The sequence below is a fragment of the Epinephelus fuscoguttatus genome, linkage group LG1, assembly GCF_011397635.1.
Source record: "Epinephelus fuscoguttatus linkage group LG1, E.fuscoguttatus.final_Chr_v1".
NCBI lineage: Eukaryota > Metazoa > Chordata > Actinopteri > Perciformes > Serranidae > Epinephelus > Epinephelus fuscoguttatus.
In genome coordinates, this window is record NC_064752.1 from 31,758,485 (window position 1) to 32,035,963 (window position 277,479).

Below are 277,479 nucleotides of genomic sequence, written 5' to 3' on the forward strand. Positions count from 1 at the left end.
TATGATGAATACCCAACTGTAGCCACACAGCAGTGATGCTCAGTGTGCAGTAGTCATAGAGATAGTGATGGTGAGTTAAAAACATATTCACGCACACTATACGCCTTTTAATGTAGCCAACAACTGGACTTTTTAACATATAGTTATTTAAAATTAATTGTCCAAAATGGTTTTTAAACTGTTGTGTAGCCTGAAATAATGAACTGAGGTGGCAGGCTTTTTTAAAAAATAAAATAAAATGAAATAAAATGGAATAAAAATAAAACAAAATAATAATAATAATAATAATAATAATAATAATAATAATAATAATAATAAAAGTGGTACAGAAATAGGGTGAAGTCAGGTAATTTGTGACAAAAGGTAAAATGGGAAAAATAGGTTTTACATCTTTGGCACTTTAGATATTAGCAGGCAGTCAACACACATTTTTTTGCATTGTTTATACAAATGTCCTTTACATGAAACAATATTTTTTATTGGTTTGAGACTAATAATACACACAGAGCAAAAAAAAAAAAAAAAAGAAAGAAAAATCACTGTTCCCAGAACTTGTAAGGTAAGCCATTTGACATGTTGATTTTTCAAAACAAAAAGGGTATAACAACAAAAATTGTGTTGTAGGATGTTGCATTTTATTTAATATTTGATTTATAATGACATTATGTTCATAACATAGGCTATTTTACTTTTAATGGGAAAGGGTTTTGAGTGAGCACTTAATGCAGTCAGTCAGGTAAAATGAGATGAGATAAAAAAAAAAAAATAAAATAAAAAAAAATGAAGCTAAATTAGGACATTTCAAACCAGCATGTTTTTAGGCTACCAGGTGCTATAAAATCTCAGGTTATGCTGTTGTGTACCACCCCATCATTATTTAGCATTTTTGTCACTTAAAAATATGAAAGATGATGCAGTGAGTCAATGTCAGCAACAAAAGTCATGAATTTGCCATCAACATTCATGCACGTCCATTGTAGACAAAAGGGCACAAAGGAAACAGAACACATTGAAAACAAGTGGGACAGTCGTTTTTTAATAAATAGCCACAGGTTACATAAATCATTTAATGAATGAATAACTGAACTGGTAAATAGATTTAATTATTTAAAAACAAACACACACAACTGTCCCATTTTACCTGAATAAGTCATCAGAGAGAGGTGGGGTACTTGATGTAGTCAAAGGTCTAAAAAATCTCGAAATTAATTTAAGTGGCAACATATTATCTCAATAGAGATATAGCAGAGAACCATAACAAGTTTTAAAAGCAACACTTAAGGTAGTCTTCAGAGTTTTAGTTTGTTGTCTTGGTAAGGCTACGATAAAGTGTCTCAGATTACCTAATTTCACGCTATTCGGCCTATTAGTTCTAAATGCTGGACCATTGCAACCAGTTGGCTACTGGGTTGATCTACAGGCTATTTAATAAAGGAGCTCTTGAGGTACTCTCAAACTTACCATCTCAACATTGCAAAAGGATGTAATGCCACAGGTTAGCAATAAGTAAACAAGAAAGATAAAAAAACAATGAGAAAAAACAATCAAAGATGCAAACTCTGTACTTTCTCCCAGACTAGGAGACTGATGTTGCCATTTATTGTCTGTAACGTTGCCCAAATGAGGCTGAACTTGACCTGTGAGACTGATGGAGCCACAACACTTTGATTTGTTCTGCAAGTTTCAGTGGAACTGAATATGATACTGATGCAAGTGTAGCCATGCCTCAAGTGGACTGGTGTTGCTTTGATTGGTCCCCATGCTGAAAAAGCAACCCTGAGACAAGTGCCCTCTTCTTTGACAATGTTGTCTGTTTGGCTGTCAGAATCAGTGGCACACTGAGTCATGGAGGCACTAGGACTTGCTGCCTGCTTCACCCTAAATGCTTCTCTTGGACGATTCACTCATCATCATCAGACTCATCGTCATCAGATTGACAGGACTCATCTCAGGAGGGCTTCTGATTAGCTCTTTTTCATTATAAAGACATGACAGAAAATGAGAAGCTTGGATTTAAACTCCTGTAATATCTCCAGGTCCAGTTTACAGCTCTGAAAAAGCCATAAAAGGAAAAAAAGGAGAAGAAGAATGGCATTTAGACAGAAGAACCAGCTGAGGATGAGCTTGAACGGTAGAAAAATATTCGTCTAAATTAATTTATTTTAAAAATTAATCTTAATAATACTGATTGATGAAAAAAATAATAACCCCCACGATGTGTTTCTATGACCTACCTTCACACACACTTGTGTTACCATCCCATAACCGTGAGCCCTTATATTCTTGTGTCTCACCTCTCCCTTGTGATCCCATTGACTGAGTGTGCTCAGGTGAGTGTGTTCTTTTCCAGTGACACGCCGACTGGGTTATTTATGGCCTGCTGTCAGCCAGGCAGCGCCTCCTATTAGAGAAGAGCAGGCGAGGGGCCACCACCTCTTTATTCAGCCCGGACCCAATGATGTCTGGGCTGAGTGCGCCCAGTTTGAAGCTCGGTGCCCGTCATCCATCTTGTTGAAGCGGGTCTCACAGGGATCCTATTGGATGTGAGCCCCAGCTGGATCTGGACCGGGCTGCTGTCTCGGCTGTCTCGATCTGTATTAGGGTTTGAGGACGGCAGTAGCAGCACTTCATAAGATAGACTTCAGACTGTATTTCAGTGTGTGTAAGGACTTCTCTGTTGCTATTTCAGGCATGTTATTTCCCCATGTTTTACTCCACTGTACATATGCAGTGGTTACTTACTGTGATGCTGTCATTAGGCTGGTGCTTTTACATTGAAGTCCATCCCTGAGGAAGACTTTGTCCCTCAGTTCAGTCAATACAGTGCATTAATTCTATGCCATACCTGAAATTGATTTTTTTTCCTTTTGGTTGTTGTCGAGAAGTTTGCAGTGTCCAGAGTCCTGTCTGTTCCGTCATGTAAAGCCATTTATCACCCTGTCACAGCACGTCCTTGGTTATTGGGATTTTTGTCATTTGTGCTCCAAATGCTGTATTCCTGTAAGTCCTCAGAGGGCTGTTTGCAAACCGTGAGGTGACATTAAAAATGTAGAAGTTTCTTAACAAGACTGGACTACCTGGGAGCAGTTTTTCAATAAGCAAGTTACTCCTGAATGATTTTCGTGGAGCTTATGTACTAATCTTGTGTACAAGATGCTTGTCAGCTTCACCTAATGTGTTCCTTAGTGACTTCAGCCAGTTACATCTCAGCAGCAAGGCCTTCAGTTTGAGGCTGAGAAGTACTGCATGCCGAAACCCGTCTGCACCTATGGCTTTTTGATGAAAGCCCCTGCGATCAGTGGGTGAATTTATCCATAGAAGTTCATGTAAAAGCTGGCTGGATGAGAGTCGGAGTGTTCAGTTACCCCTGTGTAAGGTCAATGAGAAGCACCCGGAGTCTGGGCAGATTTGCAGGGAGCACCATTGATCTTGACCCACTCAGAGTATGATCTCAGAGATAAAAGGGAGGAGACGAGAGGGGAACTTATTCACTGTCAGCCACAAGTCAGCAAAGGGCAATTCTAGCCCGCAGGCTGTCTTTGAAAAACTGAAGGGCAAAAGCACGGAGGATTAAGCCACAATGTGGTGAGGGAGAGAAATGTAAGCAGCCATAAGGGTTATTGTAATAACAGAGCTAACATCTATTGGTTTCACTCTCTTTTCGAGGCATGTGTGTGTTAGATGACAGCCGGGGTGAACTCGGAGGCAAAAGGTTATGCGGTTTGCACAGGTGAGAGGGTGTTGAGAGTTCCACCTGAAGTTTTTAGACACCCTTTATGCCTCTGTGTGTGTGTGTGTGTGTGTGTGTGTGTGTGTGTGTGTGTGTGTGTGTGTGTGTGCTATTTCAGACAGGGCAGATTGCTTACATTTGAATTCTTTAAATGAATTTTCATTACCTTCATTTTACAGCCCCGCATTGCTCCTCCGGACAACGTTATGGACCAACAGCTATTTTTTCTGGTGTGTAATTTGAGAAGGCACCATCTGTAATGGTCATTATTTGTGAGCTGAGAGGAACACACATCTTGAGTCTGACACGGTGATGTTATTCATGAGACAGGGTGGTCGAGCAGCGCGGCAAACTTCAGCCCAAACATAACTCCTGCTCATTAGCCGGCCTAACATTTGCATCATTAGGACACCACAACAGCAGGGGTAGGAGGAAATGCGACTAAGCGCCTTTCATATAACTCTTTGTTTTTGCTCTCAGGATGATAGGCTACATGAGTCTGTGACAGGGAGGTGGGGGGGGGGCAGGAGGGTAGGGAGGGTGGGAGTGATGCTCCAAAAAAACGAAGAGAGGAGGGAGGTGACAGGAGGGGAGGAAGGAGGGAGGTGAGATAAAGGGAGTAAAGGAGAAGAGAAAGGTTAGAGAGAAAGAGGAGAATAAAAGAACATTCATTATAAATTCACTGAATCGACAAGCTGTCAGGCTGCGCTGCCGTCCATGTAGCGTATAAGCCTCTGCTGCACTATTGACTCCTACGTCACACCCAAAACTTCTCTCTCCTTTTCTCACCTTTGCCTGCATCCATATCACCTGTTTGTGGTCCACGCTATGCACTCTCTGGATTGACCCCAAAGAGCCTGGCAAAGCCGTGTCATCATCCCACCTTCCCCTCTTCCTTTCTCCCCCTTTGCCCTCTCATCCCTACTGGGCCACCAGTGAAATATGAGCTGCCCGTAGCATATTGATCCCATGCCTAGCTCCTGCCTAAAGATAGATAGATCACAGACAAGGCAAAGCACTCCTGATGCCTCCTTCTCCTCTGCTGCAGCAGCACAGCAGTGCCAATGGCTTCAGTGGCTGATATTGATCGCAGTGATCAATTTCACCACAATGCACACTGATGGATTCTGTGCCACTGTTGTTGGCGGCGGCTCAGTGAGAGCAGGTGAGCTGAGGGGAGGGCTGTCACATAAGCTGAACTGTGATGGCATTCGATTGGTCAGGATGTGTGTAATCACCCCTGTGTCACAGCTGTCCAGTGGCAGTGGCCACAATAGGAGCTGTCAGGACCTCTTTCACACACTGACAGAATCACTGAGGATAAAGATTTAGATGTCATTGGTCAAATGTTGAGTTTGACACAATTTAGGATTTGCTTGTATTACAAAGCATTGTAATGATGATTGTAAAGACCCAGTCACATGTCTCTTACCCACATAGATTTCTCCTCCCCAGACCATTTTATTATCCTGTTTCTTTAAATTAAATATTGGTCACTGTTAGGTTAAACAGTTAAACATTGTTAAGTTTATTATTTACTTTATTTATCAGTTATAAAGATCTTTCTGGCTGCCTTACTTTTTTCTCGTGTTTGCTTTAAACTTCTAACTTTGTGTATGTTTTTCAATAAAAATCCTGTGTATAGCTACACTAGCAGTGTAATAAATGGGATGGCCATGTTGGTCTGTCAGTTTGTTTACCACTTTGGTTCACACATTAAGTTCAAGGTCTGGTCAGGGGTCGGCAAACTTTGTTATTGAAAGAGCCATTTTTGGTCAAAAAAGCTCACAAAACATATTCAAGCCTTATAATAAAGGTATCAGTAAATCTAAAGTCAGCCATTGACATTAATAATAGGTCTAAATGAGCATTTATTGATATGTTTTACCACAAGGTGGCTACTCTACAGTGAGCTGTTTATGATTGTTTGGTACTTTAACTTTGGGTTGGTGCTAAAAGCAAACAAATATGTCCATGCACTGTTAAAGTCTCTATTGTCCTCCAATACTTTTTTTCAATCTGGAATCCATAGTTAGCTTAGTAAGGGACATCCAAGACAAGCCATCGCAATTGAGATCCAGCAAAATTAAAAGGACAAAGGCGATAGGCTGTATGATGCACATTTAGTCGATGAATTGTGAAATCTTTTTTAAAAAATTAAAAAAATCTTTTTTTTATTCATAACAACAACACACATTAAGCAACATTTCTGTACGGTAATTGTGCCAGTGTTAGCCAATGTGTTAGCCTGTGTATAGGCTACACATTTTTACAATAGAGAATATGAGAATCAATCAAGGCCTACGACAGTTAAAAATGAAAATGTTAAAAAAAAGAAAAACATATCCTCTATTCATTTCTATATAACTTTTTGCCAAAGCAACAGGGAGACACTAAGGCCAGAGGGACAACTGATGCGAAATCGTGAACAGCCATATCTAGAGCCAGTGTTTGGTTTGTCCGTTCTGGGTTACTGTAGAAAGAACCAGACAAACTCTGTGGGGGAGGACCTGCTCCTATGTAGATATAAATAGCTCATTCTTAGGTAATGAAAACACAATGATTCTTAGTTTCAGGTGTTTGAATTAAAAATTGAAAAGCAGAGGTAGTCACATGTTTGTCTTGGGCTGAAAACATAATTGAGAACATTGACTGTGGAAATGACTGCAAGGTATTAAATCATTAGATCAAATCATGAGTGAACAAATTTGTTTTTCTTTATTTATCTTGAGTGCTACTTTAATGAAATATTGGTCAAACTGTGTTTGGTTTTCAAGTCATACCCAATTTATGTAATTTCTAGCCTGTCTGGGACCACAGTATGCAGAAATATTTATACACCATTTTGAAAAATGTCAATGTTCCTTTTAACCTCACCAAAATTTAGTGCAACATTGACTCCCTGTAGAACAAGACAGCATAATATGGTTGGTACCAGTGGATGCCTTGGGTCGTCTAGTTTAATATGATAACTGTGTTTTCACTGAAGCTTTTACACTGAGCCTGGCACAGCAGGTTTTATTTGCTAACATTAGTCTGCCTCACTCCTCCACCTTCAGCTCTGCCTGTCATACCTGCTGCTTCTTCACAATTTTTTTCCCAGACATTTGTCCATCACCTCTCTGCTCCTTTTATTTTCTTGTTCTCTCTGTACCATGACTTTTCTTTTAGTGCTCCTGATTTTTGGTGAAGCGTTCTGACTTAGCCAATCAGACTGCAGTTCACCTCACATTTTTATATTGGCAGAGCATTTAATTTCTGTGCATTGCATACCTGACCCTCTCTGTCAGATGGACCACACCATTTCACAATACCTGCAGGGGCTGGGAGTATCAGACGGCATGTTGAAATATGTCTTACTTATAAAACTAAATTTAATTATCATGCAATTTGATATAACTTGTATTGCTAGTGAATTGAGTCTGTAGGAAAATTGATGTACTTGATCCAATTTTATTGTCAACCATAGACGTTTTCATGCTTGTGGAGGCCTGAATGCAGAACATGTGGTGTCTTTTTTTTAATTTTTCAAAAAATGTGTCTGAAAGCAAGAGTGATGAGTGATCCGAGACAAAAACAAGCCAACAGGTTGAATCCTCTCTGAAGAAATGTGCTGACTGGTGTAAAAGCAGGAAAAATGAACAGCCAGTCTCCCCACAGAGAGCAACTTACACAAAATTATCTCAGAGGGGATACAGTATCTATTCATCACAACTAGTGTGGCTGACTTTCTCCCTCCGCTGGTATTAAGTGACTGGCCTTTCGCTGCCTTGGTTCCTAGTCACAGATGGCACTTGCATTTGTCATGGCCTAAGTGCTGAGGAGGAGAAGGTGAGAGCACCCAAACAACAATACTTCACAAAGAGCCGCAGAATGAATCATGGGGGCTTTGTTTGCACCATCCTGTGCCCTTTGATAAATCACTTCACCCAGTCTCACTTCTTTAGAATTCGCCATATAGCTGCTTTTTGCATTTTCTATTAAAAACGCACTTTTCCACCCTATGCATTACTCAGTCAATAGGTGATGGTGTGATGGGGAAGAATGGGGGATGGTTCTGCATGACTGAGCAAACAACATCATTTAAAGTACAACAAAAGAAAGCTTGAACACCAAAATCTAAATTTTCCTTGACTCTTTCCTCTTCTTTGTGTAGCATAATGTGCCCCTTTACCATTAGAGAACATTTTTGTATGACGTGAGTCACACACACCTCGTTGACTCCACTAATGCCATTCTGTTTTTGTGTCTGCGGTGACAGATATCCCTGCCAAGCCTGATTGCCGTCTAGTGGCTGATGCCCCTGTGCTGCTTTAACGATACACAAAGCCTTACTCAACACTGTCCAGCTTTGTCATGCATGACTTTGTCCCTTTTAAGACTCTCACTCTCTCATATACACACTTGAAAGTGACATTTGCACACACTCTCTTTCCTGTATTTTGCCTTGTGTGACTCCATGATGGACTGTGAACTGAAGCCGCGCTGGATGAGTGCTTACAGTTGACACCAAAGAGCTTCTTTTGAGCAAGGAGCAAGTTTTTAATCCCTTGGAATCATGGGACAACACACTCAGTTTGGATAACGACAACACCATTCACTCATTATCGAACAACTCCCATCCGCTGAAAAGTTTCGGGAAGCAGCTGTGCACTGTTTGTGCTCTTTATTGGAAGTTAACCAGATGTGCATGTGCCTGTGTCTCATCATCCTTGAAGTCTTTCCCTTGAAAAACAGGTGTGTCAAGCTATAATGGGTCCATTACTGCCCCCTGGGGCCGGAGGGCAGAAGACACCCACTGCAACTACAGTTGGTGAGAACTGTAGATATAGTGGGTGTTTTTCCCCTACTGGCTACATTGATGTGCAATGGCCACCTGGGATACAAAGCAAGAAACACTTTTCCCTAAACTTACCAAAACTTTTTTCTTTCTTCACCAAAGCATAATTCAATCAACTGCTCCCACTGTTTTGTTATCATTTTAACTGTCTCCAACAGGACCATCATAGGCTACCACCACCCTGACCTGTAAGACTTCAATAACAGAGGCATCATCTCCATCTCAGTCCAATTTTTATGCTCAAACCGCAAAGATGCAGACCATAGGACCATAGACTGTATAAAAGAAATGGACATAGCCACTGTGATGCCACCCGTTGGTTTACAGATTCCTATTTTGAAGCCTTGAGTTTGGCACTTTGGCTGTCACCATCTTCTTCTCTTTTTTTAAGCCAGATGTGACCATATCTGGACAAGAGGGTGGAGTCCACAGGAGCTAAGAACCTGAGGTCACTACAGTGGTAGTGACTTATCAATCACATGGTAGCCATGCCCCAAAGCAAAACCTGCTTTATCATCTATCCATCCATTTTCGTAACCGCTAATCCTCTTGAGGGTCACGGGGGGCTGGAGCCTATCCCACATGACATTGCGCGAGAGGCTGGGCACACCCTGGTGAGGTCGCCAGACTATCACAGGGCTGACACATAGAGACAGACAACCATTCACACTCACATTCACATCTACGGACAATTTAGAGTCACCAGTTAACCTGCATGTCTCTGGACTGTGGGAGGAAGCTGGAGTACCCTGAGAAAACCCACAATGACACAGGAAGGACATGCAAACTCCTCACAGAAGGGCTCCCTTCTGGGATTGAACCAGGAACCCTCTTGCTGTGAGGCAACAGTGCTAACTACTGCACCAACGTGCCGCCCACTTTATCATCTATTTTACTCTAAATGGAACCAATATTTACAAAATGAACTTGGTGCTGTATTGAAGAAGACTTGAAGCTAGCGACTGAGACCATAAACTCATCAGGAAATGTTAACCGAGGTAATAAATCAAGTGAAAAGCAGGAGCATTTTCACATAGACGTCAATACAATTGAACTTAATTTTGCAACCAGTGGAGTCGCCCCCCTGCTGGCCATTAGAAGGAATGCTTTTTTTGAGGCACTTCCACATTGGCTTCACTTTTGGACCCGGAGATAACTCCTAGTGTGAGACACCAGAATGAACAAGTGCACATTTGGCAAGAGTCTTATCCCTGCTTACATTTTAACTAATACACCTTAATACAAAAGTCAAACTCATCTTTAATTGCATTAATTGTGTGTTTAATCTTTCTTGGGGAGACACATTATTTGATTAAAAATACAAATAGAGGTGGAGAGAGAGTCTGTAATCATAACAGTACAAAATGGTACAAAAAGAGTAATCACACTCAATGGGGAGTGAAAAGGCAGCTGGATGGCTTTGAGCAAGGGAACAAAGCAAGAATGGAAAGAAATTATTTAAGAGGTGCTGTATTATTTACACAATATCATTATACATGTATTATTAACATGATATCAGTATTTCACATTTTAATATCACAGTTATCGTCAATACTGGAACACTGCTACACCCCTATACCTGGAATCTAAACAGTCTTTATGATCCTCCTATCATTTTTATTTTGACCACACAGTGCTCAAACTTCACCCCCAGTGCACCAAGTGTAATTTCTACTACTACACCTCAGAGTGTACATCTCAGTCAATATCTACCTGTGTCATCACGCGGGTCTGAGCGCTCACAGTTGCTGTGTGGCCTGCCAATAGCCTGCACTGTACTAAAGGCCTCTGCAGCACCGGGACCAGATGTGAACAAGAAGATTTCATCTTCGCTGGCAGTCATTCCCCTCAGGCAGCTGCTGATGGATCAATAACAGGACCCCCCTCTCCACCACCACTACCACCACCATCTCAGCCAGATTGAGAAGTCTGCGAGTGGCTCTTGTGGCAGAAGCATGTCCAGATCTATTGGGTTTGTGTGGATCGATTCAGGACATGTACATCAAATGAGAGAGGAGGACAGGGATAGTGTGTGCTCTATGTGTGTGTGTGTGTGTGTGTGTGTGTGTGTGTGCCTTTCCATCTACTATTGTATGTGTTAACTCTACAGGGGCATCTCTATCACCTCCTCTGTAGGTCAATGAAGATGGAGGAGCAGCATTACAGTAAAATATGCACAAACATGCTTTGCAACCCAGCCCTATCTGTTCTGCCTGCGGAGCCTAATAGAAATATGGATGTGTTCTCCTGTGCTCCCTGTCACACTGACATTTGATTCATCCCTTCACGAGCTGATACACTGGCCCCGATGCGGCATCAGTGTGACACACTGACATGTTGTGACGCTTTCAGTCACAGGAGAACTCTGACAAATTGCTACCGTGAATGTGAACAATGTCTTTCACGCCGCTTGAAAACTCATAAAGGAGAGCTATTATCTGCACATAACGGCAGCGATGACACTGTAAACATTAGTATGGCCCTCTTCTCACAGCATTCACCTTCAGGTTACATTGGAGAACTTTGCGAGGGCCTGGAAATTAGAGTGTCATCCAAACTGTGATAGTGATCAACTCCATGCCCTGATGCAGGCTGCGATTATGATTCAGCAACATAAATGTTACATCAGGTTGTCCTCTGCTTGCAAATGATGACCTTTCAAACAGCAAAGAGTGAGCACTGAGGGAGAAACTAACCTTTAGAGTTGAATAACATCTGGACAGCTTGGGCTGCTCTGCTGCGGTGTCAGAGTGCCACCTAGTGGTCAAATGGTACACTGAAATTGTACTTTGCCATTTGGATCATGTTTGATGAGGCAATCTGGAGTGGAGTCATCAGACACATTGCATCTCACATTTTGGGAAATAATTGTATAATGATACAAACAAAAAAATAACATATTACAGCAAAACATGTCTAATTTGATTGAGCCACTCTTACGGGCAAAATATTACTGCATGTGGCTTCATTAACCCTGCATTCATTATTCATATTCTTCCAATTTATCAGTTGTCAAGCATTATATATTGTTCCTTTCCATCTTCAACACATGGGAACGCTCCCATCAAGCCATTGGTGGGAAGAAAGTCTATCGGGACCAGTATACTTGATTGTGTGATAATAACCCATTAACATGCTAATTTCACTATTCATCTTTGTCATAATTGCCTCCATCAATATAAACTGAGAGCCTTCATTTGTACGACATAGTTTTGAATTTCTTTAAATGGCTGTTGGGATTAATAATGAGTGGCAAAAGTTAGTGGCTTGCAAAAAAGCACAATGTAGGTGACTGAGGTAGATAATGTTACAGGTCAACCAAGGAGAAGCCATTCATGTTTACATCTCGCTATCACGAGCATGAGCCTGTCATCTGTCGATGCACGCTGGCAGACATCTCCACAGCTGATATCACCAACACTCTGCTAGACTGATAAATAGCACTACAGGTAATAGAAAAAATATGAATTCTTTTTACATTAATGGCAAAGCAAGGGGGCATTTAACCATCATTGACCCATCCTGGAGCTCAGCTAGCAACCTACGGATGGCAGTGACCCTCACAGAAGTCTGGCTGTCCTCTGCCACCTTGTTTCCCTGTTTACGTGAGCTCCCTCTCCAGAGCATGTCACAGCGTGTATGCTCATAAGAGCCACTGATCATGACAGCCTTTCTATAATCTTTGACCCCCAGATGATTAAAGTGCGCTTCAGTTTGCTGTATACATCACTTCTTTTAAATAGTTTCATCAACATTCATGCAGCTCCTGCACAGAATACACCTCATTAGGTACCAGCCTCCTGCTGAATACTGCTTCCTGTCTCCTGTCGTACGAGTCAGACAAAACAGCCCCTTCACTGGGATTAAACTTCGCCATTAATCTCAAAGTATTAATATCAAAGCAAGCTTCATGCTTACTCTGCATCTGAAAATTGAAATGTTGCAACTTCTCTTCTCTCTCTTCTCTGTGATGCAATCCTGGCAAACACCACCTAAAGATTTTTGCACTGTTAGTAAGTTTGAATTTTCATCGTAGGTAAAGAGATGCGGAACATATAGCGATAAGAAACCCTGACAACCCCTTGACAAAACTCCTTTACATAGGCTGAATTTGGGCTCCATGACTGTATGAAAGGTGCTATATAAACAAAGTTTTATTAGATCGGATGATTTGTTGTCAACATAAAACAAACTAGCAACCTAGCATCAATAAAACCTGCAAGATGCCAAACGTTAGTACTTCCAGTAACACGGAGGCAGTGCTAGTTACAGAGAGAGCAAAGAGGAAGGTTGAGGGAGCAGCTCTCTGAGGACTCCACAGCAACTCAGGAGCTTATCAGACCTGAAATCCTAGATCCTTATCTCAGTGTCCAAGGCAGTAGTCCACTCAATAAGAGCAAAATGGAGACGCATGTCTCTGAGCCTCTACCCAGGTGCACATGGCTATAGGATGTGTGACTTGAAGGGATAGTCTAGATTTGTATGGGCTACTTATCCATACACAGTAGATTACATACAGTAGACGTTAGCTGGCATGCCCCCAGTTAGGAGAAGCAGGCTGGACAGCTACTGTCCAGTCCGACATGGACTTCTTAAGTGATTCACTTCCTATCTCACAGATAGAAAATTCTTGGTAAGTATGGATACATGCTCTTCAGAGATCCATGAAATTAAATGTGGTGTACCCCAAGGCTCAATTTTAGGTCCCGTACTTTTTAATTTGTACATACTGCCTCTTGGTTGTGCCATCAGGAGACATGGTATTAACTTCCACAGTTATGCTGATACATCTCCATGTCTCCTGATGACACAGGGCCAATTGATGCCCTTTTTAACTGCAGTTTAGACATCAAATCCTGGAAGGCAGAAAACTTTTTACAGCTCAACCAGGACAAAACTGAAGTGTTAATCATCGGTCCTGAGGCTCAGAGAGAGAACCTTTGATCTAAATAGCAGGCATTGTCCTTAAATCCATCAATTCAAGTAAAAAACATGGCCATTATTTTTGACTTTTAACCTTGTAAAGCACTTTGTGCTACATTTATGTATGAAAAATGCTTTATAAATAAAGATTGATTGATTGATTGATGGAATCTAAGCATCTGACTGCTGTGGAGGGGTCGGCAACAAGACTATTCACTATTTTCCCAACTATAAAAAGTCCTACCTAAACTAATTAATATCAGTTTAAATGTGTGCTATATTTAGAATATTGTTACTGCTTTACCTTAATGTCAGACACTTATTTCTACTGGGAAAATGAAGCCCTTATATCACTCTCTTTAAAGCCAGACTCTGCTGGTTTATTGCTGCCTCCGTTAGTTAGTTTGTGTTACTGTGTGACTTTGCAGTTTCAAAGGGTTAGTTGAGATTCACCAAAGCCACACAATTACAAAAAAATAACTAACTGATAGAAGCAGTGGTAGACCAGCAGCTCCATTTCAGAATCCATTGAAAATGTGCAAGATATTTAATAATAGATCTTATAAGCAATTGAATATGATGGTAAAGACCATGCTTTCTATTCAAGCTCATCTGAATATTTGATTGGTCGCAATCAACTCTTTTCATTAATTGACAGAGACCAATTTTAGGGTCACAGCCATCTTAAAATTCTGCTGACAAACCAATTCCCCGACCTCCACTATGCATACTGATGGATTTTTAAATCACTGAAGAGGAAGAGTGTGCGTTAGAGGCCATGTTGCATGTAACATTTGCCAGAAAATGATCTATTCTGTCAGCATGGTGAACTAACTGTCTCATTTAGAGTTACTTTTACTTTATTTGCGTAATTTCATTTTATGTTTCTTTATACAGCATATTTCAGAGGGAAATATTGCACTTTTATTCTCCACTGGTAAGTTTAGGGACTGTTTATTGATGAGCAGTGTGGGGGTTGGTGCAAAAGGAGGAAGGCTTGTCATATAATTTTTTAGCCACTGGGGAGGGACTGTTTTTATTTTGGCTTCGGGGAGAGGGATACAAATTGAAATGGTTGTATTTGTATTCATTTTACAGCCAATTTTTAAAGAAAACTTCTTCTTTGAAAAGAAAACATTTTGCATTTATTCAAGGTAATGACATGCAGCAAAGGAGCCAGAGTTGGAATTGAACCCATGGCTGCTGCATCAAGGACATAGCCTTTGTACACAGGGAGCCCGCTTTACCAGGTGAGCTGGTGTGCATCCCAAACATGCCCGTTTTAAAGAAAACATGCCTTTCAAACCCAGAGCTTTGAAAGGCATGTTTTCTTTAAAAATCACCAAAATAACACCATTTATCATAACCAGAAACTGTAAAAAACAGAATTTAATGTTCGTTTTTAAAAATCCAAAGGTCCTTGGACACATTATGTAAGACACACTTCTGTGCGAAAAAAAAAAAACCCATAACAAAACCAGGCTTAATATTTCATCAAAATCACTTTATTCTGTGTGTCTCATTGAAAGTCTGGCCAAAAAGAAAAATGTTTGCACTAACCAACCATCACACACGAATGAAATCCAAAGTTCTTTTTTTTTTTTTTTTTTTTTTAACTCCAGGACTTCATTTTCAACTTTTAACTTTCAAACATCAAAGAATAAAACAGTCTAATTAATTTATGGTGAGGGAAGGTCATGCATTTTCTGCCAGTCACTCTGGGAGGCACAAAAAAAAAAAAAAATGCAGCTTCAGAGGGGGTCAAAGAGAGAGAGTCACACCCCAGCTACCCCCTTCTGCTTCTCTGAACTTCTCATACTGGTTATGAGAAAGACATCCAAAAGGTGACTACGTGTATGTGTAGCAAAACAAAGGGGCCCCGTCCCTGGATTGGAGGCACTGACGAACCAATCCAACTGCAGGATTAACTAGATATAAGATAAACTAGCTCCACCTCACTTCAACCAACTGCTGCTTACACACTGCTACATCAGCATTTAAAAAAACCCAATAATGTCAGATATGATAATGTGTCTGCAGAACGTGAACTTTCACGTTGAAACTTTAGTACATTAAATGCAGGACTTTTACTTTTTTATAATGTGGTATTTGCACTTTGGCTCAAGTGAATGATTTGAATATTTCCTCCATCTCTTCATCTTACCATCCTGCCAATCTGACAGATGACCATGACTGATCCTCACAAAATGAAACCCTGACATCAGGTCAAGACACAGCTAGTCGAATTGTGCATGTAATTAGATGACACTAGTATTATTAACTCTACTGAACGCGGCGAGGGCCCATTATGTTAAACGGCTTGTTTTCAAGCATCACAAATTAGTGTTAATAGCTTGGACAGTAAACATGGCTAATTACACTCCACCAGTACATTTCCTCCAACGTTATCTTGTTCCACTGAGGGATTGCCGTTTGTCTTTCCATCCTAATTGGTCTCCTCATCATCTCTCATCTTAGGAAACTGCTGCCACCTAATTTTCCCAATGGTTATGTTCCCAGATGCCTGCAGGCCTACTGAAAATGACTCCCGTGATGTGTTTAATGATTACTGAATATGCTAGGCACTCTGCAGTGGTCGGATATGAGCAATCAACACGAGAGGCTATAGATATATTAGAAATTGCCAGTGGCTGCGTAATTATGCTTGGCAATAATAACAAATGTTTGCGGTCAGGTCATTTGGTAAAACTGTAACAGACATTTCTTGATAGCAAAAGGATTTTGCACTTTTTTCCCCCCTGGAGAAAATAGGGTTTTTTAGTATTTTCATGAGCTATATCGCAGTACCTAAAGATTCCAGCAGAGGGGGCACATGTCATTCTGTTTCAGTATGAGAGTTGGATGAAACAGTGGATCTTCGACCTCAGGCAGCTGATATCAAACTATGAATTCACTTAGAGCTCATGCATCATACATTACTGTGCAAGCATGGAGCGCCATCCGGTGTCACACACAGCCTTCACGCTAAACACTCACTTTTGGACAAGGGGAACATAATTGTAGATTCAGTGTCAAGCTTGTTCTGACCCTAACTTGAGCTTCATCCATCAGGACAGTCATAAATCTCCATGCCAGTTACTGAAGCCCCTTAATAAATCGGAAGCTGGGAGAGTCTAGTTTTTGGTTGATGAGAACACACAAAAGTTAGGAGTAATGAATCAGAGCTGAGGATTTACAGCCCTTTGCCAGAATAAAACATTGACATATGGATGGTAGACATTTTTGTAATTTCAAAATTGACCCGTGGAAGCAGGGATTATAAACAAATCAGCAACGATGACATGAAACGTTTCAGGACAGAGAGGTATGAAGCTACAAGTAAACAGAGGGAGAACTGGCTGGCAGCAAAGCAATAAAAGGTGCGATGAAAACAAGATCAAATTTCGTAAAAAGCTGCTGCAGGAGCAGAAACAGTGAGAAAGTTGGCCTAAAGTTGTGAAGGATGGGGAGCGATTTTTTATGCTGCGCCTGTGGCTAATGGAGTCAGATAATGGCTAGTCCCCTGCTTTCATCCCAGCTCCAGGTTGTTTAATTAGATCAAACGTTGATAAATGAGTCTTGACTTTCAAATGAGCTTCTCAAAGGGTTGGAGGTGGAGAGATCTCTATCCACGCTGATAATAAAGTTGGCCCAAGTCTGCAATTCATCAGGGAGTCTGTACAAGACTGGGATGGATTTGTTCATAAACACGTGCGTTCTGCCTCATATACACACTATACAGATGAAAAACTTAAAGAAAGATGTAATCAAGGCATTTAAAAGCACACACAGTATGTGTTTCACTGCATGTGGATCAGCAAACGTCATGTATGAAGTGTTTTCCCGATCATCAAAATATATCTCTGTATCATAGTTTCATGGATGGAACTTTTTCTTGAGCATTGCCTCATAATACCATAGGCATTTAATCTGTCTCTCTTTCTCCGCTCACCTCCCATCTCTGCTACGGGTCTAATCCTCTGTGACTAATAGGCTGGATATGAGGATTATTTTTTACCTGCCCAGAGACACAGTGAAAGAGAGGCAGAGAGGGAGAGATGAATGGATATGTAGAAAGCTGATCTTTTTTAATGGTATGACAAAGTCGTCACCATCCTGCTCCTGAGCTCGAGAGTCAGTTTGAGCGTTCACATGCTGGAATAGAGTCTGAAAGCCATGATGCTTTCATGTTGCAGTCACATAAATGGTGTGCCTACTGAGAACCTTCTCAGGCTTTATTTACAGTATGAGTTGGAGGGTCTAACTTAAAGTATAGACACACTGATGAAGACATAGAAACTAAGTTGAGTGATATTCTTCAGTGTATGAAGACTAATCAGTCTGATCTCTGATCCACTTTCCTCTGATCCACTGCTCAGTGCAAAGTATCTCATATATTCAAGCTGTATTTCACATCTCTGTTCTTCTGATAATAAGACAGCCATGCAGTCTGATGCAGCTTAATCCATCAGCCATCTTAAAAATGCAGACGAAATAACCCTTGAGCTTTGTTTCACATTTTAAAGTTGACAGAGCAAAGCAATGCAGCTTTCTGTGGCCTCCTATGAACTGAGGTCCAAATCAGAAAACGAGCTACAGGCATGAACGAGCTGACACAGTTTAATCCACAAAACTACTTTGCTTTGCATTATTTAACAAGACGGCCATGCTAGCAGGATGCTGAATGCTAACATCAGCATGGTCATGTGCTCACAGTGACGTAGCTAATATGCTGATATTAAGTAGGCTAGGTTATGTTTACCATGTTTAGCATCTGAGGCGGCAGTAGCTCAGTCCATAGGAACCTGGGTTGGGAACTGAAGGGTCACTGGCTCAAGTCTTTGTCTGGACCAAATATGGAGCATGGACTGGCAACTGGAGAGGCACCAGCCAACCTCCTGGGCACCACCAAGGCGCCCCCAACCCCCAACCACCTGGGACATCCCTCCATTCTCCTTCGTCTTCTTCTTCTTCTCTTCTTCTTCCTCTCAGTTTAGCATGTTAGCATGCTAACATCTGCTAATCAGTATAGACACAACCTACAAGTGAGGCTACATTAGTTTTGCAGGTAGTCCTCAAACTATTGGAAAAATGGACATTTCGACCAGATGATGGCGCAAGAGGAAAAGTCAGAGGGTCACTAAAGTCATTGGGATACATTGTCAGGCCTTGTTGCTGAGGTCGTCCTTGTGGGTACTAAATCTACTCTGGCTAAACCACACTGTTTCATCACCTGAGGTTTAGAGTCTGGCAGTCATCCTGGACATCACATTGTCCTTTGAGGCCCACATCAATAATGTTACTCGGTCTGCATACTTTCATCTCCAAAATTTTAATCGTCCTCGCCCATCACTTACACCTTAGAGCGCTGCTATCCTCGTTCATTCTTTGGTTACATCTTGTCCTCTTTGGTTTCCCTCTCAAGTGTCTTCATAAACTCCAGCTGATCCAGAATTCAGCTGCCCGTATCATTACTAGAACCCCCTCCACAGATCATATCACTCTGTTCTCCAGCAGCTTCAGTGGCTTCCTGTTAAATATTGCATCAATTTCAAGATTCTGCTTCTCACCTTTAAGGCCCTTCATAATCAAGCCCCTTCCTAGCTGTCTGAACTCCTTCATATCTACACACCCTCCTGTACACTTAGATCCTCTTCTGCAGCCCAGCTCACATCACCATCTGCCCGCTTGACCACCATGGGTTCTAGAGCCTTCAGACTTGTTGTCCCCCACCTCTGGAACTCTCTCCCCTATGACATTCGCAATATTGACTCCCTTTCCTCTTTCAAATCCATCTGAAAACACACCTTTTCAAACTGGCATATTCGTCTGATTTAATGGTGACGCACATATTGATACTTGCACTGATGATGATTTTATACCTTAAATTTATGATTATGATTTTTATCTAGTCATTTTATTAACTTTTATTACAGAATTGTTTGATTTTATGATCTATGGATACATTGCTGCTAGCATGGCCAGAGATAAAACTCCTCTCAACCTGATCTAAAGAAGAGCTCTGTGATTGCTTTTCTCTTCCAAACTCTTGTCATCTGTCATGCGGAGGAGCTCCTTACGGAGGACAGCATCTCATTGGTCACCAATTTTGCATGCTCCAAGAACCAATTTGAATATTCAAAAGCACAAATTGTGTTGGTAAAACTTTCTCATGCTCTCTCGCCGTATGGTTCACTCCTTTGATTTCAAGGGCTTTGGCTCGTTAAGATTGCATCAGCGGATAATCAGATTGTCCCAAGAATGTGCCAGTTCAGCTTTACCTCTGAGACTGATAGGATACAATAACGTTAATCTTATTAAACAACTTCTATAGTAAATATATGCAGTGATCCTCCCTCGACTGGTTCACATTGTAATCCTATCAAAAGGCTGCAGACAAAGAAGAGAATGTGGTCCTCTTTCACCAATCTGTCAAGCTGCATTGTCCCAGGCAGATCCACTAATGTATTTCCACTTGAGAGACTGCTGTTGGGGTTTGGGATAACTTGTCTTCAAAATAAGGCAAAATAATAGCCATTGGATTGGAGAGTTATTTAGCCAGAGAGGTAATTTCTTCAGGATATTAGCATATGATTACTCTCAGATTGTGCACTGTGTGGCAGCAGATGGCAGCACTGTAATTTTGCACTTCAAGAAATCACAGGGTTTGTTTTGCTGTAATGTCTCATTCTCAGTGTCTCGTCCAGGATTGGGATGCACCAGCTATTTGTAAATCCAGTCATACATTTGTGTGTAGTCCTTCATACTTAAGAAACTCAAGAAGGGCTTTACAGACATCAGTTAATGATAAAGATGCACATTTAATTATGTGTTTTTACAAATGTTGGTCCCTCTTAAGTTTTAAGTGACCACACTACTACATCGGTTGCACTATTAAAATGTAAGGCATCTTAGTGAGCAAAGGCTTTTGTGATGTTTATCGGCTACTAGCAAACTTCTGTCCCACCTGAAGTAATAAACTACGTAAAAAGGAAGTCTCTGTAGCTTTACAAACTGTAACATAACCTCCAAAATTTGCAGTTTTAGAGCTAGTATTCTGAGTTAGAAATATTAGATTGGGGTTACATTAACCTAACTGATTAGACTTGGTGATTCTTCTAATGTTTTGATTATGTTATTAAAAGTATATTGTGTATTTTTTGTGACTTTTTAAACAGAAAATCCTGCACAATGCTCTTGGTCAGCTTCACAATTTATAAGTAACACTAACGTTTCAGTTGTCCTGGACCTTCATCAAGAGTGTTCAACACCATTATTTCCAACATTGAGCTTAAGTAGAAACTGCTCCACCCATTTCACAGGTGTGTACAGGTGTGAGGGAATTAATCAGCTGTGGGTGTGTTTCTCAATAACTGACAACAGCCTGTGCACCATATGCCACATATCCCACAAATGAAAGAACAAAGGAACAAGAACAACATAAGAAAAACCTAAAAAACTCAAGATCCTGACACACTAAAGGCTATTGACAAGATTATTTACAAAAAAAAAAAGATCTTACGAATGAACACATCGACCTTGCAGCTTTTATAAATCATTCAGAAAGTTCAACATTGTATATTCTTATGCCGTGTATTAGAAATTTGTCTTTTGAGATCCCAAATCAATTTTAGCATGACATGCCATGGTATCTCAGCATATAATCCTTCGGAATATAGAGTTTGCAGATTAAATATCCAGTATACGTCTCTTCTGCTAAGTATTTCTTCAATATTACCACCTCTCGCTGGCAGGGTAACTTTTTCAGTGCCCTGGAACCTAAATGATTGACTGTTTTCATCACTATTAAACCGCAGTCTTTTACTCTTCAGTCTAAACAGGTAATATTTAGCAAGCTAACATTAGCTTTGTCAACTAGGTCCAAGCCGCAACCTGGTGTGGGTGATGGGTATTATATTTTGTTTGAATGTCAGAATGTAAGCTTAATGACTTATGGAGAGAGGTATTTGTAGTATTATTTAAACCATCCATCTACATTTGAATTAATTTTCTTATTAATCAGATGAGCCAAAAGGCATCTGTAAACTTTTTTGAAGAATGTCCTTCCTTTGTGTAAGTAATATTGGTTGTGCCAATATTGTGTGTGTAATGTTTGTGCTCCATACCATGTAATATGGTCATGAGTCAAATAAATGAGATGAAAAATGAAGCCAATGCAAAGTGCCAAAACCTGCAGTTCCTTGAATGGCCACTTGAGGCTGAATCCAGAAGCCTGTCAATCCCCATAGACTTCCATGTTAAAATACCCAAATTTACAGCCGAAATAAACATGTTTACAGCAAAAAATGGTTTTAATCTCTATAGCTAATTTCCCCCTTCCTCATGACAACTATACGAGGGGTGAATCGTTATTTAATTCGCTCATTTAAATTTTATCAGGGCTTAAAGTTATGTATGATTAAAGACGTGGCTGCCTTGAGTGACAGGCTGTCCGGGAGGCATCACCATAGTCTATGAATCAGATCCACCTCTTGCTCCTCCACATCTTCACCCTCTCATCCAAATATGGTCACTTTTTGCGAGTCCACAAACCAGTGGGTGAAGTTGCAGTAGTTGCATCCATTACTTGTATACAGTCTATGTTTGGGCCTGTTAGCGACACAACAGTTACACCAGGCAGTTACTGGATTTACATATTTAGTAAAAACAAATCTCTATGCATCTCTATGTCTGTGTGGTGCAACACTTTTTACTTTAGTGATCCATAAATATTCACTCAGCACTTACATTATACGGTAACAAAGCTAAGTTTGAGCCTGCTTGCATCTGGTGCCACTAGCTGCTTAGGTACAAATTTAAACACAGTACACTGGTCGCCCCGAAAAGCAAAAGGCCCAGCATCCCCTCACATTTTCACCTGACCACACGCAGTAAAAAATACACTGTATGACCCCTTGTATTACAATAATTTCCATGTCACTGAGGAATTGCTCTGCACTGTGCGCATCCACAAAGATGACCGGTCTCACGGTAAACTCAGTCCTCAGGGATCTCATTTACTCCGTTTCTCTGGAGTCTCCACCATGTCTTGGGAATATCAATTGCTTACCGGATTCGTCCTTACACATATATGTGCAGTATATATGGAATAATTCTGTTTTATGAATGACAGAGTGCACAGAGCATATAGCATGTTGTTTACTTCTTCAACCTGTCTGCTCACATCTGGATGCAGAGCCTTTTTGGTTAGAGGTGTGTATTTTATATGGGGATCTCTCACATAGACACGCACGCGAACACATAAAAGCAGGTGCACACATTTACAAAGAGACATAAAACGACTTGACATAGTGCTCATACACGACAGCCTTTCCCACACATCCATTACATATCTGTTGTTTGTCTTTCACTGCCTCCACCCTACCTTGTTCACTCAAGGGTGGAGTGCCTGAGATTGCGTGTTGGTTTGTGTGTGTTAGAGTGTGTGTGTGTGTCAGAGGGATTAATATCAGTAATGGCGACAAAGAGCATTTATTTGCCCATATGTTGAGCGGCCACTTTAACACTGATAGCTGGGGGATGGGGCTAAAACAGGAAGAAACAGCAGCAGTAAATCAGAGGAGAGGCACTACGGGGATGTGTGAGTACTGACCACTCATCTAGAAAGAGAGAGAGATGGGACAGATGCTGCCAAGAGGTTATTACATAAACCACATAATCTCCAGTCCCGGCCCCAGTGGCACTATGTAAGCCTCAGGGCCGAGAGGTGTTAAAGGTAGTTTATGAGCATGTTTATGGAGATCGATATGTGTAAGCTGCAGTGGCGGGGGACCGAGTGCAAAGGCATCAGTAAGATTGCTGTTTTGTCTGGAGGCAGCAGCCTCACGGTAAGGCTGTCTGAAAACTTCTACTGGTTCAGCTTAGAATGAACTATGACACGCTGGATCCAACAAGTTTTATAATTCAGGTGCTACTGAAGAGCGATCACCAGGGAAACTAAAAAGTTGGATAAGCTACTGAGAGTCGTAAGATAATTTCATTGTGTGTAAGAAAAGTTCACTCTATTAAAATACATACTATGGCTATTAAAGTTAACTAAAACTAGTTGTGAATTTTAGTTATTTGAAATAAAAATAAAAACTTAAACACACTGAAATTATATTATGTACTTGCAACACTATCTAAAATAAAATAAAATCAAATCAGAAAAATAAATATACAGGAAATATCTTTAGTTTTACTTGTCAAATTTTGACATAGTTGGTGGCATTGGTGCATATATTTATTGAGACGGGGATGTCTACATAACTGTCCGTCAATTGCCTGCACAGTGTGGTGTTTGTAATACCTATTTTGAACTTCTTAAATCTTGCCTTTGGCACACACCCTCCATGTTGTAATAAAAAAAAAAAACTAATAAAAAAAAAACTTTTTAAACATTAAAAACTAAATCAAAATGAGCAAACCTACTCCAGAAACCAACTGAAACTAAACGGAGCAGAAAAAAATTGCAAAGGTGCAGAGGTCTATGGCTGACTTTTTAAGAACAACTTATTGACTGACTTATATCACTGACAATGCAAGTTTTACGTATTTACAAGATGAAAACATTTATTGCTATCATTAAAACATATTTCAACTTGTCATCTGATACCCCACCCCCTGCAGTTAGTGTGAAAAAAGGGTGCATTCGAGTGTCATTAGATATGCAGAGCACACATGTGCCGTCACTGTAAAGATGTAACGCAAACTGCAGCCTGAATAGCTAGGAAAATAGAAAAGCCAAGGTACAGAGAGAACAAGAAACGAAAGGAGCACCAGGTATGATGAATGCAAAACAGAGCATGGCCTGGATGGCTCCATCTGTATCACTACAAGGCTAATGACCAAAACCTTATTAAAAATTGCCCATGTTGGTATCAGAGCTACAGGGTGGGTAGTGGTGCTGGACTGGGTGTGGATGAGGGGCCCAAATTGGAAAATGTTGTCCCCCTTTCTACAATGACTGATGGTTGTACTGGGTGTTGGGTAGGTAGCATACAGTGGGTTTATCAAAGCTTATTTTGACGAAAACAGCTGCCTGCTACAACCATAAACAAGACAGAGAGCAGTGAGACTGACAAACAGTACAGTGGAGGATCGTAAAATCAAAACAATGTGCTAAAAGACACAAAAGTGCTCTGTAAAGCTGATGGGAACAAAGGTGGCCAGCAAGTCTCTGTGTGCTTGTTTACTTGAGCAACCCCTTTCATATCACATGAAGTCATTTGATCCATTGTTAATATAAAAATATTGATAAGTGCAGCTTTAAATAAAATTAACATTTACTCATTCATATGCACATTTCAGCATCGGCAGAATGTGTCCACATCAGTGGTTCTCAAATGGCGTGCTGTGATGCCACTCCAAGTCAGCCGTGGGATTTTGTGAAAACCACACATCATTATTGCAATTTTCAACTGGGCCTATGTAAAAAGTTATAAATGGATTTTTATTTGACTGTATCAGTATGTTGTGTGCATCCATTTCCTAATACAGAGGCAAACTCTACCTAAAAATGTAATGTAATTTAATTTGATTAACAAAACCTTCACAGGGAACCTATTTGTTGCCGTTTGCATGTGGAAATTACAAGTGTGTGGCACACTAAAAGCCCTGAGAATCACAAAGCTACCTCTCTTATTAGGGGCCGGGCAGCCTATGCTGCCAGGACCCTATTGTTATCCTGCATGTTCTTCTTCTTCTTCTTCTTCTTCTTCTTCTTCTTCTTCTTCTTCTTCTTCCGAGGAAATCCTACTTCCCATGCGCGAAAAATCACCAAACTTTGCACAAAGGTCCAGTCCCATGCCAGACTGCCTCAGCTGCAAAAACAGGCCAATAGTCCTGATGGTGGCGCTACAGCAAGCTGCTAAAGTTCAAAATTTTGAAAATTCACAACAAATCAACCGTATGTGCTACAGATTTGAAACTTTCACCAAAATGTAGCCCCAGTACTGAAGAAACGTTTGTACTTTTAAACCTATTGCAAATTATGAAGTCCATTGCTCTGTTTTTTTCAAAAACTGTAAAACTCATTAAACCTATATCCTCGCACAATTTTTGCTCAATTGACACCAAACTTGCTACAGAGCATCTTCAGACTGTCCTACACCAACGATCCACACAGATTTTTGATTTATCGAAAATTGAGCCTACAGTGCATCAAAATGTTTGACTGTAAACGGTATTGTAAACATATACTTGCAAATTGTTGCTAAATACATTTTCAATGTTCATTAAAAAAATGACAACATTTTGGAGTCATGGAAGATGTCATTTGGAAAATTTTATTTAATTTTATTTTTGGAGAATTTCATCTCAAAAACTGAATTTTTTACAGCATTTTGAATTTCGCTCTCATGGGAACAATTGGAGCCAATGCAAAAATGGCATTTTTAAACATCAGTTTTTCACTTATGGAGCCAATAACTCATTGTTAAAAACAAATTACCAACATCTCCATGCTGTCTAAATGCAGTATGTGTATTTTCGGATTTTTGTCTTAATAACTGAATTTTTTACAGCCGTTTGAAATCTGCATTTACACACTAACAGCTGCTGCCTTGCACACAGGTGACTGGCTTTGTCAATTTGTGAAGCTACATGTGATATTGCTGTTTGCCAATTAGCTCAGTGAGATAGAGGATGCTTCTTGGTGTTGAAGATTGTGAGTTCAAGCCTCAGCTTGTGCAACATTTCCATATGAAAAATCTACCTAAACTTGTCATAAAGGTCCAGTCTCATGCCAGATGTCCTCAATTGGAAACACAAGACAATAGTCCTGATGGTGGCGCTACAGCAAGCCCCTAAATTTCAAAACTTTAAAAATTCATAACAAATCAACCATATGTGCTACAGCTTTGGAACTTTCACTTTGAAATTTGCTTTTCCATGGCATGGATGGCTACTGTCTGGCACCCTGATGCTTGGCTTAGTCAATTTGTGAAGCCACACATGAACTGTCACTTGCCAATTAGCTCAGTGAGATAGAAGACAGACCTCAGTCTCAGAAGTTGAGAGATCAAACCCCAGCTAAGGCAGAATGGACATTCTAATGTGAAAGTCCTATGTTCAGGCATCATGCTATGTGGATTAGAGACTACTTTTTTTTTTTTTTTCAGTCACTAGTCAGACTAGTGAGGACTAGTCAGACCGATGCATTGAGAACTGATGAAGCCGCTTGGATAAGAGGCAAAACGTCTTCTAGACAAAATCAAAGTCCAGTTGCCTACGATTTAATTGTTGCCAAAATGGAATTGACCTGAATAAATGAGAATATCCACAGAATTAGAGACTACTAAGGTTAAAATAATTATGATCCAGGCAGTTTTGCAGAGAGACAAATACTCTTTATCAACACTTTTGCCTGTTATCCCTTGTCTCTTTTCCCTGTTTATTTGGCTTAGCTATCAGTCAATATGCAGAGTCTATCCAATAGCTACTTTGTCACCATGGATAATGTTTAGCTTTAAGCTAGATCAGGCCAGTTTGTTCATAATTGCTAGCAGTTAATGTTATTCTTACTTTCTTGTTCTTGAGTTTTTTCTTTCCTTTGTATATTATGAGTCTGATCACTTCAGCCACTCATCCACAATTTACAATTACATGCTGTAACTTCTATGTTGTGACATGCTTTGTTTTAGTGTGTGTGTTGCTCAGAATTGCCTAATTTTGCCTAAAATTGCCCAGCCCTGACCATTGCTGCGCAGCAGCTATAGTTTTTTCTTATTTTTATTGTCTTATGTCATGATAAGAGTGATAACACGTTATAGAAGCTATTGTGCACTGATATAATTACAGGTGTGCCTTGAGATTTTTGCTCACCCTTTGGTGAGCCTTGGGCACAAAAAATCTGAAAGCCACTGGTCTACACACACACACACACACACACATACCACAATGACAGCTTAGTATCTCACACACCATGTACAACAGTTGTGAGATATGAATTATATTCCAGCCATGTGCCCTGCATTATTATCAGATAAAGCACTTTTCTTACTCCCTATGATAAAAGGCCAAACAAAGATGACCTCAGGTCATGTCAGAAATATTTTCAGCACAGCCACAAATTTACTTCAGCAGCATGAAATCTTCCCTCTGGGTCAAAGAGCTGTGGCTTTTGCTGGCCTCATTATTTTGCACTGACGAAATAACAACAATCACACACGGGGAGAAAACCACCAAGGAAGAGATGATGAGATACCAGTTCCCCCCTCAAAGATGCCTGTAGAGTTCGCAATGCACCCACTATGTTGTGCTTTAATTAAATAACTCACTTTTTCCTAACTGGACTTCTTCACTCTTGCCCTCTGTGTGCTCCTACTTTTACTAACACACTTTCACACCTTGATGCAGTAGCCATCTTCTGGGTTTGTGTGCCACTGGGGCTAACTTTTAGTCTACAAAGATTTCTTCCCCCGAAGATCCCAAAACTGATAATGAGAGTGCCGTTCCTCCAAGAAAAAACACAGTCATGACAACTTGCCTCACAGCAATAACACCGTCTCTCACATTCTCATAGTGACAAACCTTGACCTAAACAACACACACACATTTCAGCACATCACACACACACAGATGCACACATCCTGTCTGTGCATATTCATAAGTACACAAAGGATTCCATAATCAAAGCCATTGTCTCCCTGCATACGTGATAAATTACACCACATACTCTTCTGTTATATGCATCTACCGTAGCACAGACACACACACACACACACATTGCACACGCCTGAGTCAGAGCTGCAGCGGTGCCACTTTGGATCACAGTGAAAAGCCAAAGATGACCTGCAGCTTTGGAGCCCGTGGCGGAGAGTCAGCCTCTGAGGGAGGCAGCTTCCTGCTGAGGACAGTAAACGCAGCACGGTGCAGTGACAGAGCAGAGGATCCCGCTCAGCACAGAGATCTCCCAACCCACAGAGCTCCTCACACTTTACTGCCTGCTCACTGAGTCGGATCACTTTGTTACACAGAAATAAGAAGGTTGTGTGTGTGTGTGTGTGTGTGTGTGTGTGTGTGTGTGTGTGTGTGGTTAGTGTTGCTTTTAGTACGCCTGTGCATGTCTCTGGTTGGAATGCATTTCAGAGTCATGTAAACTTTAACACTTTTGAAAAGAGCAAAACATAAAATATTCAAACACAGTTGAGGCAAAGTGAACATAAATTTCTTTGCAGTCCCTTTGTGGTGTTGTTTAATTGTGCCATTAGAAAAGTGGAAGAACAACATTACAGTTTTCACTCTCTTTAAAATAATTGTCAGCCTTGAAGAGTTTGGTGAGTTCACTTCTTTGTGTAAGCGGATATGTATGGATATAAATAAATAAACATGCATAAATGTATGTGTATAAATATTGCATATATGTATGTACATAGCTATGTGTATGTGCACCATCATACTAGCCTATTTCATTACCATTTTCTCCCCAATATTTTCTTTCTTTTTATTAGTAATTTATTTCTTTATTTCCTCTACTTTTGCTTATGTTATCAGATGTTAACTAGACAGACATTGTAGGAATGTAAATTTACATTAACTCCTGCACTCCTCCAATAATGTATAAAAAAATAAAACTATTTTTTCCCTTTAACACACACTCATTATTAATTTATTCTAATACGCATGTTCACAGTCAACACTGGCTGCTCAGTCCAGGTGTTATTAATGTACTGATGATGTTTAAATGTAACAGTGCAGCAGCACAGACTCAATGCCATCATGAAAAGCTCCCCATCCACCGACATGAGAGTGAGAGGGATGTTGTATGCAACCGTGTTGGATGTAACGATTCGTTAGATAAGACACCACTTCATTAACATAACAGGTGAACCTCTGTAATGTCTATTGTAGCCCAGGGTGTCATTTATGTTGAAGAGTAAATGGGGACATAAGGGAGATGAAAAAGCGTTTTTGAAATGGCCCTCCACATATTTGTTTTTAGACAATATAATGAAGGGATCCTTATGAGGTCAGATTAGATAACTGACCCTTTGTTAAGTCCCGCCCCGGGACACAGGCTGGCCAATCATAACATAGCATCGGACAGGCTCAGACCAGTATCTGACAACAACACAGCTGTGCTCCATTGACTATAATGCAATCGTTTCAGATTTCCTTCATTTTAAGGCTGGTTTTGTGGATTTGGAGCTAAATGTTGTGCCTGGGGCACGTCGTGTATGAATGATACTCATTACCTGGGGAGGTTGGAAAAAGATATATGTTTCTTCCCTGTTCCAAAACCAAAATCAAACCCTGAAAAGTGTAGGGTTAGCTAGCTAGCTACTGAAGATTTGGCCTACTGAATGTATACACATGCTGCTTTTGCTTTTTAATGATTATAACACTGAAAAAAGAGCGACCCTGCTGTACAGGAACCAGTGAAGGGAAGCAGGGAAACTCAGCTGATATTCAACCAGCTGTGTGTGATCGCAGTGTGTGCAGATGAACGTTGTTTGACTTCCCTCGGAGATCCCTGCCTGTGCGGCGGCGGCGGAGGGTGCTGCCAGCGGCACGGGGGTGAAGCCAAACACCGTTCATCTGCACACACTGCAATGACACACAGCTGGTTCACTATCAGTGAAGTTTCCCTTTATATTCATTGTCTTGTGTGGCGATCAGCAGTGATGTGGTGGTTCATTTTTACACTGTGATCTGTAGCCTATAGTTCGGCTTTAGCTTCTAACTATCTTTGTCTTTTTAACCTGTTGTTGCTGCTGAGTCAGTTTGACATCCTGGATATATCCTTCAAACACAGACTGAAGTGAAGTGACACTTCACTCCTAATCCTCCATCTTTTGAGAGGCTTTAAAACAGTTGTAGTCTCGTTTACGAATCACAGCAGCTCTGCTCAGCTTGTATTCACATCAGTCACAATGGATTCCAGTAGTGACAAAAAATATTAAAAGTGTCTGTAGAAACTTCTCACACCACTCCTACAACATAATCCACCTCTCAGTAACATATGTGCCGTATATTCCAAACAGTCATATTTTCCCCCGATATATTGTTAAATGCACTGTTTCCATCTCAAACCTCACGCACAACCTTTCTATATTTCTTTATGTGCCCGTATATTTTCCACAGGGATACCCTGAATGCAAGGATAAATGATATGCTTTAAAGTCAACACATCTGAAGGCCCTCTTTTGTTGGGAGCTCTGTTTTGAATTATTGTTCACTTCCTGACTGCTCACTTCCCCTGCAGTTGAATGTTCTCCCAGGCTAGTCTCCCTGCCTCTCCGTGTGAAACCTTATACAGCCTTGACATACATAACCGGAGCATAGTAACAACACGGCACTCCCGGGCCCTGTGGCCCTCGCCCTACTGGCCCACAGCCACGCTCTCAGGGGGACAATCCGCCCCAATCTCCCCCTACATCTCCTGGACTTCTGCCAAGGCTTTATTCAACAAGGGAATAGAGGAAGCAAACTCTGACTGGTGAGGAAGGCCCAGATGAGAACATTACCTCTCCCTAGATATGTCAGCAAAAATTAAAGACAGACTCATTGATTTAAAACTGTATCTTTACAGGAACTAAGGTTGAAGACCAAAAATGTGCTATATAAATTTAAAGGAGGTGGTGGAGGGCAGAAACAGCGAAAAGTAGAGTGAATATTGTGACCAGAAACATGACTCCAAACTGTGTCTGCCGGATGTGTAAGAGGCAACAGTTGTGTTCACAGACTGTACGTACAGATTGAGGACATGATAGCTCCCTCAAAGTGAAGCCACCATCTCGATCGCCCCCTGGTGGCTGCAGGATAAACCCCGCCCCCTTCATGATAGCAGGTGGGACGTGGGCCAAACTACAAATTCAACGAGCACAATAAATGAAAGTTTCCCAAGGATGGTGTCTGTCAATTTATGTAGGTCATATTATGCTGATGTATGTACAAGTGTTTATTTTTCTGACAGGTTTGGTTATAACCAAGTGGCAACCTCTGGGGCTGAAAAATAAAGCCAACGCAGAAGTGCCAAAATCTGCAGTTCCTCAAATGGCCACTTGAGGCTTGCTCCAGATGCAAGTCATTCCCCATCGACCTCCATGTTAAAATGTCCAACTTTACAGCAGATATAAACATGTTAACAGCCTGGTACAAAAATCAGTTTGGGTCTCTTTAGCTAATTTCTGTGTTTATGATAAACTCACCCATTTACGTTTTAACCATGACGCAGATGGGTTTACTTTCTTGAGGACATATATAGCAAATGGCACCATTTTTTAATTAATAATAGTCTTTTTTTAATCATGTATCTTTGAACACAGGTATATGTCCAAGGTGGCAATCTGAATCTTTTACAAGGGCACACTCTTTCTACGGGCCCCTCCACCCCAGGGCCCCAGTGCAATCACGCTGCCTGCACTGTCTATATTTACGCCCCTGTTGTACCGTCTGTTTTGAAAATGCTAGTAGTGCTTTAGGCTAACAATGCTAGCACAAATATTAACTATGTGAGGCTGACCCTCTGACACTATTCAGGTGTTTTTAGTATTTTCCTGAATACAGGTAAGGTCAGGTGACCAATCACTGTTTTGTGACCTTTACAAGTACACCTTCAATCACTCATCACCTTCACTAATCCACAAAGTGGCCCTATAAATAAAAACAGAGTTGCATTAGCTCCTGTCTAACACAGTCTCAACAAAATGCTTCATGTAGTTGACTGCATTATTGTAAGGTGTGCCTGTTTTTTAGTCAAGCCCCCTGTGTATGGCACAGTGTTGTGCTGTCTGGTTATTGTTTTGAATCACTCAAAATTGATACCGATTGCTAAAAATATCTTAGCATTGCATTGTGCCTAAAATCACTGCTGCATCACACATAACCCAGACACTTAATGTATTATGTTATGAGACAGCAGTACATGGCTTCATTATCATCATTAACAACAACAAACACAGTGCCCCAGACAGTGAACCCATGACAACAACTGTTTTTGTCATGTTGACTCCACCTTCCTGTAATCAGCGTTGCGTTCGGGCACAAAGCGGGTCTCTGTGCTGCACTGCAGACGGAGGATAGCTGGAGTGCCACGCAGTGCTGCAGGCAGGTCAGCTGGCTGTGAGTGGAGCCAGGGTCATGTCGGCCTGTTGATGCATTTGTTCATCTGTCCGCCTCTGTTTATGCTCTCTGTCTTATCAATTATTTACTGTGAGTATTTTTGTTTGCAAATCTGTTGGTGTAGCTGCTCGCCTGTTTCTGTGTTGCTGTTGTCAGTCTCCCTGAGTAAGGGGATAACATTTTTGTACTGACTGTGTGTCTTTTTGTGTGTGTTAGCTTTAAAGGGCACAGTGTGCAACTATACTGCTCCTGTAGTCATGCTTTCATTAACTTATATAAGATTGTTTCTTTATGTTAAATGAATAGAAACAAATGAAACAAATGTTTGCATATAAGTGCATGAGTGCATGTAAGCCACATGCTTTACATCTTTACATTTACATAATCAGGAAGGCTCAGCGAAATGGATGTTATGCATTCAGTCATCAAGCACACACAGGGTGTCAGTATCACTCAGATTGTGATCAGCCCCTACAACACAGCGTGCACCTGATAACTCATAAACTCTGTGGCTTTTATATCGCACAGAACAGATGTAGCTGCGCTGTATCAATTTCCACTGCTACGACACAAAGGCCTTTGTTGGGTGTTTGATGGAGCGGGTCCATTCAGCTCGAGTTAGTGAGAGGGAAACCACCTGCACTCCGACAGAAGGGCTCATGTGCTTCCCCAACATGTGTTTAATACTCACTAAGGCAAACTGCTTTGTGCCCTGGCTGAAATCACGCCAGTTTGGGAATGCTTACACCCCAGAATAAATATTTTCACTTGTGACCTCGACCTTCCAGCCAATCAGTCTACTGCAATTCAATGGAAAAATAAAAGGGGCCTAAATGCTTTCATAGTCAACACCCAAATGTCTTTCCCACTGCTTGAGAAAACAACGACTTGAATTGTAGTGACTGCAGGAGACAAACTAAAAGTCACTGAGAGGCTGAGGCTGGGCATGGTCAACTTGTGAGACACGGCAATTCGCTGATATCCAAAAATCCGTCAAAAAAAAAATATTAATGAAAAGGAATCAACTTATAATGCAAACGATCACAGCGGACAAAAAAAATATGACAACCCACTCATCCTCTTTCTCCAACCAAAAAGACCCCATGAGATCACCGCCCATACACATGTGACCAAACTCTCCCAATAACTGCAATCACAAAAAAAAATTCCATAACACTGACAAAAACATATAACAATACAGAAATATAAACCATGCCAAAATGTATTCACCTTACTAAATTAATTTGGCCCCTGCACAATTTTAAGAGTTTCAAACAATGATCACCTTGAAAGTTCTGATTTAAAGGAATACTTCACCCCCAAAATGACTTTGTATATATTACTCACCCCATGCCTCCAAAAACCAGAATTAAGAAATACAGAAAATTCTTGATGAACTGGAGTCATAAGGGGCTGCGTTTTACAAAAGCAAAACTATATCAAAACATCTGTTTAGGAACTCTCACACAACTGGTTCAGTATTATCCAAGTCCCATTTATCGAGTCGTATGCTCAGTACTTCTCAAACAGACAGCCCTGTCCAATGGGTAACAAAACTGACAGTGAAACTTATCTATGCTCTCTTCAATGCCAAACTCCATTGACAAAAACAGTAATTTTACCTCCCTGAACACAAGAGCTACTGGTCTACTGCTGCCTAGATCAGTTAGTTCGTTTGTATTATTGCAAGGCTTCAGTGCATCTGAATAAACCATTTAAAACACCAAAGTCACACAATAACACAAACAAACAAAGCAGATTGGCAAATCAAAGAGGCAAATCAAAGCAACGATAGACCACCAGCTCCTGTGTTCAGTGTGGTTAAATTGTTGTTTTTGTCACTGTAGTCTGGCATTGAAGAGAGGCATGCAAGAAAAATGTTTTCTTTACAAATTCAACTTAACACAAAGTGAAGTTTTGATAAACAAATGGTCATTTGGGGGGATGAACTATTCCTTTAAGGCCTCCTGGTCTAGCCACAGGAAATTACCATTAATGACACACTGTAAAGAGAAAATATAGGGGCCGTTTTGTTGAGTGTGCTTTGGATCCCGTCCAGATTCCACTGGTTTCCCTGTTAAGTCTGCAGGGATGCTCAAGATGCTTTGTGCGCGTGTTTTAAAGTAGGGAAGGCTACAGGACAGCAGTAACAGTGTGAAATTTATAGATTCATCTCCAAAAAATTCATCTTATAGAGGATATCTGGTACATTTTGGAAGAAAGCTGACGCCAAAATGTAGCACAACCATGGAGAGTGAAATGTAAAATCAGTGGGGCAGCTACTGTACCTCAAGAGGCCAGTGTACAATGTGTACAACATATTTTAAGGCGTCAGTCAATTCCAATCAAGTTCCCACCAAATCCAAACAGAACAGCGAATGGAGTCACGCCTGATGCGGTGAGGAATTTGCCAAGGCCACCGCTACCCTCCCGCCCCTCTCCCCACATTGTGTGCTTTGGTCTTTCGTCATGCCAAGCAACCCAGCTAGGTCAGGCAAACAAAGGAGCACCTGGACACAAAAGCCGCCTTGTTTGCCACTGTGTGACAGCAGCATGACAGGTATTTGAAGGCTGACACTGACAACAGGCCACTGGAGAGCTGCTTTGAAGTCACTGACACCGTGATTTTATTCCACAGTCTGTCAGCACCGGCGGCCCATGTGAAAACTGTAACTACGGTAGAATGTTCGATCAAACAAACGTAGTGCTCTTGATTCTTAATGGCATGTTCAACAACTGCAGCTACATCTATCAGGTGGCAGCTCCAGAGTAACAGCATCAGGCTTAAAAGCACTGTTTCTCTGGCCTCTTGCTGTTGTTTGAAGTTTGTCCCTGGATGCTGTTGACAGGTGTGGTGGGAACCGAGCCTATAACCCTGCCTACTAGTGATGTCAGAGTTACCAGAAATTATTTTACCACTTTTCCATCAATAAGCTCTGGTTCTTAAACCAGCTCCATTCAGGACTCTTGGAATCTTGGTGCCATCTATAGCGAACCAGCTGTGTTTCCACCTGTTTTGAGCGAAACCATTGTAATCAAAGATGTTTAATCACCAGAGGGTAACATGCAATGTAAGTTAACAGTAGTAGCAAGATAGCAGATCACACTGATTACCTGTGAGCTATTGTTCTGTTATCACACGTTTGTTTTTATCCCAAAAATAAGCATGGACCAACTACTGATGATAAGAAGACGATTTCTCACTTGACTTCTCCATTGTTGCCTTTTCCATCCTCTCTTTCCAACCTAGACAATATGCTCTCTGAATTTGTCATGGTTTGTATATCAGGTCAAGGATAACTTGCTATTTTTTGGTTCCAGCTGGGGTAAAAAAAAAACTTTTTAGGTTGCAAACCAATTTATTTTGGGTCAAAATGGTTCATAATCATATGCACAAACCGGAACAGAACCAGTTTCATGTTGGTGTAAAAGGGGTTTCTGTGTGCTCCACATCATTGCAGAGAGGTACTTCCTGCTCTTCGTTCTATAACATCAACCGCTGGAGATCATCAAGATTTTCAGCTAATGCTAAAGGTTCTGAAAACTTGTTTTCTCCGTCAGTGATACATAGTGTCCTATATGAACTCGAGATGATTTGAAAAAGTTGGATAGAATTTTGTGGCCCCATTTACATTTGATGTGTCTTGGGCGGATCAGAGAGCTATCTGCTCTCAAAAAAGCTAAGTGTAAATGCATCCAAGAAGCATTCAAGACCAGCTCCAGATCTGTTTGAGATGCATTCTAGCCGGATGCTGAAAAGGTACATTGAGTGTTAAACTTTCAATAAATAATACTTTCCCCCACCCAAACTTTAACTTTGATTCATACTAATTTGACCACATGTACCTGAGCAAACTTAAGTGAGACAGTAAAGCCTGCATTGTAAACCCAAGTTGTGGGACCTACCAGTGCTGGCAGGCTAACAGCCATCCACAAAGTTGTACATTACACAGCTTCCTGTCAAAACCCTCACTGTCATTATTCTTCCTCACTCACTTTAGCCATGTCTCCTCCTCCTCTGCTAGATTTACTTTGTCATGCAGTTTTAAAATAAGAACACAACTGTAGTAATACACTTGTTGTCAGTAAACAAACAGTATTTCAGTCACAGGTTTGATCAATTTCAAAGGTCAATCCCACCCTCCCTTTCAGTTTGATTGAACTCAATGTTAAAGAGGTGAGTCGGTCTGGAACTGTCACTGTATGTCTTACCCGGTTCATCATAGAAATAAATAGGAACCAATTGCGGTCAGGCAGCACAGTTAAAGAGCAACTTCATCTATACTGAAAAATTGAAACTGGGAAAGTAACAACACCCATCCCACCTGACACTGGGTGAGAGGCAGGGTACACCCTGGACAGGTTACCAGACTATCACAGGGCTGACACATAGAGAGAGACAACCATTCACACTCACATTCACACCTACGGACAAATTAGAGTCACCAATTATGTCTTTGGACTGTGGGAGGAAGCTGGCTGTCCACAATATCTTGTGAAATTTGAATTTTAATGCAAAATTATCTGGTTAACTAATTTATATATCTATAAACTTCTGTACACTTTAGATGTTTATGTAAGTACAGGCCAACAGGAGCATTTTGGAAACTCATTTTTGTGGCAAACTTAAGGACTTCAAAAGACATTGTTGTTGTCTGTGTAAACATTTATAAAACTATTTTGATTTTATTACATTTCATTAAAAACATGTGTTTATTAGACAATGTCACACAGCTCCTCTGAAAATATTGCCTTATGGTACTCTTGCATTGATTCAATTAATTCTAACTGAGTCCATCAATTCTCTGAGCAGCTGTGATGGAAACATACTGCTATGTACAGAAGATAGCAAAGGAGGCAGTGCGAGGGGAAAGAGGTGGAGGAGAGCCGTCTCATGTGGCCTGGCCGAGCATCTTCAAGTAATCACATCTGAAATCAGGAAGAAACGCAAAGCAGTTGCTCAAGGCAAGAAGGAGAGCACGGAGGGTGAACGGGCGGCTCATATGGTCCTAACATGAACCATCCATCTGTGAATACAGCACATTGTCCTATTCCTCATCCCTTCATTTAGTCTGTTTATTAATTCATGTCTCTTGTGGTGCCTTTTATTGTGCTGAGAATAAACTCTGAGACAGAAAATATCAAAGCAGAAACAGTGATGATTGATTGTCTCCTTTAAATGACAGTAGAAGTTGTCCTCTTTAAAACACAGAAGAACATGGAACATGTCATGTAGAGCACATCATCAGCTTGTACAGCTGGGCTCTAACCCTAAAATGTCCACTTGACTTGCTTCTGTTTTATTCCAGGCTGTGTGGTTGTGGAGTTGGCGTGGGAGTCTGTAGCAGAGCACTAAGGAAAAGCCCTGCTCTGTTCAGACATTGTGTTGTGTTGCTTTGAATTATTCAGTTTTGCTTTAACATGGCACACGTGACCTAACCCAGTCATACCCAGCTAATCATGATGTATTATCATCATCGCTCCCTCTCTTTGCTCTTTCCTTTTATCTTTTCTTACTCCCTTTCCGGGCTCTTCTTGACTAAGAGGTTCAAACTGAAAGATTCAGAGATGAAAGCTCTAAAGTGTGGAGTCGCACTTCTTGGAAGTGAAGAGTTTGGATGATGAGTAACTTAATAGTTTCAATTTAGTCTTAATGCAGCTTTTTAAGGCAAAACTTTGATATGAAGTGTTTCAGTTTGTGTTAGTTCAATGTGTGTTAGTTTAATAACTTATTTTTGGTCACTACAGCTGAGCAAAAACAAACTTTGGGCACAGCACTGATATACTATCATGTTTTAAGTTGGTGTTTTGAATACGCTATACAAGTAGTTGCCAATATTCACATCCAACAGACATGGTGCAACACTGGCCTTCATTTGGAATCTTGTTTTTGGCCACCAAGCCAATGAAAAACCTATTTTAATCCCCTTTAATCTCTGTTTATGGTCTCCACCAGCTCCTGAGGAAAATATCTGTCTTTTCAGCGGCCAAATGCTGCACTACATTCAGCAGCTTGATACCAAGTGTGTCAGTCTACCTTTTGATGCAGAGCAGGAAGCGTACAGTTTTGGGTGGGTTTTATTCAACTGTAAATGAAAGAAGCAAAAAGTGCATATATGAAACAAAAGTAATGGTTGGCTGATGTATCTGCAATGTGCCTGAGGTTAAAAGGTCAACAAACTAAATGAGTTAATGGGAAGACAATTAACTATTAAGTGCAAACTATGAAGCAAATGAAGTGTTCGTGAGTGCAGGAAGGTTACAGAAATTAACCCCCTCAGATACCCCATCCACTCCAATGGACTTTTCTAGGATGTCTACAAGCCAATCACAGTGTTCCACATCATCTTGAGCGGACTGCGGTAGAGCCACGCTCCACACTTTTTTGTCAAGCATGGCCGACCGTGTGGGAAGACGGAAGCGCAAGGCACATTTCAGTCCATTATTCATATTGTTAGAGTACATAATTTGTGTGTAATGTTCAAGGTAAACACAAGATGTTATATTACTTATATATGTCAAAAAAATCAAAATTGTTATGAGTTAACCATTCATGAAAAATAAATGATGTCATGTTTTTTGTTAAAAAAGGTCTGTTAAGACCATTCATTGTCATTTTTCCTATTGGTGATTTTTGCGTTAAGAATCTTTGTCCACTGAAATGGACGGTATTTTGTTTTATTTTATTATATTTTATCTGATTTTATTTTATTTTATTTTTGCTAAAGATTTATGAGTGTATTTTGAACAGAAAACCACCATTACAATATTTTTTTGGGGTGGGTTCTGAGGCTGCAGGGGCAGCTATCACATGCTGAAAACATCTGCCTGCTGTGACCATAAGCAACACTATGAGAGTGGTCAGAGTGAAACAAAAACCATAGAGTTATAGGCCAGAAAAAAGAAACGATGAGCTGAATGTTGCCAAAAAGTTTTGTAGAGAAACGTAAAAAAGAGAGGGTGGTAATTTTGTGGGTTCATATCTATAAATGAGCCCTTTCGCATTATACAGAATCATTATTGCTGACACTTAAAAATGTATATTTCTGTCCTCTATTGCCAGATCTTATCAGCTATGACACAGTGCTTGCTGAAAAGTGTCATTTTGATTCTTCGATCCAGATTCTTAGAAGCCACCTGTTTTGTGAAGATAACTGTTGAGGCTAACGTATGTGCAAATTATGTCAGTCCATACTGTTATGCTGAAATGCATCTGCATGCAGCTCCGTTATGACACTGTACTGTAGTGTAAGCAAGATTGAAATAAAACCGCATGTTGCTTGTTGAGTATTATTAAGCATTTGCATACTTATATGTGGATACAAAAAAATAACAGGGCAATGAGCAAAACTTCTAATTAATTATGTAAACAAATGTCTACCAGTCTTCATCTAAATACAGTCAATCCCCTCCCAAAGGCTCTGGAAATGCAGATAAAAAAATAAAAAAACTATACTTAACTCTGCTCAGCTGCCAGTCCAAAAAAGGAGATGATCCTCTCTGGGTTCCTGCTGACGGGAGGAGCTTTGGAGGGCAGTTCGGAACACTCCTGACACGATGACCCATATGTCACACGTCTGAAGGCATCAGACGGTAGTGTTGTGAGATGTACTGAGTGCTGCAGGGTGACAGTGAGGGAGCTTTCTTGTATTCAGAGTGTTTAAGAGGATGCTTATTCACTGCTATTTCTCAAATGTGTAGACCTGAGTGATTAGGTGCATTTGTTATAGCAGCAGAGCAAACATATAGTACTTACATATTATATTAGGACAGGACACAGTCAAAATGCAACATGAGAGTAATAGCAAACGTCTCTGTCTACAAGTAAATGTAAAGATGACACATCCCTTAAAATCTTCAGGATTCTATGAAGATATAAAGTATTTTGAACTAAGAGAGTATGATAGAGCAGGCTGTTCAGTGCTACATCAAAGTTATGGAGGAGCCAAACATTCACGGCATCCAGATCCAGCTGATGTTTTATTGCTTGGGATCATGGCCAGCTCTAAGAATGTGCTGACGTGAATTTAGGCAGTTAAATATGCTGAATAATGTGTATAATTCTTTCAATGTCCCATTCCTGTCCTGGCCCTTGGTTCGAGCTGCAGCCTCTGCTGCTCACTCCTGATGCATGGTGGCGCCCTCGGAATATTTGGATAAGGGGGGGCAGATGGGTCCACTGAAAATCTTGAAATACAAACTAAAACCAAAAGCCATGACTGGATTTCAATAATTCTTTATGCTGCTGAAGTGCTATTGAAAACTATGCTAACATTAGAGTCAATGAATCTCATGCTGCTATACTTTGGTGTCTCATATTATAGTTAATATTACTAATTATCTGATGTGCATCGACTAATACCGGTACAGTTAACATTTTGAGCTGCAAGACAGTCCTGTTTTAATGTGTTATATAAGACAAATATAATCGAATGTCAGTGAATACAACTGGAAGGAGCACACTGATTGTAATGAACATAACATTTACTTGGAACAAGCCTTCTTAAGTTTAGGGAAGACTTTTGGGTACCCATGGAACCAATTTCCATTCAGATATCATGCAATAAGAGTTCAAGGGGCCCCTTTGAAAATGGCCATGCTAGTTGTTCCCTCGCCAAATTGTAGCCTAAAGTGGGATTTATACTTCTCTGTCATACTGACACCGCACCTATGTAACCTACGCTGAAGCCTGACTTCTCCCAAGAAATGTAACTACATGTCATGGCAATGCAGACCTCCTGTCTATTTTTGCAATCTGTAGCCATTTTCTTTGTGAACTTTGTGAGTTGTAATAGAACTGAATTTTGTAACGTTACCTTTGCAAATGTTGCTGTTGTCCCTGGCTTCAGAGTAGAGGAAAAGTCTGCTAGCCGCTAGACTAATTTATACAATGTAAAATGTCATAGGCTTGTGCTAATAACGTTAGCATGTTATATTTGCTTGGAAAACATGTTTAGTATAAGACAGTTGTTTTGTCAGTTGAATCTTGTGAGTTGTAATAGAGCCACATTTTGTAACGTTACCTTTGTTAAATGTTGCTGTTGTCCCTTCATATGAGTAGAGGAAAAGTCCGCTAGCAGCTAGGCTAATTTATACAGTGTAAAATGCCATTGGCTTGTGCTAAAAACATTAGCATGTTATATTTGTGGGGAAAATGTGTACAAAGGCAAGTGCTTTGTCTGTGAATGCTGTGAGTTATAGTGAAGCTGATTTATGTACTTGTGTTCAAAAATGTCGCTATTAAGCCATGTTTAATGTGTGTTTAATGTGTGTTTTGAATCAACTAAACTTTACAGCACTTCACATAAACCCTGCCGCTGACGAGTGTTTTGGAGGTGCAACTGCAGCAGACACACCACCGCACAAGGATAAATGCTCACAACGGCGTAGGCCATGTGAGTAGGCTACGGTGTACGGTCTGCATAGAGCTGATGCACAAGTATAAATCTCGATTAATTCTAGAGCGTTATTTCAAAACTCTTTGTAGATGATTTCAGTACAGTAGAGCTTACAGTAAAATAGAGTCCTAACTATACCAAGTACCTCGTTAGTCCTAGTTATGAAAGCCCCCTCCCTGTCATTGGCTGTCAGGCCCAGTCACATAATCTGATGGCCTTTTTGTGCTGAGCCATTCATCCTTAATCTTCCAGGGCAACACTGAGCTTTGCAGCGCTGCTTTAGTTAAAAGAAGGATTTTGCTCTTTTTGCCCCTCTCACTCACTCTCTCTCTCTCTCTCTCCCTCTCTCTCTCTCTCTCTCTTTCGCTCTTACGCTTTGTGGATATTATGATGAATGAGGCATTATCAGGGCACAGAGGTAAAGTAGATTAAAGTGACATCTAAAGCAGAAAAATGACCCTCCTCGTTTACAGAGCCCGTGTTAAGTGATGAGCACAGATAAGTCATGGGTCAGCAAACATGACTCGAGCAAAATTCGTTTGTTATACAACGCGGGGGCCACTCAAGGGAGTTATGCTATGATGCACCGATAGGCCTCGGATATGAAAACATTCATATGGTTTTAATGACTTATGAATGATGCACATGCTGCCTTTCAGATGTGCGAAGTGGCGCATCAATACGATCTCACGCCACAGATAATATGAGGTCATGTGTGGCCTGCAGGTTGGATATAGGATTACGCACATAGGCTGCATATGCACAGCAGTGTTGGGTTTTCTCCCATGAAAACACATTTTGTGTCTCTTGATGTAGAGGATGGTATTCTCAACAGTCTGATCTCATTCATCAAAGTATGAGCTGGGATAGACGTGTTCTAAAAAACTTCTGGTTTTACATCTACACAGACCCATTAGAGTTTCTAAGAATTAAAAAGAAATAGGGAGCTGGGTTAAATATTTAAACAAAGTTCACTGCATGTCATTTGATATACAAAAAGTCTGCAAAGATAGCAAAAACATGAAAGATTGAGATGGGAAATGTCAGAGGGAAAGCTGTGGAAGTTTCCAAACAGAGGGAAGCTTTGAGGTATGACTCGTAGGAAAAGGAGATAAGTTCCTTCCAGGATGGATGTGTTGAAAGGTCAGGTGTCAGACCACATCACATTATACAGCCCTCTCTTTTTCCACCTCTGTGACAGTCACGATTAATTTAAAACATCATTTCCTCTGACTCTGTCTTTCTTTCTTTTATCTGTCAATCTCCCAACACTGAAATTATTGAGCAGTGATACTGGTCGTAATGCACCTATAAGCTGGTTTGTTGATGCTCAGTCAACAAAAACAAATCATTTCTCAAGCTCTCACATTCATGTTGGATTCAGCATGTATAGTAATAATAAGATTAGGCGTGTACAGCCATGCTGACAGCTCTGTGAAGCTGTACTTGGGCACAGGGCTGCTTTGAGCTGAATGCTACAGTAACATGCTGATTTTTAGCAGGTTTAATGTTTACTGTGTTCGCCATCTTGTTTTAGTGTGTTATAACATTAGCTAATTAGTCCTTAACACAAGGTACAGTTGAGACCAGGAGAACATAAGTTTTGTAGGTTTTTCTTTATAAACTAAAGTACTGGATACATTTTATGGTGATAAATGAAAAGCCAGAGTGTCACCAAAGTAAGTAGGATACATCATCTGAGAACCATGATTTGTGTACCAAATTTTGTTCACACCAAAACACCATGCAAATTTAGTAGGATCCCAGATTACTATTAAATATTCAAAGTCTATCCTTGCCAGCTCATCCAGCATTTTTATTCATTGGGAGAGAGTTGTTCATGTTTATTAATATCTTTGACCTGTCTAAGACCCTAGGAATTATATGAATGAGTTTTGAAAATGGCTGTAGTTCCTATTCAATGCACATTTTTTTCTATTATGTTTTTGCATTAGATAGTCTGTCACAATATATGTACAATTAAAATCTAAAATCATGTGAGCCTTATCAGCACAACCATGTATTTGTCTGGGGGATGAGATGACCTCATTAACCAAGCATGTCTCAGAGTGTTCTGAAAATCTTGTACGTTTGCTATCGTGACAGGCACTTGAGCTGACTACTCGTGAAAATACATCCTGCATGTATCGGCTCTATATTATACTGCACCCTGCAGGTGTGAATATTGGGACAGACCCTGATGCTTACATCACATTACACAACTTAAAATCAGAAGTGATGGATGGGTCAGTCACCGTGTACATCATGAAAGCTACTAATGGTGGAGGACTGCCAGAGTGTAGCACCAAAGTCATCTGAGCGCAGCTGTCACATCTGACGGCTACATTATTACTGTTGGCCATTAAGTTCACTCTGTCATAAGTTGTCAGCTGTGCCACCAGGCGCATCAGGCAGAGTGAATGGAAATGGTGGCTAATAATAGTTTATGATATACAAACCATTCTTACCTAGGTCTTCCTCATTACATATGCTGTCATAACACAGCGGCACAATGGCAGAAAGTGATAATGTGAAAGCACTGCTTTAATGAGAGCTCTCTGTGACAAGGTCCTGACTTTCCGATACAGCTCCTCAAGATCGACACTGACATTTATTGCACGCACTGTGGGGTTGAGTTTAATATGTAGATTCCGTAGTGCTGTATAGTATTACATGAGTGACACTGGAGACGTTATATAAACTATAATGTATGGTTTTAAAAAGACAGTATTTTGGTTGTAATGTCAACGTGCACTACACGTAATAATGTCTACCAAACCAGACCAGGCTGGAGTACGTACTGCATGCAGTGTGGCTTGATCCATGTGGCTAAAACACAACATGCAGCTGAGTCTGTGTGCGCATCTTCTGTTTGTATGAACATGCAGCGATTTGCATTTATTAATATGTGCAACAGAATGAACGACAGGCAGAGAGAAGACGACAGAGAGGCAGCAAACGCTAGCAAGAAAACGTTGACACATACAGACTGATGGATGGGCAGGAAGGGAATAGGAAATTTTGGGCCCATGGCAGTGTGTCTGCCTCTGTCGATCTGATTTGGGTGACACCGTGTGACAGGAAGCTGGCAGAGGAGCTGGGTGACCCCTTCCATACTGGAGGTCACGATGGAAGTGACTGGCACATATTCACATTCAAACGCACACACAAATGCACACACGCATCAAACCAAGCCTCCAAGTCTAGTACTTGTGCTACCCTTTACTTCTTATTAGCCCTCAAACCACTAACAGTGGATTTCAGGTTGGTATAATGCTGGTGTTAACCCTTACATGGCCAATGGAGCTTACGTAAAGCTCCTGCATTAACCTGGAGACAACAGAAATGGGTGATAACCTTTTGCCTGATGAGTTAAATCAAGGCAAGTGTTTAGCAGTAATCCCACACCTAGAGAAGAATTTTATTCCCTGTTAACTTCTAAACAAGATGAAGAGTTCTCAGCATTGCCAGTGTCTCTACGAGGCAGTGGTTGAGCTAAATGGTAACACCAGCATGCTATTATACCCACAATAGCAATGCTAACAAGCTAATAGCAGATATGATGTTTGCCGTGCTCACCTTCCTAGTTCATCAAGTTAGCATGCTAACATTGGCTAATTAGCACTCAACCCAAAGTGCAGCTGAAGCTAATGATAATGACAAATATATATTGATGGTGGCACTAGAGAAAGAATCAGTAGTTAAACACTTAGACTATTATAATTTATCCTGTAGGGAACATGAATATCTATATTACATTTCATAGCAATCCATCCAGTAGCTGCAGAGACATTGTGGCACTAAAGGAAATGTCAGAGGATCACAGGAGTCAGTTGGATATATCATCCTTGGACCATGTATATCTGTACAGAAATGTAATGGCAATCCATCACTAAAGTCAGTGGGATGCATCATCCTGAAACCATGAATGTCTGTAAAAAAAAAATTGTGCAATGTCATCAGGTAGACGTTGAGATATTTCACTGATGATGTGAAAAATGCGACCTAATGTTGGTGCTAGTGGAAAAGTCAGGGGATTGCCAAAGTCAGTTGAATTCATCCTCTGGGGACCATGACGGTCTGTACAAAATTTAGTAGATGTTGTAATATGTCATTGGATGAATAAAAACTGCAAACTGATGGCACTAAAGGAAAAGTAGGAGGATGACAAAAGTCAGTACAAATTCATCCTTTGGAGACAATGAATACCTGTATAAAAATGAAATGGCAATCCATCCAATTGTTGCAAAAACATTTGTCCAAAAAAAATGGTAATCTCATGGTGGCACTGAGGGAAATGATGGAGGGTCACTATAGTCAGTAGGATATATCATCTGGGGACATTGAATGTCTGCACAAAAATTTGTGCAAAGTCACCAAGTAGATGTTGAGATATTTTACTGATTATGAGAAAAATATTACCTACTATTGGTGCTAAAGGAACAGTCAGGGGATCACCAAAGTCAGAAGGATTCATCCTCTGAGGATCATGAATGTCTCAACAAAAATGAGTGTAAAGTATATGTTGACATACAGTATTTCACTGAATACATAAAAACTGTGAATTGATAATACTAGAGAAAAAGTCAGGAATCACCAAAGTCAGCAAGATTCATTCTCTGGGGACCATGAATATGTGTACAAAAATGTAACAGCAAACCATCCAATTGTTGACATTTGTCGAAACCACAAATGTTAACCTTATGGTAGCACTAAAGGAAATGTTGGAAGATCACTAAAGTCAGTAGGATACATCATCTGGGGCCCATGAATGTGGTCACCAAGTAGGTACTGACATATGTTACTGTTTATAAGAAAAATGCGACCTGCTGTTGATGCCAGAGGAAAAGTCAGAGGATCACCTCATCCTCGGGATCATTAATGTCTGTACAAAAATTTTGCAACATCTTTGAGTAGATGGTGACATACTTCACTGATTATATGAATAATGTGACCTGCTTGTGGTGCTAGAGGAAAAGTCAGGGGATCTTCAGAGTCAGTGGAATTCATCCCCTGGGGACCATGAATATCTCGGCAGAATTCATCCTCTGGTGACCATGAATATGTGTATAAAATGTAATGGCAATTCATCCAACAGTTGATGAGAAATTTCTGTCTAGACTAAAGCTACTAGCATGCCTAACAACAATTAAAAAATGAATTTTGCTGTATGAGAGACTAGTACTCCTGATTCTTCTTGCTGCTCATCAGATCATGAGATGAGTTGTGGCAGATATGTCCATCATTGGCTTCCCCCACACTAAATTGTTTTTCTTTTATCAGAAGGTTGAAACCACTGAAGGATAACTCCCACTAGGACTGGAGCTCTTACATTTCTTGTACTATTTAATAGCTTACCTCTGGTTAATGTATTTTTCATAGGATAGTTAGAAATGCAGTGTTAGTGCTGTTTAGTTTAATGGTGCTTTTTAGATAAATGAAGAAGATGTTCATAATTTATGACGCATGTGTCCTGGGTTATGTTTTAAGTACTTTTCTATATTAATGTTTATTGTTCATCAATTGCCTGCAAATAGTATTTCCCTTGGAGGGAACTGCAATGAACTGAACACAATATTAAAGATGCATTTTATGTATGAGCAGCTGATGAAGATTGTTGTACTTTTTCATCTTAAAAGTGCACTTACTATTTCCCGTCCCATCCAGGCCAATGGTTTTTCCTCCCAGGAGACCAGGAGTACTTTCACTGTTATTTTTAGGTTGAGAAAAGCTCATCTGCTGTTCCCAAGGTGAGAGGCCTGGCCCATCTGATCCCATCAAGCAGCGTATTCATCTCTGCTGTCTTAGCCCGCTGTCTAGAGGATTGTCCATCTATATCACTGTCTTTATTATCTTGCATTCATCATTTCTTAGATCATAAATATGCTTTACAATTATGGCCTACTCTTTTTTCTTTCTCTCATTCTATTCATTACTCACCAATCGTCTCTTTCCCCCATCACTTTAACAGTAGCGAAAATGGGTGGTAGTTGTAATGATAATGATATTGACTGTAAACTGATGATGTTGCCAACAAGTGGTTCTTCTTAGTAGATACAGAATTACATTGCTGGAGTCCAAATCCTTCTGCAGCTTCTTTGATTCACAAAATATGAGTATGATGTCAAGGATTCAACAAATTCTATTGACGTTTCTGTGTCAAGGCCAAACACACACAGAGGGGAGGTTTCACTCACACATGAAAACACAATGAACCACCAGTCTAGCCTGAAATGCAGGAATCCTGTCAGGCTCAATCACAGGTGTAACCATTGTCTGCTTGGTCATTATCACATCAGCATTTCACTCAGAACTGCCATCCCAAGTATGAATAACATTGTCTTTGAGTATCAGCTGAAATCATGACAATTCCTTGACAAAAATCTCCACAGAGACACAAATATCAGCAACATTAATGTCTGACAAAGACGTCACAACACATTTCATATTTATTAAGTGAACTTAAATGAGAAGTTTATTTTGGTTGCATAGTGTAAACAGACTGAAGTGAACACATAATGACATCCGTCTCTAATTTAGGGAAGCCAAAAGCTCTTTTACGTAAAAGGGTACAGCCAAGCTAGCCCTTTCGGCCCTGAGCAGCACGCATGCGCTGATATTGCTGCCTTCAGGTGCTCGTTGTAGACTCCGTCATCCGATACTCAAACCTAAAAATGTGTCTCAAGTCAACACCATACTGATTCTGCAAGTTAAGCTCTGGGCTGCATATTAATGTACATGTTGCACTGTTTAGGAGTTGCAAAAAATAAACGTAGTATATTGATTTGTCATGTAGAATACTGGGCGACAGGACATTATATTAGGCATTGAGAGACCTCAGTAAAGTTTTTCTTTAGATTTACATCACATAATGTGATTAAAATATGTAGGCTATGTCAGTGGATGTATAAATTACTTATTGTTGTCTGAGCTGTGGTAGCATTTATTAAAAATGATATGTATGCTGTCATTTTAAGTAACCTAGGCTGTAATTTAATTAGCATTTACAGTGAAAATCAATGTGCTTCAAGAGATGGTTAAAAAGTAGGCTATATAATATGCAATTTGACGTAGTTGATAATGAGGCTATTTTAGTCTTAGATTGGATTTATGATTTCCCACACGGGATTACTAGACACAGTTTTTTTTATTTTTTAGGAACTTGATGTAGTTTATGATGAGGCTATTTGAGTCTCAGATTGGATTTATTTTTATTATTTTTAATTTAAGTGTCATGATTCTTTTTGCCCATCACACATGGGATTACTGGACACAGTTTTTTTTGTTTTTGCAATTTGATGTAGTTTATAATGAGGATATTTGAGTCTCGGATTGGATTTATTATTATTATTATTATTATTATTATTATTATTATTATTGTTATTATTATTTATTCTATTTTTTTCTTTAAGTGTCATGCTTCTTATGGCCCATCCCACATAAGATTATTAGACACAGCTTTTTTTTTTTTTTTTTGATAACCGCTTTCCGGTCTTGCATGTACAGAACTATACATGATACACGTGAAAAAGGAAGGTAAATAATAAATACGTAAATGGATTCAAAATATATCATATTAAAATAAAATAAAAACAGAAATAAATTATAAATACATTTTAGAATAGGTTTACATATGTATATTTCAAAACTCCAGGGATTATGGGAAATATCCGCCCTCATTTTCCTTATATTACAGTAATAATGCCATATTTTAGCAGAAAGTATACGCACATTGCTGTTGGGTCGTCCATGTGAGCGTGGCTGAAACCTTCCGACGGCACTTGAACGCAGCAAGAACAGCAACACATTCCCAGCGCCTCAGCAGAGCCCAGACTGGGAATGAGACTCAGCTGAAGTACACGGGAGCCTCGTACCTGGTTTAACGAGCCAAGGACGGTGTCAACCACCTATAAAGTCACGGTGGGACACGGAGAGGAAAGAGTGCAGCCGCCGTGAACTGGAGAAAAGAAAGAAACACCATTGAAAGTGAGTTTAAACAGCAACAGAGAGGATTTAATAAGTGGACACGAGACGTGAGTGGGACCGTGGCAGATGTAAGATGACATCGATAAAGGTGGATTAAACTGCGGGGATGTTACAGGAATGATGTGCACACAGTAAGGAGTGACTTCAGAGCCCACAGGAATGGCTTGATTTGTCACCCCGGGTGAGCGGTGGGACGATACTGTCAGAGGCACTCATGTTTCAGTGGAAGAGAAAGAAAGTTTGCTGCGCTTCACTCGGATACAAGTCTACTTTGTGAGAGGCATCGCTGCTGTGACTATTTCTCATCCCAGTGGCAGAGCCCGCCAGTTTTGGTGTCGGCTCGGAACTGTTCACAATGTCCAAACCCGTGCTAAAGAAAAACCATTGGACCTCCAGAGTGAACGAGGTCTCCATCTCTAAAGATGCCCGTGGTGAGTTGAACGTGCCACTGCGCGGCGGAGCGGAGAACGGGGAGTTCGCCTACATCGGGCAAGTTAACGAGGATGCCGTGGTTTATAAAAATGGAAAAGTAAATGAAGGAGAACTGCTGCTGGAGGTGGAGAACCTCTCCATCTCGGGATTACCCTTGTACGACGTGCAGACAGTGATAAAGAACTGCAAAGGTCCCGTCAGGTTGAAAACAGTCAGGCAAGGTAAGGACTTGGGGAGGCTGCGGCACACGCAGAACTCCATTCAAGCTTTTGCCCTTTTCTGTTTCACAGTTCTTAAAAATGACAAGGATTGATTTTTTTTGTCCCAGACTTCTCTCTCTTTAAACAAAAGGAAGTACTCATTAATTCGGCGCGCATAAAAATGTACAGTTACACTTAAAAGTTTATCAAAATGGAAATTTTAAGTTGGCTTTTCCTCCAGAGAGGTGTTGTACAGGTATTCCCAAAGCTGGTAATATGTTGAAATGAGTTCCTCCAGGAAGTGTTGGTTTATCCAGCTGAAGAGTGCGTGGCAAAACTTTTAAAAAGTCGTGATATTGTACACCTGTCGAGGAGCAAGGCCGCGTTAAATTGACATATTTTTGAACGGAATTTGGCGTGTAGTTTTTTCCACGTTTGAAAAAATGCCACCTGTCGGGCCCAGGGGGATTGAAACAACACAGGTTCTCAGATATTGTTTGTTCAGCCTCCCTTTTTGTTCTGTGTCTTTACCAACTGTTTGAAAAGGCTCATATGTTAAAAAACTATTCAACACAGTTCAATAGTCATATCCTTAGGGTTGACGCTCATCCTATTACCTGAAGGAGAATTTAGCTTAGTAGTGACATCATGTAGGAGGCTTGTAGGAATACATAAGCATGTGCAAGCATCAATTATCCTTTATTTTGAGTGAGCTAGGCACATTATAATAAAGTAGTGATTATAAATGTATAAGGGCAATAAACAAGCAGATGATAAGTAAAGCCAGTGTTAGGGCTGTTACAGTATCAGTATAGTGCTCAAACAGGCTAGACAGGCAACACTTCTCCAGCACCCAACAGGAATGGGAACATCATTCACCTGAGAGAAATGCGAACATCAGGCCAGTGTGGCTGGTCTGGCTAGTTCATGGTCCGCTTGACTCAGCAGGGCTGGGCAGTTTGACACTGAGCCTCTCTGACAGGCTCCCAGCGTGGCGAAGCAGACTGCTGAAGGGATGCTCAGAGCCAGCCTGGGCCACACTGACTTCCTGCAGAGACAGAAAAAAGAGAAGCAACTCTTCAAGGACAATTTCACATATTTAGAACCTGTGAACGCTGGCAGCAATATTGGTCGGGTCCGCTCAGAGGTGGCATCGTGCTTTTTGAAAGGTGTTACATGTGGAATTTAGCATCAAAGAACTATGTTAATTTCAGTAGAGTATTGCGATTGTGAGAAAGTTGGGTAGCCTCAAACTTGCATACAGTTTGTGCCACTTTGACATCACTTTGCACAAAACATATAGAATACACTATCCCTTCAGTGAATAAAACACAGGGGGAAAAAAACACAACATCAACGTAAAATGAAGGAGAAAACCTTCAATGTAAATATCCTCTCTGGCATGGGGAGCATCAAGGCTAATGGAAAACATGGTCCAGCTCTGATGAGTTCCTGCTTTCCAATTGTGGTTTTGTTTACCTCTCAAATCACTCGACGTCATCTTTGTTTAGAATGAAAGGCTTCAGACCTTTCATTTATTGAATTTCAAAGAATTCTCCATGTAGCACCTATTATATGTCACACAGCTCACCAATGTGCGTGGGATTCAAGTGGTTAAGTCGTGAGAACACTGCTGCTAGGCAATGGCAACATTAGCTAATATTAACATTAATGCTGTCTAGCCACAGGGTCCAGATTTACCCACAGTCCTTACTTCAAGGTCCACGCAGTTTGATATATTCAGTGTCGTACTTGCGTTTGCCCTTGTTGTCGAGCTAGTTTGCTGTCTCTGCTACGTAGTTGTCCGTTAGTCATTCACTCTAAAGTAAATGGTAACGGACCTGCATTTATCTTTCTGGTCATTGAGTCCGACCACTCAAAAGTGCTTTTTACACTACGAGCCACATTCACCCATTCACACACACACATTCATACACTGGTGGCCAAGCTACCATACAAGATGCCACCTGCCACTCAGTTTTTAACTCACTCACACACCGATGGACTCGTCATCTGGAGCAAGTTGAGGTTCAGTATCTTGCTCAAGGATACTTCGACATGAGACTGGAGGAGCCGGGGATCGAACCTCTAATCTCCCAATTGGTGGATGACCCACTCTACTTCTGAGCCACAGACGCCCCAAAGCAGGAAATGGCACTTCAAAATAAAGTGTTTTTTTTTTTTAAACTTGACACATTCCTGAGTCACTTGGGATCCATTAAGAATTGACGTACGACCCACTTTTGAACCGCGACCCACCAGCTGGGAACCACTAGTCTAGAAGCTATCAAGGCTAACAATTTAGCAAGCAAGCGAGCAAGTAATGGCATGCAGGAAATGCAAATCATGATAACAGAGGAAAAAGATGAGGCTGTTGGGAAATCAACATTTTCCTTTAACATATAAAATACCAAAAAAGATCCTCTATATTACTAAAATTATAATATATTAACCAAAAATTTTAGAAAATTTCACATGGACTCTTTTTGTGAACTCGATAATTATGACCCCATTTGAAGGCTGCATTAGGTCAAAGATGGGCGGAGCTACACTGGTTATACGGTAGGCCATAAGGACATGTCATGGTAGGAATAGCACAGGTGTTCCTAATAACATTAACGATGGCTCTGTTTTATTCAGTTGTCCCTGTGATGCGTGACAGTGAGCCAGCAGGCAAAATATCATCCCCGTCGTTAATGGTGCTGTTTACACCTGTGCTTTCCTTCCTGTCACAGGTTTCAATGACCTTTGTGAGAAAGGCCTTAGTAATAATGAAGGTGTGTGCAGTCCTGCTTTGACTAATGCCACAAAACTAACAGGACAGGTAGGAAGATGTCAGTTATTTTAATCTGTAAACTTCCACACAGTCCTGAGAGGAAGTCTAATCTGGCAAAATAAGTGAAAGTACCTGAGCGGTTAAATCATGTAGAGGCTTTAAATCAGTATGAAAGTGCAGGTATTGTTTAGTAGCTTCCTGGTGATTCGTAACTGTGACAGGTGCTGCTGGTAGCTCACCTCCCATTCAGTAACTGCAGTGTGTTCTGATAAAAGTCTTGCTGCAGGAGAAAAAAGCAGTGAACAAATCACAGTGCCGAGTGTTGGACATCTTTTTCAAAAGTTTCCTTGTGTTTGAGTGCTGGATACAGAAGCCTCTGTTGAATCTGTCTTATTGTGGAGCTTGTAAACGGAAACTATCTGGTCATGTTAATCAGCGCTCATGTTAATACTTTGAGGGAATCACGAGTGTGAATTCGGGTCTTGTGACACTGCCAGTTTTGATTATGCATCCCCCGTCCCTTTTTGCAGTTTGTAGTGACTTCAGACAAAAGGAGGAAACTCTTTCTCACTTTGAACCAATCAGAAGTCTCAGGGCTCTCAGTTTCCCCCCTTTTTTCCAGGACCCATCTGGGGATGTCGGGTGTCACCGCCATACAACGTCACATGACCAGATTCCATTTCAAGTTTTTAATAATTCACGCTGTCTGGGAATTTCCCCTCCCTAATCAGCCTTAATTGGGAAAATATGCTTGGCAACAAGGGCCATCTGTAAAATCTAAGTGACCCAATTTTACCCGGAGCTTGTGCCATTTTCTCACTTTAATCAAGTGGGATGTGTGGAGAGGTGCTGCTGCAGCGTCTTGGCTCTCTGATCATTACAAAGCATTCGCTGCTGTCGACTGCCAACCGTATAAAGAGACGTGTTGAAAAGTGTCAGGTCGGGACCTTCAGCACTCTATTCAGACTAGTTAGCACACACTGGTGCGTGCACACATACACACACACACACACACACACACACACACGCACAGTGGCACTTCCAGTTTGAGCTGATAAAAGGCAGTAACCAGTTCTGCTGCAGAGATTGTATTGTTTACCTTGGGTATCAGTGAAAAAGTACAGGACACACACAATTCACTGCAGAGTTCACACACACCCTGTGCAGTGCTGCTGAGCCCGAGCCACGAGGAGTCCACTTCACTGTGTATTGATCGGGTAGAAGCTGTGGGAAAATAACTGGATTATGTAATTATGGACTATTACATACAAACACAGACATGCACTCTCATTCCTCACCCTTTTAAAAGCCTAATGCAGCTCCATGGTTAATACTATGATGACAGAAACAGTGTGCCGTGTTTGCAAACAGAAATACACATAATGATAAAGACTTGTCAGTCTGATAAACACTGCCACTTCTTTATGGATAATCGTCTTAAGAAGATGACCCAGTGGTCCACATATGCAAAACCATCAGTGTGTAACACTTTGGATAACACACACAGTGGTGCACAAACACACGCTTGTACAAACACACCATCACAACAGAGAGGTTTCAGATTGAGAGCAGATTAGTGTCATGCTCTCTCTGGTGTTAGTACACATGTCGGGTGTGTTAATAATCAGGGGAATGTCTATGATAGTGTGTATGTGTGTGTGCTCTTGCGCTTATTTTTCACGCAGACAGAAAGATGGCGGCTATTATGATCTAAAGCTGCTTTCGCACCGCAGCGCAGTAACCTCCCTGACAACTGCACACCTGCAAGAGTGTTCCCCCCAAATGCAAAGCGTTTTAAAAGCAGCTGCTGCCGCGACGCTCCACAGCTGCGGTAACAGGCAGGTGCTTTTTGGTGAACACAGGTGGAAGTCCAAGCTAGCGTACTGTAGCAAGACCACAGGAATCACCGGAATGACCAATTGGTGTAAAAATGGTTGCCAAACGCCGCTTTGTTTCATGTATCCTTACAACGGTTTGTATATCTGCAGTGCAAGTTCTTCCCATTTCCCTTTTTGACTAGCAAATACAGAAACTGCCACCTGCTGGCCTGGAGAGTTATGTCCTCTCACGCAGGTGCAGAACTTGCATGCTAGTTGGCCATTGGTTGTCGTTTGTGCACTGTGTTTAAGTGCAGCTTTTTGGTTGACGCAACAGTCGGCCTTCACCACAGCTCGCTCTTTGATGTCGGGTTAGTGTGTTCAAGATTAGAGCTGTAATTAAGTTTAAGGTTTAGGAGTGTGTGTGTGTGTTGGTACCATCAAGGACTGTAGCACACAAAGCTCTTCAAAAGCATTGTATCATACATGTGTGTGTGTGAATGTGTGTGCGCTTTGTGGATATGAAAAATGGCACAGTGGCCCAGAGTTCACGGGTTTCCCCAGGCAGGAGGCATGCTGTGTGTGTGGGTCGCCCTGCAGGATTTGCTGCATGTGACCACACTCTCACACACATGCCCTAGAAATTTGAATCCCCTTCACATAAAACTAACCGTCGCCCTCCCACACCAATCTGGAAGTGAGGAACTACAAGCTTCGGAAGAGTGTATTTCTTCCCAAGCTGCATTATATTACAGAGCTGGTGTGATGAACGAGGGCTTCACCAGCTATAAATTTCTGGAAGCAGAAAATATTCTCCCTTTCATAACGCTGGTGTGAGTCGCTAACCAGGGCTGCTCAAATTTACAACACGGTGTTACTGCATTAACTCGGAGCGTTCTGTGTGTATGTGTGAGTGTTTCTGGCAGGCATTGCATATGGAAGTGTTTATTTCCTTTCTCTCAGCAGGAAGTTGGACACCCCTCCTCGCCCCAACCGTTCTTCCACCTTTGTATTTTCTGACAGCGGTGGAACGACTTCACTTCCTCCCTCATAGCAGGCTTTAGGAAAGATCTCTGGCTTCAATTTTAAGGGTGTGTGTTTATGTCTATGCGAATGTGTGTGTGCGTGTGTGTAGGAGAGTGAGCAAAAGGGAGAAGTCACATGTGTACAGTATAAGCATCTTGCCTACTTTGAGCTGAATTTGTGTTTATGTGTGTCGGTGCTCAGCTTAAGCTGTGCACTTAAATACAGTGAAGGGACACTCAGTTACCAACTAAATAGACCATGAAATGCTGCCTCACTAATGCAGCGCTTTTTGTAATCCCACTAAAGAGGTACATATGCACATGTGCGCAGCCTTTTCTCTTGTTTGCTGAAGAATGGTCTTTCTTTTCCTAATTAGCTCAAGTGTTGCATTGAGTGTGAATGGGAATTGGTCACACTTGGCACTTGCAGTTACACACTCTGTCAGAGGAAGAGAAAGGCCAACTAATTTACGATAGTGAGTTTAGTAGGGCGGGGGAAGGCAGAGAGGCAGTTCCCTTCCCTTCCCTTTGAAGACTGCTCTTATCCAGTGTCCTCAAATTGTGTACATGCACAGCAGAGGAGTGTGTATTTCTGAGAATTGTGTTAAGATTTAGACACGGTCGATGAACGTTCCTGAAGAGAGTCCTGATTAGAACAAAGAGAAACTGTTTGTTAGATCTTTGGACACTAGTTGAGTACATGACATTATGAATTGCTGTTTTTGTGAATGACCTTTACTAACTGGAAATCGAAGCCTCTGCAAAGATGTCTAAAGCGGCTGCTATTTGTTTTATAGCTGTAACCCTAACCATGAAAAGCTGAGCTCCTTCTGAGTGTCAGAACACACAGGGAAATTAAATCCCTAAGCTCAATATCAGTCTGCTTTGGTTCAGTACCTTAGGTATCTGTTAACCTAGCCAAAGTGTAGAATGAGTTGACAAATCTACTCAAAAGGAGTTCATGTATTCCCACACTGTCAGTCTGAGCGCTTGGTTAGCATAATCCCCCAGCTGGGAGGTACGATGATGCTCGGTGTTAGCAACATTAACCTTCAATCTTGGAGCAGGTGAACGTCTTAATCAAAGACTTAGCATTAAGATCCTGAAAATATGCACGTTGTTTCAGCTGCTTAAAAGACCTGTATGTGACATTCAGAGCATATCTATGATTGAGAATCTGATTCAGACTGTCTGCACACAGTTATCAACATGGAGGTGGCTGAGCTGGTGGCCAGCAGCTAAAGGTGCTAACAAGGGCAACAGTGCTGACAGAGCTACCATTGTTACCTGGGGTGAAACCAGAGGGCGGGTGCCATGCTTTCGCACCCCAGTCATCCCGATATAACCAGTGCAGAGCGGTGGGGATTAGCTAGCCAGTGGGATACAACACAGGGACTCACATGCCCTAACATGCACGCCCAGCTGGATTGGCAAATGGTCGTTTGCTGCTGTATTGATGTTCTGAATGTCACATACAGGTCCTTTAAGAAGCAACAATAAATCCAGCTTTTTGAGTTAGTAAATTACATGTGGTTACTTAATCGCACCGTCAACCCTGCCCCACTGGTCATTAGAACCCAGAAGTTGTCTTGTTATTCCTTATTTTTATTGTCTTATGTCATGATAAGAGTGATAACACACGTTTTAGAAGTGATTGTGCACTGATATACAGTACAGGCCAAAAGTTTGGACACACCTTCTCATTCAATGCGTTTTCTTTATTTTCATGACTATTTACATTGTAGATTCTTACTGATGGCATCAAAACTATGAATGAACACATGTGGAGTTATGTACTTAACAAAAAAAGGTGAAATAACTGAAAACATGTTTTATATTCTAGTTTCTTCAAAATAGCCACCCTTTGCTCTGATTACTGCTTTGCACACTCTTGGCATTCTCTCCATGAGCTTCAAGAGGTAGTCACCTGAAATGGTTTTCCAACAGTCTTGAAGGAGTTCCCAGAGGTGTTTAGCACTTGTTGGCCCCTTTGCCTTCACTCTGCGGTCCAGCTCACCCCAAACCATCTCGATTGGGTTCAGGTCCGGTGACTGTGGAGGCCAGGTCATCTGCCGCAGCACTCCATCACTCTCCTTCTTGGTCAAATAGCCCTTACACAGCCTGGAGGTGTGTTTGGGGTCATTGTCCTGTTGAAAAATAAATGATCGTCAACTAAACGCCAAACCTGATGGGATGGCATGTCGCTGCAGGATGCTGTGGTAGCCATGCTGGTTCAGTGTGCCTTCAATTTTGAATAAATCCCCAACAGTGTCACCAGCAAAACACCCCCACACCATCACACCTCCTCCTCCATGCTTCACAGTGGGAACCAGGCATGTGGAATCCATCCATTCACCTTTTCTCGTCTCACAAAGACACGGCGGTTGGAACCAAAGATCTCAAATTTGGACTCATCAGACCAAAGCACAGATTTCCACTGGTCTAATGTCCATTCCTTGTGTTTCTTGGCCCAAACAAATCTCTTCTGCTTGTTGACTCTCCTTAGCAGTGGTTTCCTAGCAGCTATTTGACCATGAAGGCCTGATTCGCACAGTCTCCTCTTAACAGTTGTTCTAGAGATGGGTCTGCTGCTAGAACTCTGTGTGGCATTCATCTGGTCTCTGATCTGAGCTGCTGTTAACTTGCGATTTCTGAGGCTGGTGACTCGGATGAACTCATATCCTCAGAAGCAGAGGTGACTCTTGGTCTTCCTTTCCTGGTCGGTCCTCATGTGTGCCAGTTTCGTTGTAGCGCTTGATGGTTTTTGCGACTCCACTTGGGGACACATTTAAAGTTTTTGCAATTTTCCGGACTGACTGACCTTCATTTCTTAAAGTAATGGTGGCCACTCGTTTTTCTTTAGTTAGCTGATTGGTTCTTGCCATAATATGAATTTTAACAGTTGTCCAATAGGGCTGTCGGCTGTGTATTAACCTGACTTCTGCACAACACAACTGATGGTCCCAACCCCATTGATAAAGCAAGAAATTCCACTAATTAACCCTGATAAGGCACACCTGTGAAGTGGAAACCATTTCAGGTGACTACCTCTTGAAGCTAATGGAGAGAATGCCAAGAGTGTGCAAAGCAGTAATCAGAGCAAAGGGTGGCTATTTTGAAGAAACTAGAATATAAAACATGTTTTCAGTTATTTCACCTTTTTTTGTTAAGTACATAACTCCACATGTGTTCATTCATAGTTTTGATGCCTTCAGTGAGAATCTACAATGTAAATAGTCATGAAAATAAAGAAAACGCATTGAATGAGAAGGTGCGTCCAAACTTTTGGCCTGTACTGTAAATACAGATGTGCCTCGAGATTTTGGCTTACCCTTTGGCAAATTTTGAAAACCACTGCCCTGGACCAGCCCGTCATCAGGATTGTCTTACCAGGCTACTATCCTGTGATTGTCACTAAGCGAAGTCACTGCCTTGCTAAGCTAAGATGGCAGTTCAAATGGCTCTGAACCAATGTCTTTGTCTGTCTGTCTTTGAATGCATTTTTTGAATTTGTAAGGTGGGTGTGTTAAGTTGCTGCGCAATCTGTACAGCACCAAAACGGTCTCAGGTTTAAAGCCTGTTGTTCAATCAGAACCACGGCTGCCCCCCTTTTAACAGTATATGTGGTAGTCAGTAGCTGAGAGGTGAAATATTGTACCGAGACACCAACCACTTCAGAAGTGCACTGACGCTTCACAGCCTCTCTGCCAGCCCTCACTGTGCACACAGTCTTTACAGTGTTTGAGCATAGGCAGCTCTGTTCTGTGTCATGCGTTAAGTCAAGAATGGGATCATATGCCTGCAGATTGTAGTGGTATGTGTGTGTGTGCATGTATTTGTGCGTGTTTGCATGCCAGACAGGCCAACATGGCCAAGTCTTTCTGTCAGCTCTGCTGCAGTTAAACTCAGATGAGATGTGGTTATGCCTGCAGCGGGCAGACGAAGAAGCAAAGTGATGGGATTGGTACTGGCTGTGGGCATCATTAATATGGCCGAGACTAGACCCAAGTGGATGTGCCGGAAAAAAATGCTGCCAGTCTCTTGAAAAGTTGAGGGTTTTTCATTTTTAAATTCAGCAGGGACTTCTGCACTAAGACTTAAGTGCATGTGCATTTTTAACTCATGTTGCAGAATAACAGACACAAGATAGTAGAAAGACACATGGAAGCTTACATGGAGTTAACATGGTGTCGTTAAAGCTAATCGTCAGCTTGTTATCTTTCTAGTCGTGGTTGCACCCGCAAAAATCTATATTTTATCTCTCAGGCTCCTCGAGATATTAAGGCCTTTCTTCCTCAGTCTGCGTCCTTCTTTTCTTTACCTTTAATTACGTTCTGGTTGAGGCCTTTGGGGTCTGTTTACACAAATCCCATTAATGTAAAGTCTTTGGGAGGCTTACTCATGCACATTCATGTGCACACGCAGACAAAACAAGGGAGTATCTACAGGTTTAGTAGAATAGTCTAGCCCTGATTAAGAGGATTTAGACACGAGTCTTTCTGTTTGTCCGCGACAGTGAGCGCGCACACACACACACACACGCACACACACATACACACAGGCCCCAAACTCCCGGGGTCTTCTTGCAATGGCAATTATGCGGCACACAACAATGCCTCGTTGAACCACACTGCCTTATTCCTCCTCCTCCTCCTCATCTTTCCTCGCTCTATTCATCTCGTCTGCTCTCTTTATCTCTCTCCCTTCTCAAGTCTTCATCTATTCTCTCCGCCCTCATTGTCGACCGAGTATGGGAATTGTGACTGCAGCCCACTCTGACGGAGTCCCCCGCCCTGTCCTTTTCCTGCTTAAGTCCTAATGAAAAGAATGGTTCCAACAGGTCACTTCACAGCAGTTATGGATGATGGTGTGTGCAGCAAAGCATTGAAGATGGCTTTACGTGGGTGGCAGTCACGGTGAAGGGAGAGTGTGCTGGATTATGGGTAAAAAGAATTAGCTGAGAAAGAGTTGAAGTACGGAAGACATATTGGTAACATGTGTTAAGGTTTGTGGTGAAGGGAATGACCACTGACTTGTGTTATGAAGTATCTCTTGGTGAACCAGCAGCGGTGGTGTTCTTCCTTGACGTGTTTTAGTAATTGATGCACATGTAATCAGGAAGAGTTTGATGCAAAAATAGATTCTGAGCTCATGTCTGTACAATAAATGCAGCTGGGGTTAGCAGCTAGTTAGCTTAGCTTATCATAGCATAAAAACAGTGAAACAACTAGCTCTGTCCAAAGGTAACAAAATCTGTCTACTATACTGGCACAGGTAAAGCTCCCTTATTAACAGAATATATCTCATTCTGTATGAAAACTAAAGCATAAAAACAACAATTTGCCATTTTACACAGACTGTTGGCTCCAGAGCAGTTGCTTGGCAACCGGTAGGACAGGTAGTGACTGCTTAAAGCCAAGAAATAGGGGCCGTACACATGCCGCGTCTGTAACCACCTGGAAAATGCTAGGTCGGGCACTACTTTGAGCCTTTTTTTTGAGCCAGCAACCTTAACAAGCACCATATCAAAGCCTATTTACCTGAAATCCTGAGTGCAGAGCTGATCTTCTTCCTGGTGCTTTTTATAAGTGTGTAGGCCTATCATCCGTGCGACGTGTCTGTTGTGATTGGTTGTTCCTTGTCACATGACATGTGGTGCGCACTGCTGTGTTCCAAAAGTTGAACTCGGCAACAGTGTTGCTCTGGCGCGTCTACATTGAAAACAATGAATTTGAGGGCGCAAATAACGCTGCATGTGTACGGCCCCTTAGTCCAGCATATAATCTCTCATTAAATGATAAATTGTTATATGAAAGTGAATATGTTCATTTTCCAAAATGTTGAACTATTCCTTTACTCCTCCTGAGAAAACATCAGTGAATTGCTATTAATTTAGGAAGCCACTGTGCTGTCACAAAAATGACCTGGCAAGCAATGTTTTTGAAATCTAAAATGTATTGGTGAATGTGATCTCCTTGTGTATGCACAGTTTTTACATAAACGACTGTTAAAAAGGTGCCTGCAGTTCCTCCATCTGGAAATATCAGCCTGTGCGACGGTGACCAGCACTGAGGCATCCTTGATTGAGAAAGCATGTGTGTGCTGCGGTTAGCTGGAAGCCTTCAGGACACCAAATGGCTTCGGTAATCTCTTATGATGACAGGGGAGATATGGTTGTGTCATCAGCTTCGCAGGTGGCCTCAGAGTGCTTAGCAGCTAGGGGCCAAGTGACACTGTGTCTTAACGGCTATCGTGACGGTCTGATATCCCCCGTGTCGGACTGTGTGGCTCTGCATGATGCATCAGCTGCGCTTGTGCGTACCCTAAGGCCGGGCACTCACCGCATGACTCCATCACCACAGATCCCTGTACCACTCACATTAAAGTCTGTTGTTTCCAGTAGTTTCATGGCTCTTCAACTTAGCGGTGCACACACTAAACGATTCCATACATGCTGCTGACCCCACACAACAGATTCTTTGGTCAATAGAAAATGCAGAACGTGACTTTTTTAAGTCAGGTTTTAACAGATTGTGCTGAAATAAGAAGGAGGAGAAGTGTATACTCACTGTGCCAGAGGAGAACAAAAGAGGTGAGCTGGAGGCCAAAGTGAGAGAAGAATAGTTCTTTGTATAACTTAATGTTCATGTTGCATATTTAGCATTGTCAAGGCAGGGTTTATTATTTTAGGCTACAGTAATGTCAGTTTTTGTAATCCACATGGTTTCAATTAAATATTGCTGCTGACCTTTCTGAGAAAATTTAGGGTTCGGTGAAAGCAGAATTGGTTCAGATCTCGGCATCTTGTCTCCAAAAATTAAAACAGGCTGTAATTTGTAAGTTAAATTGACTTTTGGAAGAGCTTTTTAGAGCGAAACAGTAAAAATGCAGGCAAACCTACGCCTCCATAATGATTGAAATGGATAATGTGGGCCAAATGTGATTGTTTGGTCATAGTAACTGGGATTAAACACAATTAAATGTTCTTGAAAGTCAAACTGAGACAAATAATTAGCAAATTTTCTACTCTAAGCGGTTGCAAACCGCCTTAAAAAGCACAGTTCAGCTCTGGGACGGCTTTGCAGCTTTGATTATTTAGTAGCACCATGGCAGCACAAAATCACGCCGTCCCACTGTGTGCGTTTGTGCGTCTGATAGTGTAACATAAAGGTCAGTATGCACATGGTCAGCACATATACTGTATGTGTTCAACAAGAGAGAAACTTTGTCCTCATTTTTCACAGGCAGTAGCACTCATCATTTGCAGCACAAGCTCCATTAAACCAGTACAGTGAGGAAAATGTGACAGCTTTTCCGATAGAATCTTAATTAGACAAGCAGAGACTAATTAGCAAAGACAGGGAAAGGATTGAGTCTTAATTAAGAGGTCACTGGTGTCCACCTCCTCTCTTCACTGTTGGCATCAGTCACAGATGTTAATGTCGGGTCTCCTGAAGTGACGTCTGTTTATGTGACAACTCCACTACCCCTCTATATGTCAGTGTCAGCAGCCAACCCCCCCCCCCGTCTGTTCTCTAACTTTACAGGGTCCCTATAAGTTCAGACTGGGTTCCACATATCCAGCCTGAACACAAATATTCGCAGACATTAAAAACAAGAGAGAAATTTAATGTAAATAATACTGTATACTGTAATAATACTGACTCAAGGTTCTCTCTGTCAGTCAGCCTGGCAGCAGTGCAGCCATTGCCCGTTTTTCCTTTTAATCAGAGCTGGTAAATGTGCCTGGTGATAGCCGTGATCTTAAAAGTTTAAGCTAGTATTACAGCAGTTTTCTCTATATGTAAATTTTCATACACTGACTACTCATTTTCACATGATTATGATAATCCTCCTCCTTTAAGAAGAAGATATTGTACACCACCACCATGACTCTCTTATTTTGCCACCGGCCCCTCATGTCTCCATCCTCAATGAATTTGACATTAAGTTAAATCCACTTTAGATTCAAACTCCCTCCAACAGTATTTACTATAGAGTAGAATTAGTGCAGTGTTCTGATGAAAACTGAACTTACAAGAAAGAAGTCCATTTGCATTCATAATTCAAGAACTCATATTACACATGTGACATACCAGCCAAAGGTATAGGACGCCAGACTTAACCCCTTTAGAATCTGCTGCCAGTAGACAAGATTAAAGGAGCACTTCACCCACAAAATAATAATTTGTAAATCAATTACTCACCATGTGTTACTTTGAATTTGTGAGGAAATTTTTTTTGTTTCTCGCATGCCTCTGGTGAGCAAAGACTGCAAAAACGAAAGAAAATTCTTGATGAATGTAAGTCATAGGGGTCCACGTTCAAAATATCAGTTTACAAACTCTCACACAACTCGTGCAGTATCATCCTGGTCTCATTTATCCAGTACCCAAACAGACAGCCCTTTGTGAAAGTGAAACCTATTTCTGTCTCTTGAAAGCTGGACCCCATTGACAAAAACAAATATTTTACCTTGCCCAACACCGGAGCTGCTGGTCTGCCGCTTCCTCAATTAGTTAGTTTGTGGCATTATGTGACTTTGATATTTTAAAGGGTTAGTTTGGGTTCAACAAAGACACACAATAACAGAAACTATCGATGGAGGCAGTAGTAGACCAGCAGCTCTTGAGTTCAGCGAGATAAAATTACTGTTTTTGTCAATTGAGTCTGGCTTTGAAAAGGACATAAATGAGATTAACTTTCAGTTCAGTTCCTTGTTGCAGATGGCTGTTTGTTTGGGAAGTACTGAGCATAAGACTGGATAAATGAGACTTGGATTATACTGCAAAATATAAACGTTTTGATATAGGATTTCTGTTGTTAACTTGGCCCCCTATGACTTCAATTCATCAAGGATTTTCTATGTTTGGAGACACTTTGCCACTGTAGGCATCTGAGAAAAATGTTTTCTTCACAAATTAAACATAACATGGTGTGAGTAATTGATATACACATTTTCATTTGGAGAGTGAAGTGCTCCTTTAATTGGGCCTTGACTGTGTTGTACTCATTGACTCATTTCTAATCTGTTGTGGCTTCCTTTAGGTGGTTACGGTTTTGTTGGATAGGATATTTTTTATGTAACCAGTCTAGTTTCTTTCCTTCTCTGATCTTATATAGACTCGACACCATAGAATAGTGGCGTAGCTAATTTAAATTGCTTCTCTGTGCTCCAGTGAACAAATGTTATGAGACAGACAAGCTTGGCTTTATTCTCAAGTTTTAATTTTTTTAAGCAGAAACACCCATTTCTCACATAAATGTGGTAAACAAATTCCAACCCCAGCCACTCTTGACTTTGTAGCTTTAATTAAAGTAACACACAGGCCTCAGAAAAACTTAGACTTGACTATTTAGACAGGCTGTACTATCAGACTGGAGCAGTTGTGTGTGTGTTTTTGGTAGCCAAACCAGCACCCTAATCTATCTGAAATCACATCTCCCACTCCACAGTGTTCTTGCATGTTCAAGGCAAAGGTGCACTGGTGTGGGCTTGTGGACCAAGTGTCACCGCTAGTTGCGCTCACCGTGACGAGCCTAATCTGATACCCATATGGAAATAGTGCCATACAGCAGGATTATGAGTTGACACAGACTCTGCAGGCTTTGTCATCACGCCTGTATTTTCAGTTTATCTAATGACCGCTCAGCAGCACGTCGACTGTCTGTCATCGTCCTTGATGGAGGCTTTGACAAGCTGAGGTTTACCACACATAGCATACTGTTGATGCTATTTACAAGACTTTCATGTGGGCATCATGTGATTTTTTTTTTAGCTGTGTGTTGGGTCAAATGAGCAGGATTGTGTAGGCTGGGTCTGAATTCCATTTGTCGCTTGGTAATGCCACACTGCTATCATTGCAGCTTTAGATGTACACACACACACACACATGGGCAGACATACACTTGCATGTAAAGTTAAATCCATAATCCATGCCCTTTGGATAAACGTGTAAGCTTATTGCTTGCAATTTTTTCCCTCTAAGTTTGCATGCAGGGACACACACACACACACACTCACACATACACACACACACACACACACACACACACACACATGCAAACACTCCTGCTTCTTCTCTGCACTCTGCACTGTTCAGGAATGCTCTGTTTACATAGCTGGAGCTGGCCAAGATTAGTATTTTAGTCTCTCAGGTGTCTGCTGTGTGTCACCGACAGTTATTTTATAGGCCCCGGTATGGCTTGTAGTCAAGCAAATGCTGCTGCACCTTGCCCAAAACTCTTCTCTCTGCTGGATTTATGGGAAGACACAATGTTCCAAAGACCTTGGGGAAGTTTAGCACAATTACTTAAATGCAATTCAGAGTTAATGTCATTTATTTCCATAGGAAACATTAAAAAAAGTTAAGAATTCTCACCTGGTCTGTTATCACTTGTCTGAAATGTTCCACCTCTGATGAATCCATATCCTCAGCACACACTCTTACTTTTTCAGCTCTATACGTGCCTACCTGACATCATTTGTGAGTGCGACAGATAAGATTGGGATAGTTTATACAACTGTGACTGCAGAAAGCCCATCAAATCCCAATGTGTGCGGCGAGTGAGGGGCACGCTGATGGCCGAACAGAATGCATCTTTCTCCCTGCTTGTGAATTGAATCTCCCTGGCCCAGCCAACTGCATCATTGTAAAAGGAATGTGCAACATCAGCACGCCTTTTTATATGATCTCTCCCTCTCTCTCAGACCTCCTCTCCCCCTGCTCCTTCTCTCTCTTTGATGTTCCCGCTCGATGCACCTTGCCATGAAATGACAGTTCCTGTGCCGGTGATGTATTGCACCAATCTGTTTAACACATTGAGAATCACCTATTTTCTTAAAAACTCATTGGCGCAAATAGGCAGAAGATTGCTGTCGAACGCGGACGTCCCTTCATGACCTCGAGCTCTACTGAGCTCCAGAGCTCATAAATTAGACAAGAAATCTAATTTCCCTGTGGGGCTCTTAGGACCCGAGCGCTCGCAGACACGCTGTTTCTTTTCAGGGGTGGTTGATTTCTATTCTTCTTGATGTAAATGGGCTGATAAGGGGACAGCTGGAACTGGATTGTGGCCTAGTTGCTTGCTGAGTCACAGTGGACAAGTAGTACACTCTTTCTGTCACACTGACTGCGGGCTTTTTTTTTTTAGCCGTGCACATGACAGGCCTGCTTTCAGTTGTCTCCTCGCAGCTGGAGATACTGTTGTTGTGAGAGGGGAGTTTATTACAAGTGAGTTGTTGTTGGTCCCAAGAGTCTCAAGGGCCACTGAAAGCACCACACACTTTTTAAACAATGTTATCACAGAAAGCAGCTGGAAAACTGGAGAGGGAATGACTGTGATAAGAGGAGTAATTTTCAGCATTGTCATATGTTACTGAGCTCCACTGTCGAGTTCTTGTCTCCTCTCTGAAGGGGCTTTTTTGTTGTTGTTCAGCTTTCCTTTAGATTCATTCTCACTATCTCTGACTCTCGGCTGCTCCCACTCTAATTCCTGTGTGTCACTTCCTCAGTCCATTGTGTTGGCTCTGTCCACCATGCTCTTTGTTCTGGGTGAGGTGCAGAGGTACGCTGGACATTTCCTGCTTTGGAGAGCAGAGTCTGGGACATGGTTGTGACACTGTGGGGAAATTGAGAACATGCTGAGTAGTCTAACAGGTCTTGGTGTATTGAAACGTTTTTCAGGAGGTGTGTTTCATCCTCAGTGTTCAAATATGAACGAGCCAATCGGATTTGTGTTGATAAAACTTGTCAACTGGTGACTGCTAATCACAGGGCCATCATCTGAAACCCGACTCCTGCCATCTGTTAGTTTGTTTAATGATAATAAAATGATGTGAGTCGTAGACTTGTTTGGTTTATTATTCATGTTTAACCTCCCCTTCTCTGTCATTAAACCACAATGAGTCTCATTGGTCTATCTGACTCATGTCCTCAGAACATTTAAAGGCACAGTTACCCTAAACCACTGAATATCAAGAGTGAGTATTTCTCCCTGCATGGCCACTGTGAAATTGTCAGTGTTAAAAAGACTGAACTTATTGTTAGTCCCCTGAAATGTATCTTGCATCAACACACTCTGCTTTATAGTCCAACTAATGCAGGATTTTGAGGCTGTTACTGATACTGATATTTAGGAGTTTTAAAAATCTTTGTGGCATCTTGCCTTTATTAGATAGGAAAGCCTTAGTGTGAGAAGGGATGACATGCAGCAAAGGGCCAGGGTTTGAATCGAAACGTGGCTGCTGCGGTAAGGACATGGCCTTTGTACATTGGGTGCCTGCTCTACCATGTGAGGTAGTGGGCACCCTGTGGTATCTTTTTTAAAACTGCACACATAACGTAAACCTAAACAATCTTGATATTATCCTTTAGATTTGTTTATGTATGTGTCGAACATGTCTTTGGTGAAGCTGTTTCTTAATTTCCTTAAACTTTGTTTGTCATTTCTGCAGTGATATTTTCAGTTACTTATTGGCAAACACACACCAATAGCATCTGCAATAAGCTGATATCAGCTGATATGTCGGCCTGGGCAGTTCATCCATCTAGCTTAAGTTGTCTCTCCATGCGTGGTAGCATTTCTCTACTCTACTCTACTAGCAGTTTCTTCTTGCTTATCAGCTGACATATACACTAATAGAGATATGACTGCAGTAATATCAGCCAAGATATTGGCCTGGGCAATTTCTTATTTTACTTACTTATTTACTTTGTTTCACGTACATGGAAAAAACAACCCAAAAACAAGTGCAGCATGCCATTACAAACCAACAGCTGTACATGAAGTTGCATTGCTTTGCATTCAGCGTCTGACATTTGCAGATACTTTGGCATTGTTGCGGAGACAAAGAGAGACATGAGACTGTGTTTCAAAATCCGTGCTCCTTGACATTACAACTCTGTTAAATCTGAACACACTGACATGACACGCATATTTTTAAATTTAGTGTGAGTTTGCCTTTGTAGGATATCATTATCTCAGATGTCTACATATTAAAGTCCATAAATCTACTTAGAAATCATAAAAACAACAGTCATTATCACTACAGAACTTGCCTGGGAATCATCATGTTTTTATGTTTTCTTCAGTATCAAAGTAATCCAGAGATAACTGTCTGTACATGCATGGGTACATGTCAAACAGGAGCTGCTAAGAGCTCATTTGGCATACTTTTAATGGTCCCACTTTGCCAAAATGTAAACAAATATAGGCAAAATGTCTCAAGTTGCAGTCAACACCAAACTAACTCCATGGCAAGATAGTGTTTCCTGTTTACATCCATCAAAGCCCTTCACATTATTGGAACTGTTGTTTAAAAATGTAGATCAAGACTGCCCTCAAAATCAAAGTTAGACCATGAATAATCAGAACCTATATGAACTTTTTTCATGTTGCACTATCAATATTCCTTGAGTGTCAACACAGTTTCTACATTCCTGAAATTTTCTTTTTTTTTTCTAGAAGAATCTGAGCTCCCGCATTTTCCATTTAGTCTTCCAGAGGATGTAAGACAAACAGTAACCTGCAGTGAAAAGACCCCACCCATGCTGCCAGTGAGTCTGTGTTTATTAGCTCTGCGCGGCCCCAGTCAGTTCATTGTCCTTTTGGTTGGAATGGTTGGAATCCAACACAGCCAGTTGGGGCAGTTCGGCTGTCTATCGTCATGTCTCTGGTTTGTTGTCAGTTGACAGCACAAGAACATGCCAGTGTCAGGCACTCTATGAGTTGTTTATAACAGAAGGTGACATATGGAAAAATGAATGAATGAATGGTTGGAGTTGAGTTACCTGCATGGTGACAGCCACAGGAGCACACAGACAGACTCTGTAGGGTGAAGTAGCATGTCTTAATTGGTAGGTGTGGACGTGTGTGACGCAAAGATATATTCATTGATAGGGATGCAATTTTCTGAATCAGTTGTTGGTCATGGTAATGATCAGAAAGTGACTAATCACTTGGGAAAGCAGTTATGTCATCTCTTCTTATGTGTGTCAACACCTGCCGATCCGGTCGGACAGGTCGGGGTGAAACTACAGCATACCTCTGCTGCATCTGTCAGCGCTGGGCGGTGCTTGGTAGCAGAATGCATCATGAGAGCAGAATAAAGATAAGAGATCAGAAGCTGCTGTGCTTCCTGAAGTTTGACCACGCCCACAAGCGTCTCCGTTTGTTTATTGGGCCCTTGTTTCCTCACTAGTAAATGCAAATTCCCCCCCGAACAACTCAAATGCAAATTCCCCAGAGCCACTGAAGCCTCTCCGGATGCAATATTTGAATTGTCTCGGCCAGTTTAAAGTGTCAGACGTGCGTCCTCACTGTAGCTGGCACTTAAAAGAGATTGATTGTCCCTCTGCGGATCGCGCCGATGTGTCTTTACCCTGGTTAAATGCCACACTTGAGCGCTCTCTATCCCTTCACCCTTATCCCCTCCGTTCATCTCAAGAGTGTAAACATCATGTCCGAGGTGATTGGTGTCAGGTGACCTTTTGGTTGTCACAGCAACGGGGTCCAAAATCCCAAGGCGCCGGTCATCTCCAGGGGCTTGGCTGATTACTAAATAAAATCTTCCCAGACACACACACACACACACACACACACACACACACACAGACTTGGAAAGCGGTAGATAAACAGTGGTGGGGAGAGGAGAAGCTTTTAGTCTCATGATGTTGCAGGCAGATAACTTTGTTTAGCTGTCTGAGTACGGACAGACCACATTCCTGCTGTCTCTCTGCACAGACAGAGAGGTACAACAGCATTGTTGTCCACATCTGGTTGGAGTTGAGCCACTCGGTGGTGTGCCGGACACTTGTGTTATTTTGTTAAACATGGATATGAAATACAGAATCCATTCACTGGCAGGGTCACAGTACAGTAACACAGTTATCATATCCTGGAGGTCAATCGGTCTTGTCTAAACAAATGTTAATAATTAAAAAGTCAAATCAGGCATTCAGATTTTTAGTGAAATAGAGTTTTTCCATCCCTCTACCTTTTTATAAATCCAAACAGAGCTGCAACAAGTATTCAGTTAATTGATCAAGCATTCATCTGTAACTATTTTAATAATCAATTTGTCGTTTAAGTATTTTTTAAGCAAAAATGCCAAACATTTATTAGTCCCATATTCTCAAACGTGAGAATTTGTCTTACATTATAATAAATCAATATTTGGGGTTTTCGACTTTTGTCAGACAAAACAACACAGTTGTTGACGGTGCCTTGGGCTCATAGAAATTCCAATGCGTATTTTTCACTAGGGCTGAAAATCAAATAACACAATATATTGACCAAAAACTTGATTGATTCTGCGCTGATATTGTTTCGTTCACAAAATATTTACACAATGAGATTTCTGAAAAATAATCATCAGTAATGTGGATATAATGACTAAGTGGGTAAATATAAATAGTAGAACAGCTAGACCAGTCTGGTAAGTTGAGAAAATTACATCAATTTACTGTAATGCAGCCTTTAAAACCAGGATAATACAACACTGACCTTGATATAACATTGATATATTGCCCAGCCCTATTTTCACTGTTTTCTTATGTTTGATGGACCAAGCAATAAAGTGATTAATCACAACAAAAGAAACAACAGAAGATAAAATGATAACAAAATGAATTTTTATTTGCAGCCCTAAATTCAAATGAGCTTTAGAGGAGCAGATACAACCTTCCACTACTTCATTCAGATTTTCTAGCGTAATCAGACTCTCCTTCTAGTCCTCTCAGTTGAGAACAGAAACGTGTAGTTTCTCCAGAGAGCTCTAGGAAGTGGATTCATCAGTGCTCCCCTGCACCTTTGCCCTCTCAGATAAGCTATAGGCTGGCTGCTCCTCAGTCCCAGCTTCTACTAATCTACGGCACGCAAAAGAGAGGCGGCCGAGGGATTAGCATGACAAAGTGTCTGATTGTGACTTATTTCAGTCATTATACATGTACAATATTTTATCGAGCTTTAGCAGTGAGGTGTAGTTATCACTGAAGCTAATACTGTATCGTTTGTGACATTTAGTAGTTTTGTCATTATACAGTAACTTGAAAATATTGATGTTCGTAACCATTTTCGATAAAACAGAGACAGAGAATTTTTTTATTGAGGGCAAACAATTGAAATTTTTTATGAAAAGATAAATATAACAAGGCTTATTTAATGTACACATAATGTCCACTGCAGGATGTATGTGAGTCCCAAGTTTACTTTAGGGAGATGAATGGCAGCAGAGAAATATGGGAACGAAGCATTAATCTTTCCACAGGAAAACTGTTGCTGGGAAGGTAGTTATATTTGTACGCAGTTTTAAACAAATGATGTCATAGGTTTGCTCCACATTGTAAAAAGAGAGCAGAGGAAAAAAGTGTTGCTTTGTTCTCTAAGTATCCAGACTCTTGACCACAGGCCCTGTGTGTGTGTGTGTGTGTGTGTGTGTGTGTGTGTGTGTGTGTGTGTGTGTGCTGGCAACCCTGCCCTGGCATACATGCTTGTGTGTGGTCTAAATACAGCTCTTACTGTTGCCCAAATCATTGTGCGCCAAAAGGCACAAACAAGGTCATAAAAGTGACTTTGTATTGTCGCTCTAAACATAGACCGCCTTTATATTTTGATACTGTTTTCCACAGGCGATTGTGTCTTTGTTGGATGTGAGTCAGCAATGGGTCTGTATTCAGCTACTGTTTGCTCCTGAAATGTCAACCCTAGGCAATGTTTTTGTCGTTAACTTGTGCCTTGGCTACATGTCATTGTTCTTAATGGAAGAGGGTTATTTAAAGTCTGCAGATCTAGCCATGCTGGCTAATTTGGTGTAATCATTGTAGATTTTTCTCTCCATTAGGCGGTCATAGTTCACAGTGTCAGGGACCTCTGTAAGGCAGAAATGTAACCAACTTATATTTAGGAGGTTCAGTGCTGTGCGTCTAAACGTGGCGCCATAAATGTCGGGGGAATCGCCCATCCAAACCGTGATCCTGGCTTAACCTCCACTCACTTTCTTTGGCAGCTAGAAGGCGCACACACAGACACACACAGACACACACACAGCGACCCTGCTACACATTTCCCATCTGCCTGACGCTCAGATGAATGAATTAGAGCAGACACAGGATGAGAGGCTAGATCTGTGTTTTTTTAATAGTGTGTGTGTGTGTGTGTGTGTGTGTGTGTGTACCTGCTCATCTGGTCTGTTTCTCTGACTTGTTTCTGCCCTGCTAAGCGCCAGCTGTACAGGGAGGTATTTCTGTCTACCTGACTGTGGAAAGAGCGCTCAGCACCACAGCCTAGGTCAACCACTGAGCCATCAGTCAGTTTACAGCGGGATGAATGACAGCCAGAGGACAATGTAGGTCTGACTGAGGCGTAGGATGTGTTCGTGTTATTCACTCACGTACATTATCTTGTAAAACAGAGGGTCTGTGTTTGTTTTGAAATTTGAGCCAAACACTTAAGATTCCTGCCCGACCGATGGGTCTAGCTTTAACGGATGATGATCTGTTCACCTGGCCAAGCTGTCTTCCTCCAGCTGTTCCAACTGCAAACTAACAACATCTGTTAGCATTAATATGACATGTAGATTGCAAACAGCAGTACAATAATAGGATCTCATGAAGCTAAAGATCCTAAGTGAGTTACTGCCTGTGTTTTCATGCTTGGCTTCAGTTGCACAGACCAGGCCAGCTCCTCTGATGCTGCAGTGCACTCATCAGTCTGAGATGGCACACTATAGCAGCCTCTCCTTCTGTGGTTGGATTTATTTTATATGCAAGTAAATTTTTGGTTATTGCATAAAGTAGAATAGCAAGCGCATATTACGAGGGTCTCCGCCTTGAGTCGTGGGAACCAGAAGAACCAGAAGAAATTACCTCATTTCGCTCTCATTAGCATTTTAGCTCACACCCATCCTAACTTCATTTTACTCTCTTTCGCTTTCTCTCTCTGGGGATCTCTTTTTCTCCCTCTCTGATAGAAGAGAATACGTTGTGGGCCATAAAATCTGGGTGTGTGTAGTTTCTTCCAGCGACCGCGGTTGGCTTGACACGGCCTTATAGAGTTGAAGGAGCCCCGAGGAGCTGAGGAGAAAACTGGCGGGGCTTTTGCACCAACCAAGCCCCTTCCCTCCCCTCCCCTGAGACTCATTCCAGCGTTCAAACCGAAATCAATCCTCTTCCCTGTCGCTCTGCACCCCTCCTCCTCTCATCTCATCTCCCTCATTCTCCCTCCGTTTCAGTCACCTCCTCTTGTCCTCCATCCTTTTCCCCCAAGCCCATATTGCCAGGAATCCAATTACATCACGAGGGTAGACCCAGTCTAATGCTACTGCTGTTCTCCCGTTTCAATCCCTCGCTTCTTAAACTTCTCCCTCGCTCTCATTTATTCTTCATACTTCTTCCCCCAGAGGGAAAATGAAGATCCACCACCCCCTGGGCATTTGGCCCCAGGCGTGTTGCTCCGTCCCGGGTCAGTGTCACCTCGTGTGGCTCCTCCTCTCTGGGCTGTGGGTGCCTGGCTTTCTTTGCGTTCCCACACTAAACAGCGGCTGTGTTGACATTGTTCAAGTGATGCCGTCACGTTTTTCTGACACACAGCAGGTGAACCATGAATGAGAACAAGGTCAGAGCAAGGCCATGGATGGGGGATGATGGCAGTGGTGATAATGGGAGAAGAGTTGAGGCACTTGACAGCAAGGTGTTAGTGGTTGTATGGAATTTTTTGCTATTTAAAAAAGAAATGATGACTTGCATGTTTTCAGACTGTGGGAGGATAACGATGTGTTTTTGAAAATTAATAGTATTGATATTCACAGTGTTTGACAGAGACATAAATGCCACAATAAATTTGCTTCACTTGAACTCAGAAAAAACGTAATATGTTTTTATTTGACAGCAGTAATGCAGGGGTGGATGGGGTGCTGTATATTCCATGTGTGTGTCTTGGTGTGTGAGTGTGTGTTTGTGTCTGTGTGTGTTTGTCTGACATCGCTGGCTGAATCATTAAGCTGTCGGGATCCTCCAACAGAAGGCAGCAGATATTACCTCCATATTTCATGTCAGGAGGAATGGACGTGCCACGCCAGTCCCACTGTCTAATCAGCCCAAAGTGGACTGTGCCAATAATCAGCAGCCACAAATCACTCTCATTTCCTGTTTAGGGGTGAGGTGTGTCATTGTTGTTATTGCATTCTTTTTCTCACAAATACCACCATGCCTTTCAATGGCCGCATGCTAATAATGGACAGGAGCAGTGGCAAGGAGAGATCAGGTGTACATGTATGCTGTTTATATGTGATCCTGCCCATTCAAATGTGCATGCTTTGTAGGAAAAACTCTCATCATTTTGTAAAGCATAAAGCATTTCTAGCTCTGTTTCAAGTGTTTTATCTTTTACTTCAGCTAAAACATTTAAAAGGTTACCATTAATTTCATAGAAAGTTGGAGCTATAAGTTTGTCCCGAGCTAATGTGCAAGAATGTGCCTGGAGCTGTTTGTTGAAGACTGCTATTTTGTTCATACTGGGGATAATGAGGTGGAATCCAAATTCTGTGCGAGCATTCTGCCACAACAGTAACAGACTGAAGCTCCTCTCTCTCTGTGTGGATATTATACAAGACACCATAAGAAATCATGAAAAGAAAGCTGTGACGCAGGCTGTTCCTTCTTAATTCAGAGCTGTCAGACATCTAAATTGGATGGGCTTCATTGAATTTAATACAGGCCTACTTTTTGATAAGCTGCATTATGTGGAAAAATACACAAAGTGAATTGAGAACTGGGAAAGTTGTTGCTGTTACGTGGCTTAGAGTGGGTTCAAGGGATTAAAAAAAAAAAAATCTTCCCAAATTCCTCGATTATCTTCATTAAACACCAGGTGTCACCTCCTCAGAGTTCAAGAACAAGAGCTCACTTTAGGATGTATTTATAACAAGTTATGGCAGACACAGTTGGAGAAATCCATCGAGGAACAAGGGAATTGTAAACCCACAACAGCCCGGATGGACACGCTATTATTATCCATTTTCCAGCACGACGCAATGATGCAGTGCCACAAAATACTGTCCATCTCTGTCCAAGCAGTTCTCAAGCATTGTTCCAGTTAGTTGTCAGTGAAGAAAAGACTGATTAAGTAAAAATAACTGTAAGACACTGGCCTCCATGCTGCTTTCTACTGTTTACTAACCCTGTTTTGGGGTGCGTTCGTGACACCAAACGTGACACACCAGTACAAAAAACTCCCCAGAAAGGCCTACTCTGATTTTTTTTAAACAGTCTGTGGCATAGTTTTAGTGGGTTTTCTTGTGTTTAAAAACCCCCGCATATACATGCTAATTTTGGTGGGAAAAGGGTTAAGAAATGATGAGTGGGCTACACTTCACACCCCCATATTTCTTTGTCATTTTTCAAACTGCATGGTGCAAGAGGGGTAAAGAGGGTGGTTCGAACCCGGGGTGGTGTTCGAACGCCCTTCTGTGCGGCGTTTGCATGTTCTCCCTATGTCAGCGTGGGTTTTTGCAGGTACTTCCTCCCACAGTCCAAAGACATGCAGGTTAATTGGTGACTTTAAATTGTCCATAGGTGTGAATGTGAGTGTGAATGGTTGTCTGTCTCTATGTGTCAGCCCTGTGATAGTCTGGTGACCTGTCCAGGGTGTACCCCACCTCTCGCCCAGTGGTAGCTGGGATGGGCTCCAGCCCCCCGTGACCCCTAACAGGATGAGTGGTAATGGAAAATGAACGAATGATGGTAATTTACCTGCAGCTCCCTCCAAATTTAAAAAAGGCTTTATACAACTTTTTATCCCACATACACAGCACTACTCCTCAGTGTCTGCAAACAGACCTTGATGTGTAAAATTGGTGGAGTACCCCTTTAAGAGGCCTGGCATTGCATCACCACGACAAGAGTTTCTCCTGCTCTTGCCCATACAGCATCATTCTTACTGTTCTTGCTTTGTCTACATGTGAAATACACCGCTGAATGCAGCAAGCTCATGCGCCCTTTCTCCTGTAGTGAGGTGAGTAAATGTGGCTGGTTGTAAGAAAACTTCAGTAGGACTTCATCACTCAAAAAAACACAGAGCGCAGTGAAAATTGAGAATCACAGGTTGATAATATACAGTACAAGAGAGTGTCTGAGGTAGGGTTTTTGCTATAATCCCTTTGTTTGTGAATGTGATCTTGTGTGTGTGTGTGTGTGTGTATGTGTGTGTGTGTGTGATGGATACACTGCATGCTCAATTGTGTCAGATGCTGGTGCTCGACTGTAATAATGACTCCCTCCCACTGCTATAAAGGAGGAGTGTAAACACACTCAAACAAACCCTCCTCCTCATCCATCTCCCACCCTCTAACCTCGTCTTAAGTTATGGTGCCCAACAAAGATAAATTTAGCAAATTTAAAGTATTTCTTCCATATGGTAAAGCGGTTGTTAACAGCAACAACAGGTTTGAAGCTGTTTAAAATGGCACACACACATGCATGTTAACAGCTTGTCATGAAGTCCCCCTGTCAACTCTTCTGTCCTGACACTTCCTCACACTGAGATCCAGCATTAAAGAGACATCAGAACACGATGTCAGTCATCGCAAAGGAATAAACTTGCTCGGCACAGCAGACAGGTAGAAAAACACACTCCTGCTTCATATCTCAACTTTCAGTTCTGCCCCTGTAAAATGTGAGCGTAGCAGACTGAGCACGGTGACTGGCACAGCCCTTCATAAAGCTCCTCAGCCCCTTAGGCAGCATGCTAATGTAAACGCTGTGCTCTGCTGCCCCTGTTTTAATCACAACCATATGCCTTGCATTCCTCCCCCCCGGGACCTGGACCCCGGTTCTGCCTTCAGTCAGCCAGTAATACGACAGCCACTCTGTTAGCGAGCTTGTAGAGTTGCTCAGCTGAAACACCTCATATCAGCAGACAGGCTTTTAAATATTATATTTCAGTGGAGTTCATATCACACCTGAGGAGGCAGGACGCTAGCAGTTGTTAAAGCAAACTCGTGGTCAGACTGTCAGAACTGGCTGCAGAGCTGCAGGACGATGGATGAATAATGCACTGGGCTTCTTCATATTGCAGCCATGGTACCTTTAAATAAGACATTTAACCCCAGCATCTGACCCGACAGTAGAAGATGAATGGGCAAATTCTTGGTGTTAATATCCATGCTTTCAATGCTGAGTTAGACACCAGTTTTACAAATATAGTAGAAATTTTCCCAAAACATTTTGTCTGTGTGAAATGCTCACTAAAAAGACAAAAGCATATTTAAAATCCTGGAAATTAAAGATTATAAATTCACCTCATTCAGCCACATAAGGGCTCTGTCAGGCTGAGTGGAGCTTTGAGCTAAATGTTAATGTCAGTTATGCTAACATGCCCACAGTGACCATGCTAACATGCTGATGTTTAGCAGGTATAATATTTACCATGTTCACCATCTCAGTTTAGCATGTAAGTATGCTAACATTTGCCACGTAGCACTAAACACAAAGCACAGAGGCTGATGAGAATGTACTAAACTGAAGTATTGAATATTGACCTTTTGGTGCCACTTGATCAACAAAATCACCAAAGTGCTTCGGACTATGGCTGGGTATCATTTAAAAAATTACGATACCAGTACCAATACCAATACCAGTATCCTTTAAGTGCTGCCAATACTGCTAGACTACTTAATTTGATACCTTTTTTTTCTACTTCATTCGATACCCATCACTTAAATGGAAGTATTCCATGAAATACTTTAATTACTTTAATTTCTTTTTAAATGTGTTGGTTAAATCTCGGCATGCTGACCTCCTCAATTTTTGTCTAGCCCTTGGTACAGAGAGGACTTTATGCAAGTATCGATTGATTGGTTATACCACTTGTTACTGAGATATTTCGGTCGATACCTTGGTAGGTATCGAGGTATGAAGTACCGATACCCAGCCCATTCATTCATCTTCTAGAATGGCGGTTCCCAACTGGTGGGTCAAGGGCCCATTCTGAATTGACTGCAAGTAAATCGCAAGTTTGAAAAAAACAAACAAACAAACAAAAAACCCTTATTTTTAAGTACAGTAAATTTCCAGCACAGAGGTTCTATTTTGAAGTACCATTTTCTGCTGTAGAGTGAGTTACTAACGGACAGCTACTGGACAGAGACAGCAAACTAGCTCAACGACATGGCCAAACACAAGTATGATGCAGAGTGTATGAAACTGAGTGGACCTAGAACTAATGACTAAGAAAAAATCTGGACCCTGTGTCTGGACCAGTTGGAAACCACTGCTTTAGTAAATATAAGTGTCAAAATGTGTGCCAAATCGTCCCGTATATTGTAGAGATATTCCTTTGGACAAGGATTTATCCTGCAGAGATCATTCATCCATTAGTGTATGAGATATTTCAGTCTGGACCAAAGTGGTTGACTGATCCACTGACATTGCATTCCTTAAATAAATGTTAAAATTATGCAATTCTTGCTAACACAAGGAGCAGAATAAATGGCACATTGGAAGCTTAATGACGAATTAGAAAGTATTTGATACAGACCCATTAATTTGCTGCTATTTGGAACCTGGACAGAAATGCAATAGCTCCCTGAGGTGAATTTTTGATTTGGGTTATTGAACTATATGATTAAAACTGACTTGACTTGATAAGTTGTTCCTTGAAATGAATATTTTTCCTTTGTAATGTCACCTTGTATGATTTAAAGACACCTTGTGGCTGAACACTGTTTTCTTGGAAGAGCCTCATTTTCTGGGTGTTCCACTTCATTCCAAGCATCGCCGTGTAACAGTGAATGTCTGTATGTATTTAGAGCCCGTGATACCAAGCCCTTGTGTCCCTCTTTAGTGTGGCTCGCTGAGGAAAATTGTATTGCATTGTTTTATGTGTGACTGATGGGCTGATAAATTGCTGCTCCATCTGGCCCCTATCTCACTGCTCAATTAGAGAGGGGGGTTATCTGAGGACACAAAGCAACACACCACTGCGGCAGGCAGATGGTGACTTGGTGTGTGTTTGTCTCATCTGACACTACCTGTGTCTTATGCATAATCATTCTCTCCCTCCCTCCCTCCCTCCCTCCCTCCCATCCACGCTCTCTTTTATCTACCCTAGTTTTCCGGTTGGTCTTCTCCTGTCGTCTATTCGCTGGCGCTCAATCGCTCACGTCCACCTGACGTTTCACACTTTTCCTCTGCTTTGTCTTCCGAGGCCGTGATGGATTGTTTGTGCTGGGCCGATAGCTTTGCATTCATCACCCCCGCTGGTTGATTTGACAAATGTGATTTTTTCACTGTCTATCAATAAAGTAGGTTTTGTTTTGCTGCAGACAACCACCTAACCTAAATAAGAGCCTAAATAAGGTGTACTCATGGCCTTAATATACTGTGTGTTTTCATTTCTGTGGAAGACAGGCACGACCCGAGGCTTCATGTACGACCGCTGGGGAATAGAACAAGATACGTTTTTGTCAACTTTGATGTAAAAAGAGGCCAGTCAGGTCCAGGTTGGCAGAGTGAAACAGAGAGGATGATGAAGAGAAAACGAGTGTGTGCATGTGTATGATGACGAGAGACACACTTACTGAATGCTACATATGTGGTTGGACCTGCTCAGTTGGATTGTGGGTGGTCTGATGTCATCTTTCACACATGCAGCCAGTTTCTGCTTTCACGTTGCACGGCCAGTTTTAGTACACATACACAGTATTTAATTCCCTATCTGATTGTTCTTTGATCTTCCATCACATCTACTGTTGCACTTGGAGAGCGCTTTCAAGGCCCCTTTTTCTCCTCCACTCCTCAGGACTCTGGGAAAAAATAGCTGTACAAACAACAGATGTGCGCTCTGATCCCAGGCCACCACTTCCATTTTAAAGGAATGGCATGTTCCCAACCCTTTGACACAAAAAGGAGATATCCTGAAAGAGCACTGGTGGTCTTTTGTTCAGCTGCTGGTTATCAGCTCTCCTTCATGTGTCAAAGTGCTGATGGAAACTTCCCATCACAAATCACCCCTCAGATTTTTGACTCTTGTCGCAGGATCATGCCTATAGCCCTTCCCACTGAGCTGGCATATGTTTGTGTATGAATGCTTGTACACACTCCCAGCCACCAGCAAGTATCCCATACAGGTTCAGTCACAGTAGACTTGCTGAGGAGACAGAAAAAGTGCCTGATCTCCGCCTGTATTCCCACACTGCACTGAAACAAACAGTCTTTTCTGGACAAGATCGTGTGAAGGTAAGAACCTTCCGTTGGCTCTTTCCCGATGAAAATGTCGTCTCAGCTGAATAAGAACTCTTAAAAGTTGCATTTGTCATCCTCTAACAATCACAGTTTTAATAGCCGGCCTCAGGTAGGGCATGTTTTTCACTCGCTACTTATGATGCTTTCTAAGTATTGTGCGGGGACAAGCACCACTCTGCTAAGAGCAATCTTTCCACTTTGCTGTTATTACACGATTCAAGGCAGTGTGGGAACGTTTCAGAAATAAAGGCCTCACTGTAATATATTCTTTATGAAGGCTTTATTGCTAGTCATTTTGCTGAAGTTGATGTAATTGTTGGAGTGGGCTGTTGAAGTGCTGAAAGGTAGAAAAACTTCTGCTTCACCATCTTATATTTATGGTGCAGATGATAGTTGAGTTTTTTCTTATGTGAATGTTGCATGCATTTTCTGCACCTCTGCTCAGTAAGCTCGTTTCACTGTGTATGTATAGATCTGTAATATGTCATGTGTAAATGTAGATGTACAGGAACAGTGAGTACAGCATGTACTTATCATGTCCCATAGCTTATACCTCTTTTATTGTATTATATGAATGGGGGGAGGGGATAAGAGGAGGAAAGTAGGGATGCACTGCTTTATTATTGGCACACTGGAATCGGCCGATATGCGCCTTGTTGACTTCCATCGGTTTATTGCAAATAAGATGGCGTTCACTGATGGCAGTGGCCGTTTTTTAACAGCAATTGTACATAGGCTAAAAAGCAGGGCTCCAGACTATCGGTGTTCTGTTGTGGGGACATTAGAAAACCATATTTGGGATGAACAGAGAATTTCTGTCAGAACGAAAGGATGCATAAAACTCACTTTTGACACGTCAGGGCACACACCCTATTGTTTCCCTGATAATGCTACATTGTGACCAAGAAATCCGTGTTGACAGCAACAGGATGAGGGCTAGTTAACGTTAGTTGTTAGTAGCTGGTGACTTGAAATACCTGCTGACGAAGGTTGCTTTGAGATACGTTATTCATTCCTTCATTATCTATAACTGTAATCGTAAGGGAGGTTGAGGGAATTGGAGATAAGGGGTAGAGCCTATCCCAGCTGACATTGGACAAGAGATGGGGTACACCCTGGTAGGGCTGCCCTGACTAAGAATTTTCCTAGTCAACCAATAGTTGTCATTTAGAGCCACTAGTTGATTAGTCACCTGCATGTTTACGATATTAATTTAATTATTAAATGATATATTTTGGGTGGGGCAACACAAGTGTTTGAGTTGAAGGTGTGAGAAAGAATAGTATCAGTAACATTGTTAACACTGTGCTACATTACAGAGAAATACAAATCCGTACTAATGAACCTTCATTAATATAGGCCTATATTTTATGTACAAGTGCACATCACACACTGAGCGAGCCGCCTGTTAATGACGCTGTTGGCAAAGCAGTAATGATTGTGCTAAGTGGCTAATGGGCATGTAGCTACTTACATGTTTCGGATGATAGGTCATGTTTAGTCAACCAATGAAGATGAGCTTACATATCACCTTGGGTTCGTCCTTCACCTTCTCAAAATGATCCCACACTTTGGATTTCCTGCTCGACATGTTATTAACTAGCCTGTGTAATAACCGCAAGTACCAGCCCTGTAAATTAACGTGACTCCTGAGAGAGATAGAGTTTCACATGTTTGTTCGTTTTTTGTTGTCTGCGACTAAGGGACCAATGAAATCTTGCCGACTAATGACCTTCCTGTTTGACGTTTGGGCGATTATTAGTGGGCAGCCCTACCCCCTGGACAGGTTGCGAGACTATCACAGAATGACAACCATTCATACTCACATTCACATCACTTTAGAGTCACCAGTTAACCTAACCTGATGTTTCTCAGTCCACTGGGTCTTTTTCTGCTCTGAAAGGAAAACTGAAAATGAAAGAAAGAAACAGAGGTGTAAACCACTGCCTGAATGAGTGGTAGCCTCTATCTCACAACAGTGGTATTTTGTTGCGCTCGTAAAACTCAGAGCACATTCCCCATAAAGCCAGTTGCTTTTTCTTGCAAAGATGATGTTGCTACTTTTGCCTCATCTTTCTCCCTGCCACATGAGTTTTATTGTTTAACATAAGAAGAAAGCAGTTTTTGTTGTTTGTGCCAAACCAGCAGCTTTCTTGCCATGTAGCATAAAGTGAGCTCCCTTTTTTGTCATAAGTAACTCTGCACATTTCCTCACAAAATCCAAACTGGGAGCACAGAATATTTAAAAGCAGGTCAAAGGCTAGTAATAATCTGCCACTTTTATCGCTAATGGTCTTTCTTTTTTTATGCTCATCATGCTAATGCCTCCTAGATAATTTAACAGTTTAATGTTAAATTGCCACACGTAGGAAGCTGAAAGTTAAAACACACTTCTTGCTGAGCTTTTCTCAGTGTGGGGGGGCAGCAGAGGCTGGCCAGCTGCTTTGTCCCAGTGGTGGCTGCAGCAGCATGCAGCCATATGGTGCCTCAGCCTCTCTGTAATCACTGGACCAGTGGAGGAGACGAGGATGGAAAAAGGACTGTGAGAAAGAGTCGGCGGACGTGTCGGCATAATGTTTCTGTCAATTCCAATTCATGTTTTTAAAGATCTCCAGACTGGTCGACTGAACTGCAGTGAAAAGGGCCATAAACACGTTAGTCTCCACATATAATTTTTTTTATCGCCGCATATTGAACTCTTCTTTCCCTTCGCTGCACTTCCACGCATTCTTTTTGACGACTGTGTCATCGGCAGTGCATGGCATATTATTCCAGCTGTGCTTTAGCTGCAGTGCTGGCAGCGGCTCGAGGCATTCAGTCAGGCTGAGGTCAGGAGTGGGTTACCACCACCATGTATAAAACTCAGAGGTGGTGTGTGTGGTGTGTGTCCCACTGTAAGATGATCCAGTAATTGATCCCACTCCTCTTTGCTTTATGGAGACATGATTACTTCAGAGGCACAAGAGAGGAGTGATGTAATGCAAAGAGAGATGTGGTCATTATGGAGGTTGATTGTGCCACAGTGCACGTTGTCAGAAGCAATAAGGAAAGGGTTGAGTTATCATTAACTTTGTGTTAATGTGTCCCACTGAAGCTCATTTTAAAACTGGACGTGTTTGTATATGCGTTGATGAATGAGAGTGTGAGTCCACGGCGCTACAACACACCACAGATGGATCATCTACACCTATACCCATGCTGAAACCACAAGGCCGGTGACCCGCCTCTCAGCTGTGTCCCCCAGAGTTCTGGTTGCTATGATACGGAGAGGCAGGGCTCGGGCCGGGATGGATGTTACCGATCTTGGAGGTGGCTCCATGTGTAATTGATGACATGGGGAGCTCAGCAGCCGGGGGCCACTGCACGCTATCAACACACACATGTACACACACAGGGAACTCTATAGGAATGGATGTCACAGCACAAACAAATAACAAATCAATAGCTAACCCTACATCATTCACCAGCATCTGCGTGCACGTTTGTTTATCTTTGAATATATTCAGTGACCACACAATGTGAAACTATGGTATAAATTGTGTGGACTCAACTCTACGGACAGTGGCTGCAGTATGTGGTGGTGTTGTGATGAATTGCCTTGTATTTGAAGGTGTTTCTAACATCTCCCATGCGTGTAAATGTGGGTGAAAAACTATTGGAAACACATTTAAGTACAATGCAATCCAATACAAGGCCATCACGACCCAGGGTTGAGATGACACAAAAAAATGAAACTTAAAAAGTTTTACAAAGCTAGTATTGCACAGCTGTTACATTGGATTGCACTACATTATAAATTATATTATTCATTTTTAAGGTCAGTGAGTTTTTATGTTGTTTGTTCTTATGCGTGATATTTACACTGCAGCGAAATTGGAACAGCAGCAGAATAAAAACTCCATCTCTCCTCCTCTCCAAAATGTAATTAGAGGAGTTGAGAGCAGAAATGTCATGGCTATTGATCAGAGAGAGCGGGGGCAAAAAAGCACTGGCCGGTCCCCATGTTTAACGACTAATTAAAGGGCCTCATTAGGAGGGGCAGGGGCTGGGGGTTGATTGTCTGCAGGGCAGAGACGGGTCCAGCCCCGGTCATCTGGCCCAGAGCGGAGCGCTGCACTCATTTGTGGAATGTGAGGGATTTGCGTAGAGGCGAACGAGCATGTCAGCAGCTGGCGCGGAGAACTCTGTGGTCAGCAGCAGGTTAACTTAGAGACACAGAAACACAAAGGAGCATACTTTTGAGTTTATAGCTGCGTGTTTACAAGCTTGTATCGACTTACACTCGTTTGTGAGCTGCGAATCCCTGTGCAATCTTGAAGCAGGGGATCAGGAGTCTTGACTTTGCATGCATTTTCTGGGAGAATGAACGTTGGCCAAACTTGTCATCTCTCATCTTGACATGGATCCTTCTCCTTTAAGGCTGTCGTTGGATTTGTTTTGCTCTGTCTTCAACTCCCTCAGCTCTTGATTCCTGACAAACTGTCTTTTTTTACTAGTATTTTTTATTTAGATCATGTGACCATCCGGCTTATTTGGCTGGCTGTCCTGCAGTGCCCCCCTTAGAGCATTTAGATTTCTCTTGAGATTAACCAGACAGACAAGCAGCTTCTCACATCATTAAAGGACGGTTAGTGTAATGACTTGTTTATAGGGCGTTATCTGTTCACATAGCTCAGCCAACACATATGCAATCTGATTGCGCTGTGTGTTTATTTACTCGGAAAAACTGGAATTCCATGAAATGATTTAAAATGCATCGCCTTAAAAACTATGAAACAGTTTGTTACTTTTCATTTTCTTTGCTATGTCTGTGCTAAATTATCAGGAGACCTCTGTATGCTGTGGCAGAAGAAAATAATATTTCATCAGAGCAAGTAATAAGGCTGCGTTCAGAAGGTTGCAAAAGCAATACATCTGTATCAGATTTGGAGCTTTAACGGAGGTCACAGAGCAATGATGCAGGCACATGCTGCATTGTGTTGCAGTGGGCTCTTGTGCTGCCCTGGCGCCGTGAGTCGTGATTAGTCAGTTGCCAGCCGTCCTCACCACTGAGCAATTTTGTGTGCTTCCCACCTTCCTGTCTTAGCCAATCAAATGCGGCCTCTCACGTTTGTGATTTCTGCAAATAAGCAATAAGGTGACAATAACGGAGTCTTCTGTTATCTAGGCATCTGGAAATAGATAGTGTTAGCATGCAGAGGACTGCACAGAGCCAGCAGGAATATAAACAACAGCTTTGTCAGTGTGTTGTGCTTTTAATATTGAGGCATTGCACAGTTATTAATTTTTAAGCAACTTTTTTTTGCCGTCTTAGGATGTAGAGAACATCCAGAGTGAGACGTCAGAGTGACAAATGTTATCCAAGCAGCACCTGAGTTAGCACTCACTCGCTATTGATTTTCCAACTTTTTACCTCACAAATCTATCTGCGAGACTCTTTGCAGGTCAGCCTCCTGGCAGGGCGGACTGAAATCAAAGCTAACTTTATTTACTGCCCAGCTCTCAAACTTTGACAGCAACTTTTTTTTGTCCTCACAGCGCTTTCTCTACCTCACCTTTCAATCAGTTCTGTGTTTACAGCTGCAGAGTGTTCCAGGCGCCTGAGGTGTTTTTATGGTAACACCAGCACCTAAAAGCTTGCAATAACGACCCAGGTTTTATAAACTGATTCATCTGTGCAGCTGAGGAGATGCATTTCTTTCTTTTTTTACAGTTGTGTGTACTCAAAACTTCAGTCAGAGTACATGGTTATCCAACTGCTGAGGTGGGCTGGTCAAGATGAGGAGACATAGAGGATGAAAAATGCATCTCAGCTAAGGTTTCCCAGATGCAGGTCCGTCTCCTTCCCCCTTTTGCGCCAGATATTACTCACTAACAAGCGAGAGGCATTGCAGTGTAGCTCTGCAGATGCAGGCAGAATGTCGCGCGAGGGCTCGGAGGCTCCAGGCTGACTTTGAAGCTAATTCAATAGTGTGTTCTCCTCTGCTCTGGTGCATAATAAGATTGGAACACAGTCATTTGGTCCTTTGATTAAAGTGTCCAATCAAATGGAGGTTATCAGGAGACAGATTCCTCCGGCACCGACTGTAATGGAGAGCTTTATCGCCGTCTTTGTCATTATTGTTTCCTTAATTGCAAACGATGCCGGTGTTCGTCTTGGTAGACCTCTTTGAGCATCCCAAATAATGGGACGTGATAGCACCAATAGCGAGTTGAGAATACTAATTAAATAGCCTGGGGTTCCAAGTCTTTCCACATTTTTCCAAGTTCAGTAATTAAATAACTTTACAGCGAGTGGAACAGTAACTATGTTCTTTCTTTCGATCACAAAGAAGCCTTGTTTAGAGTTTGATGGGGCCACAGGTGGTCAAGAAACAGCAGAGAATATTTACTGAAAAGACTGTTTGGTCAGAGATATTCTCCACTCTATCAAAACTGGAGTTGGTTATACTGGGGAGCTGATATTCTAATGGAGCAGACCAAAAAGAAGTCCTAAGCCAAAGCAAAAATAAATGTTCCATCACCTATTGGTCCATCTGTTCTTTCACAACACCACCACCAGCGAGTTGGTGTTTGTATTGGCTCAACTTGGCTACAACCACAGCTCAGAAGGCCAACAGCAGCTTTTCATTGGTCAAGCATCATCGAGGCTCCACAGGCCGATGTGTAGCGTATCTGTCAGCATGCAGTTTCACTGTGGCCACATAATGATGCTAAGATTCACATTATTTCATGCTTGTAAATGTCAGAGTAAAACCTTGCATGCACTTTTCTGGAACTTAAAAAATGCATCTGCTTTTTAAATTTCCCGTCCTCTGATACATGAAAGCGCTTTTATGGATGATACATATAAGTTAATAGCTTACAAGGTTAGAATGCAGTGTTGTGGTGTTGCTCATGATTCAAATTCCAAAGGTGTTAGGTCTCTCTGACTCTGTGTAATTGAGGCTCCTGAGGCAGCATTAAATGGCTCGCTGGGTGACTTTTGAAAAAGGCAGCAGCAGTGATGACTGAGATTAATTCAGCATGCCATTTATTCACATTCAGTATGTTTTTACTTCATTTTTTCTTTGGCTTTCCTCATTTGACTCTCCATGACAGTTTCCACACATATTCAGGCATGTCATGAGGACCAACACTAAGTTTTGAAAACATGAAGGATGTAGTTCTTCTGCACCTGATGGGGCAGCATAATGGCTTACAAGTTTTCTGGTCTTAAAGGCCAAAGGAAGAAGAAGAATCCCTACCCTCGTGGTATCGCATTTGACTTTCAGGTGTCGTGACATGCCTGTCCGTATTGTCTTTGCTGTCTTTTACTTTGTCCTGATCTCTTGTAAGGCCTCATGTTTAAATGGCCTAAGATGCAGTCCACTTACATGCATTCTTGTCCATTGAACATTATGATTTCTGCTTCTTCCAACTCCCAGTTCATTTTTCATCTCCCTCCATAATACCCTTTCCCCCAGCGACGAGCCCCCACAGCATGCCAGCCTAACCTCTCTCCTTATACATCTCGATTAGTCATTGATTTTTTTCCACTGCACATCTGTTGGCTCCAGCCTAATTTACGTTCTCTGATGACCTTTTTACCTCGGCGAAGCCCCCGCAGCTACATTGTTAGCATAGATCTGCTAGCCAAGTATGAGGCTGATGGCCTAATGTGGTCGGCACTGAGTGATGACTAACATTAAGACCTGTGCGCTGCCTTTTTTCTTTGGAGTGAAGCAATGATGGAGACCACAAGACTGCAGGTTTTATTTCCCCAGCTGTGGTTTAAAGGACGACATCAGGGTTTTTCCATGCTGAGGACCACTTACTAAAAATGATGCATTTCATGTAATTTGGTGTAACTTTATGTTTTTGCATTCTGGTCAGCTGTGGTTTGAAATGATTGAGGTAGCAATATCCAAAAACCACTGATGTTGTCCTTAAAAGTGGAACTTCCACCAAATTAAACTTGGTCAATATACATTTGCATCAAGTATCTGCATCTTTTTCATTAAGGAGTTGTCTCTAATGTCTCTGTGTAATGATTCAATCTACACCCAGATAATGAAAGCTTTTATGTTTACTGATTAGAAGTTGGTGTGTTGTCGGTCTTTCCTCGGAAATATACTTTAGAGTGCAAGAAGCAGTGCAATGACAAAGAAAAAATAAGTATTTAGTCTGGTACGACCAAGGCTAGACAGCCCAAGAAAACAAGTCTGAGGGAAAGGAAATGGGGACTAAAGTTTAATTGCAAAGTGACTTCTTGGATGTGCAGCGCAGAAATAATAAAGCATCGACAGACTTTAATGTTGCCAAATAAGACAGAGGATCTGAAGCATTTCATCTTTACAATATTAAAGTCTGATTTAACAAGACATTTTGATAAATTCAGGCATTGCCATTTGTTGATGTCATGGAGTTGGAGGTTTGGTGAAGAGGGGAAAGCACAGAGAGACGGAGTATAACGTAGCTCTCATGGTATGCATCGCTATGTGCTCGTACAGTACACATGCAAATTATGACCACATGCTCCAACCTTCCGCTGTATACATTATATGATTTTAATTTTGCCCGGTGTTTTATTAAAAGCAGTTGTGTGTAATTCCTGAATTACAACAGTGTGTCTTTCTCATGTTACTATGTGAAGGGTATTCACCTTTTTTAAACACAAGGTAGATTCATACTGTATAGGATGTCTCAAGCTACGGGCTTTAGCTGTATGATCTTGGTTAATGCAGGGAAAATCACACTGTGCTTAAAACACGGCTTTTGTTTCACTGCAGTGTATAACTTTAATTTAATATCTGAAGTAAATACCCTCTTCTAACTCCTGACGTTTAAGCATAAGCATGATATATGACACTATTTATCCGAGCACCAGTGTTTGGGTCATTTTACAACAGACTTTCATGTTAAACCATTATACTACATAACAGCCTTAACTGAGCTTGTGCTGTGTGCAGTGAGGGATCAGTGTACAGTACTGTACATTAACAGTGGGGCCTTTTGTCAAAATATCTGCGAGATTCTCTCTGCATGTGTTCTGAATAAAAATGTCAGCTGTCGACTTGTCCTTTTTTAATAAAACTCCCCCCCCAAAACCTGGAGATGTGAGAATGACATCATTTTGGAGCCGCACTCAACGGGCAGTTGTGACTGGTTCATGTGTCACCGTGGTGAAGCCTTGTGGTTGTGTCAGTTGTATAGGATGTAATCAAAGTTAACTAGCTGTAAGGTGTAAGGTACCACTGAGACGATGAAACACAAGTCCAGTTAGAGGAACAGATTAATGTCGGAGCTCCTCTGCGCTGGCACCCCAAACTGCTCCATTCAAATTAATTAGAAGGCTGTGTCTGCTGGAAACTCTGCTGCAGCTGTTATCATGTTTATCTTTCTATTAACATGGAAAACAAACCGCACCAGTACAGGGAGACGATGCTGTATGACCTTCTATCAGTTTGTACAGGGGGTATTTAGCTTAACTGTTAGTAATCCTGAGTCCTTGACCCTCGTCTGCCCATTTCGGTGTTCGCCAGACTGTGAGTTTGAACACGGTTTTCTTAAATGTTTAAATATTCTTCTCAGGCTCAGGTTGAAGAAATTATTTAGCCAATTTGTCTGCTGAGCTGAAAATGTTATGGGAACTGCAGTTTGGTGTAGACCTTTTAGCGCCCTGGTCCATTTGTCACAGATTAATGTTCTCATGGAGTTAGAACTCAAACGTTCTTTCTATATATGATACCCAAAGAGCGTCTCCATTACCTGCTCAGTTTCTCTGTCTTGTAATCCTTGTTGACCTCTGCCCTCCTCCATGCAGACTCTCCAATCTGACCTCTTTTCTCTTAACAACACACCCACACTCTGCTCCCTTATCCCAAAAAAACCTTTATCTTCAGTTCTTCTAGCTCTGAAGATTTTGTGGGTATCTGGAGGTGGGCAGGGGGCACAGAGGCCATCGCGCTGTTGTCTTGCTAATGCTTAATTAATCACCCACCAAGATTCCTGCACACTCCCACAAACCATGCTGTGTTCACTCTGACTTGTAGATCCATTTATCAGTCTATCTCTGAGTTACTGAGCTGCTGCTGCTGCTGCTGCTGTGGGCTGTTAAACACTCCAAGTTGTCGCCAGTTCAAGAACTCATTTATGTCATTACAGATACGCTACAAGGTTTTAGCTAAATGATTATCAATAGGCCAAATGTCCTTTTAATGGCAGGAAGCTGCTTTTGAAGAATGCCATAAAGGGGATATACTATATGAGTAATTAAAAATGGATTTTCAGGTATGTGTGAAGAGCCGTTAATTTGACTGCATAGGGACCTGCTTTGAGTTTGAATGAGTTCTTGAAACACAATAATTCCTCTGTTCGTCCAGTGTATTTCACTGGGACAAGGTCAAACATATACACTCCTCCTGATGTTATTAATTTCAACTGTTCCTCACATGATGTGCCAGGAGACACTCCTTCGTATTCCTTTAAAAGTTCTTGGTCTTTATAACTCTTTAGGGAAATTGCTCACAGAAATTCCTCCAAATGGCTGAATGGATTTTTGTTTTATCACCATGTTGCTTCTTTTCTTTTAAGAACAGAGTCCCACTGTGGTGTATCAGCCCAGTGGTTCCCAAACTTTTTAAATTAGGGACCCTTTGAAGAGGCTCTATGCGGAATTCAGAGCGTGTGAGTTATCAGCACATGGTTCTCAACATGGAGGTGGCTAAGGCAGTGGCCAGCAGCTAACGTTGCCAACTCCATGTAGTGTTTCCCACAGAATTAGAACCTGTGTGTAGTGGTAGCTGATGCTGGGTGGGGGTGGGGTGAGGGTAAGGGAGTGGCTAGTCAGCAAACTTTTCATTTTTGTGTGTGTGTGTCCTGTTGTATCATATTATTCTGTGTCCCCTCTCTAAAGTTTTTTGCGAATCTGTGAACGCAGCGCACGTCAAACTCTTCATGAGTTTATTTATTCCTCAGCAGTACTTTTGGGAGTTTGATCAGAGAGGTTGATAATTGATCAGTCGATCCTACCTCAGCTGATCAGATCAGATGAATGGACGAGAGGAGCAGCTGCTGCAGAGGCGAGTAAAAGCAAATTTTTAGAACCAATGTAATGCGCCTGCTCTGCTGCTCCGCCTGTGCCCAGAGTACGCTCCGTACCACAATAGTGGTGCAATAATTAACTGAATGGCACTCCTAATGAATGGTCCAGCTTAAGATAGAAAATCATTATGTGGTGCCAGATGTCAATATTGTGGCAGGCTGCCAGAAATCAATCAATGTGTGGGAAACTCTGCTATAAAAGTGCTGATTGGCAACAGTGCTGACAGAGCTAATGGTGCTAACCAGGGTGTAACTGGCGAGTGGGTGCTATGCTTCTGCAACAAAGCTACCTCGATATCGGCTATAACTGCTATATCAGCACAGTGCAAAGCGCCGGGAATGAGCTGGCCAGTGGGATAGACACATGCACTAACATGCATGTGCAGCCGGACCGGCTCACCACAATAAAAAACAGAAAAGCCCAGATTACAACACACGGTAGTAGCATGACTTAATTCTCAGCTCAGGATGCCATTACTCCATAATATCTTTACACAGCAAATAGTAGTTTGCTGCTACATTAATGCTCTGAATGTCATATTTAGAGCCTTTTATATGTGGCCATGTCTTATTGTGAACCCTATCACATGTTGCATTTGAGATTGTTTCCTTTGAAGAAATTTTTGAGACCGTATTTCACAAGAAAACAAGCAAGGATTAGGGAGAAGAATAAGTATTAGTAGCTGTCATTATCCCAGTAATCATCTGCTGATAACCAAATTGGGACCTACTGTGTAAGGGCATATTTTCCTCCACTTTCAGTAGACCCAGATGAAGTACTTGAGCATATTTTGTGAAGGTGAAAGCAAATATGCTGCAGCCGCGTTGCTAAAGCTGACAACATGATTGCTTTGGATGACTGACTATTGTCAGCTGGAGTTTGTAGGCGAGGGGTTAAGTTGGACGTTCATTCACTTGTTTGGAGAGCTGTTTCTAGTTCAGCAGCCTTGCGTACAGACTCCCCTACAGGGGGAGTGAGAACAGCGACGGGGAGGGGTTGGGTATTATAAGAGGTGGGGGTCTGCATTTGACTAATTGCACAACTCTCACTCTCCCCAGCTCCGTCATTGTGCGTCAACTTGCCTCAGAGTGCTTCTCTCCCCAGTCGTCTGGAATGCACACTTTGTCATGCACGCATGCACAAATGAGCACTGCAGAAGGAGTTATCCACACACACACGCACACACATGTACCCACACCTCTTTCACCTCCCAGGGAAGTCAAACCCAAATCATTACGTTTATCCGCTCCCCTCTTAGTCTTTGCTTTTCCTACATTTATGTCATCAGGCGCGATTTCCCCTCAGAGTCCCCTGCAGTCTTCCTCCGTAAAGCGCTGCTGTTGACTTCAGCCCTGGTTAGCTGTAATGGGGGGACTGCACGCTGTGAGGTTATGGAATCCTCTGTGTGTCCTGCGGTCCTGCATGGCTCACTAAAAAGAAATGGTGAGAAGTTTTGTAATGGTTAGGGAGGTTGATTCTCTCACAGGGCGCCCGCTGTAAAAAATGGATGAGTTTCCTGCCCAGGGTTCGCAATGTGCTAGCCTTGCAGTTTTGTGTTTCCATGAATATTTGACAATATGTTGGGTTATAGGAACACTGGTATCTCTTAATATAATATAGCACTGTATGCCTACTGTCCTGTGGGGGTATTGCTTTAATTAGCTGTTGGCTGGAAGCTTTTTGCCCATCTGGTATTGTTGAAAACTCAGAATATGGCCACTGTGAGAAAAGCCAGAAGGTATGCAGTTGGTGGTTCATAGTTGGACACTATCTGCATTCTTTATACTGATTGATCTACTTTGAATTAGTCATAATGTGAACATAGCGTACGTCACTGTTTTGAAACTGTAATCAGTGGATCACAGTGTTTTTGTGTGTAAACATCACAGGGTTATAAGAATGTTGTTTATTTACATTGATATTTAAGTTTTTACAGATGTTATACAGAGTATTTATGACTTACGTCAGCACATGACGGAGCTGTTTGGGTTGGGTGGAGCATATCAGATGAGCTCCTGATATTCAGCACATTAGGCCCTTTGAAACCACCCTCAGTACTTTATCTTGATAATTCAATTAGCTAATAAAGATGTTTTGCTTATATTTGTGATATTTTTGGTCATCAGTATATTAGTAGTGGAACCCCGTATGTTAATTTATGCAAATGTTTGGGATCTGGCCAGGAATAGAAGAGCAATCTTATTGATTAGGGCACTGTTGTAGAGATTCAGTCTCTATTGTTGACTAGAAAGGATTATAATGCAATCTCCAAGTTTTCTCCAATTAACCAATGAGAGTTTAGTTTTCCGTCCAGTTTCACTGTAATGACGTTTGGTGGAAAGTTTGGCTGTGGGCCATTGTTAGTTTTGGTTTGGATCCAGGACTGGTTGAAAAGGCTTTCATAACACTGAGATGGTGCATTGCTGAAACATCTTTATTTTCTCATGAACTGCTGCTTCCTTGAATGATCAAACCTGATACATGTATACCGTGACTGCTTATCACTGTGTGTGTACGATGCAGATCTGAAAACATTTTTTTGTTTGTAAAATAATAGTTTTAGGACATTGATCTGCCTTGTTGCAGTTAATGATTATGATTATGACCATCACAGTTTCCCAGAGCCCAAAGTGACACCTTCAAATTACTTGTAATTACTTGGACGATGAGAACTGGAAGAGCTGTTAATAGATTGTCAAAATAGTTGCTGGTGAATTTTCTGTCAGTTTACTAATCCTGTAGGCTCTCGTGGAGTTCTGTGCTCTCTTAAGTGCTTTCTGGTGTCCACTGACATTTTCCTTGGCGCTTCACAGGTACATCAATTTTGATCACACGTAAGGTGGTAAGCATTATCTGAAAGATTGGGGAAACTAATCTGAGTGAGATAAACCAAATAAAATTGGGTCGCAGGCTCGTGAGTATCAGCTGCAATGATTGCATGATTTAAGCAGACAGGTTAAGTAGCTTAGAGGCTAAGGGTTTGTTTAGATAGCTTATTAGTGAGTGGTTTTTTGTTTTTAATGATTTGTCTCATTGGGATTTCTTCAAACATTACAGACATACCTTCGAATACTGTGAGTACCTGTAGCCAGTGTTTTCATTTTTATAGAAATACATTTTTAATTGCCACAGATTATCTTCTACAAATGCCTTCCAATCCAACAATCAAACTGAGTAGCAGCATTATACAACAGTTATCACTAATTGAACCTTTGAAGAGGGTTGATTACAGTAATTCCAAGAACAAAACACCAGCAAATAGACCCTACCATCACTGGAAAGTGAGTTCATGTGGATTGTGTATGGAAAAAAATCATCGTAATAATTATCAAAATTATCACAGCTATGTTGGTGCATTCTTTGAGCTTATCCACTTAAAACTGAACTCGTCCACGCCTTCATGTACTCACCTCATTGGCCCTCCATTCTCTTAACTGTAGCCATACGTTACGCTTTGTCTTTGTTAGTCACATGAGGGCTGAATTAACCAAGCTGCTGAGGATCTCCTGTTCTCTCTGATAGGAGAGAGCACACTGCCTCACCGTGCTCTATGCTTCACCTCCCATCACTCACACTGCCATCTCCCACACAAGTCCTTTAGTGGATTTAGGGGTTAGCCACACCTCGCTGCATTCACCCCTTTCAATGAGCTGTCACTGATTGAAGCTCATTTGCATATAAATGGACAACTAATTCTCTCCTCCTTAATCGTACTTGGTTGAAAGATTTGAACACAAAAGAAAACAGCTTTTGCAAAGTTTTAGACACGTCTCCACATTTGACCTCAAATTAAAGTCTTTTTTTTTTTTTTTTTTTTACCTAAACTTTAAAAAGTGCCTGTCCTTGGGTCTGCATCTCTGTCTGATAATGCAGATAATGTGATTGCAGTAATGGAGGGAGTCCAGGCAGGCCATCCTCGTTTGCGGTGCTATCTCTGTTTGTGTTTTCTGGGTATTTCTGTCTTTCTCCATCTCTCTCCTCCAAAGTGCACGGCAAAGATCTCATTTGGGGACAGATGGATCTCCCTTTTTACTCTCTCTAGACTGCTTCCACTCTGCTCCTCTTACCTCTGTCCATCAAAGGCAGCAGAGAGGGGGCAAGGGGTACAGTAAATGGAGGAGAACCTCAAGACTTGCAAACTTTGGCAAACATATGAACCTCTCCTCTCCTCTCCTCTCCTCTCCTCTCCTCTCCTCTCCTCTCCTCTCCTCTCCTCTCACCACCCTCCCCTTTTCCTGACATCCTCCCTCCCCTCCTCTCTGAGTCATATCCTCCCCACATTCCTTCTTCTCTTTCCTCCTCTTGTTCCTCACCCAATATCCTCTGGGTCTCTGTCCAAACTATTTTTGTTTCTTGTAAACAGTGTTAGAAGTCCTTTCCCTACATGTTTAGCACCATTTTTACTAAATTCCAAACATTGTAGTAGTGTTTCTGAACTCATTTATAATTGTGAGGGCTGGCTACCTGCATGTATCAGCTATTTATGGGTACAAACATTTACCACATGATACAAAAACATGCTGGTTCTATAGGGATGGATCATTCATTCACAGACATGTTCATGTTAAAGTTCTTCTTATTAGCCAACTTTTACACTTTGATCCATATATATATATATTTATATTTTTGCAGTACTAATACTTCTTATGACATTGCTAATGTACATATAATTTACCAAAGTAAGCTGAACTACTTCTACATTGTAAATAACACAACTTTGGAGAACGAGAGCTTGTAAGCCTATTTAAAGTAGCTGCCCATCACCGCAGCTCTTCGTAAATCCCTAAATAACTTTTTAGTAAGTACTAGCTAGTTTCAAACTAGGGATTTATTAAATCAGGTTGCATCGTGGTCACAACCTGGCTCTTAAGGCCAAAAATATGGGAGACTCGCCATTTCAGAGATTAGATTGCTTAATTTATTTAACAAAAGTGACTAAATTATGCTCATAACAGATCATCTAAAGGGATGGCTTTATCAGTGGCGGCAGCAGTGTAGGGTGTGTATAGTGGGTGAGAATAGTGTGTGAATGTTGTGCATAAAATAAACAACAGGGAGCCTAACCCAGGAGGAACCAACACCGCCACTTAACTAGAGGGAAGCCTGCAGGAAGAGAGAGCAAGAGAGTATGAGGAACAGATACTAGACTTTATAGACTGGAAGAACCGGGCCCAAGTGATAGCGGAGGAAACTGATGATGATCACATTGTGAAGCAAACAGAAGGCGAGTTATAAGAACACTGGGAACAGCAGCAGAGTTCGACACCATTAAAACGTATGGACTGTCTTTGCTGGTAAAGCCTTAAGTAATGTGTAAATCAGTTGCTAGGAGACATCTGAGGTGCCAATCAAAAGCAATCAGTAGTGCTACGAAGAAGTCACTGTAGAATCACAAGCGGGAACATAACATCCAAATACAGTGTTTCAGAGTCAGTAGTGTTCATGTAGTTAAGAATAAGAAGGACATATCTGATTATAACAACTACCCGTCACTTTTGGGTAATTTAGTTAGTACGTTAATTTGGGGGGAAATTTAAGATCTTCCTCACATCTTACAACCCCTGTATGCCACCCTAGTGTCCTATCAGAGCACATTCAGCCATAGACTGAGACCACTGAGGAGCACTATGGAACGCCACAGGAGATCATTTCTAACTGTGGCCATCAAACTGTATAACTCCTCCCCCTTCTGTGGGGAGGAGAGCTGAAACAAAGGACACTGACAGCAATATTCACAGACATTAGGTGCACTATTACTTCATATTATGCACATTACTGCGAATATTTTTTACATTATTCTTCAGTATCATGATTACTTGTCAGTGTAGTGTAATATCATTGGTACTTATCATACTCCTATTGTTACTCTATCAGGCACTGTTTTTGCTTTTGCTCCCAGAAAACGCTTTGATCTTATATATTTGTATACTCTGCCAGATATTTAGTACTCTATTGTTCTAAAACTGGGCCCAGTGAGTGACCCTGATGTGGGGAACCCACTGGTGGTCTGGTTGTTATTGGTTGTGAGTCGTTAAAATTGTGGTTACTGCACTTAGTGTTACTGTAATTTGAAGCATTCTCTGGCACAAAAATTTCTCTTAGGATGAACAAAGTTCTATTGAATTGAATTGAATTACATAATTATTTAATTGCATTTAAATGAAGTGTCAGGTCAAATATTCTTTACTCTGAACATGTATTGTATTAGGAAGCTATCGCTACATTTATCAGTTGGTTTAATTAGCGACGTAACAGTTACACCTTGCGGTTAGTACACATTTTTAATAACAACCTCTACATAAAAACCTCTTTTTAATTTAGTAATGAGGAAATCTCCACTTTGTAAACACTTAAATTATAACCAGGCTAAGTTTGAACTTGTGAACAGCTGGTGCAGCCGGATCCTGATGTTCTTTGCTCCATCACTGTGTTATTCCAGTGAGGGAGAGAGCGATGGAGGGAGAAAGCATGGGATGACGGAGTTGCATAAAGGCTGACCATTCACTCTGCCCCCGTCCTGTCAGCTAGCAGCTGGAGCTGACACTGGTACTAACAACAGAGCCTCTCTCTCTGCCTCTTACACACACTTTAAACGCGGCTAGAATCCCACAACTTCTCATTACCACATTTTCAGCTGCATCAGCAAGACTAAAAAAACTGAGGCAGAAGCTGAATGTGTGTGTGTGGGGGTATGTGTGTGTTTTAGAGAGAAAGAAAGGGGTGGTGTTATTCCTGTGGTCTGATGGTTGTAGCTCCCTTTGAGTGGAGGGCTGTGCTGTGTACTGAGTCTGACCTGTCTGTGTAGAATCTACAGAACAGAAATAGAGTAGAACAGATATTCATATTCAGTTAAACACAGCAGGGTGGTCAGGACGGCAGCCATTTTTATGTCTAGCATTGAAAATTGTAAAGCACTGAGACTGTTGTAGAAGGTTACCTTTAAACTGACTTGCATCAAATCGTGAACTCACTGAGGTGAGATTTGCAGTAATGACCAAATGAGCATTTACATGAATACCTGAACTTAAACTGCCGCCACTTGGTGGTGGTTTTCTACTGGTTGCTGCTGCCCTTTAAAGTCCAGGTGAAATGGCATTTCGAGAGTATCTAGTTTTAGTATCGTGGAGTATTTCAGAGTGAAATAGGATATAATGTTGGAAGGAATTTGATTTGACCATTGAAGTGTGCGTGTTATAACAGTGAGGCCCAGGCAGTGTAACTAGACCCCCAAGAAGTGTGCTGGGCTTTGAAGCCAAGTTGATAGTGGCCAAACAGTGGTACTGCAATTTCAGGAGTCTGTCAAGTGATGCCATTGGGCCCCAAAAAGACTTTTTCCCATAGACTTACACAACCCCCGTGAAATGATTAGTTCCAACTCAAGATTTAATCCACTCATGCGATGCTTGATGGCCCTAAGTGTCTAGTGCGCTTGCTCCATGGGCCCACTGATGTGGAAGCAGCACTGATCTAACGCGTAATTTCATACCACCAACATAGAGTGATTTTGGTTCCATGTGCCACCGAGCAACTTTTATAGCAATGAACGGAACCCCGCCACCAGTGCTGTTTCCGGGTCTCTTAATACATCCATAGGTGTAACGCTAACAGAATAGTAGCATCTGCCAGTGAAAGAGAGATGGAGTCCATCGAATGCTCCAGCTGCTGAAGCAGCTCTTGCTAATTTGCCTTGAGTATAATCTGAATTTTTCACAGATACCACTTTCCTCAAAGTTAATCAATTCTAACCAGAAGACCCTTAATCATAATGTTTTGGGGAAACAAAGACACATCAACATAGCATGCTGTTGCTAGCTAGCTAACTGAATCGCAGCTCTGTGCAGCTAAAAGTTGTAGATTGATTGATTGATGTCATGATATTATTGGTTAATATTGGTAGGTACTAGGTTATGTAAGCATGTTTTTTTTACAGGAAGAAAACATGATTGGATTTTGATAGAAGGATATGAAGAAATTGATATGTGGATTTGTTTTTTGGCATATACTTTTAAATAGGCACACAGTATGAGTGGGACGTGATCTAAAAGAGTTAAAAAGGCATTTTCAATTTCATCTTGACTTTAATTGACCAAAGGTATTAACATCTTTGCGCAGTGATATGTATTAATAATAGTTGGTTACAACAGGCTATAGATGTTCATCTCAGTTTCAGCTGCTATTCGTTGGACACTTGGTCAGCCCTTTACTGTCCACTAATGTCAAAGTCAATCTGCGACAGTTTGTTTTGTCTAAAGTTTGATAATACTAGACCAGAAAGTGAATCACAACTTTTGGTCATGTTTGTCTACGTTTTCCATGTCTATAATGTCCAATGTCAATGAGATTTCAGTTGAGTTTTGACCATTGGCTTGGTAACACACCAGGACACACAGATAGAGATAATTCTCTGTAATATAATTATGTGATTATAGGCCCAGGCTACATGATGAGCATCAACAAGAGACCACCGACTTATTGGGTACAGTCGGCCAAAATGGAGTTCTCAAACTAGTGTGTGTGACCCACTTAATGGCCCCGCTGACATGTTATCACCATGACAGCTAACACCAGCCTTGACAGATGACCAAACAAACACTTAAATTTCCGTTCTACTATAATTCTATTTCTATGTTCTGCACCGACCACACTGTAGATGGCAGTTAAGGTGAGCCGAGGACATAACGCCTCTTTTTCAAAAATAGCAGTGTGGCCTTAGAAAACACACTCTCCACATTCTCTCAGTGGCTGAGTACCTGACCGTGGCTGGCCTGTTGTGATAAAACAATAATACTGTAGTTTGTTCTATTGAACATTTATGTAACATGATCTGTACTGTTCTCGTTGTGTGTGGGAAGCCCTTCACTTTAATGCAGCATTTCAATAAGACACCAAACCACCGTCTGACCAGCTCAGTGAGACAGAAGAGGCTGTGTGTCTGACAGCATGTGGCGAACAGTCTCACAACTGACCCCTCACCGTTTCTGGTTGTCTCTCATCTTTCCTTTATCGCTCTCTCCGTCCGTTTGATTATTCCTCTAGATTAGCTCGTCAGTGTCACCCGCCCCCTTACTCTCCTAACGTCTACTCATCTTTCTTGCTCCTCCATCTCCTCTCTCTCAGTTCGTCTCTCTCATTACGAGTCAGCATCATTATCTGGGCTTTACCTGCCCACAGTTGCTGGGGGATTCAGTTTTCGTAAGGCAGGAGGTGGCTTTCCCCTCCAAAACAATGATTAATGATACACAGTTTCTGAGTAGGAATGGCAATGGCAAGCACGCCCCAGTTTTGAAGAATATTAATTGCATCAACAAGCGTTCGCTCACAAACACCCATTACCTCCTCTCATCGACAAGGCTCTGGGCTTTACCTGTCGGATGTTTCTCTCTGGTCTTTTTTATTCGCTCTGTCTCAGCTGATGTGATGTGTGAGACGTGTCAGCTGTCTGCTTTTTCGGAAGAGTTATGTTGACAGATTGAGTGTGCTGCTAAAATCATTGCCCATTGTCTGTAGACTTTTCCCAAGTGTCACTCCACCTGAAATCATACTCAGAGCTGTGGAGGGTGCTTTTTGTTAAGGGGGACGTTATAAATAAACTAGTAAACAGGGAGACGGACTCGCCAGTCACTGTCACAGTGGATACTTATAGACGCTTTGCTCATCCAGCTGTCCAGATTACATTATGTGCTGTTTACTTTCAGTATTTTAAGCTCCACTAATCAATATTTGGGCGTGAATAATGGGTCAAATGACTGTGTAATGTGAAAGGGGTTGCTCATACTGAAAGTCATCACTTAGGTTTTTAGCGTCTTTAAGCTCATTGTTTTGGTTTTACGACCCACAGCTTGACTGTTCTGGTTCAGTCTCACAGCTCTCATCAGCACTGTTTCCACCAGCTGTTTTCAGTCATAAAACTCTGATAAAGCCACTACCTGCCCAGCATCAGGCACACAAAGTAAGCGACTAGTTGGTGAACACAGTGGAGCATTTAGCAGCTAAAGAGACAGATACTTGCTGCAAAAGTCAGTGGAGACCAACTCAAGTGGCTATAACACTTCTGTAAATGTCTGCTGGATGTGTAAATAGGCAACTGTTTGCTAACGTTTTCACCTTAGGGTGATAATATGTAAGTGTTGTGTTTACAGCTTATGTCACCGGCCAAAAAAATCAGGTTCAACATCCTGACGAACAATGAGCATGTACTGTGCAGTAGATCTGTTTTTAAAATGGTGTGTGGATGTATGTTAATAAGTAAAAATAACAATTAATAGGCTCACAGTGATGCATACTAACTCACTGAAACCACATCAGGAAAAGGCAATGTGATAAAAAATGTTAAAGTTCTTAGCCAGAATTTGACTGTATTTGACATTGTCTTGCTTTTTCTGGCATGTACGCTTTTGTTTAGTGGTAGTGGAGTTTGAGAGGTCAGCACTGGTGCACACTTGCCGTCAATGTGTGTTAAAATCCCCCCTCCACTCCAAGCTAACTGGTTCGGTCCCCCTTTATGTTGAGCCCTCTAAGTGAACGTACAGACAGAGGCAGGGTGGATAGGATGGGGGTGTCGTGGAGAGAATGGCTCCATTTTTCACACACCTTTTCTTTGCATGCATACGTTTGTTTCAGCATCAAATGACTGTACTGATTTTTCAATGTGGAAAGCACTGCGACATTTATTTTTATCATTATCTCGTAGACACCTGTCACGTTTGCACACATGCCCTCTGACCCAAACAGATTGCAGACAAGCACTTGTTTCAAGCTTTTGGTTGAAATAATCCCACAGAAACATGCGTCATGTGAACGCCTTTGAAAAGCAGAATAATTGCATTTTATTTCTTGACTTCTTATATGGAAATTCAAGAGGAGAGATGTGTGAGAAAGGCTGCTTTCCTTAAGTTTTGTTTACTAAAGTATGTGGCAGCTGACATTTGCATACAGTATGTGATGCACCTACTCTGTGCAGCTCAACATTCTTTTGTACGTGAGCATATGTGTGTCCCCCTTCCCCTGTTTTTTAAATGTGACTTTTGGTGCGCATGTCTTTTATTAGTAGGGGTGCGCCTTGGTGTCTTTCTTTAGCTTTTATGAGCGCAGAGTATTGCTGAGTTACACCTCTCCATTTGCCCAGGAAGCCTCTAAGGTAAACACGTCTGTAAGCCTCAGCAGCCTCAGCTCTGTGTAATGTTAGCTTTGGGTCTGGCTCTCGCACATTTCTTGAGTTAACGCTAAGGCTTCTGACTGCTGCCCGAGACTTAGCATGAGCACTAACATCAACACCATGAGCCCTTACCACCTCATTAAAACAAAGTAAATTTCCACCCGCGACCCACATTTTCATCTGCGACTCCCGAGGTTTGCCAGGACCTGCGGTGACGGGATGTTGTGATGGTGTTTAGTGCAGAACCGGTTAAGTATTTGTCTTGGGTTACCTTGGCTAGTTTCTCACACACTGTGAGGATTTGTAATAGGATCCTAATCACCTATTCCCTTTTAAATTCTAAAAGAAATTGTGCTGTGAAAACATTGGATGCTTTAGTTGTGCCCATGTGCGTCGTCTCAGTGTAACCTTTGTTTACTTGAGCAGATTTGCTGAAGGTGGCCTTTTCTGGGGATTTTACAAGAGCTTATGGAGATGCAAGCAGTCTTACAGTAGTCGATGTTGTCTGTGAAAGCTCCAATGAGGTTCCATTTGTCAAAGTCAGCAAATCAGTGTGTTAGGGAAAAATGCATGTAGATTGTGCAGTGTATCGATCCTGAATTTCAGGAAACTCTGGATCAATACGCTGCACAACTGATCTCAATTCCATCTTGTTTCAGATCCAGTTAGTCATTTCCTTGATCAGCTCTTGGGCATTTTATTTTCCCTATGCAGCCTTTAATATATATATTTTTTGTGTGTATTTAACTTTAAGCGGCAGTAGCAACATGGCTCTATTGATGCCAGTGTTGGTCAGTTGGTCCCTCAAATTTAGATAGTTGGTCTGTCTTAATAACTATTGGATGAATTGTCTTGATATTTAAGGCCCAGAGGATGAATCTTTTTTTATGGGTCATTTTATTTATTTATTTATTTATTTATTTATTAAGTGATGGATGCAGGCACAAAACAAGTAAAAATGATAATAAATGAAATAGATGAGTCCTAACATTTAAGTGATTTCCTGACACCACAACTAGCACCATGAGATTGGAATTTATGGTTTTAAATGATATGTCACAGTAACTTTTGGATGAATGGTTTTGTAGTGAAATTCGGTACAGACATCAGCGTACGTCCCAGGATAAATAGTAACGACTTAGTGACTCCTTAAAGGAGCTTTATCAGACATTCTTATCTGTGAGACTCAGCCGGGATTGTCTGCACATGGCTCTTAACATGGAGGTGACTGAGCCGGTTGCTAGCAGCTAATGGTGCTAACTCAATAAACAGTGCTAACAACAGCAACAGTGCTGACAGTGCTGCCAATGTTAACCTGGTAGCAATGCTGTTTCCGTTATCAGTGGTAACTGCCCTTAACTGCTGATAAGCGCAGTGTGGAAAGGCGCTGATGAGCTAGGCAGTGGAATACACACACACAGGGACTCATATTCACTGACATGCACTCCTGGATGAACACAACAAAGAACAGAGCAGATTGGAATAAAACACACACAGAGGAAACATGTCTTCATTCTGTACTCTGAGTCTGCACGCCATCACTCCAGTGTGTCTGTACATAGCAAATAGTGATTTTCTGCTGTGAATGTTGCGTACAGAACTTTAAACTTTACATGCAGCGCCAAAATTTTAATGGTTTATGAAGAAATACATGACTCATGATTTCTAAACAGCAAATATTAGGATACTAACAACTAAGATGGTGAACAATCGTAAACATTATACCTGCTAAACATCTGCATGTTAAGATTGTAATAGCAAGTTAGCACTTATTTAGCTCAAAGCATCGTTAATGCTAGCAAGTCAATAGACTCCTTTTATTAAAATGTGTCACTTAGAAATGCCTCAAACAGTTTTAATTTCAAGCTGATATTCACAGCAGAGTTTCTAACGTGTTTCCCTTTCTTCTCTTCCTTCTCTCTCTCTCCCCTATGGTCCTGGTTTTCTTCATGTTGCGTGACAATGATGATGACTGTTCCTTCATCACTCCATCAGGTAAGAAACTTGGTACACGTGTAATGTGAAGAGTGTGTAACCTCTGTCTCTCGCATCATAAAAATTGTTGCTTTACAGCAAAGCACACTTCTCTTCACCAACCTGCCATGACAGCAGTAAAAATGTAGAATTTCCATCATTCCACAAATTGTAAACCAAAGAGCAGAGGACGTCGTGAAAATGAGGAATGAGGCAGATATTTCCGCGTTGCTGTCTGTTCAGCGGGGGTTTAAAATAACATTTAAACAGTGGATGTCTGTATCTGTCTGCATACCAGAAGCCTGATGGCAGTGGAAGCAGTGATACAGCAAGGTGTCGAGGCAGACAGGTGAAGTCTTCAGTATCACATGCATAAAATCACAGAGGCTTAAGTCGGATGGAATTTTTCTGTTTTTTGCCGATGTAAAAATGACGACATCTTTTTTTCCCCTCACACGTTTAATGGCCCACAATCCCTTGAGCCCCGAGCCTCCAGCGCAACCAGGCTCGCTGTGTCACTGTTACTGACGTTTAGTACATTTTCCATTCCATCCCTCTGATCTCCTAAAAATCCAGAGCCATGGTGAGGATCCAGCCTTCACAGCTCACCAAAGGACCGTAGATAATAAAGCTAACGTGAAACGGCAGCATGATAAAGCTCACAGGGGGAGGTCTTCTGAGGAAAGAGATGATATTTTCATCTATTTTCACTCATGGATTTGCCACTTGTGGACATATCTATAGTGCTTTGAATGCATACGTTTTTACCATGGAAGACCCCAGTGAGACACCTGTCGTCTGTACTCATAGGGGTAAGGAGAGCAGACAGAAAGGCACATACAGCTGACATCTGTTTGACACTTGAAGTGAAGGCGAATGAAGTACATTGACATGCTTATAAAGTGTATGCAGATGTAGGTGCCTGGCATTGGTTGTGCATTGCTACACAGGACGGACAGGTAGTTAAATGTCAATCAGTGTCAGTCTTATGTAACTCTGTAAAAAGGGAAAAATCCATCCCTTGATACTCTTCCATACCATTGATCTATGATCCAGTATGGCCAGCACAGTATTGACGTGGTGCCATGTTGCCTTAACCGACCTCATCTATTCCTGTAATCACATCATTTTTATTTCAGTAACTGCACCCCTCCATGTCTTATAATTACCGGTGGCAGCTCTTGTCTTTGTCGTCTGTAATGAATGGTGTTACCAGTAGATCCGGAGTCAAAAAGAGAGCTCGCATTCAGAGTGAATGAATTCAATCCTCTAAGTGAAGCCTGAGAAACACTTGACAGTGTGATTGACATCTACAGTCTCTTATGAAGTTGCCTGGGTGGTCCTGTTCATTCAGTGACTTTGGCTAAGTGTGAGCTGGTGGAGCTGGTGCATGTGTGTGTGTGTGTGTGTGTGTGTGTGTGTGTGTGTGTGTGTGAGGAGGGCGTTCCTGTCCACTCAGCACATTCCCCCCCTGGGTGGTGGGGGCACATCTGTGGCACACTCCCTGCCCTGGCGCCCCGCCAGGCCTCTGTGCCTTCCTCCTCCCCTCGCTCCCTTTTCCTTTCCTCTGTTTTTGCTTGTCCCTCCCTTCTTTGTTGCTGTGTCCGCCTTGTTTTCTCCAGCATGTACGTTTCCCTCACCATCCTCCGTGTTTCCCCTCTCCTCTTATGCCATCATCCTGCCAGGCTCCCTCTTTCCACATCTTTCTGTTGCTCTGTCCTACTCCCTATCTTTTCCAGAATTTGAACGTGGGTCTGATGTTTTATCAAAATTACATTCAAGATACAATTAAACATTTCTTACATGAAATAGGAAGACTCAGAAGACTGAATTAAACTCCAAAAATGTTGGATACCAGTCTGAAATTCAGGCTCTCTGTTAAAAACAGAAGCTCAAACCAAAATTATCCACATGACATCATCAGGGTTATTTTCTCAGACTTGTGAAAGCTCCCGTCTGAGCCATGGAAGACATTACACAACTGTTTTCCCAGGCTAAGTAGCATCACCTCATGATAAGTAACTAAAAATCAACCTTCATCTGTAAAATCAGTAGAGTCCCTCATAAAAATATAACAGTCAATAGCCCAAATTTAGCTTCAGATCTTTTTGTAGTTACAAGTTATTGATGTAAATCAATGCTTTTGTGTCTTGAATTTAGCCTACTTATTACGTCTTTTCTTTTGTGCTCCTACAGCCCTCCTTCTAACACTACAGCTTTCCCTGTTGCCTGTTTCTTCCTCACCTGTCATCTCCACCTGCCTCTATCTACCTCCAACAGAGCTCTTCCACCCATTGCAAGTCACAAAGTAAAACTCAGACTGGTGCTCTCAGAGTTACAGCTAAGACGGTGAACTCCATGCCTCCCTGCACTTGCAGTTGATCAAATGACCAAATCTCTCTTCATTTCTCTTCTCGTCCAGCATCCTCATTTTTGTCACATCTGGTCGTGACACAACAGGAGTGGCGACTGGTTGGCACATAAGGATTCAAAACACTTTTCCCACATTATTTCCCTTTATATTTAAATAACATACAGATGTACTGTAAGTGTTGATGACGGCCTTTAATCAGGCACCAAAAACATGGAGGTTGTAGATAATGTGTCTGTGTTTCAAACAGTTTGGGGAGTAAGCTGGTCTAAGTGGAGTAAAATTGCGGCGTGATGTGACTCAGCAACTGTGGGAAAGGTTGGTAAAAGTAGACACAAATGGAAACAGACTTCCGACTTGACCTCCATTATCACTTGCAACTGTCACACACACACACACGCACACGAAATGTAATAGACTGTCTGACTGTCTGCACGGAGGAGTGGTTCAATAGTCTGTCTGCTGGAGAGAGTGAGTCCATTGTCATGTAGTGGGCAACGTTTGTTCACTGCGTGTTTACCTCTTTGTTCTGCTGAGTATTAGATATCACAGTGAAAGATGGAGCTCTTAACTTTCTTTGTCTGTGTTGGTATGTCCCAGCGGCGTACGACCTGGGGCATGAAACTGTGTAGATCCAGAACTGAAACTGTGTTTAGGCACAGAGGCGGAAATGATGTGAAATTGACCGTTTTGTTAAATGTTAAATTCCACCTTATATTTATTTTGTAGGCATGATGTGCAGTACACACGAGGCACACGCATTCCCACTCAATTAATACCAGTTTATGTGCGTTTGAATGTTTTTTGTGTGTACACATTGTTTATACATCTGGCCCCTGGTGTTTCAGCCGCATGGTTGTGAGTTTGGATACAGTTGCGCATGGCCATGTTTAGGCACATGATCATGTACAGTGTGAGCTGCTGACAGTGATTACTGGCTGCCGGTTCCCAGCCAGCTGATCCCCTGTCTGTCTGTCTGTCTGTCTGTCTGTCTGGAGAATAGGCCTGCCCTGCTCCACTCTCTGCCTCATCCTCATCTTTGGCTGAAATTCTCCCATGGCTCAGTGGCAACACTGCTCTGTGCTTCTCTCTGCTCTTACCAGGCTGAGTACGAATGTGTCATCCGGCTCAAATATATGTTCAGACAATATAATGGCACAGTTTGACTTTAGTTGGATTTTCCCCCTTGTGAACATCCATCATCCATCGTCCATGTGTCTGTGGCAGATCATTTGCTCCAATTCTCTTTGCTGATTTTGCACCAAACAGTAACAAAAGTGGCAGACCGTACTGTTAAAGAAGGGCCTGAATGTCATATACAACAATTTTAAAAAGCCAAAATAAAAAGGAAACACATGATGTTTATTGTATTTCACTTTATTGTTTTAAATCTTCCATAGTATGACAGACTAAAAAAATACAAAGTAATCAAAACCTGTATGAGTCCTTAACTACCAATATTTAAATTAAAATTTGACTACTTTTTACTTGTAATGAAATTCAGTGTGAAATGGACTTTACATTTTCATATTCAAACTGGCAATATTCCCCTCAATAGCAATAGTTTGATAGTAGTAAGACTTTCATGTTTACCTTGCAGATATGAGGAGTGCCAAAAAGGTGTAACTATTCCTTTAAATTAAGATTCAAACATATCTTTCAAATCTAAATGTGTATTATGTCATGATTTTGCATCACCCCACAGAAAAGACAGTTTTTTCTTTCCCATTAATCTCTAAAGAAGCACTGCTTTGCACGCTCTGACACTGTTTGGGAGCCCAGAGGGGGGTGTGTCTGTCCGTCAGCGAGTCGTCATTACGGTTTGGAAGGAGACCTCTGTGGTGGATTAAGGCTGTGAACTGGCGGCCCAGAGTCCTCAGACCTGGGCGCTCTCCAACATCAGCCTCCGTCATAATACGATGGCGACAGTGCGTTTGAGAAAGAGTCGAGCATGTTTGCGAGCAGATTCTGCACATTCTCCTGCGTGTGCGTATGGGTGTGTTCACTTGGGTCGGCTTTATACGAGCGAGCTGAGCAACCCAGCAACACACACACACAATTATTGCCCTCCAACTCACGCAAAGCTCTTCTCACGGTTCACTGGGCTTCATCTCGCTCATCATGCTACGCTAGGACACTGTGGATATCTATAGCTTATATTTGAATATGCGTGTGCTTGTGGTCACAGGCTGTGAACACACACACACAGCACGTGGCACAATACACGCATACAGCCTCATATGCACTTGCAAGGCATGAATGTAAAGACAGGAGGACAGTGTGGAGTAATTCTTACATTAAATCATCTCTGTGTAGCTGTTTCCAGGTTCATCAAGTATGTGTGTGTATGAGGTTTGCTTACAACATGGCTTGTGGGTGACTGGGTGCATGCAACTTATTTACACGTCAGATGCATCTCATTGTGTTGAGGTGTGGAGGGGGAGGTTTATCTTGGATAGATTTGTATTTATTCATTTATATATTTTTCATATGTGTGAGGTTGGGAGTTTTGTCTTGTTCATACCAAGTGCAGCATATATTATCTGCCCCTGCTGGTTGTAAGTTAGTGTTACAACTGTGTGTGACCCTGTGTGTGTGTGTGTGTGTGTGTCTGGCCTGGAGTCAGCTGTTAAAGGATGCAGCGCTGGATGAGCGTTGCCTGATGCTGACCCAGAAACGACTGTAGACGTAAGCAGCAGTGACTGCTGCCCCATTAGCCCACAACCCTGAATCACATACAGCTTTGGATGGAAGTGTGTTTGGAGTAGGGCTGAACAATATGGAAAAATAATCTATCTAAATGCAATTTTTTAAAGACTAAAAAGTTCCTTATCTTCTGTATTATTCACTATACACAGGCTGTAAATCATTTTGTAGTGAGACCAGCACAAATGACAGGCTCCACCAGTCTAAACATATTTAGATAACTCAAAACCATGTTGTAAACATGTTCTTAACTGTTCCTGCTTCAGCCTGGAGGCTGAGGTTGGGATTTTACAAGTTGTTCTCTAATATTGTCACAGTACCGGTCTTTTAAACTTTCTTACGATACTAGTATAAGAAACTCTTATGATACTATGGCCAAAAACAAGATCTTGGGCACACATAGTAGGATTTTTTTCCTTATTTTTAACAAACTGCACACAGTACTAGAACAGAGAAGGGTTTTTTTTTTTTGATAGTTGTCTCAAGAGCAGAAAACCTTGAATCCAATTGTTGCTGCTGCTGGTGTGCATTGAAAGTACTGTCGAAAGCGTCTCCTGACTTCCCACGACCCACAGGGCTGGCGACGATGATGGACAAAGTTGGAAACGATATGTGCGTTTGGATGTAGTGTTCATTTATTCCTGTCGCACATGATGAATAGAAGCACCTTGAAGTGTTTTCTTCCCTTTACCTCCATCTCTGCTTGTTTCCTGTGTTAGTGTGCACATGTGTGTGTTTGTGCCTTCCCATCCTGTTTCTAAAATTAGACCGGTGAGCAGATGTGGTGCGTTTGAGCGTCCCTTTTGTATGCATGTGTTGCCAAATGTATTCATCCGCATTAGCGAGGCTGTACGTCTGTGGCGGCGCATTCACACAACATCTTGAGCGCTTCTTGAGTCAGCAGTGAAACAGGGTGACGCGGGGCAGGAAAGTGGGTCAGTCATGCCCTCTCCAGGCATGAGGGAGACGGATGGACGGACGGATGGATGGATTGAAGGAGATGACAGCAGCTCAAGGGGTGTGGACGAGGGAAGGAAATAAGGATTTGAAGGATGTAAGGGGGGGGTTAAGTGCGGAGTTACGTAAGAAGGGAGGAAGCAAAGGAAAGGGATGAGAGAGACTTTAGACCTTGGGATGAAAATGAGAGAAGCAAAAAGTGGTGGAAAATACTGGAATGTAAAGTAGTCAACTCAAGGCTGAGATCAGTAGTGGAAATGCACAGAGAGCGATAAAAATGCAGCCTTGAGCTGACGATTAGTCGAGAAAAACTGTTAGATGTTGCCGTAATGTAAAGTCATATTAAGACAGATTATTAAGTATATCAAACTAATGTGTAGGTGTTTCATACAGCAGTTTTATAACACTAATTATGTCTGGAATTCTGACATGATTAGTCAGGACATTTTTTAGTAAATCAACAGAAATGATTCACCAGCAATTTTTTAAATGATTTTTTTTTTTACATTTAATGTCATTTGAACTGAATATTTTGGGGATCTGGGTTGTTGTTTTGACAAAACAGGCACTTCGAAGACAATATTTTGGGCTGTGGGAAATTGTGATGGGCCTTTAAAAATCAATTAATTGGAAAAAAAAACATGCATGTGTTGAAACTATCATGTGCAATAAAGTTTCAATAAAGTCACTTTTCCCCTGTAAAGCTTTTATCTAACCTTAAAATGTGTAGGTTCCTTTCAACATTTGGGGGTGCACATTTGAAACAGAAGGTTTGGGGGTCCTCTGCCTGATTATTTTGAACGCCAAACACTTAATTTCCTGCAGTCTTCCATTTTTATGCAACAATTTGTGCCTTTTCTGCAGCAATTCATGATTTAAATGTCCTTAATTTAGTCAAATTAAAGGTCCTCTGCTGCCTTAATGTTGTTTTGGGGTGGGGGCGTGGTTGCGAGGACAAATGCACATGCTGTAAATATCGAGGCGGATGAAATCTACACCTGTGATTACCTTGATGCAGGATCTGTGTTTAGATCATCTCAAAAATTGAGTTGATCTGTGCAGGCTGCTGTGGTAGTCAGCTTTATTATACAGGATCACTCTTACACACACCTACAGCTACATCAGCAAGTAGTAATCAGTGTAAGCACACACACACACACACTGTCCCTCATACTTAATGATAGTGAGTGACATATGCCCCCTGGTGGCAGAGATAATGAGCTTGCCCTGGTTAATCATAGAGAATAACTGACTCTTCCCCATGTGGCCAATTAGAAGCCAGGAAATCTGTGATGAAGACACAGAGTCCCAACAGCTGGTTGTACAGTTGTAGACAGACAGGAGGAGCGTGCCTCGCTCCGGGTCTGTCTCGAATATGAATACACCTACAGGAAACCTCCCACGTCGCCTGTCTCCACTTTAATCTTTCATTTATTCTTTATTACCGTCTATTTTCCTGTTTCTTCCGCTTTTGTTTAACCTCTCAGGTCTCCGTCCGTACGCCCCCTTGCTTTTATGTACATCTTGTCTGCCTTTAATTTCTCCATCTCCCCTCCTGTTGTTTATGTTACTCCTCCCTCCCTCGCCCTCTCCCGCCCTCCCTCCCCGGCTGTGACCAGTGGTTGGTCTGTCAGTACTGTGTTCACCCACTGTGGGCCTGGGGTGACTTAGCACACTGCCTCTGATTACACCCCAGCAGTCGCCCATTTATCTTGCCGTGAAATGGAATCGGGGGTGGAGAGGGGCCAGGAGATATTATGGTAATACATCTCACCACTGTAAAAGGCCTAATAAACTTGGAAATTTTCAGCTTAGTCATACGTTTATATAGTCGTTCATTTGTAGCTGTGGTAGTAATTTGCTGATGGTCTTTCCTTGACTTTTATTTTAGTGTGACATGTTTGTACAGAATTGCTTTGTTTTATTGTAGCAGTATTTTAACTCTGATCATTTGAAGTGTCTGTACAGAGGATCAGTCATCTGTTATCTTGCTGTATAAATTGATTTTAATGACAGAAACAGTTTAAAACTAGGACATGACATTTAGATTTATACTTCGAGTTACGTCTGAGGTGAACCTCGCCAACTTCCGACACGACTCTGGAGGAGGTGTCCAAAGTTTGAAAATATAATCCTGATAATGTTTGTAAAACACACATTGCAGACATGATGACTTGATATATACTAAGTATATATAAACATATATTTGACTATATATCCAGTATATTACATTGCAGCAGCGGCTATAATTTTAGATCAAAATACAGCATTTTTGACAAATTGGTCTGGATTATCACATTTCAAGGAAGACAGTATGCCCTCTTGGTTGCTTTCTTAACTTATATTTCTTTGTATTTAAATCATACAGTACAGTGGCAAGCATCACATCAGGCTTCTAGATCTAGCAACTCACTTGTACAAGGAGGCAAGTGGTAAAGAAGAATTAAACACATTGTTTTTATCCTTTGCATCTATGACATATTGTATGATATTTCTGATTCAGAAAGTATCAGAAGTATCAGAAATACTTAAATGATCCCGAGGTGAAATTGTAAAATTTACTTCAAGATGAAACATGACAATCAACCTTAGTATTTGTTGTTATTTTGTAACCATTAATACATAAAGCATCTTGTTTAGAGGCAAGTAAAATATGACTCTGGGCTTTCAGACCCACTGGCTTGACTGGGCAAGTATAAAAAAGTAAATTAAATAAAATAAAATTTAAAAAAGATTAACATTGAACCCTGTACTTAAAATATTATTTGAATTATTATTATAAATTATTAAAAAAAATAGTTATTTGGTCTATACAGTGTCAGACAATAGTATAAATTGTCGATCAGTGTTTCCTAAAGCCCCAGGCGACGTCCTGAGTTGTCTTGTTTTGTCCAAAACCCAAATATATTCAGTTCACTGTTACAGAGGAGTAAAAGAGCAAAATAAATAAATAAATAAAATATTCACATTTCAGAGGCTGGAATCAGAGAGTTACTCCAACTCATTAAACAATTATCAAATTAGTTGAATATTAATTTAATAGTTGACAGCTAATCGATTAATCATCACAGCCCTACTTCATTTAAATCATTAAACCAAGAAGGAGTTACTCTATTTTCCAAATGGATTTGATGCTTTAATCAAATTCATGCAGGAGCGCTGCCCTGCTGCTTTTATTTATGGTCGATTTCTCGTGACTGGCTTTTTCTTTTTGCTGACACACGCCTCTTTGCTTGTGTTTGAACATGAAGAGCACTTTGCTAAATGACAGCTGAAGTGTGTGAAGGTTTAATCTTGCGGTGTCCCAGGATCCTCTTATCAGTGTCTGAATGTCTTCCCTGTACACACACTCACTGTGGCCTTACTGTTACATCTCTCACTGACTGTAAACATATTAATTTTTGGCTGTTTGAACCATTAAAGAGTCATTCCTTTAAAATTCTCAGCTGATACTAATACTACCATTGGTCTTGAAATGCCGCCTGTCAATGAGGAGTGGCCGTGATGGAGAGATAATTACCTCCAAAATACTTGTGTCTCACTGGCTTATGCATCAGTCAGTCAATAATCACATCATTAACGGGGCAAATCTCGGCCTTAGAGGATTTTTGCATCAAGGAGAACTGGAATTCACTTTGTTTTTCAAGTTTTGTAAAGATGCAGCTGGGTGTAAAGGAGCTTAAAGCAGCCGTTTGGATGTAGTTTGATCATTTGTTTTTCATATTTCTGGACTTTGATTATTAGTGCTGACAATCTCGTCGACTGCAATACTTGTTGACAATGAATGCAAAACCTTCCTGTGTGTCAGGGGATGATGGATCCTCTAATTCACGAGCCTCTCTGGAGGAATTGGAGAGGCTCACACTGTATGTAGGTATCATCACAAGAATATTAATAACACAGAGAACTTATATTATTCCATGCAGCACCAGGAAATCATAATGCAGGTGCTGAATTATTGTTTATAGTGTCGGAGACTTTGGCTAGCGGGTGCTGATGTTTGCCAAATTGCATCGGTGCTAGTGTTTTGCAAATAATGGCCTTTACAAATACCTGTACAAAAAGGAAAATACATGTGAAACTACTGTACACACATGTACTCATGTAAAAGTCACATGCATGTGCTCCTCTCAATCCACCGTCAGATTGCAGCAGGGAAACTGACGCCTCTGCTGCAGCCCTTTTTCTGCTCTACGTGCTGAAATGAATCCTCAGAGGATTTCTTTTTTCCCCGTGTGGAGGACCACGATCAATGAAAGCAATCTGGAACATAGTAAACAGGCAAGCGGCTCTACACTCACAACCATATAGACATGATTGACAGCGCGTCAGAGATTTAACCCTAACCGTCTTGGTGTTTTTCTATCTCGACTCAACAAGGAGCAGATGTCAAAGGATAAAAATGAGTTTTTGTTGTTCCACAGCTGTGTTGACAAGAGTCTACAAGGTTCTGTGTCTCCGCAGCCTCGACTCCAGTGTGATTGCCTTTGGTCATGTGCTTAATGTAAGGCCCACACATACCGGCAGCTTAGGGAATTTAAAGAAGCACATATTGAACAGCTAAGATATTGAATTTTTCATGTATTCCGTCTGTCTTTAGGCGGTTAATGATTTCTGAAGAATTCTGTAACAATCTCAGGTCCTGTTTATGACACGATCAGGAGTGGATATAGTTCATGTTAGGCTTTGAGTTTTTATTTGCAGTACTGGGGGAAATAGCTCATGCCTTTAAAGCCATATCCAGATACATAATTTCAGTGTCTGAGTGCATTTCCTTCCCTCACATGCAACAGCACAGAGAAACCATCACATAATCCAGGATGCTGGAGAAGGTGTCAGCTCAAACAGATCTTGAAACAAGTGGGATATTAGGACCTGTGATGATATTCAGGCCTTTTTTTAAGCCTTTGACTTATATGACCTATGACTTGGTGCCGTGTAAGGATGTCAGTAGGTTTGGAATTTTTTTTTTAAATGTCTTAAATTCAATTTAATGAATATTAGGCCTAAATTATTACAGTCTTAAATTTGACTTATATTCTAAAAAAAGAAGGACAAGACCTTTGTTTGTTTGTGGAGCCCTAATATGGACTTCTTGGAAACTCATGATTTTGAGTAATTTGAAGCTTTTTGCAAATTATGCACTGCTGTGATTATAATTTTATGTTAATATTTATTTTATTAATTAATTTATGTATTATTATTATTATTATTATTATGATTATTACTACTACTACGTATTTAGTTTATTTAATTTATATATTTTTTTTATTTTTTCTTGCCAGGGTTGCTGATTTTCTTCGTTGAAATGTTACTGTTCACGTTTAATGTTTCGATCTAAATGAATTTATCCGTCTCTAAATGTCTTTTTGTAAAAATAAGTCAAGCTCTTCTGGCTGAAAGTTTTCCCTATGTCACAAATCTTTAAAACCCACCACCGACTCATATGTAGATTTATCGTAATGTAGATTTATCTCTCTTACTCTAATAACCATATTTCTACATAAAACCTACCTGTGCACAGGACTACATATGTACTACTTACCTTCATACTGACATGCAATGCTTGAATAAAAAAAGATGACTTGTCCAAAAATCTGTCTTAAATTTGGTTAGAAACTGTCTTTAAAAAAGTCTTTAAAAGCATTAAATGTAAATATCTGACACCATTAGGCACCCTGCATGTGGCTGTTTTTGTGGCATTAAAATCGTCAAAGTAAAGTGCAACACATTACACAGGGGAGCACATTTATCCTTAAAACTCTGATACATGTGAGTACACCAGTGTTTCTGTGAGGGAGAGCTTCCCTTTGTTTTTGTAATATCCTCTCAGTCCAGACGGGGGCAGCAGACTATGACTGGCTGCAACCATCACCACCCTCACCACAGTCTACACTCATCTGGCAGCTGTTGCTATGGATACAGAGCCCGGCCATTGCTGCGTGATGCAAGCCACATCTAATAGAGGAACATAGGGGGTAGTGTTGAGCTCAGAGACAGGGATGTTCACACACACACACACACACACACACACACACACACACACACACACACACACACACACACACACACACACTTGTCTGCTCAGTGAATATGAGAGATTGGCCTCCACATCTCTGCAGTATGGTTTGGGACTTCTTATTTGAAGAGATACTAAATATAATGCTAGTTTGTCAGCTGCCTTACTTAAAAGAGCTTATAGAAAAGGTATGTTTTGCATTTCATCTGGCTGCAGTGTGGGTCAGTCATCATACATAAACTTTGCTTGGGTCGACAGATCCAACTATGGAGGTTTAGTCATCAGTCATCACCTGGACCTGCACTTAACAAGCTCAGGATAAAGATAAGACCCTTAATGACTGGTCAAGGGTCAGATTTACTTCTCTACATGCCCCCTAATGATTATGACATATGGTTAAGCTCTGATCAGCGGTGATGAAAATGTTAACTGTAGATTGCTGCTGCTGGTCGAAACAATTAAATGGTGATTAGCCCTGATTATCTGATTAACTAGAGCCACGGATGGACTGCTCACTTTAGAGTTGATTACTTAAGACATGACTTTGGACAGCCTCTGCATGTCTCACAGCTAAATTTAACTCGTAGTAGGTCATGTTTGAATGGCACAAATCCATTTGACTTTAAAGCCCACTTCTTTACTATGTCCCACTTTGGAGTAACTAAATTTAGCAATAAACAGCCCACTGAAAGAAGACTTTATTCTAATCATAGCCTCTGCCTGGCAACATGTCCTTTGATGTTAAAAAGACAATTGAAGAGAGGAAGGGGAAAAAAAAAGTTGTTTGTTACCTTGTATGCCAGACTGTTTGTGTATTCTACATCGATACAACACTCAGTGCCCAGCCAAACATGGTGGTGCTGCCAAATCTGACTTGGCTAAGTGTAAAACAGGCTGGCACTCTGGCATATGACTGTGTTTTCTGCTTTGTCACTTAGACTGGTGCTTTGTGTTAAGAGGGTGACTGTGTCTACCATTGCCCAGTGTGCTGATTGAAATCAGAACATTTCTTAGATGCCTCAGCATAAAGAGCTTTTCAGGGATGATTTATGTCAGGGCAGGTCATGTGCTGTAATTTTTATCACTGCTACCTCTAAGTAGAAACTAGTACGCGTAACATTCCCCTGTGTTTCCTACAACCCTTACTGTACAGGCTTTTTTGGCTGTCTCAAATAAAGCTAACCAACACTAAGAGTCTACAGCCATGCTAGCAGCTCTGTGACGCTTATGTGCTTTGAGCTAAATGCTTAAGTCAGTATGCTAGAATGTTCACAATGACAATATAAACATGCCTGGGCTGGGTATTGGTACTCAATTGGTACCCAAAATAAGCCAGTACCAAGTAGTATTGAAACTTCTCCAGGCAAACAATACCTACATTTGATCCTTTTTGTACCTAGATCTTGAAAAAAAATGACTATCCAATCACCATGATCGCAAATGTTATTCGATTAAATGCATCATGTGACTGGCCCACAACCGCAGCTGCTACAAGCCATACAGATTGTTGTGTGATGAAGTCCAGCGAGGTGTATTTGATAGAGTTGGCAGTTCAACATGCTAAGATGCCACCAACATGTTTAAAACTGCAGCGATGCGGGCGCATCATCGGTCCATCGTGGTGAAGAGGGAGCTGAGCCGGAAAGCGAAGCTTTCGATTTACTGGTCCATCAACTTCCCAACCCTCACCTATGGTCATGAGCTCTGGGTAGTGACCATAGGTGAAGAATGAGATTGCGGATACAAGCAGCGGAAATGAGTTTCCTCCGTGGGGTGGCTGGGCTCAGCCTTAGAGATAGAGTGAGGAGCTCAGACATCCGGAGGGAGCTCAGAGTAGAGCCGCTGCTCCTTCGCGTCGAAAAGGGTCAGTTGAGGTGGTTCGGGCATCTGACTAGGATGCCTCCTGGGTGCCTCCCACTGGAGGTGTTTTAGGCACGTCCCACTGGTAGGAGGCCCCGGGGTAGACCCAGAACATGCTGGAGGGATTACATATCTTGTCTGGCCTGGGAATGCCTTGGGGTCCCCCAGGAGGAGCTGGAAAGTGTTGCCGGGGAGAAGGATGTCTGGGGCGCTTTGCTCGCCTGCTGCCCCTGCAACCTGGCCCTGGATAAGCGGATGAAAATGGATGGATGGATGGATGTTTAAAACTATATTAAAATGCCACTGAAAACTACACACCTGTGGTGTTGGGTGACATTTTACGCAACTGAATGCTTTCATTCGCATGATGGGTGTTGAATTAAGTAGAAAAAAAAAGATATCAAATGAAATACTCCATTGGTATTGGTACCATTTTAAGGGTACGGGTATTGGTCATGGTATCGTAATGACGCTTGGACTTAAAGCATGCTGATACTTAGCAGGTATAATGTTAACCAAGTTTACTTATTTGTGTGTTAGCGTGCTGACAGTAAACACAAAGAAAAGTTGATGGGAGTGTGGTTTCTTTTAAGACAAAGTATTGGACATCTTCAAATGTTTACCTAATAATGGCACTAGCTGGAAAGTTAAGGCAGTCTACACAATCTATCCAGTACTTGTGGAGACATTTCACTCAAAACCACAAATGTCAAACTCATGGTTTACATTTGTGGTCCCTCATGCCAGATGGAAAGCCAGATCTGAAAGTCAGGGGAAGGTCAGATGATCACTAAAGTCAGTCGTGTACACCCACTGGGAAACATGTATGTCTTTACAAGTGTTTGTGCCACTTCATCCAGTAGATGTTTTGATAAGTAAAAAGTCTGACCTGCTGGTGGTTCGATAGGAAAAGTCAGGGCATCATTAAAACCACCTGGATTCATCTTCATGGTCCCCAGAGGATGAATCCAGGTGGTTTTAATGATGCCCTGACTTTTCCTATCTGTTCCAAATTTCACAGCAGTCTATCCAGTAGTTGAGATCATTTACTAAACCAAACTGTCAAACTCCAAAATTGTAAATGCATAATCTGCTTGTAAGTTATTATTTGAGGGAAACCCAGATCCTCTTTCTCATGTGAATGTTCCTTTGGAACTACACATACAGCATGCAAAACTTCTATTACTTGACTTCTTCCAGTGAAGTAATGAAGTGAGAGTAAGTTTAGATTCTGGCCTGAGCCCAGGTCTTGAATCGACAACCCTGGCTACGTTTCTACAGTGCACACAAGTAAGATTAATTTCAGGAATGGCAGTCAGGTCATATAAAGAAATCTATGTAGCAGTAATGTAGCTGTAGGTTTTGAATATCAAGCAAGAAAGCAAGCAAGCTCCACTATGTAATAGCACTGCTTGTCTGGAGCGCGAAGGGCCTGCACAACTCCGTGACTCCTGCCATTTCCAAATCAGCAGAAATCGGTCAAACCTTTCCTTTCCCACTATGAGCAGGAGGATCAAGTTTCAGTGAAGTTTGGTTTTTCCATGCTGTGAATACAGATGTCAACTGCTAGCGGAGGGTCTGGCTGGTGCCATGTCTGGCTCTGCATGTCTGAGCAGGGCCTTGGCTGGCTGATCAGAGCTGAGGGGTGCAGGGGTGGGCTCACTGGGAGATGCTTGGAAAGTAGTGGAGCTTTTCACATTTCGGCTGTGTCTAAAACTCTTTTGATGTGTTGTGTGGCTTATTCTGATGTGCTTTCTGTGTGACACGCTCTGCCTCTCTCTCCCTCCCTTTCATAAACCCCTTCTCCCCCACTTCCCTTCTGCCATGGATTGCGTGTCTCCTTCTAAAAATCTTACTTGTTTTAGGGGGCTTATGGAAAATCTATAACAGGTGGGCTGTGTTTGAAGGATATGTCTTTTCTAATTATCTGTTTGCAGAGGGATTTGGGCGGGTGGCCGCTGGGCCAAATGTTTTCCCAACCAAGCCCTGCTGCCTGCATACCTCCTATTCTTGCCCTGGTTGATTTAGATAATCAACCAGTTAAAAAATGAACTACACACATGATCAGCCACCTGGAATTGGTCATGAATTGTACGTCAAAAATGTGCTACACAATATTTGATATCAAATACAGGGAATAATGAGTCCACCACGAGACACCTGTGCTGATAAGACCCAATATAAATCTCAGCTATAAAAGGAACAGTCTATGTTTTAGGCATCTCGGCTATGGCTTTGTATTAGCATGTATCTGACACAATGATATGTATCATGATACAGGGGTTATGATTCTAGATATTGCAATGCATTGCAATACTATTAGCAAGTTTATATATTGAAATTTTTAAATCTAATTTCAGGAAAACTGTTACAGTATAAAAAATACACCACCACAGTCAACGTTACCACTCTATTAATTAAGAATTGATAGTGGTTTGAGAATTAATACAGTATCACAGAACATATTATCGCAATACTCAAGTGTATCGATATTTTCTTACACCCCTAATCTTGGGTCTATATTGTTTTTAGATTGATCTTATCAAGTCAGCTTACATCCAATTTTTGGATCAGTACAGTTCCCTTTGTTTGACATCAGGGCCAGCATGCCTTGTCATCGCAGTATCAAAACAAAGCAAGGCACCAGAGTAGCAGTTAATGGGCTTATGGTGTTAACATACTCGCCATTGGTTTGACAGAGCTGACCAGCTGCCTTATAGGCTTAAATGTAGGTGAGTGGTGATCTTCTTGACCTTCTTGCACAACATATGACTGACAGATTGCTGGTAAAGCATCCACAGAATATTGATCTCTAAGACAACACAGTGGACTGTAATTGTACTTTGGTTGGATCAAGCCAGACCCAGTTCAGAGCCAAGCAAAAGACTGAAATCCACACATTGTGGGTGCACTTAAGGAGAGTGGTTTTAAAGCAGTCTGCTGTTATTTTAACGAGTGGAGAGGAAAAAGAAAAGAGAAAGGAAATGTGGTGGAAAGGTATTTGACCTCAGACCAGAAACAACATATTGTGTTGGGTAGCCGCAAAATGAGTTTGAGTTGACTCCCAGACCTCATGCATACTTTGGTCCTGGCCAACACCTAAGCACAGGCCACTGAAAAGCTAGTGGTCAGTTATCTTCCACTCCTGGTGAGGGCATTGAGGACACTGTTAAAGGCAGTGTGCAAATACTTAAACTGTCCATTATGGGTGACCTAATAATCCATGAACTGTGACACTGGACAAACTGCTTCATGCTATGTCTAAATCCATCATCACTGTAGTGTCAGGTGTTAATCCCAACCTGGTCCATGTCAGGCACTTACAGTTAAATACCTTCACACCAGGTGCTGATCAGTAGGCATCCCGTTATTCTCTGTCAGCACTTCATGACTGCAAAGTGGCCAAAAACGGTGGGAGGACAGATAGCGCAATCTACTGAATCAACACGTCCCTAAGTGATTACCTTCCCCTCATTCATCAGTGCAGCAGTTTTTTTTTCCAGGCCCCGTCATTCACACTGTTGTGCCTTTGAAGGATTTCTGCTCATTTTCATTAAAACAATGTTGTTTTCATCAAGATAAGCACACACACAAAGAGAGAGTGAGGGGAAGACAGAATCTACAGAACTGGATTAAAGCTTATGTAATAGCTCCTTGAGGTGCTGTTGCTTGCACGCCAGTGATCAACCAACCACCCAGGAGGCCTGAGTTAACTTCCTTAAACACTGTTCACATTTTCCACTGTACGACATTAACTTTTTTTTATTACTCTTTCCTTTTTCTTAAGTTCTGGCTCATCTGTAAGTGCTAAGAACATTTTACCAAACAAAATATTGTCATTATTTCATCATTTTTGTCATTATAGCACATAGCCAGCCTTTTTTATTCGTCAGCATTCCTTTATTTTAATGGACAAAACTCATCTAACTTGACCCAACCTAGAAGCTCACTCATCTCTGTCACGACTCAGTCTTATAAGTTAACTTGGCGTTTTAACGAACATTTTACAAGGTCATAATTGGTTCAAGGGTCAGACTAAATGACACAGCTCACCATTGTAAACCCATGTACCATGTGGCATAGTACTACTTGCCCATAAACAAGCCAGTTTGATCAACATAAAGTACAAAAAAAGCCCTCGGTCTGTGACCAAAGATGCTAGAGATGCTTCTGTGACCAAAAATGATTCAGCAGTTTTGGAGCTTGACCCACACTATGGAGTAACAGAATGAATGTTTTGGCCTCTTCATCATCAGTTTTGACAATTCTGTTTACAGTCTTTTCCTTGCAAGTCCCCCAGTTTCCTGAAAGCGCAATAATAAGATCACTGCAGTGGCCCTTTAACAATACCAGGGAAAATATGTGTAACGAGACATTGTGGTGATGCTAGAATTGGTGAAGATGTGAATAAAGGGAAATACTCTGCAGGGGAATGAGACAAATGTTAAACTTGGGTGTTGATGAACTTTGTAAAGTTGGCTTGCAAATTATAAGGTTGTAGCTGTTTAATGGGACTGTATAGGACCTACCTGTTGTTGTCGATGCCTGAATCCTCCTCAGCAGGACTTTCATCTCTTCCTTTGTGGCCCCCTTGGTAGATCTTTAGTGCTTATCTTGTTACAGATTTCCAAATCCAAAACTCAGACAGGGTCACAATGCCAGCTGGGGGTCTGCTTGCAAGGAATGCCCATTGCTCTCCAGTAACTTGTGTGTACAGGAGCCCCTCAGGGCGTGCATTAGGCTCTCTGCTGGCTCGAGCGTTGGCTTGTGACCTGTTGTGAGGATTACAACCCAGCGATATGGGACAGGGCCAGGAGCAGCTTAGACGGTGGGGCGAAGAGTCAGCCTTTCCTCTCAAACTGTTTAGCAAACAGCCACAGTGTCTATGAGTCTAATATGGTTGTAGACATGGGCCTGCATTCACTAAAGTTATCATGAGCTGTCCCAGCTGGCCACCAATGTTGCTAGACATTGATATTAGGTCGAATTTAAGTTGGGTTACCGATATTCAATGTCAGGACAACATCTAATGCCAATGTTAATTTGACGTACAATGCTGACGTCTCATGCCAACATTAGCTTGACATAGATTAACAACATTTAGATGTAAGGTATGGAGAACAAAACCCAACCTCTGTAAAACAACATAATTTTAGCACACAATGTGACATCTTAACATTGTTAGACATTTAAAATATCATCAACCCGATATTCATTTCAACCAGAGTTTAACATCTGTCCGACATAAAAGTCCAACGTCTTTCTGACCACTCCTTTGCATAAAACAAATTTTACTTTCTAACAATAAAATACAGTAAAATGTATCAAGCCTGGAAATATTCATATTAAATAAAAATATTAATTCATTTGAGAGCTTTGCCTCTGAAAATCCAATTGACCCATTTTTAAAATTAAAAATATGTATTTATAAAGACACAATATCCAAGCATTTAAATACTTATCTTAGGGAATTGTCGCTTTAAGTTAAAAGCATCACAGTAGGTGTTTTTCTCTGAAAACATTTGTAGAGATGGATTTCCACCAGGGTTGTATATTGACATTTTAATTGTAGTGCGAGCCTGACAGCTTCCAAACCAGACGGTGACAATCTGATAAGTAGTAATGTGACCATTTTACATCTCACCCACTCTTGTTGCTAATGTTGATATTGAATGACAGACATCTTGGGTCACATTAAAATAAAAAGCAGTCATATCATGTCTGTGGGATGTGCGTGTTGTGATTTAATTGTATTTTCATTGTATGAACCTACAATCATTCTGCCAACCAGTGCAGAATGCTCTTCTGTACTATGCTAACAATCTCGATCATCTTATTAAACACACACACACACACACACACACACACACACACACACACACACACATACAGACACATACACACAGTTTCCATGGAAACAGGATCCAGGGCCTTTTATGACTGGTTGTTTGCCCAAGACAACTAAAAATGGTCTCAGCAGCAGCTATGCAAAGATGGGAGATAAATCATTTGGATAATAAATAATTGAACACGTTACCTAACATAGAACGTGATAAGATGTTTGTTGTTGCCTGAAGGGGTATTATTATTGAATTTACATCATGGTTTTGCCATATTCATCAGGTAAATTCCCTCATTTTTCTTTTTGTGTGACATCATAATGTACATTGTCACTCATTCTGTCTGTTATGTTGTCATAGTGTTGGTGCTGCGTTTGCAGACGCATAGCACCGCCTGTAATGTGGATACTCACTGTAACGACCAAACACACACACACAGACACACATTCAGATTGAAACACACACATACGGACACTTTCCAGCCGCGCTGCCCTTCAGTAGCCTAATGTGTGTCTGAGGTCCAGATGGCGTAGCGGTAGGAGGGCTGATTCACAGTGCTAGCCGTAGTGCTAGCAGTCTTAGTTTTGGCTAGCCCTGACTGGTTGGAGAGGGATAGTCTGCAGCCAGCTACCCCTCTGAGTGACAATGGCAAGTGTATAATTCACGGCCATGCTACTCAACATCTAGTTTTGCCGTGGTTGTAGGATAAACTTGTGTATATCTTTCTGTGGGAGCCAAAATGTGTGGCCGTTTGACACTTCACTGTGAATTATTAAAGTGTCATTTTCCACTCTTACTACGTTCTCATGTCTGCTCGCCTTTTTTAAAAATTGTTTTGATGTCGTTACCACATGCTTCCCTGTTTGTGTCCACAATGACAGGAAGTAAGCTGAACAAGGATCTGAAGCATTACTTGAGCCAGCGCTTCCAGAAATCCTCGCCCGACCACGAACTGCAGCAGACCATCCGAGACAACCTCTACCGTCACGCCGTGCCTTGTGAGTCCCATTTTTCCCTGTTCTTCCCTGTTCCTGTTTTTTTTATCTGCTGCTCTTCTGTCTTCTCCATTTCCTGGCTTTTATATGAGCCATTCTTTCAGTTCCTGTTGATGTGCTGGCTTTACACGCTTTGTTTGTGTGAGTTCCCACTAAACATCATTGTGGCTCCAAAAAAAGGAATTTATTTTGTGAATTTCGTCATGAAAACCCCCCTTGGGTGAGGTCAGTGTAAGCCACTGTCTTGGCTCCGGGCATGATCAGTTTTAGATCCGTGTAATGATTGTGAGTGTAACTGCCTCACACAGACATTTTGGATGGTTATCTAAATAAGCCTGATTATTTCAGTCAGATCCTCGGATAGTTCCAGTTGCATTTTGACCAATATTGGCGGTGCAGTTAGCCAAACTGATTACTTCATATCCTCCTTGGAACTAACCTCATGTTGATCAGTTTTATCACACATCATCCCTTCTCATCCCAAAACGGACATCTCCGCCTGCTTCACAAGCTGATAACAAGCAGTGAGTTGATACAAAATCGGCCACCCTCCATCCATTCACTCAGCATGGTGTTTGCTTCACTAATATTGTCTGATCAGTTAGAGGAAATGTCTGGTGACTCCACAGTGAGCAGGCTGGTAGTTATCTCATGTCCAGGGGATCAATAGCACTAGCAATTATGGGCGCTGCAGCTTCATCTCAGTCGCTCACCCTCTATCAGTAACCAGTATCTCCTCTGCCAGAGCTTGCTGTGTAATCCAGGAATAGAGGCCCGCGTCTTTTGACTTTTTTTTCCTCCTGACTGTCGATATAGCAAAGATCTAAAAGGCACATTTGTTTTTTGATGCTGCATATTTCTCTTGTAGCTGCTGCTGCTCAAAAGCTGAAGCAGATATTTGAAGTGTTTTATTCTTCTCCGCCATGAAAAGCAACCCTTGAAGATGCCGTCGGTGCTAAGGATGTGGCATTATAGCAGTAACAGCATAATAGTGGAGTGATAAAGGCGAAAACTGTGCAACTCCCTTTGTGAGGGAGAGGGTGGGGGCGGAGGAGGGAGGTTGGGGGTGCAGATAAAATAGGGAGATGGTTAGACACCATACTGCATGATACCAATCTCGTATTTTTTTTTTTCTTTTTAACCTTTATTTAACCAGAAAAACCTCTTGAGATTTAAAATCAACTTTTCAAGAGTGTCCTGGCCAAGACAGGCAGCAACATAAGTTACAGACAACATAGAACAGAAATACAGAATAAAAATGTAAAGCTCTAAATCAAGCAATACAAAACACTAAATAAGATTACCACAAAGAAAAGCCAAAAAGTATGAACCATAAAAACGCAAAAACGGCAACTACACGTGATTACAAAGATGAGCTGAGAGACACCGTGATATTGGCATATAAGATTGTGCACAAAAATCCTGCAACAGTGCTTTAAAACAGCTGAGAGGACCCAATGAGCGCGACTTTAAGTCTTTCTGCAGAAGACTCCACAAGGAGCTGCATACATGAATGCTCGTTTGCCAAACTGTGTACGTACCCTTAGTACAGACAACAAAAACATGTTTTTTGAACGAGCATAGCCATTTTCATTTTTTTGCTTAGGGTACACACATAAGTATGCGGGAAGTAGGCCAACAATAGCTTTGTGAACAAGAGAACCCTAATCAATAAGTCTACATGAACCAATCACAGCCAGGCTCATCATGGTCATAACACTTTTGAAGATGGACAGAGGAAAAAGACAAAACAAGTAGAAGTGACTGGGCTGTATGCAAGTTCAATGTATCTTTTTTTCTACTTTCTTTACAGCATTTTAATATTTACTGAATCCAAGTATTTGCAGCTGTGGTACAGCAGCCTCATGTCTTTTACAAGGCACTATATACTACACAACTGCTCATTAGACCTATAACAATATTTCATACATTCCACAATAAACACATATTTGTAGTATCAAAATTAAATCCTGTGTAAACAAACTTGATCAAAACTTAAAGCAGCTTTTGTGTTGGTAATTACTTTGCACTTTCTCCATCACCATACATTTTCCAAAGCATATTGGATTTTTTTTTTGTTTGTTTTGCAGTTAATTTCAGACTTGAAGTGGAGCCCCTCTCATTTCTCCAAACCCATGTTTTTCCTTTAATGGTTCTCATCCGGTGGCTTTTCAATTAGTTTATTCGCAGCCCTCTCACGCAAATTACTATCTGTATTCAGGGGGCTTGTTTAAGGGACTTTATCTGCATTACCTCCACTGCCATATGTCAGCCAGACAGTGGTGGAGGATGGGGGTCTGGCCATAATGGCCATTTTAATCACTGAGTGGTCCATGGCACAGTAGTAAAAACCATGGTGTTGTTTGCAGTAAACAAAGCATGAAGGTGTTCCCCAGGCCATATGTTTTATAGGACTGTTATTTTTGTTGTTGTCATGCACTCTTAGAGGAGTGTGAGACTCTCACTGGAATATTAAATTTACAAATAATGTGCTTTGGCTTAATTTTTTACTTGGTGTTATGGGAGGACATGTTAGAGTCGGCACAGTCCATTAATAAGTACTCTCTTCTGTCCTTCACACTCACAGAATAATACAAGGCCAACACAGCAACTGTGTAGGAAAGCATTTTAATGTATTGAGAGGTAAGGCATGAGTGAGATGGATTTGCTGTGACTGTTTTGGCCTGTGATTGTGAGAGGTCAGTGTGTGTCCATGTCGATGTATGCCCAAAGGTTGTTTGAAGCATGGTCTGTGTGCATGTGTAGGTGTAGGTGTGATTAGTGCACAGCGAGCAGGTGGGGAAACAGATGGAGAAGTGTGTGGATGTTGGGGCTTTTCCTGCCTCTAATTCAGGCAAAGTGGTAACTTGGCTCAACCAGCTCTTCTGTACATTCACGTGACCCACTCTGGTACACAATATTATAAACAATAGTCTAGTAAACTTTATTAATTTGAGCCAAATTCAAATGTAATTGTTAAGTTTGGCTGAAATAAGAAAATGAAACATTTCAGGGCTCAAAATACCACATGCATATGCACAGTGGTGCACATAAAATTTGAGCTGTGCACATAATTCTCAGCTCTACATGCATCGGTGCATGTAACTTGGTACAGACAATATGTTGTGCAGGGCAGCCACTTATGTAAGTGACACTTGTCACACACTCACACACTTTTCGTCCATTTTCTCACACAGTGAAAACAAATCCATAACCGATACTGTTGTGGCAGGACAAGAGGATACTAGGAGCACGCGGACAGACAGGACGTAGCAGCACAAACGGTGATTAATTTGACTGCAGTGTTTTACGGCTCACTTGACCACTGTTGTCCAGTAGGCTGCTGCTTGGATTTCGTCTGTTCCTGCTGGTACTTGCAGCCAAAAGGACAGAGAAAGACTCGCATTATGGCAACAATGTATTACACATCATATATTAAATAAGTCTCGCTGAATATATAACGTCACCAGCAAAGTGCTAATATGATAGAAACAGTTTCTGTATTAGGTTTGCTGAGAAGCTCAATGGATTTACGCCAAAAATTTCCCCACAACAACATACAATTGCATACAAAACTGTACATTACTGTTCATGGAAAGTCGGTGCAAAGGATATTTAATTACGTTATAAATGTCCTCATTTTCAAACTTTCATGAATTAGATAAATGTTTTTCCTCAGAGGTTTCCTGAAATCTTCAGTGTAATGCTCATAGCTCTTAGAGTTCCTCATATTTGAATTGTCATAAGGAAAATAAACTGTTGCAGTGGTCAGTGTTGGATTTCTATGACCCGTGGTTGTGGTGGTAGTGCTGACGAGAAGGAGAGATACACCAAATGGTTCAGTAAAAGCATTTTGGTGCATACTGTTAAAAGCTGAATGCACAAACGCATGTATACAGAAAAAAAACATGTTTTGAGCCCTACATTTTTGGCTTCAGTCAACAGGCCATACCTGAAAATACTGATTGTTTTTCAGCTGTGTTACAGCTAGGGCTGCCACTAATGATTATTTTCATTGTCGACTAATCTGTCGATTATTTCTTTGATTAGTCGACTAATCATTTCATCAAAAAATGCGTTAAAATGTTGGAAAATGCTGGTCTGTCTCGCCCAAACCCCAAAATTACGTCATCTAATATCTTGTTTCATACTCACGCCAAAGGGTTTTAGTTCACAGTCACGGGAGAGTGTGTAAAGCTGCCAATATCTGAACGTAAGAAGCTGCAGTAAGAGTATTTTGGGGTACTTTTATAGTACTTTTCTATGAAAAATGACTCAAACCGATTAGTCGACTACTAAAATAGTCACCGATTATTTTAACAGTCGATTAGTCATCGATTAGTCGACTAATCGTGGCAGCCCTAGTTACAGCTGCAGTTGGAGAAAAAAATTGTGCAACAATAAAAAATATGTACACATATTTGAATTCTAAAAACATTTTTCCAAATTGAAAGCTTGTATGTGAAATATTATTTTAATTAATATGTCAGTGATAGATTCATTTCAATTGGGCGGTAATGGAAGACACAAAAGCTTTGACATTTTTCCACTTTTCTTGAGTGGCAGATTCCTCATACAGTCATCGTCTCGGCTAACTCAGGTGTCGGCCTGGGCTTCTCTGATTCAGTGCATCATAATCTAGCTGTTGTTTATTTTCACTTAGTGTCCTAAACAACCAATAGGAGTAACAAAGGAAACAATGGACATTATCCCTCACTGGCTTCCCACTTTTGAGCACTGCCAGTCGTGGTTGTTGGACTGCCATGCTGTAAGCACCACAGCAGGGATTGTGCACAGTTCATCGTGGTAGTGAGTGAATTATCACATTGTTCCACATCCATGCCACCCTTCCAAAACATGTATACTATATGCTGGTCATAAATAGACAGTCAGAGAAATGACTACCTCACGTTGCAGTTTTTTTTTTAGAAAAGCTACCGTGGATCAGGCAATTCAGACCACAACAACGAAAAAAAAGGGGACCGAAATATTCAGAATCGAAATGTATGGATAAATGAATATTGCTGACAACGCTACACTGAAGAATCAGTCTACATATGCCAGTGAAGTTCACCAGAGCTGCCCACCTTTAGGTTGTTCTCTCAGCATGTACCAGTTTCATGAGATGTGTTGTAAACACAGACGAGTCTCCTCACTCACATCTCCAAAAAGCCAGTTGTTCCCATAACCCTGTTAAATTTTGAAGCACAGCACTCTCACCCTCCCCCATCTGCTGAGGCGTCCGTCGGCTTCCCTTGTGGTCACCCCATCCGCGCGTTCAGCATTCCCAATCTCCCATTATCCCTACCAACCCTCCATCCACCCCCCCTCTCTGTCCTGCTCTCATTCCTGACCCCCCCAACTCATGGCACCGCTGCCTCTCGTCCTCTCGCCGCCACTGCTGCTCCCTCTTTCCCTCTGTACAGCTTTTCCTCCCTCTCTCTGCTCATTTTCCCTGCCAGTTGATCGGAGCAGTGGCTAGAAGAAGAAGAGACTTGTGCCTGATTTTAAAGCTCAGCAGTCTGTGTCTACGAGCCTTGAAAAGGGAGCTCTGGTCTCTCCTGCATCTAGGCAAGTAGCAGTGTTGTCTGCTGTGGTTGTTGTGATGCTGATGGCTTGGCGTTCGCTTCTCAAATGAGCGAGGGGTCTGCAGAGGGGTCGTGCTCACATGCGTGTGTGTGATGAATTGCGGGGCTAGCAGCATAGACGATTTGACGACCCGTATATAGGCTAAGAGGACGGCTCGGAGGGAGGTGGGGGCTGAAGCCGCGGGGATGGAGATGGGGGTGGGGTGGAGTTTGGGTGTGGGAGGGGGGACAAGAAGGGGGGATGGGTGGAAAGGAGAGAGAGAGGGAATGGAGAGATGCAAAAACACCCTCTCACACTCAAATGAAGGCTGGCTCTAGCTAGCCAGTAATGCTAACATAAACATACATGTATGACTTGTGGTTGTTCGGGACTTCACTGTGCCATCTGATTTGGGCAGATTCCTGCCTGTGCGTGTGTGTGTCTACAGTTTAAACAAAAGCAGCATCTCTGGGGCTGGTTCGGTTGCATCCACAGATGCAATCACGTTGTGTCACCTGAACAAAAGAAATGCTCTCACTCCCTGTGCCATTCCTGAACAGCAGAAGGTGGTAAATGGAGACAAGGGAAACAAAGAGAAAGGAAGATTTAGAACTTGAGACTCTTTTGGCTTTGTTGACTTTCATCAGGCAGGGAGATGATGCATGTCAGTCAGATACTCTGCCGGTGTCCGCTGTTTGCCACGCAATAAGGGATGTAGTTTTTGTCAAGGCTAGGTAAGCACATTTGCACATGTCTTTGTAATGACAGATCCTTCCTGTCATACCAGTTCTCAGTTGAATGACACCATCCCAAAGCCAAGTTTGCTTTACTCCACACTGGACTTCACCTTACAGCTGACGTGATGGCCACAGTTGGCTGCAACCTTTTTATTGAAACAGTAAATCCAGGATTGGGAGTGGCTGATAAATACAAGGATTGACTCTCTGTTGACCTGAGTGGACACTGTAAAAGTAAGGAGACACTCTTTGTAAGGCAACTTTATTAGCTTCTTGCTAACTCTTGTTAGGCTACTGGTGGCGTGGGCTTGTTTTTCTTCATAAATGGTTAAGTATGTATTATTACATTGTTGTTATTAGCTGGTAGATTATCAATATCTACTCTAGTCTAGCCATTGGGGGGCCACTTTCTGTGTACTCCTGATGCTGGTCCCAAGCACAGTTAAATGGTGAGGGTTGCGTCAGGAAGGGCGTCCAGCGTATAACTTGTGCCAAAACAATGATGCAGAAAACAAACATGTCTGCCATACCGGATCGGTCGAGGCCCAGGTTAACAACGACCGCCTCCAGTGCTGTTGACCAGCAGTGTACCGGTGGAAATTGGACGACTGTTGTTCGAAGACCATCAGGAGGCAGATGATCCGCTGTGGCGACCCCTGAAGGGAGCAGCCGAAAGACAAGAAGACGATACAATATCTAGTCTAATGTCATGGCAAACACACCCCTGGGCGCTTAGTACTGTTACTTCCAGCTTACTCTCTTTTCGGGCTTCCAGATATTGGCTGTCCATACAAATATATGTTAGAGTGAATGTTTGGCTGCCAGGCTAAAGGTTAGGGATTTGGGCCTACCTGTGGCCTTGCTGCTCCAAAACAAATCAGAAGACTGCCACTTGGTCAGCTCGCTGTCCATGGTTCAACACTGCTTAGCATTGGTACTCCATTGACAGTTCATTTATAGACATTAAACACGTTGATAATAACTTGAACCAAAACCTCAGAGGGAAAAGTAGAAAACTCCATCATACGTCTTCCTCATGGCACTCAGAAACATCTTTCCTGAACTGCGGTTCCACACCTGGTCCAAATCGTCTCTCTTAATTTCTTTGGCATGCCCCAAAGTAAACAAAGACTCTACACCTAGGTAAGCCCGAGCTAGAGCCAGGAGCATCATGACTAAGTGTATATCACCAATGTTAAATTTCTGTAAGGCTTATGTGTTATTTTGTGCATGTTGGACAGGCTACATTAACTTAAGATATATTGTGATATACGTTGAAATCTTCCCTCCCATTTTTGCTGTCCTTCCCCTTTATATGTGTTTAAAATCTTGAGTTTAAAGTCTTCAATTCCTGTTTATATGCATGACCACTGAGAAGGGACGAGAAACCAAATGCCACACCCGTATCAGTTTGATTACATTTTGTTAAGGGGATCCCAGCATGCTGCAGGTTGATCAGTGGGAGGCTGTGAGGAAACAATAGAAGTTGAACTGATGCTGGTGGGGATTTTTTTTGTATAGCTAACAGCATTAGGACGATTCAAAGGAATGCTGTCAACCAGAGAGTGAAGGATGGGTGGAGACCCCCAAATTCATAGCCTCTGCTGCCCTACCCACCCACACTCGCTCAATCACTGACACTGTTGCACACAAATGCAGGACGGTAGGCATGGAGGTAGTTCGAGCAAATTATGCCTTTGCCACAGAACAGGCAGTATAGGATGTTTTTCTAAATGTGGATGTTTATTTGTGCCTCTCTGCGTCTGAGTCTGTTTGGACAAATGGGAGAAAGTTCATTTCCATTTATAGAAATGGTGGCTCATACTGTGTTTCCTCACCTGTTACGGGAGTTTGCAGATAATGACGCCTTTTAGTCTGACGAGGGCACAATTAACTGTGTATAATGTCAATATATGAGATATTACATAATTTTAACAATAGATATACACTTCAGCAGTACCACAGGACTGAACGTTTACTTGAAACAAACAAAGTAAATCGTTATAAACAAGAAGTATGACTAATAGTTTGTCTCCCATCTAACTGAAATGAAAGGAGTCTTCTTTTGTATGTCTGATTTTTCCCACAACTGTCCATCCAACAACTTCAAACTTGGGGAGTGTGTTGCTGAGGACCCAAGAAAGTGCAGTGCGAAGTGCAAGCTTTTGAGATCTTCAAGACATATTTAATAGTAGTGCATTATAGAGAAAGGGACATGGGAGATTTTTACTTCTGTCCAATCCCACTCCCACAAAAAAAAATCTCCTGTCCAATCCCACTCCCACAAAAAAAATCTCCTGTCCAGTTCCAATCTCATGAGCGACTAAAACAAAAAATCCTGTCCCTTCCCGATACTGTGTTGTGTTCTTAAAAAATATAGAACATAGCACTTATTTATATCAGAAGTGCATATTTATGTTGACCTATTACAACTAAGCATACTCAATCAACTATTCAGTATAGCAAGGATCTTTTTTAAATTTCTATTGTAATTTTTCTATTTTTATGTTCTTGACTGATGGGGGACTTAGCTTTTATTTCATTTGTTTTTATTATGTTACTGTATGCACCAAATAACAACACAATTCCTTGGCAATAGCTGCTGCTAACGTCACATTGCTGGCTCAATATTACCACTAGGATTCCTGTCTCGTCCCAGTCACGTGATGACAGTAAAATTGACTCCTATTCCGTAGAAATCAAGAGCTAGAAGAACTAGAAGTAAGCTGCTTAGCCGGAGGGAGTCTGTAGTATGCTTGCATTATGGGTCCCACAATGCGGATGATCTGGGAAGTTTCGTACAACGACCTCAAAATTTTTTGGCTTCATGTGCCACTGAGCAACTTACAGTACATCAGAATGAATGAGCACTGCCTCCGTTGCTGTATCCAGTTCTCTGTATACATCCGTGGCTACAGTACATTCAAGAACAGATCCAGAGAGACCGGGGCTGTTACATTGTCGCAAACTCTAGATTAGAGATGTAACTTTCAAAATGAACACCTTTGTCCCCAGAATTGTCCCAAACTGCTAGCCGTTAACTAATCCTGCATAATACTCTGGCATTACTACTGGGGCGCAACTACGTTGTGGCAGTTGCACTGCTCGTGACCCAGGGAAGCTCAGTGTGGAGTGTAAAGTTGTTTGGACGAGCAGTTCTTGAGAAAGCTGCGAGCTGCAGTAACAGGTCTGTTAGCCTGTACCGAACAGGCATGTTGTAAATGGGCACTCTACTAGTTCATATCAATGAGGGTAGACAAAATATCAGAAATGCCTCTTAGTATAAAGCAATACAGTAAAACTGCACAGACTAAACCCTCCTTAATGATCATAAAGTTGAAACAACACGTCTCAAAAACAATTTCAAGTCAGACTAAACATCATAACCCCCATCCATGTATTTAATTAAATGTTTATTGCAGGGTTGTTGTGTTGGACTTCATCTGTTGTAGCCTTATATACCTAAGCTACTAGCAACTGTGTGTTTGGATGCTGACACATTATTTTTTAGGACGTATAAACCCTGACATGGGATCTCGGCAGTCTACAGGATGTCACAGCTGAGGTGACGAGAGCTGTGTCCAGAATCCAAACTGTATTGTGTACTATATCTATAACTATAAGTAATAAATGGGTTATGGTGAGTTGTTCTTTGGGTAAGTAATGCAAGACGTGCACTGCAGCGTATCTGTTAGCCTAAATTGTGAGGTTTAAAAGCTACTGCCAATGTAAAATTTGAAAAAAAAATAGCAAAGAGGAAGCTAAATTTTGTCCGCAGATTTAACACTTCATTCTTGATGTTTCTGGGAATTTCTCACCACCACCCACTATTAGTTGATTATTTTCCAGCTGCGAGATCCTCCTCTATTTCATATGCATGTTGCATTGTGGAACAAAAGTGTCCATCAAATCCAAACTAAGACGTCAAGTATATTTAGTATGCATACCAACTTCTTTGAGTCTTCTTAGTTTCCCTGTGCATTCCTGCTGAGACCTAATACAAAGTATGGATTTGGGATGCATTTAAGGGGTATCTGAGAGAGAAAGGCACATCACATGACCTTTGACCCTCCTCCCTTTTTGCATTTTCTCACCGCTGTTCCCCAACCCCCTCCTTTGACCATAGAGCATAACAAAAGAATCCTGCACATGGAGAGTTTCCTTTTCTTTTAACATGTGCATGCACAGATGTGTACCAGTTGGTCAGTTTGACTCAGCATAATCAGTTTTTTGTCAGTCCATATTTTATGTTGAGTCCTAAAACCTGTCCTCTCCATCTTTTGGGATTCTTCCATAGTTGGCTCACTCGCTCTGACACTGCAGTGGGTTTGTATTATTATCCCTTGTATAGCCTTTATCTACCAGTTGTAACACTTGTAATACTGTAGAAATTGTGTAGAACTGTTGAGTCTGTCATGTAAATTTATACAGCTCCAGCGTTATTCCACTCCATGCCTTCCTGCCCTCTTGTCACAGATCTCAGCTCTTGTCTATTCCACCTTCAGGCTTCTTCCCCTGACTCCTGTCCCCCTCACATGCTGGTCAAGGATGAGTTGTCTGGAACTTGTTAAACACCCAGAGCATGTGTACGAGTTTGTGTGTGTAAGGACATCAGTGTCTGGGGAAGCACAAAAAGAAACCGAGGTGTGGAGAGAGAAAAAGAGGAGTTGGGATCTGCGAGAACAAGAAAGAATGAGGTGAACAGCCAAGAGGAGGGGAGGGAGTGAGAGAGACAGGGAGAGAGAGAGAGAGAGAGAGAGAGAGAAAGCGAGAAGGGGGAGGTGGGCGGGTGCATGTGGGTGCCTGCGAGACGGGAGACAGCGGGGCTCAGTCAGTGAGAGAGAGAGAGAGACAGAAGCCCAACACTGGTGTGTGTGTGTGTGTGTGTGTGAGGGTATGAGACGGAGCGCATTATAAGCCAATGTGTGGATGCTGCTTAGCTTAGCGCCCATTAGCTTAGCATCACAAAGCCAAAGCTGGACAGAGGACAGACGCATGGGAGGAGGAAGGAGAGGGTGGAAAGGAGAAGGGAATGTGAATCTGCACTGGTTTTTCTTCCACTCATCTACACCTGATTGGATTTTTTATTTTTTATTTTTTTTTCCTTTGCTCCCTCTGTCTCCTGTCGACGTGGTGTTGTTCTGTGGACTGTAAGGGGAAGGAGAAGAAGCCCCCCTCACACAGGCTCCCCAACTCCCCAACTGAGGTATTTTGTTTTGTTTCATTTTGAGAAGGGACGCTGAGGGCTGCTGTGATTTAATGGTTTGAGGGGGTTGGGATGGAGAGAGATGGAGAGGCAGGCGGTGAGGATGGCTGTGCATCAGGCGGAAGACATCAGGAGCAGAGCGAGGGAGACGAGGCACATCGCTGGCAGTAATGGAGGCTGATGTGTTATGGTCAAACGGAAGCTGTGTGTGTCTGTCTGCGTCTGTCTGTCTCAGGTATGCGTGGCGTCTGTGTGTGTTTTGTCTGTGTCCCGGTTTGATGCCCGTGTGTGTGTGTGTGTGTGTGTGCAAAGTGTCACTTCCCGGGTGTGTGTATGTACAGTATGTGTGTTTGTGGTGGAAGCGCTCCAGCTCTGCGATGGCTGTATTAAGGCTGTGTGATCTGTTGACATGCTTGATCATATTGGAAGCCATTACCTCCAGCAGCAAACTGCTGCTTGTCTGTTTGTCTGTCTGGAGCTTCCAGGATGCTAAGATTAGCTTCTGCCTCTCCCTCATCCTCCCTCTTTCTTTCTTCCTCTCCCTCTCGATCCATCTCGTGTCTGGTTTACCCCCCCCCCCCCCCCCCCATCTCTATCCTTCCATCCCTACTCCCTCCCCGCCCCTCTAAATGTATCGCTTTAAAGCCCCTCTTTTCCATTTCCATGTTGCTGTAGGTAGCTTGCCCATGGTGCTTTTTTCTGGGTGGAATAAGAAAGACAAAGGCCGGCTCTGTGTGTGTGCGGGGGGCATTTTCAGGCAGGTTTCTGGCTGATTTAGCTTCACACTGCAATACTGGCCCTTCAGGTTTTTTGTTTCTTATTCTAATCTCTCCCCCTCTTCCCTTCCCCCGGCCCTCAGACCTCTGTATGGGAATCATTTAGAGCTGAAAGCATTGCTTATGAAGGGGAAAAAATGGAGCACGTCACAGGTCCAGAGAAAGGCCTGTTTTGATCTCATTGTGGTGTGGTGTGTGTGTGTGTGTGTGTGTGTGTGTGTGTATATGTGTGTGTGAGCCGTCTCTTCATTGCAAGCCTCTTTCTGCCAGCCAGAACAGTGAAAACACCCCCCCCCCCCCACCCACCCCCGACACAAAACACTCCATACCAAATGAAAGGCATCCGTTCCAGTCGTTGAAAAACCATCTCTAAAACTGCACCCCTTCAACATCTAATTCCCCGCCACCAGCACATGGGGAGGGCTGAGATTTTTGGGGGGCTTGAAGAATCAGGTGGGATGGCTGGGGTGTCCGTGAGGCTGGATGATAGACTGTAACACCTCCTCCTCCACCACACTACTAAAACTCAAAAATTAAAAAAAAAACAACAAAAAAGCCAGAATGTAGCTAGAAATGTGAAGACTGGAAAATGCTGGTATCTGCGGCCTGTGCTTTTGGTTGGATTAACCCTTTACTGGGACAGATGGCTCCATCCCCCTGCCGAGCTGACAAACCCCAGTCAGCTTGTCACCCCTCCTGCATGTGTGAGTGTGTGTCTGTGTGTGTATTTCACCAAAAAAAAGCACTGGCAGACAAGCTGTGGCGAAGATGGTGGATGGATCTGTTTTGGTTTTGGAATATGACGGCAGTCTGCTAGCCCTCCCCTTGTGTGTGTGTGTGTGTGTGTGTGTGTGTGTGTGTGCGTGCGCACGTGCATACAGTCGCGTGTGTCTTGAAAATTATCCATGAAGACATGCCTCAGTATCTTCTTGGAAAATGTGGACTAGCTGGCTAGCTTGACACCAGAGCATGTTTATTGTGGAGATTTAGAGGAATGCTTCTGTAATAGCTTCTGCACGACAGTTGGGTCTGTGAATGTTGCCAGATTTTTCAAGGCAGGGCCATCATCCATGTTTTGTATCTATTAACATCCACCAGCTACATACAATATTCTTTATATGGCCACTTATTTCAGCGAGGCAGATGCTACAGTAAACCCAGTGTACCCAGCCAAATACAGTCAGTTTGACAAGCTGTGTCTGCCAGATTGCAGCAGAAAAATTAGATGTGATTGTGTGGTATTCACCTACATGCTTAAAGTGTGTTACCTCCATTAATGTCCTCCTGTGTATACCCTGAGAAAACCATGCAGAGTAAACATATTTATGTATAATTTACTGAGAAACTGTGGCACATTGTGATTTTGCACAGCTCTGTGGCGTGCTCTCTGTGTAGAAAATATAATAGATGGCATACATGCAACGAGTTTGACTTGGAAGTGAAATGACTGGACTCTTTGAAAGACATACAGCGGGCTAATTCAATCCACTACTAGGTCTGCCTTTAATGTAACACAGTCATCACATTTCATTTCAAAGCAGCATGATTCAGTGCACGGGGCAATTTCGTTTTCACTTAATACAGGCAAGACTAAGGGAAAGAATTTGCTCGCTATACGTCGAGGCACCCATCTTTATTAGAGATGGAGCCAGCGCTGTTAGCCTGCATATCACATTGGCCCACTGCTTCACCCCTTCGCTCCACTTTCTCACGTGAGACGTGCACAGACTACGGACAGTAGGGAAATGAGGGATGCAGACGTCGTGCCTCAGTTATAGCGAAGCAGAATAAGCCAGACTGTAACCTTTTTTTGACTGCTTTGACTGATTTCTGATTTCCTTAAAAACAACGTACAGACTCATACAAAGGAAATCCCTTTTAATCAACACTTAAAACCAATTTGTAGTGTGTGGTGTTGGATTTATCTGCAGAGACTCTGCCTCTGCCTCTATTTTCTTACTTTATTTTTATTTTGCCATGGTCGGGACGTTAATGGGCACAGCCAACAGGTGAGGTCGGGACTTCATAAAACACTAGTGACCAGCTGACACACTGTGAGCAGCAGGCATCCAAGAGGACGCTACGAGAATTGCAGACACAGCGCCAAAAAAAAATGTAAATATAGCAAATTTGAGTGAATCTAGTGTTTGCTTTGTGCTTTCCTTTTTGCTGGGGACATTGTTTACTAACCTACACAGTTCCTGCTTAGTATACCTTTTAAAGGGGAAAGGTCTGTTTACAGGAGTGTGGAGTGAGAAAGAAGTGACCTTACCAGACCTCTGTGGCCTGCTCCTCATCTCTGTTTGAGCTCCAGGCTACATTAGCACAACACACCTGAATCTCCAACCAAACTGTTTGCAGTCGGGTTGCACTGTGGGTAGTGTAGGCTCAAAGTTTTGACAAGGAACAATGAATGGAATAAAATAAGATGATATTTCTAGTTCTGCTGCATCGATCCATCATGAGTCCATCATGACAATGTTACAAGGCAGTGTCCAAAGAACATTTTCCCCACTGACCCACTTGGCCAGTAGATCAGAGTCTTACTGGCTCTCTATATATTTTCATTGGCCTGCCACTCAAAAGAAATCCCTTAATTTCCCTTAATTTTGATGGTTCTTTATACATAATATGTACGGAAGTCAAATTCCCTTTTAGCTTTGTTTTTCCTTTCATTATTGATACACAATGTTAAAATAGAAAACTATACCAAACATACCACAGTCGCTGTTTTCCACTCAGGAGTACTGTTGGAAGTAGAAAACCCTTGTAAGTTTCTGTTGCTGATATTTTCTTGAGGACTAGTAAAAGGCTAAGGCGGGCAAAGAGTGCATCCCATCCTGCATTTTGCCTTCCCCACGTATATTTCAGTGAATCATGATGCATTTCATCGGTCACGTGTCTTGAAAGGCCATCAGCCCATTGGTTATGTCGGACCCTGATAAGAGCGCATTGTTATGTAGATCATAATCGATGTGGCATTTAAGGGTTTATTCAGGTGATCAGTGGTTGTTAGGACATAATAATATTCACAGTAGAGTACAGTATATTCAGTGTTTTCTTATTAGTAACTGCCCAAAACATTTGACTCCTCTTTAACTATGTAGAATATCAAAGAATCCTCATTATTCTTCACATCTGGATTTTAGAATCGCTGGTCACTTAAATGAGTGTGGCAGCCAAGAGGAATGAAGCAGCAGTTATTTTGTGTACTTCTGGATTATATGACATCATCAACATCATCGGCAAAATGGAGTTTGGGCTTTTTGGAATGGACTGAGTCGGCGGCTTGAGAAAAACCACAGTTGTCCTCCAATCAAACCCCAAAGCAGAAACAGTTTTGCCCGGCCACACAGGCAGCCATCACATCTGCCAAGCGTACTGGAGACAGAGTAAAAACACAAATGAGCAGATCAGAGGCTGGGTGGAGGAGTCTGTGGTATTAACTTCCTTAATATTCTTTGTATGAAAGACGAGAGGAGATGAATAGTGGCTTAAAGATTAAAAGGGAGAGTTGCTGGTGTTACGGATTTGAAGGACTGGAACAAATGAGAGGAGCTCTGACAGAGGGAACAAAGAAAACATGGACAGAGAGGAAGGAGTGGAGAAGTGAAGGAGAGATGGAGGGGAGGGAGCACCACAAGTTGCCTGTGCCATCCACTGGGTCATGCTCATGAAAATTTTAATCAAGCTTTGCAGATAACAGCTTCTCCTCTAACCTAGCACATACATTTAACTCTGTGTTTGTCAATGATTCATGCGTTATATCCATCGCAGAAAAAAATAAAAAAACTCCCCCAAAACACTGTCAGAGTTTGTGAGTGCTGCCATTGTTCCCATGTCAGTCGCAAACTGCTTAAAATGCACTCTTTCAAATAACTCCTGTCCTGACTGACCTGAATGGCAGCACACAAGCCGAGAAAGAATAGCTGAGCCTATTAATAGAACAATTATGATAATGAATCATTGCCAAACACATTTATGATGGCCTACTTTTCACTCATGGCAGTGATCAGTTCACCGCGGTGAATACATTGAAACAAATAATCTTTTTTTTCCCCACTTGATTTGTTTACGTGCTATTTTTAACCCTGCATTTCAAATTGCCCAAGAAATGAATCGACGATGATCTGATTTATAGTCGTTTTCCACCTTACCGTGCACATCGTTTCTCTGAACCCTCTGACTTTTGAAGACAATTTGTATCTAGGTCATACTGAAGTCTGTGTATCTGTTGGTGTAGTGTGGGCATACTCTGAAGGTCTGCCTCAAATGGAAAGATGGATTGTGATGGAAAAGACTTAGTTGGTGTTGGAGATACTGTGAAGTTTTCAGTCCAGAGTCAAAATATGTGTCTTTTGCATCTCAGTGTGATTAAAATGATCAGAATCTTACACTTAAACTGAATTATCTTAGTCCTCTTAGCACATGTAGACATGTTTTTATAAAACAGAGCTTTCAGGCCACATCCTTAATGTCACTGTTTGGGAAGGTGTGTTTTCTTGAGAGCCTGACTAACTTGTTTTGTCAAGTCACCTGACTTCCTTATGTCAGGTAATTCAAGGTTTAACTGGCTGGGCTACAGGGCAAAAAGTACCTTATCTTAAGTGGTTCATGATGAGGAATAAAGTGTAATCTGCTGCAATGATCAGATTCAGTAACAGTCATTTTTGACTCTAGAAGTTTTAAGACTACTTGTAACCTGTCATAAACATTATTATGCTGGATAGGCGCTGCAAAACTGTGCTAATCCATGCACAGAAATAGCTGCAGTGTGCTCGGAATTGCAAAACATAACCTTACAGTGTGAAATCCAGGGTATGTGTGCATTAACCCAGTTGGTCTTGCTTTTCTAACTGATGATGCGGTTATGTCATCAGCAGCGGCACACCACATGTGTGAGGCGGTCAGAGTGAGTGGTGCAGAGTAGGTGAGCATTGATCACTGTCAGTTTCAGGCAAAGAGGTTTTCCAGAGGAATCTAAGCTGGTTATAAACAGACCTCTGAACCATTTTATCCTCAGGTTTACTTTGGATCCTTGGTATGGTTGTTAAAAGCAATCATTGTGCCCAAGCTCTCAGACACTGTTTGTGTTTTCTTAATATCTCAATATGGATCCTCTTTTCAATTCAGGATTTAACCATTAACATGGCCGCAAAATAGTTACTCTGTGACCACCAAAAATCCCCTGGAGGTAGCCCCTTTGTGGCCCCCATCAGGCCGCTCATGAGAATGACACTGTGTTTCTCAATGAGATTACATGTCTAAAAAAAAGGTTAAAACGAAAACAAATCCCTGTACTGCGCGCCTCCAGTTCCCCAAACATCCCGATTCATTCACACCTTTTAGGTCAACATCCTATATAAACAGAAAAACAGTACTCGTCACCAGTGTTTCGGTTTAACAAGTGACCGTGTAACCTGGTGACTCCTAGCTGAATGCGTCATGATGCTCTTAGTGTTGAAAACACAAACAGAACATGGAAATTGATAGTAAACGAACCTGCAATGGCATAGTGCCTTTCTAGTCTTACAGCCACTCAAATCACTCTCACACTATCACATTCACTCATTCACACAAGGTGCCACCTGTTACTCCATCAACCATTACACACGCTCATCTCATTGGGAGCAATTTAGGGTTATGGTGTCTTGACCAAGGATACCTCAGCATGTGGACTGGAGGAGCCAGAGACTGACTCGCCTATCTTCCGATCAGTGGTCAATATACTCTGTCTCCTGAGCAACAGCTGCCCCCGTAGGTGTCGTTGTAAAAGCCTTCAATTAAACTTTAATCAATTCATTCAATAATTTATTAATGAGTGTGCTGGGGCCTATCCCAGCTGACATTAGGCGAGAAGCAGGGTATACCTTGGACAGGTCGCCAGATTATCACAGGGCTGACACATAGAGACATACATACACACATACTCCCACAGCCCATTTAGAGTCACCAATTAACCTGCATGTCTTTGGACTGTGGAGTACCCGGAGAAAACGCACGCTGACATGGGGGAGAAAATGCAAAGCCCTGGGTTCGAACCAGGAACCATCTCGCTGTGAGGCGACAATGCTAACCACTGCACCACTGTGCTACCATTTTAATCAATTTAAAGAAGTACACACATGTTAATTTATCTATTCCATGGCAACCATTTACGCAAGTTATACTACAAGCAGCCACGGACACATTCGGCTGAAAGTCACCACTTGACACGGTCACTTGTTAAACCGAAACAGCGGCTAGCTACAGATATGTGTGGGCTACTGAAATATGGGTTTACTAAGCCTACTAAAACTACTAAAGCAGTCCTTACAGAAGAACCAGAAACACAAAAGGCAGACCATGGGCGGTCGCTGTGGCTCAGTATGTAGAGCAGATCGTCCAGTAATCGATCCCTGGCTCCTTCTGTCTGCATGTCGAAGTATCTTTGGGGAATATACTGAACCCCTAATTGCTCCTCGTCTGGTGTGAGTGTGTTTAAACTGAGTAGCAGTATGTATGGTCCTGTGGTAGCTTCAGCCATCAGTGTGTGAATGTGTGAATGAATGGGTGAATGTGACTCTGTAGTACAAAAGCGCTTTAAGAGGTTGGAAGACTAGGAAGGCACTATACAAGTGCCAGTCCATTTACCATTTATTGTGGTAAATGAAAAAATTGGACGGCAACCAAACAGTTGGAAGTATGTATTATAGGCTTCTCATGCTTTTTGTGTTGTTTTAATGCAGACAGGAAGAGCGTGGGTGAGTCATGTGGGGGCCAAAAAAGATTGAGACTGAGAGCCATAAAGAGACTGTGAGAATATGTACCATACCAAAAAACTTGAGTTATCAATTTAAAAAACATATTTTGTTCTATTCATGCATTAAACTGCCTCTGTTGTTTTTGCATTCACTTTTGGGCCACCAAAAATGTACTTTAGCCACCAAATTTCAGGTGCTTTGTGACCCATGGGGCTAGTGTTTGAAAATATTAGTGTAATAATATTATCCCCTTCGAGGCCTCATCCAAGTTTTGTAGACATATCTGTCTGCATTTTCTCTGCTCATGCATATTGACAAAATTTAGTTTTGGGTGGAGCAATTTTTCAGTGGTACACCTCCCATAGTCTTCGAGCCTTGGGGTCAGAGCAAGGTCCTCCTCCTTGTTTGCCTAGCAAACAAAAAGTAGAAAAAAAAACTTTATACCATGGATATTTTGCAGCTACAGCTGGCTAATGTGGAGCTAGTTTTCACTGTCTGACACTCAAGGATATTTGGACACATTCACTTGGATCTCTATTTTATTTGGTACAACCAGCTTATATGTTCCCTCTTTCTTTTCTAAAGCTTTGTGGATGTTTCGGAGTGCGCAAAAAGAGAAAGAAACCTGGCACTAATATGAAAGAAGTATTTCAGTCTGGTTCGCTTGCGTCTTTCAAATTAAAAAAATCGGTGAGATTTAAGCAAGATGAAGAAAGTCTTATAAAAACTGTCGAACTACGCCACCAAACTGGATACGATGATGAGTTCAAGCAAGACAGCTTCTCACCTCCAAGCTCGAATCCCAAAGTCGTCCAAGGAGTCAAGCCCAACATTGTCCTTGTGGAGGGAATTCAATGTAGGTCACAGCTAAAATGCAAGGCCAGGCCTGGGGGATATGCAGGCCCAGGGTGCTCTATTGCTCTGGGGGAACGCAAGTGTAGGAAATAAACAGATTTTTCACACATGGTTATTTTTAGAAGCTGGGTTGTGGCTGTGTGCATGCCTGTACAGCCTCCTTTTGCGTTTTTCATGTGTTTTGATGCCGTTGCGTTAAAAAAAGATAGCTAATTTTAATGCCATGTGTTTTCCTCTGTCATTTAAACTCAGTTGTTGCCAAGCTGAGCACATTTTCCTCTCGCCTGCTAGCATTTCTGTTCTGTCCTCCTCCAGACAAATCTAGCACGCTTGAAGTGATCATAATTTACCTCTCAAGCTTACAGCGTGTTGTGGAAGATGTTTCAGTGATGCATAATTGAATAATGTAGTCATTTTGGTCTTTCATATAATGTCATTGTACTCTCAAATCTAATCTTAGTGTCATCCTCTGCCCTCACAAATGTCAGCAACCTTAGTCTGAGTCTATCCTGCCACTAGAAGGGCAGATGCTCCCTTAAAATAGTCTGACATCAATTAAATATAGATGAGGTGCTTGGATTTGTCTGCCAGTGAGCGTTAGTTGTGCTTGGAGAGAGAAGGGGTGAAGATCTTCCATATATTAAGTGCATTAGAGCAATCCGTTTTGTTTTACAGTGTTAAAAACATGGGGTATATGTCAGGATTTGCATGTGGGTGGTTTGCAAGACATACAAACACTTTTATGTCTAATTCATTCCCATAAAGGTAGAGTAGGAGCCTCACTACTGTTCTGCATAGGGTAGAGAGGTGACCCATTGATACAATACACAGTGAAAGAAGGAAATTGATGTCTGGGCTGTATGTAAAGTCTTAGGCGGAGGATTTCTAGGAGAGCTAGTGATAGATAAGGGCAATATGGCCAAAATCCTCTATCACAGTATGTGTTACTTTATATCATGATAATATCACAATGGGGTAATTGTTCTGTTTATTCAATTAAGAAATGGTTTAACGTAGCCAGATTGTACTTCATCACATTTGATTATTTTCTTTCTACATTTGATTATTTGATTATTTAGACCTTCCATACAAACACAAAAACTTCACGAGACAATACAGGGACAAAAGTATAAGGGGGGCAGTTGCAACACAGACCTTTTCTCTGGTAATTAAAAATCTTGAACTTACCTGGAGGTCCACAGGAGGTACCTCCTACTCTTGAGTACATAGAGAAAAATCAGCTCGATCGTTTCAGTTTTGTCAGTTACAGTAGAAAATGGATTTTCACTCATTAAGTCAAAAAAGAAAGGTATTTTGGTTTGTTAAAGATGGTAAATGTATATCATATGTTAGATCCATTCATAACTTAAGTGTCAGTGAAGGTTTAAATTGTCATGCTAGCCTATCTTTGGTGCTAGCTAGGGTGAAGTTGCTGGTTGGTTTGCTTGGACTGTCTCTGCTGTTAATGGAAAAGAGAGGAACGTGCATAATTTGGGGATTGAGTTCATGTGATGGGTAAGGATATGTGATGGTTTAAACATCTTATTCCAATCCAGTGTTATTCATAAAAGAAAATGGTGATTATACACAAAGATTAGTTTGACACATTGGACCATTTTCATACAACTGCAACAATAAACATGATAAATTGATTTGAGAGTAACATAGTCATGTGTTTAGAGGACTAACTGAAGCATAGAAGTGTTTTATATGTCAAAAATATTAAATACGTACTTGTTTTGTGGTAGATTTATCCAGTCGTTACTTTTGTCCATCACCTGTGTTTCTATTGTCCCAGCAGAGAGGTGCAAAAGTAACAATACGCAGCGTCAATTCCCAGTCTGATTACGTCTGACTCATGATCCAAAAGTTTTAAAAAAGGATGGGTCTTGGTTAACAACCTGTATGTTGCTGACAGTAAAAACGGTTACTCTAAATAAATGTATCTCTTAGCAAAGAGGGAAATACTCAAGTTATACTTCCATCCCTGCTCTGTCCTAAAACAAAAATTCTTTCAAATGGAAGCTTTAAGGTTTTAATTGTTACAGGCTTCTGTATCTACGACTTCACTTTTCTTCTCGATGTCCGCCCAAATCAAGTTATCTTCTGAGGCAGATTGTGAGATCACACGAGAATCCAGCCCTAATTTGCTACGTAGCCCACCCAAAATAGCTCCCAAAGATGAAAATGATGTTACTAAATCTCTACTGGTGGACATTTCTACCATTGGATGGTTCATATTGTCATGTTGCCAAACACTATTTATAGATATTGATTTTTTTTATTGATTTTTTTAAATTATCTTTTATCTTGATAACTGACTGGAATAACTAGCAATTAACTGTTGATGTTTGCATGTGGCATTCAATATAGCAACACAACCAAAAAAACAAGCCAAGATGCTATTGTCCTCATTGATGTTTTTGAACCAAAATATGAACCCTTAACGCCAAAGTTGAGTCGATTCTGTTGAGATGATGGGAAGGAGACAATTTGATATTGATCCTGTGTAAGCTGAGTGACAGTGTAGACACACAGGGAAAGGCCAAGGTCACAGCGAGGCTCGTGACCAGTTGCTGTCATGTATTGATTGTGGTTTGAAAGACATCACGGTGTAACTGGATGCTCTCTGTCGTTGATAAGCCCAGTCCAGAGAAGCTGTGTGGAGGGGATGACGTTTTTGATTGACAGTGCCAAGGTCACAGTGACACCAAAGTGGCCCCTATTAGGCTTTTGAAATGGTACAATAGTTTGGCAAGCATTTATACCTTTAAACAGAAACACTGCATGTGTAATTCTGATCTACGTTCAATCTAATTAGTGTGTTTCAAGGTGCATTAATCAATTTTTGACCACTACGTGTCAGAAAACTCTGAAAACAACTCGCACAATCAAAGCCCTGAAATACAACCTGTTTGCCAAGCGCTAATGGCTTAAGTGTTAGCAAACAGTTACCTTTTTGAAGACACAGGGTAACATGAGCATCCCATTGGAAACTTCTTTCTAGCTCAGCTATAAATGTAACTCTACTATTCACTTTGATTTAAGCTCTGGTTTATTCCACCTACGTGGCTATCTTGCACTCTTAGGATATTTGACTAGCCTTACCAAGGGCTGGTTTACTTTGACTCTGTGCTGTTTCGTGCTGGACAGGTTGTGTACACTCTGCCTGCTTGATCTTGTTTTCTTGGAACATCTGAGTAAAGTGAATGGAGAGCAACTTTACAGTCTAAATACTGACCAAATAAACAACAATGAGCTGCAGAGAGCTGCATGGTTGTGTGCTGATTTTCATTGGGATGATGAGTACTAGTAAACCTTTTCACAGCAAAAGAATTTACTCGATTGAACATATTCACTGATAATACCACTGAATGGAGCTTTGAATGTGTGTGAATATGCACTAATGTCAGCCATATAAAGCAACATTATGCTTTGGACTTAAGTTCAGATAAATGGGAGTCAGTGTGGCCAAGAAATCCTTTCACAAGGACTCATAACCATTGCTCAAAATGAAACAGGGAGGAAGTAAGCTATACAGAGCTTCACTTATGATTGGTGGTTGCTTTTACAATTCAACAAAAGGGTAGTAGAGATACCAGTGAATGAGGGACAGATTGAACTAGACAGCTCAGATTGTTCTCTTTCAGAACTTTTAGTTTTTCATTTCCAGTGATACTGGCTGAAAGATTAGATCTGCATACAAAAGCTTGCATCATTAAAGAACCATAGAAAACCTATGCAAATGATTTACATCTACTATTAGATAAGAGCCTTTTTACAGTGAAAACGAGTCTTTTTTTTTTTCCTTTAAAAAGAGACCGGTTAAAATCAACAGATATGTGTCATGTTAAAACATCAAGGATAAAAACAAGAAAAATGCTAAAAACATCAATTAAATAACTGTAATAAATACCAGTGCATACAGTCATGTATACATGAAACATTGCAGCATTCATACTAAGTGCCTAATAGTGCTTCATGTGAAATTATAAGTCCTGTCATACCCCCTTTTCCAACAACATATTCTGGTGAAGACAAGTCAGAAACTGTCCAAAAAAGGCATGCAGTGGTCTCATAAATAGTTGGTCCATGGTTGTTGTGTGGATAAAAACAAATATTTTGCAAGTATTCAATGTGATCCGCCATCTTGCTAATACTGTTTGCTTATGCTGTGCACTGTGCAGTACCCTCCATTGATTAAACATCCTTGATTACAATGGTTCTGCTCAAATCTGATGGAAACCAGGACTGGTTTGCTAGATAGCACCGAGGTTCCAAGAATCCCGAATGGAGACGCTTCAAGAACTAGAGCTGATCTGGTGGAAAAGGGGTATCACTACTCTCCCTTACAGTACAGAGGATAGGAGTAGCTATATGGAGGTAGAGGGGGACAGTGAAAAGGGCTGGGTTTTATTTTAGCCTGGAAAGTAGTTGATTGGGAGGTCAGTGAGTTCAAAAGCTTAACAGCTTGGGGATAGACGCTGTCTCTCTGCCTTGCTGTTCCTGCTGGGGGGCTATGGAAGCTCCTACCAGATGGTAGAGGGACGGATGCATTGTTGATAGATGAAAGGAATCCTTGATGATATGTGGATGCAGAGCAGTATGAATTATGTTTCTGTTGTCCTCATTATATGCTGGTGTGAGTTGAGTTCTGAAGTGTTGCAGGACCCATACAGTACCAGTTAACAAGGTACATTTTTAATGGTGCCTCTGTAGAATGTAGACAAGATCATGCTGGGAGTCTTGGCTATCTTAGTTGCTGCAAGAAGTGGAGCCAGTGACATTTGTTTGCCAGAGAGGATGAGATGTATGGGTCCAGGTAAGATCCTCAGTGATATAGAAACTTTATATTCTTGAGTTTTCCAACAACAGAAGTGCTGGTTTCTAATGGGGTTTGATCAGGATAGGCCTTGCTGAAAAATCACCGTAAGAAACAGATTATCTTTGCACCTGTCCAAGAGCTACCCTTCCACAGAGCAGCATAGATAGCCATGGGCCCAGCACACATTCCTGCCCTCAATGTGTTGATATCAGAGATGCTTATGGGGACTCCAACTTGACTGTTAAGTGCTAAGACTTAGCTCAGAAAGCTGGAGCAGTAACACAATTGTAGAGATCTAATGAGAAGGACAGACTGAATTTCATGTGGTCCATGACTTGTCGCTTCAAGCAGTTCATTATGACCACTGTGAGAAACACAATGCAGTAATTCTTGAGACTGTAATCCTGTTGACTTCTTTAACACAGGAATGATCGTAGGGAAAAACACCACACATTAAAAATGTCCCTAAATACTTGGAGCATTGTGCTAATTTTGCCTTGCAAGCTTTGAGACATGGGAGAAAATGTCTGTTGCTGTGATGAACTTTTCTAAGTACTCTGTTGCAACACACCCACAAGAATGCTTGTGTTGTTTTGCCATAGTGCTGTGGTCAGTTTGAAAGTGCTCTCACTCTCGCTGGAGTCTCATTCAAAGCTATTTCTCACTGGCCGAGTGTCTGTTTTGGCCATATTGATGCTTGAAAATCTAAATGTCAGACCAAACAATCACAGACGTTTAGAGAACAAAGAAAATGCACTGATAACAGTTTTAACATGAAATTACATGAATAACATCAGGATGGCAACTCTCTCAAAAGAGACGGAGAAACAGTGTTTTTGAGGAGTAGTAGTGATAACAGGTTCTGCCCCGCGGTTCCATTTTGTGGCATGGCTGTGATGTGGTTAACCCTTACTACAACACAGGGTTGAGTTACTGTAGATACAGAGTAGAGGTGCTGAACACCAAAGCACAGTTTATACTTCTGCATGGAATCTGTGTCAAACCTATGGTGTAGGCTTGGCGCAGATGCTGTAACCTGATGTGCACCTCCCAAGACATGTAACTACACGTCACGTCAACACAGACCTCCTGTTTATTTTTGTTCACTAAAAATCTTTTTCGTCAATGGAAACAAAGCTTTTATTTACTTTTATGGACAAATTGGGAAGACTCTAACCCCCCACAAAGAAGCATTTGAAGTCTTGTGTGTGATTTACCCTGGCTTTATATGAGTAGGGGAAATGTCTGCTAGCTACTAGGCTAATTTATACAAGATGCCATAGACTTATACCAGTAACGTTAGCATGTTGTATTTGTGGGAAAAAGTATTAAGCAAAAGACACTTGTTTTGTCTATGAACTTTGTGAGCTATATCTGAGCCGACTTTTGTTCTTTTGTAAATGTTAAACTTTACTGCACCTCAAAGACACTCTACACAGTGGCAAAGAAACCTCACCGCCAACTAGAGTTTTGGTGGTGTAATTTCAAGGTGACACAGACACACCAGCGCACAAGCACAGATGCTCACAACGGCTTATGACACTTGCGTAGGCTACACTATAGGCTCTGCATAGAGCCCACGCACAACTATAATTCAGCCTTAAGTTGCTCCTCTCATTGTGGGGTTCTAATCTGGACACCATGGGTGGTTCACAGCATGGACAGGACAGTTCTCCCACTGTGGCTGTTATGGTAATGAAACTTTGTGTGTGTGTGTGTGTGTGTGTGTGTGTGTGTGTGTGTGTGTGTGTGTGTCAGGGGAGATGGGTGTATAAAGCTCCATTAAGTGATTACCCTCCACCCACAGCTCTCGTTTAGCCCCAGACCATGCCATTTGTTGGCCACGCACCTCCTCCCCAGTGTTAAGTGTGTGCATGCGTGCGTGTGTGCGTGCGTGCGTGTGTACATGTGTATGTGCTGGCAGGCAGGGGGTGGAACAGCTGCTGATTATAACAGAAGGTGTTTCCTTTCCAGCCCCTTTTTGTACCATTACAAGCCAAAGCATGTTTGCCATTCACATACACACGAGCTGTAGCACCCCTCTGTGACTGTTGGTATCTGAGTCAACCCTCTGCTGGATTGCCAGAGGGAAGAGGTGGCTCAGCGTTGTGTGAAGGGACAGGCAAGATCATAGACATACAGAGAGGGGAACAGAACCAATGATTATTTGTGGTTATTTAGAGCTCCGTATGTTAGAACATGATACTACAAAGATCTTGCACACAAAGCAGTTAAGCGTCATCTGTGGAAATTAAGCAGTCCGTATGTGCTATTTTTGCAGCAACACCCAACTTTACATTCATGTAGTCAACCCTCACCTAGTATTAACAGATTTTACACACAGCACTAGTGTCTTCTTCTGGCGTTTTGAGAGTTCAACCCAAAAGCATTCTGGTCTGTAGCCAACACACTATGCAGTATTAAATCTTAACTTTTCAAATATCCCAAATTAGTATTCCACATACATGACGGTTTCCCATAATGCTCTCTTTTGTTCAGCAGTAGAAATATTGCACTCTGGCTCCCAACTGTCTGTTTCCCCTCTATAGAGAATCAAATAATGCCCGACTAATTGGCTTGCTAGTTAACATTTGCAGCAGCGCTGACAGCAAACATGAGCTTTGAATATTTCCCTGTGCTGTGCAAAAGGGGATGGACACAATAATGTGAACACCTGCAAAATGCATCGTGATCTAATATAAAGTGAAGCCTTACTGCCTCTGTGAATGTTTGCTGCTTGTTGAGGTGTTGCTGCGTTTAGTCCAACGGTGGTTTGATGAAGGGATTGAAGGGAAATGTGGGGTATTAGATAAGGAAGCAGAGGCTTTAATTTTGGTTTGTTCTCAGAACTGGTATTTTTAGAGGCACTGCACTAAGCAAGTGTAATGTAAATAATGTTTATGCCTTATTTGTTCTATTCTTATACCTTTCTGCTTGTTGACTCCTGCCCTACCTTGGAGTGGTTGAGAACGTGTTGACAAAGGAAACAGATGGCTGACACTTGAAAGACGATTGACTTGAAGGACAGTGTTTTACAGAATTTGCAGAAAGTTAGCTGGGAGTATACTACCAATGCAACATGAAAGAAAGACAAGGTTTAAGGTTGAATACTCAAGGTAAACTAATGGTAAAGAATTTGGTTGCTGCTTCCTAAGTATTGCCTTTTAATAATACCCAGCCCTGTACACCAACCTATGTAAACAGTTTAATAAGTATACCAACTTATTTAGAGTGAGGTCATTGCAGTTCATGGAAGTGTTTCTCTCACTCTACGATTTTATTCTCTGTCAATATCCCTCCGTTCTTTCCAGTCTTCTCCCACTCTCATTTTTCTTGCGCATGCATCATTTATGCTTTCTCATACGGCCCAGGCCTTTGAGTCATACCGCTGTGGTGCTTTGTATTTCTGTCATGGAACTGAAAAGGGAGTTGTGAAGCCGGAGCAGACCATGTAGAGGACTGCATCATCAGTGGAGGACAAACTTCCCCACATTACCTTCCCACATCTCCCTCTCTCTACTATCGTATCCTTCCTGGGTTGTCCCTAGCAACAGCAAAGCCCCAGTGGCATGATGTATGAAGACACAAAAATTACCTCCCTTTTTCTTTTTCTTTGTTGTTCTTTTTGAAGAACATTCAGTCCTAGAGCATTTATTTTTGTGTGTTATACAGATACGGGCTACAGTACATTTTTTGCTGTGAGTTTTTTTGGGCCATGCGTGCATGTGTTTTGATGCAGCAGTAGTGGCTCTTAGCTCCCTGCGCTTCAGTACGACTGCCAATATCTCAGCTCTTGTTTGCTTGATCATCTCTTTGAATTGCTAATGATGAGGGTTTTTGTTTTTTTTGTTTGTTTTTTTTTGACAACGCCCACCCACCCATCTCAGCTGGTGAAGATGTTGAAGCTGTTAAGCCATGAGCCAGCCAGCACTAGACGAACACTCTCACAGCAAATCACCAAGGCTTCATTGTATGTGCCAGTAGCCGGATTATGCTAACTCTTAGCTTTGGTAGTCTCACTTCTTTTTCTTCAGTTTAGTTGTTGTTGGGCGCATCCACACCTAATTCTAGGCAGCAGTCTCTATACCCGACTCTCAGTCCCAACCTGTCTTTCCTTCTCACTCTATTTCACAGCTTGGTCAATGGAGCTATTGTGAGGAGGGGGTATTGAATTAATTAGGCCTATAGCGATGACAGTGTCTCACCCCTGGGTCAGAGCCAAGGCTGTGCTTTTCTATCCCTTTTGAAACACTGGTCACAATTCCACTTCCTATTTGGTTTTCTAAGAGCAGCAGCATCTAAATAGAGTCCAATCAATGGCCACTTTTGTGTGGGAAGTGAACTGACAGTCGGCTGAACGCGCGGGCTCGGCTGAGGACTCTCCAAGGTTGACGTTCTGTAAAAGACTCGGTGCCTGCGAATGAGCAGACTGACTGTTTGTTTGATAGACTTCAGAGGGGATTTGTTTGACTTTAGATCAATTTCCTCTTGCTGCTCGAGTGTCTGGTCACAAATAGTGGAGTTTGAAAGTTTGTGTGCGCTGAAGTATGAATGCTAGTGATGTACAGGAAGATTTGCCCTCTCTCTGTGTGCCCTTTACAGTAGAGATAACCTGAAGGAATACATAGTACAGGGGTTGTGGAGGCTGGGTGAATGAATAGATGCATGTCGAGAAAATTTTGTGTGAGAGATTCAGTGTCTTCAGAGGCTGGCTTCCAAGGCCCTTTTCAGATCCTCCTAAGTGACTTTATTTCTAAAAGGGGACTAGTGGACTAGGGACAAATTTAGCAACCTAATCAGACCATCCAGGTGTAAGTGAGAAATATATTCAAATATATGATATTCTCATTCTTTCCTGTGCGTGCTGCTCAGAGTAATTCACTTCAGTAAATGCATGATGTTTCCAAAGTCCATAGGTAATTGTCTAAAACAATCCTGATCTCAATATTGACTCAAATAATTGTGATTATGATTTTAACCATAACCGAGCAGCCCTACTTCAAACATACCATGCCCTTCTACATGCACTGTATGCTTGCGTGAGTGTAATGCATGCTTGCTTGAGTTAGGATCCGCACATCTGTGATTTATCACCAGTGTCACTGAACGTGGCTGCAGTGAGAGCCTCTCCCCCCTATCCCCACACATCTATTTTTACCAGCTTATTGCTTACCAACCCACTGGAGACAGAGTGATTGGGAGATAAGACGGATAGATCAAGAGATGGAAGAGAGGGGAAGGGTAGGTAGCAAAGGAGGGAAAGCCCTTGGTTGTCGGCAAACAGATGTCTGTCAGGGCAAGATGAGAAAGATTATTTGCCATGAGCTCTGTCTGGATACTTACGTTTATTCCATTTTTCGAGTCACTGACAGAATAGCTTTCTTTTTGTAATGAGATACAGTGAATGCAGTGGAGAGTGAAACAGCTAGCAAGAAAACTTAGTCAGACAATAGAGTGGAAATGTGCACCAGTGAGGCAAAGTCTGAATGATTGAAGATAGCAAAGAAAGCAGACTGTTTAAAGAGGACCCTTTATGCTTTTCTTTATTTTCTGTCAAAGTTTCAAATGATGAGGCAAACATATGTAAATGTAACCCCTGTGAGCAAAAACCTCAGGCCTCAGATCGTTCTGAATAGTCTGTTTCCAATGTTGTTTTCTATTTTTGAGACACACTGAGCTTGTGACATATTTCTTTATAAGGTCATCTGCTCCAGGCACACTGCAGGTGTTTACATTATGTAGCTTACACTGCTACATGTAGCTACATGCTAACATCAGGAAAGCATGTAGGCTAATCTTGGTTGCTGATGTTGTAAATTTCTTTCCAGTGCCAGATCATATTGTTGCTGGAACATGTCTGATTGTATTTTGAGGCTTTTATTGTGGATTTTTAATGGTATGAAGTGCTACTATTCCCTGTTACTGTCATGCTCCGGCTGCAAGACATTGTAACACCGACTAATCAGAGCAGACTGGGCTTTTTTGGGAGGGGGGCTTACAGAGACAGATGCTAAAAGGAGCGTCTCAGGCAGAGGGTGAATACAGGTGATCCAGCACAGACAGTATGAGGACAATAAAGTGTTTTTGACCATTAAAGCATGTAAACATGTTCTAGTAGAAACCCAAAATACATTTATGAACCTGAAAATTTGCATATATCAAACAAAAGAAGACAGTATGGCTTGAATCAACAGTTACATTTGCAGTGTTGTCATCTCACTGTTGTCTCAGTTGTATAGCTGTTTACCATTGATGCCATATTGGCCAACTGTCAGCAGTCATTTAAGACAAGTGCTAGAATCTCACAGGCCACATGCCAAACCACACACACACACACACACACACACACACACACACACACACACACATTCACACACACATACTCCCATTTCCCCCCACATATGGCAGGATCCCACTGAGGTGCTACTACTGTACCTCACACTCTACCTCAGTGTGAAAGAAGATCACAACAAACAATGGAGTGGAGTCTTTTCAGATTGCTATCGTGTTGCATGTGATTTTTTTTACCAGTGTTAAAATCGCTCACAGCATTGTAACTCTCCCAGACACTGTACATCCTCTGTCTCATTTACCTTAAACAGTGAACATTTGGAAAGTGAAAGTCAGAATAAATGGCAGATAAATCTGTTTCTTAAAAAAGCAGCTTGATGAAAGCAACGCTTCCAGTAAATTAATACACACCAGCTGCCATGATGAATTTCAGCTGGATTATTTGTTATCCATTCTTGTTTGCTAACTCCCACCCTGTCTCTGTTTTGTTGTCCAGGTACAACCCGCGCCCCACGTGAAGGAGAAGTTCCTGGTGTGGACTACAACTTCCTCTCAGTGGAGGACTTCCTGGAGTTAGAGAAGAGTGGGACCCTGTTGGAGATAGGAACGTATGACGGTAAGTTAAAAAATGACACATTTGGTTCGATGTATTGTGTGCACAGATAGGAACTTGTAGGGATTGTTTTTTACAGGTTTTGGATTTCCAGAACATCAACAGTAAACCTCAGTGGTGATTTAAATGAAGTTTGCCGATAGAGCTGCAGCAATTTAATCAGTTAGGTGTTAGCCATTAAATTAAACGCCAACTAGTTTCGCAGTTGATAAATCGGTTTCAGTAAATTCTCTGTTTCCAGCTTCTTCAATATTCTGGTTTCTTTACTCCTTTATGACAGTAAACTCACTATCTATGACTTGTGGACAAAACAAGATATTTGAGGAAGTCATTGTGGGCTTTGGGAAACACTAATACAAATTTTCAGCATTTTTTGGGCGTTATTTAGAGTAAACAACTAATGGAGTGATGGAGGGAATAACCAACAGATTACTTGACAATGAAAATAATCATTAGTTGCAGTCCTGTTGTTGGCATAAAGATACAGTAGGACACAGTTACATATTTTAATTCAAACTCACATAATCCTTCAATAACACAAATGTACTGGACAGTTGTGGTTGTGCGTAGGCGTTCTCAGACGCGACTTTCCCTTTTGTTCTCTCCGTGTTGCTTGAATTGTCAAATGGCATTGAACCTGACTTTGGACAGGTGTGCCAGCTTGTACGGCAGAAAATAACCAAATCCCTCTGTCCCTCCAGCCAGCGCATAAACTCGCCCACCTATGGTACATCGTCAGCAAGCAGGCATGTTGTGTCCCTGTCCAGGCCGATCAGCCTGCTTTTGGACAGGTGCACCTGCTAGCACAGCAGGAGGGAAGCATGTCTCCTCTCTGCCTCCAGCTGGCGCTCAAAACGTGCCCGCCCCCGCTACAGCCAAGTTTTGGTGTCAGTCCCTTTGAGTCAAAGAGCGCACTCTTCACTCTAGATTATGTTTGCGCTGTCATTCAACAATCACACTGGAAGAAATCTATCACAGAACGGCAGATGTACGAATGTCGGCGCAGATTGTCTCCTCAGTTCATCAGTGCGATAAAGCAGGAAGACATGTTGTAGAGGATTTTTCTCAGATTGTATTTGATTGTATGCACCATGATTGCTATCACTGCGTCCACCATATATGTATTGTTAGCCAGCCCTATGCAATATGTTTACCTCCCATCCCTGGGCACTTTCAGAAGAAGCTCTCGGACATACTGGAAAACACCAGCTGAAGTGGAAGTAGCCGGGGAAAGTTTATTTTAAAGTTGAAAAGGTTGCTGTCAACATCTTGATATGCTTTGTCTTTCATGTAAGCAACATCACAAAGGTGTATTCATGAAAAATTGATGCTGTTGGGTGTTGGAGTTGGACTGGGCAGTGTCGACAGTGATACAGACACACATAAAGGTCAGGTCGAAAGTCTTTGGGTCCTAATAAGCGATTGCAACACGGCTGTAATCCCAGCCTACCTATTATCCAATGTTGTCCTCTATATTTACCTCATCATCAAGTATGTGCTCCTTGCAAGCTGCCAAAAATTCTGTGTATGATGGTGGAATAAGTTGTCATGTGTGGGTTGTCTGACCTTGCAAGGCTTTATTAACCCTTTCCCAGCGCGATGATCACCCTGCCTGCAAACATTTGAGTTCACACAGTGTATAAACTGCATTCAGAGATTGTTGCTGATGCTTCTGTAAACATTCTCTGAACAGAGGACATGTTAATCAAAGCAAAATTATTATTCTGTATTAAACAAGTTTCCCCCAGTGAAAATGATGCATTTTCCATTTCCTACTTGTTGGAGAAAAAAATATTCCCACATGCTGGTTATCCAAAAAGACGAAAGCTTAAAGAGTCTTTTCATAATGAAGTGAGAAAGTTGTGAAAAATAGTTACCTTCTCTTTACAACAAAGCTAAAAATGAATTTCAGTGATCATGACACAAAGAACGTGTCACATACAGCACACAACACTGTGGTGATAAACCAAAGTCACCACTGACACACTGGAAGGACTGTAAACAACAACACCACAACGAGATACTTCCATTCAGTCAGATAATGTTTAATTAAGTGTCTGCTGTGTTCACTTAGCTTGTTCACTGTTCCATAACAATGGATTTCCATCTGACGACAAGCCAGGAGGAGCAAACAAGGCCAATGGGCTTCTGATTGGCAACTAGCTCACTCACTGCCACTGATGACGGTATAAAGGAAATCAGAAACTTTAAAATATCTTCTTTCGATGTGCTTTTAACAAGTTAGTTTTGGACAGCCAGCCAAACCAGCTAAACTCGAAGATGGGGCATGAAGCAGATGCCCTTTTTACTCAGAGATCCCGCAATAGTGCTGCAATGAAGAGCCTCCATTACACCACTTTGCTTTTGGACACAGAACCAAACAAAGGCAGCGTAGTGTCACCCCAGTGTGTTATTTTAGATAGCAGACATTCCAGAAGCAAAAGTTGGGCAGCACTTTCTAAACAATAACAATAGCATTAACGTGGCAATGACAATTATTTACCATCCCTGTAATATGGCAGTTGATCTTGTCCTCTGCTGGGAGGGTAAGGAGCTCCCGCACATTGCTGTCTCTCCAATTTTTGGACATTTTCTGCTCCTATTCTTTCCTCTTTGAGTTAGCTGCTAACTGCTTCTGGTTGCTTTTTAAGGGTGCTTTCACACCTGCACTGTTTGGTTCGGTTCAATTGAAATCAAGTTTGTGTGAACGAACCAACTCTAGGCAATTATGCAACTTAGTAACAAAATTAGTCCCTGATTCAGACCAAAGCGAGACAACTCTAGGTCTGAAAGCACCCTAAATTTCCCTGTGATGGGTCGTACACATAACACATTGTCAAAATATTACATCGATTCCATCCTGCCAGCTCACACTTTATACAGACATAAATTGGGCTCTGCTACTACCTCTGCTGCCAGCTTAAAGGCAAGACAGCTGTGTCCCTCCATTCTGCAATCGTACATTTTACACAGAACTGAGGCGGCATGACGGCGCAACATTCCCACCTTAAACAGGCTGTGTAGAAGGGGCTATAGAGAGGGGAGTGATGATACAAGGGATCAGAGGGAGGACGTACAGTGCTCCATTTCATTGTCAGCCAACCACTACAAATAATAAGGAGGCTGGATTCTGGGTAACATTTCAGTCAGGTGTGGTCGGCTCAAAGTTTTTCTGCAGTTCAGTTTGTAATCTGAGACAACACTATGTTTGGCGAACACAAAATGTTGTTTTTGACTATATGAGGTTGAAACTGAAAAATAACTGAAATTACCAAACAGATTGTTCAAATCAGCTTCCACTTTATATGTGGAATAAACTCCGGTGGTGTGTAAATGACAGACGGACAAAAGCATCCCCACACCTGGATATTTCCATCACCATGTTGGACTGTAGGTTTTATGCTCTGCTGTAATACCTCTCCAACTGAAACTGTAAACTTCAAACTAAGAATCATTAGTACACAAGCCTATCTACCAGTCTTCAACAGTAAAAAGATATCTTATGTTTTCATCAAGGAATTTAATAATACCTTTTTTGTTGGTACTTAAGACTCATGTTGAAGGTTTAGACAGAATTTATTATTCAAAGACTATTTTGAAAGCTGCTAATAAATCCTTTTCATGGAAGACATGGCAGTTTTTATTAATGCTATCAGTTACACCTGTGCTTTTCCTGCTATGAAATGCCAAAAATGTCTGCTGTGAAAAAGGTCTTTTTTCCATTTGAAGTTGTAGTTTGCCAATTTATCTTTTGACTGTAATTTCACCACCTGGATGGGAACATTTTTTTCATTCCCTTTATTTTTTGGATGCCAGTGCCATCCTGTCACATTAAGATGTTGGCTTTATACTCTGGTCTTCAGATGGTACAGTCTCCTTAGGTCCGCCTGGTCTAACTTTGGATGAGAATGAGTCGGTCTGTCAAAAAAATTCAGTTCTGCGTGTTTTGTTCTCTCGCCTTTGAAACTGTCAGTTTATCTGAAATGTGGTACTGGCACTGGAGGACAATTTGGCTGCAAACTGCTTCACAAAATGTCTTCAGACAATTTTGTGAACTACTTGGAAGAAAGCTACCACTGTACTTGTGTGTCCGAATAAAAAAAACACTCCATGGTATCAACTCTGACTCTGAAATTACTGGAGTTGTAATAGTGAGATGTAACATCATTTGTGTAAAACATGCTTTAATTTGTGGTAAGTTAAAACAAAGTGGTCTGAACTTCAGTGGGTCAAACAAGAAAGAAATTTAGCTTTGCTTCAGACATTCACATTTTCCCACAGACAAACCCAGTCTCTCTATTTGCATACAAAGGCTACACACACACACACACACACACACACACCCTTTGACCCCTCCTACTGAAATGCCCTTCTTTTCTCCGTCTTTTTTAATCCCTCCAACCCCTGCCTCCTTCTCTCGTTGCCTAGGTAACTATTATGGGACGCCCAAGCCACCGGTGCAGCCCCCCGGTGGGAAAGTGATTAGCAGTAGTGGTAGCGGCGGTGATGCCCCACTGCCAGACGGGCTCAGCGGTAGCCTGCCGGGCTCGCAGCACTCCACTCCCCGACGCACGAAGTCCTACAATGACATGCACAATGCTGGAATAGTGCCTGGAGAGCAGCAGCAGGAGGACGACGAGGACCTCCCTGACATGAATAGTAGCTTTACAGGTATGTACAGCTGACAGGAGGCAGAGGAGAGGGGAGAAGGTGTGGTATGTGGATGGGTAATGAGAGAACAGAGGAATAGATGGATGTTCTCACAGGTTTTGGCTAATACTTGTGTCACAAGGAACACTGGGAGAGCACAGTTTGTGAGTCTGACAGACGAAAGCCTCCAAAGTGAGGACGTCAGTTGTAGAATAAAGCGACCAGACATGTTGTGTAACATAATATAAGTTGTAAAAGTAGGAGGCAAAAAGCAGAATATTTATTGAAACTTCTTAGAAGTGAAGATTTGCTTGGTTGTCTCCTTTTAAAGTCATATATTTAAGGGGCACTCTTCTGCTTTACACATTATGTTTGGTTTACTTTTAATGCAGAGTACTGCTCAGCTTGTGCAAACAGTTATTTAATGTATTCAGCGACTCTCAAAGGAGCTCAAGTCTGAGAAAATAACCCAGATGATGATGTAACAGAAAGCTTGCGTTTACAAAACTGTGAAGTTTAAAAGGCACGGACATTTACTAATCAAGTAAGGTTTAATGATATACATTACCCAGTTGCATTATGGGAAATGTAGGATCCAGTGTTTTTGGAGTTTTGACTCATGAAAGAGACCAAAGTCAGGGTACGAAATTAGCACCATCAATTAGCCAAAAAATATGCAAGTGGCTAATAGATTTGTTTCACTCACCAGGCAAAAAAAACCCCAAAACAATTATAATCTATGAGGTGGCTGGTAAAATTTGGGCACTCACTTGCTGTTTGGCTATTGGACAAAAAAGTTAATTTTGCACCCTGTATAAAAATCTAAGTACTAAATAGCTGGAATACCCCTTTACTCCAGTACCATTGGGTTTTGGTGAGACAAAACAAGTAATTTGAAGACATCACATAAGACTGTTGTGTCTTATGGTGGCCATTTGTTCTTGTTTTTGATATCAACTGACTAATATGATATTTGATACTTGAATTATGATAATTAAAGCAACCCACCACACTCAAAACATATTAAAAATACACTGACAATGTATCACTCAGACCATGCAATCGTGAAATGCAGTGTGAATACTAAACCTCCCAGATACAGTTCTTTAAAGTCTGCCCTCAGACTGGGCTCTGAAAAAGCCTCCACAGTCCTTTTCTCTTGCCGTTCAGTTGAGCACAGGTGTGCATTTTTTCTGTCGAGCAGCTTCACACGGTGAGTACGGAGGTGAAATCCAATAACAAGCGGCAAACTCGAGGCACATTTGAAACTCATTCTGATGCCAGGTGTAAACAGCATTTCGTCTCAAATGGATTTAGGCGCAATTTTCATTTATTTAGATACAAAATACCGGGCCGGAACAGACCTCAAGGCTGGTGCTACTCTCCAAACTAAATTAAATTTGGCTTTTTCGCACAGGCAACAGCCGATGTGAAGTGCCACATTTGGCTTTGGTCAACACAGTGCGCACAGGTTAGCTCGCTTCAACATTTCTACAAAGGTTTTTCCACCCTCTCACAAATTTGCCTCTAACTAATCGACAGCAGTTATTCAACAGGCTGCATGACACTTGTTGGTTTATTTTCATTGTCCTTTATTAGCTTATCCTTGTTTTGCAGAACTTAGATCATGACTCACATGCTCCTTCAGCTGGCGTGGACACCTTTGATACAAACAGACCTGAAGCCAGTAACACCCAGGCAGCTGCTTGCGGAGCCGCCTCCTACAGCAGCCTGAGAACATGCTGTGTTCTGTTTATTTTGGAGTATAACACTAGAATGCGATCCTGCTTTCTGCAGCTCTGTTTGGACGGAGAGAAAAACCGAATCTTAAGTTGCGATGGACAAAGAGGGAGGGGATGCAAGTGGAGAGAGAAGGTAGCAGGATGTTAAATAGAAAGAGGGAGTGGCTGGGAAAGGGGCAAAGTGGGCAAGTCTGAAAAGGTTTGGACAGAGTGAGGAGGAGAAGCGACGGAGGATTGTATTCTGTGAAGGAGGACAAGCTCAGAAAATGAAGTAGTAGGAGAAAGAGCACAAAGGAGCTGGAGAGAGAGCGGCAGAGAGAGCGTTTTGGTGTGGTGAGGGGCTGCAGAATACAAGAGCTTCTTTGATTGGTGAGTAAGTGGTCTCTGGGTTTGACTACATCTGCCTGTATCTGTGCGTCCAAAAATGTAAAATAGTGCCATCTGGCTGCGAGCGGCAGAGGGTGGATGACTGAGCAACCTCCATTTTTGAGGCAATCCTTAATGATATCATTAGTACTGCTCGGTCATTTGTGTTTGTGAATTAGTGGGAGGTTTTATTTGATTAATTATAAATGCTTGGAAGCATGATACTGACACCAGCACAGCTTTTTAAAAGGGTTTCTCTCAGTGATGATTTTGAATTATATTACTCTTTTTTTTTTTTATCTCTTCTTGTGTGTTAGTAGGTCAGTAGGCATTGTGAGGAGGTTGACTCAGCTCTAAAGCTGTTTCTGCCATGTGTTTTTAGAAGGTGGGACCAAAAGTTGTTTATTTGCCGTCTGTGATTGTACGAGCTACGAGGGTGCCAGTCAAGTGTGAGTGTGAAAATGAGATAACAGGAAACTAGGTGATAGCACTTCAGAGGCCGTGGTTTTAGGTGTGAACTGCCCACTCAGCAGCCTTTAACTGAAGTAAATGTCTCTGTGGCTGAAGCTGTAACACCGCAGAGTAACTGTGATTTTAGTCAAAAACTAAATGTGAAAGCTCCGGGCTGAGGCTTTCTAAAAACTACTGAACCACACTCATCATGGAAATATTTGGACCGCAGAGTCAGAAGAGATTTTTCATTAATGTGGAACATTTTGGAAAAACACTGACAGCAAAATTGTAATTCCTTTTCGTCAAGCGTGTTTTTCTTCATACATCACAATCGCCCATGTTCTGGCTGAAACCTGTGTTGTATCCAGGGATGTCATGCTCCTTAGAAATAAACCAATCTCATCCAGGGAGGTGTTGAAGCAGTGCAAGCGACTGTAGCAATCGAAAACCATTTTTTTGGTTGACCATGTCTTGAGTCTCCTCTCGTGGCAGCCAAATTGTTTCTACAGCCTCTTTTTGTTCCTGAATGTGTCTTCAGCGCCATCTAACCGAAGTGTTGTTAACACCAAGCTGTGTTTGCCTCACACCCTTCAGGAGATTCTAGTGAATTCGACGAGCTTCATCACTCGCTGCGCCCCTTCCCCGCCCGCCAGAGTGATCCGCCCTACGTTGAGAGAACCCCCTCACCATCGGCCACCACGGAGAGCACTCAGCAGACACACTCTCACCTGAGCCATCCTCCCCCGGAGGATCCGCTGGGACCTCTGCCTGATAACTGGGAGATGGCCTACACCGAGAACGGAGAGGTCTACTTTATAGAGTAAGTAACTCAAGGCATTTATACTCACAATGCAGTATGCCAGTGTTCACTTCTGGGTGGACAATGCTGTAGCTGGACTAAAGCCTCTGACACACATAGTTTTCTGTAAATTATTTGGATCACCGTTCGGACAGTGTTAGAGATTTTCACCATACACGCACACTACGTTAAAGAATATTTTCGTCTTGCGCCCTTACACACAAGTCGTAGCAGTGCCAAAATAGATGGGGCAAGGGACGGTCCAGTTAATGGTGGTAATGCAACACTTATGGATGCCAACCACCAAAAAGCTCAACAGAACAAGACTAATTTGGGCTAAGAAGACTTCTCTTATTATTTTCAGGAGTATGGCAAACGAGAAGCTGCTATTGTCCAGTGCCAATGTTCTTGTGGTGTATTTAAGGGGGAACATTACCCAAGTCGAGAATTCCAATATGTTATTTTAATAGTCTAGGAAAGTTCAAACAATATTTGTGAATATGAGCTGCTCTCTCTCAAAGCCAGAAACCAGAGAAGTTAGTCTTCAACTTGTGATGTTGTAGAATATAAAGTCTGGAGCTGCTCCAAGTTTGAAACAGAAAATGTACCCATATACTCAAAAGGTTCCCCTGGGTGAGCTCAGTGTCATCAAGAACATCTTTGACCATTCACTGTCTGTAGAGCAGCTTCAGACTTCATACTTGACAACGTCTGAGTTTTTAGCACTCTAGTTTTTGGATTTGGGAGCTGTTCATGCTTACTAATGTGTTTGGACTGTTTTAGACCATAGAATAAATAATTTTTTCGTGATCTACTTAAATCAGAAGTAGGCATCAGAGAGGAGTCTTATGATTTGGTTCACCCATTCCACGTGAAACCATCTTTCGTCAGACGGACATAACCTTTACATGCTTGTCCCTGCAATGTTGCTACATTCATTCACAACACAGCTATGCTGGCATTGTCCCTGAAATGTTCCTAAGTCTTGAGGAGGGGAAATTGGCGGTACACATTTCCCTGAATATCGATTCCTGCTCGAATTCAAACATGTCGCCATGCAGGAAATGTTCCTGAGCATTTCAGGGATAGCCTGCATGTGTGAAAGAGGCTTTAGTCATTGTGCAAGCTCCACTTAAATGTCTTGAGAGTCCCAGAAAGCTGTTATTTTACAACTTATTTACATGCATTTGCACATATACATTTGTATTAACAGCCTAATATTTAACTTACATTTTTAATTAGACAGAAATATTATGCAGTTTGCTCACAACAGTTTCCAGTTTGTAATTGGACATCCGGTATAGTAACAGGTTTTTTTTTTTTTTTTTTAGGCTTTTGTATGATTACCCATTCAGTTTGTAGTTTTAGCTCCATGTTTCTACTCAGTACGATACACAGTATGTTGTTGTGGACATCAATTAAAAAGCTTTAGAAAATGTGAAATTGTAAGAGACATGAAAGTCTGACAGTACTGTACTGAGCACAATGAGGTGAGTCTGTAATAAGTGACCTTGTCAGGTTCTGTTGTCCATTTATAAAGTTTCCTAAAGGATAGTCCCAGTTCAGTGGTTTATAGAAGACTCTTATTCTCTGCTTCACAGACAGCAGCTTTTGTCCATCCGAAAGCTGCTGTCTGTTATTAAAGTCAGCAGTGCAAGAGCTTTTCTTCTAACAGACCATACTAGGGTTTTTTTTTGTGTGTGAATCAGCCTCAACCTCTGACTCCAACATCTCTCGACAAATGCAGTTTGACGAAACTGTCCCTCAGTTCACGATAAACCAGCAAGTCTTTATCTAATAGTCTTTCTTGCTACTTGCCAGATTTGAGGATATTGAAGGACTTTCCCATTATTTCTATCAACTCAAGGTAGTTTTAACTGTGTGTATTTTTCTTTTTTAGCCACAATACAAAGACCACCTCGTGGATAGACCCTCGGTGCCTGGACAAGCCTCAGAAACCCCTGGAAGAATGTGAAGATGATGGTACGTTCGTGTTTGAGCATGATCACCTATGAGATTATGTGTGTTTTTGTAAAATATGTATATATATTGAACAGGGCTTTAGGCAGTCCTTGACTTTAACATCTCTCTTTTTTGTTTTTTTACGAGATATGAAACGTGTGTCTTGCATTATTAAATGACTTTTAGTTCATGAGTAAATTAAAGGGTGCTAGAGCCCAGTCAACTATCCCTGTATTTAAATTCAAGTTTCCCGGCTAGATTAGACCAAAAACATGAGTTAGGAAACACCAAATGTCTTCTTTTGATAACCACAGATGTTTATACAGGAGTAGCTGTTCCCCCAGCAGCCTTTAGGTGTCAGTGTTGGGTCACGTAAAATGGCCACAGTCATTGGGTGGCACTGCTCTGCTGTGCTCTTTCTCTCAGCTGTTTGTCAGAGCAAGATGCCCCACAGCTTCAAGGAATTCACTGCATCATTCGCATCATGTAGCTCAAATAAGTAATGCCCTCGCTGACCTACACTGAGGCATCGCTCCTGCTCACGGATATTATTATAATATATTATTTAGGCACATTACTACTCACAAAATGAACTGCGATAACAGTATTAAGGCTAAAATTCCTCTGCAGCGCTGTCGTCTCAAACCACGCTCAAAGATCTAGTTATTAGGGAGAGAACATGCCTTGTGATTCTTGTCACACGACGCTGAGGCTCTGGTGTTGATTAACTCTCAGATGTAGTTGACTGACTCACAGATGTGCACCTTTTCTCCCCTCTGCCCTCCTCCTCTCTCCCTCTAACAACGATCCTGTGCTGCCATGTTCGTCCTGCTGAGCAGAAGGGGTACACACGGAGGAGCTGGACAATGATCTAGGTAGGTTCCTTTCTCTCATCTAAGAGATACTATATATACTGTAACCTCACACTCAGCATTCCATCATTGGTGTCACCTTGGTTTTGCCCACATCTGATTCATTGTTGCAATTCAGAAAGTTTCAGATGAATTTATAAAAACAGAAAATGAAGTCACGACAGTTAATAGTGCGCATCTACATAATGACATGCACAGCAGCCACCACCAGTGGCTCATGGTGTCATTTGACAGTCGGCGAGCGATGCCATGAAAATGACTCTAATCATTTAGAAATGACACATCATGCCACGCTGACAGAGATCTGACCTTTACCTTGCCTGTTCTCTGTATGTAGCTTTGATTTTTAACAAACACACTGTGTGTGATCAGAAAACCGCTCTTCAACACAACTGTCAACTTACCCACATGCCACCGGCGAACCAGACACACTCACACACGGGCAGGACGTCATTTCATACATAAGAGGCGAGGGCTGATCCAAGGAAGATTGTTATAATGATGATTTCCTAATGGGTGTCTGTCTGAGCCAGACGGCAACAGACGCTTTTTTTTCCTGAGGCCCATCAGTGCACTAACTAGCCTATCAGACACAGCAGCGCGGCCACTTGTGCAAGATAAATGGTGTCTGGAGACTGTGCCCTGCACCGTTATGCACCAGTAATGAATGATGTCATTCTATCAGGGGGGCTATCTGATTAATGATTGTAGTAACCCTTTATGATGAGCATGTTTTGAGATGACCTGAAGGTACAATGACATAGAGGGACAAAAATCATAAATACACATTTGACATATAGAGAGTTGAAGTCCCTCCCCTTCTGCTGGACCTCCATGGGACCTGATGCTGCCTTCCGTTTACCTAGGAAGTCGGAGATCAGAGCTGGGAATGACGTCATACCTCAGCTGATCATGTTCTTGTGCAACAAAGTTGGAAAAGCAGATGTTGTCAGCAGTACCAGTTGATAACAACACATTGTGCACAGTTAGAAGGTGGACAGGACTGTGTGTGTGACTGATGTAATGAGACACAAATGAGACAAAGGTGCCAATAAGCAGTAGATTACCACGACTTTCACTGCTGTTGATGTGCGGAGCAGCCATCTTTGATCTTGAGGTCAAGGTCGGTGAGATTAGGCTGACTTTCCAAGTCGGAAATCCAACTTCAGGGGGCATTTCAGTCGAAACTTCCAACTGGGAACTTGGAAATTCCGACTTCCATGTGCAAGTGGAACACACAATAAGGTCCCGTGGGGAACATCGGAAGGGGACGGACTTTGCCTCTCTATTCTCATGTCTTTTTGTAGAGTTTTTTGAGTAACACCGTGCTGTATTGCTGCTGACAAGTGAAAGAATGAAACTTCTTTTAGCTTGATTGTTACCAGTTTCAGTTTTGTAAAATGAGATTTGAAAGGTTTTCAATCGCTTCAGGCTCACAGACTTACTCGGGAACTCTATTTGAGCATCGGAGTCAAGTATGTTTTTTCGTCATCTGCTAAAGCTGCATTAATCAATATGTTTTTATATTAACATTGAGTCAGATGACTTAATGTCTGTGAAGGAGTCACCTGCAGAACAATATCACTACTTTTAGCCTCTTTCAAGCTTGTATTTTCCAGCAGTGGCAGGCAGCTGTTTGCAGCAAACAACAATAAAAGCAGGACAAAAGCAGAACTTGCGTACTATAGAACGTTGATGCCGCGCTGAAAGGCAAACCAGCCGTCTTCAGGGCCTCAGTTTTGTTAGCAGCTCCCTTCGTTAAGCATCTTAAACAGCTGCCACGTTGTAATCATCAGATCACACAAGTCCAGAAGACAGCTCTCGACTGGATGAGCATGTTCAATAATTATTGATCACCATGATCCAATACAGGTGGGCAAAGGAACGCAATTAACTTCAGTTCTCTGAGGGGGAGCAGACTCAAGCACTTTGTGAATGCGCAGCACACACACACACATACACATACACAAAGTGCCTCTGTAATACATGCTTACTCAAGAGAAATCAATCACAGCACTGTATCAAGAGAATGAGATGCAAATAGTTAAACATGTAATTCATCATGCTTGACTCCCCGTTGAATTCACAATATGTTCAGCAAGGTGGGATGTGGGAAGAGGGACACAGCGCGAGGAGAAAACACAGCTTAATGAATGACAGATTTCTTACTCTTTGTCTTTCTCATTTGCTTTTCCACCCACTGAAATGTATGCCACATTGTTGAGATGGTTGCAACACCAAATTTTCTCTCTGCTCTCTTTCTCACACACACACACACACACACATACACACACACACACACACACACTCACTTCACACACACACCGACACACAGGTGCTCCTCCAGGAGCGGAACTAGTGCAGTGTGAAATCAAGTGGGTGATTAAAATTTTGCGCGAGGCGATGCGGGACTGCATTCCATTTAACGTTCCAGTTCAAAAATCTGAATGATAATTCACCATGCCCGCTTTGTGGGTTCACCCTGTGCAACAGCGCTAACGCTGTAACCTTGCAGTCCCTTTTAGCTGCATGTGCTTTTTGTGTTAGCTGCATTTAGCAGGTGCAGAATGTATGGAAGTATGGCAACTGGAGCTGCTGGCGAGCATCAGAATGACTCTGATTGCAGATTTGTCTGCAGTTGCTGGATACCTGGTCGGACAGACTGTAATCTGTAGCTGTCACGTACATACAATTTAAACATTCCCATCTGGCTTATATTTCTTTGCATCTGCTGCTGACTCCACTCCAACCAAGTGCCCTCCTCATTTGAAAGCAGAGGGAGGCTCTCCAAGTTGGATGATTGTAATTACCATCTACTTGCACACAGGGCGAGGCTTAATTGGCTGAGGGTAATGATATGTAAAACTGATACATCACAGGAGAGGATTATTGGACAATCTGTGTTTGTAGCCAATTAGAAGACTCTGACATTATCTATGTGGAGGCCAGCCAATAATCAATGCTGCCGTAATCAAATGGCTCTGTTGGAGATAACAGCATCACTTTCTCTGGCAACAACTGTAGAAATTCAGCAAGATTGCACCATCAGGCGATTACACTGTGTTGAAGTGGGCCCAGTCATATTCATATCTTTGCCTCATCAGCACTGATTACGATGAATTTCACTTTTACTTATGTGAAAGTTTGTTGAGTGTTTGCACATGCGTGGTGGCACCGCTGTGGGAAGGCAGCCACTTTGACTGCCACTTCCTCAAATGAAGAACGTTGTCAGTCGAGGTGCAGTCTGGGTCCACGATAAGTGACCTATGTAAGGACACACACTCAAACAAGGAGACCACATCCACACTGGGTTTAGCCAAGGACAGGAATCTCTTCACTGTATAGCCATCAGATTAAGAAGAAATGTGCTTCTTTGCTCATTTTTCATGGGTGGGGTTTGGGGGGGTAGAAGGCACCGTACATGGCCAACAGAAACCCATACTCTACATTTACTTCCTGTCTGCTCTGAGCGCATCCATTGCACCCTCACCGTACCTCTGTCTTTATATCTCACAAGACTACACTCTCACTACACATTGAGCTATTCCTTCAGACAAAAGTGATGGATGCGTGAGGTAGTGAAGTTGATACAGTAGCCAGTGGGCATGCGTGTATGTTTTCATGTGTCTTCTATTGAAGGTTATGGGTTAGAATTTGGTGAACTTCAACCGTCAATCAAAATGAAAAACATTTTACAGCCTGTAGCTTTGTTTTTATATAGCAGTTACAGGTGACTTTTCAAAAATGGGTCTTTCTGCTGTGCGCTCCACCAACGGAGCAGAAGGCTTGTTTATTTTTCCTGCCGCTGCCAACAGTTTGCATGCATTTGGCAGTTGCTAATTTCAGATCCTGTCTTTGTGACTGTTTGTCTCTGTTATGAGGGAAAAAAAGGTTAAAGTCAAAAAAATTTCTCTGCACATTTTCAGGCTCTTTTTAATTGTGTGTTTTTAAGCAATGGTTTCAAAGCCTGGATTACATCGACTTCCCGCTCCCCCCCAGTTTGCCCCTCCTCCTTTCTCTTACCTGTCTTTCCTCCCTTGCTTTTCCCCTCCCGTCCTCTCTCTGACCCCGTTGCCACTCCTTTGTCCCACCTCCTTTCATCTCTGCATCTCTCCATTCATCCATCCATCTCTGCCCAGGGGGGTCTTGCTCTGTTCTTATCTGATGTGTGGAAATGTCAGCAGTGTGAGGGGACAAGGAGAGGGGGTGGGGGGGTGATGCAGACAGCCTGTGAAGCTGTTGAGTCACTCTGGCCCTGGAGACTGACTGACAGGCAGACACAATGGAGAGGCAAAAGGTCTCCACTGGCCGTGCCTCTAATGGCTCAATACATGGCCCCCAGCAACTTCACAGCCTCCAGTTTTCCTCTTTTTCCTCTTTCTCGCTCACTTCTCTCTCTCTCCTTCTCTTTTTATAGAACTTCCACCAGGATGGGAGAAAATAGACGATCCAGTGTATGGGGTCTACTATGTTGAGTAAGTAGCGCACAGTATGTAAAGGCACCCAGCACCCACACAAGCACACTCCAGAGCAAATGCACAGGCTTCACGCAGACAGGAAGTGGCCTTGCTTTTATCGTCTTGCACATAAATTGAAATGCTTTCACACATTTTCATTTTGTCAAAAGCAACTCTTGACCTTACTGTAAATATGAGCAAATGTAATGTATGTACAGCTCTGCTATAAGACATCACAGACAGATTTCGCTGCAGCTATTTTGGTCTTTTGTGTACTGGAAAATGTAGGCCATTTTGTTTGTGTCATTATCATTTGGGAAAACATGCGGCGTGTGTGTGTGTGTGTGTGTGTGTGTGTTTGTGTGTGGGTGTGTGCATGTGCGCGTGGGCGTATGTGTGCATATGTGTGCATCTCATCTTGTGTGTGCCCCTGGGCCTCAGCATTAATACGAATATGTTTCATGTGTTTTTGATGTTGTTCAAAGCAGCACCTGGGGGCTCAAGGCTGTGGCATTTCAATTTTTCCCCCCCTCTTTGTCTCTGCAATATTTAGGCTTTTTTTCCTAATATACATTATTCACTGTTTCCTTCATTTGCCGTACAATGTGGTGCTTTCAGGTGTAATTTCTCGGTGCTGGTAGGTTAGTGGGAAAACCTCCCAGGGCTGGTGTGGAAGATGTGGAAGTCTGTTTGTAGCCCCTGTGAATTAAGCCGTCATCAAAGTGAGATTTGTTTGATGTGATTTGTGGGTGTGATTGTGTCACGCGTGTGTCGGGGGGGGGGGCAGTGAGTATAGATGGATGCATGCATATTGTGCCACTGTGTATTAATCAAAGCTTATCGCCATGTGTTCCCCTCCCTGTCCTGACCCTATCTCTCTCTTCTATTACCTTACCCTCTCCTGTATGTGTGTTTTCCCTCCCTGCTGCGCTCCACTTTCCCTGCTGATATTTACCTCTTGTCCTACATCCTGTTTTCTCTTCTTATGTTCTGCTCCTGTTACTCATTCCTCCCGTCCTTCATTTCTTATTCCCTCAACCTCCATCTGCTCGAACCTCCCTCCATCCACTGTCCCAAAGTCATATCAACAGGAAGACCCAGTATGAGAACCCAGTGTTGGAGGCTAAGAGGCGCAGGCAGCTGGAACAGCAGCAGCCTCAGCAGCCTCAGCCCCAAAGCCAGCAGCCACCCGAAGGTGAGCGCTACATCCGAGGTTCGTTCACAAGCCCCCACCAAGGGCGTCATTTCCTTTCTTTCTATTCATGTGAGTGACTGAGTCATCTGCATATATCTCTGTGTGCGTGTGTGTGAGATTGTGTCTTTATGGCAACTATTGCTACAGTATTACTTGGTGTTGCTGCTGCTTTATGATTTGCTAAGTGCTCTTCCATAAAGACATAACTATTATTTGCGGCTGTGCCATGCAGCCTTTTTGAAGTTAATTTCTGTTTTCTGTGTTGCATTCTGACGCTTGTTTGTGGTATAACCTGAAAGCTTTTTTTTTTCTCTTGGATGAACACAGGTAAGTTTGTCGATCTGCTTGCTTAAGAGAGCTTCTACCCTAATTTCTGTCACTTAATAAAGCACTAAATGCTACCAGTAATAACAGTGATGATGTAGCTCACACTGCTGCCAAAACACAACTAATTGGGAACCTTTGGTTGCTCCTGCTTCCTGTCTTCAACCTTATGCATTCACAGGACGCCCCGCAGAGAGATTAATTGTAAATGCAGGCCGGCCCACATGGGAGCTCTCCTATCCCGCTGCACCTTCTGCTCAGTCAGCAGAAATCATTCGATTCCATTCAATTACCTGCTGATTTTTCCTTCGTCTGAAAGCTCAGTCTCTCTTCAAAAAAAAAAAAAAACCTCAGTACCGTCAAGCCGGGTTTTTACCTATTCTTTTCACTTCTGCATTGATCCTACCTCACTGTTAAGAATATTAATGAAGGTTGTAGTCTGATCGGTGTCGTGATGCCGTAACAAGGTGATTAATCAGAGATGGTAGCCAGTATGAGGAAATGGGCCACTCTGTTTTCACACACCTCCCTTTTTTATTCAGTAGGGAGATGTGAGACAGTGTTAAAAGCTTCATGAAGTTTGTGTGACCCGTTTCACCCGAGTTAACGTGTTATCTGAAACTGTAATGTAGGTTTAAAGGGACAGTCCACCCCAAAATCAAAAGCACATATTTGTCCACCTACCTGTGATGTAATTTGTCAGTCTGGGTTGTTTTGCTGGTGGTTGCTGAATGTTGGAGATATTGGTTGTAGAGGTGTGTGCTTTCTTTTGAATATAATGGGACTAAATGGCACTCGGCTTGTGGTGCTCAAAGCGCCAAACAAAAGAAAGAAAAAAAAATACATTTAAAAAACCTTGACAGCAATGTCTCTTTCCAGAAATCCTGACCTGGTTACTCAAGATAATCCACAGACCTTATCATGGGCAGTTTCTTGAAGGAACTATGTTCTGTCTACCCAAATACACCCGCCAACCGTATCACTGCACAGGAGGTAGCGTTAAACCACAAAGCAAGCTAATGTTACAGCTCGACCGAGGAGGATGCCGTTAATGTCGGGCTGTCATGCACATGAGCCTGACGTCCATGAGTAAATGCGTGCTTCCTTCTGCACGGTTGTTTGGTAGAAAGAAAATGGCTCCTTGGCGCTCTAAGCACCACAAGCTGACTGCCATCTAGTTCCATTATATTCGAGAGAAGGCAGACTTCTCTATGGCCAATATCTCCAACACTTGGCAACTCACACCAAAACAATCTAGATTGATAAATACCACTACATTTTAAGGGAAAAAATAAATATATTTTTGATTTTTGGGAGATCTGTCCCTTTAGCAGGCTTCCTTGGAAGTCAGTATTTTTAACCACTTCCATTCCCCTGTTGCTCTGTGGAAAGAGTTTGAGTTTTGTAACTGAGTACCAGGCAGAGATCACACCAGGAGATGTATCATTTTCACTGAGAGTTTTCCAAACTATTCCTTCACAAGTTCCTCTTGCATCATAGAAAGCAAAATGGCTTTCTTCCCAAACACACAGCACAGAAGGCCATGTCGTCCCAGAGCCCTTAGCCCCAGTTTCCTCCACAAGTAGGGCAGCTGTGCACCTGTCTAGACCCCATCTAGAGAACATGTGCCTCTTGCTGTTGCAGAATGGATCGAGGACTCGGCATTGGCAGGGGCCCCGCTGGCCAGCTACGCTGCCAACCACCAGGAGACCTACAGGGACCCTGGGACAGGACCTCCAGTGCCCAACGCCATGGGACAGAAACGTAAGTTCCTGTTAAAGATCTGAAGTCATTAAAAACAGCATAACTCATTACTTCCCTGTTGTCTATGCTGCGTTACCCACAGCGACTTATTATGAGTTAAACCAAATTCAGCTCGTACAGTGTAGTCTGTTTTCCTGAGCCAGTGCCTCAGGCTGCGTTTGAGTTTTAATGATGGAGGACCAGAAATGAACTGACACTATAAATCTGCTCTCTGTATTCATTTCATCATATATCCTTAATAAGTAAAATTAATTTCTATTCATCTGGTATTTACAGTAGATTACATTTGTCCAATAGAGCACTCCAGGCAGTGTTTGCATATTCCCAACCGACAAACTGAATACGACTCCACTAAGTACAGTTTTATTTTATATACGTTTTCCCTCTGTGTTTAACGCAGCCACTTGTTGCTTCTCTTGGAGCCTCAGTTATGTCGCTCCATTTTTCGGATCAAATAATGGCCTGATTTCACCCACCATTTAGCGATACACACACCTACAGACAGCGTCTCGCCGCTACTGTGTGTTTCTTTCTCCTGGTTGCCAGCTCCTTTTATACCAGCCTCCCACTAGCAGCTTGTCTAATTAGCGCAGCCATGGCGGAGAATTAACTGCCTCACCCTGTCTCTCCCTCTTACTCTCCCTTGCCACTCTGTGGGACGTCTTTTCCTTTTTGCCTCATCAATCTCTTTATGTTATAGCTCACATTCGCCGTTTCGCTGGCTATTGTTTTGTCTCCTGCCACTCCTTGCTTTGGTTTTGTTGTTGTTTACGTCCACCTTTCCGTCATTCTATCTCACTCTCTGTCTCTCCGCTACTCTGTACTGTACTGTCCTAGGCCTTGACATTCCTCCAGAGAAAGGCGTCATTTCATATCTCTTTATCCAACTCCCTGCTTTCATGTTTCTCCTGCTTCCTGGTCTGTTCTTACATCTCTGGATCCCTTGTGGATAAAGCTGCCATCTATGTTCACAGTTTTGTTACATCTCTCCTGTTCTGAAAAATGCTATTCAAAGGCGCTACACACACACAGACACACGCGCCAGAGTAAAAAAAAAAACACAAACACAAGGACACTAACTGACTCCAAGGGTAATGCATTTTTCATTGAATACATAAACTGTACCAGAAGCATAACCTAATGTGGTACTGCTGGTCACCAAGCACACATTCCTCTGTGATCCCTTCTCTTTAATGCACACTTCTCCATCTCTTTCTCCCTGTTCACTTTCATTCCTTCCTTCACCTCTGCCATCATTTCCATACTCATTTGTGTGAAGCCATTTTCTGCCGTACGTAGCTCACATCATGTCTGTTAATAGACAGTTAGAGCTTGGCCCGTCCCTGTTGTTCCTCGTTCCTCGCATTCTCGACAGTGATGACTGCGGATGACTACCTCACTTAAGTTTTTGATTTAGACTGATTCCATCTCATATCTTTCTTCATTTTCTCCTTAATGCCTGATAATGAGGTAGAGAAAGCAGGAAGAACAAGGATGGCTGAGTAATTGGGTTTAGATTGTTCTCATGACTTAAGACCACTGTGAAATGTGTTTCGTGGATATCTGTGTTAATTAAAGCCTCACAGCCACTGTTGAATGATGGAGATATCTTGTTTGCAGGAGCTGTTCACCGAGGCAGAGCGCTCTTTCATAGAAATGCTTTTGTCATGTGACCTTCACACGTTTGACGATCTCACTTGCATTTGATTTCGTTACATAAAAAATCAGGCGCCTCTCTGTTAAATCTTTATCACAAAACCACCAGTAAATGCGAACAATGCAAAGTAGCATCATTTGATTTGCACCATGTTAAATTTAATATATGTTGTCGTATGTAGCGCCGCATTTAATCCCAGAATCAAGGTGTTTTGTCTTTTGAGGATGGTGGAAACCTAGAGCAGATGGCACCAGGAGCGTGGTTTGAACTGACTGGGATTTTACACTGGAAATTACCTACGTTTTCTAACACATGCATCCTGTTTTTTCGATTTCCTTTTGACCTAATTAATCAATAAATTATAATCAGCTTGTTTTAATTGACATTTTGTCATCACCAAACCATAGTCAATAACCATTACACTAAAGCCCCTTTCCCACTGGACCAAAAGCTCACTAACATCAGGCTTTTGTCTTTAGCGGGGTTACAATCAGCATTCACTCCTGGGATAAAAGGCTGTAGGAGCTGCAGGTATTTATCAGGTCCAGCTCCGATTGGCAGTGACGGAAACATGGTGGACGTGCTAATTTTTGGCCCTATTCTTGCCCAACCGTCAGCGCATTCTGACTGTCTGCATCCAAGCAGCACTTTAACATCGTTCCAAATTAGTCAGCATAGCATTTGAAAGACAGACTGAGTAAGTAACAGATATAAAAGAATAATAAACACCATAGTATTTTCACTGGCCTCCATGCTGCTCTCTACTGTTTACTAGCCTATTTATTGGCACATTCATGATGTCAAACGTGACACACCAGAAAGAAAAGGCAAACTCATTTACTGTCAAGGTTAGTTCCAGGTCTTTTGAAGAGAACTTTCCTTTGCCAGTAAGCAAAGAAAGAGGAAGAAAGGTTTTATTGGAATATACCGATTCAATATATCACCAGACAGAGAACAGTTTCAGCATTTTTGGTGATGTGCAAACGGGAAGCCAAAGCTGCTTTTTTGAGTTTGTGCTGTTTCATCAATGTGTCAAAAAGATCTTAATTTAATTGTCTGTGTTTGTGTGTACAGGAGGGAAGCCTTTCTTTACTCGGAACCGATCCGAGCTGAAGGGGACTTTCATCAATACTAAGCTGAAAAAGAGTCGTCGGGGGTTCGGTTTCACTGTTGTGGGAGGCGACGAGCCAGACGAGTTCCTGCAGATCAAGAGCCTGGTCTTAGATGGACCCGCTGCCCTCGACGGCAAAATGGAGACAGGTTGGTGTATTAAATTGATCCAAGACTGCTGCTTTTGAATTGTGATTAATTTAATTTTCTGAATGCTGATTGTGTATAATTAAGGATCCAAAACTTTTATCAAACCGTACCTTACATGCTAAATAAACTAACCTCTCCCTCTTCTCCAACTCTAAGGTGACGTGATCGTAAGCGTCAACGACACATGTGTGCTCGGCTACACCCATGCCCAAGTTGTGAAGATCTTCCAGTCCATCCCAATTGGCTCCATGGTCAACTTGGAGCTGTGCCGCGGCTACCCGCTGCCATTTGACCCCGATGACCCTAACACTAGCCTGGTTACCTCAGTGGCCATTCTCGACAACAAAGAGCCCATCATCGTCAATGGGCAGGAGGCCTCCAACAGCTATGACTCGCCGTCCAGCCACGGCAGTCAGAACAACAACAACGGCTCGACCAACGGAGGGGCACCCCTCAACGGCCTTCCGCGACCCCACAGCCCCTCAGCGGAGGTGGCCTCCGATACCTCTTCCCAGCACGGCTACCCCAGCGACGTGGTCACCCTGGCCTCATCAATCGCAACACAACCAGAGCTCATCACTGTACACATGGAGAAAGGAGACAAGGGCTTCGGCTTCACCATTGCCGACAGTCCCGGAGGCGGAGGGCAGAGAGTGAAGCAGATCGTGGACTACCCGCGCTGCCGCGGCCTCAAAGAGGGTGACATCATCGTGGAGGTGAACAAGAGAAACGTGCAGAGCATGTCTCACAACCAGGTGGTCGACCTGCTCAGCAAGTGTCCTAAAGGCAGCGAGGTCACCATGCTGGTGCAGAGAGGTGAGTGGAGGCTGATCCTTCCTCGTGCATGCTTACATTGTCTCAGTGAATCTGTCGCCGGTATTGTATCTGATGAGAGCAGATGGACATGAGGAAGATGGAGCGAACAGGTGTCAAGTCATACGGCGGTTTCTGATTTATGTGCCCATATGTTGAAGAATTGCAGAACAAAACAAACCTTTCCCATGAATCTGCTCAATGCTGTTGACAAAAAATAATAGGCTTCTGCCTTACAGGCTGTCCCAGCTCACAGAGAGCTCTTTTATTGACACGCATATTTATTTATTCATGTAAATAGGGGTGGGAAGCAAAGAAGAAATTGCAAAAAAAAAAGCGAAGATAGAGGGACTATTTGGAAGGAGAAAAGGAGCCGCAGAGAAGGTTGAAATATCATTTGAGGACGTGGCTCTGAAAGGAAGTGGGAAGACAGAGTGAGGTGTTTACACTGAATAGCATTGACAGTCAGAACATTATAGCTCTCTTGAAATGGAAAGGAGGCAGAGGGAAGGAAAAGTTAAAAGGCAAGATGAAGGAACTCTGATAAGAAGGGTAAACATGGGCGAGTGAGATTTAGATGGTGTTTCAGGTCAGAGAGTCTGAACACTCTCCGTCTCTCTGCCCAGGTTCTTATGCGCTCCCCTCTGTTTCTGTCTGCTGTGTTTGTTGGTTGTCAAACACGTCTAGTTTATTTTAGGCTTTTAGTGTATTCCCATGTTAAGTGAGTCGCTTTAAAGATGCCACCAAAATTGTGCTGGTGCGCCTTTTATCCGCCCACCAGGAGATCTGGCTTGGTATGAGCTGAAATCATTTTGCTTGCTAATATACATTTTCAGTGTTAGTTGGTCAGTGTCAATGCTGCGAACAAAGTGCACCTGCATGCCTCCATTCACCATGCACCACCCAGCCTTTGTCGTGGTTTCTGATTGAAAATCACTGTCGCACAGAAGCACTAAATGGAAACAAAGCAACTGTGAATGGAGGATAAAACTGAAATGATTGAATTTTGGTTTTTTCCCTCCAATCCCCCTCAGACTCACAGACCTCCGGAGCTCTAAACGCACTGTGTGATACAAGTAATTGGACTATTTTCTCTGTCAGACTGTCCATAGCTTGCATTGGGGCTTATTAATTCAAGTCACTGAAAGGTTTTTTTGTGTGTTTTGCACACGCGCAGTTTATCTCCTTTGTAGGGTTAAGTGCTCAGAACTGTCGAGGGAAATTGGTCCAATGAATGGTGGCCAAGTCACATTGTAGTCTCGCATTGACTCCCCGTCTTTCTCTGTCTCGCTCTTTACGTGTGCGACTCCGTCTCAATTTGTATCTGCGTCTCTCTCTCCATGTTGTCACACTCTCTCTTTGTCTCGCTTCTCGACACACACCCACACAGCCCAAACCGTTCCACCACCCTCCCCTCGCTGGCTTTTCACTAATGAGGAGCATTTCTTCATCATGCAAGTGAACACAAGCCCATAAAGTGATACGGCCTCATCATCGCCAGGGTGCTTAATGTGCTGTCAATAAAACAGAAGGCAGTTTAGCTGGGCTTGTGTAAACGCTGTGACGGGCTTTGATGGCCACAAACAGACAGATATGACTGTGATAGAGGGAATGGCACTGAGCTAAAGACAAAGGTATGGATAATGATAATGCATAAGGGGCTTTGTAATTGAACCATCATCGCTAAATGGCTTTTATGTTTGCTACAAAGGATGCCAGTCAGTGGAGAAACACACAAACACAGGAAACAAATATGAAATCCAGTTTGATTTACAGTTTCTCAGAGACAGTCATGCCCTTCTGCTGCTTCATGCAGAGGAATAGTGCAACAGAAGTTTGCTCACTGCACTTCTCCCATTTGCACATTTAAGTATCGAGTGCTGCCTACTGTATGTTTTACAGAGATCCTTTCTGATGAAGAGCCTAATGGCTCCACCATCTCAACACAGACAGTAATTAGTGAGCCCAGTTACAAATTAGACTAGCTTTTAATTTGTCCCTTACCAGAGCTGGGTATCAAACCTCCCTATTTTTTGGTACCAATTGAAACTGTGTCCATAGCACTTTACATATCAAAAGCTGTCAAGTCCCAAAGCCTGGCATTGAAGCCTCGGTCAGATTCATACTCTCTCTTTTTTTTTTTTTTTTTTTTTTTAAACCAGACACCTTAGATATAAATACGGTTGCTATTTAAAACTGTATTTTATGAGGCTTTTACAGCTGCTTGTGTTTCCGCAACACTCGTTTGGCTTCTTTGTAAAACGAACAAAAGGCTTTTGTAGGAAAGTAGCAAAGCTCCATCACACTGATACCATTATTGAACATTTTTGAATAATACCCAGCCCTATCTAGAATTTGGACAAGCATGTGAATTGTGTGCAAGTGTGAGAATTTCTTGTCGTTATGAGCAGCGAAAATGATATTGATCCAGGGCTGCAAGTATTCTCTGTTACTGATTCATTTGTTTTTTCTATAAATCGATTAATTGCTTTGTTTTTAAAATGTTAGAAAAAAAGTGACGTTACAAGTTTCCAGAGTGAAGGACGACGTCTTTAAATGTTTTGTTTTATCCAGTCAGTGTTCGGTTTCCAATAATAGAAGACAGACATAAAGGAGCAGATTATTTTTCACATGGGAGAAACAGGGACCAGATAATGATTGGTATATCTGCTTGATAAATGACCGCAATGATGAGGGTAATCATCAGAATTGTTAAAGATTTTCAGACAAAGGACCTCTCGACAATCGATTGGACTATTCATATTTTAATACAATCTTTAACCCCGCATTACCCCTCAGATATGACGTCAGGACTCTGAGTAACAAAAATAATACAACCTCAGATCACACAGATGCTGATTCACACAGGACTAATATATGACTTCTGTAGTTGTGGAAATATGGCAGGTAATTGCAGTTGAATTTGAATTAAGATCACAGACATCCTCTGCAGTTGTTATACATTACAAGAGGTCCCCAGGTAACACTGGTCCTGTGTGAACTGGGCTTTTATCAAAATCTGATGGCTAATACAGTGTAGTATATGCAAATAAAATTGATTTATGTAGACCATAGGTGGCACTAAAAATATAATACACAAGAATGAATTTAGGGAATAAATTAGTTAAAAGCTGTATTTTCAGGGGACTAGTATTACCAGGTGACCTGCCGTCATGTGATTGGGAGATCCCCTCCCACGTCTGTTTTGTGCGGCGCATTAGCACAGGATAAATGAAGTCTATGGTCTGTATTTTACTCAAATTTACTGACATCAGTTTCCAGATATGATGCACACAGTCATTTTGTAACAGCACTAACAGAGATGTACAGTTTTTTTCTTTTTTTAAATGTGGGTTAAACGAAGAGAGACGATTCTGCCATACACTGTCATGTCTTATCCATCTCATCATATTCGAGATATTGCTCCTCTGATGGCTTTGAGCTTGCTTGCTTGCTTGCTCTGCGAATGGGTCTCCATGCTGTGCAGTGAGTTGAGCCTCCTGCGCCCAAAGTGCTGTCAAAACTTTTATTTATAATTGCCAGCACAGCCTTCATAATTCAAAAACCGAGAAAGAAGTAGAAATGAGGCGCAGAGGAAACTAAAAAACCTAAATACAACTACAAATAACCGTGATGGCGTTTCGCATGGGACTAATATCATCACGTGACCTCTGTGTTTGTAGAAATATACGAGATAATTTGACTCGACAAATTACGGATATGTCAGATTCCCATACACTAGGATCACAGATGACCTCTGCAATTATTACACATTACCAGAGGTCCCCAGGTAATATTGGTCCCATGCTAATAGGGCTAAAGAGATCAGATACCATGGTTACCTCTACACCATCAAAGCTTCATGGACACATACACTCTGAGCGTATTGCTGTGTATTTCTTCCTCCCACTGAATTCCCACACATTTTCTGTCCTTCAGATTTCCCCATGTTGACTGATGAATCTGTTTACATCACATATTTTTTTTTCCACGTCAGTGCCTCACCCACACTGCACCATTCACGTGTCATACGTGTCTGACATATACACACACACACACAAACTTGCACTCATGAGAACAAAAACCAAGGTTCTCGATACGGTGCCTTAATTACTCTCCTGCTCTTGCTCTCCTCGCTGCTTCCTCACTCCGGCTCGCTCCACCAGTAGCAGCGAGGCACACTGGTCTCTAATTGGGGTCCTGATGTCAGCTTTGCTTATCATACACATACATCTTTTTCTCTCCTGTGCGCTCTTTTACTCTCACTCTCTTTCCATCTATCAAGAATCTGTTCCTCCCTGAGCAAACAGCACTTGTGCGTGTACACACACACATCCACACACACACACACACTGGCTGTCAGTCTGTACTCCAACAGTCATGCATACAATTATGGATTCGAGGCAGAGCGAGCCTGGTACAGTGTTAATTGGTGGAGATCCACCCCTCCTCCAAACCTCCATCACCCGTTTCTGTTTCCATTCCCCCACTGTCAGTGTATAGATTCATACCCACTCGCCCACATGAAGATGGGGAACCAATCCCTGAGGACCAGTGCGCAGAGATACGCACTTGTTAAGGCGGCCGTGCACAACAGCGTGCCCCCATCACCTCTCTCCCACTGTCTTTCTCACTGTGCATTAACAGGTGCACGAGTCAGCTGGCGTGAGAATGTGAGCATGTGTTTTTAAGCCACAGTGTGCTGAACGTTGGGGGGGGGGGGGGGGGGGGGTGGGACGGCGATTCATGGATCTCAGTGTGGAAAAACCTGGCAGTGTGAATCTCATTTGCTTTCATCCTCTTTGTCTACAATGACTTACCATTTTTGGTGCACTTGATACATGCAGAGGAAAGACCCACCCAAAGGTCAGAGTATCAGGTTGTGAGACTTTGACGGTGTCTCATAAACTATGCCCACAAGCCACAGAGGTTTTACAGGCATTTTGCACGGAGATATACAGCCTATAAGCACATGGGGCATGATTTATTGCTTCAATCAGCTCTGTGTTTCGTGATACATTGTTCTTTCATTTGTCTAATTACACTCCTCTAATGTGCTCATTTTCCCCAGCCTGTCTTCTCCTGCTCTCGCTGATGCGCTGACATAATTCATTTTGGCCCCTGATGTCTTGCTGTAGCACAGACGCTAATTTCCTCTCCCCTGTTCCCTTTAAAAAGGTGTAAATGTTACAGGGTCTGTCGGGACGCACACACCTGCCGTACAGCCTTTTGTCAGCGAAAACCTGTTTGGGTGTCGAAATTCTGAAACACAGGCTTTCAGTAGTTGAGCAGCTCGTGTCATTAGTCAGCTATGGAAAAATGAAGCCCATTTGTCCCATCGAGCTATACCCCGTGTTTTCTTACCTGTTTGTAAGGCCTGGCAGGTGCTGCACTGAATGCAAAGGTAATTTGTGCTTGGTTGCAGTAACTGTAGCCATGTAAAGGAAATGGAAGGAAAGACAGCCGCAATGAGTGGGCGAAGAGGAAGGAGGAGAATGGTGGATGGAAGCATGTCAGAGGATCACAGGTGAAGAAGGAGCAGCACGGAAACCCCCATGATGCTCTGCCCTCTCTCTCTCTCTCTCTTTTCCTCCCTCGCCCCACCTCGTGAATCATCAATCAATAGTGACACATTAGTCCCCGCTGGGCAATCAGGCCTCGCACTCCTCTTCTCCTCAGAATGAGAGATGGACCTTTCCTCTCCTCCCACGTAGCCAGCGGACGGACAAATGGCAGGTTGAGGGAATAACACAGGCAAGAGGTGTTAAACTATTTTGCAAATGTCAGTGTATTTGATGAACCGCTGCGCACTCGCTTGCCTTATCTCCTTTGGATAAATGAGAATCTAAACACCCAAACAAATGTCAGAGACCTTAGATTATCTGCATGGCTACTTGAAAAACACCTGAGAGCATCCATGGTGTTAAAGCACAAAAGGGTGTGTTTCCTCTTGTTTAGGTTTGTTTGCCTTTCCTCTCATTGCCTTTAAGTGCACTTTGAAGGGGATTTATTGTCCACTTGAAGAGAGACAGAGGGTTGAAATGTGTGTTTTCCTTTGTTTTTTCCATGGGCGTGCGGCTTAAAGAGGGTAAAAGCACTGAGAGGATCTCTGCCACGGTAGATAGCTCCTATTGGCATAATGTCAGGCAAGTGAGCAGACAGCTTGTAAATGCCTCCTGTCAAAAAGCACTCCACAGACTAGTGTTCTTTGAGGACACACGCTGATAGGCACGAACGCAATTACGTGAACTTACATAACCCACATAAACAAACTCGCAGTTACCGGCATGTACATTCACAAGGCCGGCATAATGTGGACAGTCTTGTGCACACCCATTAGAAAGAGATAAACGTTGATGATGGGTCCCAGCGCAGACCAAAGCAGGAAATCAATTCACTGTATGGGCAGGAAGCGTTGTATTTTTGCCCGCTTCGCATTAAAAATTCTGCTGACTGGCACCATAACGAACAGCATTGCAGTCCTGAAAAGCAATGATGGGGGGGGGTGCGGTCTGCCCGCTAGGTGCCCACGATTCACCTCGGCTCACACCAGTTTGCCGGAGGCTTGTGCCTGTGAATCACTGCTTGTTGCACAGGGACAAGGCGAGCCTCGGTCTTCCTCAGCCCCCACCTATCTCCCATGTCTTCACACCTCCATAGCTACTGGGCGAGTTGTAAATCTCCACCAGAGCACCATCCTTTGTTTCTATGACAATGCTCTTGCACATAATCTGCACCGGGGTCTCCTCTGGATGGATGTGTGCAGCTGTGGGAGGAGGGGATTTCACCTCTGCTTTTTAAAAGACATAGAAGGCTCGATACAGTGGAAACACACTCCTAGGTGTTGCTATTTTTTTGTCACAAGCACCACAGGCTTACTCGCAAGAAAAATGTCAGGGGTTTTTTTTGTTTTTTTTTCAACTTATGCATACATGCTCTCCAGGTCATCTTTGCTTTCCATTTAGTCACATTGGTACGCTCTTGTCACATTTAATTTCACTGTTTACACACACACACACACACACACATAGAGAAAGCTAAATAAAGCTGTACTCTGCAGGGCTGTCACATCCTGGCCGCTGATGTACACAGCTGATGTGAGCCTTTCACTCCTTGGAGACTGTCTGTCAGTTCCCCACGGTCACCAGGCACTGTCGCCACAGTGACAGATGGACCTGCCTGTTGGAAGCCATCACTCCTAGCCGAGATCTACCAACACGTCTAACACACACACACATACGCTCGCGCACCGTGGACAGACAACATAATCTGCTTAATAATGGCTTCCGTTTAGTGACTGCTGTGCTGCCAGGTTGTTGCAACAGCTCCCATTTGCTGAAGGGAGACGTACAGTCGAGGGTACAGTCCCTCTTGTCAGCCTGAACCCAGTTCAGCTAAACGCAATTAATCCAAACCTCCTCTGGGAGCTATTTTTGCAGAATTCATCTCTACAGTGCGCAGCTCTTTAACTCTGTGTGTCGGTGCTTCCACCACACTTCATTTCCCCGTGTTTGCAAAAGACTCCACCACGCATTTGCACTGTCGTCTTGCACCCAAACTGTTGGACCTTAATCAGCTGTGTGGAGCTGTCACACGGAGGAAAACAAGTTGTGTTCGCTGAGTTTTTCCTTAGGCAGTGAAACAACACAACAGTTATTCTGTCAAGCTCGATAAAAACTTTTCTACTGCAACCCTCAAATACACTGGACACTTCATTATTTTGGCTTCATTGAAATTCACAATAATCAGTTAATATATCATTAATCATAAAAACTACACTTCATACAAATTCGGTGCCCCGTAGGTTGAGCAGCCCTTCATTTCTTACTGTTGATAATGCATTTTCTGCCACACATTTTAAAATTTAGTGAGCAGAATGAAATGAGATGTAGGGGGAGCCCACAGCAGCCCTGGTCCATTATTCGAGAGCTGGAGGCGCGGAGAATTCAGTCGACACTCTCTCACTCAGGCTTTCAGTGCGCGGGCCAGCCGAGATCGCCCACCTGTCCAAAACCGCTCTTTCCTCCCTCTCGTATGTAATTAGCACTGGAGGTTGGCCCAAACACCCACAATACCTTTTGATCTGGGGGCTTCAAACACACTGTGGTGCTTTACACACAGATGAGGGGGAAAAAAAGAACTGCTTCTGCCTACCAGTGGAGTGTTAACCTGCGCACAGCTTCGTCTTCCTTGACTTTAATTTGTTTATAGATATTTGTCAAAGGGCATCAAGGCCTCGCAGTGAGATTGAGCTCAGTATCTTTAAATGAATATCTCATTTAGTGATATTACATTTACAGTAAGATCCAAGAAATTTGGAAGCAGGCACAGTGCGTTTTGAAGACCTGAATCGACCTGGGTCTGTTTTTCGTTTCCACGGGTGTGTCTGATCGAAAAGCTTGGAGAGAGTGCGCGCTGAGAGACACTGACGGACGGCAGCAGCAGATCACTTGCAGTGGATAGATGAAGGATAATCAAACGCCAGCCTGACACTTAGACTGACAGCATGCTTAGCCCGGAGAGAATACCTCGGGATTGACAGTGTGCATCTGCGTCCGCGTCGTGATTTATGTGCTCCTGAATGAATGATTCCTATTGATTGAAAAAAAAGGGGGGGGGGGGGGGGGGTGAAAAGGGGAGAGAGATGAGGGGAAGGATGGTGGGAGAGGAAAGGAAGGAGAGGAGGAAAAAAAGCTGCAGACGCAACACAGTTGGAGCTGTCAGTTGTGAATTAACCCAGATGTCTGAGAGATAAAGACACAAGCGCGTATGTGTGTGTGTGTTTGTGTGTAAGATCTTATCCTCTCTGTTTCCCTAAAGGATTGACACACAATAGTGGCCCATTTTCTTAGATCAGACGCCGCCTAGCCTCACTCATGCTTTACATGTGTTACACACCCCTATTGTATGTCAGAGGTGTGTGTGGTTCCTGCTCCACCCTTTGTTGAATTTTGAATCTTATAGAGGTAAATACGCACCCCAAGTCTTGCATTTCCTCTTTGTTTCATCCATTCCCTCTCCAGCTCTCATTTCCATAACTTCACACAACTGTTTATTCCATGCAGAGTCGAGGGAGGGAGGGACTGAGGGAGGGGGAGAGGGCAGTGATGTGCTTAAGGAGCAAATTTCCCTGGCTAGATCCAGGCTGTGTTAGCATTTTAGTCACCCGTCAGTCTTTTCTTTGTGTGCTTCTACGCGATAATGATATTTCCATGATGATATTTCTGGTCACTGCTCACTCAGGCAGAACCCCGTCTGTCATACCTTTTAAGCACGCTTCGATTTGTGTCGGGGAGCGCCGCGCAGAGCCGCCTGATGCCCGTGTGTTGTGTGTGTGTGTGCATGTGTGCAGCTGCGTGGATGTTTACCAGCATGTGGGGGTGGGAGGGAGACTGAGATGGAGGGGAGAGAGAAAGAGGAAGAGGGAGGGAGAGTGGGTGATGATGCTGAGGGAAGAAAAGGGAGGGAGGACAGTGTGCAGTGAGGTGAGAGAGAGAGAGAGAAAGGGGAAAAAAAGGAAAAGGCAGCAGGAAAGGGAGAGACGGGGAGGACGCTGCAACTGCCTATAGATGCTGGAGCCTTCGACAGCGGAGCGCGGCGCTCAGCGGACACAGGAAGATGGTCTCAGTAAGAGGGGAACTGACGGTTGCCTATAATTTAATGTTCAGTATCTTGGACTCCTTCTCCATGGGTAATGCTACGGACAGGAACTCCAGAGCACAGCTCGCTTTTCTCCTCTCTACTCATCTCTCTTTTTTCTCTGGCTTAGTTGCTCTCCAGGATTCTGTCCTCTCCTCTTAAACTCTCACTTTCCTGCCTCAAACACACACTCACTCACATGCGTGCGCCACCGTCGGGTAGCCAGGCTCTGGCAAGCGCAGGGTTAGCCCTTGGGGCTGGCCCCAGTCTTCCGCTGCACCAGTCAAGCCAAGCGTTGGCCGCGGCAGTGATGCAGATAGATCGCGCTGCCTGCCCCCCCACCTCCACCCACCTCCCCTCCCTTCCTCCTCAAACCCCAGCCGTGGATGGGCAAGCAAAGGAACCAAGCAGGGAAAGAGAGGAAAGGAGGGAGAAGGAGACGAGGGCTAGATGAGCACTGTTGTGATATTGTTTTGGAGTCTGCGTTGTTGTTTTTTTTCTTCCTTTTTTTTGCATTCTCCTTTTTTCTAAACATGGATGATACACTAAAACTACATTTATAACCTTCTCCTTTTTTCTTTTTTCCCATTTCTGTCTGGCTTCACAGGGGTGGCACCTGCAAAGAAGAGCCCCAAACTGGTAAGTAGTTGTTTTTTTATTTCTATAAGCTATAAGCTCTCTCATCCATCCTTCACGCTCCTGTCCTCCATGGTGTATCTGTTAGATGGATATTTGACTCACTTTCCCCGCCTCTCCTCTCCTACCTCATCTCTCTCTCCCTCCAAGGTGTAACTTGTGCTGATGTTGTGGGTCTGTTTGTAGACATGGGATGCTGTGCTGTGCGGGGGTGGATCCCTGTAGCTTCACATCAGCCCCCCCCTCCCTCCTCCTCCTCCTCTCTGGCGGGGGCTGGGACGAGGGGCTTTGATGCACAGCGTGAGCTGGGTTGCTAACGCGCTGATGATCGCATCGTGCAGGGTGCTAAGCTTGCAGTGTGAGAGTTGAATGTGGGATCACAGCTGAGCGTCGGCCTCATCCTGTGATATCTGCTGCATTAACGGAGGGACCCCATTGACTGTGTCTGACCGAACATGTGTTTGTCAATTTTTGTTTTGCAGGATGATTTTGAGCTGGCTCCTCCATACAGAGATTACACTAGGAGGGTATGTGATGTTGTTGAGATGGGGTGAAAGTTTTGGGGAATGAGGTGTGGTGGTATTGGTGCTGGGTGTGTAATGAGTTTGGTAATAGTGGTGATGGTATAGCATTCTCATAGCAGATAAATTGAGGATGATAATAGAGTTAATGCATGATGCTTTAAAATACGGTTTGGTTGTTAATGTGCAACAAAACACGTGAAAGATGACCGCTCGTGCTGTGATGCATCGAGGCACTGAACCTAAGTGTGGCCTGATGGTGGCAAAGCAAGGATTGAGCTGAGTCTGAGGAAGCAGCAAGGATTTGTTTTCATTGCCCCAGCCCGCCTTGCCTCCCTTCTTCCCATCTCCTGTCTCCTTAATAAGTTATTGGAGCAGCAGAAACCAATGTATTAGACCAGTCCCGGAGCACAGAGGGAGAACACAATGACTGCAGAAGGTCAAATCTAATAGATCCATCAAGAGGAAGAGATTTGTTTTCATTTGATTGGGGAATAGCATTTGGAATTTGTATACATCTAACTGAGCGAGAGAAACAAACAAACAAAAAAACATGCTGCCTCATTGGCTAATGGAGGCACCATTTTGTTTGATGGAATGAAAGTGACCGAAAAAATCATTTTGCGGTCAGGAGGAAGCATCAGTCCTGAGGTCTGACTTTAGCACCTAACACGGCTTGCATTTGTGACTAATTATAGGAATGCATTGATTTTTATTTTCACCGCGCAAGCCTGTGAGGTTACACTGGGTAGAGTAAGCATTCCAGCTGGATCCACGGTTATTTGCCAAAGCGTCAAGCTTCTTTTATGTCTAACAAGGATGATGAATATAAACATGAATTGCAGAGGTGTATCAGGCTGATTCAGAGAGTAATGAGTCTTGAATTTATTGAAGACACGGCTGCACTTTGAAGGCCAAACACTTTGATATTTGAGAACAGATGAGCCGCTTGCCTCCGCCCCTTCCTGGTGTATTTTAGTCCACCACATCTGAAGTACTGGGAGGTCACGTGACGTGAAGAGACAGAACTGCTGTCATTTTCTCTTAATGTCTCAAAATATCTTGGTTTTCGTTCTCGGCCTGTAACCCTTTCCCTGCGCTGGTTTCTTTCTTTGAAAATCTGCAGAGTAATAGTGAAGACGAGACAGTAAAGAACGATAGTGTGACAAGGGTCATGGAAAGGATTTTTACTTGTACTTGAGCTCAGGATTGTATGTGCTTTACCCTGTTCAAGCACCACTCCCTTCAAATCCTCGAGCAGGTGCTTAAGTGCCCATGTTATTGAGGGGCCAGTGGCAATTTATGGGGAGTTTTACATTTCTGGCTTCACCAGTAAAACCCTCCCTTCGTTTCAAACCCCACGAGTGCTTTATTCACTGTGAATATCTCTCCATATGCAGCAGGGGATGCAGTTCCTTGTTAATACATTCCACTCTGTTAAACAAAAGGAATAGGCAATGTAACCTCGTAAGCTGAGCTACAGTTGTTTCTCCCACAGCTGAATGACTTAATCATGAGAAACCATTGAGGTCTTTTTTTTTTCTCCCTTTGCGAAAATAATTCCCTGAATAAAACAGGTTGATTATTCTTTGTGCTGAATGGTAACACAACAATGGTTGACATTATACACTTTAGGTTCTGCTCCCTTTTACCCTAAGGAGCAGCAATCTTTAATCTGTCTGATCTTTAATCCAAAATTCTTGCGTATTCTTTAATCTTCATCCCTCGTGTCTTCTACACTGCTGAGCATGCAGTAATTTTTTTTTTGTCTCTACCAGTCTGTCAGCGCTCAGTTCGGCCTCCGTGTTCACAGGTGTACGACACAGCTGACTTTCAATTGTCAAATGATATCCATCTGCTTCTTCAACAGCAATTGTCGAGAAAGGACAGTCAGAACAGCTCCCAGCATAGTGTCTCCAGCCACCGGAGCACCCACACAGACTCGCCCGTGCACCCATCCCTGGCGCCCCCCCTCAGCGAGAGCATCGCTCCCCCGCCCCCCTCTCAGCCCCTGCCAGGCTTGCCGCCCCAGGACTCCCCAGCAGACGGGACCATCCAAAGAAAACCGGACCCCTTTAAGATCTGGGCGCAGTCCAGGAGCATGTATGAAAGTAGGCGTAAGTATATACATTTTTGGTGGCGGTTGGATAAGGGGCTGCATGGGGCTGGTGGCTCAGTGGAGACCCTTGGTGTGTTTAAATGGTACTGCACGTTTTGGAGCAAGATTTGGGATAAGAGATAAGTCTTGTGCATGTAAGTAACGGGTTAATATTCCCAAGTATTCACATCGAGGTAAGAATGGAAACAGAACTGTTTGATACAGATTTAAGTTAACGAGATGTGGTTGTCTTTTTTTAATGTTTAATTAAAAGAGTAGTTCAGCATTTTCTGAAATCAGCTCATTCACTGTCTTGAGAAGATCGATACCACTCGCATATCTGTGCACTGAATGTAAAGCTAGAATCAGAAGGCAGTTAGCTTAGCTTAGCTTAGCACACAGGAAGCAGACGGAAACAGTCAACCTGGCTTTGTTCAAAGAAGTTTTTACATTTCTGTACGTGTGCGAATTAAACAAACAAGACATGGTTGGCAGATTTGTTTTACTCTGTAGGGCAGGTTAGCAAATTTTCTTTGCTTTGTGTATGTGTGCTAGGCTAAGCTAATTGCCCGCTGGTTCTTTCTTTATATTTAAAGGCAGAGTTTGCAATTCTGGAGTTGATTTTTGAGTATCATTATGCTTTGGGTTGGCGCGGAGAGGGGGATGAGACTCAACAATCAACCATCTTTGTCCATAATTGCACACTGCAACTTTAACGTACGCACATGAGAGTGATATCAATCTTCTCATCTAACTCATTGCAAGAAGAAAGTGAATAAATGTATTTCCCGAAATGTTGAGTTATTCCCTTTAAAGCAGCTCTTCAAAGCTACAAAGTTAGCATTGATTTCCGACAAGTATCCAAGGGGTACTAGTCTCCCACATGTTCTTTGTCCAGTCGTTTAAAAGCTACTACTGTAGATGCCACCGTGGTCCAATTGTCGATGCTGCCACCACTGACACACTTTTACACTAGACTTCCCTTAAGAGACACGCAGGCGTATAATTAGCAGCAATAGTGGAGTGGATGTCAGTGGATTGCATATCCCCCCCTCCTCCTTGTCTAGCCTTGCCAAAGCGAGGGGATAGCTCCAATTAAAAAGAATAACCCTCAGATCGGCTGTCAAGTAAAAAAAAAAACAGGAGAGGAAGAGAAAAAACAGGAGTCTGTAAGGGCTGAGAAACCTTAACATCTAATCACTTTCCCAGGCGCCACTTGTCAGGGATTTTCATTATTTAGATGCCTATGAAAAAGATTGTGAAGAGAAGGGCTGAGCGTGGGCTAGTAGTGCAGACGCCTGTTGGCAAGCTGCCGTGAAGGGCTGAGAGGACAATAGTGTTTGATTTGAAAAGGAAATAGTGATAAAGAGTGGAAGACACCAAGAGGAAGGGGGGATTATGTCGACACACCTGTCGTAAAGTGATGGAGTCTCAACAGGGGTTTGCTAAATTGCCTGAGCCAGTTTGCTCTGTGCAAATGGGAGGACTACAAAGACAGCACAAAGGATAACGATGAGAGATGTGACAGAAACATCGAAATGGGACGTAAAAGAGAAACGTTAAGAGAAAGGTCAAGCTTTGGGAGATCAAGGGATTCCGAGGAATAGAAAAGCAGAGAGGAGCGCAGAGAAAATGACAAGGGGGACAGCTGACCTGTACCAGCAGGTGTAAATCCTCCACTTCCTCACGCCGCATTGAGCTCTCAGCCTAAAATCCTGCTCTGTGCACCCCATAGGGCTCAGGCCTCGGCTACAGCAGAGACATTTCTCTATGCAACATTCGTTGTAATGAAAAGTTCTGCCAAGATCAAGGTCTTTAAACACACCATGTGGTGAGCGATTTCCATTTGCAGAAAAATTCCCCCCCAAAAAACTCGCACAGCATTTACCTGCTCTAAAATATCTGGGCCAGAGAGGAGAGGAAACTCGCTTGCGCTTTATTGGCCTTCATTTTGATTTGTTCCCAATTTAATTTCCTCACTGTTTGAAACGCTGCGCTCGTTATTTGCAGTCCATGCTCATAGCTCTGCACAGGTCTGTCCATCTTTGTAAAATATTGATTGATTCACGCCCAGTTGCCTCACTGCGGGGATCACTTATGGATCTATTAATCGACAGGAGCAGCGTGTAACTGTGCAGTTGACCCCACAGAGTGCAGGTGCGGAATGCGACAGTTACCCTATGACTTTTCCTCCCCCAGTTCCTCCACAGTTACACTGTGATAGATTGGAAGGGATAGCTTCATTCCTCAGGGATTTTAAACTGTTGACTGAAGGAACAGATTGGGAGCAGGCTGTTTGTGCCTTCTGCCACCCCACTGCCTCTTAGTGGCTTTAGTGGCCTTGGCAGCGGTGGCCTGTGTTGGAGCAAAAGGAAATCTCTCCGGGAGTTTACTCAGAGGTGCATGTTTGTCAGCCCATACAACACAGCTGCGACCATACAAACGCATGCACATAACATGAATGTGTGGATAAGGTATACACACACTTTAGAAAGAGAGTGGGGTCATGATTCTCAGTGAAAGCACTTTTTTCTTCTATGGCCAAAACAAATCATTGCTATTTACACTATCGAATGTCTTGTCAGTAAAAGATTTCTACAAAGAAACAAAGCGAACATTTAGACTTCTTGTCTCTCTCTAGTGTTAACCAGTTGCTCTGTTGTCGCACAATGCATGAATGTATCATAAAAACAGTGCTGTTAGCTGAGATGCTAGTGGAGGAGAGTTTTGTTTTTAACCTCTGTTGGCAAAGGCATGACCCTCTGCTTTACTCTGCCTAAAACAGGCAGTCTCTATATACAGACTCTACAGTCAGTGAATGTACAGTCTGTAGGCAAACCCCGGAGATCTTGCCTCCAGAAGAAAAGCGGAAGAGCCCTGGTTTCCGATTGTAGACTGTTTGTAGTCCGCGTGATATTCACCAATCACGTTTGAGCCAGCTGCAGTTGTTGCAAGGTTAAATGGTCCGTGCGGTGAACCAACGAGGCGGAACATAATTGGCGTCACTGCAAACTCTGAATCCATTGCAATGGTTCTGCATATTTACTTATATATAAACGGAAGTCGGAAACGGAAATTCGCCTCCTCCACCCAAATCAAACCGGAATACCAAAAAATCGGGGGTCTGCCCCCAGAGGGTGTATCGCCATCTGCCGGAAGACAGACGCCGAATATAGCCGACGGGTTCCGAGAATGAGAACAGGCTAACCCTGTCATTCCCACCCTGACCCTAACCAATCTCACTTGTCTCACCTAATCCGAACCAACTCAACCAACCAAAGCAACAAGTACTAGCCAGTCAGAGGGAGTGAAGGGCGGGTCATGTGGCTAGCTAACATTAGCTGGGATGCTAGTTGGAAGAAGGTTGTGAGGCGTGGGACGGCAATGAGGTGTAGCAGTTGCCAGATATGCTTAAATATGTTGGCATGAATTATGCTAGTTAGCCAGCTCGATAGCTAACAGTACTCTCCACATTGTGTTTACATTTGGACAAATGGTGTCTAAGCTGTAATGGCGGGGAAACCTCTGAATATCTCTGATAGAGCTAACATTCATTTACAGTAACGTTAGTGCGCGTTAGAAAAGCCATAGCCTACACCAGGCATGTCCAAAGCCTGGCCTGGGGGTAATTGTGACCCGCAGACCAATTTTAATTGGCCCTCGGCTTGACTTTCAAAATATACCATATATGGCCCTTTACACAATAATGGTTAATCGAACAAGATCACTTCGCATTTTTACCCTTCACCTCATAATGATAGGGCTATCATACAGTTTGTAGACAGGTATCAAGTAGTAACAGTTCATTAAAAGATAAAAAGGTTGCATTTGTCTCACTTTTTATTTTTTTAAACCCATTTGATGTGAGAATCAGTTGGCCCCCAGGTATTTTCACGTTCATCTGGCCCTCATTCAAAAAAGTTTGAACACTTCTGGCCTACACTCTTTGCAGCAACCTAGCCCGACTTCGCAGATAAATTTGTGGCAAATTTAATAGGTTGAGTGTTCGTTGAGCAATAGATTCACTAAGGACGCATTCACACTGGCGCTATTTGGTCCGCTTTAAACAAACCCTGGCCCGCTTCCACAGATAGTTCGGTTCGTTTTGAAGTGGTGTGACCGCTCACTCAAACTCTAGTGCCGATCAAACGAGCAAACCCTGGTCCACTTGAAAACTGGGGGTCTCCGTTCACTTGCAGGTGAACCCTGGTGCAATGCAAATGGACTATCCAGTGAACCAAAGAGAGGAAGTTACGTAGAGCATGGTGCATTTTGGTCTTTGGTGATTTTGTGCTGACCAAGCTGGCTGAAGGGGAAGAATTTCCGTTTCCGGTCCTGGCCAGTTGATGAGCCGGGTTTTCTTCTTCCTCATGCTTTTTTTCTTCCTGGTCAGTGGTTGTTTCAGGCAATACAGACTCCAAACGAGCAGCTGTCCAGGCGGTTTAGTCCGCTTTTAAAAGTGCATTGTGAAAGGGAACCGAAACAAATGAAGGTGTGAAATTTTTTGGCTTTCCCTGCCCAGTTGAACCGAGTCCCCCAAACCATCCTGGTGTGAATGCGCCCTAAGAGTCTGTCAGCCTTGAAGTGCATTTGTGTGTGCTGCAGTAGAGACATAATATTATATGTATCATATACATATCATTCTGAATATGCAACCCTCCAAAGGAAATATAGCAAAATTGCTCTCCGTAAGTAATGAGATTGTGTACATGCCTGAATCAAATTAAGATCTTTCAATGATCAATCATGCAGCCCTGTCACACTTAACTCAAAAGAAGCTAATGTGTACACTAAGATAACCCCCCCTCACATCTCTGCTGATACATTAACCATGAGCTGTCATTTGTTGTTTCATAGAACAGCACCTTTTATGGTGACTTGCGCACACTTGCTTTTCTCTCTTGTGCATAGGACTGGAGTGTGAACTAGCCATACTCTGCTCAATAATATATAGCTTATTGGAGCATGTATTAGCACCTGTGTTGGGTGGGAAGAGCTCTTCAACATATGGAGGAGTAGAAATGGAGTTCCATGTCACTTTATAAAAGAAACAGTGGAGTTCATTCAAATAGTAACGTCCAGTCTGTGGGAACGTCACTGAGAACGCTCTAAAAAGCGCAGAGAACATAAAACTGAGCTATTTCAGACATCAGAGTGGAATTTCACCCTGATCATTTCTAATTATGGCAGCAGTGATTGAGGGTGCTTTGAATTGTTTTGGCAGCCTGTCTGGCTTCTGACAGTTTATTTAAGCTCTATACCTATGCTCTTTACCCAAAATAGATCCTTTTTATCTTTTGATGGATCACTTGTTTGTTCTTTTCCCAAAGCCTCCAGACAGATTGTTTGTGCAAAGTGCTATCTTAGTGACAAAGCTTGGAACAGTTGGGAGGATGAATATTTGCATGTTGACATAAGCATTCGGGTGGTTTGATTCCCCAAGAACAATGGGTGCATCCATTATGGCCATACCTTTGTCTGCAGCCCTTTTTATGATAAAGCTTGAGCATGAAATTGTGACTACGTAGGGTGATATTGAGGGACTCTACTATATGGCTGACGGCATGCTGGTGCTGAGCTCTTCCTGTGCTGGTGCAGGGCACAGGAAGTCCCCTTGGGCTGGATGTTGGTTTTAATGCAGAGATATTAATGGTGCTCTGTTGATTTTACAGTTCCAGACTTCCAAGAGCAGGACATTTTCCTGTGGAGGAAGGACACAGGGTTCGGCTTCAGGATCCTCGGAGGCAATGAGCCAGGAGAGCCGGTGAGTCTCTCTCGCACTCTTTTGTCTTTCACAGCCTATTGTCTCTAGTTTGCTTATCAATTTCAATATTTATGTGAAATGTATAAAGTAGAGCTGACAGGATTCAGTAACCTGATTGATGAAATGGCCGCTTTCTTCGCAGCGTCTATAGGGTCTGTTTTTCTATTTCTCCGTCTCCTGTGCTGAGCTTCTTATCAGCTTCATATCAGTGATTTTTACAACACAGTTTCTCTTTGATCTGGCCAACGCAAAAAGAAAACCACCCATCTCGCAAACACACCGCTTTTTTCTTCCCTTTCTTAAAGAGGCAAAATTGTTTGTTCTTGTTCACTGGCCTGCAGTGTGTTTTTTGAAGGAAAAAGAAATAATGATTTACCTTAGAGCTGGGGCGACTACTGTAGCAGGCTGGGAGAAAGAGTAAAGGTTTAAATTGGAGCAGACCTGTGTATCATGCCAACTCTATGCCTGCTGTAACAGCCAAGACATCTTTTTATTATTTGATATATATATATATGAATACAGCAGAGTATCTGTCTCTATGTGTTTATCATCTACATGTGATCACACAGTCTCACAAGTCTCCATCTGCTTTGTTTTTCAGATCTACATCGGACACATAGTGAAGTATGGTGCGGCAGACGAGGACGGACGCCTGCGATCCGGCGATGAACTGATATGCGTGGACGGCACAGCAGTGGTGGGCAAGTCTCACCAACTGGTGGTGCAACTGATGCAGCAGGCTGCCAAGCAGGGCCACGTCAACCTCACTGTGCGACGCAAAACCAACTACGCTGGTAAGAAGGGAGAGGGATGGAGATGAGGGAGCAGCTTAGCCTGTCAAACCCCTTTGCCACCAAAGTAGCTCTGGTATCTAGCGAACCAAAAAACTAGTTGCAATAGTAGAAAAGGGGGATCAGAGACCTGCTGACAGGTTCAGAAAAGTCGAATGTCAACAAATCCCTCTATACATAGATGGATAAATATAAATTTATTTAATAAAACATTTTCTCGAGGTTGCCGTTAACATATTTGAGCATGTCAGAAATTGTTTCATATTTTATCAGCAGTGTATTTAATGATTAACTGAATCCATTTTCCAACCAGTATCATATTTCCTCATTTGTATCTGACTCTGTTATATGATTACAGTTATATGTTGCAGTTTTCAGTTGCAGAGAAGCACTTTACATTGCCAAGGGCCCCATTTATATTTTGCGCTATTCCATCAGGGGCCCGGGGACGTGCTTGCTATGTGCTATGGGCTTGCCTTCCTCTGTAATAGTCTGGGTGTGTAACGGTTGGAAGAGCTCAGTCGCTACTGTGAGCTAACGCCCCCGCCCATTTCACCGTTCTGCTCAGCTCCACCCTGCTCCTCAGCAGGCGATAAAGAAAGGGCCATAAATATGATGGAGAGGGTGGTCAACCTTCGGCCCGATGACAGCGGCCAGACATTAGTGCATTGCTGCTCCCCGTCTGCCTCAGAGCATCGACAATATGAGGTGCCTTCCGTGAGCAGCTGCACAGGAAATGAAATGTGGAATGAAATGTCCAGATACAACAGGCAGGCCGCGTCCTTAGTCCATCTTTTGTGCAAAACAGATCAGAGGAGCGATTGTTGGAGAGGCTCTTCTGCCCAAGCTGTCTTGCCAGCTTGTCTTTTTATCATTTCAGCGTAAACTCGCTGTGTTCAGAGAGAAAAGTGCTTGTGTTTATTTACAATCTTTTTTATTCTTTTTAGATTGTGCAGATGATGTAACATTTTGCGGTGTTGTCATATCTTGCCTTATTATGCAGCGATCTCTTACTCTGCTTTTTCTGTTCTATTATCTCCTGAACTTGCTGTGTAACACTGTCTGGCCTGATACTTATCTGTTTCCCTTCATTCTCTTGCTGATCTTCTCTCGTGTCATCTCCTGAATCTGTTCTGTCTCACCTCCCTGTCCACAATTTGTTCCTCTTTATTCCGTCCATAAATCTTTCTCCTCTCTTGTGGTTCACACCATTTCCTCTCCCACCTTCACTGTATATCTGCGTCTTTCTCACCTTGTCCTCCTCCTGCCACCTCCAGTTAAAGCAGAGGGAGATGTGCCTCCATCGCCGGCATCCTCCCACCACAGCAGCACCCAGGCGCCCAGCCTGACGGAGGAGATAGGGAAGCGCACCCCGCAGGGCAGCCAGAACTCCCTCAACACTGTCAGCTCCGGCAGCGGCTCCACCTCGGGCATCGGCAGCGGGGGAGGGGGCGGAGGGGCAGGAGGCAGCGGTAATGCTGTGGTCGCTACAGCAGTCCCCACCACCGCCTCTCAGCCCCCCAATGTCATCTCCAACGCCTCCTCCGCCTTGCAGCCCTACGACGTGGAGATCCGCCGCGGCGAGAACGAAGGATTCGGTTTCGTCATCGTCTCTTCAGTGTCGCGGCCCGAAGCTGGCACCACCTTCGGTAAGATGTGCCACCCTTTTCTGTTATAAGTGTTTTAAATTACAAAATACCCTCAGGCACACAGTTGTTTGATTGCACATGCAAATATTGCCAAAATCAGTTCCACTCAGCAAAACATGAAACACACTCTGGCTTCTCCTCATCACTGGGGCCTTTTATCTTCCTATCTCCTTTATGGGCTGCTTTTGTATCATCCGTAAAACCACCGAACACTAAATAGCCTGACAACCAGCACCGATTCTGGCTATTTACAGTCCCACCGGATCAATACCAACACTCTTCAAAGAAGTGGTTCTTCTTTCTCATTTTCGTCTGAGCCTGTCAGACCAAGACACTGAAACCCTTTCTTCGCCCGCAGCTGCTGCTACACTCGCACAAGGCTTTCATAATTGATCACAAGTGAAGTGGGTCTTACATAAGGCATTTGTATTATTCAGCTGAACTTAAATGGCTTCTGCTGAGCAGGTTGGCACTAAAAGCCTAATGACAACATAATGAGAATGAGCTCTGCGAGCAGGATAAATGGGGGAAGTGATCGGTGTGAATAATATTTATTTATTTTACAACGCAGCATCAGAGACTCAATATCCCCTTGTCTACATTTTTAGGTTATTTTGCATCACTTAGCTCATAGCGGCATAATTGTATCATTGAAACTCAGATGTGACAGTGTTTACTGTTTGATCTCGCACATCCCCATATAAAGCCGTTCAAATTGACTCCACTTTGCTTTTTTTTTTCAAACTAGTAGTGTCTTCTCTATGCGGCACACTCTTTGCCCTACTGCCATGGCTCTCTGCCTACACCACTATGGCATTCCACTCTTCTCTGTGCTCTTATCTCTGTCAGTGTGGGTGGACTCAAAAGGCCTGAAAAAATACTCAACTTTCCAGGTTGGCTTACAAAGTGGCAATGCGCCTTTTTCACAGGCCAGAGTCGAACGCATGGGCCTGCAGATAAGCTTTATTTGATTTGACCTGACACATAAACTCTAATGGAAACCCATTGGTTACATGAAACCCAGTCCCCACATACTGTTAGTATTTGGAAAAGCACTTTATATCGCTCAGAAATGCTACAGCACCTTAGTCATTCTTTTCTTCTCTCTGTCATCTACTGTTCCACTCAATATTTTACAGCTAGATTCAGTTAGAAAGACAGGAGGAGGTCAGGGTTAGACAAGTTTGTAGTGGAATAAAAAGAGAAGAAGGCTGTTGAAGGGGAGAAATTGGAAGAGTTTGAAAGGAAGGAGTGATTGCACGCTCTTTTTCTCTGCAGTGACTGATGTCAGACTGCAGACAGAGGGGGAGAGGGAGGGCGGGAGGGAGGAGGAGAAACAGAGAGACCTCAGGGTAGTTGGTGAGATGTCAGCTCTGATGTATGTTTGTTGTCCCCAACTTTCTGCAGGTGCAGGTGTTTGGGTTGCAGACGACACAACACAGTTTTTTTCATTATTAGCTTTCTGCTGCTGAGAGACTCATGCAAATATAATAATGATACCCATTTTAGGCAGAGAGGGGGGAGGAGGATGAACACATTGGAAATTAGTTTTTTTCAATGATTACTCAAAGAAATACAAAAAAGCTCTCAGAACGACGGTATAACAGAGTCTCTTATTTCTTCGCAGAGCACATTTGCCCTTCTTTGCCAACGCTTGCATTACATTCTGCCATTTTTCTGATCAGCTTCTCTCAGTGACTGCAGCTCGGCTGGCTGTTGGCTGTCGGTGAATTAACCCTTAACCTTCTGATCCTCTTTTTCTACTCCTTTTCCCCCTTTCCCATTTCCTTTCCCTCCTCTCTCTCTCTCTCCAAACACACACATACACACACACAAAATCACACATTCCAACATGTCAATGGTGACCATAGCTGGCAATGCATGTGTGGCCATGCCCCACAAAATAGGGCGCATCATCGAGGGGAGCCCGGCAGACCGCTGCGGGAAGCTGAAAGTCGGCGACCGCATCCTGGCCGTGAACTCGTGCTCCATCACCAACAAATCCCACTCTGACATCGTCAACCTCATCAAGGAGGCCGGGAACACCGTCACACTACGCATCATCCCTGGAGACGGTGAGTAGATAATGACAGTTAAGGACTCCACTTTACAGAGTGGTTTAATATCATTTGAGATTTTATTTGTTTAATAGCCTCGATTTACTTGATGAACTGTTGCCAGAGTGGGCACCCAGCAACCTCAGGGTCCTTAAAGGTGCCTTCAAGGTCCTTGCAACAGCGTGGGATATTGCCAGCCAGCACATTCTGACAGTATCCCACTCAGTTGTGGCTCTCAGCCAAAAATTCATATCTCACCAAAATATTAAGAGCTTGTTCATGAAGGTTGTCCAAGTAGGACTGCCAAATTTTGCAACCACACAATCATCAACTATTGTTAGTATTATTTCGTAGTCTGAGTGTATCTGAGGAGCAGGACAAGTCATCACTTTCCTGAGTGGTTATTATGTATGCACTGTAGTGTTATATAAAGCTTGCAGTTTCTTCACTTGCTTTCAAAGTGACTGGAACACCCCCGCAGTGTTGACAGAACTGCTTCTTTGGGGTATTTGGGAACTTTCCTAGTTTTTGCGTTTCTGCCTTTGGCATGCCCGCACTTTTAACTGATAGATAGGTGTGTGCGTGTGTGTGTGTGTGAGAGAGAGAGAGAGAGGGAGGGAGAGAGAGATGCAGACCTTTCTCTGTATATGTGGGTGTGTCTTTTTTGTCAAAGTGGTTTTAAGGAAAAGTTTGTGCACACTGTATGTTGTGCAGTGCAGCTGAGAGCTCTCGCTACATTGTGCTGACAGATCACCCTGGCATGCTTCACAAATGCTGTTTAATTAAGTGTATGTGTGTGTGCGAGGAAGGCGATACTCGCTGTCAACCTGCGCACTGCTAGAAATTGGAGCTATTTGTCCGCCGCTCGTTGCTTTTTCCGGCTCACTTCTTATGGATGAAGAGGTTTTTTTTTTTTTCCACCGCGAAGCGCTTGATGAGAACAGTGAGCCAAAATTGCTCTGCCAAGAAGACACAGAGAGTAAGAGAGAAGGCGTTGGAGAGAAATAACTGGATATGCTTTATCGGAAAGTTCTGGTTTGTGTTTATGTGCATGTGTCAAACAAACAGATGCCGTCTGACACGGAGACAGAGAGAGTGACAGGAAAAGATTGTGGCTTGTGTTTCTAAGTTGTGTCTCTGAGTGACTGTTCTCTCAGCCTCTATTTACACATGACTGAGCATGCCTATTTTTGTGTGGATCAATCTTGTCTAAACTTTCTGACATGAATACATCACAAGAGGTTCTTCCAAGGTGAAGTCAGGTTCAGCTCCTTTCCATTGAGCTCACCTCTCCCCTGTGTGGGAACACAGACGGAGTTTTGTAGCGACTGATGCTCAACACTTCTGCAGTGACAAGGAAAACAGGAACTCTTCCTGCTGCTGCACAGTAATGCATGCACAGACAGCTAATGCCTTTATCAAAGCTTATGTCTCTGCAGCATAGACTTGAGGCGCGCAGACCAAGCTCACCTCATTGCTTCCTATTGTGTATGAGAAGGGAGACAGACGTGCCTGAGGTGATATGATGTGCCTTTTTTTTATTGCAAAAGCTGGGGTATATTGTGTAGTACAGCCCTCCCACCTCTCTTATCTGTTCTCCCTTTCTCTCCCCGTCCACTCCTCTTTCTCTTTCCCTCTCCTGAATTTCTCATTTTGATTGTACCTGCTCTCCCTCCCAGCCCGGTCTGGGAGGGCATATTGCCAGGGCCAGAGACAAATTACAGAAACAGCTCAGTGCTTTTTCTTTGCTGTATGAATGTTTTTAAGCGAGTGGGGAGAAAAGAGGCGGTGGGTCGCGAGCGGAACGGAAAGACAGAGAGAAACGGAGCTTATTCGATTTAATTTCCAGACAGAAAACAGTTGGAGGAGAGATAAATGGAGAGAGGCACCAGAATGGAAGGAGTGGGTTATGCAAATGAGCAGATGGAGGGGCGAATCGGGGTTTACGGGGACAAATTTGAGGCTGTGAAAGTGAAAAATGAGCAACCGAAAATATGTGAGATTGCAACACAGTTCGCGGTTGATGCCAGAAATTCTTACGGGTGGCTTTTTTTTTTTCCAGCATGGACATCATGCCGAGCGCCAAGCTGAAACGATCATCACACACTCGCATACATCCAGAACCAGAAGGTTCTCGCTCCACCCACACTGCAGCTTGACTGGTTGACTTTGTGCCTCGTGGGCAACGGGCAATTGAAGAGTTAAGCCAACAGGCTCTAAGGGGACTGGTGGAGGTGGAGGAGATGAATAGATGAGAGGGGAACTGACCGTGAGAGGAATAGTGAGTGGGGGACTTAGAAGAGAGTGGAGAGTTGTAATCGAATCAAGGATACCTGTAAATAGCTGAGAAAGATAAGGTTGTTAAGGAGAAGAGAGGTTTCTTTATGCGGCAAGAGGAATATAACGTTCTGTTTTTGTTGTTGCAGCCCAGCATGATTCATTGATAACACAAAATGAGTGAATCAGTGTTGAGATAAAAGAAAGAATAACCAGGAGCTTTTACGTCCCCAGTGGCTGCGAGTATGCATGTTTCCTGTCTGACAATTCACAGACAGACAGAAGACGCTTCAGTCTACAGTGAGATGAACACCTTTTGGAAAAGAAACACAGTTTCACCACAACAGATATGATTGATTTCACAAATGTGAACTGCTGTATTATTCTGGTGCCCCTGATCTTGGCTTAGTGATGGAGGAGGCCTGGAGGCTGGTGATGGTCCCTGTGGGTCAGCTAATGTTTGTAGCTGACAGCTGCTAAATCTGCACCACTGTTCACATTGAAAAATGAGAAGTGTTCCATGTGTGAAATATGAATTTAATCCCATTACAAAGAGTCTTCCAGGACTCCAGAGACACTTCTATTGGAGTATTTTTATAGAAATTATAATGTATTAGATTAGAGGCTGTATGAAAAAAAAAAGCAAATGTCAATAAAATGTGCTCAGTGTAGCGAGGAGGGTTTTTGTATTTACATGAGGAAGAGAGGTTCTCAGGCTGTGTGAAAAATCAAAGCCTTACACTGGTTAACATGAAAAGCAATTACTTTTCTCTCCCTTCTCAGAGTCGTCAAATGCGTCTTTGTTGACCAATGCGGAGAAGATCGCCACTATAACCACCACTCACACACCTCAGCAACAGGCTGCACCTGAGGCCAGGTAAGGGGCACACTGGGATAAATAAAGTCCTTTAAAATGGCAGTAATTGTTGGTTTTTAGACCAAGTGTCAAAAATATTTAGATTAAAGTCATACTTAACTTTCTGAAACATGTTCCATGAGTGATTTTATTATATTGAGCTCTGATTGGGTTTACACCTAGTTTTTAAATGGGTCTTGGGTGATCGGATCACAAGTGGCAAAGAAATTGCGTTGCTGCTTTTGATACAATTCAAGTTTGATTCTCAGACTAGGTACATACTGTCACTATTGCTGTCGTTGTCCTGGGTTTCAGCAGGCGAAGTGTTGCTTTTTTGAAGCATCCAGTTTCTGCTGTTCTGACTCTTTGGCCCAAATTGAAATCAGGCAGCATATTCCATGTGTACTCCGCCCACAGGAATCCATTTTGCCTATTGTCGTTGCTCCTTCTTCACACTTTAAAACAAGGCCATTGAGGCACAAATGAGTATATACTTGCGCCTATGTGGCCCAGGACACATTAGCATACACACTTCTAAAAGAATGTAGCCGTATGCGGCCCAGATGTAGCCATATGAGGCCTAGCCACCAGGTATGTAAAGATGCATCCGGGACATACTGGGTGCATGCGTACCTACTGCCAGCTTTGTCCACTTGTGAACCGATCACCTAAGACACATGTTAATACCAGGTGTAAACAGGCTCACAGACTGCTGCTATCTCTCTGCCGCAGGAACAACACCAAACCAAAACAGGAATCGTTTGAATTCAAAGCACCACAAGGCCCTCCTCCCCAACCCCCGACACAAGTCTCAGCTCAGGTAAGGAAGGACGCTCCAGTCATCATTTCACCAGTCGCTTTATTCATACATCCGTCCGTCGCACGTCTCCATCAAACAACCCAGCAATCTATCCATCCGTCCTGTCAACTTCCTCCGCACATCCACATTTGTCTTTTCATACATCCATCCGGCTAGTTATTGCACCCATTCCTCCTCTGTCCCTTCATGCATCAACCGATCCACACCCACCCACCCACCTTCCCAAGGACAAGCAAAGTGCATTTTTATTTATTTATTATTCCGTTTTCGTCCGCCTGCTGGCGTTATCGGAGTCCCTGCATTAAGGAAAGCCTGTTTGCTTTCAAAGTAACCCCTCAGTCCACTGTGTTCACTGCTGAATTAATCTGGAGGTGTGGTGATGGCTCGCACAGATAGCATTGATCCCTCAGCAGAGGAGATTAGGAGGGCGTGAAGACAGGAGCTGCTGTGGCTGTCTGCTTGTCCTTGTGGTGCCCAGCCCCTCTCTCCTTCTCTCTGTCTCTCTCTATCTGTGCCCTCTCTCTTTGTCCACCTAGAGCCCAAGGCATCAATAATTCAGCATCCTTACACCTGAGCATATGCATGTACACACATACACACACACACGCAGGCACACACATACACACAGTCTGGCACACCTTTTAAATAGGTGTGACTTTCCTGAAGGTGGCATTTGTCCCATGCTCCCGAAATAGGAGCCCACTTCAAAGGACACACACACACTTCAAATCTGAATCACAAACCTTGATGCAAATGTCTCCCTCTCTTTCTGTGTGTGTGTGTGTGTGTGTGTGTGTGTGTGTGTGTGTGTGTGTGTGTGTGGTCCATCTCCATCAGGATGCTGAGTTCTACTCAGTGGACCTGGAGCGAGACAACAAAGGCTTTGGCTTCAGCCTGCGGGGAGGCAGAGAATACAACATGGACCTGTACGTGCTGAGGCTAGCTGAGGACGGAGCGGCCGTCCGCAACGGAAAGATGAGGGTACGGACACAGTGTACTAACAGCATACACACACCGAAACATCATCAATGTTTCCAAATATAAAGGGCTGTCTAGACACAAAGAAGATGTCACAGGCTTGGCTTGCTATGTCTTTTTTTCTCAGGAACTTTCATATCAGAAGAGTTTTGTTGTTAAAGGAATAGATTGGATCTTTTGGAAGTGAGGTTGTATCCATTGTTGGGGTAGTATATACAGTAGAGGATGGTCGGCATGCCCCCAGTTTGGAAAAGCAGACAGAAGTACCGACACACAAGCTAAGTAATACACTGCTGTAGACGGAAGCAGTCCCACTTAAAGAAAATCAATATTAGTTGAAGTGTATGCTATATTTAGATTATTTTCACTGCTTTACCTTGCTGTCAGAATACCTTTTCTGGTGGAGAATTAAACCGAAACTTATCTATTCTCTCTTCAAAGCCAGACTCCATTGATAAAAACAGTAATTTTACCTCACTGAACACGGGAGCTGCTAGTCTGTCGCTGCCTAGATCGGTTAATTAGTTTGTGTTATTGTGTGACTTTGGTGTTTTAAAAAGTTTGTTTGGATTCATCAGAGCCACACAATTACACAATCTAACTGATGAAGGCAGCGCTAGACCAGTTCTATGGGGTAAAATGACTGTTTTCGTCAACAGACTCTGGTAGCTTTGAAAAGAGCGATATAAGAGCTTCAGTTTCCTATCAGAGAGGGCTGTCTGACAACAAGGTAACCAACAGTGATTTTTTTAATGGTTAGAATATGTTTTGCTCATGCCCCTGTCCACAGCAGTAAATTGCGTAGCTTCCATTTTGGTACTCCTGTCTGCTTCTCCAAACTCAGGGCTCACTCACTGTCATCTACTGTAGGAAACACACTGACTATAGAGAAGTACCTCATACAACCCCAATTCAAAAAATCCAATCTGTCCCTTTAAAGCAGCACTTTCAGTTTGCACATTTCAGTTTACTTGTCCTAGGAAGTAATACCACTACCCCGCCTCTGAAAACAGTTGTATTAATGTGCCTCTGGAGGAGTTTGCCGAGGTTTGAGAAAATAACCTCAGATGGTGTCATCAGGGTTAGCTCTGCTTGGGTTCGGAGACTGCAAATTTAAAACATCAAGTCTGCTTTACAAACTTGGGCTGTAGAGTTTGAAAGTCTAATGAAAGGAGCTGATGACTCGCAATTATGAGCACTGTAGGATCCAGTGTTTTTGGAGCTTGAGCATGTAGAAGTCAGGAACTCTTTTTGAATGTGTCTCTCACACGTCTCACAACTTTGTGGAAGCGCAATGCTGATTTGCTGCTTTAACATTATATTGACTTATAAATATTTTATATTTCTCTGTGTACTCTTGTGTCCCTTGAAAATGAGACCTTACTCTCAATGGGACTTTATTAAATAAAGGTTATATGCAGGTCTGATAGCAGTAATCATTATGTAACTGGACTATTTGCAAATGAGTTATAGCAATATTAAGCTGCATTCTTCCATCCACCCAAAATAACCCCTGGGTTTTTTTTGTCCACTTAGGCTGTTTTGGCTGAGTAACATACCCAAGGGATTTCTCGATCAGGACATTACTTGCTTGTGATCTCTGTAAATGTCAACAGACAGTAAGAAGGAGATAGTGGGGAATAATAGGACTCCAGTATTACAGTATGAATGAGCTGTGTGAGAGCCGTTTGCATGTGTCTCCAAGATGTCAACTTTTTATAAGCTCAGAAAAACTGCCTTGTCTCCAGCTTTGTAACAGTACATTTTTCAGATAATCCAAACGGGTTTTTAAATTGTTTATTTCATTTAAGAAGCCGAAGAATTCTCTCAACCTACAAAGGAACACTTAATCCTCCAGTTTGCCCGAAAAATCACCAAAATTGAAGATATGGGGTTTGGACAGCGCTGCAGATTTCCACACAATTTCCTCAAAAGCGATTATTACTGTTGTTGTGTGCCGATTCTGATATGATCATTTCCTACTTCCAGGTGCAGTCTAAGCCTGTGTTGATTACCAAAGGGGGGCTGATGATAGTGCCTCATAGACTTAACAGACATCAGAAGAATATTATCTATCAATATAATTGCTTGTGCATAATGTACCCCCCCAATTACTGTAAGCTATGCTTCGCTGAATATAAACACAGTCGCCTCCAGGCTGGGGCACGTAAAGGGTTCATTGTGTGAGTGCAATATCAAAACACGAGGAAAACGCTGCAGAGTCATGGAGCATATCTGTGAACAGAAGATGTTCCATTTTAATTAATTAAATAGCTAATAGCATGGCATTCATACGTGCTGCAAAAGCTGTCAGGAAACTGTTACATTTAACCTTTAATTTGATTAATTGCACAGTCAGTAGAACTTCCCCTGGGCTGCCTGATTGAATATACAATGTAGGGTTAATTGGTTCTCCCCTATGTGTTTGCATGTAAGACATATGCAGAGAGCCTGTTGGCAAATACTGTATGTATGTGAGGTATAGGGAGTTAATGTTCCTATGCTACAGTTGGGAAGTGTGTGGCTGTGCATGTATTAGCACATTCCTACATGCATATATGAATATATACATTTGTGTTTGTGCACCCTATTAGCAGAGGTATTATTAGCAGCAGCCCTGTGAGGCAGAGAGAGGTGTCAGTGAGAGATCCATATTCTGCCAGAGAGGAATTCCCTCGGCGCAGACAGCGCTGTCAGATAACTTGAGGCGTGGAGGCAAAGAATCGGGAAGCAAAAAGTGTTTCTTCTGGCTCCTGTTTTTCCCCTTCTCTCTCGTTTTCCTCTCTCAGCGTCACAGTTGCTGCTTTTTGACGCAATTTGCCCTCTCTGGAAACTGTTGATTTAAAAAAAAAAAAAAAAAAAAAAGATACTGTTATGCGGTTTACCATTTGGAGGATTCAATATATAACTTCTCCTCAATCTGTCCTCCCTTTTCCTTCCCTTCTGCTGTCACCGTGTCCCTTTGAACCTCTGTGCCTCTCATCTTTCCTCTTGTGTACTCTCTCCCCCACTGTCACTTGTTTTCTGCATTCTGTCTTGCACTGCTGTCTCCTCTCCTTCTTCTGGCTTTTGCTGCCTCTCCTTTTCTCCCCTCTGATTTACCTCCTCTCTCCTCCATCTTCACCTGTCACTCTGTCACTCTTCTGTGCCTCCCACCTGTCACCTCCTCCCTCTCTTCTCCTCTCCTTCCTGGTCTCCTTCCTCTCTCGTAGGTCGGCGATGAAATCTTGGAGATCAATGGCGAGAGCACCAAGGGCATGAAGCACGCGCGAGCCATCGAGCTCATCAAGAGTGGAGGCCGACGCGTCCATCTGGTGCTCAAGAGGGGTGATGGCTCTGTGCCTGAATATGGTGGGTCAATCTACGAAAACATTCCCTTCTCCCCCATCTTCACGCCCTGAGCCACGGGACACCCAGTGGACGGTTGGTGGGTCGAAGGGGAAAGAACTATATAACCCTCCCAGGACCCTTCACCCATCCCTGGGGCAAACCCATCAGGGAGGGGGAAGGGGTTGGTTGGTCTTGGGTCTCTTTCTGGTGGAGGTCACTACTGGGCTTTGGGATTTTTGGGGGAAGAAGCAGGGGTGGCGGTTGCTCCTCTTGGTGCTGTTGCCCCCCTCCTGCTGTCACCTGCTCTCAGTTTCCATGTCATCCCGCTGTCACTTTTCACCTTCTGGCCACTGAGCAAAAGCACTCTGCTGGGACTTTACAGAAAGGTGGTGGGTCTGATTTCAGTGTTACATGAAAACAGAAACTGTTTACAGGGTTTGAATGACCAGAGTAGTGAAAAATCAGTGTTGGTTGTGAGTAAGAAGTGTTACTGAGGGCTCCAAATCCTCATTAAACTCTAATTTAGCGCTAAGAGGAAAAGAAACTTGATCCAGTGCATCCCATGGTAACAATGGGACATCTCGCAGCTTTGGTTAGGACATGACACAAACTTATTTATGATATTTATTGAAGGTGAATGTAAGCTACTGAACTCTTAAGGGTTTTAAGTGAGAACTGTATTAAGAAGAAAAGGCAGTCTGATGCTTTTTTTTTTGCCATTTCCAAGAGGAAAATCTCACTATACTGTGCTTGACATTATTCACTAATCCATGGATTTTATTTGCACCCACTGTTAATGTCATTGAAAAGCTGTGACGATAGGAACTCCACCCATCCCCATTCGAAAAGAAAAAGAGTCGCTCCAATTATATAGATGTTTTGTACAGTGATGAAAAGAATAGAGGCATTTTTACAAGTATTTTTGTTCCGTGTACAGAGCCATGATCGAAGCCACATATTAATGGATAAAAGTCTATTGCTGCATGAAACTTGTCAAAAGTGTACATTGGATTTTTTTTCTTCCTTTTGTCTATTTTCCATAATATTTATGGAACGTTTCTTTTTTTTACCGTATTGACAGTTTTGATTGATAGTCACGAGTCATCATAAATGCTTTGTTTTTGTTTTTTGTTTTTTTATTATTTGTTTTTGAGTGGAAATACATTTGCCTGTCTTCTTGAAAAGTTCGTCAATGTAATTTTATTTGCGCCAAGAATGTGCTGTCTTAACCTGCACCGATATGACATCATGTGAACTTGTATATTTTGGATCATTGTTTGTACTTTTTAGTTGGCACCACCTTCGACAGTCTTGCCAGTATTTCTTTTTGATTTCTGTCAGCAATGTAAAACTGCTTCGTACGCTGTTGTTGTGGGTGTGCGAGTCTCACTGTCTTTATTATTTTGGGTTTTGGGTTTCTGCTGCTTCTGTGTCCACATGTTCAGGTGTGTGTGGGTTTAGTGTGTAAGAGCGTTTGTGTGTGAGTGTGTGTGTGTGGACTTTTCTCTGTAACTGATGGGTTCCACTGAAGGGTTTGGGCAATTTCCTGGACTGTCTCTTTATTCTGAATGACTCAATGATCAAATAAACACTTTTTTTTTCATTGAAAAATCAACACAATAATTCTCCTTTTCTTCCTTCAAGTTGGCTCCAAGAGATCTAAACCCTGTGCTCTTGTCTTTCTGTCTTTTCTTTTTTGTTTTATCTTTCCTTCTTCCCGTATTGCGCTGGGCTCTTGTCTTCCTTCAGGGATGGTCGCTCCCATTCTCACTGCATGTATGAGAAATGACAAGATGGGGGAGGCCTCTGTCCTCCAAAATCAGACCACGGTTTGTAACTGTCCTCCCCTGTCGTCTGGCTTTCCCTCCTACTTCCTGTCCTTCTTTTGCTCTGTCTTGCTCTTTCTCCATCCTGAAATTTGTGTGGTGTGGCCTCAACTCACCCATGCCCATGCTCTACTCCATACATACAAATCCATCCACCCAAAATACATTGCCAGTGCCGCCGCTGCCGTAACCGCTGTTATGGATACTTTATGTAAATGTATGCACCAGTGACATTTAACCTTTGGCTATCATGTCTGGAGGTGAAAGAGTGTGAGTTTGTTCTTGTCAATTAGTTTAGATATTCACACTAATTTAGACCATCCAAGATCAACTTTAGTATGTATTTACTAGTAGAAGTGTGTAGAATTACTGTAAGGTTTAATCTTAAGATTCTGATAAACAAAGCAATGTGGTGGCTGCATATGTCGAGGATTTAGTGAGATTAATTGGATGAGTTTCCTTAAAGGGACAACTCATCCCAAAATCACAAACACATTTTCTTCTTACCTGTGGTGCTATTTATCAATCAAGATTGGTTCAGTGTGAGTTGCCAAGTGTTGGAGATATCAGCCGCAGAGATGTCTGCCTGCTATCACAAATAGTGGAAATTGATGGCACTCGGCTTGTGGTGCTCAAAGCACACACACACAAAAAATAAAAACTCGACAGCAATGTCTCATTCCAGAAATCATGACCAGGTTACTCAAGATAATCCACAGACCTTGTTGTGAGCAGTTTCTTTCTAACAAACTACACCCACCAACCACATCACTGCGCAGAAGGAAGCGTGCATCTACTGCTAGCTCACCTAGCACAACTGATCTAGCTAACATCACAGCACATCCGAGGAGGATCCCATTAATGTTTATCTCTCATGCTGTCGTAAATCTCTAATCCATGAGTAGATGCACGCTTCCTACTGCGCAGTGATACGGTTGGCAGGTGTAGAAAGAAAATAGCTCCTACATGAAACTGCTAACAAAGGTCTGTGGGTCACCTTGATTAACTGGATCATAATTTCTTCAAAAAGACATTGCTGCTGAATTTTTCAAATACATTTTTTGGCGCTTGAGCACCACAAGCTGAGTGCCATCTAGTTCGATTTGATTGGAAAGACGGCAGACATCTCTACAGCTGCTGTCTCCAACACTTGGCAACTCACACCGAACTAATCTTCATTGATTAATAGCGCTTCAGGTAAGAGGAAAGTTTGATTGTGGGGTGAACTGTCCTTTTAAGGTAACACAGGCAAAATTGATGTAAAATTGTGTAGAATATGTAATTATTTTTGTCTTGGTAAAATGCCGCCTAAACTGCAGATGCTTATTCTGCATTTTAGGTGGCATTTTACCAAGACAAGCAGTAGATTTCCGATATCATCTTGAGCATTTTACTTGGTTTACAAGTGTCTAAGGCATCATGACAGCGCATGAAAGAGCATGGCTAATCAGTACAGTCAAGCAGCATCATCAACATGCAGCACATTGACCGTAACCAGCCTCCAGTCCAGCCGCCAACCAGCCCAGTCCCATTCTGCTTCAGAGAGGTGACCCCAGGTAGACCTGGGAACAGGTTTGTTGTGGGTAATAAGTCTCTTCGAGCACTGGCTGCCTTTGTGTCACTGCCTTTTATTCTCATGAGTAAGCTACACTAATGTTGTACCATTGGCTGTCGCTGTGCCATCTAACAATGAGCCATCTTTGCTGGCATTAACATCAGAATGGCTTCCATTAAAAATGTTCTCAGCTTCACGTCTGAGTGATTTAGCATGGTTAATGTGAAAGCAGACAGATTTCAGAGTCTAGATGCATGTTTGATCCCCGTGCCCTCGTCTGTATCTCACACTGTGTTACAGACGGCAGCCCCAACGACAGCGTCGCAGCCAACCCAGCCTCAGGGTTACAAAACGCTGCGGAAGTGAGCACCCTGCCCCCAACCAATGCGCCATCGGAGTCAAGCAACCCACCAGAACCCCAACAATCATCCCGGAGCAAGAAGGAGCCGACCGGCCACTCTACCGGCACCGGCAAGCACCACCATTCCAACCACCGCCACCGCTCCCCCAACAAGAGAACCAGCAAGGGGAAAAAGTCCAAGGGGAAGGGCGTGTACAAGCTGTTCAAAAAGAAGGATGATAAGGGAAGTGATGGCCACCGTCACCATTCCAGCGGGCACCACCGTAGTCGCCATCGTTCACCTGACAAGGGGCACAGCCGGTCACGCAGTGCAGACAACACCTTGGATAGCCGCCACGGGGGACACCGCCACCGCTCCCCCGACAGACGCCACGGTCACCACTCCTCCTCTCATCACCGCCACCGCTCGCCCTATCGCTCTCCCTACCGCTCTCCCTACCGCTCGCCTCGCCGCCACTCGCCTCGCCGCCACAGGTCCCCCCACCGCTCTCGGCACCACTCCCCCACCAGACGCCACGCCCACTCCTCTGAACCCTACCGCCGGTACGCCTCCCCAGACAGGCCGAGCCGCAACAACGAGAAGCCTAATGTTGAAGAGGCCGTATTGAAGGAGCCACCCAAGACTCCTGAACCCAGCTTCCCTTTTGAGGACAGCATCCTCCGTGAGCCCCCAGCCCTGGATCGCCTGAATAAGGAGGTCACGCTACCACCACTGCGCAGGGATGAGCGCCTGTATGGGGAGGACAGTCTGCTGGCGAGAGCCTCCTCCATGGAGAGAGCCTACAGGGGGGACAGCCTGCTGAGGGACATGGCATCCCGCGGCCAGAGAGACGTCTTCGGAGACACCACCTTACCCAGAGTGCGCACCCCCGACTCAGATTCAGCCTACAAGAGGTACAGCTCGCTGCTGAGGGGGCGTTCACCTGAGAGGATGGACAGGCGTGGGCGCTACAGCCGAGATAGTTCCCCCGAGCCACCTTACCGAGCCCGCAGCCTGGGTCGAGACATCTCCCCATACAGGAGCTCCAGAAGGGACGACTCGGAGGACGAAGAGGACGATGACAATTTTGTTGCGGCTAAGGTGAGAGAGTACTACAGCACGCTTAAGACCAACACCAGTCGCACATCCACCATCCCTGAGCCCAAGAAGACCTACAAGGACAGCCCCAAAGACCTGAGCATCTGAATGGACGGCTGTCAGCCAGTCACAGCCACTACTCACAAACACCTCAAGTACTCACTCACATTACCACTTGGTTCTACACAGACGCACCCAGTTGTGAACACACACATGCATAGATACACACACCAGACAAGACACACACACTCACACTCACACACACACACACACACACACACACACATTATGTAACAATGTTGAGTTACTAACAAGACAGTGATTCCAAAATGACTTTTGAAAGCTGTTTTTTTTTCTTTTTTAATTGTGTTTTTTTGGTTTGTTTTTTGTTTAAGCATTCTACATTTACAGTAACTCAGACTTTTCCAGAAAATGTAAAACCATAAAAAACAATGATGTGCCTAACAGTTCCATTAACGAGCAACATTTTGTTTTTGATTTGATAAGTGACGGGCATTTTGTGCCGCACTGTCAGATGATGAAATGTATGTACTTTTCCACGAGGATCCCATGGAAGTACCGCGCACCTGGATCACTGTAACCGGTGCTCACAATGATGCTGTGCATGTCTTTAACCGGTTTCAATGTCTCTTCTCTCTCTCTCTCTCTCTCTCTCTCTCTCTCTCTCTCTCTCTCTCTCTCTCTGTCTTATTCTCTCTTATTCTCTCTTTCTCTTCTTCTCTCTCACGCCTTCATTCTCTCTCTCTCTGTCTCTCTCTCTCTCCCCAGTGCCACTGTTTTTTAGACATTTGACCAGACTATAGCACAAGCCTGCATTTGTTTGTATATTTTTGACAGTTTGCAGTATGTGTACATTCAGAGGTGATCATTTTAAATGAATGAAGGGAAAATTAAAAGTTAAACTATGATGATGATGATGATGATGATGTTAAAATAAAATAATATATTCAATGAATAAACAAGTGTGTGGTTGTTTTGGTTCAGTCTCAGCCATTTGAATCATTTTGGGATTTGATTTTAATCATTAAGGTATTTTAACAATACAAACACTGAGTGTAAAGAGTAACTACAAACTACAAATACATTGTGTGAAAGAAACAGTGTTCAAGATTTAGGGGGATTTAGTGGCATGATTTAGCGGTGAGGATTGCAGGTTGCAACCAGCTTAAACTTCTCCATGGTAGAATTTCTTCCAGTGTTTATTGTTCAGGAGGTTTTTACTGGGAGTCGAATTATCCTCAGAGGTCTCTTCCTCTCCAAAATAAACACTCTAGGTGATTAAAGCCAATAACAACACTGAATAAAGCAGTTTCATGGTACAAATCAGTGTTTCTTCAATGCTGTTTGGCATGTCAAAGATGGGCCGTTAACCCAGCACCTGCTAATGTGTGCTAACCTCTTCTCTAAAACTTAAGATTTAGACGGAGGAGGTTTTAAACAGGAGCCGAATTATCCTCAGAGGTCTCCTCCTCTCCAATATAAACACACCAGGTGATTAAAACCGGTAACAACACTGAATAAAGCAGTTTCATGATATAAATCAGTGTTTCTCCAATGCTGTTTGGCAGGCTGGAGTCAGGCTGTTAGCTTAGCACCTGCTAATGTGTGTTGACCTTTTATTTAAGACTTAAGATTTAGATGGAGGAGGTTTTTAGTGGGAGCTGAATTATCCTCAGAGGTCTCTTCCTCTCCAAAATAAACACTCTAGGTGATTAAAGCCAATAACAACACTGAATAAAGCAGTTTCATGGTACAAATCAGTGTTTCTTCAATGCTGTTTGGCATGTCAAAGATGGGCCGTTAACCCAGCACCTGCTAATGTGTGCTAACCTCTTCTCTAAAACTTAAGATTTAGACGGAGGAGGTTTTAAACAGGAGCCGAATTATCCTCAGAGGTCTCCTCCTCTCCAAAATAAACACACCAGGTGATTTAAACTGGTAACAACACTGAAGAAAGCAGTTTCATGTTACAAATCAGTGTTTCTAAGATATAGACATTAAGGAGGTTTTTACTAGGGGCTGAATTATCTGTAGAGGTCTCCTCTTCTCCAAAACAAATGCACCAGGTGATTAAAACCAGTTAACAATACTAATTAATGGAGTTTCACGTTATAAATCAGTGTTTCTTCAATGCTGTTTGGCATGTCAGAGACTGGCCGTTAACCTAGCACCTGCTAATGTGTGCTCACCTTTTCTCTAAAGCGTAAGATACAGACGTTAAGGAGGTTTTTACCAGGGGCTGAATTATCTGCACAGGTCTCCTCTCAGAAAGAGACCCAGTGATATAAACCAGTAAAAACACTGACTAGCCCTATCCAGAGCCAGTGTTTGGTTCGTCCATTCTGGGCTACTGCAGAAACATAGCAGTGCAACATGGTTGTCTCTGTAAATGAAGGGCCGCTCCCTATAGAGGTATAAACAGCTCATTCTAAGGTAGAGAAAAAGGTGATTACACACTAAAGAAACATGCTGATTATATTCCCGCCAATATATCCCCCTAAATCCTGCACACTGGACCTCTAAAAAGCGTTATAACTGAAGTAAATGGTGGAGTCCACACCACAACTATAAGAACAACAACAGTTGCAGATAACGTTGTGATCACTTTCAGAGCAATTTCATGAGCAACACAAACACTATCATTAACCTTTTTCTTAGCTGCTAGTAGAGCGTGCAGCGCATGCTTGGCGCCACTGTTTGCAGGTAGTTATTGTTCATCAGTGTGGATGCTCACATTGTTAAAGTATCGTTCTTGGTGTGGACACCACTTAAGTGCCAAAGAAAGGCAGATATTGGGTGGCAGGTAGAAAGCATATCCTAAGACTCTGTAGAGTACTAAGCTGTCATCATTTGGGCAAACAAAAGAGTGGGGAAGCTGACATTGTTATCTAAGGCCTCCCAAAAGTGTGTGTGTGTGTGTGTGTGTGTGTGTGTGTGTATGTGTGTGGAAATAAAGTCTTTGAAGAAAAGTAAAGCAAAGAGCTTCCATCCTTTCACAACATCAAAGCCTGGATAGACCGATCTTGAATAATGTTCCTGCACTCCTCCTCTCACTGCTTACTTTGATTTGTGTCTTTTCTATGCCCCATTTCTCCCGTTGTCCTCAACACTCCTTCCTCCTCTTCCTGTATCCACTCAAAGATTCTTCATCTGATAGAGAACAGACAACGGAGAAGCTGCGTCCTTATTTCAGGACAGTGACAGTAGGTGGATGATGACGCCAGGGGAGGGCTGTGCCGTGTCCCTTTTTTCCCCCCAGAAACAACAATTGGGGGAGATAAGAGAGGAAACAGCAGAGAACAGAGTGGTCACTCCTGGTGACCTGTGAATGCCAGCAGGAATTTACTACTGCAGATAAATGAAATATGTTGTCTGGCAGTGCTTGATGCTGAGCTACTGAGACAGATGAGGCACAGCATGTTTTTGCAGCTGCTGCATGCAGTCTAAGATACATGAGAAAAGCGCTGTCATTTTGGCTTTTATCATCATATTTACTGACACACAGTTTTGAAATACTGCCATGGAGATATTCAGGATGGCACCTATGTCTAATAATTGTATTATAATATCTGCTGAGGTTGTATTTACCTTCCTGCTTTAACATGCAGAGAACTGTGAATATTTTCAGAGCTTTCATCATATGAAGTTTCTCCCAGTTTCTACAACACATGCCAAGGTACTTAATACCATATGTTCAAAAGTATGCATTCAAGATTACCCCGTGGACACAATCTGTGCAGCTCATAAGAGGAAATGGGAAGCAGAGATGAAGCATCACGATCAAACAGTTACATATCAGAGCTTTTTTTGGCCCAGTTTCTCTGCAATTCAACAGGGCCTCAATGCATTTTACTCCTTTTGATGCAATGATCTGAAAGTGTTTTTACATGCGTACATTTATAGATCTGGCATCCTGCCCTACACGGGACTCATGCATTGCAATTTATTTTTAGTTAGTAATTAGTAAATTTAATTGTGAATTAATACCAATAATTGTGTATAATTAAAATTTTGTATTATTTTTATCACAATTAGGTCTTTTTTTTTTATTTGTGAAAGAATGAGGTCTTATTCAGGACATACTGTCGTCCACAAAAAGACATAAAGGAGATGTTTGTACCCTGCAAACACTTCTCTTTTCTCTCTCCTCTCATACAGTGAAGGGGAGGCAGCTCCTAAATAATGGATGCAATCCACTTTCCAGCAGCGAAACACTCTCCTCCCCTCTCTTTAAATCTCTCTCTCCATCTTTAACAGGACACACTCCACTCCTTCTCATCATCAAATGCAGGAACAGAGCTCCATGTTTTATTGCTTGCGCGACCCCAGAAATGATTAACAGCCCGTGTCTGGTGACAATTCATCATGTCAGTGCCAGGCAGGAGGAAGAGACGGTAATGAAAAGTCCAATAACAACATGCCTACAGCCCAGCGCGGCGACAAGCCCACAGGGTCAAGCCTCCATTCTCCCATCAGCTCGGCTCCAGGTGCTCTCGCTCCGACCTTGGAGACCCTCTGCTCCCCTGTTGCCATGGAAACACCGATGCAACGGGCTCTCTCTTCAAGCTGACTGGAGCAGACAAGAGTTGTAGATGCGTAAACAAGGCTGAGGGAGAAAAGTAAATGAAAAGAAAACAAGAGTGCAGGGTTATTTTGGGCTGTGTGCTCAAGATGCTTTCACTCGAGAGAGAAAGTTTCTAAATCCTGAAGTTACTTTTCTCAGAGGAAGCTCAGCATCTTATAGAACAAGCTTGTTTAAGTTCCCAATGCTGTCACGTTATGGACATCCATGCTGCTGCCAGGTAGTTTCTGTTCTTTGTCCTAATAGTGTATCTGTCTCACGCTCGGCTGTGCACGGAAATCGGCCTTCTCATGGAGAGAGGTGTGGTGGAGGAATGTGTTGGGGCTGCTCAAGGGGCATTTCATGTAGTGTGTGTTTTTCCTATCATAGTTACAGTAACAGCACCTAATAGGATATGGTGCATGTACATGCAACGCTTGAGGCTGTTGTGGTGGATGGTTTTATTAAGTAGAGAAATGACTGCAGCCTCTTGCAGTTGTCACACTCATCAATCAGCAGCTGTTAGAAAGAAATCCGCAGACGCTGTGCCTCATAAGATTAGAGTCAGTCCTTTTTAATTAAAATGTGCCTTTTCTGTCTTCAGTCGAAGCCATCCAGATTTATATTTTATCCCAGTGCTAACTTGGTCGATATCTTTGGAAAAGCAATGATCCCCAAAGAACTTGATTGTTTTATTTTGTCTTAACAGCCTGTAGTTTTTTGTGCTTGATTCAAATTCCCTCAGATTAAATAAATAAGAGACATCTTACCTAAAACTCCTGTTAGAGCTCTTGTACATTTATTTGTGTCTATTTGTGTTTACACCTCCGGACACTAGATGGCGCATTCACCTTGAGGGTAGGCTTCTTTTTTTAAAGCTGCACTAATCAGTCATGATAGCAACACCATTCAGTGGACGGCGATGTCAGCCTGTCAGTTGGTGCACCACCTTCGTTTTGACCGTAGGCTCTTTATAAAGATGGAGGACATGATAGCTCCCTAAATGTGAAGCTAAAACATTTTGATCGCCCCCTGGTGGCTGGCCGTGGTAAAGGTCATAAACCCTGCTCCTTCCATGTTAGCGGAGGGGACATGAGCCAAACCAGGAACTGCATACCACAGCTTCCACTGGTCAATCACTGTACTCCGCAGACTCTGACTCCAAATGACATCACCAGTGGAAGATGGCACTGACTGTATCTTTGATATTTGGCTTCACTTTTGTACAGTGGGAAGAAGTGGAGATCCGTCATCCATCTTTAAATACAGTCATTGGTTCAGTCTGAAATATCTCAACTACTGGATGGATTGCTGTGAATGTGTGCACAGACAATTGGCCTGCTGACTTCGGTGATCCCGTGACCTCTACTCTACCACCACCATGAGGTTGTCATCTTTGGTTCTGAGTGAAATATCTCGACAGCTACTGAATGGATTGCTGTAAAACATGTTGTGAATATTTCAGCATACAGAGGATGAATTGAAATCACTCTACTGACTTTTTTCTTTTGTTCTGCTGTCAGGTTAATATTTCTTGGGTCTAAAAGATACAGTGCCCTCCAAAAGTATTGGAACAGTGAGTCCAATTCGTTTACTTTTGTTGTAGACTGAAAACATTTGGGTTTGACATCAAAAGATGAATATGAGACAAGAGATCAACATTTCAGCTTTTATTTCCAGGTATTTACATCTGGATCTGATACACAACTTAGAAGATAGCATTATTTGTAATGGAACACAAAATTTTAGGTGAGCAAAAGTATTGGAACATATAAACTTAAAATAGATTAAAGTGAATGAGACTTAATATTTAGTTACAAATCCTTTGCTTTCAATAACTGCATCAAGCCTGTGACCCACTGACATCACCAAATTTTTGCATTCTTCTTTTGTGATGCTTTTCCAGGCTTTCACCGCAGCCTCTTTCAGTCGCTGTTTGTTTTGGGGGGTTACTCCCTTCAGTCTCCTCTTCAGCAGGTAAAATGCATGCTCTATTGGGTTTAAGTCTGGAGACTGACTTGGCCAGTCTAAAACCTTCCACTTCTTGCCCCTGATGAACTCCTTTGTTGTTTTGGCAGTGTGTTTTGGGTCGTTATCTTGCTGCATGATGAAGGATCTCCCAATCAGTTTGGTTGCATCTTTCTTTAAATTAGCAGACAAAATGTTTCTGTAGACTTCTGAGTTCATTTTGCTGCTGCCATCATGTGTTACATCATCAATGAAGATGAAAGAGCCCATCCCAGAAGAAGCCATGCAAGCCCAAGCCATGACATTACCTCCACCGTGTTTCACAGATGAGCTTGTATGTTTGGGATCATGAGCAGATCCTTTCTTTCTCCAAACTTTCGCTTTTCCGTCACTTTGGAAAAAGTTAATCTTTGTCTCATCAGTCCATAAAACTTTTTCCCAGAATTTCTGAGGCTCATCTCTGTACCTTTTGGCAAATTCCAGCCTGGCGTTCCTATTCTTCTTGCTAATGAGTGGTTTGCATCTTCTGGTGTAGCCTCTGTACTTTTGTTCATGAAGTCTTCTGCGAACAGTAGATTGTGATACCTTCACTCCTGTCCTCTGGAGGTTGTTGCTGATGTCACTAACAGTTGTTTTAGGGTCTTTCTTTACAGCTCTCACAATGTTTCTGTCATCAACTGCTGATGTTTTCCTTGGTCTACCTGTTCGACGTCTGTTGCTTAGTACACCAGTGGTTTCTTTCTTCTTCAGGACATTCCAAATGGTTGTACTGGCGATGGCCAATGTTTGAGCAATGGCTCTGATTGATTGTCCATCTTTTCTCAGATTCACAATTGCTTCTTTTTCACCCATAGACAGCTCTCTGGTTTTCATGTTGGTTCCACCTCTAAATGCAGTCTGCACAGGCAAAATCTATCATACCCAATCTGAAACTGAGCTCAGACATTCAGTGCTATTTATTGTTTGAATAATCAATGTAATTGGGAGACACCTGGGCAACAAAACACACCTGTCAGTGACATGTTCCAATACTTTTGCTCTCATGAAAAATGGGTGGGTTCAAACAAAAGGTGCTATCTTCTAAGTTGTGTATCAGATCCAGATGTAAATACCTGGAAATAAAAGCTGAAATGTTGATCTCTTGTCCCATATTCATCTTTTGATGTCAAACCCAAATATTTTCAGTCTACAACAAAAATAAAGGAATTGGCCTCACTGTTCCAATACTTTTGGAGGGCACTGTATGTCAGCAACTTCAGGTTAGATTGCCATGACTTCACTTCAGCCATTCATGATGTCCATGACAATGTCAGCATGGTTATGCCATAGATGTATAATACCTGTCTTTCGTAAAAGCCAAACCTTTATCTCTTATAAAAAGATATCTTACATTTTCAAGGGTATTTACCAGCAAATCCATTTCACAAGAAAGGTCCTTGAATACTCTCTGGCATCAAGTGCATAACATGTACAAAAGGAAACTCAAAATAAAGAAAAGGAAGAAAAGAACCCACACACTTTTAACTCTTAAGTCAATGATAGGCAGGGATAAGGATCCATATGAAAACTCTTTTTGCTCAAAGCGTTTTGAAATGCTTTTTGTTTAGGAGGTGTTACATTGAGAGAATGTTGGCCATTATTTGAACTTACTGCTACAGAAAATAAAGCATGCTTTCTTACCTGTGAACTTACATTTCTGGATATGGAATCGATCCATCCATTTTCTAACCGCTTATCCTCTTGAGGGTCGCAGGGGGGCTGGAGTCTATCCCAGCTGACACTGAGCGAGAGGCAGGGTACACCCTGGACAGGTCACCAGACTATCACAGGGCTGACACATAGAGACAGACAACCATTCACACTCACATTCACACCTACGGACAATTTTAGAGTCACCAATTAACCTGCATGTCTTTGGACTGTGGGAGGAAGCAAGAGTACGTGGAGAAAACATTATGGTTTCAGTTGGTTGTTTCAAGTCTTCTTCAATACAACATTATCATTTTGTCACTGCCCATGAATAGTCTGCTAAAGTGGCTGTAGACTTGCATTATCATTCTCTATACCTGTGTCTTTTTATATCAATAAAAAAATTCTTGTACTGGTGTTACTCATAGTGACAATGCCATAGGGTTATTAACCAATGTTCATTTCTCTCAGTAGGCTATTAAAGAGTGGTTTTGCATCTTTTAGCTCAAAGTTTGTTGCTTGGTCGCAGCAGGCAGCTGCTTTTGGTTTAAAAAGATATGATTAACCAACTGTACGATCCCTGGCCAGCACCAAACAGCAGGCAAACAACATCAGCAACTAGCTGCTGATAATGGCATGGTGGTGCAGTGGTTGGTTGTCAGCCTTTCTGTTTAGAGTTTGCATGTTTTCTCTGTGTCAGCGTGGGTTTTCTCTAGGTACTCCAGTTTCCTCCCACAGTCCAAAGACATGCAGGTTAATTGGTGACTCTAAACTGGCCGTAGGTGTGAATGTGAGTGTGAATGGTTATATTATGTGATATTTCACATTGGAGGCCAAAAGATGAGGGACTACTGGATATATATTCATCAGGTGGCCAAAAACACACCTCCACATGTTTGCTATTGTTACATAAAATACTCATGTTGCATGTTTGCAATATTAATAATGGGTCCTACAGCTTGTTGGTGCTTGTCACAGCAGACACTTTTACTAGTGACAGTAGGAAAGCCGCAGGTGTTACTAATAACATCAACAAAGGCTCTGTTCTATTCATGTTACCAAATAAGCCATGACAATGAGCCAGCATGCACAACACCAGGACTTTCAAACCTGATACTTAATTTTATCATTTACACCTGTGCATTTCTGACTATGTCATGCTAAAATCTCCTCATTAAAACAGACAGTAAATGCAGGTCTAAGGACAGTAACTGTAAACAGGAGTAAGTATTGCGTTTATTTGAAAAGAAGTGGATCCATGGACTGTGCAGCTAAATGCCTGGTGAGCTGCAAAATATATTTGACCTTCTTAAATGGAAAAATCAGATATTTTATTTCAAGCATGCGCCAGAGGCAAGTCACACTCAGTAGTAGTCCCTTAGTTGCAGTTTAGGTCAACCAAAGGTGAATTGTGACTTGATCTAAATTCCAGAAGTGGCTCTTTAAGTGGAGGGTTTATGTCCCCACAATGCCCACCGCAGCCACTCCTTTAGAGACGTCGAGACGCTGAACTTTTGCCTGCCCCTGAGGTGTGTCACTCCTGGCTTCCCTTCTCTGTTGAAATGTGTTCATGTATGCGTGTCTAACGAGTGAAGAAGCAAATCCCTACTTGTGCAGTGTGTGGTGTGCAGATTGAAGTGTTTTTCTTCTCATCAGGTCTCAACAACTTAATCCTTGATCCCGTTTCATGCATACGGTGCTCCTGATCAAAGGCAAATTACAGCACACCTCATGGTAAGAATAATGCTGTTTTAAGAGTGACTCATGCTATCTTAGAAAAGAAATGGCACTCTGAAAGCTGCCATGTACTGAACCAATGAAATAGTTATACTGTCGTAAGAAATGCATGCCGTAGGATCGCCTTTGCCTATTGCACCATTGAATGATTCATTTCAAACTTTGTGTGAGGCCGTTTGGTCATGGCTACTCCAAGACCGAGATAGTATCCAGAACCTTTGATCAGTGTTTTGTATTCTAACCTTTTTCAAACAAAACGAAAAACCTTCAGTTCTTCCAACAATGTAGAAACTCTGCAACTTCCTTGTTCTGTTGTAAGGATTACTCACTCTCACTCTTACAGAGTGAGCAAATGAAACTTGCATTCTCTCTAATGGCCAGCAGAGGGCGGCACCACTGGTTGCAAAAAGAAGTCTCATTATGCAGATGTCTATGAGAAAATGACCCTACTTCTCACTTGATTTATTACCTCAGTAAACATTTTCCTCACGAGTTTATGGTCTCAGTCGCTTGTTTGAAGTCTTCTTGAATACAGCATGTTCATTTTGTTAATTATGGTCCCATTTACAGTTAAACAGACAATAAAGCAGGTTATGCTTTAGAGTATGGCAACATTGTGATTGACAAGTCGCTTACGAGGCAATCAGTCAGGACAGAGGCATAGAAATGCATATTTATGACACTGTGAATAAATATAGATAAATATACTTAAATAGCCATGAATTTATTTCTGGGTGTTGTCCGTTGACCCTCTGACAGTGTGTTTTCAGTTTGTAAAAGTTATTTGTAACATTTTGGTTGTCTAAAAAAAAGACACTTTAAGGACATAGCTGTTCATTTTTTTCAGTAAGGTTACATTTCGTTTTAAGCTTCTTTTTTTCATAGCTAAAATTAGCATCCCAATCAATATCACAGTTATAGGGATGCACCTTGCTAACCTAGCTAGGTAGCACTAGCGTTAGCATTAGGATTCTCAGTCAAATCCACCCCTCGTCCTCCAGAGCTTCACCCTCTTGTCCAAATATGGTCACATCTGGCTACAAAAAACAAAATGGCAACGGCCAAAATGCCAAACTCGAGGCTTCAAAACAGAAGTCCACAAACCAAGGTGACACCAAGGTGACTATGTCCACTTTTTTTTCCACTGTCTTTGATAGCACCCGGCAGACCAGGAAGGCTACAGCCATGTGTTCACCACTATGCAGATGACCTCACACTCAGCCCTCTAGGTGGCCTTCTTACCAACAGTCAACTTTTGTTTCTTTAAAACATGTCCAATATGATCCCTTACCTTAACCAAGTGGTAATTTTTTGTAACCGAGACAACAACGGTCCACTTACCTGAAATAAGCACTTGTGAGTTTTCTTTCCTAATTCCTTTCTTTACTTCATAAAATGTAGCATAAGAGTCATGGGCAGATTATGAGGCCCTGGACCCCTGGGAAAAAAATATGCAAAAGGCCCCACCACTACAAAGAAGCAAGACAGACTTTTTTTGTGGTTTTGCCTCATATTTTCTTGATATTCTACATCTCTTTGTCATCTGTATGCATGTCTTTTTTGTAGTAAAGTGTACCTTTGCAGTTCCTTTGTGCTTCCTCTGTGGTGTTTTTCTGTCTCTTTATTGTCCCTGGCGGTCATTTTGAGACTCTTTCTTGGTTCCTGTTAATTTTAATAGGATTTTGCATGTTAAGGCCTTGCTCAGGTCACTGCCTCATCTCATCAGTTCCTATGTACAGTAATCAAGAGCATAATGTAATGTGTGTGCCATCACTGTGTGATCCACACTGTGCATCTTGGTGTCATCAAACTCAGAGAGGAAATCAGTCATGTGTTCAGCGCAGGTCTACAGGCAAACATGCTTCAAAGATCTGCTTTCCTTTCAGCATCATTTCTTTTTTTAGATTTTGACAATGTCAGGTTAAATATTGATGCTCTGAAGTTGCTTCAAAGGAGTCATGGAGGGAGGAAGGGGGTGTGTTACTTTGGCAACATACAAAAGGAGTATTGAGATTTTTTAAGTGGGTGAGGAATTTTGGAAAAGACAAAAGGGAGATCTAAACTTGTCTTACTTTACTTCACCCACTGTAATAGTTTTACTATACGTCCAAATATAAATGACCTCAAAGTGAGGAGTCAAATGGGATTTAGACAAGATTTATTAATACATAAATTTGATGTACTAGTACTGAGTATTATATAAATGCAAAGACACAATGGGTTGTGGACCTTGGATAAAAGCACTCGCAGTTCAAATGATGTGGATTGAATTTACAACTACCAAATGTTTTGCGTGACGCTATGTCTCAAGGCCGAATTATCTTATGCATGCACTGATACAAACACCAGCACTGCATTAGTAGTCAGACAAAGCCAAATGTGGATCAGACAACATTTTGTGAAAATCAATATCACTGTGTCTATAAATGAATTCCCCGTGTAGCCTCTATACATAAATGAAAACCTCCTGACACATTTTCTGAATGCACAACCTGCTTCATAAATACTTATACATGACAAAGGCAAAAATGTTAATGTTTCAACTGCAAAGAGAGTATGAGTATCAGTGTTGTGCTCTGAATGCACAAATTGAACCTTTCCCAATGTATACGATATATATGCATCATATCATGCAGCAGTAGTGGTTTATTGTGATGAATATTATATGAGTAAGAATATACTGTATGTAGGAAATCATTAACAGCTGATTTCAGTCTCATTGATCTTTATATCGCCAGTGGACATTTAAATCGGACAATTAAATGGAATAAAAAATACATATATGATTGAATTATAATTTCTTATTTTAAAATCTAATGCCATTGGCTGAGTCTGTGGCAGCACCATTGTCTTTGGCTCACAGGTGTTTGGGAAATGACTGGTGGCTGTTAACAGGAGTGAGCACTGCTGCAGACAGCTGCTGCAGGCTGCTCAGAGATGTAACAAAATATTTGGTCCAGTGGCTTTGATAGATGTTGACTGTGCCAACTGGTTTCCTACTGGGGGGTCGTAGTGATGTGATGTTGGTATTTAAAGGTATGCAGGAACTGTCACAACTTGGCCTCTCCTCTTCACTCTGCTAGTAGCCTATGTACACTGCAAGCTACTATTGTAGGAGCATTACATTTGTTGCAAAGAAAAGGCTGATACTTTATCAAGCTAACTATATTAACCACAGGTATTGTGTTGAAGATTGTCTCCTGGTCGATATGTGTTTCCTGTTACCTAAACCTCAACCAAACTATAAGCCTTAACCCTAATGACTAAGGGGGGTGCTACGCACTAGCAGGAGGGAAACTGTTTGATAGGGGAACAAATTTTGATATAAAACTGGCACCTACCTGTCCAACAGAAAACAGGCCAGCTTCACTTCGCTCCTCATCCCCATCCTCTCCTTTAGTCCTTGCCAGAAAAGGTGAAAGTGAAAGCCAACCCTAGGCTCACTCTCTTTTTCATTCACTCTCTTTCAGAATGAATGCACTACATCAGTACAACAACGCGAATTGATGTTTTTTTCCTTTAACAACTAACGGAAGTGGTTTAGGCAACAAAAACACCTGGTTAGGTTTAGGCAACAAAAGCATGTGTTTAGGTTTAAGAAAAAAGAATACGGTTTCCATCCACCATTATTTGACTTTTTGAGATTTATTTCACTTTCGCTGCCTTAACTTTAGTTCTTGTCCCACTGCGTTTCTCCCCCTTTCATGCTGACGACTGTTTTTTGTCAGTGGCCAAGTGCTGGACTTTGATGACTTCAGAGTGACACCAGGTTGCTCCGATGCATGCTGCTTACAGTCCGGTCACTACATTTTCAAGTCCCAACCTCACCTGCAAACTGTTATTGGCTGCAGGCTGTTTACTGATTTACTTACTGAATTGTTTATCAGATAGGGACAGAGCACGATGATTAACGGTATCCGTTTAGAAATAAGAGATGCAAACATATCAGAGGTAGCAATAAATGCTAATTTACATTCATAGTCCCTGGGCAGGTAGGATACCAAAAACAGAAACATTACAAGTAGCAATACACAGATACATATATACAATACACAAGTAGAAAAATAAAAAATACATTGAGCAACACATTACGTTAAAGGTGATCACAGTTCTGCGCACCATTGCCCAAAGGTTGAAGCCCAGGAATGTCCCAAAATCAGCAAAAGAAAAGAGGAAAACATAAGAGGGCAGAGTCTTTGCAGATGAACACACTGCTACACATTTCTAGTGGGTCATTAGTGATGATACAGAGGGATTACTTTTGTATGAGTCTATACTTTGTAAAACCCTGTAACGTATACCTTTAAAAAAGCCATCTCCTTGATTTACAGGCCTTTCCGTGAAAGAGCTCTTACCGAGCGGGCCGATGCTTCTGTAACTGGTCCCTTGACTGCGAGAGAAACTCTGATTGGCTACAGAAGTAAAGAGAGTAAAAGCTCTCTGGTAGTTTGACCTGGCTGATGCACGGGACTCAGCTGAAGGGGGTTCATGATCGTCATCCTGAGTGGATGAGTGCTCCTTCTGTTTTCCATCGATGAGAAGGCAGAAGAGAAGAGGTTGAATCCTGATTGAGCTCCCAGAATACTTAAATCGCACCTCAAAGAAGAGAGGCAGGTTCAGGACACAAAACCAGGAGGTTTTTGATCTGTTGAAAAAAAACACCATGGTACAGTGTACTTTAATTGAACCTAAATGAGTGTATAATAGATACTGCATTAAATCAGGTTACTCTGATCATTTAAAATTGGAGCCTGATCATTACACAGCAATGACAGGAGCTCACTTAAGTAAACACTTCAGGTAAAATACATTTATTTAGGCATTAAAATGACTGGCATTGATGGCAAACATAAATATACTTTAATCAATATGTATTTTAATAAGTAGTCATTATTAGGTAGGCTAAGTCATCTTTACCACAGTGACTTTTTACAGGTTACAACAAGGAGGCTGTTCATGGCATCACAACGTGACTGATTAGCTGAATAAATTACTGAGAAATATTTGTACTGTAATGACTTGATGTTTGTGAGTAATGTGTTTTTGTCTAAATGTTAACATCTTGTGTCGCCATTATTTACGCCCCATGGCCAGTGGAATGTTGCCATGGTTTCCATTATACAACCGAGTGCCTTGAGAAAAACAAATAATAATATCCTTCACACTTAATTATTTCCACTCATTCCGCTGTGAGATTTGTTGCATAATTTAAGGGGCGACAATTATTTTACACTGTGGACAAATTTATTACCTCCACCAAGGAGGTTATGTTTTTGTTTCGGTTTGTTTGTCTATCTGTCAGCAGGATTACAGAAAAACTACTGACTTGATTTTATGAAACATGGTAGAAAGGTTTAACATAGGCCAAGGATAAATAAGAAACTCTGGAGCGGATCCAAATCCTGGGGTGGATCATAAATTATTTTTCTCTTTCGTTAACGTTGTGAGAGAGAGCATTTGGCCTTGACAAAAGTCTGCGTCCTTCAAGGTAAATATGTTATGAGTCACAGACATGAAATAACAGTGTCTATACCAACATGTTCTCATCCCAACTTGTCAAATATCACCACTTGGTCAGTGGACTTTCATGTCCACATATGACACGCTAGATATTCTCCTGCGTCTGTTGTTGATGTTCTGGGACACCATGTCAGTTTATGCTTGTTACATGCATTGTGTCCCTTCAAAGTACACACCTGTTTTCACAGGAAATGTGCAGTTTCTGTTCCTTAGATGCATACAGTCTTTTTAAATTAATTTTAATTTACATCATCAGTAAAGCATGATTTATACTTCTGCATCGAATCAACGCCCCTACGCCATAGCCTGATGTGCACCTCCTCGGAAATGTAACTACATGTTGCAGTGACACAGACCTCCTGTTTTATAAACTGAAACCATTTCCCTCAGTGGAAACAAAGCTTTTGTTCACTTTAATTTCACAGTTGAGAAACAATAAATTGTGAAGATAATAAAGCCTCCACAAAAATAGCATTTTAAGTCTTGTGTGTGATTTATCCTGGCTTTATATGAGCTGAGGAAATCTCTGCTCGTCGCTAGGCTAATTTATACAATGTAAAATGTCATAGGCTTGTGCTTGTGCTAAGCATGTTGTGTAGTGTTAGTTTGGAAAACGTGTTTAGTATAGGACAGCTGTTTTGTCTGTGACCCTTGTGAGTTGTAATGGAACTGAATTTAGTAACGTTACCTTTGTTAATCATTGCTGAAGTCGCAGGCTTTATATAAGTAGAGGAAATGTCTGCTAGCTGCTAAGCTAATTACTATGTTAAATGCCATAGGCTTGTGCTAATAACATTAGCATGGTGTATTTGTGGGGAAAATGTGTCCAGCAAAAGACGGGTGCTTTGTCTGTGAATGCTGCGAGTTACAATGAAGATTTGTGTACTTGTGTTGTCTCTATTAAGCCATGTTTAATGTGTGTTTTGGGTGTGTTTTAAATCAACTAAACTTAACAGCACCTCACAGAAACCCTGCTGCTGATGAGTGGTTTGGAGATGTAACTGCAGAGTGACACAGACACACCACCATACAAGTGTAAATGCTGACAACAGCGTAGGCCACGTGCGAAGGTTACACTGTAGGCTCTGCATAGAGCTGACGTACAAGTATAAATCTGCCTTTACACTGTTATGTGTCACATACTGCCACAAAATGTGCCTTTTTGTGTCGCGTCTGATGCCTAAATCACTGACAAAGCAGAGGTAGGCTATTTGATGAGTTGGGAATGAGAAGGGGCTTTCTACACAATCTCTTCTTAAAGGTACAGTATCTTCTTCTTCACATGTTGTAGGAACAAGATGGCAAGATTTCTCTGTGTGTGTTGCATCAATATAGAGCTTGACCATAGATTTTCAGTTCATATCATCCAACTTTATGGAGGTGTGATATTAAATCACTGGATTGCCCCTTTAACACAGACAAGTCATGGTTGAAAAACACTAACTTTGATTAACAGAACTGAATAATAAAGATCCAGAATCTTCCAGAAAGATATGGCTAAAAAACGAAACGTATGGAATGAGCTCATCAGATAAGATGCTGTGGTTGCTGGACACTGTGTGATCTGTAAAATAACACAGTTGTCCTAAACACAGAAACAGAACAGAAAATGCACATTTTTCACATTTATAAAGGAATAACATGCTTGCATTTCTATTTATTTAAAATTCAAAAATATGATATTTAGCCTCATTTGGCTTTATGAAGCAAATAAAATGCAGTAGAGGCCTATTAGTTTTATGAGCTTCATAGTAAATGCAGCTGGAAACCAATGTCATTGTGGAGAAAATCTACTTTCTATCAAAATTGTGACAGATAAAAGTATATGTATTTGTGTTTCAGCAGCACAAAATTGGTGCACAGCAATCAGGTACGTGTGCGTCCCACAGTGTCATCTTGTGGCCAGTTTAGGACCCCACACCCTCCCTCCCTGAAATCAACGCTGTCTTGGAGCTGCAAGAACAGACAGTTCACAGAGTCAACACACCACTTCCTGTTGCAGACATACCGTCACCTCCCGTGCTATAACTCACAGCCTTGAGTGTGACTGATGCTCTAAAATGAGAGCAATCTGCTGTTTTCCGCCCTCATTCCCCCATTATAAAACAGTGAGTTTCCTGCCAGGGTGTCACACATTCAACATCTTAGGCCAAGGACTCTGTCAGACAGAGACGGATCAATATGTCACCATAGGAATTTGTGTGTGGATGTTTGTGTGTATTTGTCATTGTCAGGGTCAGGAGGAGATGATGGTCTGAAGCTTCTTTGTTTGGGGTATTGATTGAGTCTAGCAGAGAGTAAGCTGATGTCACACAGCAGCATGCTGGCTCAGGGTCGGTCATGTTGAGGTAAAACGCCCTCTACTGTTGTTTGGATGGCACAGGTTAAGAGGTTTACACAGTAAGGTTGAATTCTTTGCTAAAAGTACTTTTGATTGAATAGATCTTTTTCAGGGAGCAAGAAAGTGTATCTAAATGTGAGTAATGCTTCTTCCATATTTCAGATTTTTATCCCCCTGTATCTCAAAGAATAGGCCCATGCACCATCTTGAAATATTGAATAAGCACTAAACTTCCAAGTGATTTATCACGTACTGGAGATGAGTAGATAACTCTTATCGGTGGAGTTGAGCGCACTTAGCTTGCTTTTTTTTTTTGAAGGGAGCTCTGTGTACCTCTGAACACACATTCTCCTACTGCAGAGAGTTTTGTAAGGCCTGTGAGACTGACAGATGATTTAGTGAGTGATATAAAAAGTCTCCCAGCAAGGACGCAGAAAAGATGGGAGGCCCTGCGTGGGCCGATTCAGTGTTTACTACATGACTCATGTCCCTCCATATAAGCTGCACGCCTGTCCGACAAACACGCTCACACACAAACAACACATGGTTTGCTTTCAAGTTCCAGTTACTGCCTGACCACCGCATGATGCGTTCTTGCATAGCCCTTTATGCATCACAACATCAAAGTACCAGTTCATCTATAGCATGGCGGAGTTAAAGACAGGCTGCAGGGGCTGGACAGTCATCAGCAAAAAAAAAAAAAAAAACAGCACAGAAATATGCTGAGCCGACACAAGTTAAGTGTTTTCTCATGGCCCCTTTTCACGATCATTTTCCTCTTTTAACAGCAGCTTCTCTGTTATAACCACACTGCACAAGCTATGGTTAACAACAAAGATTTGTGTTGAGCTACAGCTTCTATTAGAGAGCACTGTACAACACAATGAGGCTGTGCTGCTATGTAAACTCCACACAGAGTCAACAAAACATTATACTATTGTTGAAATTAACTGGCTTAATTCAGTCCCAAATGTGTGGCTTTGGCATATATAATTGAGCCGCGACATTATCTAATGTACACAAACTGAATTGCTTATGCAGGGCAAGGCACACACACATAGTCGATCTCCACCGCATGGGGAATTGCAAGGAGATCCACACAGCATGCTAATAAGCCCGCAGTCAGCCAAGAAAAACACAAATCAGATATACATCTGCGTTTTGACCTCGCCACTAGCCTGTAGCAGAAAACAAAGTAGAAATAATGAAAGGTACATTTGGAATAAACATTTCCACTAACAATGGCGTTTTGTGTGGCCTGATTATTGTCAGCATGCCTGAGCTGTGGAGAACATAGTCTGCTGGACTTTTGTTTTGTGCACAGCACTCAGATCTATAGTGGAACCAAACAGAGACTCGTCATGCTCTCTGTTTTAGGGCTTCTTCTTTGTTGCAGTAAAACAAAGGCTGTTTAGCCTCTTGGACAAAGACAGGCACGCTTTGGGTTGACTGTGGTGGTTGTAAACTTCCTGTTTGTTGCAGTGAACTGGCGTGGAGCGGCTGACCAGAGGAAACTGGCTGCTTTGGAGTGGGCATGCAAAGGCGGTCATTACAGAAACCCAGGCTACATCCCTAACAAAGTAGACTGCTACAGCTGGAAAGGTCTAATGATGCTGAAGTGGTTTTGTGTTGTAAGATGGGACCTGTGGACTTCCAAGTTTGTTTTATTTTTGTTATTTGTATTTTTTTTTTTTTTTACCACTTGGGGGCAGCACAACAAGCTCTGAACTCTTGACATGTTACTACCTCATACAGTTAATACGGCGAACATGTTAGCAAACAGTTGGCGCTCTGTGTTGCATTCAGCAGACTGTATTCATTTAATCATATTTCTGAACATCTAATGAATGCAAGTACAATATTCATCCCACTTTTAGCTCAGTTTTGTTCTCCACCAACTCCTGAGGGAAATCTCCAGCTCTTTAGTTGTTATATGCTTCACTATGTTCACCTGCTACTTACTACTGCTAGTCGTTTGTTCCTGGGGAAGTAGTGTAGTGTGCATGAGATGCATGGTGTGCTGGGAAAAGAAGGTAGACAAGAATCTTGAGAGTTAATGAAAAAAGTAAAGTGGGCCAAAAAACTAAAACAATGAGCTGAAAGACACAAAAACACTCAAGTGTAGTAGTAGAGTAGTAGTTCAACTAAAGAATTAAATCTGCACAGGGTGGTACATCTTAGGCGCCAGCTGTGGTTCAGAAGGTTGAGCAGATCGTTTGCTAATTAGAAAATTGTAAAGTGTCCTTGGGCAAGATGCTGATCCCAAAACTGTGTGAATGCGTATGAATGTTTATCTGAATAGCAGGTGACACAGCAGGTGTATGACCGCCTCAAACATCAGTGTATGAATTTGTGTGTGAATGGGTGAAAGTGATAAAGCGCTTTGAGTGTAGGGTAGAATAGAAAAGCACTACACAAGGTCAAGTCTATCAATCGCCCATCTTGAGATGTTTATGCTGACTCTGGCTGATCTGATGAGTATGGATATTGTAATGACTTTCACCTCAACCTTGAAAGCTTACAGAAGATTCTGAATCAAAGGAGCTCGATAAAAATGAAAGAGACAGTGTGCCTTAACACCATCATCATCAAAAAGAGAGAATATGTTTTGAAGAATAGTGTGCATCCCTTCGAGTTTAGAGACTTGTGGAATCCGTACCAAGGAGCAAAAGGATTAGTTCATTTCAATATAAACAAGAGGTCAAATGAAGTGTAATTTAAAATGGCTCACTCAAGTTGGCAACTTAACACCAACAGACGGCTGTTTTCATCAAGCTCTGATAAACCTGCTGTAGTGGAACTATCCAGCACCAAATGGCAAACAGATAGTGAGTTAGAGACCAGCAGATGAACACAGGGAGCTGGTTTTATTAAGATAGTGGCAACCAAAAAGGTAGGAGGGTAAATATTGGACTTTAAGGTCCAGTGTGTAGGATTTAGGGGCATCAGTTGGCAAAAATGGTTTATAATTTTCATAACAAATTATTTGAAACTATTTTTCATTACCTTAGAACAAGCCGTTCATGTCTACATACAAACTGTCCTCTTCCACAGAGTCCACCATGTTGTTCTACATTAGCCCAGAATAGACAAATCAAACCCTGGCTCTAGATGAGGCCATTCACATTTTTTGCATTTTTATGTTGGCCACCATAGTTCCCCTACACGCTTGGACAAACAGTGTAAAATGATATTGGTAGAAAGGAATATCTGTTTTGCAAACTCACCGTTAGATGCCACTAAATCCTACACACTGGACCTTTATATGCAGCAAATGACGGGAAACACGTCTCCAAATAAGTTCTAGTGTTGCTCTTTGTCAGCTGGGTGTCAGTAGGCAGCTGTTTGATACTTGCTATTGACATTATAAGATGATGAACATGTCAGACGTGTGTGACGTTTAGGGCTGTTGTGGAGTTCTGTCCCCTAGTGGCCAAAAATGATTAATGCAGCATTAAATAAATATATGGTTTGGCATCAGTTGCCTCCTTTAAACCAATACTGTACCCTAAAGCCTCTCACCTATATGTGATGCACATATAATTACGTTTCTGCTTTTATAGCATGGACAGAAATAAATCAATTCAGTTTCAATTTCCAAGAAAGAAGGTTTGAGTCCCCAAGGGGGGATAAATGAGTCCAGATTTAGAGGTAAGACACTGCAGTTACCTGATATTCCTCATTAATCTTCCCTTCCTTTCCTGTCTCTCCAACCGCTGAGGACATCTTCAATCACCATGATTTGTGAGACCAACGCTGCAAACAACACAATCCATGAGGTTGTATCTCAATGACAAATGTCCTTGAATGCATGATGTGTGGTATTTCATGCTATGTGTTTGACACCTCTGAGCACCAATTTTCCACAGTGAGAAGAGGACAAATACGATCAACAACGCCTGCTGATCTCTTGGTCTCTCTGTTTCTCTCTTTGGAAATAAAGAGTGGAATTACCATCAGTGGTAAATAGACTGTCAGAGGCCCACAGGCCCTGTAAAAATACATGACACACCAGCTGGGAGACCACAGAGTAACTGCACATTTACTGCTAAGTTTATCATTATTATGAACCTGTTTTATCACCTGAGACTCCAGCAGGACAGTTTCTGCGATTTACCTAATGCTAATCTTACAAGGAAAACCCTTGTGGTGTTGCTGTAGAGGCACAGTAATAAAGCACACAGCGGGGAGACAGAGGCAGTGATGGAGATAAAGAAAAAGCAAATGTAATATTTTAGGCCCCTTAAGGGAAGTCATTGCCGCAAAGTAAAGTTTCTGTATAGCACATTTGAAGATACAGAAGCCTCCTACAGGAAGACTGACTTGTGCTAAAGGGGTGGAAGATAACTGGAAAAAGAGGGGGGGATACTTTTGACCATAAATTGTGACTGATCTTTTTCAGTTGGGACACATTAAAAACTTCATGTACAAAGACAGGAAGAACAAACAGGAGTGTTTCCCGCCTCAGTTTACTAGTTTGTGTCATGAGCCAAAAAGATTTGATTCATAGGATGTTCTGTTGAGCAATAAAACTTTAACAAACGATGAAATACACCTGCACAGAGGCATGCGCACTGGGCGGGAGTCAATGTGTGTCAAGTGTTGAGCCAGGTCGGCGGGACCGGTGTGTGTGTGTGTGTGTGTGTTCCTTCCATGAATTCTTCCCCGCTCCGTATCGCATCCTCTGAGGGTAAGTGTGAGTAAGCACGTGTATGTCCAGGATGTGACGTCTCACAGCGAAGAGGATGAATGAAGATTGTGAAAGGATGGGTGCGTGTGTGAGCCACTCTAGGGAAGGGAGAGGTGACCTCCCATCACACCCAAACACCCCACCCTGTCCTGGACAATGCAGGGGGCGTTGGGCTTGTGATTAATAGCAGAGAACATGGCTGTGTCATACCTGGAGCGGCCGGATGGGTTGTGTAAAACGCCTGTGAGCTTGGACGTGGACTTTCCCATGCAGTCTGACTGGAAAATGCATCCTGGAAGGACCTTTGGAGCCACAAGACCAGGGTGGGAGGGGGCTAGACAGGGGTAATTTATAAGTCCTGATTCCAAAAATAGAGAGAGGCTGCATGTTTTGATTAAAACTCTGTCCTGAATTTTCTTCTATTAGCAGTAGTCTTTGGGTAAACTGAGGCCATCTACATCTTTAACACGTTCTTAAAAAAGCTGAGCTGGCTGGTGCCTCAGCTGAGACTGAGGGGCAGAGCTGACCAGCAGTCTCAAGGAAGTGACAGCCTCCCTGGGCAGTATGACACAGTATGTAGTAAGAGAGGGTCACACAGCGGGACAAGGGATGTAAACCACGCCAGTTCTGTGGGAAAACAGCACTGAGCATGCTCGGCGACCCTTGTTGACCAGTCTCTCCGCAGTCTGATGGGGATTTCTCCGGAGTGGGACCCCAGAGGACGCTCCACTGCTTCGCCTGCTGTGCAGAAAGAAATGGAAAATCACACAGAAAATCACAGTCTCTCTTGTCACACAGTATTTTCATGTTTAACTCACAAATTAAACAGAGATATAATTCGTTTAAGAGCATGTGTGCATGATTGCGTAGATGCCCACTGCCTGCATTATTATTTGTAATCCTCTTGTATTATGTTTATCTGTCAAACCATCTGTGTGTCTGCATATGCCGAACATCTGTACAAGGAGGACGATAAACTTGTGGTGATTCTTCCCAGGCTCACAGAGTGAACCCTCCGTTCTCAGAGCGTGCGCGCAACCCTGCGTCTGCCCAGATATTTCCCGCCCATATTTTACCCCTGCTGATGTAGCAGGCCTGTGAACGCTCTCTGGCACTCGAGTGCTTTGACGTCTGCTGAATTCAGGAGTTTACAACTGTCCCCTGGGTATTGTTTCTGTTACAGAGTCTGACACAAGAACAGCATCAGTGCGACGTCACTGTATTTACCGTAGCTACTGGAGCTGCTGTTCAACATGTGGGTTATTTTAACATGGTGTTCTATCTGAGGTTTGACTCAGAGGCCCAGTGAGAGGAAGTTGTTGTTACTTATTTATGGGAAATTTTGAATAAAAACAGATTGACTTTTTGTATTAAAATTTAATGAACTTGTGAATTCCTTTACATTTTTAATATAAAGCAAAAAGATATTTATATGAATGGATATTTCAAATATTTCAGTCTTTACAGAAACAAATGAAGAAGACAGCTAAGGAAATATTTATGAAACCTCTCAACTGTAAAACATGCACTAACTTGAGCATTTTGAGGCTACAAATGGACTCCATCTTTTCCTACACACACCCAACACACACACACATTCATCTCACGTTTGTATATTCGGGTAAGTCACCCCTGTGCGCCGCCGGCTGACCTCTCTGTCTGCCAGTGATGATGTCAGACACAGAGGTCACCAGGGGTTATCACAGCCAACTATCAGAGCAGTTTGGGCCTTGAGTGTTTGAACGCTCCCATCAGACTGACAGTGGTCAAATAAGCCACTCCGTGCTAACTCAGCATCCCCCTTCACACACACACACACACACACACACACACACACACACACACGCACGCACACACACTGGATGAAGTCACCCTTGAGCACTAGCAGAGCTCCAGATTCTGGACTTGACTTGTGTGGCAAGTCTGTAGGCAACGTTTGGCTTTACGCTCTACAAAGCTTTTTAATGTGACCTTTGACCTTCATGATCTGTAACTCCAGTGATGGGGCCCTCTACAGATGTAAGTGAGCACTCTGCAGAGTTCATGATGTTTGCCAGGAGCCCTCTGATGTTATGGTAAACTTGTAAAAAGCTGATGGGGATGATTGTAGGGTGGTTTGAGATGGGTGAAGCTTCTCAGGGTCATCAGGTTTTGTTGATTGGGGTCTTAAAAGATTAGGACATCAGGAGTCTGGATTTGCAGATCATTTGCAGTCCCTCCCTCTTTAACATTATTGTTATTCCTGCTGTTTAGCATTTGCTTCATTTGGTAAAATGTTGAAGAGCAAATTGTCATTTACAGCCTGCATCACAGTTAAAGTGCAGCCTTGAGGAGTTCATTGCTTAAGAGCTGCACAGAAGCGTACATGCTGATGGTTTTATTCACATCCACCTTCAGATGATTTTAGTCTCCCATTACAGACCTGGTTTTTCACCATTAGGTAAATAAAACATGACCAAAAACATCAACCCTGACTGATTAGATTTATCTTTACTCCATCATGCATAATATTTGGCAGCTTCTTGCAACATGGAAAAGGATTGGGCCCATATAGATAGAGCAAAAAATAAAATGGTTTTATGAATGCATTTAGTAATGAATGAATTTCTGTGTCCTGCGAATAAAATTCTCAGTCAAAACATGTCGAATAAATAAAGTGAGAAATACTTATTATTAAAGGTGCAGTATGCAATTTTGGAGAAAGACTGATTGCTCATTCCCAGGATGTCAAACACTGACCCTTTGGGTTGATAGTCAGACTGAAAAACAGGAATGAGACTCAACAGTCACCTTTCTCTCCTCACAATCATATACTGCACCTGTAAGGAGAGTTTTTTGTTCTTTTTTGGTCGAATGACGTCCAAAGATATCTGACACATGCATTGCACAATTTTACTTTGATTACTAAAGGTAAAAAAAAAACTCATTTTAGTGTGAAAGTTTATTCTTGAACTTGGGAACAGTTGTTTAAGAGTTTACCATAAAACTCAGCAGGCCTATATTTGGGACAGGCCTTTAATTTCTTTAACATAAAACTGTTGCTCAGCAAAGATGGGAAATACGAGATAGTATGAATATTACTTAGGCTTTAGGAATAAAAGTTAGGCTTCAAATAACATGTCAGTTATGTGTTATGTTATGACACTAGTTTCACAGCACTTGAGGATTACAACACTGGGCATACTGATACAACACCACTTTATCCTGTTAAAACAATACTCACAACTTGGATTCATTTTTATGAAAAACACTGATTTGTTTGAACGATGGACACTTACAGACTGAAGGAATATTACTAACTTACCAGGTGATTGAGGAATGGACACATATTCTGACTTTATGACAGCTTCAGAAGAAGGGAGTCACCACTTTTCGTCATGCAGGTAAATCTGAATGTCTCACGGTCTTCTCTGGTGCTCATGGTTTCAGTAAAATGAAATGAACCGAGGTAACAATGTGTAGCATCTCCATATTGACAGATGTTTAAACATTTATATTTGTATGTGCAATCTAAACAGCTAACTAATGTTAGCTCAAGTGGGTTATCAACAATCCAGTTTTATACATCCAAAGAACTTTTGTAAAAATTAACTGCTTGGCAACCAGACCAGGTTGTGAAAGGCTTTTAAGATTTTTTTTTAAATGTGTAGCCACATCGGGCTAATAAAAGGGGTGTCTAATTGGGACCAGGCTTTTAAGCAAATAATAGCCTGGGCTATTATTTGAAGTTTTACAGTAAGTTGATTCAGTCATCATGTAACCTAAGCACGGAACTTTGATCGTGTGATAACAGAGAATGTTGACTGAAAGCTCTGGAAAAGTACAAGTGAAGAATTCCATGTATCCTCAATGGTTTGAATTTCCAACAATAGTTTTTATGATATCTATGATTAGCACCCCTCGAATGACATTGAATATTAAACATAAAGTCACACGCTTAACATAAAGTTACATAGGTTAGGTTGAGGCAATAAAAGTTACTGTGGTTAGATTTAGGTCATGAAACATGGCAACGGCGTACCTTAAAATGACTCTAGGTTCATTTGGTTTCACGTGGATCCAAACACCAGCCTCCTGAGGGAAAGCCCTGTTTGTCTGACCCATCCACCCCAACCTGTCTCCTTACGAGAACTTACGGTCTTTATGCTAACTTCTTCTTTACTCTCGTCAGCATATTGGTCACATGATCGCAGCCTTTCTAGGAATGTAGGTTATACACAAATTACTGGCTCATGATAACATGGGTTATATATATCCTGAACAAGAACTACTTAACATTATTTTTGTCAAACGAAAAAAGGCTCATTAGAATCTTGACACAAAAACATCTCTGTGGTATTCACATTCTAAAACTTCATTATTAAAATACAGTTATCTTTGTAACCTCAACTCCATCGCATCGATGTCAAATGAATTCTATAGAAACACTGAAAAAACTCAAGAGGTCTTTCTCTGTACTATTAGAGGCGAAATATATTGTGAATAAAAATTATCGTTTTTGTGGATCTTTATTAAATTTGACCAACAACAGATCTCAGCCTGCAGGCATGGCTATGGACAGGATTCTTGACATACTGAGGTCATAAGTCCAAATTCCTCAAACCTCTAATCAAAATCCATCCATCTATAGTATTTAAAAACACAAAATTCCAATTTCATTAATTAATTTAACAGTTAAAACATATTTTCTATAAATTTGGTCTCCCTATGGTCTGGTGCCTGGATGCAGTTTGTTGGAGGATATGCCTGCTAAATTCTTTCACTTTTATTTATTTATTTGTTTGAAACAGTCCAACCTAGTCTGAAAAGATTAGAATTGGCCCGAAAAATGCCAAAATCCAGCACATGTAATCTTAGAATGTAATGACAATATAATTTCCCCACATTTTCAGAAATATGAAATATGTCTGAGGGTCTGTGTCCTCAATGTTGACCACAGCGTAAACTCATTTACTGGAGGCACAAAGTTCAGTGTTGCAAACAAATATCTCCCCTTTCACTCCATTCCAAGTTCTGCTCCATCTCATAATGTCTGATCTCTCAAACCACATAGCCATTTCCAGCACCATCGTTTCTGTTCTCTTTTCATGTCTTTTTGTCTTCAGCAAACCTGGCAGGAAAGGTAGGGCAGAGAGGAGGGAAAGAGAGGGTGAAACAGAGATCATCTCATCTTTTCCTTTTATCCAGCTGTCGGGCTGTTAATTAGATGGGAGAGTGTTTTGATGAAGGCGCATTCCCTGGATGTTCAAGCTATCAGTTTGGTACAATGGGGCCAGGAGCACAAGCCATAGGGGGTGAGTGGGAGGCTGTGTGTGTGTGTGTGTGTGTGTCTGAGGCTGTGTGTGCATGTACATGTGTACATGCAGGGGGATCTGAAGCCCTGTGAGATTGAAGACAGAGACCAAGAGAGCAGGGAGGAGATGGGGGAGGTAGAGACGTGATCAGAGTGAGAACTCTAGGTGAATTTACAACATTATTTTCCTCTTTTTTTCAATTTTCCAGTTCCCCTCATTCTTTCTCTCTTCCTCCTCTGCATTAGCTGCAGCTTAATATTTCTGCGTTCTGTTATCTAGGATCAGAATCACTGCCTGGCTACTTCTCCCTCCACTGGTTGACTTTTAAGCCCACATATGCTCACATTTCAACTCTTCTCATAAAATGACACCTGTACATTTGTCTTTGCTCTTTTTATTAGGCATATGGTGTGAACACTTGTCTCTTATTTTCAGCCATAAGGTATGAGAAGGTATAATGAAAAGAAGACTTGGCTGAGAAGCTCTTTGAAGGTGTGACAGATCTGTCTATAAACCCCCAATCTGCTCAGTCATAGGCCTGGCCGGTGACTGTCAGTAGCCGCCAGCCATTTCAAAGTTTTTCTTTTCTTTTTAAATGATTGTCAGAGAGGATGAAAAGGCAATAAAACCAATATTCACAGTTGACTTTACGGAAAAAAATTGGACATTTTGGTACACTTAGATGAGAAGCTTAACACCACACATATCTGTGTGCTAGTTTTGAAGGTACAGCCAAAGAGCTTTGCTTAGCATAAAGACTGGAAGCAGGTGGGTGAATGCTAGCCTACCAGTACCTCCAAAGCCAGCTAATTAACATGTCACCTCTTTACGAAAATCTAAGTGTAAAAACAAGAGGTAATAGTTCTTTCTGGGATTATGCAGTTTACTATTTCTTGGCTGGGTGTGGTAATATCCTGAGTCTTGTCTTTACTGTGAGCTTGCCAGACAGCTGCCTCAGACGCCAGGAAGTTAGTGCCACTGTAAAGCTTTGGTTTTTCTACAAATAAAACAAGCACAATTGTCTTCATTAGTGAGCATTAGAGCTGCTGAGAGGCAAATTTTGTTTGCAGATAGCCAGGCTAGCAGTTTCCCCCTTGCTTCCAGTCTCCATGCTAAGCTAACAAGATGCTGCCTCTAGCTTGATATTTAATGTAAAGGTATGATCATGGTATCAATCTTGCTATCTAAGTCTGGACAATAAAATGCATTTCCTCAGAATGTCAAACTATTACTTTAAAGGGTAGGACCCTATTTTCCCATGTTTGTGTGGCTGACTAATTGGAACAACAACTTTTGAAATTTGTCCAGTATAAAGTGAGACCACTGCAACTGGCAGCTGCAAAACAGGCTGCAGTGTAACCACTCAGGGAATTTGTGCACAATCATTTTATCAATCCTTTTTTCTTTTTGACCAGAAACTGTCTTGAAGTTGCCATCACCAAACCCACCAGACTCCATTTAATTAAACAGTAATTTTAGCGTGCATAGAGCCAGAATATTTTCACATCTAATTCCAAGAACTGAGGGTTTATTTTAACTAGACTAAAACTGATTATTGTTTGAACAGACTTTTATTGTTGACTTTTATTGTTGTGTGTTTTACAATGATAAAATAATTGCTTATTCAAATGGAGTCTTGTGGGTTTGGCGATGGCCATTGTGGGTCTGTTTGCGGTTAAACAAAAATGATCTTACTCTTTCACACAAAGGTCTATCTCTTTAGGGATGCTTTACATTATGTTGTTAGACACTTGGAATAATAATCTGGACCTGTCAGTGGCGAGACACTACTGGACCAATTTCAAAAATGGTTGTTCCTTCTTAGACACATAAACATGGTATTCAAAAATACAAAGTTACCCTTTAAGGTTATGGTTACAAAAACACTGCATACAAAAGTTGTAGTCTTTGTCATAGTTTCTAAGAATGGCATAGTCAAACCTCTTCAAAGATATGGCAATGAAATAAGGAGGTTACATTAAGGAAAGACGTCTAGCTACTTTAAGCTTCTGATCAGTCTTTCTCTGTCAGGCCCTAACTGATCTAGACATTCCCTTCCTCTGATTCTGTCTCTCATTCTCTCTCTCTAGGTGGCCTTGTCTTGTCAATGAAGCCAACCACAGCCGCATGCAGGCAGACCCAGTAAATCGCCAATTCTCCCATTACAGGCCATGTTTCTTGTTTCTCATCATCCAGTCTGCCTGGCTTCCTTATCAGCCTACAGAGCTTTTCATCTGTATCTCTGGTCCTCTGCCACGCCACCAGGTTCTCGTTTAGCCTCCCACCCTGGGAGCGAAGCTGTTTAGAGGAATTATCTTTCATCTTTGTGGGTGGACATTTGGATCTGGGAGGAAACAATGTCTGAGACTGTAGGTTAGACATGCTAGTCATTAGATCACACAAGCGTATTGGAATATCTGAAAGAGTCACTTCTACATCCAGTTTCAAACCCTGCTTTCTCCATCAGTCATTTAATAGGATTAGTAGATTTCAAATAACCTGACGAAACTTTCCACATCTTTGTGGTCCTGCCATGTGTGTTTGTGCAGAGGGTTGAGGTTAGTTTTTTGTGCTCCCACTCCACACTGGGTTTCAGAAGGAAGTGTTTAGTGGTAAGATCCAGATTTTAGACAAGGCTAAGCTAAGGATTTGAAACCAGGTTTTGTGCAGAGAACATGGAAAAATCTGTGGGACTATTGTACTGGCGCTGCAGCCCAGAGTGTGCAGCCGATGCTTGGGACTTACGAGCTCTCTTTAGTGCTTGGTGACTGAAACCTGCTGTTGGAGACAAAAGGCCTCAGCTTTGGCCCTCATCTGCCCCCAGCTGAGGGACTCGGCGGGCACTAATTCTCCTCTGTCAACCCCTGTCAACCCCTGCTCATTACACCACTTACTGGGAAACCTCTGGTGTATACCTCGGCACAAAAAATGGGACAATACCTTTGTGGAATGCGAAATAACAACAATGCACTGTGGGAATATTACACAGGGGCTGAGAAAGGAGGAGGACTGTTCATTAGAAATAAGAGCTTTGCGGTGCTTCCTGCCAGTGTTGAAAACCTGTGGGGACTTTTTTCAAGTTTTGTAGGGAAAAACGTCTTGCTGATCAGTGGGGTCAGTAGGAACACTTTGTGTGCAAGGGTTCCTCTAAATTTTAGCATTATATCACCAAAATGTTGTATGCGTACAACGTGTCACAGTGCTGGTGCATTATATGTGTTCTTGCATGTTTCTGTTCCCGATAAGTCATCCTGTGCCCGCCCCTGCCATTCGCCAACTTGTAGTGGGGCAACACTTTCACCAGCCACAAACTCTTGTCATCACTTCTCTCCTTGTACAATCATCACTGCTGCTCCATAAGCCTTTGATGAAAAACAGCTCAGTAAGACCTGAGCTGCCAGGTGACGCCTGTCATCAGGTACTTTCACACAGATTTAGAGGAGCAGGAAAATGACTGCTTGTGTGATTGTCTATCACTTAATAATACAAACAATCTCTCAAGTAGCTACTTTCTTCTCATCCCCCACTCCTCCCCTCCACTGTCCTTGACCCAGACTGCTCATTTCACAGACTCAGCAGTTCCAGTTTGTTTGTGTCTGTGACCCCAAGCTGTGCCCGCATGTTCGCAGCGTTTGCGTGTGCTTGAGCATGTGTGTTTTTCATGCTCTCTCCCTCTCTCCCACTGCAGATGCACACAGAATAGTAGTTGTGCGTCTCCGTCTGTGGTTGAGTTTGGAGGCCATATTTGTGGCTTTACCTCCCTGCTGCGTTTGCAGGACTTTGAAGCTGAGTCTGGGGAACGAGAGATGATCTCTGATCTGACTCCTCTCTTTTTTTCCCCTCCCTTCTCCTTTTTTACTCCTGTTCTAACGCTCCCCACAAGATGCAGCTGGTCTCATTCCTCTTCCAGCCGGGCTGTAAATAAACCTACTCTCTCTGCTCTTCCTCACACTTCCTAGATCCTTTCCCTTCTTATCTTCCTCAAGGAACATGTCTTTCTCCCCTTGTTGCTGATTTGTCTGACAAGTTGTCAACAGACCCGAAGAACAAGGTTTCACACACTTTAGAAGTGGATATCACTGAGATAAACCAAGGTAATGATGTGATGTCGGCTTCAGATCATTAATGCATCAGCCTACATATTTCGGTGGATACCACAAATGTAAAAGGTAGTTGGAAAAGGTTGTAAACAGCACTCATACACTCCTGTATATAACAGGATTTCAGAAATCGTCTCTACGCTGAGAGTTGAACTTGCAAAGGTGTGTGAATCAAACTGCTGTCTTTGCCAACAAATTGAGCATTGAACAATCCCATTAATGACACTCCAGTGGCGCACATCTTGTATATATTACATTCCTTGCTGGGTCATGGTACATTGAACTTGAGACTTGAATTTTCTGCGGTTACATCCATATTCATGATGATTCTATGCAAACCATATTTTTCTGTTTATCTTTATGAGTATTAGACAGAGCTGCTCTTGTCTCAGAGTCCTCATGAGTGATTATTTATTGGTATAATTACGGGTGGTGTATGGTCACCATGGTCAGAGATGTTAAATCACTGTCTTCTTTTTGCTGTAATGCAGCCTAGTGAAGGGAAAAATAAATCTGTGTATAACGACTGAACACAGTTGTAAGGCCTGGACACACCGAGCCAAATTTAAAAAAACTAATGGTGATGAAGGTCGACTGTTGTGCTGCCTCACAATGTTTGTGTCTCGGCCAAAAAGTTGCACTGAACACAACAAAGACTATAGCCAACAGCTAACTAACATGTACGCTCTGCGGCTGCATCAGAGGAAGCAACTCTTCATAACAGCAAACGGTGGTAGTCTGTATTCATCATCCAAAAAGGGAAACCTTAAAACCAACAGCACAGACTCAAGACACTAGCCAGTTAGCACAACACAACCCAGTGTGGATAAAACAAATGATATTCACAGTGCACTGGCAAACAATAACACAAACAATTATGAATTGTTTCCTCTAAAGAGCTCAGAGACAAATAAAAAGTAATCTTAACTTCTTATAACAAGGTTCTGTTACGATCCCTCTTGACTTTAGCCTTTTGTTTACTTTCCTCATTTCTGTCTCACTTCTCCTGCGCTAAGCTGAAGAAGAGTGATTTGTGTCTCTGATGCCAATTCAGCATGCTGAATCAGCCAAAAAAAAAAAAAAAAAGCGTGGGGGGCTGTCTAGTGTCCATGACTGATGACACACCGCAAAAAAAGGGAGACCGATGTTCACTGATACCCCGACATGGCCATGTGTCATGGTCCTTACTTGTATGTGTTGTTGTCTAAGCAGGGTTATCTGTAGTCTGTGTAAAGGTTGAACACAGTAGAAAATACTTTCTTAACAATGGCCAGTGTACAGACTCTCACAGGCCTCTATGCCTGACCCTGAACTTCATTTCAGCCATGTGTCACATACCTCCACCTATGTTAGTGAAAGCCAGATTCTGCTGCTCTAACACAATGCAGCAGCCTCTAGCAAGGCCAGGAAGGAAGAATTAGTAACACATCCTCCACACGAAAGCCCCGGCCCCAGGTCGTCATATCGTTACACATAACACATCCGTTTATTCAATTAAGCCTGGTTAATTTATCACTGCCAGTCACTGGCCTTCATGTGCTTTTCCACACTCTCTGGCTCACTAATATTCAGGCATGTTTGTTCACATGGCCCACCAACAATGATGAGGTAAGCGCACTTGATTCCAGAAAAGAAAAGGTGCTGTGAGATTAAAACACATTGGCAAAGAAAAGATTGACTGAAGATGCGCTCTTGTTCAGCGTGGTCTTTTGACCTCAACGAGGATGTTCTACTTGAGTGTTGCAGACAGATAAAATGCATTGGCGGTTTGTGGTTGGTGGACTGTGGCTCTTCTGGCACAGTTTAAATCCCAGTGTCTCCTCTCAATCTCACAGTGAGAGACACAACTGTGGTCATGCTTCTCCCAACATGAAAGGATAAGCCTAATTAAAACAGACTAATTACAAAACTAGATACAGCCGTCCTGAAGTGGGGGGAACATGCTAGAGTTCAGTACAAACTCTTTCACCCATCCCCTTAGGACAATTCTTGGCATCAATAATCCTGAAGAATAAAAAGCTCGGATTTTTGTGCTCGTTTGATGCTTGGAAAAGTTTTCTGGATCTATTTCTTTGAAGATCAGTCAACATGCCAATAACAAATTGGCTTGTAAAGGTTTGTGGTTGTGGTTTTGGTAGTATTTGCAAACACATGCATGCACGCAGGCTGAACAGTCCCTGAATCACATATGTATTGATGTATTTGTAAAGGAAGTCGGGCTTTCTGTTAAAAAATGTCTGGAATCCAATGATTGGCAGAGGGTTTGATAATGACAGAATAGCTGCCCATACTCATTTTGAGGTTGCAAACACATGAAGCTCTATGAAATGCCTTGCATATCACCAACAAACCATCTTGGCTTTGCAAAATTGGGGCTAGGGGTCGAGTCTAAATCATGGACAGTTTGATTGGTACCAGGCAATAACAAACAAGACTGTCAGGATTCCACCATGCCCCTTCAACACTTGCCTTTCATCTTCCCGTCAGTGTGATTAGTGGAGGTTCAACCAAGCTCGTAACAAGCCTGTTTGTTTTGTGATTTCTGGTCTTTCTGTCCTGTGTTCAATGTTAGAATGTAACCTCAAATAAAAGTCTTGTAATGAATTGTTACCAGTAACACAATGTGTGTAAGATCCCTTGAAGTGTGGGTGAGTTACAGGCTGATAAATGAGGGCAGATGCAGAGTTAATATTAGCATGTGGTCTGATCATCCACCTGGCCATGAGGCCATTGACCAGACATATCAAATGGAAGGTAAACAGGAAAAGGAGAACCAGTGTATATCAAACAGAACTAGACTATTTAGTCTATTCCATAACTTCCCAAGGACGTATTGATAACACTGAGCACTGTGGCAAAAACCACAGCATTATTGGGCTAAAGGTTAAAGTTGTCGACAGTGTGTGTGTGTGTGTGTGTGTGTGTGTGTGTGTGTGTGTGTGTGTGTTTGTGTATTCATGTAGTGCTTGCAGGCTTGTTTACATGCATTCTTTCAGTGACATTCTTGTCTCTACTTTACTGTTGTGATGATTAGAGTTGACTTTTGGATAGTGGCTCAGTTCAAAGCAGGTTCAATCAGAAAGCTGTCTCGTGTTAGACTGTGACAAACAGTCCTATGCAGTGACAGAGTGAAGCGAGTCCATGCAGAGTATTGTTATGTAATGTTATCTGTACGTCAGCCTTGTTTAGACATATTAAGGATTGTGCTTACTTGCTTTCTTGCCAAGACTTGAGAAGAAGATCAATACCACTCTTACATGTCCCATTACATCACAGCTGTTAGCTGTATCACATAGATTTCACACTAAACTACAGAGTAAGATGTTCGTCAGTGCCTTCCAGAATAATCCATATGACTGTTAAAAAAATAATTCCATTTGCTGCCTCCATATGGTTTTATTAAATTTAGGGAACTAAAACTCTCAGGACCCTGTCACACAAAGCTGACGGTCAGCTGTTGGTCAGCGTTGGGCCGTAGGTGAGCATCTGTTTGTCCCACACTCTTGGCACTAGTTGGTCCCTATCGGCATTTGTTCAGCTCACTCAGAGATGGCTGAGCCTGTCTGTGACTGAAATCAATCTGATTGGCAGATCAGCTCAGAGCAGGAGAAGAGAAATAGAAGTGAGGAAAGTAAACAAACGGCTAAAGTCAAGAGGGCGTGAGATCAAAACAAACTCTTCATATTATGTAAGGTTGTGTTTTTAGCTATTCACCTCTTTAGCAGAGATGTTTCGTAATGGTTTGGGTAATTATTTGTTGGTGCAGGGGAAATATCATTTTCTCTTTCAACATTGGGCTGCATTGTTAATGTGCTAACTGGCTAACTAGCATCTTTAATTCATCCTGTTGGTCTTCCATTTTCTCTTTGTCAGTGACAAATACAGACTACCCCTGTCTGCTGGTGTGGAGAGTTATTTCCTCGCGTACGGGGCAAAACCCACGTGCAAGTTGGTCGTTGGATGTAGTCTTTGTATTGTGTTCAGGTGCAACTTTCTGGCTGAGACATAGGCGATGTCAGATGACAGATGAGGGGCATCAAAAAAAGAGCATCAGATATATCAGTTGCCTCTTATTTCCACATAGTAAAGACAGCATCCCAATAAGACCTCCAAATAACAAGAGTAAATACATAGTTTTAATTGCCCTGCAGAATAACAGGGAATCGATTTCTGATCTGATGCCATGGACAGCAGGAAGACAACAATTGTCAAAGCCTTGCAAAACTGCTACAAATCATAACTGCAACAATAAAACCGCAGCAATCAACAGGAAATGGGAACCAAACCGGTCTCCTGATTCTTAAGTTTGATATTTTGTCTGCAGTTTTTCTTTAGTACACAGTCTCCTAGTTTGACAACTTCTAAGATGAATTACGTGATGATGACCTATAGGGGCACAGAATGCTCTTAAGTGCACAACTGAACACGACAAAGTGAAGAAGGAGTTAGCTTATTGGTGCTGTCAGGTGAAATGTAAAAGCCTGTCCCTGCCACAGTTGTATGATTTACTGTGCATCACAGAAGATGTGAAAAAAATCTACACAAGGATTGGTCTGGGTCACGTGTAGTCTGCCATTACACTGCAAGAATGTATGACTCTATTGCCCCAATCTGATCATCTTGAGATTATATATATATATATATATATATATATATATATATATCATGTTTTCTGATCCTGGCATTACAGTCATTTTTTTTGCACAGCCACAATAGCTAGGAAAATCCATGAACTCACTGTGGGAAAAACAGCACATAGCAGTTTTGTAAAGCATTCAACCTCCACCAATAACAACTGGGAGGATAACTACCACTACGAAGTGTTTCTGTAACCTCAAGTTGTTTTTGTATAAGGCCAGCAAACTATATTTTCTGTGCTTTCCGTGCTGTTGTGGGTGTTAAGTGGTGACACAACACATAATCTGACACAACTCTGACACAAATCAGAGTGTTCCCGCTTTCTCAGACACAACACCATTTTTCTCAGACTTTCTCAACGGCTTGATGTAAAGCCACAGACTGCTTAATAAAAAACATATTCTTGTTGACAAGCATGCAAATACCTCCAACTCCACTATTGGCTGTGAGAGTTACCATGGGTGGCATCAAAATGTCAAGGCTTCAGATCTCAAAATGCAGCCTTTAGCTGACAATGAATAGTCAGTATTGTGGGAATGACTGTAATGACAGTATGATTGATTGTAAGGAGAAAAAATGGGAACCAATACTGGATGTTTTTAAAGTCTTTGCTTCTATAAATATAAGGCCAAGCTGCCTTTCAACTCTTCTGTCAAATCATCTTTCTAAATATGACTGCCTGACCTGTTCTACACTGTTATTATGCATATATCACTGTCCAAATCCCTCACAGAAATGGAATAACATTTCCTCCCTCCGCTGTTTGTTGGTTCTGTCTTAAGAAATAATGATGTTTGCACTCCTGCACTTGACTCGTGACAGAAATCTAAAGTGTCTTAATCTCTGTAAACAGGTATTTGCATATGCACGCAGAATCTGTAGGCAATGAGACAAGATTTTATGCTGCATTCATGTGCTCTTGGCATGGTCCCATTTCCCAAATTGGGAAGTTGTTCCTCAAACATTGGTGTGTTCGTGAGCTTAAAGTTGTAATGTGGAAACAACATGGACGCTACAAAGATGATGTGTTGTATTTTATTGCATTCAAACAATACATTAATAGCAGTTTGAAGCTATTATAAAGCAGTTTAGTCCCAGACTTGATGCTGCACCAGTACATTCCCTACAACTACTGAAATATTGCTTTACCTGACCAATGCTTTTCTGATCAAGGTTACAACTTAATATCATATTACTAATTACATGTAAGCAAAAAATGTGAATTAATACATAGTTTATTACCATCAACCAAACATTTATTTTCGTCCATGTTTTTGCATATATGGCGCCAACTCAGCAACTTCTGTACCAACATTTTTGCCGACTTTCCAAGCTGTTCAAGTTAATTTTTTTAGACATGAACTAATTTTTGTTATTATTCCAACACCACATGAATGCAGGGTTAGTGTTGGAAGCATTCTGTTTCCCATTTGTAGTCCATTTATAGTCCAGGTAGTACTGACAAGTCATGTTTTAGTGGGCTTTGGCTAAATGCAGGTTAACAGCTCGTGAAGAGGGCAAAAGAGGCAGAACACATTGACCGAAATGCAATCTCAGAGCCCATTCACTATCGTCTGACAATGATTAAGCTTTATATTGGCTTTTTAAAATTGATCTGCATTCCTATGTAGATATCTGTTTACAGAATTTAACTGAAATGTTGTCATAAGTTGCTAACTGAACTGTAAACAATGACAGGAACATGTAAATGGAAGTCTTTGCCTGCATATCTGCTGGCTCTATTGCATCTAAATATTGACTTTTACCCCCAGAGGCTCTATTGTCATCAGACTGAGACTGGAAATGTCTTTTGCAGCAAATGTTACTAATCTATCTTGTTCTCTAAAATGTTGCTGCAGCTTTTAGAGCTAGTCCCAAATTGATGCTGTCTGTCATATTCTATACATTCACCAGTGATATGTAATTAACTACATCTACTCAAATATTGTGGAACATGATCTAAGTATCTTTTCTTTATCTCTCCTTGTCTCCCTCCTATGTTCACTCCCTCTTGCCTGCTTGCCGTCCTCCCATCTTTCCTTTTTTCCTTTTCAACTGATCTAATTTATTGTATTTACATATGAACACTAACCCAAAACTTTATGGCACATTAACCATACTGAGGTCCAAAACAGTGGAAGACAAGAAGCCAGTTGCATATAAACAGTCTCAGACAAACAACCAATGCCGTCATCCTCCTTCTTTCTCAAAATACATCTAAAAATCCACAGTAAATAAATAAAGTACCGTATTTGGGCAGTAAATCTATGTGTTTGTATGTCAGTCAGGATGGGATTGCACAGACTTGTTTTCTCGCAGATTTGGTGTCCTGTAGTGTTTCCTCTGCATGTCAGAGGAGTCAAAGCAGAGGAAAGAGAAGGAAACAATAGATGATGGTGAGTCTTATTCTTTTACCTACAGGGCTTTGAACTAGGGAAATAAAACAATCACAGTCAGCTGGTCAACGCCATTGCAACACTAGAGGGACAATACTCACTCACTCACTCACTATTCCCTATTTCCCTATTTTGTGTTTACTATATAGTGCACTACGTGGGGAACGACTCAATGAGATTTCGGACACTAACTGAAATTTTTCAGTTAGTGTTCTGAAAAAAAGTGTTCATTTTTTGCGTCAGTAGCTGCGCCACATACTCCTGTGACACAAGTGGACGCGCCAAGCATCAAACCAGGCACTTTGAGGATGATCAAACTGTATAGTGGTTGTACTTTTTGTCAATAAATTGTTGAAATGTCAATGGTGTGGACGTTTGGTTTTGTCAGCTACGGCTGTGCATCTGCACTGTGAGCTGTAATAGCCCACGATAGTGCACAAGCTACAAGCTACCTGGCTGGCGCGAGCTAAGTGGCTATTGTTAGCTCGTGAGCTAACGTTACCGGCTAGCATCCTATTCGTTTCTTTTTGTGCCATCTTTGCGGTTGTTCTTCTTCTCCTCTGGCAAAAGACGACCGCATTGCATTGTGGTATACGGGAGTAAAATGTAGGGTACATCGTTTGTTCACTCACATTTGCTGTGCATTGCGGGTATTTTATCGTCCACTATATAGTGAATGAAATTAACAACGGAGAATTCGAACAACACTACAAAATGGCGAACACACTATATAGTGCACTATATCCGTGATAGGGAGCGATTTCGAACACAGCTACTGTCACCAATGGTAACCAAAGTCTCTCAGTGTGAAGGACTTTCCCAGAGATTACACTGTAGAACCAGCATTGTATTAATGCTGAACTTCAGTTGAATCCCCTATTCTTTTTGAGCATTTGTAGACGTTCACATCTCTCTGTAGTGGCACAGCCAGTTTTACTCCCCTGGGTACTCTCAATCCTGAATGGCTGTGTCTCCATAATTTCTTGTTTTAGTGTGACCCACCATATGGCTCAGCTCTTTTACACTTATGAGCTCATCTCAGGTCCATTTGCAGCTTTCCTAGAAACACGGCTATTGGAACACTGTACGGTGGTGTCTCTCTCTCACACTCACACCCCTCCCCGACACACTATCTCCCTGAGAATGACAACAAAGCAAAACATGTTGTTCATAGAGATTAGCATTCTTGCTCTTTGATGATTTAAATTCAGGTCAAACTACATTTATTAGCCATGTTAGGTGATGTATTTTTGTGTGTGTCCCCACAAAGTATCTTTGCCTTTTGTATAGAATCATTAAGAAACTCTGGGGCACTTGAAACAGATGTTTATCAGAGTTCTTTTAAGGGCACCGCTGGTTAACTCCATGATAACATGCAGTGACAAAACTATATGTCACCCTCTGGTTTGCACTGCTTTGTTCAGCTGTCCAGTGTTTACTGTATGTTTTAATAGACTGTAGGCCAAACAAAAAGGTGTTCATAGGCCTGATAATAATAGAAAGAACAATTTATTTTGTGTCTATGGTTTGCACTCTCTTTGTCTCCTCAGAGAGAAAACTTATCTTGCATCCCCACGATTCTTCCAAGAAAATCCTGATACTCATAAACAAAAGAGTTTGCAGAGCACATCTGGACTTCCCTCAGATTAAACATCCCGAATGTGACCTGAGCTGGAAACGATTTGTTCACCGGCAGTGTCGTCACTCCTGCCAAGAGGCAAGGGGGTGGAGTGGGGACGGTGGTGGTGTTTGGGCGGCGGGTGGGGTGGGGGCAGTGGGTGATGATTCCTGTGAAAGGATATGGGGAGTGTACAGAGGTCCTCTAGTCTTAAGATTTGGTTGTGTAGTAGTATGATACGTGGTTGTGTTTGAAGATGTAATCTCCCATTTGATTTCCATTCAGCGGGCAGGATGGGAGGGTGCTGGGTCCCTGTTCCCTTGGGTTACTACATCCAACCCATATCAGGGTCAGGCCGACTCTCTTATAAACACTGATTAAAACGCTGGAAATGGCTGCCTGGGTAAAAGCTCGTGCTGACAAGATCCAGCAGGATGGAGTGACACTGAGGAAGACGAGCCACAAGTAATGTAAAGATTTTAACCGAAGCCCACTTTGTGAGTCATTTTACAGTGTATGTGATCTGAAATAAAAACCATATTCTCATCCTCTTTACCTCTGTCAGCCCCTCTTATTATTTTATAGTCTTTACATCTGCGAAAGAGAATGACGTGTCATATATTGTTAACATTGCCTAAGCATACAGTACATGGCGGTGCTTATCTCAGCATCTAAAACAGATGCCAAGGGTTAAGAGGGCACTGCTGAGTTGATTTCAGCATTTTTATGACAACCAGATAGAGAGAGGAAAGGAGACTGATGTCAGTATCTGCAGCCCCACATGGAGCCTGTATGGAAAATACTCATACTGTAGGTCACATTACAGCACACAATAACGCAAGAATGAGATGTGCGGTTTCATCTGGCAGCATTCATTTTGTCCGATTTTCTTGTTTAAACATAACGATTAACTTTTATATTTGCGATGTTCAACCTCTGGTTTAAAGAAATAGTTGCTATGCTGTTGGAATGTTGGAATTACTGATGATAAATCGTGTGTAAAATGATAAGAGAAAAAAAGGCATTAATGACATTTTTGTCTAAGTCATTGTTTCTGTATGATAACCACAGTAAAACTATTCCAACAGAGGCAGACTTAAAACACATGGCCATTCAACAAATCCATGGTTTTGTTCAAAGCACACCAAGAGCTTTTCCAGAGTGATTCCATTGGAAGTGTGGGGGAAGAAAATCTCTGGAAGAGCTCATAAATGAACATTTGAAAACTGTAATTAGAGCATCGTCTGTGGCAACACCAGTGTCACGATACACAAGTGCTGCTTTGTCCTCTCCTCGCCAAACTCAAGCAGAATTTCTGAATGAATGTCAACAAAGTATGAAAACATCGAATAAATCTGTTAAAGCTGATACAACCAATGCAGATATTATAATATATATTGGGGGGAATGTTCAAATATGCCCCCCCCCTATTTAACTATTATTAAAACCAGTTTTAGTATCAAGGTGCTCTTCAGTTCTGCATGTGGTCACACTCTTTCACTACTTTGAAATGTGATTGAAATGAGCTTTTGTAGATTCGGTTCCCCTCAATTTTAACTCCATGGCTACAGCCTTGTATCTAACTGATTTTTTTTTCTTGTCTGAGGGAAGCATAGCAAGCTGGGTAATCTTAGGGGGGATGTTGGGCTGGCTCATAACTGCCCTTTACCCTGCAGGGCACTTAGTGGCTGCCTTATCAGATAAAAACCAAAGCTGAAGGAATCATCAGGTTAAAAGCTTTGAACTAATGAGATGGAAATGATGTAATGAGAATCATCTGTTGCTTATTTGATGGCCCGGTGTAGCCGCTTGGGCTCTGCGAGGTGTGTGGAGTAGGGTTTGCAAACTGTGGTGAGCCATGCTCCAAAAGGCTGCAGATATTACGTGCTGCAGCACTCAGCAATTGTGAAATTCATTGTTGTCTATTTAGCTTTGATTTGCAGCTGTTACAGTATTATGGATTGATAATTCTGCACTGTACTTTGAGGTCTTTACTGACATTGTCCAGTTAACTGGAGTGTATTTAATGCAGAACAGCAGCGTCTCCTCCCTCTGACCCCCCCTAACTTGGCAAACAGGTCAGAAATAATAGTGCCTTTTTGTTTAATGAAAGTGGCTTTTTGTAAAGCCCACTCCAGAATAAGGAATGACATGTTTATGCTTCTGCCATTTTAATATGACACAATTATACGCTGGCTTCATTGAAATACTCCCCGATTTCAACTGGGGAATTTGGCCACAGCATCATGTTGTTATACTGCATGCAGTCATTTCGTGAGTTTGAATTGTTTTGTTGTGGTTTTGGAGTAACTCTCCGTTTGAGTAAGACAAAATGACAGGGTTGGTAATTTTGGACTCAAGGTCCAAGTTTCTATACTGCGGTCGTTTAAATGAATAAATAGTGAAGCCGTTGAATTCAAGAAGCGATTGAAATTATTGTGATTGTTACCTAAACTGTATGAAGAGTGGCAAGAGATCTGCAGGCAAGTCAACTGCTTGAAAAATCTCCTTTCCTTTTGAGGTTGTCTGTCAGTTCTTATTGTGCCCCAGCCTCTGTAGATCGTCAGTTAATAGCTGCCTTTTCTTTCATAACTGCCAGAGTAGATATACTTTTTTATGAATGAGCGGCAGGGTGTATGTGTTTGAAAGGACTTGGGAGTTGAAGCTTAAAGATGTTACAATGTTAAAGCTCAGATATACAAAATTCTGGAAAGGGAAAACAAACAAACAACCACTGCAGAATTTGAGGATATAACTTCCTCTTGCATTTCTCCCCTCTCTGTCCCAAGCCCCTTCCACCAGAGGAGCACGGGCATACGCACACGCTTCATACAGTAACCCAGCATTTCCCATACATTGATTTATTTAATCCTATTTTATTGTACAGTTGCACACAGTTGAAGCTTGTTACATGCATTATGTCTTTTCAAAATACATTTCTGTTTTCACAGGAAATAAAAAAGCTTTGCTTGTTACGTTAATACAGCCTTTTTCAAAATAAAAATAGGTAAAACTCTCCATTTTTACATTTATTTCCTTAACTTTAGGACACAAAAACAGTGGTTAGGTTTAGAACAAAAACATCATGGATTACTTAAAATAAGTATGGTTCTTACTAATGTAATGTCACGTCATGTGACCTGATGTGGACGGCTCCATGTGATGGTGTTTCCTCTCTGGTTCTTCCGTGCCCAGCCTTATTTTTTCAGCCTTATTTTTTCTTCTTATTTTTCCTCTTTCCTTTCCTCCTTCCTCTTCCTTTTTTAATCACTTTGGGTTAGGGGGTGAGGGAGGTGAGGGGGTCTGTGGGGGATTTGTTGGGGATGGGGGGGCTCTGCTTTTAACGTAAAGCACTTTGTGCAACATTTTATTGTATGAAAACTGCTCTATAAATAAAGATTGATTGATTGATTGATTAGTTGATTGATTGGTACGTAACTACTGTGACTTGCTGCACATACTATCACACTATATTGTTATTAAAATAACTCCACTGACTTTTGGTTTCATGCGGGAAGCAAACAGTGGGCTCCTGGGCGAAAGTCCAGAGTTTGTTTGCCACATCCCCCTCCTCTCCCACCCTGCCTTCAGGGACTTTCTTGCTCTCTCTACCACAATAGTTGCCAGTGACATCAGAAATAGCTGCTGCTCAGTACATATCATACTGCCACGAATAGTATCTTGATACATCGGTGTCGATGACAGCCACTGACAAAGCGCCAGTATTTCATGAGTCTGGTTAATTAGACCACAAATGAGATGAGAATTAGCCAGCTAGCCACCCCACAGTCTCTCTGATTTGCCCCCGACAACGTGAACTGCTTCCCCAATAGCTAGACCAGCGCAACCCCCCCCAGCGTTGGGTGTCACAGCTGGCTTGGTGGCTAGCAGCAGGACCTGGTCTAACCTGTTTAATGGTAGGCAGAGAAAGTTTGCTGATCCAGCAATGGGTCGGGGCTGCCCGGTTCCCCGGAGATGGGATTTGCACTTTTTGGATTCAGGTTACTGTTGTCACTGCCTGTGAAGCTGCTGCCCGCTCTCCTCTATAGCTGTGACCTGCAGCGGTGGGAAGTGAGGCGAAGGTCACACTGTAATTTGAGGCTTTTACTAAAGTCAGCTATATAAACGTGAACTTAAAGCCACAGCCGTGAGCCTTTGGCTCTGGTTAGCAGAAGGCTAAACTATAGGCAACAATATCTCTCCATCTTTAAAACGCTTATTACTGACAGATTGTTGTAGTTTGTTTATGGTCAGACTTTTTAGACTCTGTTTTGATAAGTCCGTCTTGCTTTTTTTGGGTTGCTTTGTTGCATTTATTGCCAACGCTGGACTAGGAACTTTTAACTGGTTTAAGTCTCCTGTCACGGCCTAGATTTTCTCAAGCCTTCAAGTCAAGAGGAGGTGCAGAAGTCTATTGTTCTCTCAGACAGCTTGAATTATATTATGTTCAAAGTTTATTTAAGTTTGTGTGATTTTTGCCCAGTGAAGCCAAAATTGAACTGCCTACCTGAGCTTTAAGTGCTGTATGTGAGATTTTGATGCATAACAGACTTGAGCCAACGTAAGAATGTAGGACAGTGAATCAAACAGATGCCCCTTCACCTCCACACTTACTGGTCTGTTAGAAAACAGTCCAAGGTTGGTCTAAGGGTACATTTTCTGCCATTCTGTGTAGCGCTCTTGTTGAACACAATGCACATGAAATCCATTCTCTTGGATGAACATACAATACACATTTTCCTTTGTTTTTCCATGATCCGCTCAACTTTATGGTCACGCATTAAAAGTAATGGGAGAACGAGCCATGGTAAAGCATATACATAAATTGGCTGGTAAATATGCCGTTGCCTTTGCCTGAGGCTTCCACTTGAGCCAGTTGCACAGCTGGATGAAACTAACACAGTTTTATATACAGCATGCATTACTGTTTGCAGAGGCCAACCTTTTATTTAGTGTGAACATCATTTATTCTGCAGCACTCCAGGTTTAAGTTAATGAGAGATTATCATATGTGCTGGAACAAGCTGCAGAGAGATGGCACTTGTCCTGTCAAATAGGATTTCCGCTGTTTTTCCCATTGTCTTCCCCTTCTACTCTCCCTTCCTCCCACTTTCATTCTTTCCTTTTCTCCTTTCATCTGCAAAGTGAGACTTCCCAGAGCACGCTCAGTATCTGAAGTGAAGATTAGGAACACCCTTGTTGGCTATTGTCCTGCAGCCCATCAGAATCACGGCAGTGAGCTCCTGAAACATTTCATACCAAAAGAGATGGGGCTGTTGTTGAAGCGCCCTGGAGGTTAAACACTCATCGTATTCCCCCAGCACCACCGCCCACCATCCTAATCAGCTGCCATGACTCCCCGCCATGTAGATACCAAGGACGGGTCATTGGGTTAAATGGATGGAAAGCAGGAAAGAAATAATGACAGAAAGAAATAGCAAGAAAGCACGGAATAGAAATCTGAAAGTTGACCTTGACCATCTCCAGCCTTAGCTTTTTGGGAAAAAAAACAGGCCTTGATTTTGAAAAAGAGAGGACTTTCTCAAACATCAAAAAGAGTTGCTAATTGCCATGAGTGGATCCCATAAAAAGGTTTTATGGGTCGAAGTAATTCTGTCCACAGCAGGACGACAGAATGAATGAATTCTTTGTTGAGGTCCATACAGTATATGAATCCACTTTATTTGTGCCTGTCCTCTTTCCTCAGGCCATGTAGAGAGCAGAGCAGTTGCAGATGGCTTATTTCAGGAAACCACGGGCCCAAAAGGATCCCTCTCTGCTGTGCATTTAGTATACAAACTACAAAGGCAGGCTGCGGTCAGCACACCCTTGTGAAAGGGGCTAAAATAGTGTCAGCAGGATGTCCAACAGACTGCAGGCAAGCAGAGGAGAGAGCACAACACACAGGAGAGGGGAACACACTGTGTACATTACTGAGTCACCTTCTTCATTATGGGAATTACAGAAAATAAGATATTAATATTTGCTCTTATTGACAAACATCTTTCCAATATCATTGGCATTGATGGATGTATTCAAAGGTAGCTATGCAGCTGTAATGAGGCACAGCAGGTCTGTCAAACTCTAAGTTTCTCAACACGCCTAAAGAACGCTTATTAGGCTCCACTAAGAACAATATTCACTATACAAAAAGTTTGATGGTTGGAGTCTTCGTTGGTGCCACGTTCACATGGAACCAGGTTGACAGTTAACTTCAGTGGACAAGAGAAGGATGATAGAATTAGGAGAGGCTGGCAGAAAATAGTAACAGCAGACAGCATTGCTGTTTAAAGTAAAAATATTTAAACTTTTTGTTGTCTTCAACAACAGATTTTAAGGATGTTCTGTAGCTCCCTCACATAAAGTAAAAACACTGTCAATGTGGACAATTACCAGACATTACTAGAAAAATTGCCTAAAATAATAAACACCAAATTATTTATTGATATATTTTATACCATTCTTTGTAAACAATATGGCATCAGCATTGCAATGTATCATCATGCATGTTTCATTTTACTGTCCTGCCATTCCGTTGTGTTATTTGTTTGTTTATCCCTTGCTGCCCAGAAGGTTTTGTCCATCTGACGGTCTGCCTAATTCCATATGAATGTTAGCTTTTTGAAAACTAAACTAAACTAAAAACAAAAAAAGCAAAAGTATAAGGAATGGACGCGGACAATCGCCGCACTCGGTGGTGTCAGGGGGAAAACACGGTGGGACAAGAATGAAAGTTAAGGTGGTGAAAGTCCAAGTAGGGTGGGTGGGAAGTGTGGTGGATGGGTCCAACCATCACCAACCTTCACCACACCCAGGAGAGTGGTGCTCGCGTCCCATAAGATTCCAAAGCCAAACCCTGTTTGTTTTTTTTCCCTAAACCCAGCCACATGTTTTAGATGTTGGAGGAAAAAAGACATCAATTTGCAGTGTTGTACCAACATAGTGCGTTTATTTTGAAAGAAGACAATGCATGTAACAGGCAGAACTTCACACGGCGTCCAAGAACGTCAACAACCAACGTACCAAGGGTACCTTTTCACATTGTATCTGGACGTGGAAAGTCCATGACCAAATGCTGATATGTGAGGAGGTCGAAGTGAGAATGCGTTGATTAGCATGCCTGGCTTACTTGTGAACGATATACGAATCTAGCATTATGCTTTGATCTTAACAAGGTTTTGTTAGAAAGTAATCATGTTTTCATTAGTTTTCTAATGGGGATAACTAGCAATTCTGCAGTACAGTGACAAACGTGCTCCTTTATATCCATATCTATGTAAATGCATACCCTTTTTTGAACGAGTCTGCTGGAAACATGGAAAAGTGAGCTGGAGTTTCTGAGTGTTCAACCAGCTAGCATAAATAAGCTAGTATTAGCTGGTAGAATCTGCATGGACAGTTGTCATTTCAGCTGCCAAAATCAACCGCCATCAACTTAAAATGAAACTCTACTTCTGACAACTCTAAAATCAAAAATCTCTTTAGATTTCAATAGCAGATTAGCCACTGTTATTATTGGGAATTACATGTGTGCCATGTTGAAAGGTTACCAGGTGCAGCAACAGTGAGTAACTAGATGCAGTGTTAATGACGACTGCTGAACAGCCCCACTGGGAAAAGCAGAGGATTTAGGGCACAGGGGCATTTTGTCAGGAAATCATCTTTCACTTACCAAATTGATTTTATCTTACTTGTAAATTGGTTCCTGTCAACAGTCTGCTTCTCTCAGCTCATGGATTTATAGAAGTCTTATGGTCCAGAACACTTCCTTTCTCAGAGGGTTTCACACTGAACTGTGTAAATTGGTTTGTGTCAGAGTTGCTGCTCATGATTACACTGTGTAGATTCACATTTACCACTCATGTTTTGCCAATAACCTTGTCCAGTTGTTGCTGTCTCTGAGCTCGACGTTGTGAAAGTCCAGCTGTGCAGTAGTGTTATCATACCACACTGATTAGAAGCCAGCCCATGTCTGACCATCATTGGTTGACTGCAGTATGTCTCTCTGGAGGGGTCAAACCTTTGATTATCACACAATAGTGATATTTTCAGATGAGGTATGTAAGTTACTTATGAAACGAGTTACTCTTTTACCCACTAATCTCAAAAACAGAGCCCTGCTCCTCCTACACAGGCAACAATGTGGCTTTCTGCCTCTGCTAACGTGGTAGAATCACATGCTGTTTTTTAACTTTTAGCTTTGTTTTTGTGTCAAAGTTGGCATTCCTGTAATATTAAAACATTCTTGTACAGTTATTTTCCAGCCCTGACCTGAAAGGATGTGATTAACAATGAGGTGCCATGAGAGACGGATGAAATTTTCCACCATTTTGACTCTCTTGACACCACTTTTACTCCTCCATGCCTCTGGAACACGCTTTGTTCTGCCTGTTTATGAGGCATTTCTTCACATAAATGAGTGCTAGGACTTATTATGTATTTATTTGATTCACTTAAAGACTGATGTGTTTTACTTTGACACACATTGAATTGGATGAAGTTGTGTTATTTCTTGCACAAAAGCAGAGGTCAGCTATTATTACAGGCATCATGTGTGACTATACTGTGTATGATTTAAAGGGTAGTTCACACTATTTCAAAATGTCTGGATTGGATTTTATTTGAGTAGATCGCTAACCCCTCTTAGGCAGCTACAAAAACAAATTGAATTCTCTAACAGTGCTGTGACGTGGGTTAAATTACCACCCCAACATTTGAACAGAGGTGTGGCAGGGACTTAAGTCCCATGGGCAACTCAAATGAGGTGAGAACAAACTCCAAACTAGAGTGTGATGATGTGACCTCAGCCGTGGAACGCCAGTGCTCAAACTGGATCGAAACTCAACCTCACAGTGACCTAAGTGGGAGTAAATGTGAAAAACAGGACAGTAAGAGCAGAGCAGATCAAGTGTGAGCACCGCTGTTGGTTTGCTTGCCTTCCCCCGTGTGTGTGTGTGCAGGCTCATGTAATAAGAAGGCTAAAACTTCAGTGATATAGTTAACAGACACTAGACATATTTCTTAAATTGCATGAGCTACACAGGCCATATTGGAATATCAAAATGTCCCAAAGCCAGAGTTAGGTTTCTGTGGTCTAACGTTTTTCATTGTAAACATCTTTAGACTTCATATACAGTGTGGCTGTGTATCAATAACTTCTTATATTCCTCAGCAGAGCAGGTCTGTCTACATTACCCAATTTCCTCCATAGACTAGTGCCCTCACTGTAGTATCTGACTGTTTCCTGGAAATGTATTCTAAAGGAATCCTAGCCATCTGTCAAGGGATATTTCCTGTACCTCTGAAGCCATCCATCCCTAAACAGAAACGTACACAAGAAGAGGCACACTGTGGTTTAAATGGCCACGGGCTCATGAACAGCAAGGGGTGTGTAACACCTGCAGTGTTTCCAGCACAAATCTTCATTTATAAAATGGTATGAACAGGATACAAACAAGAGGGACCTTGGTAGAGCCAGAAAATGAATGATTGTTCAAGTAAATGCTACAGCATCTGCAGGGGTTTATATCTGTTTATATGTCCTCTGTTGTTTCCTTCCCAGCAAAACACTATTTCAAATTCACTGCTGACTTACAGGTTTTCATTATTGGACTTTCTAATAAATGCATGAATGCACTTACCTACAGTCAAACCTGCTACTTTTTCAAATACTTTGCTAAACAAGCAAACGTACGATGGCCCTGGGAGCTCCACGTGCTGCCAAGGAAGAGAACACATGCAGACAGACACAGCACAAGCGAACTGAGAAACATCTTTACAAATCTGCCACATTTATAAAACATCTTCACCAACTTGACAACACACCAAATCATCAATTAGATGACAGGTGCAGCATTTAGAAAAAGTTCTGAAAAGAAATGCGCTGCAAGAAGCTCACAACACAACAGAAGCTATTTCTAGGGGACACTAAAAAGTGATACACATGGCTGGGACACGCAGTGCTATTTGCCGTTTGTGGATTATGACGTTTTTGAAATCAGCTATCCATCAGTGGTGTTTTAAAATGACCTGAAATATAAGCGTTTTTGGCTATTTTAACATTGTGATAGCATCATTTAGATACTGCAGATATAATATCTGAATCGTGTAGTCATAATAACAGATAGCTGACTTCAGTAACTTCATATGTCATAAACAATGGTGAAACCAAAGGCGTTTCTCAATACCAAGTACGCCAAGTTCAGACTTGTGCGCTTGGGAGTTCGGACTTGGCAAGTTCGACTCGGCAGTACAAACTCCCAAGGACGGCTGCCATTGCCGCTGGTCTGTGGTACCTGGCTGTCAAAAGTCCACACAAGTCACCTCCCGATGCATCCCCAATGGAACTGGCAGAGCAAATTCACATCCGGATATTGGACTGTAAATGGCTGGATGCAGACTTTGAATTGGAACAGTACTTGGGCTGCGACTGATGACGTTTCACAAGTCCGCAAGAACACAAGTACACACAAGAATGCAGAGAAACGCCTCAAGTGTGTCCCTCCCATGTGCATCTCTCTTTAGTGTCCCCTTGAAACAGTTTCCACTGTGCTTGAGCTTCTTGCAGCATCTTTCTGTGGTTCCAAAACCTTTTCTAAATGCTGCAACTTGTCAAGTTGGTGATTATGATTCTTTATGCACTGAGCTCTCAGGGCCACCGGACAAACAGACAAATGGGTGAAAACTTAAGCTGCTTCTAAAAGATGACTATCCCTACAGAATGAGAAATCTTTCATGTAACTCCCTGCTGTCGAGACATGAAAATTAATTTGTTGTTTTGATTAGCCCTGTTTCCTCTGAGATTTTAAAACCAATTCATATGTTGACTTTAAAATGTTCCAAAATGACACAGCCACTAATTATTGTGACTTTGAAGAATGCATGTAGCAGAAAGAATTAAAAACATATCAGAGTGCAAGCTGTTACAAATTTCAAATAAATGATTAAAATATGCAACCAGCTGATGGAGTACAGTGATGTACTCCCCCAGTTTGTCTGCCGCTTTCACAGTCAGAACACGTCCCGTGGCCAGCAGACTCATGAAATTAAAATCCAGATTTTCCCAGCATGGTACGCTCAAATGATTTGGGGTGGTGACAAGTGCAACCAAAGCAATTGTCATTTAGCCACTGTGCAACTAAAAAATATAGCTTAGTCATATTAAAAGTCATATTGCGGCTCTTTTCGCAGCATCTGTCTGGCTGAACAAATTCAGTGCAGGTACTACAGTAGTTATCTTTGAACATTAGTGTGACTGATGTAATTTAATTCTAAGGTGAACAGGTTGTTTTATGTTTGTGCAGCTATGTGGCAAATCAATCATGGATATATGGCTGCACAAACAATATCTACACCGTGCTTAGAAGAGCCTGAAATGATTATGGACTTGACTCACACTAACATCTGCTTACGGAATCAGTACGATGAGGCCAGACAAAGCAAACATGGAAATGCCCACTTCTTATTTCACCTTATGTGTAAACAACAGTCTGGGCTAGGTTGCTTGATTGTTGTATACTCCAAATCCTTTTTGTTAAGGATTTTGTTGGGTTTCATAATTATAGTATAGCATACACCATATGTATTGTTTTGGGTTTTAGTACATGTCTCCTGTGGTTGATACATATTGTGAAAAACAGCTCATCTGTTCCTAGTTCTTGTGGCTGGAAGAAACATGTAAACTGTGTTGTTTTTCCACCAGGATTTTCCTACAAACAAAAACTTACGACAAGAAACAGATTAAAAAAGATGAATAAAACTGTATAGCTGTACAATTTTTCTGAGAGTTTAAGTTGTGCTTCAATTTGAATGTGTTTGTCTTGGTAATGCAACCCTGCGAATTATTCCTGTGTGTGTACACATTACAGCACATACTGTATGCTGTCAGTCAAAGCCGTCACAGTCATTACTCGGTGCCATTCACCCTGCTGTGTTAAAACCATAATACGATTATTGATTCATTAAATAAGATTTGGTGAAAAATCATTTCTTTGTTGAGTGATAATCCTAAGTGGCTTCTGAAAGATTAGATTGAGACAGACAATGAGCTCGGACCAGTAAAACAGACCCTCTGTTTGGCTACAGCGATGGAAATATTTCAGGTGATACTTTTGAAATCATTTTTTCAGTTGTTGGAATCACACAGCATGGGCAACCATAACATTAAATATTCTGTATTGTAGAACAGGCATACATCTTAAATATATCACCTAATGATTAAAGATTTTCATCTACAGCGAGAGACCGTCGTAATTTTACCCTTTCTTTTCCCTTTTTCCATTTTTAAACCACCTTTGTATTGTTGTACGCCTTCTTGTGGTAAAGATCCCACCCCCCTCCTCACACCCAGCTGGGGTCCTGGTGCATACTGCTGTGCGCCTGTCAGCTATAGTGAGCTCGCTGGCTCCTCTTGGTCCCAGACGACCCATTTACACAGTGACCCTGTCAGCAGGACCCGGGCCAGCCTATTCTACAAGCCCTGACAGCCATTAAATAGAGTCCTTGACCCAGAACACTAAACTATATCTAACATGACAAAGGGGTAGATGGAGTAGAGGAGAAACAGATCTCACCATACAGTGATGTGTGGGTTGAGGATGTAAAGATCCCAGCTCTGTTACTAAAACTGTGTTACAGTGCGTATAGTTTGTGTCATCAGTTGGCCACAAAGGGTCATAGGTAAAATCCTTCTTTCAGAGATAATGTCACTTTGACATGTTTGTGCATGAAAACCAATACATAGTAAAAGAAAAAGCACATGTGCTTTGGATTAACATGTCCTCATATGTGAGTAAGCCTACTCTACCCTTACCCTTATTAAACATGTCTCTTTGGTACTGTGTGAAACAGCTGGAGAGAGAGAACTCGAGGGTCCCGCCTGTCGTATTCAACAAAGAATCTTAAAAAAATGCGTGTTTTCAGCAGAGGGATAATCTTACTCCTCCCCATACATCCCCTCATTCCCCTCTTTTGTTCTACGCTCTGTTTATCACTCCAGCTGTGCTGTGTCCATACAAAAAGTCAGGTGGTTAAAGGGTGTCACGGCATCTTTTTTTTTTCACTTTCTCTTGCAGCTGAGAGTGATTAGGTCATCACGCTGTCCTTTTGTTATTCACGGAGTGCCAAGTGAGCTGACGAGGGAACGTGCTGCTGGGGCCAGGGTAAGACTGCATGACATCAGGACCCTGAGAAACAAGATCGCTAATACATAATATCATTATTACGGTGAGTCAGACTGGGAGAGGTGGATTGCACACCTCACACCACTGCTAGCTATGCCTGCAGCAGTGCCCTCCCCACTCCTTCCTCACCAGTTGCAGCCACTGCCTTCCGCCAAGAGCTCTCAACATAATGATGTTATGAAAGAATACATGCCCTTCTACAAAGTTTTAGTGGAGAGAGAATGAGTCACTGAGCCTAGTCTTTTATAAACAAAGGAGTTCGTGGAATCACTCAGAGCTTTTTGGAACTCAGAGGGCCATTGAGGTTGGTTTGCCTTAGTGTGTGGCATACATTATGTCACACTGGTATCCAGGCTATGCTACACTACACCTCTGGTGACTTCTTCCTCCTCCTCCTCCTCCTCCTCTCTTCTGAGGGTCCGATTAATTTGGTCTCTGGCATGAAGTCTATTGTTGCCATTCCACAGAGAGCCAGAGAATCTGGGAAGCATTCTGATTTTGGAGGGACCTGCTGACAGCTGCTGTGCTACTTGGGCAGAGTCCAGACCCCTATCTTGTGGTCTGTGAAAGCGCCTCCAAAGCACTAATTGCACTTCAGATGTTGAGCGTTGTTTTCACTCAGCTCTCACACAATGTAAACTTGCCCAGGACCATCCGAAAAGTCCATTTACAGAATCACCTATCCTCCCTGGTAAAGCTCTCATCGTCTGCTGTTGCCAATTTAAAGAGTGCAGGCACGTCACATAGCTTGATGTTTGAACATCTGTGCCCATCTGTGGGTCTATGTGTTTCTGTACAGTTGTACGTGTATGCCTGCAGGTATAAGGGAGACATATGTCTCTGTGTCCCTGGATGTTTACCCAATTACTGTAAGTCCCAAGTGGTCTCATGCTAAAAGACGCAACAAGGTTGCAGCCATAGAAATGATATTTTGTGCCATTTGCTGAAATATTTGCTGCAGGACTGCTGTGTTACAGTGTATTATTCACACACACACACACACACACACACACACACACACACACACACACACACACACACACACACTCTAAGTGTCAAAGTAATCTTGATCAGCGTATCACATTAAAATGCAGACAGCTTAACCGTTCAACATTTGCTGTGCTGTGAGAACAAATGCTCTAAAGTAATTATAAGAGAACGTTATTTCCATTCAGTAATCAGAAACAAAAGCTGACAGTGCCCATGAAATCACAAAAGATTGCATTAGATTTACCAAGCCATTATGTTTTGTAAGAAAGCCTGAAAATATTTTGAAACTGTGTTGACATAGGCCTACATTTGGGTTCCTTTTTCACATAACTGGGAAACTGACATCATTAATGGCTTGGCAAAACACATGGCATAATAGAGTTACTGTACACATTATGGGTCCATTTGTCAACCCCGTCTCACTCAGAAGTTGTCGAAATATGGCACTTGGGCGGTGAAGTCTGGCGTCAGACACCGATGATAAAAGCCATCCTTTAACGTCAGCAGGATACACGGCCAGTCGGTGGCCGGCAGCGTCAGTGGGAAACGCAGTGGGACAAGAATGAAAGTAAAGTTGGTGAAAGTCCAAGTAGGCTGCAGAGGTGGTGGATGGGTCCAACAAACACAGATTTTCACCTGGGAGAGCGGTGTTTGTGTCCTGTAAGATTATAAAGCCAAACTCCTGTCTTCCTAAACCTAACCACGTGCTTTTGTTGCCTTAACCCAACCATGTGTGTTAGTTGTCAAAGGAAAAAAACATTAATTTGCATTGTTTTACCAATGTAGTGTATTCATTTTGAAAGAGACTGTATGTAAACGGTAAATTTCCTGTCAAAACAGAAGCGTATTTTGAAAGAACACAATGGATGTAACAGGAAGAACTTGCCACAGTGTCCCAGAATGTCAACAACCAACACACCCAGGGTACCATTCACATCATATCTGGACGTGGAAAGTCCATGACCAAACGTCCATATCTGACAAGGTTAGAGTAAGAATGTGTTGCCACTTCTCTGTCTTTTTTAGCTATGCTAATAGCATTTGCGCTATGGATGGCAATATTGGTCCACCACTTTGGTCCAGAATGAAATATCTCAACAACTACCACTAATTAAATGGATTCCCATGAAAGTTACAGACGTTCATTGTCGCCATAGGATGCATCCTACGGATTTTGGTGATCCATTTGTGGTTTTGTGTGAAATGTCTCAAAAGCTAATGCACAGATTGACATGAAATTTAATTCACTGAAGTGATTATAAGTCACCCAGAGGGAGATATCTCTGGGTGAACTGTAATCGCTTTGGTGATCCCTTAACTTTTCATTCAGTGTCATCATCAGGTCAGCTTTTTAATCTGTCCAATACTTTGGTTATGACCATATATATACCTGCAAAAGTGACAGCTTCAAGTGTTAGTGTTAATTAGCAAAATGTTAGCATGCTAACATGTTAAACTAAGATGGTGAACATGGAAAACATTAAATCTGCTCAACATCAGCACTTTAGCATTGCATGATGTATTATTAGAACTAGAGACTGGAGCTCATGACAGAGCCTATTCAGTCTAATGTGAATTCCTTGCTTGGAGCATGTGCTAAAACAATTTCTAGCTTCTGAGTTTACTTACGGTATAAGCGGCCCACTGAAAATGCACGGTAGTGTTTCTCCTGCTTGACCTGCCTGTGAGTTCCCACTGGGCTCATAGACCTAATATTGTGATGATGTCATGGATTTTTAAATCACTTTTATCAGCTCCAGGAAAGTTTTACAAGTAAACCTCCATGGATCTAAGATTCATAATAGAAAGAGTCATAAATGACCTTGTTTGCTGTTTGAGGGTGCCTTTTGGGCCATGGGGGATTTTTTCGCTATAATTGCGTGAGTAGCCAATGGGAAAAAATTGGAAGCAAGACTGAGCACTGTTCCCAGGGGCCTTAAGCATCGTGATTGTGAGCATGCTGACGTTAGCATGAAGCTCAAAGCACGGCTGCGCCTAAGTACAGTCAGCCTCACAAAGCTGCTAGCGTGGCTGCAGACCACCAGTTGGAAAAATGCCTTTCGTTGTCATTTGTCTGTGATTAGAATGCAACTTCTTGTTTTAATTACGTATGACTTTTATTTTCCACTCCAGTGGATAAAAATTTCCTCCCATAGTGTCCATCGTGTACCCTGAATCCTGTGTTGAGCAACACCACAACACAAATTGGCTTCAAGTTGCTAAGTGGTCTGTACATTATAAACTGCTTGTGCGCACTCCAACTCGCCACACATGGATATTGCCTTGTAATGAAGACAAGTTCACCGGGCCAAGAAAGTCTGCTGAGACGCAGAGTGAAACGAGATTTTGAAAGCTCCACAATTAAAGCATATCTCTTTGAAATCCCGGGCCAGGCTTTGCTACTTCATTCAAGCTTTCCGCTCCCTAACGTCCTATTATCTGATCTGGAGGGGAAGTGAAGTTTACACTGCTGATAGCAGCTCTGAATGATGCTGCCTGCGCACAACTCAGGAAGGGTGACTCTGATGACCTCAATGACCATCCATTGAGAACACACACACACACACACAGATACAAACACACACACGTTCACAGCTGACGTGACTGCTCCATTGAGAAACATGGAAAAAGGTCTTGGCCAGATGCCGCTGTTAAAGGCGGAGGAGTCCCTTTTTTTAAAGCACTCTCGCTGCCCCATGTCAGCACTGGCTTCATGGAGTCAAATGGCCATTAACTGAGAAACCTGACATAGTTATTCTTACTTTGAAATGAAGGGTGTTACAACTATACAGTGACCACAACAACACATTTAAAGGTTAACGTTCCACAACTTGTATTCGCTGTACATTAGAACGCTGCCTAAGCGTAATTTCCCCCAACTGTTTTTACTTACCTGTGACCTCTGGGCTGTTAAAAGGTTTTATGGAGACTTCTGGGAAAGGGGCTAATTGTGAATGAAAGATTGTGCTTAAATGGGTTTGTGACCTACAGTTGCCCATGTTAATGTTTTAGTTATACCCTGAGGATGAATTTTCAAATAACAGGAAGAATAACCAGCTCCTGTGCAAAGGTTAGCAGCGATGGGGGTTGTTATTTTTCATCACATTGGCTATTCTGAGGAGTGTTTGCGGTTTATTATGACGGCTGATGTCAAATGCTAACATTTCAGTAACCTTAAGATCATATCTAATTAGTTCCATCATACTGGAAAATAAGTGCTAACTGCTACAAATTGCAGGGTGGTGATGGATGTTTAGTTACTGATGTTTTATGTGAACACCAGAAATCATGATAATAAGACTTGGTGTGAAATCTATTGAAATTATGCTCTCTGTGAAAAATGATTATACCTCTTTGCAGCACCACAGGCCTGCACATGTAATGACCATAATGATAGAGGCGACAGAGCTTTTTGGCCTGTTTTTGCTCAGTAAGGATCCTGCGGGCAAACATCATCCTCACTTTATATTTTTGGATACCGCAGGCATTTCATATGAGGCTTTTGTTTCAGGCACCTGCAAACCCAAGTTAGCCTCCTACATAGCTGTGCGTGTTGATTGTGCACAACAAATGAGCTGTAAAGTCATGTGCCAGCTGTAAGCATTTATCACCACATACGGTCATGTGGGGGGAAACATCCACAGATGCCTGAAGTGATGTGACTCTGAGTGGAGTGAAGACGTGGAGGCCAACTGAGTACAGAGCGAGACAGAGATGCTGGTGATGTTCATGCACTGTAAAGATGTTATTTAGTTCCAGTCGTTCAAATTTTTGGGGGTGAGAACATTTTCACTTTTCAGGGACATCTCTTGGCTGACATATTTCAAGCTTGTTTTACTAGAAAAACCTTAACTTCAGCAATAATGTGAGTTAGAATAAGTCTTTTTCTGATGTATAAGATCCGGACGCTTATTACTAGATAATATGTAATGGTTGATACAAGCCACCGTGTTTTGGTTATGTGCTACTGTTATCATTACGAAAAATCAATGTTTTCCTCATTTGTCAGACTGTGAGCTAGGGAACAGGGCAAATCTTATAATGTGTGTTCACAGTGGTGTGATCTTAATATGTTAACATGACATTTATTCATATTTTCAGACCCACTTAGGCTATCCCAGCATGCCCTGCTCAGACTTTAAGGCAATAGATTTGAATCTTGTTATTGCAGAGTGGTTACCATTAGCCACTAAGTGACCTGCTGCCTTGTACTATTATAGTGTTATATGTCTGTATAGGTTCATCTCATTCATCCAGGTAATAGCCTACAACTTCCAGCCAAAATGAGTTATGCACTCGCTATTTAACCAAACTGCTCTTCATTTGTGTTTGAGCTCAACTGTTATTTAAGCGTCCATAAGTGCGGAATAAATGTTTTAACTGTTGTAGACTGAACTATGAGACTATAAGGATTTGAAACTGTAAAATTAGTTGCAGTCTATGTTGTAGCTTTTGATGTAGGAGGGTAGACTGCTGCAATACAGTGTCTGGCCACTAGTGGCAGCACTGACCTTACTATTGCTGAACAGTGAGCGAGAGAATCCCGCGCCATCTTTGATTTAACATCCGCCTTTTCTGTCAGCCACTCTGTAGACCTGTACACAAATTGTAAGTCACTAGACTTCTGTCAGCTTTCTGGTGAGTTATTATTATTGTCTTCTTCCTGTAACCACTGAGTGACCAAAATGTTTGTTTTCTGTGATACAGTAAGGTCATGATAGGTCTAGGTAGCTAAGTTGTCAGTAACTGAAAGGTTGCTAAGCTAACATTAGCAACTTTCTAATGTGTCTCAGCATGTCTTTCTAAAGTAGGTCAGTTTTATTAAGCCCACTTTAACCGAAAGGACTTTCTGACAGCCTATATTGCAATTTTGCCCTCCCAGCATCTTCATGCTGTGTAATGTTACAAAACAGAGTAACGTTAATCTTTTGAGTGGTCAAGAAGTGTGAAATGTCATGTTAGACAGTGGCAAATGTTAGCCTAAAAAGATGCTAACGGTCAGACAAAGTCAAAGTATAGAACTAAATGACTTTAAAAATATTTATTTTAACTTTAACTTTACACCAGAACAGGTTTCAATGTTAAAAACTAATAAGTGTATCTCAGGAAACATTAAACTTAAGGATTAGGATATAGTTACAGTCACAGTAACAAGTGGTTGTAGCTAGGTTAAGAGTTAAGGTTGTAAGTTAGCTGTTACTGGGCTGAAATCTTTGATAATCACCAAATAATTGAATTTACACAAAAATATGTCAGATATTTGATTTACTCAAGTGGTTATTTTATTTACTGATGTATCTTACTGTATTTTTAAACTTTTTTTTTTACAAGATTTTAAATTTGATACATTGCCCCACATTCTTGAAATTGAATGTAATTTTAGTTCGTCATAGCAGGAAAAGCACAGATGCAAATAATTAAATAATTACGTTAATTGATGGCTGTGTTCCATTTAGGTTTCTCAGTTCCAGGGTCCAGATCCTGTTAATGCTCACTCACTAGCTTGGCTCACAGGAGGACCTTATTGCAATAGAGTCATTAACAGTACTAGTTGCACCTGTGCTTTTCCTGATGTGACAAATCTAAATGTCTGTTGCTTAGTATTCTATGGCCCACCCCCATTAGATAGGCTAAGTCATATTTCCATTGTGCCTGAGCATGTATATGATTAATTAGGGTTTTAAAAAAAATAACTATTTATTGGCCAATGGCCATTGATATATATCACCAACACACAACAGTATCTTTTTTATTTATTTATATATTTATTTTTTATAACTGATACCACAATGTGTACTGAGTGGGACATTTTGCAGTTGAAAATTAAACTCAGTGGTCTCTGGTGGACAAACTATGTGATGGTGACACTGTTGCGAAAATACCTCAAACAAATTTTTGTCCTGTTGGGACGTCATAGCCAGTACAATTATACTGATATCTCTGTAATGAGCTAATAGGCAGTTTATTGGTCTGGTTCTAGCGTGTATGCCTATCTAAAATACATTAGAAAAAAAATCGCAGAACAAGTTGTTTATTCTGTCTGTAGCTCTGTGTCTATGTGTATTGGGGGGTTTTCATGAATGAGGCAAGAGGCAGACTGGATAGCCCCCTCTTTGATCCTCCACATAACAAAGGCACCTACAAAGGCTTCCATGCAGCCTGTAGCATTGCTCAT

General features: G+C 42.1%; 1 protein-coding gene across 7 annotated transcripts; it reads left to right on the forward strand.

Annotated features, from left to right (window-relative positions):
• The first annotated feature begins 49,782 nt into the window (after positions 1-49,782).
• magi1b (membrane associated guanylate kinase, WW and PDZ domain containing 1b) lies at positions 49,783-217,503 on the forward strand. 7 transcript variants are annotated; one of them, XM_049596139.1, is made up of 25 exons: positions 49,783-50,595; positions 126,283-126,399; positions 157,894-158,013; positions 162,439-162,681; positions 165,816-166,041; positions 167,921-168,003; positions 168,822-168,857; positions 173,272-173,329; positions 174,391-174,524; positions 176,475-176,594; positions 179,326-179,511; positions 179,668-180,327; positions 190,571-190,602; positions 191,082-191,126; positions 192,991-193,237; positions 198,891-198,982; positions 199,584-199,776; positions 201,051-201,422; positions 203,294-203,497; positions 206,540-206,633; positions 207,345-207,432; positions 208,270-208,413; positions 211,623-211,761; positions 213,490-213,569; positions 215,422-215,628. In XM_049596139.1, the coding sequence occupies exons 1-25, from the start codon at positions 50,298-50,300 to the stop codon at positions 215,485-215,487; spliced, it is 4,077 nt and encodes a 1,358-aa protein (XP_049452096.1). In that variant the 5' UTR covers positions 49,783-50,297; the 3' UTR covers positions 215,488-215,628. The 7 variants fall into 7 exon arrangements, with proteins under 7 accessions (XP_049452096.1, XP_049451605.1, XP_049451857.1 ...); XM_049595648.1 differs by lacking the exon at positions 213,490-213,569 and having other exon boundaries at positions 215,422-217,503; XM_049595900.1 differs by lacking the exon at positions 213,490-213,569 and having other exon boundaries at positions 203,330-203,497; positions 215,422-217,503.
• Positions 217,504-277,479: the final 59,976 nt, after the last annotated feature.

What these genes read in the sequence shown, in the direction of transcription:
- magi1b (XM_049595648.1), top strand. Translation starts at nt 50,298, where the DNA reads ATGTCCAAACCCGTGCTAAAGAAAAACCATTGGACCTCCAGAGTGAAC. An exon ending in CAACGCCATGGGACAGAAAC is followed by an intron (nt 176,595 to 179,325) that starts GTAAGTTCCTGT and finishes TTGTGTGTACAG; the next exon opens with GAGGGAAGCCTTTCTTTACT. An exon ending in CAGGCTGCACCTGAGGCCAG is followed by an intron (nt 206,634 to 207,344) that starts GTAAGGGGCACA and finishes TCTCTGCCGCAG; the next exon opens with GAACAACACCAAACCAAAAC.